The sequence below is a fragment of the Saccostrea cucullata genome, unplaced genomic scaffold, assembly GCF_032062105.1.
Source record: "Saccostrea cucullata isolate Sc308-1 unplaced genomic scaffold, CSIRO_AGI_Scuc_v1 ctg112, whole genome shotgun sequence".
Taxonomy (NCBI): Eukaryota; Metazoa; Mollusca; class Bivalvia; order Ostreida; family Ostreidae; genus Saccostrea; species Saccostrea cuccullata.
The window spans coordinates 294,781-583,138 of NW_026939726.1; the positions used below are offsets into that span (position 1 = coordinate 294,781).

The window sequence follows — 288,358 nt, forward strand, 5'->3', positions numbered from 1 at the left end:
ACTGGGCCACTTGATGTTTTAAACTTTTCTTTTCATAAATAAAAAATCCACTATGTATTATACAAAGTAACTGGAATATTTTTATGAAAATTAAGAAAGTTTAAAACATCAAGTACCTTTGGCATGTAAATAACATTTTATTATAATTAAGTTTTACAAAAAAAATATATACATATAAAATGGTGTGGCATTCTTCCTTAAGCCAGATCATGTAAAAAAAAAACAAACAAAAAACAAGAGTGACCGATGTTCATGTGATACACAAATCAGTATTGTACATACATGTCCACCAATAATGACAGTTAATTACAAACATAAGAATTAAATTTAAGTTATTAACACCCCCCAAAAAAGTGAAAAAATTCCCCAATTTTTTTTAAGACTATGAAAACTAAATTAAATTTTGGGGGGATTTGATGGTTTTATATTGTTAGAACTTTATACAATATTAGATATTTATATCAGTGACTTCATGTCTCCTTCTCCACTTTTTTCTTTGCGACAGGAAACAAGAACTTATAAATATAGCGAAACAAAATATAGAGAGAAAGAGAGGAAAATTATTTTTTTTATTAAGATATTCAATCAACCTCAGATAAGATTCAAGAAGATTATGTTTTAGAAAATGTTTTAGCTAGCTAGCTATAGATTTCAAAATACTGAGAAAGAAATGAATAAAAACTGCTAAAAAACTAGAGGTATGTGAGCAATGAGCTCACTAAATGATACCCCCCCCCCTCCCATATGAATAAAATGGCTGTGTCCATGTTTTGCTCTGGAAAATCCAAAATATATGTCAGATCAAAAAGTAAAATAAGAGGTGCACAATGGCAATATGTAATAAAGATCCTGTGAAAGTTTCATTAAATTTCCTTCAGTGGTATGAGAGGAGTTGCGGATAAGAGATGGGTACCCCAAAGCGTAACAGACGGACGGACGGAAATACCGATTACTATATACCCTCCCACTTTTCAAGCGGGGGTATAATAAACATAATCCCCATATTGGATTGGTGCAAACCTAAATTTACAAGCCCCACTGTATTTCTACTATAATTGTTCAACTTCAGGCACTGTGTGCATGCTTTTGAAATCATGATGAAAATGCCAGGGGCCCGTTTCACAAAGCCTACTTAGGACTTAGTTATATCTTAGGAAGGAACTTTTTCCTAAGTTCATTACTTATCTGTTTCACTAACCTCATCTTATCTTAGGATATTCCTAAGTTATGTCGTAACTATAGGAAAGGTAAATCGGTGACTTAGGAAGAAACTAAATATTGCGACTGCATATCCAGAATTTCTTATGGAGAGAGAGAATGTGTTTGCTGGGGAGAGAAAATTCAATGAACTACTAGTATGTGGATGAATGAGTGTTCTCCAAGTCAAACTGCTTTACTTTGCACAGAAATACTAGGATTTCAATAATTGGCAAACATGTGTCAAAATTAGTCCAAAGTACATAAAAATAACAGTTCACAAAACAGGATTTGGCGAAATAGATGTACACATACTGGAATAATTCCCCATCATTTGAAGAGCACACCTTTGTTAACAAAAAATAGCATATGATATGATCCAATTATTAAACATGCATGCATACATAATGTTTTTATCTACATGTACATGTATATTTATATATATTTTCTCTATAATATCACGACTTACATATTTTAATAGCATTTCACACAAAAACTATTTAAAAATCTTATTTCATTTAAAAGTTATGAAAACTTCAATTTTTTTGGCAGGTTTGATTGACACATCCTTGCACTTTCAAGTCGTAATATTATAGAGAAAATAATAACTTCAAATCTGTGTCAAAGTACCTATAAAATAGAATTGCATTTAAGATGTGTTAATGATGGATTGCCGAAGAGGAGATATGTGGGGCATTGGTGGAGACATTGCTGATTTTTAACTACAACTTACCAGTATACCGATGACCCCCATCGATTCACCAAATGACATGGGTTTCTCATAGTATACCCCATCACTGGATAATGTGACCAATATGGCTGGGACATAATATCGATATTACAATATATTGCGATACAATGACAAAAAATATCGTATCACTATACAATTTTGTAATACATGTATTGATATATTAGCAATATGCTTAGATTAAGGAATTTTGTCATTAAATATAAAAATGGACTTATGAAAGTTTCTTATTAAGCCAAACAGTAAGACAGAAGTTGTTTTGTGGGAACATTCCAGAGCTTATCATAGTTATGTACAATCTGCATGTAAATTAAAATGCCATCTGAGTTGCTGGTGTAAAGAAGAATAATGACTTTCAAAGAATAATGATCGGGAGTCAAATTTCAAGTGATTCAAAAATTCCAATCTCCTAAAACCTTGTATCCATTATTTTTAATTTTAACTTAGAAAATTTCAGCTTTCTAAACCTTTGTATCAATTTCTTATAGTGTTGTAACCTGCTGTACCCATGTGTACCCTTTGTACCCACTGTACCCTGAGCATCGGCTCCATGATTATTTTTAATTTTAACTTAGAAAATTTCAGGCTTCTAAACCCTTGTATCCATTTCTTATAGTCTTGTAACCTGCTGTACCCATGTGTACCCTTTGTACCCACTGTACCCTGAGCATCGGCTCCATTAATTTCAATTTTAACTTAGAAAATTTCAGCCTTCTAAACCCTTGTATCAATTTCTTATAGTTTTGTAACCTGCTGTACCCATGTGCACCCTTTGTACCCACTGTACCCTGAGCATCGGCTCCATTAATTTTAATTTTAACTTAGAAAATTTCAGCCTTCTAACCCCTTGTATCCATTTCTTATAGTGTTGTAACCTGCTGTACCCATGTGTACCCTTTGTACCCACTGTACCCTGAGCATCGGCTCCATTATTTTTAATTTTAACTTAAAAATTTCAGCCTTCTAAACCCTTGTATCCATTTCTTATAGTTTTGTAACCTGCTGTACCCATGTGTACCCTTTGTACCCACTGTACCCTGAGTATCGGCTCCATGATTATTTTTAATTTTAACTTAGAAAATTTCATTCTAACCCCTTGTATCCATTTCTTATAGTGTTGTAACCTGCTGTACCCATGTGTACCCTTTGTACCCACTGTACCCTGAGCATCGACTCCATTAATTTTGATTTTAACTTAGAAAATTTCAGCCTTCTAACCCCTTGTATCCATTTCTTATAGTGTTGTAACCTGCTGTACCCATGTGTACCCTTTGTATCCACTGTACCCTGAGCATCAGCTCCATTATTTTCAAATAATTTAGAAAATTTCAGCCTTCTAAACCCTTGTATCAATTTCTTATAGTGTTGTAACCTGCTGTACCCATGTACCCTTTGTACCCACTGTACCCTGAGCATCGGCTCCATTATTTTTAATTTTAACTTAGAAAATTTCAGACTCCTAAACCCTTGTATCCATTTCTTTTAGTGTTGTAACCTGCTGTACCCATGTGTACCCTTTGTACCCACTGTACCCTGAGCATCGGCTCCATGATTATTTTTAATTTTAACTTAGAAAATTTCATTCTAACCCCTTGTATCCATTTCTTTTAGTGTTGTAACCTGCTGTACCCATGTGTACCCTTTGTACCCACTGTACCCTGAGCATCAGCTCCATTATTTTCAAATAATTTAGAAAATTTCAGCCTTCTAACCCCTTGTACCCCATTTCTTATAGTCTTGTAACCTGCTGTACCCATGTGTACCCTTTGTACCCACTGTACCCTGAGCATCGACTCCATTAATTTTAATTTTAACTTAGAAAATTTCAGGCTCCTAAACCCTTGTATCAATTTCTTATAGTGTTGTAACCTGCTGTACCCATGTGTACCCTCTGTACCCACTGTACCCTGAGCATCGGCTCCATTATTTTTAATTTTAACTTAAAATTTTCAGCCTTCTAAACCCTTGTATCCATTTCTTATAGTGTTGTAACCTGCTGTACCCATATGTACCCTTTGTACCCACTGTACCCTGAGCATCGGCTCCATGATTATTTTTAATTTTAACTTATCAAATTTCATTCTAACCCCTTGTATCCATTTCTTATAGTGTTGTAACCTGCTGTACCCATGTGTACCCTTTGTACCCACTGTACCCTGAGCATCGACTCCATTAATTTTGATTTTAACTTAGAAAATTTCAGCCTTCTAACCCCTTGTATCAATTTCTTATAGTGTTGTAACCTGCTGTACCCATGTGTACCCTTTGTATCCACTGTACCCTGAGCATCAGCTCCATTATTTTCAAATAATTTAGAAAATTTCAGCCTTCTAAACCCTTGTATCCATTTCTTATAGTGTTGTAACCTGCTGTACCCATGTGTACCCTTTGTACCCACTGTACCCTGAGCATCGGCTCCATTATTTTTAATTTTAACTTAGAAAATTTCAGGCTTCTAACCCCTTGTATCCATTTCTTATAGTCTTGTAACCTGCTGTACCCATGTGTACCCTTTGTACCCACTGTACCCTGAGCATCGACTCCATTAATTTTAATTTTAACTTAGAAAATTTCAGGCTCTTAAACCCTTGTATCAATTTCTTATAGTGTTGTAACCTGCTGTACCCATGTGTACCCTTTGTACCCACTGTACCCTGAGCATCGGCTCCATTATTTTTAATTTTAACTTAAAAATTTCAGCCTTCTAAACCCTTGTATCCATTTCTTATAGTGTTGTAACCTGCTGTACCCATATGTACCCTTTGTACCCACTGTACCCTGAGCATCGGCTCCATTATTTTTAATTTTAACTTAGAAAATTTCAGCCTTCTAAACCCTTGTATCAATTTCTTATAGTGTTGTAACCTGCTGTACCCATGTGTACCCTTTGTACCCACTGTACCCTGAGCATCGACTCCATTAATTTTAATTTTAACTTAGAAAATTTCAGCCTTCTAAACCCTTGTATCAATTTCTTATAGTGTTGTAACCTGCTGTACCCATGTGTACCCTTTGTACCCACTGTACCCTGAGCATCGACTCCATTAATTTTAATTTTAACTTAGAAAATTTCAGCTTTCTAAACCCTTGTATCAATTTCTTATAGTGTTGTAACCTGCTGTACCCATGTGTACCCTTTGTACCCACTGTACCCTGAGCATCGACTCCATTAATTTTAATTTTAACTTAGAAAATTTCAGGCTTCTAAACCCTTGTATCAATTTCTTATAGTGTTGTAACCTGCTGTACCCATGTGTACCCTTTGTACCCACTGTACCCTGAGCATCAGCTCCATTATTTTCAAATAATTTAGAAAATTTCAGCCTTCTAAACCCTTGTATCCATTTCTTATAGTGTTGTAACCTGCTGTACCCATGTATACCCTTTGTACCCACTGTACCCTGAGCATCGGCTCCATTATTTTTAATTTGACTTATATAGATGTTACAGTCTTCCTAACACTGGGAAGGATCTACTTTCGTTTTCAGTAGGAATAAATAGTGTACCCTTTTTGTAACCTTTTCTTCATACATTTAATAAGGGTGTACCCTAGGGTACAAAAGTATCACCTAAAAACGCAGTACCAATTTCTTGCCATATCTACCCCGGAGACCCACGCGCTTCCCTAGGGACGACCGGCAGATCTTCGGTACCACCGGCAGTCACCGGCAGCCACCGGCAATAATCATTGTCAAATAATGTTTAATAATAACAATAGATAATCCACATAACACATGTGACAATTATAATATAAAACAATTACACAATATGACAATATCCCCTAAGTATTAAATTTCGATAAAAATGCTTAGTACAGAGAAATAACAATTAGAATCGGGCGTGATATTCCACAAAATAACCATCATGATGGCGGTTTCTATAAATAAAGTTACAGAGTTAGAAACGATATTTACAACAAATCTAGCGTATTACAATACTGATATTAATCCAGGATAATAAAATTATAATCATAAGATTATGTTCTTCTAGATACGTAAGTACAGTGAATCAATAATAAGAAATGTAACCGATTATGCGATCTACAAATGGGGGAAAGTACAATGTACAAACAGGGTAACACGAATCCTATATAAAACAATCGGCATCATTGTCACAATCATGACATTTTCCCCCTCTTAAAAACTTTGGTGTCCTCACCAAATTCTTAAGATATAAAACAACAATATTTGTCTATACAAACAGATAATTTCTCAATACATTTATCCGTCAATAATAAATTAACATTAAAAAATGTACACTAGACAAAGTCATATAATTTCCTCAGTTTCACAATCCTAACATTACTTCAATTGTTAGAAATTTTTCTTTTAATATACAACGATAAAAGCAAAATTACAAAGTGCATAAGTATACCTAAACTCTTACCATACTTACACCACATTCTAACTAATTTTCTTCACTGAAGATTAATCAACGCTGGTCTGCTAGCCATTGTCAAAGGTCTTGTACACGAATCTTCCAGCACCGTCTTGAATTCGACTCGCCTTTGTGAAAGGTATATTACAGCCATTCATAGAAATGAAACTGTCATTCAGATTGATTACTGCAGGCCCAAATTGACTGTCCAACAAGATGTCCATACCTAAGAGGCATTCATCTTCTATTTCCGCAACAATTATCTCCCTTTGAAATGCTAGATTTCCTAACTGCACTGCAAATTCAGCCTTCCCTAAGACCTTAAGTGGATCTCCATTGACCGCTACAAGACTTGAAGATTCCTTTAGCTCTGGTCTTCTGTTCCCGGGGAGTCTCCAAAATATTTTGTCGGATAATATAGTTCTTGCAGCCCCTGTGTCTGCTGTGAACTCTACTTTTATCCCTTGAACTGTTCCCTGAACATAAATTCCATCCGCCTTGAGGAGCTGTCTCCTAATGTACTCTCTCTGAGCACTCAGTTCCTCTTCCCTTGAAACGTCCCTGACGCAAGGCTGGAATTTCCCCTGGTTTTCAATTTTCTCCCCCGATTCATCTAAATTTCCACTTAAAATAGGTTCAGTTAAAATTTTACAGTCATTTTGGCCTTTGTTACTTTGGGTCGTCTCTTGGCCTCCGGAGCTGACCCTTTCTAGTTTAAAAGTTTCTCCTGTTTGTCTCCGCAATCGTTATCCAAGTCTACATTCCATCTAGATTGATGACTTGGTTGAAATTCTGGTGCATCAGGTGACATGGTACTTGTAGCTTGGCTTTGACTTGTGTTTGGCTGTTCATCTGTACTTGGTAGAGATGATGACATAGTTTTTTCTGGAGATTTCCTGTACTGTGATCTCTCTGTCCTGTGAAAATTTCTATCCGGACACTCTCGGGCATAATGTCCGGGCATGCTGCAAATAAAGCAATTCCCTTTCGTCATCTCCATGGAATTTGTATTTCCCTTCCCAGTATAATGATCGTCTCCCTTTCCGTAAGGCTTAGCCTGCCTGATAGGGCGTCTCTCTTCATTTGTGGTCATATTGGAGGTGACTGACATATAAGCAGCTACCTGCTGTACTGCCTCTTCAATTGTTGATGGTTCTTTGTGTAATTCAATGTACTGCCGTGCCTTTGAATCCCATAAACCTTGCAAAAATTTTGAAATCAGGTCTTCCTGTCTGGTGCTGGCATCTCTACTTGGGTGAGCCCAGTCATAAAGACGCTTAATGTCAGCAGCATACTCTTCAAGACTTTCATCTTTTCTTTGCCTTTTGTTGTTGAATTGAGTTTTGTACACTCTCTTATTTTCCAGTGTTCCAAATCTGGATTCTATTTCTGCGACTAAAGTCTCATAGTTCCCTATAATCTCCTTCTTCAGCTGACCAAAAACAAAATCAGCTGCAATTCCCTGTATTCTTGGTAATATCTGTTGTAACTTCTCTTTACCAGTCCACTCGGCTAACTCGGCTACGGACTCGAAGCGATTCAGCCAAACTCTCCACTTCTCGGAACCTGTGTAAGGCGGAAGCTTACAATCAAGCTTGATGTTATCTGTCTTCTTGGACTCGAACAAACCCCTTGTGGCAACTGAGTTGACAGATTGCTCATTTTCAGACTGTTCTGAATCTTCGTTTGATTCCTTATGATGGCTTTCCTTGGTTTCTGTCTCTGACTTATTATTTGAGTTGATTCTTGATATTTTAGGCTGCAGCTCGCAGTTTGTAGTATGTGGCTGGCTGTTCACTTGTCCTAGATTTTGGGTAGTCGCTTCCATCATATTCTGCATGACTTTCATTGTCTGGTCGCTTACTTGTCTGAGAGTCTGAGTAGTTGCTTCCATCATATTCTGCATGGCTTTCATTGTCTGGGTCATCTGTTCCATCATTAGCTTCATAGGGTCTATAAGAGAATTATTCTGTGATGACTGTGTAACTGGTTCTGACAGTTCTGTGTCTGTAGGGATTATCTCCCTCTGCTGACGTACAGTCCTTTTGGATCTTCTTATTTTTCTAATAGGGGTTGGTATTCTAGCCTGAGTATCTGAGTCATCTTCATCCTCTGTGGAGTTGTCATTGTTGGACATGCTCTGTTCCCCTCGGAGTGATCTGTTTAATGCGGACGGCGATAAATCTATGAGGAGTTCCTCATCTGTGGATTGTCCTCTGGAATGTCCAGGATTAACGGATGGCTCCATCCTAGTCTTGGATCTGGTAAAGTACCTATGCATGGATTTTTCTCAACACTGGTTCTGGGTTACGTATCTCTGGATCCACCGATGTACTTGGCAGATCCCACCGCTGCCACCAAATGTAACGGACCTGAGCTGTATGGATCTCACGCACAGATACTCCTTAGAAGCCTACACGGGAATAACCCATGTAGTACTGTGATTATTTCCGAGAATAACCCGCAAATAAAGATCTCCTATAATAACACAAGAATAACCTGTGTTTGGACTCGTAAATAACTACGGGGAAGTTAAATGATAAGCCTTATTTAAAGTTTACAAATTTATTCAATAAATAAAAGTCACAATATGTATTAATTAATATTCAATTACAATAAAATTCAATGGAAGTCGGGAATCACCCAAATTCACAATGAATTACTACACTAACACAACCTTCGTATTACGTTAATACGATAAAAAGGGGGGGGGGGGGGGGGCGCACTAAACGAGAATGACCCGAATAGTGAGTAATAAATACTATAGAAATACCTTAGAATAACCAAAGTATTTCTGAAAGAATCTACACAATCTATAAAAGCTATTTAAAGCAAGAAATTTATCTCTATAATTTCTATATCGAATCCTAGCCTTAATTCCTGCTTGAATATTCCAATAAACGCAACTAGATTATCACTTTAAATTGATTGAATTCCTAAAATCTATCAAAGATAAACAATTATTTACACGGAAAGACTTCAAGAGTCACTTTCAGTCAAACCGTAACAAAATTATTTAATCGTTTAATATCGAGATTAACCCAATATAAACGTCCTACGATAAATACTAGTAATTAATAGTGAAACGAGATTAACCCGTATTCACTATTAGAAAAATTGATGAATTAATTAAAAAATACTAAATTCCTACAGAAAAATGCTAAGAATCAAATAAACAACCGCTAACCTCAAAATCTAAATGCCGAGTCCACCGGCAGTCCTTATCCTCTGCTTATATAGCTCTGGAGAGTCCCCCCGGAGACCCACGCGCTTCCCTAGGGACGACCGGCAGATCTTCGGTACCACCGGCAGTCACCGGCAGCCACCGGCAATAATCATTGTCAAATAATGTTTAATAATAACAATAGATAATCCACATAACACATGTGACAATTATAATATAAAACAATTACACAATATGACAATATCCCCTAAGTATTAAATTTCGATAAAAATGCTTAGTACAGAGAAATAACAATTAGAATCGGGCGTGATATTCCACAAAATAACCATCATGATGGCGGTTTCTATAAATAAAGTTACAGAGTTAGAAACGATATTTACAACAAATCTAGCGTATTACAATACTGATATTAATCCAGGATAATAAAATTATAATCATAAGATTATGTTCTTCTAGATACGTAAGTACAGTGAATCAATAATAAGAAATGTAACCGATTATGCGATCTACAAATGGGGGAAAGTACAATGTACAAACAGGGTAACACGAATCCTATATAAAACAATCGGCATCATTGTCACAATCATGACATTTTCCCCCTCTTAAAAACTTTGGTGTCCTCACCATACAAATGAGCAATTTTTTACAGTTATGCCCCTTGGACTTCGAAAAATTCCAATTATTTGGAGGTTCCAAATTTTATTTGGGTATGTGTCATTTCTTAACTAAGGTCTTTTTGGCAAGTTCAAAGTGCAAAATTTAATTAAGCATTTTCATGGGGTGGTATTATTTTGTGCGAGCTCTCTCAATTAATTTTTTGGACGTTTTCTTATATAAACTGGGGTCCTTGCATCTACCTAAACAAGGAGAATTTCGACAGGCTGAAATTTAATTTCAATGGCTAACTCTTCCCTAAAACAGTCATAAAAAGTCGTAAGAATGCGCCTCAGATATAGGTGACTACAATGAGCTAGTTCATTTTAAATCATGGTTCAATATGCTACCTTGGTTTTCATTTTCCTTCAACAGTACCAATTTTAAACAAAGAACAACATTTTTCTTAGATTTGCATATATTTATTATGTACATGTACTTGTAAGAATCAGTACCTGTATCTCCTAATGATATTGGCTATTAATTGTCATGCAGAGGCTTTCAAAATATATGTAATTGAAACCTAAATAGAATAGGAACAGTGTAGTACGTAGTACAATGTAGCTGTATTGCACAACAAACACTTCACAAATTAAAATTCATCTCTTGTTTTAAGGAATTTAACAATAATGCATGTACAAATAATAACCTCATCTGACCGTTTGAAGAAAAATTATCACAGTTTACAAATAATTGAACCCAGACAAATCTTCCATAATCATTTCAAATGGAACATTTCATAGTTTACAATATCGTCTCCTCTGCTATGAGAGAAGAAGCACTTGCAGCTTAAAACTAGATGGAAGTAAAAGACTGTTAGGAATCTGAACATTTAAACACTAAAACATGCTGAAGACAGGTTGAGGCCTTTTTGTTTATATGAAATGTGGCAGGGGCCCTCAGCAACATAACTTTCCTTGGTCTTCTCAGCTATGTAAGAAGTGCCCCTCTGTCCCCTGGGCTATGAGAAATGTGACATGGGATCCTCCGTTCTTCTCTGCTTCATCCTCCAGGCCTCCATCTCCTCCTCACTAGGGGCTACGTTAGTATACATACTGTTGTATGGCCGCTTCCTCTCGTCCAGGGATAGAAGCTGGTCTGCTTTCTTCTGCTGCTCTTCTTCTCTCTTCAAAGCCTAAAATATCATTTTTAAAGCTGTAAAGAACTTCAACATGCTTAAAATCCAAGGACTCAATTAATCTTTCTCATTTGAGAAAAAAGAATCAAACCCTTGGTTTGTGAAAATGCTTTTTCATTTATAAAAGTTCAACACCTCTACAGGTTTGAAACATTTAATGCATGTGTGATGCACTTGCTGCAGCCTTTGTATAAATGTATAAAACATTAGTATAAATACCTCTTTAAGTTTTCTTTCCCGTTCCTTCTCCTCATCTTCTGATTCAGACTCGCTACTGCTGCTACTTTTGCTTTTCTTTTTTTGTTTCCTTTTATTCTTCTTTTTCTTCTTCTTTTTCTTTTCTTTTGATAATAATTTTTCCTGATGTTGCTATAATAAAGAAATTATAGGAATGAGGTACTCAGAAAACAAACATCAATATTTATGTTTATTATATAGCTCATAAATAGTCTATACTATCAAGTAAAAAAAAATTAAAAGTCCAGAGAATAAGCATCCAATATTTTTGCATTTTATTAAATGCTGAGATTGTATTACATATAGAGTATGCCCTGAAACATGTAACAGTGACATTGGAGTTATTGTCCTTACCTGTTAAAAATAGTTAGAGATCCTCTGAATTACTACCTGTAGCCATGGTGCATGCCTGTAGCTATGGTCCCTACCTGTAGCAGTGACTTGAACTAAGACTCCTACCTGTAGCAATAACACATGCCTGTAGCTATGGTCCCTACCTGTAGCAGTGACTTAAAGCACCTGTAGCAATAACACATGCCATTGGACCTGTTATGGCTATTTGTAGCAATAACACATGACTATGGTCCCTACCTGTAGCAGTGACTTGAACTAAGACTCCTACCTGTAGCAATAACACATGCCTGTAGCTATGGTCCCTACCTGTAGCAGTGACTTGAACTAAGACTCCTACCTGTAGCAATAACACATGCCTGTAGCTATGGTCCCTACCTGTAGCAGTGACTTGAACTAAGACTCCTACCTGTAGCAATAACACATGCCTGTAGCTATGGTCCCTACCTGTAGCAGTGACTTGAACTAAGACTCCTACCTGTAGCAATAACACATGCCTGTAGCTATGGTCCCTACCTGTAGCAGTGACTTGAACTAAGACTTCCTGTAGCAATGACACATGCCTGTAGCAATGACACATGCCTGTAGCTATGACACATGCCTGTAGCCATGACACATGCCTGTAGCAATGACACATGCCTGTAGCTATGGTCCTTACATGTACATGTAGCAGTGACTTTGGATTTATATCCCCTATCTGTAGCAGTGACTTTTAAGCTTTGGCCCTTACCTGTAGCAGTGATTTTGGAGCTTCCTCCTCCTCTTCCTCGCTCTCCCCCTCTCCATTCCTAATGGCAGGGATAATATCTGTGTTGGAGGCCTCGATCCCTGCTGCCCCCGTGCAGTAGGACTCCTTTATGAAGCTCTGACAACACTTGTAGCCCCACCTACCGTCTTTCCAGAATGAACCCCAAACAGACTGTAATCACAAAATGTGTTAGAAATTTTGTCTTTGGAAAACTTTGTCTTTCGTAATAATTATATATGTTCAGTCTGTATATGTACTAACATCTTACTAATCTTTGGTTTATGAATTATTAATAAAGAAATTTTGTCAGAATAACATTTTCTTAAATTTCTTAGATCTAAATGAGGAATGCTAATCCTCTATAGAAATTGTTGACTTGTGCCGTTTAAAAAATTCAGTTATATTTAGAAGATATTTCTACAACTCACTGTGTGATTATTTATGTAGACATCTTCTTCATACTTTGATCGGACCACTGGTTTTTCATTTCCTTTAATTATTGAACCATGTCGAGAATATTCCACATAATCCTCCTACAAAACACATAACAATACAAATAATGTCACATTCAATGTGGGCAGAGGAAGTTTACTAGTAGAGCTTGAATTGTGGGAATTTTATTTTTATCTTTATTTGCAGCTTAAAAGGTGAAATAATTGCAAGAAATCTATTTAATCACATAAAATATTTTTAAGCTGTAAAAAATCTTACTGTTTGAGCCATTAGCAGCTGTTTGGGAGGGGCTTGTAAATGCTCCTCCCCTCCGTATCTGTCCAGGATGCTCTCCTTGGCACTGGATTTGACGTCTTCTTTCCTTTTCTGCACTTCCTTAGTCAGCAGTTCTAATTTGGTGGGATCAGCCTGTAGGTGAATATCAGTTCCATGTTCATAGGCTTCCCAGGCAAACACTGTAAGACAAAATTTTAAACTGATTAGCATCTACATTTCATCTTACCCCACCTCTGTTGATTTTTCGAGGAAATCCTGGCTTACAATTGGTTTAAGTCTGTCATGTGAAGGAAGTGGATTACTTATACCCAGTCAGTTGTAAATCAATACCAGGTCAATGTAAAATTCTTTTGAAACACTTTGAACAACTCGAATTCACTAGGTTAAATTTAAAGTTAAGTAGCAAAAATAACAACAGAAACATTTTTCTTCCCTTACTGAAAGTCTATAACACTGTTTAGTTCATTATTATAGCACACAAAGAACATTATATAACTAACATAACGTGATGTCATAATAGGCACAGTATAAGCGTGATGAAGTATGTAGCAGAGAAAAACATTCATAAACCACAGATAATATATAAATAATTCATTGGTGGGGTAAATTTGTTACATAGTGTTTAAGTGACTCCGCCGCATCAGGTATGACATCAGGCATCATCCCGTACCCTGTCACTAAAAGACTATGTAACTAATAATATCTAGCCATCAATCTGTGTAGAGAGCAAGTGAATAAATTTTATCCTTTTATTTATCTTAGAAGGCTTACCTTGCTTTCTGGCAAATTCATGTGCATCTCCAGAGAACCTAACAAAGTTGTCTCCTGCATACTTTTGCCTATTTTGAAATAAAGATGGCTATTTTAAAAATAAAATTTTTTATTTCTGTCGTATCAGTAGACATAGAATATCTCCCATGGTTTTCCACTTAATTCACTTCAACTATAACAGTAAGTATTTATTACACTTAAGTACACTTAATATTACATGTACAGGGTAATTGGTATTTGTACGCTATTTTGAAAATGTATCAAATGTTTTACAACACATTTGACCATGCATTTGAAAACTAGTTAGCTGAACTTACTCCATCTCAATGTTTCCAGTGTTTTTGTATGGATTCTCCCTCATAGATCGAGTTTTGGGATCATAAAAGGCTGAGTTTGGATCAAGATTGTACAAATACTGCAATAGAAAGATGAATTAGGTACAGGCTATCCTATACTATTACTGAAGTACTTTTTTAATATAATTATAATGATACATTTTAAGTTGGATTTTTTTTCCTTGGTTGTATTGTACAAAAAATCATAGTCATGTACACAAAGTTACTTACATGTATATACATGTACAAAAAAGATAAAAATAAATCTGACTAACTTTAGCCGTGTCTTCTCTGATTCTGAGATTCCTGACTGTGATTCTCTGTTTGGTCTCAAACTTCTGACCAGGCATGTCCACATCATCTGCATATTTATCCTCATCCTCACTGTCACCTTGAGACTAAAAAAATAAAAATTCTGGTAAATAGAAATTTTCTACATAGCTAAATGTATTCAAATTGACACTTCTTATGATATATACATGAGTACATATTTTAAGCTGACTAATCTGAACGTTTTTCAGCTTGTTCTGGTTTCTAACCAGGAAAGCTAAATATCAACATTTAATGTTCTATTTTTAACATTTTTTAGAAAATTAAAAAAGTGATTTACTGTTTCAGCAGATTCTTTTCCTTCCAAAAAATTTGCTTCTTTAAGCATTCTCTTTGCCTAGAAAAAGAAAACACATAATTACAGTATCAATGCATACAGTTTACATAGTTACATGTTCTATCTTCAAACATTGATAGCATCAACAATCTATTCACTGTAGAAGGTGGAAATTACTGAAAAGTTTCATCATTTAAATTTAGGGATGTCAAAATTGTCAATAATTGATATTCGAATATTCGATAGGAGTATTCGAATATATTCGAATATTCGATAAAATAGATACATTTAGCATTATAGAATATATATTTTCACACTCCAATCAACCAGTATAGGTTTTATGTCATTATTTTGGAATAAAATTTCACGTAGACTTTTGTAAATGCAAAGTAATTATATTTTTACAATTTTAGAGAATAAATGAAGAGTATACATCCAAAATGTAATGAAAAATTGTTTTTGAAAATTCAAAAGATTCTTTAGTATGTTCCAGATTAATTAATCGTCTTACCAAAGTCTACACTAATTACTCCTACAAATTTATACCACGCTAAACAATTATAAACGAAAGAAAAATTATTGAAATCAATTAATTTTAGATAATTAATTTCCTGATAATTATTGTAATGATATATTCATAAACAAGGGATCAATGTGTTTTCTGTACAGCTGTGTTTTTAAACAATACAAACTGATTGCAAGTACTTTATATACCAATAATTAAATGATATAATGTATTCATGTCCAACAGGAGTGTCTTTTAATTTCTTTTTAATCAAATATTATTCCTAGTCCAATTTGGTTCAATTTCAAATAAAACTTGCAAGATTTTTTCTCTGTTAAATGCTTGTATACTTTACAAACGAATATTCGAATAATATATTTATATTCGAATAATAACTCAACGAATGAATATTCGAATATTCGTTGACATCCCTATTTAAATTCTTTCTCCCAATGTAGCTGCTAACTTTGACATTAAAGACGAGTTAAAAATACAAAATTTTTAATTTAAGACATTTGATCATCCTAAAGTTCATGTTCTCAAATTACAGGAGAAAGATATATTGTACATGTATTAATTTTAATATTTATAATAATCAAAACTATTTTTATAACTATTTTTAACAGATCACCAGCATTCATTCCTATTTATACGTATACACAGATGTACCCACCTCTTCCAGCCGGCCGTATTCCTCCCGTACTTTTCTCTGGTGATCCTCCACGTCCACACCTGCCGCGTGATCACGCTTACCCTCGTAATCAAAGTTAAGGGTCGGAGTAATGTACTCATCAGGGGCTATATTGTCTCCTGTGAATTTCGCTCCAATCCTCCTTGGTCTCTGGATGATAATGCAAAATCAAATTACTTTGTAATAGTTCTTCTTTTTTCAATAAATATAATAACAAATTACTAATTCTTGACATCAATATTTTTTTTTATTTTTTTCTTATATCAATCATTTAAAAGGCCAATTTTTTTTACAAACAAAAAATGCTGTGTCCATGATGAATTGTTATCCATGACAAAGAATGTACATACACAGAATGTTTTCTACCAAAATATTTATTTCTAAAAATAATCTGCCGGAAACTTAGCAACAGTGCTTAGAAATTTTCATTGCTAAACACTAAATAAAACCCATAAAGGATATTGTGAATAAATCATATTCTGTATCAGTGGATTACAAAACAATGTACACTTTTTCTTCTTTTTTAGATTCCCACAAAATCCATTTAAAGTAAATGTATTCTCTTGCAATGTGACGTTGGTATGTAAAATGCTACAAATGTGTAGAAGATTGTATTGCATAGGAAATTCCTAAAGCTTTATTCTCATTACCTCTAAGCAGTCCTTTTTCTTATGAGTCATTGCTCCACAGTTTTCACAAGCTCCTTTTCTAAATTTTGTTACAACTGGACCCTAAATTTAAAGTACAATCATTTTTCAGACTGAATATTAACTTTACTTGGAAATTTTATTTCCATTTATTGATTTAATCAGAATTATTTAAATTCTATTTATTATAAAAATAAAATCACTGGTACATGTATGTATATAAAAAAAGAACAAGATTAGCCTTACCTCCTTGAGACCTTTTTTGTACCATGTATTTCTGTCATCATAATTTTTCATTTTGTCCTCTTGTATTCTCTGATGTTTAAGTGTGGCCTGCGTAGCTTGGTAGTACCACGGTGCCTGCATGATATACTGAGGAATATGGGGGTTGATTTCTCTAAAGAAAACAAATAAATAAAATGCATATTACAATCTATACGTTATATGAATTTATGTCACAGAATGACATATTCAAAATTATACAAGAGGCAAAGACTGAATTTCTTGGTATTTGAGCTTTCATAGAACATCACAGAGATTTTTGATCACATCAAATTATTTCTTAATTTTTTGGAACAATTTTTGTTTGATATACTTGGCAAAAAATAATTCAGAACTAGTTTCTATATTAGTAAATTATTGACTATTTTTAAAGATATTTTAGGCCAATATTTCTGATACTGACTTTCCCTCCTCATCCGTCATCGCGGGAGCTGTTCCAGCTTTTCTCATCTCCTCCAACTCTTTCTGCTTCCTCCAGTCCTCGCGCGACTTCTTTTTGGGTTCATCCTGCTCCTCCGATTTGGCCTTTTTGGCCATCACCGAGGGCGGTAAGTTGATTGAAAATGACATGATTATATGTAGTGTCTTTCAAATCTATCAATGAAAGTTAGACCTGGAAGTATAAATTTAAGTTCTTTCAGTCAATTACCATCGAATCAGAGTGAGCAAATAAAACAAAGCTAGTCCTAGAGCATGGTTTGAACACTACTACCAGGAAAACAATTTTTAAAAAAAATAGCATTAATTGGCAGATGGACAAATATAGCATTTCTGTTGAATTCTGGGGAGGAGGGTCTAATCAGTGGAAGTTGTGAATTTTGTACATTCATTTTGCATAAAAGTAGATAAGCAATACACCATCTCGTGAATTCTACTTGCAATTCTGGTACCTCCCTAGTGTATGACATTTTTAAAAAAAAGAATACGGTAAATACAAAATCTTTAGGTTTAAAGCTATTTTACTAATATTTGAGTCATTACAATTTAACTTGTTGAAGAAAATATCAAAATTGTGAAAAAACCTGGAAAACGTCAGATATTTCAGACTAAATGTTTCAGTGTTTTTTTTTTTTTTTAAGGTACAACTGTGCTAGTCCCAACAGTCACACCATATGACATATAATGAAGAAACACATTATAAAAAGGAGTAATCTTTCATATATGATATTCATGTTTCCTGTCAGGTCAGATTACCTCCCTTGAGTCACAGATCACTGGTGTAAGTCATGCCATTAGGCATTAGATACTTGATTATTATATCAAAATCTACCAGGTAAATAAGAAAACATCCATTTCAAATTTACCAGACGATGGAAAAAGAATACTGAAAAATTACATATGACCTAAACATTTCAGAAAGAAATGCTATAACCTAATGGTTATGCGTATCACATACGATGCATACGTAACTACTGTTACGGCAATGATTTCACAAACTCTTTATGATATTTTTCACAGGTACTTGGGTCGTGGTTTATAAATATTTATAATGTACCTTATTGATATGTAAAAAAAGTACTTTTTTTACATATCAATAAGGTACATTATAAATATTTATAAACCACCACCCAAGTACCTGTGATATTTTTCAATTAATTTTAAAGTAACTAACCCTGCAACCCTAGATCCAATTATTGTGGCAATGAGATTTTCTAATCTGTATGCATAAAACAAACTTTCCAAATCCAACTATATCAGATACCGAGTTTTCTTTCTCGTGTTTTCATTTTCAAGGCCGCTTACGACTTCAGCGACCCATTTCCGCTGAAAATTTTAAAAATAAAGAAACGAACAATTCTTCAATTTTTAACAGTTAAAATTTAAATTATTTTAAACTTTTTATAAAATTAGAAGAATAAATTATTTTTTTTCTATTTCATAAAATATTATCTATTCAGATATTTTGTCTAAATTTATTTGTATTCGTTTTGTTTAAATAGTATATATATATTCCGAAATTTCGCTACATTGTTTATTGGTTACAGACTGGATAAAAGGTGAAAAATTGCAAAAAACCATTAATTTCATGAATTGTATACTTTATTTTTAACCAAAGGTAAGTTAATATTATGAAAATATATCTTTTTGTAAATGCCAGCAATGCTAAATTTATTATTTTTTGTTCTATGACACATTTCTTCGAAAATTTACATGCCTCGACAGGTTCTCCAATATGACAACATTGATCTAAAATTAGCAGAATTAGGGATTTTTATTTGATTTTCCTAATTATTCACGCTAAATCATGTATATTACTTTGTACCTGAAAAGTAAAATCTGACATGTAGGACAGGCATTGCAAAATGGATGAAGTGGACTCACCTTTTCTCAAAAAGAAGAGATCTCATCAAAAACTATCAGACACCAGGTTTCAGTCAGAATTACAAATGAAACTCCAGCAGCGCAGACAGGAAGGTTTAACATATGGTCTGACAAGTGAAGAGAGCGACAGTATTGTAGATGATGACGACGGTGACAGTGATGAAGGTGAATACTATAGGATAGGAGGGATGAAAATATATGACTGCATGGGTCAGAAATCAAACTGAGAACCCCTATATTACCAGTCAAGTGCTCTACCATTGAGCTACCCAGACTTATATCCAGTTATACTGCTGATAATAAATGAAATATCTTTCTTGTGATTAGGGCTTTATAAGACCATGCATAGATATAAACTGGGTGGCTCAATCATAGTCAATGGTTAGATCAAGCACCTAGACAGTAGGAGTCAGAGTTTTGATTCAAAAACCAGCTATAAATTTTCTTTTTTCTTGATTTTATTTAGTGCTCTTTTGCTATTTAGTTTGTGTGGACTGAGGGTGTCAGCACAGTGGTATAGTAGTTAGAACATCTGGCTAGTAATGCAGGGAACAAGATTCAAATATCAGTCCACCCATAATGTTTTCCTTTACTTTTATATTCTAATGCAATTGTTTTGTAAAACACTCTTTGATTGGCTAATGCACTAATGTTTGAAGCAGTAAAACGAGCATTAACGAGCGTGAAAGCTTTTTCATTGTGACGTCATAATCGAGCGACGCAAAAATACAATGCTCCGTGACGTATTTCATGTAACAAAATTCAACAAAATAAGACGTAAACAACAAACAAAATGCATGGATTGCATTAGAATGGGAATAACTAATCTTTTAATTTGGTATTTGCGATCGTTAATGCTGATTTAACGGTCGCAAACATCCGTTTTACCGGCTCTGCTTACGCGTCGCCGGTAAAACTCAGTTTGCGACCGTTAAATTAGCATTAACGGTCGCAAATACCAAATTAGAAGATAGTTATTCCCTAATTTGACCTCCCTTATATTGTGGCGTGTCATTAAAAATCTCTGTCATAAACAAATTAATTGAAATTAAGAAGATTAGTTAAATTTTTTTGGTTAACACCAATGATTTATGTTACTTACAGGTTATGTTCAAAATTAGGTTTGCTAAATTTGGCAGACAGTAAATATAAAGTAAATGTGGAAATTTTTGCATAATTACAAGAGAGGGTGTTTTGCTAGAGGTATTTTACAAGTCATTCAATTTAGTATACAACATTGCTCGCAAGATGCAATATTTCTCATAATTTAGGACCAGTTTAAAAGTTTTTGATATGAGATTTGCATATTGTAATAAAATTTGTGACTTCAAAAACTACCAGCTAGGTTATATTTGTAATGAAGAATTTTGATATCATTACAAATAATAGTATTTTATATATATATGATAACTCTGTAAAATCTTTCACTCACATTTTACAGAAATCCTTGCACAGCATAGAAGAAATCTATCAAACCAAAAGCAATCCAACCGACCAACCTCTGCCAAGAGAAGAACACCCACCTTTCAGGACACAAATGATTTAAGTTTGGGGGATACCATTAGGCCAGGACAAGGTGGAAGCAAATTTATGAAACAGCGTGGACAGCAAGGCCAGAAAGAGAGTATTCCCTCCCTCAACATGGGAGGAAAAGGGAGAACATCCCCTGGAATGCCCTCTTTGACATCCCCCAAACTTTCTCCAAAAGATAGCAAGAGTCTGACTGATGCTTTAGGAGGAAAAAGGTCTCCCAGCCCCAAATATGGCACCCAGCCTATGTCTCAGGAGGATATTATTTTTGGCAGGAAGACACCCACTAATGATCCAAGGCAAATAAACTTTATTAGCAGAATGGAATGAAAACTGCTTTTATATTTATTTCTTGGACTATTTTTTTTTTGTAATTAATGAAAATTATGAAACTTTAAAAATTTGTAAGCTTTCTGTGAAATTAAAGTATGACGTGACATTGGAAAAGATATGTTAATGATAATTGTTGACTTGTTTGTGTCTTCAGGCGTCAGAGTCCAACAGATAATAAACCATGGCAACCACCAAACTTTCGAAAAAGCCCAGGCGCAGAGCAGCAAGAAAACCGAGCACCCTCCCCTGGTGAGTTGTGTCTATGTGATATAGTCTATCCCAGATAATCATAATGATCTTCATAAATATTTTCAATTAAATGGTTGATTACTTTGTTTAAGCTTTTGAATCTATGAATAGTTATTAAATCATGTAACTGTACATATTTCTTATCATTATATTCATGTTGTGTAATATTTTCTAATATTAAAATTTTATTTCTTTTTTGAGGGGGGGAGGAGGATTGTAGATTGGGCAAATAATGTAATAATGTATTGCATGTATCCCTATTATGATGCAGTAGTGTTTTATTTGTAAAACTGCTTATAATTATTGCAGGCTTACAGGGGAGAAGGACTCCATCTCAGGAACCTTTTCTTCAGAGCATTGATGAAAATGCAGGGACACCCAGGAAAAACCGATTTCCAAGTCCTATTGACCGTAGTCCTAAGGCTGGCCGAACCAGTCCCAAAGGTGGCCTTACTAGTCCAAAGGATCGCTTCTCAAAGTCAGACAGGAAATCTCCAAAGTATGTATTGTAAATTCTTATACAGGACATAATTATTTAGAATAGGAGGTTCCATTCAGAGTTATGAAATATATGAAATATATGATTTTTAATATGCTGGTCAGTTATGATACCCAAGTGATAATATACATCTTATTTTATATCACTAGGAGCCTCTCCATAGATGATTCACCACGATTGGATGAAGCTCCCAAGCCCAGACCTAGACACAAGACAGACATATTTGGAAAAACAGATCATGTGGACGTAGATTTGGAGACAGATTCTCCGTCTGTCAGTCGATTTCACAGGACTGCTCCAGGTGGCAGAAAAACTCCTACACAGGTAGGCTTCATCTAGGAGTTCAAGTGGAATAGATATGTTTTGGTGTCAAAAGTCCCTCTATACTGTGTGGCCTTGTACATGAACACAGTTAAAATTTGAAATCTGCAAAAAAAAAAAAAATGGTTATTTTGAAGCGAGTTTGAAGTCTCAATAACTTCTTACCACAGTATCTCCAAAACTGAAGATAAGATCTAGAAGTCTTTTCATGGTCTCATTGCATTTGAGATAACAACGCTTGACTATACATGTATTTAGAGGTACCATAATTGCTCTACTATATCAATTTTGGCATATACATCTTCATGTTTATTTTAGCTTAATGCATTTCACAAAGAATCTCTTCTGGCTCTGAGTAGCATACAGTATAACTCGGCTATAGCGAAGTCCTTGGGACCTGTGAATTTAATTCACTATATCCGTAATTCGTTATATCCGTATAACGAATTCGTATAAACATTTATAACGAGTTCACAATTTGAATGTTTTCCATCAAGTATTACTAACAAATATGTTAGGGAAGCAAATATTACAAAACATACCGTCGACAACTAAGGTTTTATTGAACTGAATTTTATATACAAATGCTACAAGAAAATAAAGTCAGTTCAATCTAGTAAATTTTAGGATCTTTGAAAGTTCGTTATAAAAGATGTAAATTTCATTATATTTAACCTCATCGGGACTCAAAATGAGTTCGCTATATCCGTAAATTCATTATATCAGAGTTCTTTATAACCATAAAATTTTACAAAGATTTGTTAAGAATTTTGCCGGGGACCCAGAAAAACTTTGCTATATCCGTGAATTTGCTATATCCGTGTTCATACTAAACGAGTTTTACTGTATAAAGGTACATACAGGATACTACCTATTCCTGAGAGATATACTCATCTATTTGTAAACACCTTTTGCTCTTGTAAAATTTAAGGTAAAAAATTGACATTTTGGTTTCAGATGGGAAGAAAAACTCCAACAAACTTAGATGGCAGGAAAACTCCTACAGGAATGGATGGCAGAAAAACTCCAACAGGATTAGATGGCAGAAAAACTCCTACAGATAAAACGTCCTACAGAAAATCTGACAGAGAGAAAGATACAAAAAAGGCCCCACTAAAGAAAGAGACATCACTTCTAGATTTTCTCAATGAAGATGTAGATTCCTCCAAAACAAAAAAGAGAGAGGAACCCAAGCCAAGGTTACTCCGGGGGCCGGAGGAAGGACCGCAGGACAGGGAGGATAGTATCAGAGATGATATTCTGGGGGATAAAATCAACAGAGCCAAGCAGAGGCAGGCTAAGTCAGGCAGTGGGGACATAGGTAGTGCTGATACCAGCTCAGTGGCAAAGAAGCTAACAGACAAGGAGAAAGAGATACCGGACGATAGTTCACTCTGTGAGGAGTTTGACAAGGATCCATTAGGAAGGTCATTTGCTGAGCAGGAAAAACAAGCTAAGTATGTAACCTTTTCAAAAATGTAATTTTGATTGAAATTATTTACTATGGATTTATTTTTTTAGCAATGCATAATTTTAAGTTTTGTTTTGTTCTGTTTTTTTTTTCCATCAAAGAATGAAAATTAAATATATAATGACAAAGTCGTCTCAAAATTAATTTCCTAGAGTACGATATAATGATGAAGTTGGTGTTTAAGTTTACATGTATCAATAAATTTATAGCCTCATTTAAATAAATCACTGAAAGATTATCTGGATTTCAACCATAAATTGATAAGAAACTGAATATTTTAAAATTTCTTTTGTAGGCCAGGCAAAGGCCGAACAGAGAGTAAAAAATCAGATGACATCATAAACAAAGTGGCTCAAGAACAGAACAAACCAGCATCTGCTACAATGAAGTCCACAGACACTACCAAGTCTTTCAAAAAGTAAGTTGTAAATGAGGGAAAATATTATTGTATCCATTTACTCAGAGTCGACTGAGAGCAGTTGACGGTTTACAGTATTTCTGAATCAATAATATTTAACACTTAAATTGTATTTGTGTAAGGAAAGTTCAGTAATTAAAGAAAACCCCAAAAATAGAACTATTACCCAACTTTGTTTCTTTTTAACATGATCATAGCAATAAATCAATGAAAACTGCAGATGTTTAAAAGAATTTTGTCAAACTTTTCTTTTTCAGAGTTGATAAGGAGCACCGTCCTAAGCCCCGCTACACTATCCCGGGGACCCCCACTAGTCAGGGAACCCTGTCTGAGATGTCCTTCAACGACACCATGTCCATACGGCAGGCCGTGTATGATGAATGGAGGAGAGAGAAGATGAAATCCGCCAGGAAGGAGAAAAAAGAGGAAGAGAAGAAAAAACAGGAGGAAGAGAAGAAAAAGGAGGACGTAAGCCAATTTCTCATCAGTATTGTGGAACCTGTCTTGGTTGTCATTTATCACTACTGTGTTAATTCTAATGACATGATAGTGATGACACACATATAAAAAAAAATTATGTTTGTTTTTGACACACACTCATCAGTAATGATATTGGAAGTTACATGCAACTTTGTTTACGTTTATTTCATAGAAATCTTTGGATATGATAGGAATGAAAAAAAATTCATAGACCCTATATCAATATTTTTCAGTTCATTTTAGAGGTGCTATATAAATATTACTTGAGTACTGGTTTCCTTATACATGTATATTTATGTCATATTTTTTCTGAGTCAGTGGTATTTATAGGAAATTACATTAAGACAATTTATGTAACATGTATAGAATTTGTGATGGATGTATCTTGCAAGATTGCCTGTAAAGAAATTACATATAAATATCAAGTATCCTGTGATTGCTTGAGATGTAAATTTGACTCCTTTAAGTTAATTAAATTATAAAAAATCATTGCTGATTACTTTTTTTAGGAGAAAAAAGAAAAGAAATTGGAAAATGAAAGCTCCTATAGGACTTGGAAAGAATCAAAAGAAGATACCTTTGTTAAAAAGATTAAAGAAGAAAGAAGGAAAGAAAGAGAGAAGAAGGAAAAGATAGAGAAAGAAAAAGAACAAAAGATCAAAGAGGCAGAAAAGGTGACTTGTTAATTAGAAAAATTGTTGTCAAAAAAATTTTAATGAATGGCTTTTGTAGTATTCACTTTAATAAAAACATAACAGCTAAAATTGCTTGTTGTGCCTTTCACATCATATCCAGTAAAGGCAGCTGATTTATTCTGAGTACATGTATATAATACATGTATATGTTGATAAATATAACTGGATACAAGCAAGTATGTGTCAGAAGCTCAACTGTTCCCTGCCTTCTCTGCTGTGATCGTTTGAGAGGAAAGTTATAAAGTCAATTAGTTTAACACTCACTTTCTATATTTGTTACATGTAATTACATGTACCAGTACTTTATAAGTATGGTTTTGCGAGGATAAGAGATAGCAAGTTTAGAGATTTTAAAACATATTCACAAAAATGTATTAAAATTTCGGGGAGAAAAATGTTTTTGTACTTGATCTGGAGTGGTCAAACTGGATTTCACATGAAATGCAAATAGTTATCAATTCCCCTTTACATGTATGTAGAAAACTCTGCAGCCTATATAAATATTGTATATATAGATATTGTATATTCAAGAAATTAAATCATATCATGTTGTATATAAATGTTCTTATTTAGACCTTCAAAATATGGAAAGAAGAAAAGGATGAAGAAATAAAAGAAAAGTTGAGAAAGAAACGAGAGGAAGAGAGAGAGAAAGAATATGAAAAGGAGCAAACAAAAAAGAACAAGGAAAAGGAAAATGTCACTGCACTTAGGGGATGGTATGTCTATTTTTTTTTTTTATGTTTCAGCAATTTAATAGAAAATCAATTTAATCATTAGACTCTGAATCATACAATTTCTACAGTAAATGCTTAAAAATTAGGGGAAAAAACTTGATAACTGTTATTCCTCATGACAGATTTGGTCCTTTGATTATGTGGAAAAATAAGTATCGGTACATGCACTAGTATGTTATAACTGTAGCAATTGTTATTATTTATTATGGGATCTCTGTACAATCACCTTTGACATCAAGTCATAAAAACTCTATACCCTTAATAGAAAGAAGCTGTCTGGTGGGGAGACATGATTATACTACAATCAAAGTATCCATCTTCTGTTCATCCTTTGTATAGCTGAAGATTCAAGATTAATTTCAATTTTTTGGTCAACTTCTTGCATATCTTAGGGAATACTCAAACCAAACTTCCAGATTTGTTAAATTTGTGGATATGTGTGTTTAATATGGTTTTTAATGTTGCCTCCATTGGAGGGATTGGGGAGTGAGAAGCAGAGGGATTTATGTCCTATTAGGAAAACTTAAGTTACATCCAGTCTTTGAATTTTTCTTGAAAATTTGAGAAGATTTGATATTTAAACTGTGTTTTGTATACACATGATACAGGAACAACAAGAAGGAACAAGTATTGAAAGAAAAAGTCCTGGAGGAGAAGAAAAAGAAAATGGCTACTCTGAAGGAGCAGGAACAACTGAAGAAAGAGCAGGAAAGGGAGGCAGAAAAGCTGTATGACCAGTGGCTTAGGAGAAAGGTAAGAGTAATCGAAGAGATAGTAATGAAGAAAGCACTATTACATTATTTCATGATACATGGTGTATTGGTGTTTATTGATATTACCTGTCCCAAATACAATTGCTTGTAAAATCTTAAAATCACATTTTGAAAAATAAAACACTTTTCTAAAGAAGAAATGAAATATATTTACATCTCCTTAAAATAATACGGAATTTTTTTAATGTTGTGATGTCAAAAAAAAAACGCTGAATTTTTTGTCTCCATCAATACAACTAAGTGTTTAATTGATGCAGTGTACTACGAATGTATACAAACCTTGAATTTTTTTTCAGGATGATACAAAGAGAAAGGAGAAGAGTAGGAGGTATGGCTCAACAGAAAGTATAGAATTCCGTCCTGCCTGGAGCCCGGCCAGTAAAACGATACCATTCGGAAGGTAGAAGCCGGCAGCCGCGATTTAGTCCTCTCTTTTACTGTACATACTCCTGTATGTTGTCACTAAGGACAGACTGTTCAGAGATACTGGTGATTTACCCAGTAATAATGTAGTGAGACATGGCCGGGATAAACCCACCAAGATTAACATTGTAGCCAGTAGGTAGGAATGGAACTGGAACTATATTTCCCATTTGCTCAACCATGGACTCATTTCCTAACATTTAGATGCTCCCCGTCCATCTTTATTTGTTTGTAATGATAATTCTTGAATCGTTATTAAACATTTTATTGAAATTATATTTTACATTTGGTGATGTCAGAGAGGAGTATTACCAAACAAGTTTATGTTTCCGTCCATGTTATTCTGTTTTACTGTTTCTTTTATCTGTACTTTTTATGTTGTTCATAAATTATTGTTTTTACTTGCATTTTTGATGCAAGAGTTGTGAATTTTATGTCTTTTTTTATAGTTTGCCAAAATATTTTGTTTTAGAGCTTAATTCAGGTTAATTATCATTGTATAACATAAACAAAAAAGATTCGTATAGTACATGTGTTGAGTCATTGTTTATTAGTATATTTATGTTTGTATAAGGAGTTCGAGGAAGTCAGTGGACATTTTTAGAATTTACATGTATACCCATATGGGTTAATTGTTTGCAAATCTTATATAAGAGTAAAGTGATTCTATTTCAATCAAAGAAGTATAATTACATGTACATTCTCTCAAAGTGGGATCTTTGTTATTAAATAAATGTGTAATAACAATAAAGGTAAAACAAAATTTCTTAATTTATACTCTTTTTCACCGTGTATGTTGTGTTCAGAATAACTGTACCTTTGGTCAAGAATGAAACAAAAATTTAAATTTTAGTTTCTCAAAAACAAGTTAAACTCCAAGAGATTATAAAAATATTGCTTCCAAAAGAGAGGACTTGTTCCAATGAATAAACTTGTTTTTCAAACATAGGTCAAACTCCAATGTCAAAGGGTCAAAATCAATTATACTTAGGGGAAAGACTTGTCACAAGAAAAACACATGAAATATGAAAGTCCATCACAAAATGTAAAAAAAAAATTGTGGCCAAGGTCACACTCTAAGGTCAAAGTCACAATTGTTTGTTTCCAAAGGAAGATTTTCTTGTCACAAGAAATACTCATGTGAAACATGAAAGCTTTGGATCTAATTGTTCAAAAGTTATTGCCAAGGACAAACTAATTCAAAGAATTGTGGTCCACCACTCTTGGTGTCTTAGTGGAAGGGATGCCATTATTCATGGCATATTGTGTCAAATATATATGTCCTATCATATATATTTCATGTTAAAGTAATCACCAAAGTTAAAATTTTTTAAAATGAGGTCAAACATGAAGGTCAAGGGTTAAAAAATTATAGCATGCTCAGAAGCATCTTGTTAATAGGCAATGCATGTCAAATATAAAAGCCTTTCTCTTCTCAACAGTTAAAAGGAAAAGTGACATTTATGAAAAGTAGGTTAAACTTCAAGGTCAGGGTCACATGGTCAAAAGTCATGATATAATTAATAATAATTTGAAAGATCTTGTCATATGTAATATGCATAATTTATATGAAAGCCCTATCTTAAATCTTGTTCAAAAGCAGTTGATTGTGACCAATTTAAAGCAGTGTTAACATTTTTGAAAAGAAGTCAAACTTCAAGCTCACAAGGTCAAAAATCGTAGTATGTTTGGAAAGGTACATGTGAAATATTTAAAGTCCTCAAGTCCTCTCTCCTCTCATTGAAAAGTTATGACCAAGGTTAAAGTTTTTGTGACTGACAAATGGAGAGACTGACAGACGAATGAGATTTAATGTTCCCTCGTTTTTGCGAAAGCGGAGGACAATAAAGAAAGGCAAGAACACAAAAAAATTGGGATTTTAAAAACACACCAAAGGAACGACGTGACGATCGCGGGGGGGGGGCAAGCGATTTTTTTCTAGTTCTCCAGACAGTATAGAAAATGTACAATGAAAATCCGATAGCCCATCTCACCCCCTTTTTTTATAGTATAGACATTAGGGTAATACAAAAGTGTAGTATGTTTGACTAAAAAAATGGTACTTAAAGAAATTTGAACCTATCCAAACTCCCTCCCCATCTATAGGATTTTTGAGTTTGGCCCCCAATCCACCCACCCCCTCTCTCTCTCTCTCTCTCTCTCTCTCTCTCTCTCTCTCTCTCTCTCTCTCTCTCTCTCTCTCTCTCTCTCTCTCTCTCTCTCCCTCTCTCTCATTTTTAGATTAATTATTATTTTCGGTTAAAAAATTTTCAGGTTATTTGATTTTTTCACTGGCTGCCCTCGCCCCCCATTTTTTTTTTTATTTTTTTTTTTTTTTTAACGATTGTTATGTCACTGTGGGAGCAGTAAGATGAAACTTGTGAAAAGGCCTTGATCGATCCTGATATTTGGAGATTCAAGTTTGATCAAACCATGCACTCCATGTGTGAGGGGGGGGGGGGTGTAATAGGGGCTAAATATTTTACATTGGAAAATTTATGAAATATATAAACTTATTCCGTTTCTAGAACAGCAGAGTTATATTCAGTGATACAGGTATTAACATGCAAGCATTTTTGATACTAGTAGTGAAAAAATAAGTTTGTTCAGACCACGGAAAATTCTTTTCTTGCAAAAAGACGTTCATATTTTCATACAACAATGAATTATTTACATGTAGTGCAGATTAGAATTATTAAAGCATGTCATCATGGTTTAGCATACCTACTAAGTATACTTTTAAAGCCATTTAGAAATCAAACTGCGCATTTTCTTGGCGAATGTAAAGGCTTTTTGCTTACTGAAAGGTATTCCAAGAATTTTGATGGATTCGTAATTGACTTTTCAAAATAACATATCAAGGAGAATATTGAATATTTTAACGACCAAAATTTTATTAACCCTCCACCAAACTCTAAAATACATATAAACGAATATTACCACCCTGCTAAAATAACCCATTTATGCTACGGTATTTAATTGATCAACTATATTCACATGAAATATTCAATAACATATATGCATGGTTAATGTTTTTATGTGAAATGTTCTTGTAGTCTTTTTCTTTCATTTTTCTTTTTCTTCGATTATCCGTAACTTCCCAAACTCTGATGAGCGTCAATGTGGAGCAACCTGACTTTTTATATTATAAGCAAATAGTCATACACCATGCACTGTACACAAGCTTTTAGATATTCAACCCTCGCACGGGTAAGGGGGTGGATTGACATAACTTTTTTTTAGGATTTTTAAATTTGGACAATTTTCCTTCTCTTTTATTTATTGATTGATTTTATTTTATTTATTTTATTTATTTATTTATTTATTTATTTATTTATTTATTTATTTATTTAGTTATTTATTTATTTATTTATTTATTTATTTATTTATTTATTTATTTATTTATTTATTTATTTATTTTAGTTTATTTTATTTATTTATTTATTGGTTGTCCAGTTTTTTTGTCAGGTAGTTGAATGTTTTCTCTGTGTAACCCCCCCCCCCCCCCCCCCCCCCCCCCCCCCCCTTCAAAAAAAAAAACTATACTATATCCCTGTTAAAACACACGAGTCAAGAAGCCTTTTAAAGCAACTCTAAAGTGAGGAAATAAGATGAATCTCTTTTTATTTTAACAATGGGGGAGGACATTACAAGTCCTATGAAATCTTTAACGCCTAAGGGGGATAACTCTAAATTCCGTTTTATGCGAAGTAAGATATTTAGTCTATTTTCAGCGACCGTTAATAAAATTTATTTATATAATTAAATTATTTAAATATAGATATGATATTAAGATTCTTTTCGTATTATAATCCTTTTTTTCAATTAATTTATCAAATATGTTTTGAATTATAAAGATCCCGTTTCACGAGATTATGTCATTAGACATTTCACCAAAGTCGCAGACAGTGCAGTTCGATGCACAAGGCATCGAATTCTAAGATCTTTATTTTCGAAAGATCTTGCAAATGATTTGAAGAACCCCAAAGCATATGAAAGTTAGTGTGTCACTTTGAATTTCTCAAAGGTAATTGACTCGTAATGAAAGTAGCGAACCGTTGTGAAAGTTGTCGATAGTCGGCCATGTTATGCGAGATCCGGGATTTCCTAAACCAAAATAAACGCAATTGTCAAATATAGAATAACAGAATTATAGTATCTATGTACCACTGAGATGATTTTACATAAAGTTATCGTTATGTACGGTGTTGCGCTGCATGGAAGTGGATAATTTTGCTTCGAACTTCATTTTTTTCATAGAATAATTTGTACGTTTTTTCTGAAAAGAATTTGTGATATCATTCCCCTGGCTTGCTATTCTTTTGTAGGACATGTGCATTTGTTTTCCGGTTGTTGTGGGAAAATAAGCTATTGGCGTAATTTAAGAAATTCAGCAGGTTGAATGAGGCATTCTATGCACATAATGTTATTGTTTGGAGGTGACTCAAGTCATCTCCTTCTACATGATTACATGTGTAGGAAATTAATAGTGAATTTTATTTTTATATATACTAGTATTTTTTGAGTGAAACAATGTTTCTACTGGGATTATTATGAAAAACTGTATAAACTTTTAAGCATTACCATATAATACCAACTTATGACAGTATCTTATTGTTTGCAGAATTTGGTCAAGTGACCATGACCATTGTAATGAAAGGGGGTCAGTCAGGGGAAGACACCCCACAAGATGTTCCACTACAAAAAGGAACAACTGCGGTACCCCCTTCATCTACCCAGAATTCTGCGGGGCCTCAGTCAAGTGGGTCACAAATGGTGGCCGATGAAGTGGCTCCTGCAGATGTGTCCATTGATCTGGAGGAGCTAAGAGATGACCAAGAGCCAGACTTTCCAGTTGTGGAGTTAGGAAGGCTAGATGAAATGATAAATAGACCTAGGTGGGTGGTTCCAGTGCTACCTAAAGGAGAACTAGAGGTTTTACTGGATGCTGCCATTAAACTGTGCAAAGAAGGTAATGAAACGTTCATCTAATTTTTTTTTTTCCATATAATTGAGTAATGTTTATATTTTGACTCTCATTGACTTTATTTTCTGTCACTAGGGTTAGATACAAGAAGTGAACCTTGTCAAAGATTTTTCAGAGAGGGACTGACAGTGTCATTTACAAAAATAATGACTGATGAAGCAGTTAGTGGTTGGAAGTATGAAATTCATGTAAGTAAAGATGTAATGAGGCAGGGATTTTCCACCCCACTTTGGGAATGGGGCCCAGGCCCATGCCATTGGGAATTTTACGACATTTTACAACTTTTTGGGAAATTTTATAGCAAGATGTATTTCAATAATTAAACACTTATGATAGTTAAACAGGGCTCTCAATTCTCTATAATTGGGGCCGATATTCGGCCCCATTCCCAACATGAAAAAGGCACTTTTTTTCCCAAATTTAAGTGTAGAAATTCCCAATGTATGATTGCTTCAAATATATTTTACTGTAAAAATAAAGAGCATATCTTTAACAGTCGTAAAAGCACTGTGAAGCTATGAACGAAACACGTTCGTGTTATGAACTGGCAGTTCGTTTATATGCAGGAACTAGTTTAGTATGAAAACGAAAGTCGTCTGTAGTAAAGTAGGCCTAGTAAAGTACAAATTCACTTAGGTACGACTTCTTTATTCACAACATGTCGCAGAATGTGAAGAACTACGATGTCAGGGCTCGAAATTAACGGAAAATACTCTTTACATGAAAATTAAAATAAAAAATTGCGAGTTAAAGGCAACCTGTGTCGCCACCTTTTGAAAGTAAAAGAAAGGTCCTAAAAATTCAGATTACCAATGACTGAATGAGAAGGGCTACAGGTTTTACTTATGTTTTGCTATAAGATTCCCTAACAATGAAAAAAATTAGGAACCATGCTCTTACAGTTTGTAAATTCCCATATTCTTATCTATTTTGCAGCACTACCTGACTTATTTACTTCCAAAAACGATCGTTTTTTAATCCGAATTTCCTCCACTCCTTTGTTTATGGCAAATACATGTAACGTTAGATATTGCATTAAATTATTTACGATCACTTAATCAAGTAGAGTAAAAAAGTTATGTAATTTTCCAAAAATATATTCACAGTGTATTTAATGATTTAATTTTAAATGTAAGGATGGGTTTTTTTTAATTACACACCTCTCTATCTGTTCAGATCTTATCTTTAATAAAAACGACATAAATGCTTCCAAAAGGATATTTTTGATAGATGATTAGATCATTTAAATCTTATATGACTTACTATGAGAAGAAAAAATGCTAGTGAAAGTTCTGTATTACAATTTGCTAGTAAAAATAAATTTGCTGATATTTGCTAGTGATCAAAAAGTTAAGTTTGATCCCTGCAGTACCTATACTGCAAGTGTAGAAAAAAATATTTCTACTAAGAGTAAGACAATGATGATGATTCGTTTCAGTTTATATAATTACTCTGTGTTTATTTGATTTTTCTTGTTTCAAGAGTTTAAATTATGACTGATAAAAATTAATTTCCCAATTTTTATAAAAACAACGCTTTTTTCCCAATTGCAATGGCCCCGGCCCCAGTACCAAAAATAGGTGTGAGAGCCCTGGTTAAAATTGATTTTTTACTTCATTATTCAAAACTTTACTTCAGAAAATAGATGTGTTATTATAAAGTTTTAGCCAAGTCTCCAAAAATTATGTTAATTTCATTAAGAGTTCAAACTTGACCATGTTTGTTTTACATGAATTTTTCAAAAATAAAACATAGGCTGTTCATTTTTGGGAAAAATGGAGTGATTTTGCAATTGGGAATGGGGCCCATATTCGGCCCTACACGGGGCAGTGGAAAATCCCTGTGAGGTATTATTAATCATGTATACAATGTTTTGAAACTTTTGATAAATCTTGCTCATTTTCGGTACAGTTAAACTTCATCATTTCTGACACTGTTTATCTCCAACATCAGGGATATATATCAAAGTTAGATGGCAGTCCAAACCACTTTTCTTTCTGTATCTAAACTTCTTTGTCTCAAATCCATGAATATTTTGTAGTTAATTGATGGTGCCTTGAATTAAAGAAGCAAGTTTCCACTGTATTTACTAAAATAATATGGTTTAGGTGTATAGCTGTATATTCTGGATGTCTAGTTTTACTCGTGTAAATTAGAAATCATATGCTTAAAAAAACTATCATATTTATTAATATAGTAAAAGAGTTTCATTTTTTATCCATTTTAGCGATGCATATTAAAAAATGCAGAGAAGCTGATTGAATTAGTTGTAACAAAGCTGTCCCAAGACTGGTTTCCACTTCTTGAACTCTTAGCTATGGTTTTGAATCCACTTTGCAAGTAAGCATCATTGTTTTAATGAAATTAGATGATGATTTTTACATATTTTTTAATGCAGTATAATGATTTTTGAATGTTTTTTCTCCATAATCAGATTTCATATATACAATGGAAGCCGTAACTCAGAGAGTGTTCAGACTGGATCTGAAAATACAGAGGATGTGTTTGCCCGTCCCCCTGATCCTAGAAATCCCAAAGTAAGCATTCTTCTTCTAAAATTGTGAACCAAAAATTGCAAACTTTTTTTTTTCATTTACATTTATGTTATTACATATTTAAGATCTGAACTTAAAATTATGCAAGACAAAAAATATGATGAGTTGTGGGTGTTTATTTAAAATGAATTTGTTTATGGTATTGGTATGTGTATTGATTTGCAGGGATGGTTGGTAGACTTGGTGAATAAGTTTGGAAAGTTAGGTGGATTCCAGATGCTGCTTGACAGATTTAAAACTGGTCCTCAGCTCTCCGTACCAGTTGTAGCGGCATTGATCAAGTAGGTTTAACAGGAGATGGGTGTTTTTCTGGGAACTGTTTTGTTCAGTAGTTGTGAAGGGTGTAGACTTATTTGGTAATGATGTTTGACTATTGTTTATTTTATAGGCCATTTGGTCAGTGTGCCGAGGTCCTCACACCCCAGACAGTAGAACAGTTCTTCTTACCAATTGTTGTAAGTATGCCTTGGTGTTTAATGGAATGAATCCTGCTGTGTATATGTTCTTTAAGATTAGACTTAATGAATAATGTTTGGTATATTTTCATTTCAAGAAATCTATTTCAGTTTCAAGGTTTATATTAATATAAGTTTGCTTGTGTATATGTAGGAAAGATATTGGGTTTGAGTGGTTTTTTTTGTAACTAAGGATGTAATGAAAATCCCCCCCCCCTTGCTCTACTGTAGAATAAGAGAATGCTTGGCATTTAAAGTCAGTATTTTTGTTATCTACATTGTATGTAACTAGTATTTACAGCTGTACGTATGTCAAGGAAAAAAGGCATTGATCTTCTTCTTTTGTCAGTCTGGGGAGGAAGTTCCCATTTCCATCACTTGTCTAATTTCCTTGTTGGAGAAAATTTTCAGCTGATAAAAATAAATGCACGTGGAAGTGCACATTTTATTTGTTATCGTTCAAGTATACTGTATGTATTTCTGAAATATATACATGTTCAATTTACATGAATGGATAGCCCATGTATTATTTTAGCTCTCTTACCTACAAAAAAAGAAATTGGCAGATGAATTTGATATTTTTCCCCCAGGTGTTAATGTACACGTTTCTTTCAAATGTTGCAGGAAGTAGTTCCAAAATTTCTAAATGAACTCACAGATGAAGAGCTAAAGAAGGAATCAAAAAATGAAGCCAAAAATGATGCTTTGTCCTCCATCATCAAAGGACTGAAGCAGCTAGTAAACAGACTTCCAAATCAGGAAGACACAATTAAAAACCTGGAGGGTTTTAGACTCAGAATGATACTGAGGTGTGTGAAATTAAAACTGTCAAAGCTTGTATCTTGGTTCTCTTAGTTATTTGAAAGAATTCAGTAATGTTGATTCTTTTGTGTTGTAATACAGTGGATTTGATTTATATTTGTAGGTTATTACAAATCTCCTCCTTCAATGGTAAAATGAATGCTCTGAATGAAGTGAACAAGGTTATATCTAACGTCTCATTCCAATCTAGTCGTCACTCGCAGACAGAAGAGGACGAGTGGCTGACGGCAGAGAAAATGGCTGTAAGTAATGACAAGGCAAATGTTAGATAATGCATTGTACTGATTTAATTGAAAAGGGGGAGGGGGCTAAGTGCATGGAAGAAAGGACAAGGTGTAGTAATTGGGGAAACATACATGCAGTTAAAAACACAATATTGGCATACATCTGATATGAATGGATAAAATAAATAAATTGTTTTATTAAGATAAACAAGAATTTGCAGTGTGTCAGGCCTCGACATTAACGCTTGTCCGGTACCAATGAAAAAAAATTACGGACAAGTGAATATTGACAGGCATCTGACAAGTGAAATAAAGAAGTCTTCAAATAATGATAAAAAAAACAATATATGAAAAGTGTATTGTTTTAGATAACAATCACAAGTTTTTGCCCTGTGTTTGCGGGTTTGGAATATAATTGATATTACAGATTCACTTGCGAACATTTATGTTGTTGTCAGGACAGGAAGTCTAGATAAAATTTTGTTTTATATGTGTTTGTCTTATTTATCATTAACAACACTAATAAATCAAGCACGTTTAATTTCTTAATTTAAGTAACATTGACAGAATAAGATATTCATTGAAAAATTTTCGGACAAGTGAAGTTGAAGTTCGAACTAGTAAATATCTTGGTCACTTGTCCGAATGGACAAGTAGGAAAAAAAGTTAATGTCGAGCCCTTTTCTTAGAATATATTGAAAAATTTGACACACTGTGGATTCTGAAGTTAAATTTCTTTCCCATTTTAGTAATTTCCTTGTTTTTAACACTGCAATCCGACATCCTGTCTTTTCCGACACAAAATTTGTCTCCCAGTGCATGTCGCATTAGACAGGCTTTACTGTATAAAAAAAATTATAAATGAAATACATGTACATTTAACATGAAAAGTGCAGTGGGAAAGAGAAAAAAAGAAGAATTTGAATGGGTTTTGTAAAAGTAATATACTGACCATAGTTTTATGATTGTAATAAGAATTGATTTAGGAAAATAATGTGCTGATCATAGTTTTACTGGTTTCTAGGAATGGATTCAGAAAAACAATGTGCTGACCATAGTTTTACGAGACAGTCTCCATCAGCCTCAGTATGTGGAGAAGTTGGAGAAGATCCTGAGATTTATGATCAAAGAGAAAGCCCTGACTTCAGAGGACCTGGACAAGCTCTGGGAAGCTCAGGTAAATCAATAATCACACTGACAATACTGAGCGGGAATTCTGAAACATGTGTAAGTGATCTACTATCAGGTTTTGGTTGTTGAACAATAATATCTCATATTATCTATTACAGTCAGGGAAACATGATGCTATTGTAAAGAATGTACATGACCTGCTGGCTAAATTAGCCTGGGATTTTTCTCCAGAACAGCTAGATCACCTGTTTGAGTGTTTTCAGGTAGGTTTTTTGAAATTAAATGCTGCAGTTTTTATTGAGAATTTTTAATGATAATTTTCAAGAAAGGTGCATTTTAGAAAATTACAAGGCTACACCATATCTACATTTTATTTATACAGTGTGCAAAATGAAAGTTTGATTAAGATTTTTTTTTATTAACAGGTGAGCTGGACCCATGCATCAAAGAAACAGAGAGAGAAATTGTTAGAGCTGATTCGCAGATTGGCTGAGGATGACAAAGAAGGAGTTATGGCTCACAAGGTTCTACATTTTCATGTATTGTAGATTATCTTAATTGTCTGTTTCCTGTGATTTTAAGATAAGAGTGCAACGATAAACTGTTTGACGGTATACTGTGGTTTATTTTTCCATGGTTCGGTTCACGATATGTGAAACTGATATCACGGTTTGGTCCAATCGGTCCGTAATTATCCGAATTGTCTGTTTTGGTTCCTCGTTTACCATTTCATAATGGCTTCCTCACGAAACACGAGGTCAATGAAAAAAAATAAACAGCCTCATATTTAATGGGTCGAAGGATGTTATCACTTTACTAGTGTTATAATAAACAGTTTAAAGTATATGATGACAAACTCTAAAATATGTCTAATTATATGTGAACTGAATACCGTGTTTTTAAGCATATGTATCGTTGCACCCCTATAATGTAAGATTTAAAAAAAAAAAAGCAACAATAAATTTATAATTGTTAGATTTCTCTAAATTTTTTAATACATGATTTTTAGTCTTACGTACAATGTACGAGTTAGAAACATAGAAGTTTGCATTTCTAAATGTTTGAAGGAGAGAATGATACAGGAAATTGATGTGTATTTTACACATGCATTTGTTTATGTCCTTACCAGGTTCTTGGTTTGCTGTGGAATTTAGCTCACAGTGAGGATGTTCCCACGGAGATTATGGACCAGGCTTTAACTGCCCACATCAAGATCTTAGACTATAGCTGCTCTCAGGTAGAGGATATTTACAAAAGGAAACTGTAATAAACAAGTTTATGTTGAATACTGTTATAAGGGATACTTCAGTGTAATGAACTTGTAGTTCAGTTCTTAAAGAAATAGTGAAATACAGTGTAGAAAGGAAATTACACAATATTTTTGTTTTAGGACCGAGATGCCCAGAAGATGACATGGATAACAAAATTTGTAGAAGAACTGAAGAATGACAAATGGGTGTTGCCAGCATTGAAGCAAATTCGTGAAATCTGTCAGCTCTTTCCAGAGGTAAATTCTGTCATATTTACATTGTATATGTACTGAACCATAGGTTTTCCTTAAGCAGGATTGTCTATTCATGAAAGATTGATACACACAGCTAAGGGATTCTCTGTTGCTGCATGAAACTTAAAATGGTGTTAATTTACCAGTCAAAATCAAGAGAACAGATAATTTTGATTGTCTTTCTGCTCATATGACCAGCTTTGATTTTATACAAGCATTTTTTATCCTTTCAGTCGCCACAGAATTTTCCCCATGCTCCACAGAGAGCGTCTCATGTATACTATCGTAACACTGTGATAGCCCAGCTCCAGAGTAACCACTCCATAGTCATGTTAGTAGCCACCAATCTCTCCAACTACATGAAGAAAGCCAGGGAGTTGGCCAGAGGTAAATATGACAAATTCATCATCATAACGTTGTATTGAAGATCATTGTTGTTAACCTTTTATTGTTATGAAATTTTGTACATTAACAGATCATCCAGAACTAGATTCCAGCAATATTTTACCAGATGGGAGATTTAATCATGTACAACAAATTCAGGAACGTCTCAGGTTTTTAAGGCATGTTTAGTATAATTGAGACAATTTATATTTTTGAGAATTGAAGAATCAATCAAGATACAGTGTATTATGACTTATTGAACTGAAATTTCAGGTTTTTCATTAAAACAAAATTAGTTTAAAGATCACTATCTTAATTGTTCATTGACTCTTTGAAGGTTTTTACTGAAAGATGGTCAGCTGTGGTTGTGTGAATCTCAAGCCAGACAGGTAACATTTGAGAATATTGGAATAACTACAGATTAACATTTATATGTATTCTTTAGAATTTCTGAAATTGATTCATGAATGGTATTCAGCATCTTATAGATGTATAATTGGTATTTCAGATATGGCAGTGCTTAGCAGAGAGTGCAATTTACCCTTCAGATAGGGAGTCTTGTTTTAAATGGTTTGCCAAGGTAAGATAGTAAGCATAAATGAGAACTAAAGCTTTTCTTTTGATTTATGGCATATTTAAGGTCTTCCGTCTTCACGGAAGACCTTCTAGTAATTCTACTGTTTCTTATTATTATTATTATTATTATTATTTTTTGACCCCAAAATTTTGTGCAGGCGATTTTAAAACTATTCAGTGGTTTTCAATGAAACTTTCAAGAATTATGCGTCATTATATGAAGTTGTGGCATGACAAGAAAAATTTGGAATACTCACCTTCGGTTCCAAGATATTGACAGTTTTCTGATTTTAAAACGGATTTTTGTTCCCCCTTTTTTTCAAAAATGGCTTAAGATATTAACTGGAGACTTATTAGAGATGATAGATGATCACTTCTAGATTTGCGGAATTACCTTTTTGTGCGTCGTTACTACTTCCGGTTGCTATCGGAAGCGAAATTAAAAAGTCCGTATTTTCTAACTTTTTTGTTTTTCAGTATTTTTCATTTATTTTTGGAATGCTAATAGAAACCTTTCTTTTAATGCTCACTGTATCATTTGTTTGAATATTGATAAATTCAAACTCTAGATATTAACATTTAAAAATCTGAAGCGGGTCCAAAATGGCGGCTGTCTCTGTCATTTCCGACATTTCGCAATTCAGGGTTAACAAAGGTCAGCCGAGCGTTTGCTTGAATGAAAGTAAAATAGGATAAATGAAATGTAAAGGAATACTTGGATTCTCACGTCGTTGTTACGTTATAATTCTGTGTCAAACTATGATTTAATCCTTGGTCGTCTGAAACATCTTCTATAATTGTTTTTGTCTGGTTCTCAAAGTAGAAAAAGAAAAGACTAAATGTGCAAATGAAATACGATACCTAGTATCTTTTGTTTCGGAAAATTAGATTTTAAATCATAGGTATAAGTAATAGTTTTTAAGAAACAATATGGATGTACATAGTAAGTATTAAACGTAACCACTGTTTTGCTCATGCAGACTTGTGTCATATTCAAATAATAGAAAAGAAAAAAAAATATAAGAAAATCATTTTTCAAAATATCGTTGAATGGAGTTCATATCAACATTCTTGTCTCAAAGATCTGATTTAAATTATTGAACATAAATGTTATCTGATTCCCTGACTGTAGTAGGCATGCTTTTATCAATATGTTCTTAGTGGGGATGAACAGGAAATTTGGAAAAAAAAAAAGGTAAAAAGTTTACCAGATTCACTGATTAAGTATTATTTATCTATATACGATATGGAATGTGTAAATATGCTAAATATACTTTCTTAACCTTGAAATTTAGCTATAAGAACGTTCTTGTTTCATTTCCATCGAAGCTATCGCACCTATTTAATGGAACATTCCAAAGAAAAAGATTTACTCGTGGTGTTTGACACAAAATTATGAATAGTGACCTGCCTTTCATTATTCGAAAACTCATGTACTGTTGCAGAAGTATATACAAGTACATTTACAGCTTTGGTTCTTATAGAGTAATAGTAAGCGGTTTGGATTTTCATGCTAACGACCCGGGTTCAATGCCCTTTGTTTTCATAACAAGTTTTATCACTTTTTTCAGCTCAATTTTGCGGGGTTTTTTTCAGAATCGGGCGGAAGACCTCTCGTTGCTCGCAACGAGTTTCTTTTCTAGTTGTATATTCTGTTTATTAATTGTTGTTGCATTCTTAACATTATTCGTAAATGTTTGCAGCTAATGGGAGAAGAACCAGACTTGGATCCAGAAATAACAAAAGATTTCTTTGAACAAAACATTCTACAACTTGATCCAAGTCTGTTGACAGAAAATGGAATGAAGTAAGTCTTAATCACCAGAGAATTACAATTCATCAAAATTTATATTTAGATAGGACATAGATATACATGTACATGTATATGGAAGTGCAAAAATATAGTAATTTTTGGTGCCATCTAAAGTGTCAAAATCTTTTTTCAGTTGCTTCGAGAGATTCTTTAAGCATGTGAATCAAAAAGAAAACAAAATCATTGCTAAGAGAAGGGGAGGTCATCTGATGGATGACCTTGAACTCATAGGAATGGATTATTTATGGAGGGTAAGGTCATTCTTAACAGTCTCTGTATATCAACTCTGAAAAGTTTTTTTCTCTGAGACCAAGTTCATGAACAATTATAAACAATTTTAAAATATTTGCATAAATTTTTAGTGTCTGTTGACTATTCTTTTAAGTCTATGAGCTGTATTTGAATTACCTTAAAAATATAAAGCAGATGATATTGTAAGCTCCCCACGGATGGCCATCCTGGAATGGGGGCTATACAAAATAATACCACAACAATTTCAAGGTCATTCCTTATTTCTTGCTTCATATTTCTCAGTAAGGACAAGACTTGGTATCAGTTTAATAATTGGTTTATTAATTCATCATTCAACAGGAAATAACAATAGGTAAACAAACATCTATATTGGATACATATAGATAATTAATATTCATTTTGTCCCACAGTGTCAACCGTACTTTCAAGGATAAAAATGGCAATAAAGTTGATTTGACATTAAAAAGCTCTAAAAATATAACATCAGGTGTCCAGTGTGTTGGGAGATAATTTACAGTTGTCTCACCTAGGTTTAGGCTACGATCCTGCGATGTTGCTTGTGCAACTTATCTGCCAGAGACTGGCGAGGCACTTATATTTATAACCTTCGGAAATAGTCATGTGATACAAATTAACCAATGAAAAAGCTGTACGGTGTCACTCAACCAATCACAGCGCTGTACGGCGCCGTACAAACATAGATCTGTCAAACAGTGTCAAACAACGTCAAACAAGGCTGCCGTACAACGAGGATAATAACTACAAAACGAAATTAAAATGTGAAAAGACAAAATAACCAATAAATATGGATTACAAAAGATTTGTCTATAATAAGTAAGTAAACAATCCATGTGAATTAAACGCGTATTTCATGATAGAAAACTGCAATCGTATAGCAGACGATATTCAAATAGCACTGTCATAGTAAAAATGTGTAACTACCATAAAATCACATTTAACATAAAATCCTTTGATAAATCTTAGTAAAACATATTCAAACATTAGTTTTGTGGATATTCACAAGCAATTATAACATCGAATATTGCATAACAAAATACATCTTGCTGAAATACGAAACTCTGGCTAATACAAATAAGATGTCAGCGGGATGTAAACAACTTCCATGACTCCAACAATCGTGTGCAATTATGGCTATGTCAAGCGCTTATTTGACTCATAAATAATAAAGTAAAATACAGTAACATGCAATTCTAAAGGTATGCACATGAATTCATAAAATATAGGATTTCCTGTATAAATCCAAACAACAAGTATGCCAAATGTGCTAAAAATAGACAATACCACGTTGAGTAAATAATCAAAGGACTGAAATGTACTAGTGTCATTAATGCATAATAAAATCAACCCAGATAATTTTCCCAATAAAATGTTGACACAATTAAAAAAAAAAAAAAAAACTAATTAATTAAATTCTACCCCAGGTCATTACAATATATAATTTCTGCAATTTATGTAACAGGTAGTGTTATTAAGCCCAGACGAAGTTGCCAACAAGGCAATTATTTTGTTAAAAGACATTTACACAAACCTTGGACCTCGGTTACAACAAAATCAGGTGGAAATCCATGATGACTTTATTCAGTCGTGTGTGGATCGACTGAAGGCCCTGTATGACACAGTGAGTGTGCTGGAGAAAGACAAAGACAGTACAAATCGTGTGATGCAGGAGACCACCAGGATGGTACGAGTGTTAACTGTGCTGCGGGAGTATGTAGCAGAGTGTGACGAGGCGTATACGGAGGAACGATCCATTCTCCCGCTCAGCAGGTCAGTGTAATTCCACTACATAAGAGGGGCAACATTTCAATAGGAGAGGGTGGGGAGTACCATTGGTGCGATGAAAAATAATTCTGTGTGGTTTAAGAAGTAGCAATTTACATGGCAGTTTCCTTGTATTTGAGCTTTTATTTCCTTTTGTAGAGCATGTCGAGGAAAATTAGTGACCTTAATAATTCGGTTTCCTAGTCAAGGACGTCAGATGGACGATATAGACATTTGGTCTCATACTAATGATACAATAGGACAAGTACGCAGACAAGTTTTGTGTAAAATAAAAGCCAGTAGTAATATTAAAGTGGACTTGTATGCTAACGGGGAACTTCTGGATCCTGTGGAAGACAAGAGACTTATTTCTCAAATTCCCTTACGAGAAAAATCAGTGAGTAGAAATTGTGCTACGATTTAAATTGATTTTGATCATCCATAGAGACTTGAATAATTACTCTTTAGATAACATTTATTGATGTACATGTACACATACATGTATATGCACATATAATCTCATATTTCCCCCTTGTGAAATCAGCATCTTTGATGATGGCTTGATGAGACCAAACAAGAACAAAACAAAACAAAATCAAAAACAAATTACCATTAATGTTTGTTTTCCCACTAACTGCATGAGAAAAAAAGGAATATGGTGGATATTATCTATTTCATAAGTAGATTTTATATTTTACAGAATTCATTTTCTGGAAAATCTTTTCCTTTTATATACAGTTTATTAAAAAAATATATAATTGTTTATTTTCTGTAAATGTTATAGTAACTAGAGTTAATCCTTTATTTATGACATTGCTAGATTGTTTTCACTCTCCAGGCAGTTTAACATCTCTATACATGGAGTTATGTTGTTGACTGTACTTTTACTTGTCAGATTTTATGAAATGACCTGTCAAACTGTGCAAAAATGTCATACAATAAGATGGTATATAAGAATTGTCAAATGGTACTTTTCAATTGTTTCAGTTAAACTTTTGGTCATATATTTTAATAAATATATTTTTGCTGTAGCTTATAACGGCCAAGTTGATACAGGTGGGAAGTAACATGCCTTCTAGTCCAGACAGCAGTTCAGACAGCTCTGCTGGCTCCCCTCATCATACCTTTGATGGCCCTAACATTGAGGCAGAAAACTGTCTACCGGGAGTGGTAAGGCATTTCATGCATATATGCATGTATTTTCATATTATTGAAGTATAATTTATGAATCAAAATAATTTTCTGAAAATGAATGATAAAAATTTGTTTTGCTATGTTGATGCTTTGAAGGTTGGTTTCTTGGAAAGACTCTCATTTCTTCTTCCCATAGCTTTGAATTAATGCCCCCTTATCTTTCCAGATAATATCAAACAATTACCGGTATACTCAGTTCCTGTTTCAACTATCAGACTTGGGCTGCCAGCTACAGGTGCCCAGACTACGAGATACTGCCAGGGCGGTGTTAAAGCTCATGCCAGCTGGTAAGTGCTTCGGTGATATATGTGTGTAAGAATTTTACAAAATAAGATATTGTTAATATTCTGTGTCCAACTGTGATCATTTCTATTTATCTCGCTTTTAGAGGCTAAAACATCTCTTACATGTTTCACACATGATTGAACCTAGTGTAGCTAATGTGTGTATTTGCTGTATTTTCTCATGCCTTATATTAACTAACCTGCTCCTGTTGTAGATGTTCATACAATAGACCAGCTTAAGTCAATATGTGCTGAACACAACCGAGGAGATACAACCTATTCCCATGATTTGGAGGCCATGTTTTTTACTACTTCAGCAACCCAAGCTTTGTATAATATTGAGGTATGTTTGTTTCATATAAAATATTTTTGTTTTGTTCACATATTTCTGAATGTCTTGCTTCAGATGGAACAATCAAATGATGTACTTTTTTTGTCAGGTTGCATATAGTTTACTAATGCCAGCAGTAGAGACAACTTCAGATGATGCATTTGAATTCCAATTTAATTTTGTAAAAAGTGGTGGTGTTCAAATTTCCATGAATATGTTAACCAAAAACAACTTTCTACCATCAGCTGATTTACCTACCAGAAGGTGAGAGTTTTTATGAATTTGAAATGTTTTCCACAAAGATGAAAAGAGTTAAATCTTCATACATATGACAGGAGACTAACACATTCTAGGATAAGCATACCATTTGCTTGAGAAGAGAAATGTTGTGAAATATAATTATGTAAAATGTTTTGGTATTTTTTGCATAGAAAATATTACTTTTACAGGAGAAGTTTTACTGATAGCTATTTAAGTGTAAACAACTTTTCTAATGTATATGTTACAGGGCGGCGTATATAACTGTGATGAAGATCTGTAAACTCATGCTCACCACGGTCAGTCACGCCAAATTTCAAGTGGTGGTGGAGGCCTGCAGTGCTGATCCCCAGTCTCCCAATATCACTCAAGCGGAACATAGTCATGCTCTGATTCTCCAGCAGGCCCTGCAGTTTATCCCTAACCCCGGAGCAGAGGTCATGACAAGAATGGTGGGATTAAGGCTGGGTCAACAATTGCTTGATCAGGTAGGAATTATTAACGAAAAAATGTGTAATTCTTGTTTTAAAAAATGTTTACACTAGTTTTTGCAAGTTTGAAAGATAAGCATACAGAAACATCCTTCATATGTTCAAATGTTTTTGTTAAATTCTGAATATCTGAATAAAAAATGTTTTGTTTTTTTTTTTAAAGAATTGCATTACTCTTAAAAATGTAGGTATACATGAAGAGCTGTCTTGTATGATTGGGAGAGCTCACAATCTCAAATATTTGCATGTTTTGACGTATGATTGGTCAGTTCCGAAATGTTAATGACTTTCAGATTAAATGTATATAATAGTATTGAAATGATTAATCAATGTGTACTCTTTGATGGATATTGTAAACAAAGAAATATAGGGGTGGAGTAAATGAATCTAAATACAAGTATTTGATAACATATTAGAATATCCATATTTACAATTATAGAAAGTTAAGTAAGAAAACTTGAATCAAGTGCACATACAAACTATACAGTTGTGTCTTTGATTCTGCTTTTAGGTAAATGCGTAAATTATGAAGAGCTGTCTTGTATGATTGGAAGAGCTCACAATCTCTAATATTTGCATGTTTTGACGTATGATTGGTCAGTTCCTAAATGTTAATGACTTTCAGATTAAATGTATATAATAGTATTGAAATGATTAACCAATATGTATTCTTCAATGGATATTGTAAACATGAAAATTTAAGGGTGGGGTAAATGATTCTAAATATGAGTATTTAATAACATACTGTATTAGAATATCCATATTTACAGTTATAGAAAGTTAAATAAGAAAACTTGAATCAAGTGTAGATACATACTAAACAATACGTTCTATTGCCACTATGGAAGAGTTATAGTTCTTAGTGCGCTCTTTTGTGAAAAAGTCGGAGAATGTACAAATCTCGCGGGATTTCTCGGACAAATGTAACATAAACATGTAAACAACACGTTGAATGTCGATGAACAAATCCTAACAAAATGTATATGAAATATTTTATTGTTGTGGACTTTATTTAAATCAAGAGTAGAGATGACAAGGATATTAATTTACCTCTTTTGGTGATAGTATGTATCTATCTATCGTAATGGTACATTCAAAGTCAATACACATACCTCGGAAATATCATATTTTTATTAATGGACGATAAAGTTAGTGTTTCGCTCTTTTTAGCTCACTTGAGCCAAAGGCTCAAGTGAGCTTTTCTGATCAAAATTTGTCCGTTGTCTGTCGTTGTTGTCGTTGGCGTTGTTGTCGTAAACTTTTCACATATTCGTCTTCTTCTCAAGAACCACTGGGCCAATTTCAACCAAACTTGCTACAAAGTATCCTTGGGTAAAGGGGATTCAAGTTTGTTCTAATTTAAGGGCCATGTTTTCCAAGGGGAGATAATTATGAATTAGAGAAAAAAATGGCATTTTTAAAAAATCTTTCAAGAACCACTGTCCCGGAAAGATGAAACTCATGTGGAATCATCCTCAGGTAGTGTAGATTCAAGTTTGTTCAAATCATACCCCTGGGGGAAGGGTGGGGCCAAAATGGCCTATCAATGTTTTACATAGGAATATATATGAAAAATCTTTAAAAATCTTCTTCTCAAGAACCACTGGGCCAGGAAAGATGAAACTCATATAGAATCATCCTCAGAAAGTGTAGATTCAAGTTTGTTCAAATCATGACCCCTGGGGGTAGGGTGGGACCAAAATTTCAAAGTTTTACATAGCAATATATAGGAAAAATCTTTATAAATCTTCTTCTCAAGAACCACTGGACCAGGAAATATGAAACTCATGTGGAATCATCCTCAGGTAGTGTAGATTCAAGTTTGTTCAAATCATGACCCCTGGGGGTAGGGTGGGGCCAAAATGGACAATCAAAGTTTTACAGAGCAATATATAGGAAAAATCTTCTTCTGAAGAACCACTGGACCAGGAAAGATGAAACTCAAGTGGAATCATCCTCAGATTAGTGTAGACTCAATTTTGTTCAAATCGTGACCCCTGGGGGTAGGGTGGGGTCAAAATGGCTGATCAATGTTTTACATAGGAATATATAGGAAAAATTTTATTCTCAAGAAGCATTGAGACAGGAAAGATGAAACTTCTGTGGAATCATTCCTAGGTAGTGTAGATTCAAGTTTGTTGAAATCATGACCCCCGGCGGTAGTGTGGGGCCATAATGGCCGATAAAAGTTTTACATAGGAATATCTAGGGAAAACTTTTAAAATCTTCTTTTCAAGTACTTTAAAGCCATGCTTAGTAATATTTATAGGGAATATATAGGTAGTGTAGATTGAAATGTTTAATGACCCCCCAATTCAAGCCCCCTCACCCCCCTTGGTAAACTTTCAGTTCAGATCTGATGTGTGCTTTTGATTAGCCAATTGCTCAGGTGAGCGATGTGGCCCCTGGGCCTCTTGTTCATATGTCTTTTAGTTCTTCTATATAGTTAGAATGACAAATGCACTTAACATTTAAAATTGGATTGATACTGGCATGTTTTGTATTATCCGCAATGCCATGCTGTAAGTCAGACGAAAACGCGCCTGAATCTGAAGAGTTCACTAATGGAAATACAACATATTGTGTCTTTGATTCTGCTTTTAGGTAAATTCTTAGATTATACACTGTACCTCTTTTCAATAATATATTGTATATATATATACATGTACTTAAAATATTTTAGATGTATGTGTGAGACATTGTACATTTTCATATAAACATTTAATTAGTTTATGTTCAAAATTTTATTATGATTGAAGAAACCTACAAGTAAATCCATGATCATGTATTTTATACTAAATTATTCTAAGCTAAGATTGTAAAGTTATAACTTTATTCATTTTAACAAAGTACTGAATTGGAGAGGACATTAGGTCATGCCTGATGACTAATCCAATGACTGATACATGTAGCTGTGCAATTATCAGAAAAACTTTATTTTAAAAGAAATTCATTGAAATTTAGCCTATACATGCATGTAGTAACAAGTTTATATTTTGAACCCTCCTCATTGAAAAAAATGTGCAAGGGCTTCATTCTGCTTAATGTGTTGAATAATTGTAACATGCCGACACCCACCCACCCTTGTTAATATGTATAGATAAGCCTTCTTTTGCTCTAGTTTTAATTGCTTGACTTCTGTGGGTTTTGCAGGCTGCCAAGTTTGCTCCAGATATGTCTGTGATAAAAGCAATACAGAGGATTGCCTGGGCGTCCAGCAGTAGTTCTTTACATTTAGTACATGCCACTAATGAGGAAATCCATAAAGCTCTTGAGAAGGTAAGATTCAAATGCACAATTGATTATAGAATAGCATAGAATTATTTATGTTGTATGGCTCTATTGGCATTTAGAAGAATTCTACTTTAAATATGTACTTGGTTCAACACTAAATTTTCAAGAAAATTTTCATAAGTTGGGGGGGGGGGGGATGTGCATATTTTGTAGATGTAAATACTTCATAAACATGGACATAATCTTTAAATGTTTAGAGTGTACTACTTCCTGGCTTTGTTATAATATAAACATATGCAATGTGTTAACAGAGACAGGAACATGTAGAGATGGAGGATCTAACAGTGGCCAGGGAATCCCTCGAGGTCCTCACAGTCTGTCTAATGTTATGTCCTCCTGCCTTAGATGCTCTCAACAAAGACAAGTCGTGGCAGACATTTATTAAGGATCTTTTATTGCACTGTAAAAACAGGTATAGCCTTTTTTAATTTTGAAGAGTAAAAATTTGAAAGATTGCAAATCAATTTCGAAGAAAAATTGTATACTCTTCTGAGGCAATTTATTATCATAAGAAGCTAATTCTGGTTGAAAACTGACAATCCTAACAAATTTATCCATTGTCATAATATTACATCCTATAGGGAGGGGGATGTTTTGTTTGCTGAACTTTTAAAAAAGATGGGTAGGTCTGTAGAATTTTGCTGAATAGATAAGGGTGGGTCAGAAAACTCTTAAATCAGATGTTACCTTTAGTTGGCCATATTTGACACAAAAAAAATCTTTAAATTTTGTGATATACATGTATATTTAAACAATATTTTATGAATTTTTTTGTTATAGGCCAGTGAGAGTTGCTGCGGCAGAACAGTTTTGTTTGATGGCCACTCGATGCTGTGGGGGAACTCGTCCAATGGTTTTCTTCATAACCCTCCTCTTCTGTGAACTCAGTGTAAGACATTTATTTTGTTCTTCATTCAGAGATAGGAACTTCAAGTGAGAAAAAAAAATACATAAGATATTAAATTAGCAATGAGAACAGCATTAATACCATCTTGGTAACAATATTGATTAAATATTTATGCATCAGACCTTTTCAAATTTCATATTTGTAATGGTATCTTCGGAAAGAAATGTTCTTAAAAATTGCTTTGTCTAGTTTACACAGGTTATATCATATGTAAAATTTATAAGCACATTTTATTAAAAAAATTTTTTTTTGAACAGGAAGCTGTAAAAGAGAATGCCAAGCAAGCCCATGAATACTTTAATTTGTTGTGGAAGTAAGTACCACCTTCTATTGGTTGAAGTACGGTGATTATTTCATAGCTATCATGATCAGAGACAGTTAAATGATGCTGTTCTTTTTCAGATTACTTAATTATGCATCAGCTTCAGAGGTCAAATTACCAAATGCTGAAAAACAGTTAAATAATGAAATTCAGTGGATAAAGAAAACAAAGGTTTGTATTCTTACAGTTCCAGTTTTTAAGGGGCTGTATTCAGAAGAAGCATGGTCTTCAAATTAGATAAAGATTATATACATGTAAAATGGAAAATTGTCAATAAATAAGTTCTTTTTTCTTTAAGTAATTCATTGTTCAAAAATAAGATACATGTATAAAGGACTGATTCATATTGTATAAGTCTTAAAGTTTCTCAATGACCAGTCACTATTTCAGGATCACGTGATAAACTCTGGAGAAGTGATTGTAGAGGATGCTCTGTTAGAGGGACATCTGGGAATAACACGTGAATTACTAGCATTCCAGTCACCAGAGAAAAAGTACAACATCGGATCTGAAAAAGGAGGATCCAATCTCATTAAGGTATGGAAGACAGAAACAAATCTTTGTTTAGCTACACTACCTTTGCAGCCTTATCATTTTCCCCCAAATGTATACTGTATTCCTAAATATACACAAGGAATTAATTATCGCGTAATTTCGCGGAGAGCGCCATTCGCAAAATAAAGTTATTCACTTTTATTTTTATGGTGCTAAATTACATGTAAAATTTCCTGAAAAACCGCCCACTTGCAAATATTTTTCTTGCAATTTGCTGCCTAAAAGCCATTTCACGATATTTTGTACTCGCGTAAAATAAGGAATTTACAGTAGTGTACTTGTAATTGCATGAATCCATTCCTTCCATATATTGTAAATTTGAATGACATTGATTTCTCAGATTAGCAGCAGTTTCTACAGATACATTATTTTGAAAAATTATTCCAACAGGAAGTGGTAGAAGATTTTCTGTTTCCTGCATCAAAGATAGTCCTTCAGAGCAGGAAGACAGGAGGGGAATTCCCCTTGGTGTCAGCTGTTCCTGTCTGTGCCACACCCCCCACTGTGGTAGCAGCCTTCGATCTGTTAGTGTCCCTCTGTACAAACTGTGTACCAAACTTGAAGTGTGTAGCTCATATGCTGTTAGAAATGTTTTACAATGGTAAGTGGAAATCTTACGTTACATGAAAATAACAGTTGCTTCCATTAAAGTTTCATTCCCCACCTACCCCTTTGATGCTTATATTTCAGAAAGTTAAATCTGTTGCCATAGTAATTTTAAAGGAATGGAAATGAAGTCAAATCAATCACTATTTTCAAAGATTTTTATATACAGTACATGTTTATTCGATGCATAAAATGAATGTGTAATTAAATTCTTTTAATTTTTCTATTATCAAATTTTTAAAATGTTCTTGTTTTTATAGGTGAACCACCACTCACAGAATGGGAATACCTGCCTCCGGTTGGTCCCAGACCTCTCAAAGGTTTCGTAGGTTTGAAGAACGCTGGAGCTACCTGTTATATGAACTCAGTGCTACAACAGGTAAGGAAAATGGATATCCTATCAAATTTTAGATGGACAACAATAAGAAAAATACTTGTACCTCTACTTTTTGAAATAGCATATAAATGAAACACATTTTCTTAATGATGAAAACATATGATTATCTGTTTCTTTGCATTTTGTAGCTTTTCATGATAGAAGAAATCCGTAATGGAATTCTGGCAGTGGAGGGAGTGGCAGAGGATGTGATTGATGAGGAGTATGGGGAGGAGAAAACAGAAAATGAGGTAATTAACACTGCTGTGGCAACGTCAAGTTGTATTGAGGAACGCTATAGGCAGAGTCCTTTAACTAATTGTTTTAAATTGATTTTCATCCTATGTATAAGGTAATGCAAATAAAGAATATGAAACTTAATTTAAGAATGGGGTAAAGAAATGCTTTTTTGGCAGATACATGTACATGTATTTATAATTAATATTTCTATTGACAGTGTTTGCAATCTAATTAAAATTAGATGCAAGATCCGCTGGCATACTCGCTACACTAACATCTAACAAAGTCTCATAGAGGGTCACGTCAGAGGTCAAATTCGGAACAGCTCTATACTTTTTAGCTTCAACAATATACAATGATTTTGCAGGCGACGATTTGATTGGTTGATAAAATTTGACCTCTGACATGACCTTTAATGGGATGTTGTTAGATGTTAGTGAAGCGGGTATGTGAGTGGATCTAATATCTCATTTAAATTAGATTGCAGTGTTTGTTGATCGTAATGTTTGATTTAAAAAGAAAGATTTTAATTTTGGCCTTATTGCTCCTGTTTAGACTAATACTGATATGGGTGAGGAAGAAAGAAAAGATGAAGAAAAGCCAGTGGTTGTCAACAGAGATGAAGAGAGAAAAGAATATAATCTGGGGGTTCTCAAGAGAATACAACTCATCTTTGGTCATCTAGCAGCCAGTAAACTTCAGTACTATGTGCCAAAGGGGTTCTGGAAGCATTTCAAGTAAGAGCCTTTTTTAATTATCAAAAATTTTACCAAATAAACTGCAATACTTGTATAGGAACATGATGAATTAATATGTTTTACAAATTTAAATTATATGTGTTACCAACTAAAAATTGAATGAAATCTTTTTGGAGATGGAAGTACATGTACAGATGGTTTAACTACTTTTGGCACAAATGAAATTCTTAATACATGTAACATTACAATAGAGAGACTTAGAATATTTCTTCACTTTTTGTACAGATTATGGGGAGAACCTGTAAATCTACGGGAACAGCATGATGCTCTGGAATTTTTCAACAGCTTGGTTGATAGTTTAGATGAATCTTTGAAAGCTCTTGGACAACCACCAGTTCTATCTAAGGTCATGGGAGGGTCATTTGCTGATCAGAAAATCTGCAAAGATTGTCCTCACAGGTAAGAAGAAATTAAAGTTTTTGTTCAAAATTTTGTATGTAACTCTGTGTGCTTCATCTTTTATTATTAAGGTTGATTTAATTAAAAAAGTTCGTGCAAATCTACATGTTGTACTAAATATAATTTATGATTGTGTGTGATCCATGATTTTTTTGAGGCGCATCGTTTTCGATGCAGCCTCATTGCGATCACCTGGCAATTCTTTCTTATCTAAACTGCGGTGGCAAAGGACTCAACAATATTGATTCTTAACACATTATAAAAAATAGTGCTAATGTACATTGACAAGTTAGCGATATCCATTGTTAATTTTAAACTGCTAATAACACAAAATCTCACACATACATGTTGTTTTAACTTTGAATCAACAGAGGTTACGAAAAATGAGAAAATAAACAATTAAAACAAAGAGAGAAAACAACAACAAACGTGCACTGCGCGGAGTAAGATCTATTTGCATAACAACAGCTCGTACTATGAATTACTCGGTTTTGTAACTGGTTCATAATAAACCGTATACCACGCCCGATCATTTATTTTAGTACCGTATAATTTACATGAACATTTCATGTATATAACATTTGTTATACATTATGCCATTTATATTGGGAAAAAGTTAAAATTAAGGTAGTGATATTTATAAAAGTGCACATAATGAAAGAAACTGAAATAATTCAGATATGAAATTATATAATATTATTCAATAATCATTACTAGTAATTTCTATATTGACATTCATTATTTCATCTTCCTAATAGTCAAAGAATAAAAATTAAAAGAGAAGTCAAATACAATTAAAATCAATTATGATTCAATTTAAATATCAATGAATTATAACCAATATATCTTTTTTAAAAAAATGTTTTTCCTCTCCTGATCGATTGGCTAAAATTCAGAGCCATGGCTAAATTTTTTTAACCTCGTTAGTTATTTTTAAAATTCTTATTCCTGAATTATTTCATTCCCTTAACAGATGTTGAATATCTCCAAGAAAAAAAAAGTTTAAAACCCTCAATGCGATGCGCCTCTCAGGCCGTCAGGCCTTTGATTTGTATCTTTGATTATGTGGACACTTTATGTATGTATTAAAGATTGTGCTTTCCTCTGAACAGATACCAAAGAGAGGAGCCCTTCACCACACTCAATGTAGACATCCGCAATCACCAGAATCTACTGGAGTCCCTGGAACAGTATGTCAAGGGAGATCTTCTGGAAGCTGCCAACGCTTATCATTGTGAAAAGTGCAACAAAAAGGTAACCGTTTGTAAATTCAAACGTGATAGATTACCTCAAGCATGATATTTGATGGAACTTTGTTTAGTGTACAAAGAGAAATTTTGAAAACAAATAAATAATGCATGATGCCTAAGCAAATATACTCTTAGTGAAGAAACTGTTTTTATTAAACTAAGAAAGAATTAACACTGTATCTAGAAAGATTCTTATGAATAGAACTTCTTTTACAGGTTGACACAGTGAAGCGATTGGTCATTAAAAAGCTTCCCAAAGTTTTAGCAATCCAACTAAAGAGATTTGATTATGATTGGGAAAGAGAAAGTGCAATAAAGTTCAATGATTATTTTGAATTTCCACGTGAATTTGATATGGAACCTTACACAGTGCAGGGACTTGCAAAAATAGAAGGTAATGATAAATGTAACTCTAAAAGAAATCATTTTATGAAGAAAAAAAAAAAAAAAAAAAAAAACTATGATTCTTTTCATAAGCACCAGGTTAATATTTCAGTCTTCTCAACTTTGAACATTTTTTCCATAGGTGAAATTATAGATGATGATATTGAGAACAAAGAACAGAGCACAAAGTACAAGTTGTTTGGGGTGGTGGTCCACAGCGGACAAGCCAGTGGCGGCCATTACTACTCTTATATACTTCACAGGTAAGGGACAAAATCTTCTACATTTATAAATGATTTACAGTTGTCCTCAGAAATAAATTGAATTCTCAAGTATAAGTATTGTTTTTAAAAAAATTAACACAGAGTATGTACTGTATGTTTTCATTCAAGCATATGCATGTATGTAATGACATGTTGTAGATTGGCAATGCATATGTAAGGTTGTAATACTTCTCAATTCCCACACTCTTTTGTGGTGACAGAATTTTCTGTTTTCAGTTATGTCTTATTTCTATTATTTCCTTTGACTTGTAGAGGAGAAGACAATCAGCCCAAGTGGTACAAGTTTGATGATGGTGATGTCACCGAGTGCAAAATGGAGGATGATGAGGTAAAGTTTGTCTCAAACACAGGAAGAATGTCTTTGTTGTAGACTGATAGAGAAGCGTAATTCCTAGTGAGATGTACGTGTATTATGTAATTTAATTGTTAACAGGAGATGAAGAACCAGTGTTTTGGAGGAGAGTACCTTGGTGAAGTGTTTGATCACATGCTGAAAAGGTAGAGTCGTGTTATCTGTGCTTCTCTTCCCAATTCTTAAAGTTAATGTACAAATGTACACACATCTAAACTTGTTCATTGATAATTTTTTTCTCTGTAAAAAGGATGGCCTACAGACGACAGAAGCGTTGGTGGAATGCCTATATACTTTTCTATGAGCGACAGGATGAAAAAGATGAAAAGGATATCTACAAAACCCTACAGGATTTAACTATAGGTTTGTATCATATAGTTTTTCCCAAATAAGTATAACATATGTATGAACATGTATAAGTGTAAGTCACTTTTGTTTTTAAACATTTTTTCAATTAATAATTTTTGGGGTTTCTTTTTCAGTAAATAAACCTTACCAAATAAAAATGCCCAGCTGTATAGAGAAGTGTGTACGTAAACAGAATATCCTGTTTATGCACGAGAGGAGTCAGTTCTGTCCCGAGTACTTTCAGTTCATGAAGAAATTACTCAACTGTAATCCTGTCTTTACTCACGGACCCCAAGAGAAACTCGTGAGTTCTGCTTAACTTATTTACTGAATGACTTTTGCTGGTGCTCCGAGATACATGTTGAAAATCTAACATAAAATTTAATTTCTGATTGCAGTCACAAGATATGGAGAACCTTGCAATGATAAGCACAGAACTTGCATCAAAGTTCCTGTTCAGTGTGGGATTTCATACCAAAAAGACTCTGAGGTAAACAGATTTATAGTATTTCTGAAAGTTTTTTTTACATGTAGTTTCAAAGAGAATAGTATGGCTTGAATGTGCTGACATGAATGTTGTAGAGGTGCTGCCAATGAGTGGTATGAGGCTTTGAACTGCCATCTACGTTCCAGTAAAAAGGTCAGGAATTGGTTTGCACACAATGTCCTGTTCTCCCATACAAATCGCTTTGCTGAGTACTTGCTAGAGTGTCCTTCATCAGAGGTTTGTAGATTACGTACAGTTTGAACTTACTTGTGAATCAGAATTTTACAAACTTTTTAAATTTTAGTACTAAATTCTCATAACTTTCTTTACAGGTGAGAAATGCCTTCTCCAAAATCATTGTGTGCTTGGCTCATTTTGCCTTGAAGGATGGTCCCTGTCCACCACCTCTTGTTCAGGGTCTATATGGTATGGGGAACTAATTACTAAGACTGTTCAGAAAGTCTCTGTCATTGCTTTTATTTAATTATGAATATGGCAGCTTTACAATAATATGAGGCTTTTCTTTCATTAATGCAGGTCCTGGACAACAAGCAGATCCTAATGCCACACTAAGTGACCACCTCCTCCTGGCGGTGCTACAGTTATTGAGGAAAGAAGTATCTGATCACGGACGCCACCTACAGCAGTACTTCCACCTCTTCCTCATGTACGCCAATCTCGGGGAGCAGGAGGTTAGTGGACACTTCAATACCTGAAATGTTTAGAATGTAGTCACAAAAGCATTCTTCATTTTATAACCTCGAATTTCTCTCTACACAGAAAGTGCAGTTGTTGAAGCTAAATGTGCCATCCCTGTTTATGCTGGTTGCTCTGGATGAGGGCCCGGGGCCTCCCATTAAGTACCAGTATGCTGAGCTCAATCGTCTCTACTCTGTTGTCTCTGTTCTGGTGCGATGCTGTGATGTTTCATCCCGATGTCTTTCTTCAAATGTGAGTAGCCTTTGCCTTAATTTTTTTATAATCATTCATACTCTTCTAAAAAATCTTTAAAGGATTCTTCTAATCAACAGAAAGATTAAAATTATATTTCCATAAATTAACAAAATACATGATTTGAATTACAGATCTGATAATATTACTTGTGAATTAGTTGCATTTCAGCCTTTGGTAGAAATAAATCCTGTATAAACACAGATCTATTTAATTTTGCTCCGATTTGTGGAATTATTAGAATAAAATTGTTGATTTATTGTAGCAGGGGGATCCTCCCAAACCAAACCCGTACGGGGATTCCTCCATCAGCCAGCCTCTGATGCCACTGCAGCCCCAGGTGGGAGATCTGTTGTACGGCAAGACCGGATACGTCAAGAAACTGATAGAGGACTGTAACAATTCAGAGGACACTTGTAAACTCCTAAGGGTGAGTGTACATAGTTTAAGAGGAGGATCAAATGAGGGTATTCCTTCTTTATTTGTAGTATTTCTGTTGCTGGAAAATGGAATTTTAAGTAAATATATATTCTTTTTATGTTGCAGTTCTGTAGTTGGGAAAATCCTCACTTTTCATCAACCGTTTTGAGTGAACTCCTTTGGCAGGTAATTTAAGTGGCATGATTATTTGTGTACTGTAATTCAGTGATGTAAAACATATAATGTGTATTACTTGTAAGTACAGATCTAGAACTTATCTTTTTCGTTGAAAGTATTTTGAATTTCAGATTGACACAAAATCTTGATCTTTCTAGGTGGCCTATTCCTATACATACGAGTTAAGACCGTACTTAGACCTGCTACTACAGATGTTGTTGTTGGAAGATTCCTGGCAGAATCATAGAATTCATAATGCTCTCAAAGGTACCATAACTGCAATTTCTGGTCTGCTTAAATATCTTGAACATACTTTTTCTTTTAGCTAATATTATGAAATGACTAGGAACATTGCTCTTTAGCATGTCCAAGGTTAATAATGGATGATATAACTAGATGTTTACTGCTATGAATTGTAGGAATTCCTGACGACAGAGACGGATTATTTGACACTATTCAGAGATCCAAAAACCATTACCAGAAGCGAGCTTACCAGTGTATCAAAATGATGGTTTCCTTATTTACACTGTAAGTATAAAAAATCTATTGTATTTAAAACTTTGATTCAAAGATTCTAGTTGGGAATCACTCTAGATATATAAAAATATACATCTGTATATACATGTTATTGTAGCTGTGGACCTGCTGCGGAGATGTTACAGAGCAATGGAGATGTGAAGAGAAAGTGGACGTGGGCCGTGGAGTGGCTGAATGATGAACTGGAGAGACGGCCTTACCCAGGGAACGCCCAGTACACCTACAACAACTGGTCTCCACCCGCCCAGTCCAACGAGACTTCTAATGGGTAAGGAGAAACTAAAAATTTCCGTATAGGTTTTCTAAATGACTTCATGTTTCATGTGGTTAGATAGCAATAGATTTGTCAAATCAAGAGTTCGTAAAAAATGAAAACTCATGTTTACTGTATGTAAAAAAAATCTTTTGAAAATTGATGTTAGAAAAGTTGTCTTCTTTTAATTCCACCCAATCTATAACACAAATATACATATATTTATTTTAGATATTTCCTGGAGAGATCCCACAGTGCTAGAGTGACTTTATCAAAAGCATATGAACTTTGTCCTGATGAGGTATGGTCAGTTTAACAAAAAGCCTCATTTAAGTAACTATCCAGCAATTGGAGAGGGAAATTTTCTGGCATTTGATACAAGTTATTTTGATCTGCTTGTATTAAGAAAGAGAATGGAACTTCAATATTGAAAAAAGTTACTGAAATAAACTTCCTCAGCTATATCCTTAATGCAATGGCCTTTCTATTATAAAATGATTTTAACATTTTTAGGAGCCAGATGATGCTGAGCTTTCAGATGACCAGGAAGCAGCACACCCAGATGAAAACCCACCTGGATATCAAGCCAGGCAATCCCCTCAACAGGGAACCTCATCAGGGAAACCGGAGGTGGGAACCAGTCAACCCAAACAAGAGGGGTCCACCAATCAGCAGTTCCAGAACAATCATGTGAACTCTTCCCATAATTCCCAGCAGCCAGCTGTACCACATGACCAGATTGTCAATCAACTGAACAACCAGAACAACTCACAGACAGGGGGAGATAACCCTGATACCGGGGAGGAGGAGGAGAACAAAACAAACAAAGACTGAGTGCCCCACCTGACAGTGTTGTACAAGAGAAAGCTTGTAGTGATAGTGTCAAAGATTTCAGTGGTTCCCTCAAGTTTTCTATCTGTGAAACAAACTAACAACAAACAAAACAAAAGAGAGAGAGAGAGAAGAAAGTGGATTCCATTACATCTGTTTGCTGGAGTTCTTATGGTACTTTTTGCTTCATTCAGTGTACTCCAATGCCAAGTTATGAAAGACAGTGTTTCGATTATTATAAGATATATTTTTGGTAACTTTCACATGTAATCAGATGCAGAATGAATCAATATATTGTTGACACATGCTAACTTAATAACAGATGTTAGGAAACTGAAATCCAAGAATGACTCTTAGCTTTTCTTCATATAGCAGAATACAGAAATCCAGCAATTGTGTGAGATGTATTATATAAACAATTTATGTGATCTGTATACCATCGGCACCCCCAAATCTGATACAGCAAAATTTGTATAGCACCTTATTTTAGATTTAAGATCGTGAATAAGGCAAAAAAAAAAAAATCTGGTTTTTCAGGCACCGGGGCAATGAAATGGGAAATCCAACTATTTCTTTTTTTCTCTGTTTAAAAGGAAAACTGAGTTATGCCCCTTTCATGTTTGCAAATAAAAAAATTTTTATTAATGACACAATAGCATGTTTTTCTTTTTGAAAATGGTACTTAATATGTTCATTTTTTGTTAAAAAATGTTTTCAATACAGTGTAACATTTTTTAAAGCTGAGTTAATATGAAATTTAATTTAATGATATTATATAAAAGAAGACCTGTCTGCAAAATTGGATTTTGAAATGTTTGGCATGAGAAACTAAAAATTAATTATATAAGATCAAATTGATCTTTTCTATGGACAGAGATTGTCAACAACACAGTTACAGAGAAATTATAGCTGAATTCCCAATATAAAATATTGATATGCATGTATTAAAAATAAATATTTTCAAATAAAATAACTTTATGTGAAAAAAACTACATTTTCATTGTTGATGAGTTGATAGAGCAACTCCTTCACTCTTGAAAAAATCTTTCTTATAAACTATGGATGATAGAGCAACTCCTTCACTCTTGAAAAAATCTTTCTTATAAACTCTGGTAAGGTAAAATTGACTGTACATGTTTTACACTGAGTTGATGAATTCAGTTAAGGCCTGAATAGTTTACAAATTGACTTCCTTTGGAAGCATTGTTGGTGTACAACCATTTTGCCACTTTTTTTGGCAATAGATAAAAACATTGTACAGTGTATATTTATTGTGTACTCTGGTGAGTAATGTTATAAAGTGATGCATGGTCATGGAGAATGTACATAGCAAGAACACAGCAATTGTGATATTTTTTTTTGTATATACAGATTAGCTTGATCAGTGCTAATGTTAGCCTTCTGTGTGCTGTATAGAACTTGTGTGTTTTATTATCAGCCTCGTTACCACTTTATTTTATGTGCATCACTCAACAAATTGCCATTCTTGTCACATATGCTCATGTTGTTAATATTCAGAAGTGAATGAATATGTTGAAGAATTGTCACACAAAGTTCTGGATGTAATGAATACTTTTTTTACAGTACTAAAGTTATTGGTACTGATTTCTGTGAATGCCATCGAGTACAGTGCTACAGACATTGTTACTGATTTGAAGTGAATGTGATTTAGTAAAGTGCTAACTCATTATGTGTGATCAAGTGTCAGAGATATATGTACATAACATCTGATAAAGGTTAGGCTATAGTTTTAAATCTGTCATTCCTGTAAATAATTGTACATATAGAAGTCGTAGCATTTCTTACACACTGTACAGAACACTGTACATACATGTTCATCTTGACATGTTCTTCTTTGAGACATTTGATATCTGTGAATAACTGTATAATTGTGCCCTATACAAAATAATTGTGAATTTTTGTCCAGGTCTTTGTAAGATCAATCCTTGCAGTGCCATAGGGAAATGAAAAAAATGTTTGGCATGTGTTCACATTGTAAGATGGTATTGCAGCTTTATCAGTGTTTCAATGAAGAACATGGCAAAGACATCTTAGGTATTTAAATTTGTAGATGTTGCTTAAATTATTTTTATTGTGGAAACAAAATTGTTTTGATGTCTTGGTATTTGTTTAAACAATTTCATGATAAAACTGTTCTTACAAGGCACCTGTTTAACTGTTTTTACTCACCTGGGCCAGAGGCTCAGTTGCATGAGCTTCTTCTATTTCTTGTTTTTTCTATGGAAAAACATTGAAGTTTATACAGGATTTTGACTCACTAAAGTATTTCATTGACTCAAGGTTGTTTGGGCAGTTCAAGGTCACTTAAAATAATATTTATCCCATCTTTGTCTTAACTTGAAATGGAGAAACATTGCAAGTTCATACTTGAGAGTTGAGACAGATTGCATCTGAGATTTTATCATTTCATTGACTCAGGGTCACTTAAGCAAGTTCAAGGTCTCTTGTACAAAAAATATACTGTATGGTATATATAATGGAGAAATAGATTACTTGTTATCTTGAGTGTATTATGTCCTTGACTCCAGGTCTTTTTTGCAAGCTCAGGGTCAATGGGAGGAGTATAAAATTGTTTCTTTTTGAGAAATACTGGTTATCAGAACAGTTGCTGAGGAATACCATTTTGTTAGCTTGCTCATTGCAACCCAGTTAATTTTAGATTTTAATAGACTTCAATGGTAGGTTAATTGATTATTGGAAAAGGTCAGCCAGAAGAGTTGTACAGCATCAGTTGGTGAACCTCGTATAGTCACATCTAAGACCAAGAAATTTATGTTTGAATTAAAAACATGTACAAATATTTGTTTGACATGTATGTTTATTTCATCCGATAATCGTTGTCTCATCATCACTCCTGAAATTAAACCAAAAATTAATAAAGAAAAATTTACAACAAACACTAAGTTATTCATACACTAGGTTTCAAAACAGTTAACCTTTCTTCTGTAAATCCAAGTATTTTGTAAAAGTTATATGACTTACTAGGAAATGAAATAGAAAAGTTCAGGAATAAATATTTTTCCTCTGTGTGTTTGTTTGTTGAATTTGTTTGTTATCACCCATAAGTATAATTATGGGTAATATATAGTTCTCATGAAAGTTCGATGAAAATTCAATCATTGCACAATCCATTCTCTGTGTTTCTATTCTTTGATTCCTATGATTTGACTGTAACTTTAAGGCTCGGGTTGTACTCACTCTGTAGCTTTATAAGGCCCGGGTTGTACTCACTCTGTAGCTTTATAAGGCCCGGGCTGTACTCACTCTGTAGCTTTATAAGGCCCGGGCTGTACTCACTCTGTAGCTTTATAAGGCCCGGGCTGTACTCACTCTGTAGCTTTATAAGGCCCGGGCTGTACTCACTCTGTAGCTTTATAAGGCCCGGGCTGTACTCACTCTGTAGCTTTATAAGGCCCGGGCTGTACTCACTCTGTAGCTTTATAAGGCCCAGGTTGTACTCACTCTGTAACTTTATAAGGCCCAGGTTGTACTCACTCTTTTCCTATGTTTTGACTGTAGTTTTATAAGGCCTGGGTTGTACTCACTCTTTCTGACAGATGTAATACTCCACCCACTCGCATTCGGCGTCTGCCCAGCGCCCGTCCCCCAGCCAGTTGGCGATTACACAGTCCTCTCCCGCGTTAGCATTGTTGGGGTCCCCAGGGATCCAGTTTGTGTAGGAGAGAGGCTGCCCCAGGGACGTCCATACAAACGTCCCCTCCTCCTGCAAGTCGGAGCCACCCAGCCAGTATATCCTCTTAGGGCCTACAAAATGTATGATCGAACAAATTTTATGGGTCAGTTCATAGTTTTAGTGAACCTTAAGGTGAAATATCCCTCTGCTCCAAAGAACTACGCGCGCGAACTCTAGATTATTGCCTACATTTTATATCCATTTTACTCAATATTGATGACAATTTTGCTTACAAAGAACAGTTCAATGGTAATTAATTAATTATTTAAATACCAATGCTAAAATGTAAGATATCCCGAATTCCAGCTCTTGAAATAAGGAATGTAGACGTTATTTTCCACTGAAATCGGGCTATAAATCATCAACATATTTTGAAATAGTATTTGATATGAATAAATGTTTCTTAAATCTTTTTTAATGTTTTATGCATATAAAATTAAGCATATATACTAGTAAAATACAATGTTTCAGTTGTAAAGCACCTCGAAATAGCTGGAAAAATAAGCATTTTTGTCGTTTTTTGTCTGTAAACCTATGTTCCCCCCGTGAAACACAAAAAGCTTTTGTATGAATTTGTGGAATGACAGTGGATATTATCCGTAAAAAGGAATTTGTGTTTCACTTGGGGGGGGGGGGTACTTTAAAAATATTTTCCGTTTTCCTTTGATTTCTATAGTGAGAAACACGAGTTTTACTAAAATTTTAGAGTTATCTCTCGTTGTTTTCCCAAATAAGTAATGTTCTATGAAAATCCATATAAACATATACTAAAAATCATTCAATTATCTTAACTTTTGAAAACTGACTTGGAGGTAGGCAGGAGAACAATACTATCGTTCGCACTTCTTTCACCAACTTTTTTGTTAATTCCAAACATTGATTTTCATCAACAACAATAGCATTAGATTCAAATGGAAAATAGTTTGCAGTATGACGCGTTGCTTGCTTTTTCAGAAATGAATGTTATGTTTAATCATGATGTGAGTGAATATTGATATGGTCAACATAAAGATCAATAATCTTTATATCACAATAAAATTATAAATATGAGATATATATTGAGTATTAAAATAATATTTACCATCATACATATCTAATTCTCACTACATAACATAATGAAGCGTTGCTTTTTAAATCAGAATATCAAATTGTTTTCTGTGGTTGTAAGATAATATGCATCCATCAACAAGAGTCATCTTTCCATTATCGCCCTTGAAAATATTTTTAGTGAAACAAAATAATTTGAATGATTTTAAGGGGGCCGAGTATAGTTTTATTGTGTGAAAACTACAATAGCGAAACTCTTCATTTTTATACCATATATAACTTATATTATCTTCAGTGTACATGCTAAGTTTGGGGAAAATCTACCGTTCAGGTATTTTTAAGGGACAGTCTCAAAATACAGGTACATTTACTATAGGATTATATAGGAAAATGCCAATTTTTAGCACTTTAAAGCAAATTATACAAATACTATAATAGACCTTTTGTTCAAACTATAATATTTGATGAGTAATACTATATTATACAATGTATGTAAGAAACACAAAATTCTACCGTCTTGTTACCAGAGGGGGCATCTCAAAATGCAAAAAAAAAATTGCAAATTTTACTATTTTTATACAGTATTACAAAATATGACGTACACAATGCATATACATGAAAACATCATAAATATATTGGAGATATTCTCAAATTTCTATGTTTTAAATTTCAAGAGCGTATGTTTATTACTTTTCCTGTAATAATATTTTTATAACCCCTTTCTTTAAGAGCTACAGATTATCATAACGTCAAAAACACACTGCAACGACGTCAACCTACCTATCAATTGCAAAATCGGTTAAAAAATCAGTTATATCAAATTGTAATTACATTTTTATACCTATAATTTCATAATTTTGTTTAATTTAATTACTTAAGCGAAAAAGGTTACATTAAAACAGTAAATACGCTGCATTTTTCTATGATGCGCGAAATATTGCGCAATGGAAACTATAGTCGGCCCCCTTAAATAATTTTAAACTACTTAAAAACACACTGCTAGATAACGATAAATGTGAAGTGAACCAAATTCACAAGACTGATAACATGTAAGGAGACGGTCATTTTGGACATTAAAAGTTTTTGAAAAAGTTATCTGCCCTTGTCGAAAAGAAGAAAATTTTTATTTCTCAAAATTTCTGTGGTAAATAATTCATTTTATTTCATAGTTTAATAAAGATGGAGTCTATGAATATTTTCACCAATAGATTTGTTTAAAATTCAATATTATTTTTTATTATATTTGATAAAATCATGCGCTGCCCATAGACTTCAATGTAAAATTCAAGGTGAAATTAATTGGACAATAATCAAAATTTTGTAAATTCTTTTGGTGGAGCATTTTTATTTGATAATATCTTTAAAATGCTACCACGATTAAAAATATCGGACCATTCATTTATTAGGTACAAAATTTGGTCGTTATACCTTGAATACCTTAAATGTTTATAAACAATTCTGCATCTTAAACTGTAACAATTAATAGACTTATATGTTAAGAGATAGAAATATCTCAATTTGCACGTTTAAAGGAACTGAGTATAAATATTTTAGGTAAACTATTATAAATAATTACTAGTATGGAGAATACAGGCAGTAGAAACTAGAAATTAACATCTGTACCATGGAACAGACTTTTTGAGTTGACCACTAAATAATTCTCATCGATAACTTCTGTAAAATCCGGCACCACGATTCATTGAATTTCATGGAAAATAGTCCTTAGCAAGTTATCTCTTATCAGAGGGATATTACACCTCAATGGACAATTTGAAGCAATAAGATACTTGCTAACTTAAGCCATGGTTGTCAGTTGTGGTTTAAAAATTAATTTACTCTGAATTGTACAAGATGTAGAAGAGAAGTTATATGATCTGTATTCATTTTTTAATTTCGTAGTCTAAATCGGACTCGAGGAAAATAATAAGTAGATGAGAGAAGGGAGCGCAGAACCCATTTCCTGCCATTTTTTCTATAATGTACGAGGGCTCTTCAATAAATAATGTCCTCGGTGCTCGAAAAGAAACAAAAAACGCTTTTTAATGATTTAGCCTTAATGATTTCACTTACATATTCACTTTTAATTAAAACATATGTCCATAACATTTTTATTCAATTTCTTATAGTTTTTAGAACACATTTTGAGTATGGCCCTTCGTATACTGCAATGTGACAGATCCTATGATTTCCTTGAGTTGTTTCTTCTTTCTGAAATGTGTTTTTTTTTTTCAAGTTTGGAAAATGAAACAAGTCAAAAGGGTGAAAGATCTGGCAAATATTGTTTGTGTGACAAAACATTAACTTTCTGTTCATCTCCAAATCTACTTTACTCTTCATGGCGTGCGGGTTTGGACGCTGTCATGAAGAAATTGAATGTAGTGGATTCCTGATTCTGCTTCCATTCCCTCATGAACCTTTCAATTTTTTTTTTTTTTTTTTTTTTTTTTTTTTGCAAAATTTTGCTTTCTAGACTTCTCCAGAAATTGAACTGCCTCCCCGAATAAGAATTTGAACAACAAGACCACTAATATTTAAGAAAATGGCATATAAAACTGTTTTTATGATTTTGCAATTCTTTGCTCTTTTTAGACCTTGGTTGTTTTTGTCAAGTCCATTTTATTGCAAGTTTTTTTCGAGGATTTAAACCAATGGATTCAAGTTTAACTATTTGTTTGAATTTCAGACAAACGCGGATAACTTCAATTTGTGATTTTCAAAAATAATTGTTTAGATATTCTTACACGCTGTCGTCTTCACTCTTTTTTCAAAATATAGTTTGACCATTGAGTACTTAGCTTTTTAACTGTCAAATGTTTGACCATTGAGTACTTAGCTTTTTAACTGTCAAATGTTTCTTTAAAACAGTGATGCCTATCAATTTTGCTATAGTCTTTAAGTCAATCAAACATCATCAGTGATAATTTGTTGAATTTTCAATCAGTACATTAATTGTTGTAAGTTTTTGTCGCCAAGGATGGTACCCATTTTTGATGACTTTTATATCATATTTGTTCATTGTAATCCACTTGCTCATTGTCTACAAATCAGATATTGGCTGCTGTAAACTTCACATATTTCAGGGAATATTTCTTTGGGATTCTTAACGAGTTTTACAGCAGCTTTCATGAAGCGTTTAATTTCACTCTAGTTTACTTATTCTTTACCATGCATTTTAAATGCAGTGTCTCGAATAGCCCTTGTTTTCTAGCTTCTCACAATAAAACTGTGTGACGAAAAGTGGTCACATAATCTGTAATCAATTCATTAAATAATGAGAGAAAGTCAAGCTTAATGTCATATGATTTCTATATTGTATGTCATAGAGCTCAAGACATTATTTATTGAACAGTCCTCGTATAAAAGGAAGATTTTTGGGAGGGCACACCACTCCTGCTCCGCCCCTCCCCGGTTCCAACAAACCGATAATTATTAAAAATAGCCCTTGAAAACCGCTAATTAGGAGGTCATGTCCATTTTTCCCTCTCCGACGTAAGTCCACTATGACCAAATTTAGTACATTGAAATGTATTTGCTTAATTTTACCAATATACTTTATGAATAGAAATAGGACTTGATACATTTCACCTACTGGTGACACGAGTCTTTGCCACTATAAAACTGTCGATGTCGTGAGAGACTGGTTCAGCCAGAAAAGAGTCAAAGGAACGGCATATTTCCTGTAAGTAAACTGTTAATTGAAAATACTGCAAATGTTGAAAACGTTAACTAAAATGCTTGATATACAAAAGGAAAGGATGTCAAAATTAATATCTCCATTGTTCGAATTATATAATAGTGTTGCATTATGCATGTACTATGCCTAAATAGTAGGCAGGGTTGACATGGTGCACGAGCCGGAGGCGAGTGCACTATGTGTCAAACCCTGCCTACTATTTAGGCATAGTACATGCATAATGCAACACTATTGTTATTATTATGCTGACTGTTAATTATTTATGCGGCAATCTATTTGACTTTTTCCTGAAAATATCGGTGCTTAAACAGCGCACCTGCAAGAACTAATTCAAAATATTCATGCTAAAATTGTTTGCATGCTTAGTTATTTTGGTTACTAGTATTTTCTCTAAATAAGTCGGGATTTTCTGTCCCAAAGCAACACATCTTTATTTTCAGTTTTGTTCGTAAGCCTTATTTGTTTGCAGACGTCGATTCTCATTGATAATTTTCTTTTACATCCTTCAATCAAGCGTCATATAAAAAAGCGTTTTAATGACCCTATAAAATCAGTTCATCTAACGATCTGTATGTAATTAGTTTGAAAGTTTGTTGTACACATTAATCTAAAGTTCCTTAGAATAATATAACTGTTTTCAAATAATATTTGTCTATTTTCTCCTTCTTGTGTCAATTGTATAAATTAAGTTTATATATTTCATAAAATTATACCAATCAGTGATCGTCTCTATGGCGTAATCGATAAGGCATCGAACTGACGTCAAATCTCATGGTCGTCAGTTCGATCCCCGGCATGTGCATGGAAGAATTTTATTCAGTAAATAAAGCCGTGCACTATTTCGGCATAGTATGCTTACGCTATATAAATCCTTAGACCACTATACGAGAATAGTAGGGTATGGGTTATATAGAGACAAACTGACAGGAAGCATAATAATAGCCAATAGTATTAGTCGACTTCTTGTAAAAAACAATTTAAAAGGGGATTCGAACCGCTGCCTCGGCCCAGTGGACTTTGTTATGGCTGAAGAGGAAGCAGAAGTTGCCGTGTTTTACCCAGCCGTCAGTACAACTCCACGCCAGTCCCACTGAAAGATAATGAATATCAGTTATCAGTAAAACCACACACTAGTTCTACTGATAGATAAATGAAGTCAGTTATCAATATAAACACACACTAGTTCTACTGATAGATAAAGAATGTCAGTTATCATTAAAACCACACACTAGTTCTACTGATAGATAAAGAATGTCAGTTATCAATATAACCACACACTAGTTCTACTGATAGATAAAGAATGTCAGTTATCAATATAGCCACACACAACTTCTACTGATAGATAAAGAATGTCAGTTATCAATATAACCACACACAACTTCTACTGGTAGATAAAGAATTTCAGTTATCAAAACAACCACACACTAGTTCTACTGATAGATAAAGAATGTCAGTTATCAAAGCAACCACACACTAGTTCTACTGATAGATAAATGATGTCAGTTATCAATAAAACCACACACTAGTTCTACTGATAGATAAAAGATGTCAGTTATCAATACAACCACACACAATATCTACTGATAGATAAATGATGTCAATTGTCGATATAACCACACACTAGTTCTACTGATAGATAAATAATGTAAGTTATCAATACAACCACACACTAGTTCTACTGATAGATAAATGATGTCAGTTATCAATATAACCACACACTAGTTCTACTGATAGATAAATGATGTCAGTTATCAATATAACCACACACTAGTTCTACTGATAGATAAATAATGTCAGTTATCAATATAACCACACACTAGTTCTACTGATAGATAAATGATGTCAGTTATCAATATAACCACACACTAGTTCTACTGATAGATAAATGATGTCAGTTATCAATATAACCACACACTAGTTCTACTGATAGATAAGAATGTCAGTTATCAATATAACCACACACTAGTTCTACTGATAGATAAATAATGTCAGTTATCAATACAACCACACACTAGTTCTACTGATAGATAAAAGATGTCAGTTATCAATACAACCACACACAATATCTACTGATAGATAAGAATGTCAGTTATCAATATAACCACACACTAGTTCTACTGATAGATAAATAATGTCGATATAACCACACACTAGTTCTACTGATAGATAAAGAGATGTCAGTTATCAATATAACCACACACTAGTTCTACTGATAGATAAATAATGTCAGATATTATCTGATAGATAAATGAATATAATACAACCACACACACAGATAAAAGATGTCAGTTTCTACAACCACACACAATATCTACTGATGATAGATAATTATCAATATAACCACACACTAGTTCTACTGATAGATAAATGTCAGTTATCAATATAACCACACACTAGTTCTACTGAAAGATATGTCAGTTATCAATATAACCACACACTAACTGATAGATATACAGTTATCAATAAAACCACACACTAGTTCTACTGATAGATAAAGATGTCAGTTATCTAATATAAAACCAATATAACCACACACTAGTTCTACTGATAGATAAAGAATGTCATTTATCAATATAACCACACCCTAGTTCTACCGATAGATAAATAATGTAAGTTATCAATACAAAAACACACTAGTTCTACTGATAGATAAATGATGTCACTTATCAATAAAACCACACACTAGTTCCACTGATAGATAAATGATGTCAGTTATCAATAAAACCACACACTAGTTCTACTGATAGATAAGAATGTCAGTTATCAATATAACCACACACTAGTTCTACTGATAGATAAATGATGTCAGTTATCAATATAACCACACACTAGTTCTACTGATAGATAAATGATGTCAGTTATCAATATAACCACACACTAGTTCTACTGATAGATAAATGATGTCAGTTATCAATATAACCACACACTAGTTCTACTGATAGATAAATAATGTCAGTTATCAATACAACACACACACACTAGATTCTATATAACCACTGATAGATAAATGATGTATCAGTTATCAATAACCACACACTAGTTCTACTGATAGATATCAAAAACACATAGTTCTAGTTATCAATAAACCACACACTAGTTCTACTGATAGACACAAAGATGTCAGTTATCAATATAACCACACACTAGTTCTACTGATAGATAAATGATGTCAGTTATCAATACACACCACACACCACACAGAATACACACTGATAGATAAATGATTCCAGTTACACACACACTAGTACACTGATAGATAAAAAATGTCATTTATCACATATCAACACAACCACACACTAGCTCTACTGATAGATAGATAAGAATGTCAGTTATCAATATAACACACACACACAGATAAATAATGTCAGTTATCAATACAACACACACTAGTTCTACTGATAGATAAAAGATGTCAGTTATCAATAAAACCACACACTATCAATAAAACCACACACTAGTTCTACTGATAGATAAATGATGTCAGTTATCAATATACACACCACACAATATAACCACACACACTGATCAATAAATGATGTCAGTTATCAATATAACCACACACTAGTTCTATAGATAGATAAATGATGTCAGTTATCATATAACCACACACTAGTTCTACTGATAGATAAATAATGTCCATCACACACACTATCTAGTTCTACTGATAGATAAAAGATGTCAGTTATCAATATAACCACACACTAGTTCTACTGATAGATAAATGATGTCAGTTATCAATATAACCACACACTAGTTCTTCTGATAGAATAAAGATTTCAGTTATCAAAATAACCACACACTAGTTCTACTGATAGATAAATGATGTCAGTTATCAATACAAACACACACTAGTTCTACTGATAGAATAAAGATTTCAGTTATCAATATAACCACACACTAGTTCTACTGTTCTACTGATAGATAGAGAATGTAACCACACAGTTATCAATATAACACACACACTAGTTCTACTGATAGTTATCAATATAAATGATGTCAGTTATCAATATAACCACACACTAGTTCTAATGATAGATAGATTATGTCAGTTATCAATATAACCACACACTAGTTCTACTGATACATAAAGAATGTCAGTTATCGACATAACCACGCACTACTTCTACTGATAGATAAAGAATGTCAGTTATCAATATAACCACACACTAGTTCTACTGATACATAAAGAATGTCAGTTATCAATATTACCACACACTAGTTCTAATGATAGATAAATGATGTCAGTTATCAATATAACCATACACTAGTTCTACTGATAGACAAAGAATTCAGTTATCAATATAACCCCACGCTAGTTCTACTGATAGATAAGAATGTCAGTTATCAATACAACCACAAACTGGTTCTATTGATAATTAAATGATGTCAGTTATCAATACAACCACACACTAGTTCTACTGATAGATAAATGATGTCAGTTATCAATATAACCACACACTAGTTCTACTGATAGATAAATGATGTCAATTGTCGATATAACCACACACTAGTTCTACTGATAGATAAATGACGTCAGTTATCAATATAACCACACACAACTTCTACTGGTAGATAAAGAATTTCAGTTATCAAAACAACCACACACTAGTTCTACTGATAGATAAAGAATGTCAGTTATCAAAGCAACCACACACTAGTTCTACTGATAGATAAATGATGTCAGTTATCAATATAATCACGGTAGTTCTACTGATAGATAAACAATGTCAGTTATCAATACAATCACACACTAGTTCTACTGATAGATAAATGATGTCAGTTATCAATATAACCATGCACTAGTTCTACTGATAGATAAATGATATCAGTTATCAATATAACCACACACTAGTTCTACTGATAGATAAATAATTGTAAGTTATCAATATAACCACACACTAGTTCTACTGATAGATAAATGATGTCAGTTATCAATATAACCACACACTTGTTCTACTGATAGATAAATGACGTCAGTTATCAATATAACTACACACTAGTTCTACTGATAGATAAATGATGTCAGTTATCAATATAACCACACACTAGTTCTACTGATAGATAAGAATGTCAGTTATCAACATAACCACACACTAGTTCTACTGATAGATAAATGACGTCAGTTATCAATGTAACCACACACTAGTTCTACTGATAGATAAATGATGTCAGTTATCAATATAACCACACACTAGTTCTACTGATAGATAAATGATGTCAGTTATCAATGCAACCACACACTAGTTCTACTGATAGATAAATGACGTCAGTTATCAATATAACCACACACTAGTTTTATTGATAGATAAAGAAAGTCATTGATCTCATCGATAATTAATGCCAGTCGTCAACATAACCTGACACTAATATTTCTCTTGAAAGATAAAGAAGCTCTACTGATAGATATCCTCTATTTATGGCTATAAAACTCGAGCAAGTTCCACTGATAAAGAATGTCGGTTATTACTGTAACCCGATCTAGTTCCACAGAAAGATAAAAATGTTTGTAATCATTACTAGTATAACCCCAGATTGGTTCTACCAAAAGACAAAGAATTCATGTCGTTCATCCATATTATAAGTCTTACTAAAATACAGAGACTTAGTCATCACTGTAATAGGGCGAATTATACAACACAGAGAAAAAGATCACACTTACTACACTGATTTAATAAATCGTTTATAGATCATTTACATGTATATCTGTTTGCTCATGAGAAATTAATTACTATGTCATAACCAAAATCATGGCGACTTTGACCTTAAATGTTTAGGTTTAAAAAAAAAGTTTTGTTGGTGTATAATTGTAATCTGCGAACGGAAAGAAATCGTGACACTATACTCATATATACAACATATTTTTTATATCAAAAGTAATTATATTTAGCCGTGGCGGATCCAGTGGGGGGGTTAAAGGTTTTGCAACCCCACCCACCCTTTGGATTTGCAAAAAAGAGAAAGAAAGAAGAAAGTCCCAAATTTGTGTTGTGTTTTTACTATAGAAAATGTTCATTGAAAAGTTAATGTTGTATATAATATATATCTAGAAATTCGGTTGTGAAAACAAAATGAAACATCCCACACCCTTTACAAAATGGAATTTTCGTTTTCGAAGATTTATTTTCCTTTCTTAAAACTTTCAGGTAATCCATACAGGTATTTTTTCCCAGGTTGACCAGCCTCCCACTTTTAAAAACCATACTCCATCCTGTATCCTACTGAGTTATTTAACTACGTGTATATGTAAAACATACCTTTTTATAACTCTTTTCCCCTTCAAGCCCCCCCCCCCCTTCCCTTCAACTCCCCCCTTTTTGAAAAATTTCTAGATCCGCGCCTGTTTAGAGTAAATATTATGAAATTAAAAAATAAAAGGAAGCTTAAAGTGTTTCTGTCGAGTTCTGACGATTTTAGGAATCTGGATTTAAATATACTCACACAAAATAGAGAAAATGTACAAACGTGGTATTCCGAACATTTTCCTTATCTTTTCCTCATATTTATAAACGCATTTCACAATCATATCACGTCAGTCCCTGAGTCCCTAGTGCTCGTACTTTCTACAATAGACGGGATGCAATATACAGAGAATATTACACACTAAAACCATATTTTGTCACTCTGATCATGTTAAGTGCGGAAATGAAAACAAATTTCGAAGAATTCAGATTTCTTCAATGAAATATATGGTGATAACGAAAAGTTTTCAAGATCAAAAGTCCATAAAACAATACAAAATAGGAGCAGAGCAAACTCGGACCTCCAAAACATCAGAGGTGGGATCAGGTGCGAAGGAGGAGCGGTCAAACCCGCCGTGTGCTTCCTTGTCATGATCGGGAAATTACGGAAAATCCGTCGTTTATTTAGTGTAAAAATAATGGACTAACAATTAGTATTAAAAACGTCAGTCAGCATTTGACTCAAAGATGAATTGTATTTGCTGACAAGGTCATTGTATCGACCATAGAACTTGAAATGATGACTTGAAACGAGATCGCTGATATTCTTGTTTCATTAACTTGCTTGTCAATAACTTGCCTCGTTTCAGAAATTGTTTATACGTAGAGCATGCTCTTGCGTATCGAATTAACTGAGATAAATAAACTCCGTATGCAGGTGATGAAGGTATATTGCTGCATAAGTAAGGGAAGCTGACGATAGAAAAGTTCAAGTCATCACGTTTATCATAGAGCTTGGTTGCTAGATTACCATTTACGTCCTTTTCAAGTATTTTCTCTGGGTTGTTTTAAGGAATAATAACAGACACAAACGTTTTCAGAAATCAGCGGTATTTGTCATAGATTTTCATGCATATCTAAATTCGTAACCTGAATTAAGAGGGAGAATTTTATACGATTTCGTCACAAGGTTAAAACTTGTGCAATTTTTCGATAGAATTACTAGTATACAGAAAACGAAATAAAGTCTCAATTTTAATCACTATTTCAAAAAAATGTACGATTTCTTTATATTTAAATGATTTATTATTTCTATAATCAAATGTAGACAAAATAATATGATTTAATTTATTGATATACTATATTTAATATTATATAATATTGTAAAATTTAAGTATTGCTCCTATTTGATTGTAATGTTTTATGGACTTTTGAGCTCGAATACTGTTCGTTATCTCCATATACTGATATTTCTTTGCACCATTGCTCCATGTGTAATTACCAAGAGGTACTAGTAATCACAGACAGACACACAGATAGACTTATCTTTGCTGCCAACAAAAACGTGTTAAAATAATCTCAATACTATCCGCCAGACATTATTAACTTTATATGAAGGACATGCAACTCTCCAGCAATATTTGGCATAAGACGAAGTGCACGATGGTTGTTTAAATTACCATTATATAAGCATTGTGACAATGCACTTTGAAAAAAATACGCGTTATTGATAAACATTTTCAAATTGCATTAAAAATGGGACAAATTCAAGGCAGTTTTAAAAAAGTGTGTTAAACTTTGGGAAAAATCAATGCAACTTGATTTTTTTTCAAAGTGCAGTAAGAGTGTACATATCATTTTTTTTTTTACGAAAGCTCAGATCCTTAAGTGACGTCATCACCGAAAATTTATCCATAAACGCACTTTGAAAAAAATGTTTTTGTTTCAAATTGTGTTAACTTGTTCCCCCAATCATGGTAAATCAACAAGCAAAGAAAATGACAATATCATTAATCTTAATTTATAAAGCTGTCTTTGCTTAAATGGTTCAAAAAATACAAAGGACCTTATGCCATAAAAAATTGTAAGATATTTATGTCACTTCATACAAACTTAAGTGCTAGATAAGAATTTTTCAACATTATTGAAAGTTAATAGACAAAAAGATATTAATCTAAAATTCTTTTTTTTTTTTTTACCAAGAACTAGACTAGCAGTTCTTTTACGGATGTTTTATTTACATTATCAATCTTTTGTTAAAAGTAGAAGAAAGAAACAGAATGCAAGAAGAAGAGATGCTAGAAACATTAAGTATTGTGAATATGATTATGTCAGGGTTGTTTTTACTATTTTCTAAGAGATTAAAATCAATTGTTGTACTTTCAAAGTATATTAGGGACATGTACCCTTTAAGGCTATATTCATGGGTACTATAGACTATGCTACAGCATATTCTAGAAGTGGTGTAAATCTGTGGATTCTTAAAACTACTCGAAAAAAAACCTTTGAATTTTTTTTTCAAAGTACGTAACACCAGCATTTAATTTATTCAACCATTCTTCATGATGAATTACAAACTAGGCATTATGATAGCATATATGGACAACTGCTTATCCAATAAGATATGAAAGTCGGAAATTTTTTCTATGTTGTCATTAAAAAAAATACTTTATTAAAATCACTCATATTCTACAAAAAAAGCACTATGAACATGCTGTTAAAGGATTCTGAAACTCCTCGTTGACAGCATTTACTTGTATTTATTCTATGGAGACCATGTCTTCCAGCAAACTGTTGGAATTCCGATGGACGCTAATTATGCCCCTTTATCAACTGACCTACTTTTATTTCCTATGAAGCAAAATTTATTAAAAAAAACTTCTAAATGAGGAGGAGAAAACATTTGCTTCAACTCCACATTTAGAGGTATTGAGGATGAATTAACAATAGCTATATCATTCATACATGTTTGTCAATTCGATTTATCCCAGGGAACTTGAATAAAATAAACCAGAGAGTCAGCAAAATCTAATTTATGAAAAACTTTCATAAATCATATGGTCGTAATGATAATGACTTGTTCGAAAATATAACTTATGATTAGGTCATATTTTATCTGTCTTGTTTCATACCAACTGCTAGACTTTTGTTTTATACACAATTTGACTACGGTCTGCACGCCTATACCTGATCAATACAGGTAGGGTTCATGGCGATGTTTATTCCTCTCTGAAGTCGATTTAGAAGGAACACAGTGTCATAACAATTTGCGAGAAAAGAACAAGTTTTACAGACTGTCTTTCAGAAAAGAAGATTTTTATTTGTCAATTAATGTTCTTAGGAAATTGTTTCCTAGTAAATGATATTTTTCATATCTGAAGACCTTAGGTCACAAAAGTTGGTATGTATTTTAACACAATTTTCAAACTTAAGTGAATTTTCCAACATTATAAAACTTAATAAACAAAAGGATATAAATTTAAAATGTCACCTCTTTTTTAATTAAAAATTAGACTAGCAATTATCTATCGGATACTTTACTTAAGTTTTCATCCTTTTTTCCCAAGTAGCAAAAACCAGAAAACGAGAAGAAGAGGTGCTAGACCCATTCAATATTTTGAATGCTTACATAATTTATTTTATTCTCTCGACAGAGAATAAAATCAATTGCCAGAATTCCACAATATCTTAGGTACATGTACCCTTTAAGGTTATATTTATATGTACTACAGGCTGTACTTTTCTCCATGTTAAAAAATAAACAGCTTTTGCAATTCTTTTTTGAAGTTTCATAATTCTGAGAACAGATTAAATATTATATGCCAATTATTTGGAAGAATTGGTATTAATTCTTTTAGAAATCCAACGTTTTAGTTTCTGAAGATGAAATTTTTCAAAAAACATTTGGTATTTAAAACATTTACTTAATATTCCCGTAAAACAAGGTGAGTTTGATCTATCCTAAAAAAAAATCAAGACAGAAATGCATTGAAGCTTATAGCAAATGCTCTATTAAGACTATATCCTTACGTCTTACAAAAATAGTAACTGCTATTCAGAAGAAATTCAGACATATGGTGGAGCATATTCTAGAAGGGGTGCAAAACAAATGTATATTCTTAAATACTCTAAAAATCTCTTTAGAAATCTTTAAAAATCGCCTTTTTTAAAGTCAGTAATATCAATTTAATTTATAAATTTATACATCCATTCTACTTATAATTTAAATTCTTAAGGTGGAATGATACACCAAGTTTTTATTTTATAGATCTTTGAGTCATCCTTTTTAAACAATGGTTTCAGCTCTTAATTATTTTATATTAATTTTTTTGAATTTTTTCAAAGAAAATGAAAAAAAAAATATTTATATCTTAATATGAAGTTTTTAAGTTAAAAGTTTGTTGTAAATGAATGCATCGTATGAATATCTAATAAATTATGCAAAGAAAGGCTGGTTAAACTTTTAAAATTTTTTATGAAAAATTATTTTTGAAAATAAAGCACATTATTTGTGAATATTTTTTAAACCTATGGTTAAAACACCATAAAACTAGTCACAACTGAGGAGAACATGTGTATAAATCATATTTTAAAAGAAATTGAAATGAAATTGAGAAATTTTAGAGAAATTAATTTTTTTAATACTTGGACTTAACCCGATCAAAATTAAATTGATCCCAATCACAATTAACACAAAATGAATAAAATACTAATTTATTGCCTCTTTCATGTATTTACAATTATGCTTTAACCCTTATTACACCTAATCAGACTAGTGTTCTTGGGGAAATGCTATTTATTTCCAATAATTGTACAATTATGGTTGGGATCGGTTTAATTTTGATCTGGATTGGCCAAAATTAAAAAAAAAATTATTTCTCTAAAATTTAGCTATTTCGTTTCAATTTCTTTTGGAAACATGATTAGCGAACACGTTCTCCCCAGTTATGACTGGTTTTAAGAAGATTTTAACAACAAGTTTAAAAAATATTCACAAAAACCACTCCCCCCAAAAATTTAATTTCAAAATAAGTTTTGTGCAATGTTAAATTAATATACAGTGTTTTCATTTATTTTAATACTATGTTGATAATTGAAGAACTATTTAGCAATTTACTAAATAGTTTTCTTTTGCAAGAACTGCATGGTACATAACATTGTTTATTTTATAATTATTATTTCACAAGCGTAAGCGTAAGTCGATCAATATTCAATAATAACTATAACGTCAAAGATAATTAAACATAAGTAAGAAATGAATACATCCATCTGTTAGTAAACAATGTGTTTAGACATGGTGTCAGAAACAGGACTTTAATAATCCAAAACAGGAAATGGCGGATGTAGGGCTAAGGTCACTATACTGGTTGAAATAATTTATGGGTGTGTTGTAGGGATACACATCCTATCATGACAACCCTATAAGGTTATGACCTCAGAGATAGTATTTTCCATGTACCAATGCCTGTAGCATAAATACATTGTAATATTTTGAGGTCCCAAATTTCTCATTTTTCTTTAGATTTTTATAATCTAAATCTTTCATTTGTTCAAAAAGTGTTTTAGGGTTATCCTTATTTTCTTCATTGTTTTCAGATACATATTCTGACCTACATGTAGCCCCCTTTTTTCTATCTTTCTTTAAAAGAAATTTATTACGCTTGAAAAAAATTTCTGATCTTCATTATTTTTACTTTTTCTAGAAATATTCAAAAGCCTATCTCTCTCACCTATATGTTTTAAGATTTTATGATTCATTCATAAAAATATATTTTTAATTTATTCATATTTGGATATTTTACTGGTAAGAGACGTCAATAGTAACCAAACAATAAACCTTTATGATAAAAGTGATGACTTTAACTCTTCTCTCGTCAACTTCCCTAAGTTACATTACACTGATTTGACTACACAGGCAAAAGTGGCTCAACTAAATTTCATGTGAATTCTTCGCATGAAAAAGACACGAAAAACAAGACATGTGAAAACTTCATGTGATTTTGACATAAATTTCATATGAATTTTACGTGAAGCTTTAAGAGCATATCGCTTATATAAATATCATGCAAAGAAAACCTCTCATGAAAGTTTTGTGTGAATATCATATAAACTTATATTCACATGATACCGTATTCACATGAAAATATATTTATATAATTTTCTTAAGATTTTCACATAATTTTCAAATCAAAAGATATTCACATGAATATCACGTAAGCCACTTTTCCCTGTGTACAAAATTGGCAACAAAATTGTGGGGATACAATGAACCTTTTCATAGTAAACACTATGTATGTTTTGAAAAGGGGGAGGGGTTGGTGTCAGGTCCCCTTGACCCATCACTACGCTCCTGATCTTTGAAGAAAAATACGTATCTGGAATAAGCTATAACGCAGACTACTTGCCAATATGTAATTTAGGCACTGATAGGGATAAGGTTTTTTTCTTTTGTTAAACTCTTGTTATTGTGGATAATTAAGGCAAACAAAAACAAAATGACTGTTTGATTATGTCTTTGCATGAAATAATTTATAACAAAAATAAGCAATTAATTCATATGCTCTACATAAAGGAACTTTTATATACTAGTATAGCTATTGTATACTGATTGTTTTTAAAGCCGGTGCATTTCACCACAAAAAGATAAAAATCCCAATTTTTTTATTACATATATGAAAACCAGAGTACATTTAGAGCGCAGCTTATCGTGGGAAAGAAACACCAAGATCAAAAATAAATAGCTTCAAACAATTCTACACCCCCGCTGACAATACAGGTGATTAAAACACGTTTTATACCTTTTATAACTCATTTGGTGTAGCTGCATGTATTTGTGGTTGGGCTAACCATAACATCGTATTTAGAAATTAGTAGGACAGAAAAGAAGTGTGTGTCCAAAATTTTCAGAAGGGTGTTACTACATCTGACTGTGCATCATATCCTAATTACTTAAAGTGATTTAGACATTATTTTGTAATTAAACACTAAGTATCTGAGTTCCTGATTAAATCGTGCCAAATATGGTCATAATGAGCTTGAACTGACATACTATGGCCTAAAGTAAATTTATAGTTTATGGTAATTTTCAATTTCATTTTGAAATTACATCGGATTTTTTTATAGAAACATATACACGTTTTCACCATTAAAATAAATGTTAGACTAATTAATGCTTGTGTGACATCCAGAATAAACTTTCGAAACATAAATGGCAGTTTAGCCAAGTATTTTAATTAAGTTCTTATCAGACCTAATTCGTAGGAATGTTACACAAAATGAATGATGTCAACACCTTTTTACATTTAATAAACGTGAGCACCTTTATTTGAGGAGCTTCAAATACAAAGACGTTAGATTTTTTTGAAAATGAGTTAATACGACTATCTGTTCTTACATGTATGAATTAATAAGCATTATACTAGTAGCTAGACGGAAGGTGTATTATCTCTAAACCTGCGTAGAACATGGTTTAATTGATAGCATTCTACCATGCTATTACCACCTGACTCAATGCGATTAATTATACACTTACAGTACATGTAGTATGCACGTTTTAAGAATAAAGAAGAAAAATCCTTTTTCAGTAAAGTGTATTTCCCTGTTTATAAATAATAATCCATCAGAGGTATGTATAATGTATTTGGGTTAATTTTTTAATCACTTTGAAGGAAGAAACTAAAAAATTTCAATTTAATCCTTTTTTGTTTTTTAAGGAAAATTATTATGCACCTTTTGTGAAAAATAAATATGAATTTCGAATTAAAAATCTTATTTTTCTTTATCATCTTTTAATTATCAACATAATTGTGACATTAAAAACAAACGTTTTTTTTATATAGTTAATATGGTTAACACCCTTTATCATTATATTTTGGTTAATGTTATTTGTGTCTTTTATTAAATTTATAATTCAAAAAACAATTGTAGTGCGATCTTACATCAATTACACTTAACTTATCTGCAGATCACGAGAGTTTTAAAAATATTTAAAGTCTACCATTTTCTTTCACAGTAAAACACTTGCAACTCTTAAATACACATATTTGGGCAAACATTTTCTTCCATTACATATCATTATCAATAATACAAATTGCATGTTTGTTTTTAATGATTACGACAACTACGATCCTTAACAATGCAAGACACCAACTTCAATGTGGAAAGTCAATGTACTTAATACATCCTTATGATGCTTATGATGCATTGGTCATAACTTCCCAATTCTGTTTTCGCACGTGAAACAGAAAAACGTGTATCCTCATTTTTTCCATACATATTTGTATGCATAACTGTGCTTAATAAACAACAACAACAACAACAACAAAACAAACAGTAATCAAGCTCAGAAGTCTCCTGGAACAACTTTGGAGCAAACACGGACCTCTGAAAAATAGAAGTAGGATCGGGTTCCACAGAGGAGTAAGCATCTCTTATCGACCTGTCACACTCGTTGTATGTTCCTTGTGGTGACCAGGGAAACGAGGAAAATCCCGTTTATAATTTAGTGGCAAAATATAAGCCTTTCAATTTGTATGAAAAGCATGTCAATGTTCAATTCAACGATAGCTTATTTTTGATCATAAAGTCAATGAATGAAACATATGGAGAAAACGAACAGTATTCAAGATCAAAGGTCCATAAAACAATACAAAATAGGAGCAGAGCAAACACGGACCTCCAAAACATCAGAGGTGGGATCAGGTGCCAAGTAGGAGTAAGCATCCCCTGCCGACCGGTCACACCCGCCGTATGCTCTTTGTCATGATAGGGAAATAACAGAAAATTCCGTCGGCAATTTCAATTCAGTGTATAAATAATGGACTAACAATAAGTATGAAAAACGTCAGTCAACATCTGACTCAATGAAAAATTGTATTTGCTGACAAGGTCATTGTATCGACCATAGAACTTACGAAATGATGACTTTAAGCGAGACTGATGACATTCTTGTTTTATCAACTTGTTTGTCAATAATTTACCTCGTTTTAGAAATTTTTCATACGTAGAGCATGTTTTGCGTATCGAATCAACTGAGATATATAAATTCCGTACGCAGTTGATGAAGGTATATCGCTACATCAGTAAGGGAAGTTGACGATAGTTAAGTAGAAGTCATCACGTTAATCAAAGAGCTTGGCTATTAGATTACCATTAACGTCTTTTTCAAGTAAAATATCTATATATGAAACAGATGTGTCAGACTCTGTGGTATCTATCTCAAGCTCACCGGGATATATCGTACAGACATTAGAATGGAAATTACCATTGTTAATTGACAATACGTCGTCGATATATCTAAATGTCGAGTTGAAGGCCACAGCAAGTGTTTTCTTTTCACGCATAAGATTTTGCACAAATTCTGCTTCATATGAATACAAAAATGGAAAAATGAAATTTTATCAAATTTTTTCAAACAAAACTTTATTTTGAGCCATTAACTGTTATAAAGAAAAGGACGTTCTAAGTTTTAAGAACTTGAGTGCCCTATCCTTTTATTGTAATATCGTTATAAAATATATTTTAAAATCCATATAAACAGAGATAATTACTGCATGCATGCATTGATCCTGAAAATGCTCTAGCCCCTATATTTACTCTTTACAAAATATTCACTGCTGTAAAGGGGAAACTTCAGACAAACTGTGCAGCAATATATTTTAGATTGGTATAAATCAGATATAGATTTTCAAAGGATGTATTCGCTTTAACAAAAGAATTGACCTATAGGAGAGAACAATTTCCCGGAAAAAGTGACATTTAAAAATCAATCTTTATTTGTTGTTATCTACCGTATATATGTCTAAATTTTTTAAATTTGTATTTTATACCTAAAATTTGTTATTTACAACTTTACAATAAACCTCCAAAGTTGATCGAAACACCATTTTGTCCTTTAAAGCGTTGATTTTTGCATGAATTTTGGCCTTGAAGTCCATCAGGGCAGGCCTGCCCCTAAATAAAATTGTGATATTTTGATAGGTTAGGATGTAAGGAATAATTTAAGATAAGATTTTTTTAGGGGCACCCCTGCCCTGGGGTCGAAATTCACAAAAAACGCACAAAAAATAAGGAAACCAGATTTTCATAATCTGCTTTAAATTCATGCCAGTCATTCTCATAGTCAGACTAGCTCAGTTGATATATGCGCTGACTTTTATACCTTGGATACTCTCTTTTTAATGTCGGGGGTTCGAATCCACCTGGTACAACACTTATAAAGTTTTAAATTTCGCCCTTTCAAATACTATTTAAATTTTTTTATAGACTTGTGTATTTTTCCGTCAATTTTCTATCCCTTATGCATGCCCATTCTTGATATAAGAAACACTAAAGAGATATCAAATCGTAACAATCCAATGTACAGTTGTCAGTCAGGTGGAACGAACCTCAGTATAAGCACACTTTCCGCGAGGACAAGAATAACTCACTGTGTGTTACTTAATATGGGTATTCTTGGCAGCATTGAGATGCGATGAATTTCAATTGTATATATCCCTTAGAATTTAATCACATTGATTTTGGCTACATATTTCAGTAAATGCACTCCCTTGGATTTCATTTAGGCCTTGATAATTTGCACACATTCATGGCATGTTTTATTATATCCATGGATAAATGGATTAGACACAAAGAATAGAATTTCAGAGACAGTAGACATTGCCATTATGCACAATGAGAAGTAAAGAAAAATACCAATTATTACATTTGGAGATAACAAAATCAGAAAATCAATTAAAGGGTTCCTCCTATCTCTACTCACTGAAATAAAGATTTAGGAAAAACAAATTGTTATATGTATTCAGCCTAATGTCATTAATCAGAACGGAAATCGACATGCTTTTTGTAGAGAATAAAACCAAGCCCGGTCCGATAGGTCAGATCCCTATTTATAATGAAGTGATCCTTTCCATAGAACAAGAAAGTTTAATAAAGCCAAACTTCAGTAGCATCAAAAGGTACAATTTTTTCACAAACAGCCGGTTTTCATGTTAATCAAAAACTAGGCTTTATGATATCATTTAGCTATTTCTCTTTTGATTTGTCATTAGTGATATATAGTCTAATGTTTGTAATTACTTAAGATTTATTTTGATTCCACACACAAATACACTGAAGTTGATATTATTAGGATGCTGCGTGGACGCAGGTTTTCAGGTACTGCGCACAAATCGCTTTATTGACCTAGTAAAGTCTTTGTTAAATAGTTATGTCACATTGTACATTTTGAATTTACCGGTTGGCAGTTTGTTTGGTAATGGCTTTCATAAACATAGGATGATTCGCTAATATAAATGACCACCAAAAATAAAAAATAAAAAAAATTATCAGGTTTTGGTTTGTATCTACATGTATATGTTTTTAGCATATACTGTATAATATTTATGGAAATCAAATTTAATGAATATGCATATTATGAAAAAAAAACCTTAAAACTAACTAAATTCAGTCGAAATTATATGAAGAAACTTCATACAGTGAAATATTTGAATTAAGACCATCATACATCTGTTGTTGTTGTGTTTTTTTTTTACGGTCAGTATGACTCACTTTAAATCGGTTAATATGTTACCATGATCTTTGCCCATTCTTTAAATCTTACACTGACCGCAAAGAAATTATGTTAATGAAGATTAATACCCATATAAAGTACCCAGTACAATAAGTGGATTCAGTACATTTAGTCCATTGTCCAGTACTATTTGTTTGAATTTATTAAAGCCCCAATTCCTTACTTAATTCTGTCTATACAGCAACAGATGCGTACTTTCCACTCCCGACTTATGAATGGGTGATTTTGGGCGTTCGTCTTATATCGTATTTAATTAAGCAAATCTGATCTACTTAGAAGATAATATTTTCAGAGTTTCCTTTATAATAAATCAGATCCAGTAGTTCATTTCTCTTCATTTTATTTAATCGGGGAGTTTTTGCAATATCTTATACATGCACATATAATGAATGTACATCTTTTTCAGGTACTAGTATTAAAATATATAAAATATTTCATAGACAACGTACATGTATTTAGAGAAACAACAATCTGGGACTGAATTGGGTACATAGAAAAAGATAAATTCCATATATGTATTTAGAACAACAGAAATTTTTCCTTGACATGTAGCTCATTCAGAACAAAAGCTAATAATAACATGAATTCTACATTTCATACAGGCCTCGCATATTAAAATCAAGGAAAAATTTCTGTTGTTCTAAATACATGTATGGTTAATTCATGAATTAGCATTTAATTTTATTCGATTAAAATTTGATGGTGCATACTTAATTGGCTGTCATTGACCTTAAAACGAAAAATTTCAGTTTTATTAGTTAAACCCTTTCTACATGTAGTGTAAAATATAGAAATTTTTAGTTTAGACGTGTGATGAACAAAACTACGTTGGATTAAAAAAAACCAAAGCAGGAAGATTCACACTGAAAATTGCACGACGGAGATAATTTACGGTAACGAGGAAATTAATTCTTCAAAAATGTACTTCTAACAAATAATTTTGGTCAAATTTAGATCTATTATTAAATATATTCCACATATTTCAGAGGATTACTCCAATAAAACTACGAATCGACACGTCCTGAAACGCCGATTTTTTTTTTTTTTACTATATGATCTTTTTAATTTGCGATGTCATTGAAAATACTTCTGGATAAACGATAAAAAGCATAATTAATTACTTTTTTAATTAGTGCTTTGTCATGCGCTTTAGTGCAAGTGTTTGCATCTTCCAGTCCTGTATTCTTCAACCGTATTAAGGAACGGCTATCAAAATATTATTTATTACAACGCGAAGGCAATTTTCTTTAGATACTAGTAATTCCTGGAAAAAGTTAATCTTTTTTCTTTTTTGACCTTTGCTTTAATGAAATTTAAAAACGACATATTTTGAAAGGGTACCGCATCATCAAGCTTCATATTTTTATTGTATACGTCTTATCTGTGTGTTTGTGTTTGCTTTTTGTATATTATTTCTAGACTCATAGATGAAAAAGAAATATATTTCATCATTGATCATTAATTTGTGCTTTCTTCTTTTCAAAGAAAGTGCAATAACCAAATATTGTTCAACATCTCCTTAAATAAATTCAATTTTTTTTGTTTGTTAGTAAAAGATTGAAAAAGGTTCCTATAAAGGGTTAGCACTGCAGATCGTACAGTTGTATGTTTTTTTTTTTAAATCAGTGATTTCTCTCATCCTTCGGATAATCAGAAAATGAAACTGTAATATTAATTCAAAGAGTTTGAAGAGTTTGCATATTCTTAATCTTAATTTCTCAGTTTTGGATTTGAGATACCTTAAATATTATTTTGTAAAATTTTCTTAATCGTTAATAAATGCATAAAAATTTTGATGAAATATATGGAGATAACGAAGAGTATTCAAGATCAAAAATCCATAAAACAATACAAAATAGGAGCAAAGCAAACACGGACCTCCGAAACATCAGAGGTGGATAAGATACCATGGAGGAGTGAGCATCCCCTGTCGACCACAAGTAACACTCGCCGTGTGCTTCTTGTCATGATCGGGAAGTAACGGGAAAATATAATGCCTAACAATCAATGTGAAAAACATCAGTCAGCATTTGACTCAATGATAAATTATATTTGATGTTAAGGTCTTTGTATCGACCACAGAACTTAAAAAATGATGACTTTAAACTAGACTGTTGATATTTTTGTTTCAGCAACTTGTCTGTCAATAATTTACCTCCTTTTATAAAATTGTTCATAAGTAGAGCATGCTCTCACTTATCGAATCAACTGAGAGATATAAACTCCGTGTGCAGGTGATGATGGTATATTGTTTCATAAGGAAGGGAAGTTAACGATTGATAAATTTAAGTCATTATGTTTAACATAGAGCTTGGTTGTGAGATTACCATTAACGTCTTGTACTGAGGGTCATTTCTATATCTCCATTAAATATATACAACCCTTATTTGTTTATTTACACAATTAAGTATGCATGACCTAATTTTAAACAATTCATTATATTGATGTGTACAATATACAGGTACCTTCATATAATACTGTATGTTCACATCCTTTAAAGGACGGTTTTGATTATGATTTGTTTATGTTGGGTTGTTCAAGTTCGTGAATTTTCAATATCTAATGAATCTGTCTTTCATTGATTTAATAATTATTAATTCTATTTAAAGTTTAAAATAATTACATGATAAAAGACATTTCAATTAAATTCCTTGCCAGCAAATATAATTTATTATTTAGTCAAATGCTGACTGACGTTTTTCATTCTAATTATTATGCCAATATTAACATACTGAATTTTTTATGTATATTAATTGTTTCTGATATTTCCCAAACAAGACAAAGAGCACAGTGCGGGTGTGACCGGTTGGCAAGAGATGCTCACTGTTCCATTGGATCTGATATCACCTCTGATGTTTTAGAGGTCCATCTTTGTTCTGCTCCAAAATTTGTTTTGTTTAATGGAGTATGTTTTCTATGCATCTCCATATTGTATTACACAAGACAAATGGATAACAAATTCTCATGTTCAAAAAGTTCCTTAACCACATCACATTTTTTTTCAAAGAAAAGAAGTACTGTAAAATCACGGTTGAAGAATTGTTCAGTAGTAATATATGTGAAAAATTGCATTTCGTGGTGGGTATAAATTCGTGGGTCTCTTCATATCTTGAAAACCACGAAATTTAAACCCCTCGAAAATTGATGATTTCACAGTATGCTAAAAGTGCAACTACACTGTAAATACGAACTACAAGTAGAAGTTGATGTAAAGATATTTAATATCTTCACCTTTTTCTTCAAAGTAAATTTAAGCTATTTATTTTAAAGTCATGCTTATCAAGAATTATTTTATAAAGGAATAAAATTTCTGGTGGAGCTAGATGAGCTACATGTAGGTAACATTAAAAAAAAAATTGTAACTGATATGTTAAGGATTTAAATCAGAAAGTAACTTTAAACTACATTTAAAGACATTTCTCGAAAATAATCCTCTTCCAAATATTTTCTGCACCAGATAAAAAAAACAACACTAGAACGAAGTACTGTAAGATCAGAGTGAAGCTAGATGAAGATAAAGTACGAGAAATTCGAAGATGTAATTACAAAAGTATGGACAGGTGTTTTTGCTTATTTCTTCATATTTATTTATATACATTTACACATGCTTTTAAAAATGAGGAACGACAAAGTTCCAATCCTCTTTTAACAAATAATGCACCTACATTTTCACAGTATGCCTCTCAAAAAACATATTTCATCTTTGGGAATTATGCTCCCACCTCTGATGTTTCGGAGGTCCGTGTTTGCTCAGCTTCCTATTTTGTGTTGTTTAATCGACTTTTGATGTATTCAGTGGTGAAATTGAGCAATGTATATATTTATCAGACAATTTCAACTACAAATATGTAGTTATAAAAACTTTCTTCAGAAAATGAAGAAATTTATAAGTCGCAGTTCAATTTCAAATCAAGACGATAACTCGCCCTGGTTTCAAGTTGATTCAATTACGCTTTGGCAAGCAGTGGTTATGAAATACATTTAGAATGCAGAAATATTACACTCGTTCGAGCTGAAAAAAAATAGCCGGTCCAACAATAATCTATACTCTGTTTTTAAATAATGATAAAATCAAACAACGATTCCGTTATATGCATATATATTCAGTTTTATTATCTGGAAAATTCTCCAAGATCATCAGCATTAAGGAAACACTTTTTACTTAATATATCCACAAAAAACCATCAACAAATCAAATTTCATTAAACACAGCTAAACCACTGGCTATTCTAATTTCGGATAGGGTACCTATGAGGGGTAAAAATTCCCTGTAGGCCGTGAGCATTCTTGATAAAGAAAGAGAGACATCGTACATATGTAAGTTGAATTAAGTATTAAACCAAAGGCCAAAGGTATAAAATATACATATCCGTCAAAACACGACCTAATGAAAAACTGTATTTGCTAAAAATATTATTGAAATTTCTGTAACATCAACTTAGTTTGTTTCGTTTTAAAAATAGATCGCATACTTAAAGCATGCTGGGTATCAAATAAACACTACATGCATTACATTGCAAACTATATAAACATGGAAAGTGGGCATTGGAAAGGCTATGTCATAACTTTTGTCTTACAATTCAGTTGTTAGTTGACCCTGTTCGTCAACAGTCAGTGGAACATCCAAATATGAAACTGATATTAAGGTAGTCTCTGTGATGTTTTTACTTCGTGTACAGTTAGATATATCGAATCGACATATGAATGAAAGTAACGATTAGTTATTGATAACACATCGTCGATTTGATACATCTAAACGTCGACATGAAGATCACATCTACTGATATTTCTTTAATAAATTCTGCTTCGTAAAAATACCCCCCCCCCCGGTATACAAATAGATCGGCTAATAAAGGAGTACGATTACTACTTATCAAAATTCCAACAGATTATAGGAGGATCTGGTCTTTGGATTATAAAACAAGTAGTGTTTAATCAACTTTAAAATGTATCTTATCAAATATTTTTCAGTTGTGCTTAAAAAGTCTATCTTTGCAATATCTTGCTCTTGCAATTCGTGTCAATCTGAATAATACCTAGATTTTTTTCATGACCCGGAGGTCTGGTTTAAAAAAAATAAATTAAGACTCCAGCATTCTGTATTTATTGAAGTAATAGTTTTTTTTAAAAACATAAATTAATTTTCTAGATGACCAGTCATATATAATCTCATTATTATTGAAAATTATTTCAAGATAAAAGTTTTTTATTATTGAAGAAACAATTGTGTATGACATCAAGATACCTTTATTTATCACGAGGAATTGTTGTTCGTGTTTAAAGTGAAGAAAAGTAATCAACATTTGAAAATTTGTGTGAAATTAAATTTTCTTTCATTGCTCCTTCGAGATTGAAAATCCATATATGATTTACGTCACTTCTCGAATATGCTATAGCATAGTGCGTCTGGATTATTTAACATCAGTTGATATTTTTGTGAGGAGTAAAAATAAAGTCACAGCGACAGGAACAATGTCTTAGCACTAAAAAAATATATTATGTCGAGGCATTGTTAGCAAATTAATAAAAAAGAAATAAAATGTCCTTTGGAAAAAAAGAAGACAAACTCCGTATACATGTGGAACAAAAAAAAAATAAGGAAAGCAAACTATTATAATTTATCTTTATATGGAAATCCTTAATTAAGTCTATCATGGGAAACATCATTTAAATCTTAAACACATAGCCCCAAACTGTTTTTACACCCCCGACGACAGCACAGGCGAAATAATACACGCTTTTACTTGTTCTAGCTGATTTGTTGTAACTGTCTTCATTTGTGGTTTAAATAACCATTAATTATCACTGAATACCTTACAGGACAGGTAAGAAATCGTGTCCAATTAAGAGGCGCTTCCTTCAGCCTCCCACATCACATGACATTGCATCATCCACGAGATGAGTTTTAATTGGCTCATTCAATTAATAAGATGCTTTTAACACTTTCCTGACATATTTAGTATGTGTTTTGGTTTGGATTATTATTGTTATTGTTTTCATCATGCATCTGAAAATGAAGTAATTTCAAATTAATTAAATTTACCTTTATCAACTAAAATTGATAAACTATTTTCAGTAGGTAAATTACAATTTAAAAAAAAGAAATTCCTGAACTGGAATGAATCACAAATCTTAAGTTTATTAACTTATGATTAAGATTCAGCGGAGCTTGTTAATTAGAAAGTTATGCATACCGCCTTAACTGAAATAATGCTGCCTACAGTGGAGACGACAACATGTAGGTGTTCTCAGCATTACTTAACATCAGAACATGCTGTGAACGTCTATTATACTCACATATTTATCTAAAGATTTTTTTCTGGGCAAGAAAAGTGCACAGAGAAGAATTCTAGGGAGAGACAGACAAATGGAAATTGTATTTTGATATGATTACAGTAATGAAGCACAAAATTTAGCTTATTTATCAGATCTTATTTCTCATTAATTAAAAAATAAAATTCAATCAATACCTGCACCTTGATAAAGATTTTGCACATCTGCACGTTGAAAAGATTTATAATAAACAAAGCAGTTTTCCTTATCATCAAATCAGAAATAGTCTTGCTTTTGATCGAGATATCACGTATAATCCTATAAATCTTCGTAATTTTTTTCGCACAGTAAAAGTATGATTTCATAACTTTATGCAAATGTTCCAAATGAAATATGCAGAGAAAACGAACATTTATCAAGCTCAAAAATTAATTTAAACAACACAAGAGCAGAGCAAATACGATCTCTCAAACATCAGAGGTGGGATCAGGTGCCATGAAGGTGTGAGCATCCCGACAAACCCGTAAACCCACCGTTTGCTTCTTGTCATGATCGGGAAATGACGGTAAAAATTGTAGACAATTTTTTTGAGTGAATAATGACTTAACAATTAGCATGAAAAATGTCAGGAAGGTTTATTTAGTGAGACGATACTGCATTTTATCGGTTAATAATATTGCAAACCGAAATTCCTCTCGAAGACTGTTGAGTTAGTCTGTTGTAGCTTGACCAAGTTTATGTCAATTCTAAATTCTCATCAAGCGCTTGATTGAAGTATGCAATTAATAAGGATGACGAGTTACCTAAAAGAAAACATAAAAGGTAATTTTATGCCCTAGAGACACGATATATAATATAACGTAAATGTTAATAAGAATGATTGATTTACAATTTTCCAGAGAGCTGACCTTTTTAATAATTCCTTACTAATGTAATACGCTGGCATTTATATTTTTCTGCATGTACGGTTTTCACTTCCGGAAAACACCAACTCTAATATCTAATGTTATGAAAGTTGTGAATTCCTAGATAATTACTGTAATTAAATGTTATATTATACTTTTCCAGGAACTGACTTTCATGACCCTGTATTTCTAGGCGTTTTCTGTTGACACGCAGCTGCAGACCTTATTCAAGATATCCAAGGAACTCTAACTAATTCCTAGAAGAAAAAAAAGATAAGATACCTGTTTTGAATTAAAAGAAAAGGATTTTAATTTTCTTTTGCATTTTTTAAAATTGTAATATCCTTTTTTGAATAGGGATAACCTAATTAAAATAATGCTTAAACATAGAAATGTGTAGACAATAGCACACTTAAATACACTCACATATTTATATGTATAACGAAATTCTTCTACATGTATATTCAATGTCCATTGAAAAAATTCAAATTTTAAGCATGGCAAACACATACATTTACCGATAAAAACATTTGAGCTATTGGATTGGACATTTGCTGCACCATGCTTCAAATCCATTTCAGATTTTTCCTTTGGATGTTGTACTTGTCCTTTTCCTTTAAGACTTCAGCCGATTTTTCTGTCTGGTAGAGGGTGCGGACATTCCAGTAACCAACTAGACATGCTTCTTTAGGGTGGAGGATGTTCACTAGTATCTAGATCCCAATTTCCTGCTGGATTCGATTGCCATCCATCTTGTGTTCAGTTTCCTGAGTAATTTCTATCCTTCTCTTGGTAATGATACCCTTGGCTTTGGTTTCTGTAGCAACAGTTAGGATTGTTGACCCTGAGCAAATACCCCTGGCTCAGACACCATAAACTAAGAAAAGACTCGAGTCAAAATTTTAAATCAGTATCGCTTTTGAAATAATTTTGATAATAAAACAATTTTTTAACGTTATGTTTATGTTTAATTAACAAATTTGTGATAATGTATGTATTATAAATGACAATCTATTCAAAATCAAAATTTTGACATAAGTCTGACCTCAGCTTATGGTCTCCAGGCCTGGACTCGGAGACTCAGAGTTTTTCTGTCAAAACTGTCGATTTTTCTCAAGTGGTGGCATAATTTTTAAAAATAAATATTAAGAATTTTATGGAAGATTATGTTCAATAATGGAAATAATGAAAAAGAAGACCTTGAAATTTTGTCAGAATGTTTAAAATGTTTCAGCTAAAGTTAATGTACGAGGACTGTTCAATAAATAATGTCATCGGTGCTCGGAAAGAAACAAAAAATGCTTTTCAATGATATAGCCTGAATGATTTTATTTAAATATTCTCTTTTAATTAAAACACATGTCCGTAACATTTTTCTCCTTTTCGTGGTTGTTTTTATAACACATTTTTGAGTATGGTCCTTCGTTTACTGGAATATGGCAGATTCTATGTTTTCCTGGACTTGTTTCTTCTTTCTGAAAAGTGTTTTTTTGAAGATTGGAAGATGAAACAAGTCAAAGGGTGAAAGATCCGGTGAATATTGTTGGTGTGACAAAACATTTCTGTTTATCCTGAACACTCATTTACTCTTCACGGCGTGTAGGTTTGGACGCTATCATGAAGAAATTGAATGTAGCGGATTCCTGATTCTGGTCCCATCCTCTCATAAACCTTTCGATTTTTTTTTTTGCAAAAAAATACTTTCTAGACATCTCCAGAAATTGAACTTCATGCCTTCCCGAATAAGAATTTGAGTAACAAGATCACTAATATTTAAGAAAATTAAATGGCATGCATATACAAGAGGCCCATGGGCCACATTGCTCACCTGAGCACTGTGGTTTTGTAAAAGTATGAATTATTTTATTATTGAAAAGGTAAAATCCAAAAGTAGTCCCATAAACAATCATGGATTTTCTATCTTTGAGAAGATTTTTAAAGAATTTTCCTATATATTTCTATGTAAAACTTTGGCCAGCCATTATGGCCCCGCCCTACCCCCGGGGGTCATGATTTGAACAAACTTGAATCTACACTACCTGAGGATGCTTCCATATAAATATGATGAATTATGGCTTGGTCATTCTTGAGAAGATGATTTTTAAAGAATTTTCCAATATATTTCTATGTAAAACTTTGGTTGGCCATTTTGGCCCCGCCCTTCCCCCGGGGGTCATGATTTGAACAAACTTGAATCTACACTACCTGAGGATGCTTCCATAAAAATATGATGAATTATGGCTCTGTCATTCTTGAGAAGAAGATTTTTAAAGAATTTTCCTATATATTTCCATGTAAACCTTTGGTCGGCCATTTTGGCCCCGCCCTACCCCCGGGGGTCATGATTTGAACAAACTTGAATCTACACTACCTGAGGATGCTTCCATATTAATATGATGAATTATGGCTTGGTCATTCTTGAGAAGAAGATTTTTAAAGAATTTTCCTATATGTATATTTCTATGTAAAACTTTGGTCGGCCATTTTGGCCCCGCCCTACCCCCGGGGGTCATGATTTGAACAAACTTGAATCTACACTACCTGAGGATGTTTCCATATAAATATGATGAATTATGGCTTGGTCATTCTTAAGAAGAAGATTTTTAAAGAATTTTCCTATATATTTCTAAATAAAACTTTGGTTGGCCATTTTGGCCCCGCCCTACCCCAGGGGGTCATGATTTGAACAAACTTGAATCTACACTACCTGAGGATGCTTCCATATTAATAAGATGAATTATGGCTCTGTCATTCTTGAGAAGAAGATTTTTAAAGAATTTTCCTATATATTTCTATGTAAAACTTTGGTCGGCCATTTTGGCCCCGCCCTACCCCAGGGGGTCATGATTTGAACAAACTTGAATCTACACTACCTGAGGATGTTTCCATATAAATATGATGAATTATGGCTTGGTCATTCTTAAGAAGAAGATTTTTAAAGAATTTTCCTATATATTTCTATGTGGTTTTGTAAAAGTATGAATTATTTTATTATTGAAAAGGTAAAATCCAAAAGTAGTCCCATAAACAATCATGGATTTTCTATCTTTGAGAAGATTTTTAAAGAATTTTCCTATATATTTCTATGTAAAACTTTGGCCAGCCATTATGGCCCCGCCCTACCCCCGGGGGTCATGATTTGAACAAACTTGAATCTACACTACCTGAGGATGCTTCCATATAAATATGATGAATTATGGCTTGGTCATTCTTGAGAAGATGATTTTTAAAGAATTTTCCAATATATTTCTATGTAAAACTTTGGTTGGCCATTTTGGCCCCGCCCTTCCCCCGGGGGTCATGATTTGAACAAACTTGAATCTACACTACCTGAGGATGCTTCCATAAAAATATGATGAATTATGGCTCTGTCATTCTTGAGAAGAAGATTTTTAAAGAATTTTCCTATATATTTCCATGTAAACCTTTGGTCGGCCATTTTGGCCCCGCCCTACCCCCGGGGGTCATGATTTGAACAAACTTGAATCTACACTACCTGAGGATGCTTCCATATTAATATGATGAATTATGGCTTGGTCATTCTTGAGAAGAAGATTTTTAAAGAATTTTCCTATATGTATATTTCTATGTAAAACTTTGGTCGGCCATTTTGGCCCCGCCCTACCCCCGGGGGTCATGATTTGAACAAACTTGAATCTACACTACCTGAGGATGTTTCCATATAAATATGATGAATTATGGCTTGGTCATTCTTAAGAAGAAGATTTTTAAAGAATTTTCCTATATATTTCTAAATAAAACTTTGGTTGGCCATTTTGGCCCCGCCCTACCCCAGGGGGTCATGATTTGAACAAACTTGAATCTACACTACCTGAGGATGCTTCCATATTAATAAGATGAATTATGGCTCTGTCATTCTTGAGAAGAAGATTTTTAAAGAATTTTCCTATATATTTCTATGTAAAACTTTGGTCGGCCATTTTGGCCCCGCCCTACCCCAGGGGGTCATGATTTTAACAAATTTAATATCTACACTACCTGAGGATGTTTCCATATAAATATGAGCTTTCCGGGCCCAGTTGTTCTTAAGAAGAAGATTTTTAAAGAATTTTCCTATATATTTCTATGTAAAACTTTGGTCGGCCATTTTGGCCCCGCCCTACCCCCGGGGGTCATGATTTGAACAAACTTGAATCTACACTACCTGAGGATGCTTCCATATAAATATGATGAATTATGGCTTGGTCATTCTTAAGAAGAAGATTTTTAAAGAATTTTCCTATATATTTCTATGAAAAACTTTGGTCGGCCATTTTGGCCCCGCCCTACCCCAGGGGGTCATGATTTGAACAAACTTGAATCTACACTAACTGAGGATGTTTCCCCATAAGTTTCATCTTTCCTGGCACAGTGGTTCTTGAGAAGAAGATTTTTAAAACATGCCACCAAATTTTCATTAATTGCCAATTATCTCCCCTTGAATGAGGGCGTGGCCCTTCATTTGAATAAACTTGAATCCCCTTCACCCAAGGATGCTTTGTGGCAAGTTTGATTGAAATTGGCCCAGGGGTTCTTGAGAAGAAGTCGAAAATGTGAAAAGTTTACAGACAGACAGACAGACGGACAGACGGACGCCGGACAAAATGTGATCAGAAAAGCTCACTTGAGCCTTCGGCTCAGGTGAGCTAAAAACGGTTTTTGTGCTTTTGCAATTCTTTGCTTTTTCAAACCTTGGCTGTTTTTGTCAAGTGCATCTTATTGTAAATTTGTTTCGAAGGTTTAAAGCAATGGATTCAAGTTTCATTATCTATTTGAATTTCAGACAAACGTGAATAACTTCAATTTTTGATTTTTTAAAAATAATTTTTAGATATTCTTACACGCTGTTGTTTTTCACTCATTTTTTGAAAACATAGGGTGACCATTGAGTACTTAGATTTTTTACAGTCAGTTTTCTCTTTTAAATAGTGTAAACTACCCCAAATTGATGCCTATCAATTTTGCTATGTATCTTAAAGTCAATCAAATATCATTAACGATGATGATTTTTTTTTTGCAAACAGTAAATTGGTTGTTGTAAGTCTTTGTCGCCAAGAACAGTACCCATTTTTGATGCCCATTATATTAATTTTTGTTCATTGAAATCCACCTGCTCATGTGTCTGTAAAACAGACACTAATTGTGGTAAATTTCACATATTTCCTGATTCTTTCAGTTTTGCTTTCATGAAGCGTTTAATTTCACTCCTGTTTACTGATTCTTTATCATTAATTTTTAATGCAGTGTCTCGAATAGCCCTTGTTTTCCAGCTTCTCACAAGGAAACTACTAGTATGTGATGAAAATTGGTCACATAAACTGTATTAAATTCATTAAAGATTCAGTCATGAAAGTAAGTTATGCTTAATGTCATATGATTTCTACAGTGTATGTTGTATGTCATAGAGCTCATGGCATTTTTATTGAACAGCCCTCGTATCGTATTGAGCTATTGAGGGGCAAGATGAAACCATCTAAAAGATTCTCTCTCTTCAAAAATTCAGAAGTGAAAAAAGAATAAGATATATTAAAGAATCAGTATGTACTGGACCCAGTGGACAAAACAGGTGATGGCATTGTTTTTTTTTTTTTTTGTTAGGCTCGTGATTTTAATTTTCTTTTAGAGGAATTGATTAATTCTTCAAGTAGTAATCCAATTTATACTCACAGTTCCCTTTCTAGGGAATTTTTTTTCAAAATCATATGCCAGTTTTGAATACTCTCAATATTTCCAAAAAAAATCAAAATAAATTTTCAAAAACAATATCTACATTGGATTCCCTAATTTCTTTAAAATCTTCACATAGAAAGACCCATAGCGGGTTCCAATAGTTTACCAAGCCTCTTACTCTTAAATAAAATGTTAACGGAAATGGAGGAACTTTAGGGGTGCTGTACAACAGTTTATCCCGCTTCAGACAAATTTGTAGATTGCTGATTGGATAAGAGCTAATCACATGACGCCCCGAAATTTTCCGTATTACGTCGCCGTCGAGGAGTAATATGAAAATAGCGCACGCGATTACGTTCGAAGCGTTGTTGTAAATAAAAATGGCGTCTAAGAAACGGTTTACGTAGGTAGTTTAGTTAAATTTCTTGTTATCGTAACGATATTTTATGTTGAATTGTTATTGGATTAAAACTTAATTTTTGCATATTATGCACAAATATTTTATTTATATTGAAAAAGGTCTTCAGTGGGATAAATTCGTAACACAGTCAGTTAGTGACCTAATACGGGTTCATACAGGGTGTGAAATGAAAATCCGTACTGGGACTCGGCTTCGCCTCGCCCAATACGGATTTCCATTTCACACCCTGTATGAATCCGTATTAGGTAACTCACTGACTGTGTAACTAATAATATTTGAGAAGTGGTGTGATTTGGATGTGGATAGCTAAAAACTCCAAGGAACTCCAAGGAAAATTTGAAATCATAAAATTTTAATAAAATCAATCAAATCAAAACGTACATCTTTTCAATACGCTATACAACCATTCCTTACAATAAAGTTAAATCCAGGCATTTTGCTATCAAAAACAGTTGCTTTTTCGATAAAAAAAAAACTTGTAAATTTACTTTACATTGCATTTGTCATTTGCAAAATTATTTTATTAAAAAAACATGATTGTATACACTAGTACATGCACTCTAAAGTTGTTTTTAAAAAGATGCTTATGTCTCTGATCAACAACATCTGTGTAGTTTTTGTTGCAGATTAGGTCTTTCAACAATAACAATTTCCATAGATACCAACAGTGCCCAAAATAATTAGGCCTATTTGTGCAAACAAAAGTACGTTGTTGTTGTTGTTTTATGCTAACTGGAACAACGAAATTCAAGATAGTTGGTGTTGCATTTTCAAACGTTACATCAATTTTGCATTACTATAATTTGCATAATTCTTTAAATAACCGTACAATGTTCTGAAATTGCATTTTTTGTAATAATTTGATTAATAATTTTAGAATAAAATAGTGTATGACTTCCTGCTAATGACGTGAAATGTCTTCATATATACATCATCCAGGAATGTGAAGAATTATAATTTAAGTTTTAAGAAACCGTTCCGTACATACTTAGTGAAAAATCAACATCAACTTATGCAATGTTTTAAAACAATAAACTTGCCATTCAGATTCTAGTATGTCTGCTCTTCATAAGTTTTTTATATTGACATTATAAAGATTTTACCTTGTTCATATTTTAATTACTCTTTTAATATATATTATTGTATCGATGACTTAAATTACCATGCTACTGATCTCGCATTTTGGTTATGAAACAGCTTTTAAGTATATCCTACCGTCGTTGACCATATATCCATGATAAGCCATATTCATATAGAAGCATCCTCAGGTAGTTTAGAGTCAAAGTTCGTTTAATCATGTACCTGAAGTACATTTGTAGCTCTGTTCTGCAGCCATTAAAATGATAAAGCGAGTGTTTGTGAATAGAGCATTTATTACATTACAAATGGAAAAATTTTACAATTTCAGAATGCAGCAGAAGGTGGGGTGCAAAAAATATCCGTTAGGCTAATAGCCGTAAATAGAGGGCGCTTGGAAACTATAACCTGGAAAAACCCTTCAAGACCCAAACATTCATACACATTATTAGTAAATCAAAATACAAAAACTTTTAGCATTTAGATCCCATAAATTCCTTTATATACATAAATACACGTTTGTTTAATCATGACAGCGGGGTAGGGTGGGAGCACAATGGACGATAAATGTTTTACGTAGAAATACATAATAAATGTCTTTTTTTTTTAAATCTTCTCAAGAACATCATAACCATAATTGGTCATATTTACATGTATATGGAAGAATCTCATATCAATGTAAATTAAGTGTATTCCAATAACGAACCCTCCCCTGTCCCGTCGGGGGTAGGGGTTGTTTAAGGTATTGAAACTTTTCAATACTGAATTGATTTCGCCTCTGTCTAGCCAAAGTGCTTAGGTGAGCGATCTGAGTCATGGGCCATTTTTTTGTAATAAATATTAGATCAAGCATTCAGTTGTAGTCGGAACGGTTCTCTTCCGGATACGCCTTGCATAATTATTAAAATTTATCCTTTAAAATGATTACGTAATAATTTTCAGCCAATAAAAATGTTGAATGACGACTTAAAAGAACTTGTTTCTGATTACATTTTAATAGAAGAGCTGTAGCAATACAAAGCTTTGAGTAAATATGAAACTGTTTAATGTGTCCTTTACATTACATAATATCCCAGAAAGGCAGAAACCATTCCAAAATTTGAAAAAAACTTGTTTGTCTGAACTGAGCTAATTTCATTCATTGTTCAAAGTAGACCGGTGATTGCTAGTAATGAAAAAACGATCTCAATAAAAATCTTCCAGAGTTCAAGTATTTTCTATATTTAAATTACGAATATATGTTACAGTATACAGATATTTATTTTTGTCTTTGGATTGTTTTGCTAGTTTTCCCTGTCTGTCATATTTTTATTAGAAATCAAAATAACATAGCTGAAAACACATATCTACTCTCTCAATTGAGGAAGTTTCCGTCGTCAAAGTAGAAAAAACCAAGTGAATTATCCCTTAATCTGATAAGTGAGTAAAATTGTTTCAAGTATTTCACTTTCAATAGTTACTGTACTGTATTATCCAAGTAATATTTAGTAATGGAAAACGCTTAAAACTCTTCCATCGTTCATCATGTACACTATTATCCTGTAGTCTTATTCAATGTGTGAACACTCCGCTCCCAAGCACTCACACACTATTTGATCACAACGCTTTATTTTTTTAACACATGTACATACTACTTTTAGCGTGGTTAGTAACACCCCTCCCCTCCCCTCCCACCCCCTCTAACACACTCATAATGTTAGCTGCCAAAGTTCTGTTTCTTTTTAAATATTTCTTAAATGTCTCTAATGATCTTCAAATGAGTTGACTATTCGATGAAAATCATATCTAAATTTTAAAAAAAATATGTATCAACTAGGTATTGTACGTTACTAAATGAGCCCCATCTTCTACAGTTGTATAAAGTTATCAAGAAACTCGGTGTTTTAAACAGATAAACAGTTTTTTGTTTGTAGGAGTTCATGTGTAATCATGAATAATGCTTGTGAAAAACATTTACTTTATTAAATTCTGTATCTCTACTGCACGTGAGTTACTCATGCCTATAATGTGATCAATTTTTGACTCCTCGGTGAAACCATCCTCATTCTTCATTCATCGATTGATATTGACTAATGTTGTGCAGTACATGTATGCATCATTCAAAGATGACTGTATTGGAAAAGACCTATAATTTAGCCTCTCTGAAGCCTGGTCTTTGAAATAAAGAAAATAAAATGAATATACAGATATATCATTTAGATATTTTTGATTAATCAGATATTTGATGAGCTAAAATATTAATATTTTTTTTCGCTTTTCAATTTGTTTGAAATACAAGAGAGTGCTTCTTAAATCTAGCTCAAAAACTTAAAACATATTGATGTAACAAACGTCCCTTTTAATTTAATACCGATAAAACAAATTCATTAAATGGATAGAGTACATAATGTAAATTAAAACATTTTCCTGCACTGAATGTGTTTTACGGGAATAATTTATCATGCAAGCTCCAATCAATTAAAAATGATCTTGCTTTCCCTAATTGGCCTGGCAATTTGGTGCATTCCAGTCTCCAAAATTTACCAAAAATAGCTTACTATAGTTATACACTGGGGGTGAGGCGAACTATTATGTAGAAGAATTTAATTTAAATATTGTAAATGTATTCTGTATGTACTATGTAGACATGACACTGCTCCGAGCATCAGGTTCACTCGAGAGTCATTCACAAACAGAATGAAATTGACAAGACACAAAAAGGTTACGTTGCATCTGTATAATTTTTTAATGGAATATTCTGTATTTAAAAAAACTTACTAATGTTCTTTTCAATGCAGTGTTAGTTTTATCATGTTAATTCAGTGAATTGTATACTTTAAATGTTTCAAATTTTTACAATTTTTAAGTTGCTGTGGAAGTTTTTGTGGAAGTTTTAATACTTATATACTTACAAAAATCCTGTAGCATGTACAAAGCAGATCAAGGGGTTAGTAAGTCATACAAAACCCCATTATTAAACAAAATTGTTCATGTTTATTTTTGCACCAAAAATCTAAATTTTTAAACTGCATATCATCAGAAGTTGTAGACGCCATAGGGTTTATTCATAGCGAGTATAAAGCATGATGTACATTGTACATATCCAACCATTATTACGTAACTCAGGCATGTAGACTCAATAGTCGTGTGTAATGAATTGTTAGGGCTTGGTCCAGTCATTGTTCATGAATTCTTATTTTTTTTATGGATTTCAATTAAAACACGATTTATTTAAAGTACATGTAACATACTTGTCCTCTTATCTGGAATCTTTTGTTGCATACGGTTGGTTTATATCTATGTAGCTCTTTTTTTAAAATACAGAAAAAGCTTATTTCATATTAATTATTTTCAACCAATGAAAATTTTCTATGATAATAAAACTATGATAAAACTGGTAATATGATATGTCTCTTTGATAAATACTGTGTAATACCAGACTGTTTTGAAATAAGATGATTTTCTGCAAACGAAAGATTATTACGAAATAATAATAATTATTTGGTGTAAATGTTATATGCATGAATCTTAATGCATGTTTGTTGATATTTTAGTAGAAAGTGCTTATTATTTTAAACTTGTCTTAATCAACAATAGAGTAGATTGAATCTTTCAATTCTTACAAGTGTGTGACTATTAATAAATTTCTATTAATAGTTGTCTTAAGGATTCAGTGAATTGACAACAGTGTATACTATACTACGTATATCCTATTTACAAGAAATTCGTTATTTTTTCCTTCTCTCCCTAACCGGAAGTTGCTAAACTGAGTGAGTGGATGTATCTCATATTTAAGGGTTTTTATTTTACAACCCAGAGTAAAATAGGTTATATTTCATTACCATGGGAATAACGATGATAAATGTTTTGTTGGCTTTTAATTGTTAATTGTAACGACTTGTGACAATTTTTAAAAGTAAAACAATACGAGGGCTGTTCAATGAATAATGTCAGCAGTGCTCGGAAAGAAACAAAAAAAAAAGCTTTCAATGATTTAGCCCTAATGATTTCACTTAAATATTCTCTTTTTAATTTAAACGCATGTCCATAACATTTTTATCCAATTTCTGATTGTTTTTAGAACATATTTTTGAGTATGGCCCTTCGTATACTGGATTATGGTAGATCCTATGATTTTCTTGACTTGTTTCTTCTTTCTGAAAGGTTTTTCTTTTCAAGTTGGGACATGGAACAAGTCAAAGGGTGAAAGATCTGGTGAATATTGTTGGTGTGACAAAACATCAACTTTCTGTTTATCCCCAACACTACTTTACTCTTCATGGCGTGAGGGTTTGGTCGCTTTCATGAAGAAATTTAATGTAGTTGATTCCTGATTCTGTTTTCATCCTCTCATAAACCTTTCGATTTATTTATAAAAATTTGCTTTATAGACTTCTTCAGAGATTGAACGGCCTCCCCGAATAAGAATTTGAAGAAGACCACTAATATTTAATGGCATTTTAAACTGTTTTTGTGATTTTGCCTTTCTTTGCTCTTTTTAGACCTTGGCTGTTAATTTTTGTCACGTGCATCTTATTAAATTGTAAATTTGTTTTGAGGGTTTAAACCGATGTATTCAAGTTTCATTTTTTGTTTGAACTACAGACAAACGTGCATGGATAACTTCCAATTTCATTTTCAATTTTCAAATTTCAATTTTTGATTTTTTAAAAATAATTGTTTAGATATTCTTACACGCTATCGTTTTCGCTTCTTTTTTCAAAACATAGGGTGACCATTGAGTAATAAGCTTTTTTTTACTGTCAAGTGTTTCTTTAAAACAGTGTAAACTATCCCCAAAATGATGCCTATCAAGTTTGCTATGTGTTGTTAAATCAATCAAACATCATTAGTGATAATTAATTTTTTGAATTTTGGCAAACAATGCATTGGTAGTCGTAAGTTTTTGTCGCCAAGGACGGTACCCATTTTCGATGCCCGTTATGTCATTTTTGCTCACTGAAATCCACTTGCTTATGTGTCTTTAAAACATATATTGATTGCTGTAAATTTCACATTATTTCAGTGAATATTTCTTTGGGATTCTTAACGAGTTTTACAGCAGCTTTCATGAAGCGCTTAATTTCACTCTAGTTTACTGATTCTTTACCCTTCATTTTAAATGCAGTGTCTCGAATAGCCTTTGTTTTCCAGCTTCTCACAGTAAAACTATATGATGAAAAGTGGTCAAATAACTGTAATCAATTCATTAAAGATTCAATCATCATAAGAGAAAGTCAAGCTTAATGTCATATGATTTCTATATTGTATGTCATAGAGCTCAGGACATTATTTATTAAACAGCCCTCGTAGTGTACTATCTAAATACATAGTGTAAACCTGCCATGTATGCCTTGTGACGAGGCCCTTTTTCTGTACGAACATATTTGTACTTTTGACCTTGGATTTTAACCCAATTTTGAGAGAATTTACCCAACTTTAACCTGGAGAAAAAATTTTGAACAGTTGTTGCTAGCGCTCTCATACTTCAAATGTATGACCTGTGAGTTTGACAAACTTTTGAAAAACTTAAGCCTTGGCCGTAACTTTTGAACAGTTGTTGTCAAGGCTGTAATATTTCTCATATGTGTTTCTAGTGACAAGGCCTTTCCATAAGTACCTTTAATTTGAACCTTTGACCTTGAACTTGGAGTTTGCCCCACATTTAAACTTTTTGATGCTTATTGTATTGGGTTTCATGTATCACAGGTATATTCATAAGAACAATTCCTTTTTGTGGGTTGCAAGTTACTTGCAACATTCTCCATCTTTGACCTTGGACTTGCATTTGAGAACCTACAACCTTCGCCGTAAGCTGTCATACGATGACATTAGTGTTTTACAACTAGCAACTCATCTTGTTTTGGCATAGATATATGTATTTTAAGCATTGATTCAGCCTATACACGGTACTTTTTTTTTTTCGTTTAATCCACCGATACAAAAAAATTGGAAATGTAACACGCTAGCATAAAAATTAGAGCTACTTTTCAAGACATTTTTGCCAGGATTATGTTCCTATATATCTCCTTTGGAAATAACTTTAAATTGCCAGTATCACAGTTTTTGCTCTGTATTTAGGAAAAGGTTTACAAAAGAAAGTTAATTAACATTCAGAATGTTTTGATAATTACGAAGAGAAGTCTTCAAGATTAAGGCACTTGTCGTCTGATCTTATGCTGAAGCCAATTGCACTCTCATGTACCTTTAAAATGCGAATAGTACAAAAGTACGAAGTATAGGATATTGGTAGATTTGAATTTCGCTTTCGCCTTTGCATCTTTACACTTTTGTTTCTTCGCTTTCGCATCTTCAGATCTTCGCTCTAAAGGCGAAAAAAGACTGAATGCGAATGGTCCATCAAAACAGTTCTACTGATGCGGGGCTGTACTTTTTTGTTTGTTTGTTTGCTTACTTACATGTGCGAGGGACGTTCAATAAATAATGTCATTAGCTCGATGACATACAATATAGTAGTCATATGTCATAAATCTTGACTTTCTCTCATTATTGAATCTTTAGTGAATTGATAACAGTTTGTGTGACCACTTTTCATCGCATTATTGCATTGTGGGAAGCTGGAAAATAAGGGCTATTCGAGACACTGCATTAAAAATGAATGGTCAAGAATCAGTAAACTAGAGTAAAATTAAGCGCTTCATCAAAGCAGCTGTAAAACTTGTTAATATCCCAAAAATATATTAACTGAAATATGTGAAATTTACAGCAATCAATGCCTGTTTTATAGACAGGTTAACAAGTAGATTTCAATGAACAAAAATTATGTAATGGGCATCAAAAGTGGGTACCGTCCTTGGCAACAATAACTTACAACAACCGAAGTAAATTTGCGAAATTTCAACAAACTATCAATGATTATGTTTTATCGACTTTAAGACACATAGCAAAATTAATAAAAATCATTTTGGGGATAGTTCACACTGTTTTAAAGAAATATTTTGTAGTGAAAAAGTTTAATACTCAAAGGTCACCCTATATTTTGAAAAATGAGTGAAAACGACAGCGTGTAGGAATATCCAAACAATTATTTTAAAAAATCAAAAATTGTACTTATCCACGTTTGTCTGAAATTATAACAGATAATAAAACTTTAATCCATTTTGCTTTAAACCCTCAAAACAAATTTACGATAAGATGCACTTGACAAAACTGCAAAGGCCTAAGAAGAGCAAAGAATTGCAAGAGCATAAAACAGTTTCATATGCTATTTTCTTAAATATTAGCGATCTTGTTGTTCAAATTCAAATTCGGGTATGAAGTTCAAATTCTGGAGGAGTCTAGAAAACAATTTTTTTGCAAAAAAATGAAAGGTTTATGAGAGGAAGGAAACAGAATGAGGAATTCACTACATTAAATTTCTTCATGACAGCGTCCAAACCCACACGCCATGAAGAGTAAAGGAGTCTGGGGATAAACAGAAAGATAATGTTTTGTCACACCAACAAAATTTGCCAGATCTTTCAACTTTGACTTGTTTCATTTGCCAAACTTAGAAAAACATCTGTCAGAAAGAAAAAACAAGTACAGCAAATCATAGGATCTGCCATATTCCAGTATACGAAGGGTCATACTCAAAAATGTGTACAAAAAACAATTAGAAATTGAATGAAAATGTTACGGATATATGTATTTTAATTATAAGAGAATATTTTAGTTAAATCATTAAGACTAAGTCAAAGAAAAGCGTTTTTTTTTGTTTCTTTCCGAGCCCAAATGACATTATTTATTGAACTCCCCTCGTATATATATATTTATACTGTGCGTTTCATCCAAGGAGGACCAAACATGTCGTAAACGAACAATTGATTATGTCTTTGTATAACAAGTGTTTATAGCCAAAACATCAATTTTATAGCAAAAATGATGCGCACTGAAATGAAAAAAAATATATGTTTAAGTGTATTCTGTTTTAAAAACATCCAATCATGCACTTCCTAAAGATAGACAGATATGAAGTATATTAAGAAAGTGATGTAGTTGTAGATATTGGCTTGTTTTTGATACGATCTGTATAATTTATCGGTGAATGTCGTTATTTCCATCTCCGGGAAATTCCATATCCTGTTTGTTTCTCTAAAATATCGATCAATCGGTTGCTCTGATGAGTATCACATTTTATGATTAAAATGTCACTTTGAGGAAAAAAAATTATAACATTAACAGACATGTCTGAAAATATTAATATTTACAACGTAAACCAAGGTCTCATATAGAATATATATTTTTACCGTTAAGATATCCGACTCATGGCCGTATGAATCACACTGTGGTCGGGGGGTTGAGGGGTAATAATTTTCCCCTGTATAAAGTATATTATAGTATGTATAGTATAATATATGAAAATAGTCACAACCCCCTCCTCGGTCATCTAAAATTGCTTTCTTCGAGCCTTTGCCTTTTAATTCGCACCTACTGTACACAAACGCTCTCTGTATGTGTTTTAAAGTTGTACGTGTATTTCAAATTTTAATCTAAGTTAATTATTCCGAATATTTTAAATACCTGCTATTACTCAAATTAATTTTTTTCTAATTTTTCGTTGTTACATTTCACCTGAAATTTTAATTACTTTGTCAACCATTTTTCAGAAATATATGTAAATTTATTCCAATGGACAGGCAAAAGGCCGCGAAAGTATATAATGTTTTCTAATTTCCTGACTTGAATGAACAAGTGTTCCAAAATTAATGTTCAACTGAATGCATTCCTTTAACAAAAGGATTACAATTTTAAAAATCTAATGCATGTATGCTTCTTATAGACCTAAAAAGAACTTGTTTAAATTGTTAAAAGTTACTCACGCGAGAAATACCATTCTTTGCAACCAGGGGGAAATAGGAATGCAGAAAAAGTTTCAAGGGCCAATCCTCTCACTGAACTCTTGCAGGATAGTTTTCACTTAATATCAGATCGACATGGGTTTAATTATTAATATAATATAATTACACGGCGAATAAAAGCTATCAATTATATGTCACAGGAACCAAACCTTTCTGTATAAATTTCTGTACGAAATTGCTTACATGTAAATAAAAAATTAAAAATATACCAGAAAGCACTATATAATTTGCAATTGAAGAAGGTCACCAGTTTATAAAATTTCAGAATCCTGTGGTTTCTGAGTGATGATCGTTCACACCACTAAGGTTGACTGCTAACTTTTAAAATGTTTATCTGAGTAGATCAGTATTTGGATTACAGGAGCGACTGCAGGCTACAATACATAAGATAATGCTGGTGTGTCGGTATGTCATTTTACCTGTTAGATCACATCAGAAGTCGGCCATCTGAACAATCGATGCAAAAACACGCCAAGAATTTAAAATTTGAACACTGTACTTACATTTCCTTTATTTACTACAATAGTATCAAGGATTATTACTTATTATAATATCCATATAAATTGTACCTGGATATGAAAATTAGAAGGTTATGAGGCTGATTTCTTTCCTATAGATTCAAATAAAGACTTTATTTTCTAAAAACCAAGTAAATGTTTAATGGTACATGATGTACCTAAACATATAAAACGTACATCCATATAATTATAATACAGTGGGTCAAGAAAATGGTGAGCTTTATTTACCGAGCTACGGAGAATAGTGATAAATGTGCATGATTTTTTTGATAAAAGATCGGCACATGGACCTCTCAAAACTTCACAGTATTTGCGTCACAACAAAATGTTTTGTTCCCTGTCCTTCAAAATAGAACCTACGTCTCTCAGGTTTTTGCATCGTCGGATACCTACGGGTGATCTCGTCTTTTACTCGCACCTTTTATTAAAATTACAGACTGGCAATCGAATGAAGAGACTTACGATTATAATTAACTTATTTCAATAAAGGTCTTCCATTCTACTTCCGCAAGTGCATATTATATTGCATTGTCGTGATATTTCATCGGAATGCAAAGCACCAATCCTCTCTATTGAACATTTAATATCCCAGCAGTTCATTCATATAATTTTTACTCCCTTTCATATTCATAAGAGTATGAAACCACATTTAAAATATTCTTTATTTTGAGACTACACTTAAAGTATTATTTATTGATAATCGTTAATATTTACCCGTTGGCCCTTAACCGAACCTGTGAAAGGATTTTCTAGAATACTTAGTATTTAAACTTAATCTTCTAATTAAAAAAAACGTCGCCACAGGTTTACTCATGTGTAACAGTATAGCACGTGTAAATGTTAATTTTTAAGAAGGTCATGTTGGTAACAGTCCTTATCGGACCACCATTTTATACAAAAATTTCTTTTTTATGATTATTTTTTTAAGGTTTGCCAATAGCCCATATGTCATTTTTAATCTATTTATTTTAAAGGGATAAAATTTTCAAATGAAGCAAGTGTAAGTGAAAAGCACTGGTTAAACAGTCATTTAAGCGGGCCCGGCCTGCCCTCCTGGTTATAACACACAAATATAGGAAATTGTGGTGGGTGAAACAGCGAAGTTCTCACATTATGTAAATGGTTTAACAAAGAATTTTTTTTTTTTTACAACAAATCGATTTTTTACATAATACATAACGGAATGTCTTGAGGCTGTGTCACTCAGGGCATAAGTTAAGTTAGTCTTTTTATTATTTATTCTTGCTATAGCTAGATTCATCCAAACTAATTTGATTCATTTTTTATTTTTCTTTATCTTGATAAAAGCTTCAAAAATCACCTTCCATTAAACATCTAAAAGAGAAAAGGATCTAGAGGGGTAGAATATTTTCAACACTATTCAGATGTGAATCACAGGCACCTGACGTTACTTATTTTTCTTTTAATAAAAAAAATATACCCCTACCTAACTTTAGATAGAGGTATATATTTTTTTTATTAAAAGAAAACATAAGTAACGTCAGGTGCTTGTGATGTGAATATATCCCTTTCTTTCGTGATTACCTTGATGCCTAAAAATTCACATTTGAATTTGTATTTTGTCTCTTCAAAATATGATTTTTCTCCCCTAAAAATATATCATAACCATTTTCTTCATTTCAATTAAATGCATGAGAAAAATGTTTTTTCTCCATTATTTGAGTCATACTCATTCCAAAAAAAAATATCACTGATATAACAAATTAAATAAGTACGGGAAACACGGCAGAGACAATGACCATCACTCGAAACAGTTAAAATGTTGTTTATCTATACATGTTATTAAAGAGTCACTCAATCCTTCAAGTTCACCTTTTAAGAAGTGTATGTTTTTTATTCATTGAAGTCCAGCACGCGGTCACCCTTCAGATAATCCCTACTCCAGCGTCATATCGGTTGTCCTGTTAGACAATTTCCGCCGATTACTTGCTGTAGACACGCTAAATCTTTTTAATCGGGACTGATACGTTTAAAAACCACATCTTACTACAAATATGCAATGAACGTAACCTCGAGGCCACGTGACCCGGTAGTTTCCCATGTATTGACTCTGCTATAACGCGATTGGTGGATTATTTTTAGTGCGAAGTCATATACTGCAATCGGCGTGGGTTCTTTCATTCAATGAAACAGACGAGACCGCACGAGGTCGATATCAGACGACAAGATGATTCTAAGTAGTGTAAACTTTGTTAAAACCAGCAGCCGACAACAGAAGTCACATTTTGACTTCAGTGATTTTATTATTGGGAAAATTAAAGAAGAACAAGAGCGCCAGGAAGGATGCAATAAATGTGGATCACCGCAAAATGTAAGTTTATCTTATCTTATTTTAAAATTCAAACTATTCTGTGCATGTTTCTCTGTGATTGAAATGTACCAAAGCTGGATATCCTATTTTTAAAACGTTATATTGTCAGTATGTTTATTATCCGTGTCATCTGATGTTTAAAACATATAAGGTACATATATTTTGGCAAACCACTTTTCTAAGGTCATATCGTATAACGTACGAATCTGAACAAAATGAGGAAATTCCTTTATTATCTCTCATCAAATGAACCATAAGACATAGGATTCCTGGAGAGTTTTCTGTTAGCCTGACGAAGGAATAAAACAGCTAAATGTGCACAGATTTATCTGCGTTGCATCCTTTGGATGAGATTACATCACTGAAATTCCTATGTTGTGACGACTGAAGTTATGTTTGCTCATCATCGATTACTGGAGATATTGTATAATTGAATCTGATTGGTTTCTCTTACGTCGTGAAAGTTGTCAATCTGTTGCATGATACTTTATAACCATGTTTTCGTCCGATGTCGACTCCAGGACGTACGTGTCAACTTCAGTGTATAATTTCTTCCTCTCCATCAGTTACATGATGTAAAGGACAGAAAAATTTGGAGGATGCGTATTGAACTTATAATTTTTTCTCTGAAATTCTTGGTTGCAAAAGTATTGCAAAAAAATTGGGTCAGTATTAGAAGTTTGCAATGCATAGGAGGGGTAGTGGGAGGGTAAATATCGCTTTATAGGTCACTTGACAACAGGTGAAGGAAACGGTTAATAAAACACCTGTCTCAACAACAGGCGGTACGTGCTCGGGGTACCCTATGACTCAGGTTTAATCCTAATCTGAGAGTAATCCTAATATTACATACAGACACTCTCTATAGTTCAATACAGAAATTCCGGCTCCGACCACAATTACGAACAAGGAATGTAAAAATTTCTCATCTCCATGAAAACAGTCCAAATGTCGGGGTCCCATATTTGCTTTAGCGGGCGGGGGCTATTTAAGATCTTCAATCTTTGAACAATAGGCCTTTTTAAATGCTTTGCATTCTTAACAAATTATATAAATGTTTATTCTTCATACTATATTAGCCTGTCGAACACTTGATTTAAAGGGTGTTGAGTTGGTATATAGGTGTTATCAGTGTGTTGAATAGATGGTCGTTCTAAGGTTGTATTTTTAAGAGCCTTTATCGCTTGATTTTTGTTTAGATTGCCAATAGGCGATTTTAAGATTGATTAGATGGTCTATGGAAGGATACATCAATATTGAAACCTATTAGCCGTTTAATGAAAGGAATTTATTTAACACTAATCCGCTACATCCATTTTTAGAACGAAATGAAGTGATCCTAAATACGGACCAGACAAACATGATTTCCCCATTTTGAACTGAATAGCTGAAAAGTACATCTACTTGGTTTAATTTTCTAATGCATTGATGAAAAGGCAATTGGGTGATGAAAAAAATTGATTTGAAGTAAATATTGTGTTGTTGTTATGCAATCGGTCCAAATATTTTTACCTTTATCATCACGGTTATTTTTAGATCAAAAACCCCGAGGACATTTGTATATTATCTTTATTTAGAAACTTACCTGTAGAAAGACTCTCAAACAATATTGTCAAGGGGTCTATAAATGAAATATATATTCTATTGAATATCGTTTACAAATAATAATGGGGGTAAACCTGAGGTATTTTGTTGTGACATTTAGTACTTTCTACCTTTAGTCGCCAAAACAAAACGTTACCACATTCTGATTATAGGGTGACCCCTGGAGGGTATAATATTTCACCCCCAGCCGGCGCGATCTCCAGGGGCGTGTAGACATTCCGTGTACTGAACAGAAATAGGTTTTGTTAATTAATGAAGTGCACGTCTGCTGATTTCATTGTTTTCAGTGCGTTACCTCTCGCTGACATTTTTTAAAAAAGATTCTATTCTCTCAATTTACACAATGTCCCTTGTCACCTTCTGTAGGGTTTAAATATTACATCAACATTTTACCACGTTTAGTGCAACTAGCCTTGAACAATTTCAATACAATTTTTTTAATTATTGATTTTTTTTTCTTCAATTTTAGGCGAAAAAAAGTGAAGCAAACAGCTCATCCTCCACAAGAACAAGCTACACAGGTAGTTATATTATATAGATATCAATATAGATATATGGTAAATTTATAATGATTAAAGCCATATATGGCGTATGTAGATTGAAAATTAATGGACTAAAATTATAAGAACTTATTATTTGTATCATTATTTTATATAAAGATAGAACTTTTCCGTAAATTACAAAATCTAAGTCAATTGCGTTATAAAGATACCACAATTTAATTTGGATTCTCGGAATTTTCTCCGACTTGGAAGAAAATACAAAAGATTGAAATAACACATTACAGAGAAGATAAAAATCGTATTTTTAGATGAAACGAGGTGTTCACCGTGTTCAGAATTGAATGAAAACCTTTAATTTAAATGTATCAACTATATTTCTTTACTTAATTTTGTATTTTTCAAAAATATATTTTTTTATCAGTTACGCCATATATGGCTTTAAAGAAATAAAAGAGGCAAATTTAATGAAACTGATTTTTTTCATTAATAGAAAGTATAAGAAGAAGAAACTCAGCCCAAAAAGAAAACAATTCAAATGTAACAGTAGAAACCAAAGACGGTTACGTGATTAGCCTATGTGAGGAACTCAACCGAATTTACCTCGGGGATGTAGAAGATCCGAACAACTCAAGTAAGTTAGATAAATTTTAATATTTGGGTAGATCTTTTAATCCTGTCATCCTGTTTGGAAAAAAATAACTTAATATCATTATATACATTTTCATTCTTGGATTTATACGCACCCATCACTCCTCTCAATTATTCCCATACTTGTGAGTCTCATTTGAATATTATAAGCCAGTTGGCATAAGGAAATAAAAAAGATTGAAACTGTGTCGAATCTTTTTACAAATTCAGACACACCTATCATTGGGCATTTGATCGTTTCTTTAAAAGGTTTGTACCACTGGGGGCATTGCGATATTTTGGGGGGAAAATACCCTGCCTGCAATTTATTTTAAATTTTTATTTTAATGTGTGTTGTGTCGAAGAAATATTTTTAATGCTGAATAATAACCCTATTATTTTGAAGGAAAAAAAGTGTATACCGCGTGTACATATTTAAGGAAGTAAAACTAAAAATATAATAAAAATCCAGACTTTTCGCCGGCCTAATTATTTTTACTTCAAGGAAGGGATATTTGCATAAACAGTTCTCTGTATTTCAAGAGTAGATTTTAAGGACATGAATAAAAATAAAAATCACATAGAGTACATCGTAATGAAACATGCACCCAGTGTATTAAAGACCGAAAATTGTAAATGTCTAATGAGTTGCTAAGTAACTTAATAAACTAATATATTTATTCGCTAATAGTGACATTAATGAAAATGGAAAACAAAAAAATTATGAATTATTTCCTCTTCAGCAGTGGGATGCAAATAGGTGATAATTTGGCCAATCCTGATGATTTCCGGTTCTATATTGATAAATGGCCTAATTTAACCAATCGTGTACAAATCTTTGTTTAGATGTATAAGGCAGGGTCATTGAGAGGATGTAGACAAAAAAAACTAATAATTTTAGTTATTTATAAAAGTAATTCAGATTCTTAGATTTTTTTCGGTATGTTAAAAAAACGTATTAATTATGCCTGAACTAATTAATGTCACATAAACTATCCCAGAACAAGGGCATTTAATAAATCGTACGATGAATTCCACCTGTGGCTTCGCTATAAAGAATGTACCAAAAAAACCGCAGTCTGTTCAGCCATTGGTAATATTGTAGATTTACTATTTACTGGACAGAAAAGTAGACAGGAACCCTTTTTTCACACGTTCTTCGTTGACCAGTCTTCGATTTTCACGGCAGCACGGCGCGGGTTGTCCTCGTTTATAGTTACTCTCTGTCGACATTAGTATGGATTTCATGAACACAACACGTTATACATACTAAGCACATCAACTATCATCGCACTGTATTATACAATGAGAATGACGTGTATGGATACATGTTTATGAAGTTTAGTCCTTGGAGAATTTTTCTCCGCTGCTCATTAACGACATATAAATCTTTTGATTACGAAAGTAATTGTATAAAATGTCTCGATTTATCTGGATTCTTCAGGTATTGGACAGATTTCCAATAGATTCGAAAACAACTTTGAGTATTAACAAATATATTTTTTAAATACAAAATAATATAAACAAGTCTTTGAAATTATTCTTCCCAGTTCTTTAATCACATCATTATTGTTAAACTAGAAATGTTCATGATTAACTGATTATTTATTTTTTTTACTGCAGACATATTTCGTCAGACAAAACACACGCTTCAGGACGGGGAAAACACCACAGAATTCTGCACATTCCGGCTCCACAGTCGGGGGAATCTGTATCTGTCCGTGACCCCTGATCGGGGGTTAGCGGTACAAAGGTCAGAAACCCCCGTAGATCCCCAGTCCCCGGATGACAGGTGCTTCATAATGCATTCAGTATCAAACGGCAGTGTCTTCATCCAGCCGTACCATCATAAAGGTGTGTACATAGTACAGCCCTATCAATATCCTGTTGACAAAAATATGGAGCTACCGTTCACTATCAGTCATAAAATCTATCGATTTTAAAAACATATATCGGCTATCAGTTTTATTTCCTTTTATCATCACTTTACTCAGTTCTTATGTACTGCTTTCTTTTAGGTTATTATCTTCATCATCTTGACAACGCTTTGTCAGTCACGAAACTGGAAATAAACTGGAGGCCCCCTGAGGAATATTTCTTCAGTGTTGGAGTTGTCGATGTCCCTGACCCCGAGGTGTTTGGGACTGTAGAGGACCTTGAAGATGTTCCCGTCCAGAAATCAACCCCCATCATAGAGGAATCCTCCCCCGTCAAACCCAGTCTCTTCTGGGGATGTTTCGGCGGAAAGTCCAAGAAGTTATCATCCAAAATCAAGAAAACAATCAAGCAGACGTCTCGTGTCTAAGTCACGTGACCACTGACGCAATCAGGAACACGCAACTATTCTGGTGCTGCTACGTCATTAGAATCATTCCTAAATATTACCGAAACCATGGACCAAATGCATTGGCCCTAGCAAAGTAAAACAAATCGACGATTTGGTCTTTGAATAAAGACCATATGACACAGTCGATCGCCAGCGATGACCTATGACCCCGCAGCTCTTTGGCTGCCGTTTGAGTGGGGTGGTGGTACTGGTATATATACTTGTATTAACCTGTGTGATATCATGACTGGCATTTTTACTATGCTCCAAGGGTCTTTGTACTAACATGTAATCCCTCCATTCTATTGACAATCCGCCGATGTTTCGGTGCTATACGTGTGAATCTACAGCTTTAAACTATTAACATAACCTTTCTTCTTAATTCCAAAGGAAAGGCTACAATTAAAAGCTGTATTTATCTTTTTCTAGTCATCGCTTGTGAGACAGTGCAATATAAACTTTGATTATTCATGTGTTTATTTATTTATTTTTGTTAGTTTTTCAGTGATAAAAAACTAATATGTATTATTTATTTAAGTATGTAGTTTAAACGCTATATATACTGAAAATTACTTGAATGCAAGTTCCACTTGCATTACAGAGAAAGAACAGGAATATTGGACAAGTCATAACTTGTGTAATAAGACTTTTGTGAGAGTGATAATGACTTTTATAGACAATATCTGTACATATCAATGATGTCTGTCTTTGTTGTAGATGTCAGGATTTTATTGTTATTTATTCCGTTTGTGTGTGATAGGTGGGGGATTGGCGAATTCTCGTTGGAATGTTTCCGATCTCTCCACTTGTTTGGTACCTTGGCACAGAAAGCTTGTAATTGTTGTATTACTTTTTTTTTACGATATTGTTTCCCACAAGAACATTGGGAACACTTCCAATAAAAGTTGAGATTTAAAACAAAGAACTTTTTTCCCTTTTTTACTTCAATTTTGAAGGCATATAAAAATGTTTAATGTTAATTTGGTAGATTCCTTGAAACAGGCATTAAAACCTTACCTGGCACAGGTGGCCAAATGGGAAACACCCATATTTTGGTCTTTCTGTTAAACTTCTATTAACGAGTACTTGAACATTTTTAAAATTTCATTTATGTACTAACCTTTATTTAATTGATTATATAGTTACTTAAATAAAATACTTTTCATACTGACGTAAATTATGTTAATTTTTATCCTCTTTCAAAAAATAACAAATGATGCCAAATATTTTCGCGGAAATAGCTGTTAAGTTTAAATTAATGAAGTTGTAGAATAATGTGTATTTTGTCCTGGCGGATTCGAAATACAACGAAGGAAGAACTCCTTTTTTATTTCTAGAAAATAGAGCATTATTTCTCTTCATGTAATCTGTAAGAGAGAAGAAGAATGACTGATCATACATGTATACAGTACAATTTATCATTAAGTCAAATGCTGACTGACGTTTTTCAAACTATCTGTTGTTAGGTCATTATTTACACATTAAAATTGTCGAAAGATCCCCCCGTTATTTCTATATAGATCATGACAAGGAGCGGGTGTGACCGGTCGATTGGGGCTGCTCACTCCTCCATGGCACCTGATCCCACATCTGATGTGTTAGAGGTCTGTGTTTGCTCTGCTCCTGAATCTTATTCTCAGAATGGCCTTTTGAGTTTGAATACTGGTCGTTATCTCGACATATCTTATAAACGATGGTTTTAACAGATGGTTATTTTAATAATGATTAAAAAAAAAACATTATTTCGTGACGTTTATTAAAGAAAATGACTCTATAAAATTGGAATTAAAATGTGCAATTCCAGATCAAAGTACACATTCGGTAGTTAGATAAAATTACATAATTACAAAGCATAGGAGACCGACAGCAAAACCAGATTAATTCTAGGAATATTGATTCAAAAGATTGAACACAGCCATCTTTATTTTGATCTCAACTTAATTTCCGCCTCCGTTCGTTTGTAGACATATTCTACTAAGACTCTGATGTAATGGACCGGAATCGTAACGTCATAATTCTGACCGCTCAATAAGATCGACACTTAAGGTGACACAACCCCAAACTTCACACACCAAAAATTAGATTGCGATGTCAATGGATTAACTTACATTACTGCCGAAGCTCTATAAAAAGACAAACATTTACACAAACAGCAGAAGCACTGATTAAAACTAGCCCTAATTCTCATCAGCAGTCTTCCACAAACGAGGAATAAATCGAATTTATGCAAATTAAGCAAAGATTAGACTCAGGCGGTGAGCAGTTTAAGACATCATACTGAACATTTGGTCCGTGGTATGTCGGTCATTGACCACTGACTAACACGTGATGAACACCAAAATAAGAATAATATACCCATACCCAATCAAGGGCTGTCAATAATCTAATTACTTTTCAGGTCATTTACTATTGGAGCGTCTCCTCTGCCGCCTAAATATGGCTAAAATATTGCTGACTCCGCATAAAACAACAATATTCAATCAATTAATCAATCTCTTCTACACTGTGTGTCTTATGTCGAAACCCACACAAGTTCAATATTTGGATTATAAAAAATTATACAAGACAAAATTAACTCATCTTTTTTTTTCACAAAATATTTTTTTTTCAGTGAAAATAAATTTTTTTAATTATAAAAAAATAAAATAATGAAGATTGAGTTTGTATTGGTCTTTCGATGATTAATTCGAAATCATATACATGTATGTCAAAAGAGATAAAAATAAATGTTTATTTCATAAAAGATTGGTGAGGCATACCACATAAAGAGCGATTATTCACTTTAAACCTTTGAGACATGTATAGAAAGAAGACAAATTAAAGAGTTATCTTTAGTTTGAAATATTGCATTGTAAGAAGAAATGATCCTAATGAAACGCCATCTGGCATCATGATTTTGTTAAATTAATGATAGCCGAAAATCCTTATGAATCGCTTGAAGTGAAAAAAAAAATTGTATATCAATAAAACATGCCTTTAAATGGAAAATGAAGGCACAACCCACTTCTTATTAATATGAATTCCTCAAATGTAGAGAGCAGAAAATGATGAATAAAAGTGAATAATGATGAATAAAGTGAACTTTCGATCTGGACAATCGCTTATATGTCAAGAAAGATAACTCTAATACAAATGTCACACTGTCTCGCAGTACGAGTTGGCTACTTGTACAATGTTACAGTTTGTAAGTTTAGATCATGAACTACCGGATTTATCCACTCAGTTACACCTATGTGTACAAGTTGTTCAGCAATGTATTTTTATTGTACAGATAGATCTAAAACAGAGATGTTTGAAATATTTCATCGACACTATCGAGGTTACGGACTTTTTTCCTGAATTCACAAATTTTTATACATATTTAACAAAGATAATATTACAATATTTTCATTTTTCTACTGTTTAAGTTATTTTTTTCTCTAATTTTTGGACAGATGAAACAAAGTTTGATCGAGTCTTTTATTCTTTATACCACTAAAAAATATAAGACCACACTATGGCGACAATTCACAATTAATTAAGGTCAAAAAAATTTACTATTCAAAGTAAGGTCTTGTTACAAGTCATACACATGTGAAATATGAAAGTCTTTAATACTAAAAAGTTAAGACGAAGATTAAAGGGGCATATACACAGTTTCAGGTAAACAAATTCAAATTTATATTTCCATTTTTACAAATATATAATTAAGGTCTTTCTAATGATCATCAAAAAATTGAACTTCAGTTTGTAAGATACAAGACAGATTTAGAGCTCCAAACCTTTGTTATGTAAACAGAGTCCGTGTCATGTTTTGTTTACATAGATTTATATACTAATATATGGTCGTTCAAAGCAGATAATTTCAATAAAGAAGTTAATTCTAAATACAGTTAGACAGTTCTATTGATTAGCTGAATCTCATTTTGTTATAAATATGATATTTTCTATATGTAAACAAAAATAAGTCACGAGCTTTGTTTACATTTTGGATCCTTGTTTACATTTTGAAGAACTTTTAAATTCTGCATTTCGTTTGTTAATCAATAAATGATGTTCAATTTTTTGCTGATCATTAGATGATGCCTTAGTTGGAATTATAAGCATTAAAAATTGGTTCAAAAAATTCAGTTGAAACTGTGTCCAAGCCCCTTTAAAGTTAAAAAGTTGGTCAAACACTAAGGTCAAAAGATAAAAAAAAAATATACCCAGGGAGAGATCTTGTCACCATAAATAAACCTGTGAAGTATGAAAGCCCCAGCATCAAGTGTACAAAAGTTATGACGAAGAGTAAAGGACAAGGTATGATATTGGCCGAATCTGGCCCCTTATTTGGTGTAAAAATCAGAACACTGTTAAAATTGTGATAGTTTGTAGTTCAGTACTTAAAATGATGCTTGTTTAAATCCAGCACTAATTAATTTGAATTCAGTTAACCTTACTTTCTATTGATTTGCTGAGGTAAAATTGTGATGAGTTAAACAAAAACAAGGCACGAGCCTTTTTGAAGAACTTTAAGTTCTGTATTTTGTTAATCAATAAATTTTATAAGGCGAAAATGCCTTAGTTAAACACATTAAAAATTGGTTTAAAAAATTCAGTGCAGCCCCTTTAAAGTTTAAAATTAAGGGCAAGGTTAAAGTTTTTAAGGACAAAAATATAAATATGACTCTGCAGTACTAACCCGAGGGTTTACGATGTTTCCAGGGTTTCACATACAAAATAATTGTGTGTTTCACAGTTATCATCATTCCACATGAAGCTGCTGCTTCCGTCTATCATTAGACAGTGCTCAACATTGTGTCCATTATTTGGATTTCCGGGTTTCCAGTTTGTATATGACACCTGTAAAGGATCTTTTTTCTGTTAGCAATGATATATCTTGCAAAGAAACAACTTTTGCTCATTGAGTTTGCAAATATTGGCTACGTTGGCTTTGGCTTTATGACGAGCCCGATAAATTTCTTCAAAATTAGTAAATGCTAGGGGATGGCAAATCCCATTGCCTGATTCCCGCAACTAGTGAATTTTAGGGGTGGGCAAGTGAAATTTTATCAACCCCTTGCCGTGGACAAGTGACTTATCAAAAATAAAATCAATATGTAAGCCATGGATTTAAAGCTGTGCATAAGGGCATGCATGATCTAATCAGTATTTGTCTTCCTCTTTTTTTGGAAATATTTATAAATTCAGGATTAGTTTCTGGTAGAGCAAGTGAATTTTGACCATGTACTTGCCCTTGGACAAGTGCCTTAAAAATCTATTTGTCAGCCTCTTAAAGAGGCCGGGGGGTAGCAGCCATTTTCAGACAATTCGATCTCCTTTAGAAGAAGAGCTCCATATAAAGATATACAAAAATGATCAAATTTTAAAACTAAAATGTATGAATTTTTTCTTTGCCAAATGATAGTTGACAGCTTAAGATACCATATCTTTAAAAAAATAAGTTAAATCCGGTGGTTAATTTTTGGATAATTTGTTGACCCCACCCCCACCCCCAGCCTCCTTAATGCTATCAAAGAGGACCATCAAAAACACAAAACAACGTTCTATTAAAGATTATGGTTGCTATTATATGAACTTCAAGATCTGCTATGACATAAAATAAATGCTATGATAATCATAAACAATATTACCCTCTCCATAGTTAAAGCCCACTGCCAATCACCTTCAGACATGATGTCAGTTGCACCCAACCAAAACTCCGCAGTCGAATACGAGGCTTAAAATATAATATTTAGATAAATAATGATTAAGATCCGTTTATCACAATGCTTCGTGAGGAAACATTGAAATATCTTCTTTTTTGCCTACATATTTAAAGATTTCAAAAGATTTGTAGTATTTTGCCGCTCTGTAACAAAGGCTGTCGATGTAATAGCCTCCATTATTATTACTTGTACCTTATATTTTTTCTTACCCGCTTCTGCCTTGATGTAGTTTTCCAAAAATCTTTGTTCGTTTTCATCTTCAATGATAGCAAGCTCTGCTTTGTACGCCTCACAATAGGCCTGCGAAACAGGATTAATAATTCACAATCATTTTTTAAAAATCAAAGCAGATTTATCTCATTAATCAAAGTTAATAAATACCGTTTTATACAGCAATTTAAATTTAGGGTACAAAAATTATTTTTTTGTAATTGGTATTCGGAATCTTCATATACTTAGTACTTCTAAATTAAAAGGCATGCCCAATTTTTTTAGGGATAGTCTTTCAATTCAATGAAATACTTCATAATTAAAACATCATGTCATCCCAGCCTGTTAAAAAATACACAGAGGACACAGGAAGGTAAAAAAAAAAAAATCAAAATTCTCAGGCAAGCGTGTGCTCTATGTTTCCGGAAGTAAAAAGCATCTTGGCGAAATTCCATCAGAATTGAGGAAAATCAGTAAAATGTTTAAATTGTCATCCATTTGTGATCTCCGTGTATGGACTGAATCAAAATTAATACCGATTATAATACAAGAATCAATCGAGGTTCCTAATTGCAAACTATCACAAAAAATAACCGTATTTCGATTTTTATATAAAACTAATGGGTCAAACAGTAAACATATCATGTCCATCGGTGAATTCATGATTCCTTGGGACTATACCGGGGCCACGATGTGGGGTCATCATTTTTTAAAATAGAAATATCGAGGTTAAAAATCATTTTTAAAACAATACTGTAAAAAAAAAAACACTCGGGTGAGCGTCGATGCCCGTGTTTGCATAAACTTTGGTGTAATGTAATGTTTGCAAAAACGTGGGTGTAATGTAATAAAACTTACCAGAGCTTCTGGCCATGTCGCTTTGATACGCACAACTCTGTAGCAAGTGCTGTTTCCACTGTAGAACAAGTGAGGACAGGAGACACCGCCTTCAAGGCAATAGAAAAACACAATTTGTATCTATGGCCAACTGATAGTGATATAAAGCGTGTGATTTCTACCTGATGTCTGTCCAAATCTCGGCTGAGCTTACAAATATATGGACTGGTGTCTTCATTGTATCTCGGGACAGTCCTTCCATTTTATGTTTAATAATTCAAACCCATCTTCTTTAGCTCTAGCAATTAATAGCCATTCTCTGTAACCACTTGAACTTCGTTGCCACGCATGTTCAACGATTTTGATGAAACTTCACCCATGCTTAGTACTTGACACCAGAAACAAATATCAAACAAAATTTCGTTGCTAAGTGTTTCGGTTGCTATGGTAACAGCCGGAAAAGTTTGAAAAATCAAGATTTTCAGCCCCTTTAAATCTTGACTGTGGCTTAATAAAATCTAGAAAAAGCAAACAAACCATTCTCACAAAAACATGACACCTTGATGTCACTTATACTGTAAAGAAACTGTTTAGAATATATCTCTAGGTAAGTGGTAACCAACGGTACATTTGGAATACATTTAAAATGCTGAAATATGCTGAAAAACACTCCGTATTCACTAATGGTAGGTGTTACATGCTCAAACTCAATCAACGACTTAAGAAAAACAATGAAAATGTTTGACCTTAAGTATGTAAGTATAAGCAATATTATTCTATAAATAACTTTTATGGTTGCCATGGTAATACAGTGTAACCATGCAAAACCAGTAACTAAGATTGGGTTAATGCCACTGTCTTGAGGAAAAACATTAAAATTCAAGACTGGCAAATATGCATCCTTAGGACCTTGCATCACCAAAACCATAAGAAAAATTGGGTATAATTGCTACTTTGCAGTGTTACCATGGAAACAAAGTACCAGTGCTTAAAAGTGTATTATTTTTCGCTGCATTAAGAATTAAATTGCCATATAATCAAGAAACAAATTAAAGGACTCAGTTTGAATAGTACTTATCTGTTAGAACTGAAGTTGAATATCATATATTGATAAAATTTGATGAAGAAAACAACACTGTTGCTATGGTTACCAAGGAGGGAAAATGTTCGATTTGGTGAACTTTATATCAATATTAAACCCTGTGTGCCAACTTCTTGCATCCACTTAGAGATTGGTTGATAATCAAAATTAAAAGTCAGGTTAGCTGTTAATAAATATCAATCATAAAAGTTTTGGGAATCTACATTTAGGGTACGTATCCAAGGAGAGAAAATATTTTTCAGGTTTTTAAGTATATATTTTCTGCTTATTTCCATAGCAACGCTCTATTTAAAGAATCTAATCTGAATTTTTTTCAAATGGGAAACCTAGGGGCACACCAACATCTTTAAAAATTGATCATTAGTTATGAGGAAATGTGCTTTTTTAAAAGATAGGATCAGATTTAAACATACAGAGTGTTACTTTGAAGGCTCTCTGTGGTATAAAAACGTTGGCAACCATTGCCAACCAAAATGAAATATCATATTTTGTTCTTGGTATATGTTTCAAGGCTCTTTTTTCTATTATTTGGTCACATTACATCCTATAATTGCTTTTTATTTTTACGTGTATGACTTTATAAAATTCAATGAATATTTTTTTTTACTTTTGAATACTTTGTTACCATAGTAACGTATGTAATAGTTGATTTACCAAACATGATTATCATGCATTTTTCAACTTTTGGAAACAGTCATTGCCAATTGTTTGCTTTGCCGCAAATGTTAACTATGGGGCTCTAAACATGTTAAAAATGCCATTTTTCGAACTTTAAGACATGTTGCCATGGTAACTATAAAGCATAGCAACCAAATTTTGTCTGATTTCAGTTTAGGGTATCAAAGACTTTTATCATAGAGAGTTTGGAGAAATTCTGAGACTATGCGTGCCACACCTCCTATATAAAATTTCAAATCATTACAGAGAATGGCTCTTAATGGTCACATAGGTGACACTGACATTCGCTTCAAATATTAAGTGATTTGAATGTACAAGCATATCTCCATCTCTGTTACTATTAATTCACTGTACGTATATAGTTAAAGCAACCATAATTCTTACAATAAATTTTATAATGTTATTGCTATCAGCAAATACAATCTATCATTAAGTCAAATGCTGACTGGCGTTTTTATACTAATTGTTAGGTCATTATTTACTTACTGAGTTGTCTACGGATTTTGCGATATTACCCGATCATGACAAGGAGCACACGGCGGGTGTGACTGATGGACAGGGGATGCTCACTCCTCCATGGCACCTGATTCCACCTTTGATGTTTTAGAGGTCCGTATTTGTTCTGCTCCTGATTTTTATTGTTTAAATGGACTTTTGAACTTGAATACTGTTCATTATCTCCATTAATGATTCCCTTTCAACTTTAAGGCACGTTGTCCTGGTAGTCATTACACATAACAACCAATATTTGCCTGTTATGAATTTATGGTATCAAATAATACTTATTACAACAATTTTGAAGAAAAAAAATATTACGGCTTGAATATTTGAGTAAAATCAATTACAGAACATAACAGTCAATTATCAATTTGAGATATTAAAGATAAAAGATTAATTTAAGAATAAGAGGTTGGGTTTTCCAAATCACTTTGACATATTTCTGGTGTTCGAGGTATAAGTGTTTGAGACACCAGTTTTCAATCGTATTTTCCTAATATAGTTTTCAAAACTATGACAAATAAAGCTGTAGACCCGCTGAATGGAATACACTATTTGAACACAATTCACTTTATTACCTATTCCATGAGGAGTTCCAGTGTCTTGACGTCGCTGAACCACGTGAGCTAAAAAGATAATTTGATTTGAGAAGTGCGCAATGTATGTAACTGTACTGCAAAAATTGAAATATCTACCTCAGTATATACGTACCTCCGAACGACAAACCAAAGCAGACAAAAACTAGAAACAGCTTACATTCCATACTGATCGACTTCTTACATTATAAACTGTTATCTTGGAATTTAGTTCGAGGTTATAAATACTAGTATCTATTGTTCCTGAATAAGTCTTCTGCAGAGATATCATAATTTATTTTATTTTGTATTTTATTTATTTTTCAGTTTGTCCATAGCACAAAGATATTAATATTTTTAGTGATGTTCTATTTTTTTATGCTTTTTTTTTTTAAATTTTAGAGTAATAAATGCACGATATATGTGTAATACTTGAAACAATATTGATCTATTTCTTAAATAATGTTTATTAATTGTTTCTTTTAATTGCAATGTTTGCAATAAATTTTTTTTAAAAAGATATTTTTTTGTTTCATTATAATATTTGTATGTTTGCATTTGTCTTCATATACTAGTATTTCATAAAATGTTCGTTCTGATATAGAAGTATTTCAGTGTAATATTTGTGTTAATCTATTTCATTGCAATGTTTATATTGATCTTTTTATTGACCTATATCAGTGTAATATTGTTATTTATATATTGCAGTGTATTGCTTGTATTGATCAAATGCATTGTTATATTTGTTTTGATATATATTTGATATATTTTATGTGATATATTTCATATAATATTATGTATGTATTTAGCCTTGTAGAATTGGTCTTTAAATAAAAAACGCTTAATTACGACCTATTTTCTGGAATAAATTATCATGCCTCATACTTTTTAAATTTAATTATGTACACATATCACTATAAATAAATAAATTACTTACTTACTTACTTTTTGGCCACTATTCTTATTAATACATATTCACAATATATGGACTTGTTACAAGATACTTTTTGGGGTTATACCATGCAGTTCTTGTTGGTTCAAAGTAGCCATCTTTCATTTAATAATAATAAAAAAACAACACATTTAGAATCAATCATTAAAGTTTTTTTCTTTTAAAACTAGAAGACATTATCATTTAATTATAATTTTATTAATAAATTCGGCATAAATACAATGCAGAGAAATGCTACAAATCTATGATAAAGTCGTTATAAGTTAATTAGGTTAAGGTTGAGTGACACTATTTTAAAAACTGAGAATCAGTCTAAGACCTCGATTTATTTGTGTTGTCTTTCATTAAACCAATTCCTTTTGTTGATACACGAAACACCGTTACAGTGATGTAATGGGGACCGTGGTCTTTGAATGACAATACCCGCAGAGTGCGGTCTTTAGAGCGACCCAAAGCATGTGTTTCCTTAACAAGAGAACAATCCAAGATTCCCAAACCCGAACAGTAAACTCTGTTAATCAAATAATACAATTATAATAGACAAAAGTGAAACTCATAGCACTCGATAAAATCAACCCCTAAAGAACATAGCTTAATAAACACTTTTTGACTTATCGGTAAATAGCCGAATCTTTCATCATAATGGTTAATCAATTAAATCCATGAATACCTTGCCTTGTACTGGTTTAAAATCAGGCCAGGTACAGAGTGGTCATTTTTTTTAATTACATTTCAAGCTCTCAAAACTGGACAAATTACGTATATCTCTGTTATTGTTATTATTTTGCATTTGCAATCATAATCCTAAAGTTATTACAAATCCATACATTTCCTTATTCAAAAAATATAATTTTTCACCAGGGTTATATATATAGCATCTTAGACGCCTTAGTTAGTAGCATTTTTGGACCTTTCTTCCATGCCACAGTCACCATTTGAACAACCCTTAGTTTATAATAAATATTGCACATCGGCCTCCTTGTATTTTTTCAAATGTACCAAAATGCTATGAGAAATTAAATAAAGTAGAATTCAATCAGATCATCTTAGAAGTTTTATTTGAAGTCGTAAACTATTCTTTATCGGGAGATTTATGACGGAACTGTTGAAAACATCAAAATTTTATACAAAATAGTATGAACAGGAAGGATTTAACCCCTTTTTTTCTAATAATAGTCTCTATGGTGAAATAAACGGAGATAAGACAGAGATGCAAGATCAAAAGTCCATTTCAACACTACAAATCAGGAGCAGAGAAAACACGGACCTCTACAACATCAGACGTGGGATCAGGTGCCTTAGATGAGTGAGCATCCCCTGTCGATGATCGAAAAATAAAGGGAAAAACCAATGTGTACAATGTGTAAACAATGACATGACAATTAGTTTGAAAAACGCCAGTAAGCATTTGATTTAATGAGAGATTGTAATGATAGAATGACAAAGCCATTGTGTCGACCAGATCACTTACGAAAAGATGGATTAAAACTAGACTTCTGATATTCTTGATTCATCAACTTGTTTGAGAATAACTAACCCTTTTTTTTATAAAATTGTTTATACGTGGAGCTTGAACTTGAACTTCTTGAAAGCAACTGAAATATGTAAACCCCGTAAGCAGGTGATAATCAGTGGCGTAGCATCGTTCTTGAAAGGGGGGGGGGGGGGGGGGGAAAAGTTAAAGTCAAAAATTTTTTTTACTTACCTGAAAAAGTTGACAAGCAAAAAAAAAAAAAAAAAAAAAAGGTTAAATTTGCCCGAATGCGAAAAACATATTTCGTGGGGGGGGGGGGGGGGGGGGCTAACATTTTTTATATACACCTACTTTGTACCTAGCTTCATTTTCGGTACATCACTAAAAGTGGGGGGGGGCAACCATGTTTTCAATTAACATTTCCTATAGTATAAGTAAGGTTGGGAAAAAAAGTGGGGGGGGGCCTGTTGCTATGCCCCTGATAATAGAATATTGCAGCATAAGTAAGGAAAGTTGAAAAGTTAAACTTAAAGTCACCACGTTTATCATAAAGCTTGTGTTTAGGTTACCATCTACGTCTATTTCTAATAAAATATCAGAATATCAAACAGATGTGCCAGACTTTGTGGTATCTTTTATTTCAAGCTGACTAAAGATTCAGTTTTATATACATGTACTGTGTAATAGCCATTTGGAAGCTTTTTGAAGTTTTATATGGAAGACAGGCTAATATTTGTATTCACTGAAAGTATTTACCTAAAAGTTAAAGTTCAAAAAGATGACCTTATATGTTTCCTCAAACATTTTTAGCAATTAAATTTACTCTTGAAAAAAGGCTTGTCAGAAAATTTTTACATAAATGTTTCAAGTCTTTAGGGAAAAATTGAAAGGTTTAAAAGAATCTATTCAACCAAGTGCCATAATATATAATTACAAGAGACATAAATAACGTCATGAAGTATTTGATACTAGAGGGATTTATATCGAGTAATTTCACAAAAAGGACCACTCAAGCGCTAAATTCTTTATTCTGCAGAAGAAAAAAAAATGATGAATTAAAATTGCTTTAGGTATAATGCATACATGATACAAGGCATTTGTCACTGAAAACTAAGCGTTCATTTAATAATGTATCTATTTCTTTATTTATAAACTGAAACAAATTTTAGACGGCAAAACATTTACTGACTATCAAATATTTTTATTATTCGGCTAAAGGCATTTCTTTCTATTTCTTGATGTGTTTTTTTCAAATAAAATGAATCCGAAATTAATAAATTTTGTGACCGGTCACACCTGCTGTGTGCTCCTTGTCAAAATCGCGAAATAACGGAAAAATCCGTCGTCAATTCAGTTATAAATAATGGCCTAACAATTAGTATGAAAAACGTCAGTCAGCATTTGAATCAATGATAATGACTTGTATTTGCTGACAAGTTCATTGTATCGACCATAGAACTTGCGAAATGATGACTTTAAACGAGCCTGTTGAAATTCTTCTTTCATCAACTTGCTTGTCAATAATTTACCTCGTTGTAGAAATTGTTCATACGTAGAGCATGCTCTTGCGTATCTAATCAACTGACATATGTAAGCTCCGTATGCAGGTGATGGAGGTATATGCTGCCTAAGTATAAGGGAAGTTGACGATAGAAAAGTTAAAGTCATCACGTTCATCATTGAGCTTGTTTGTTAGATTACCATTAACGTCTTTTCAAGTAAAACATCGAATTAAAATATGAAACAGATTTATCAAACTTTGTGTGTCTTTTATATAAGCTCATCAGGATATATCGTTGTACATACATAAGAATGGAAATTACCATGATTGTTAATTGACAGTACGTCGTCGATATATCTAAATGTCGAGTTGAAGGCCACAGCAAGTGTTTTCTTTTCACGCATAAGATTTTGCACCAATTCTGCTTCAGAAGACTTAATTATTTTAGGTATAATGCAATCATGATACAAGGCATTTGTCACTGAAAACTATGTGTTCATTTAATATTGTATTTCTTAATTTATAATCTGAAACAAATGTTGGACGACAAAAACATGTAATATTCAAATGCCTGTGACTGTCAAATATGTTTATTGTTAAGATGAACAGGCATTCTTTCTATTTGTTGTATGTGTATATTCAAATAAAAAATTTGATGAAAATTGTGATAAATTTTGTGCAATTCTCATGTATGAAAGTGTAAAGTTGAGGTTTTCTGAGAAACGGGAAACAATTTCAATCTGATGCCTATAGTTCATGAAGTTCAGGAGCGATGATCTTTTGACAATCTTTACTTGCTAACTTTCTCAACTTTATCCCAACAAAATCTATTTTATGGGATTCTGTAGGTGTTTCAAGTCCATTTCAACAATACAAATCAGGAACAAAGAAAACACAGACCTCTTAAACATCAGAGTGGGATCAATTTCCCTTGAGGAGTGAGCATTCCCTGCAACAAGACACGCCCGCATTTTTCTACTTGTCATGATCGGAAAATAAAGGGAAATCTGCAGCTAATTCAGTATGTAAATAATCGCTTAACAAATAGTTTGAAAAACACCAGGAAACATTTGACTTAAAATGATAAACTGTCATGATAGAATGACAAGGCCATCGTGTCGACCATAGAATAAAATACCCCGGTATATGAACATAACGAACAGTATTCAAGATCAAAATTCCATAAAACAATACAAAATAGAAGTAGAGCAAACACAGACCTCCAAAAAAAATCGAAAGCGGGATCAGGTGCCATGAAAGATTTAAACACCGTATGCCATGATCAATGCCGTATGTGCTATTGTAATATTTAAATAAGAGAAAAATACATCGTCAATTCAGTGTATAAATAATGGACTAACAATTACTATGAAAAACGTCAGTCAGCATATGACTCAATGATGAATTGTTTTTTGCTGACAAGGTCATTGTATCGACCATAGAATTTGCGAAATGATGACTTTAAATTTTATAGATTAAATTGTAAAATTTACAGATTAATGTGTAAAATTTACAGATTAAAGTACAAAAATTTACAGATTAATGTGTAAAAAAATTTGAAATTTAATGTGTAAAATTTACAGATTAAAGTGAAAATTTACAGATTAAAGTGTAAATTTTACAGATTAAAGTGTAAATTTTACAGATTAAAGTGTTAATTTTACAGATTAAAGTGTAAAATTTACAGATTAAAGTGTTAATTTTACAGATTAAAGTGTAAAATTTACAGATTAAAGTGTAAAATTTACAGATTAAAGTGTAGACATAAAAAAAAGTGAAGTGTGCAAGTGGCACTAATACGCTTCCGTAAGCTGCAGATCTGTAGCGTTATTGTTTTATATATTTGTCCTTGACCATAACTGTCAAAGACAAATATATAAAACCATAACGCTACAGATCTGCAGCTACCAGGTGCCATGATATATGCAGTAGACATAAATAACGTCAGTATTGATACTCGGGGAATTTATATCGAATAATTTCACAAGGACCACTCGCATGCTAAATTCTTTATTTTGCAGAAGAAAAAAACTGGTGAATTTATGTTCTTTTCAATCTATCTCATACTCGGTTTAGATAAAATTTTCACGCCTATAGTACTCGTGATATGGATACTATTTTACAAGCTTTACAATAATTTTTTTACTGAACTTATTCTGGGATAAGATGTCAGTTTGATGACTTTTATGTTTTTCTTAAACATTTCTTTTTTGCAAATTTACATACAAAAAATAAAATCAAGATGAACTTATTTAGGGAAAAAATTGAAATAAAGTAAAAAAAAAAAAAAAAAAAAAATTGTTAAGGGATAAAATCTTGAGGGCTGTCGAAAAGGTTGTAATTACAATGTATCAAAAATGTATTTGTACTAATGCAAATTAGCATTATTGAAAAGAAATCTACTCATACCCGTCCCCACCCGCTCATGGTATCATATTGCTGAGATTTTAGTTATTTTGGATATACTGCGTACATGATACAAGGAATTTCTCACTGAAAAGAAAATGTACATTTAATAATATATTTTTGAATTACCGGTATAACAAATGCCGGATGACAAAAACACGTAACATACCTACAAATGCCTGGGATTATCAAATATGTTTATCATTCGGCTACAAACACTTCTTTCTATTACTTTAAGTGTATATTCGAACAAAAGAAAAATCCGACATGAATTATAAATTTTGTGCAATTCCTAGGTATGAAAATGTAAATTCGGGGTTTTCGGAGAAACTGGGAAAAAATTACCATCTGATGCCTAAAGCGTTCATGAAGTTCAGGAACAAATGATCTTTTGACAATCTTTTCTTGCTAACTTTCTCACAATAAAATCTATTTTATAGAATTCTGTAGGTGTTTATAGTGCAATGTTTACTTTAGGAGACAAAAACCAACAAATCTATTGCGGACCACGGGTAGATGCACATAAGGTGAGAATGTCGACACATGCCGTAAATTAACGGGTTTTCATCAAAATCTTACATTGTTTGATGTAACAGTTAGTCCCCTATCGCATGAATAAGAAACCTTCTAATGCGCTTAATAGACCTACAGAAAAGTAAATTAACCAAATCATCCCCAAAAGTCACTTCAAACAGACACCCCGACTTCTTTCTCGCTAAATCCAAACACAATCACAAAACATACTCGGAAATATTTATTTAAACTCAAATATTACTTTCTCTAGCATGTGTTTACCCATTCAATAATATACATTGAACTTCCATTGTTAACGTCGCACGCGATTGGTTAAGAACGATTCCAAAACACGTGCCCAGTTGCAGCGTTCGCGTGCTTTGTGTTTGTGGGCGTTACCCTCTTGAAGTAAAATTATAAACTCGATCGCATATTGTTATAAAATGAAATCATGGTTTTCTTGAATATCATTATCCAACTTTATAAGCAGTATGCCCAAATCATTCCTTGTCAAGCATAAGAATATTTGTGCCTTTTACGACGGGGAAGCCATGGATTCCGGTAACCCAAGCGCATTCCAACTTGTAATGCCAGCATCCACCAATTGTAAGTAATTTATAGAGAATTAATGTTGTATTTTATTTATCAGTCTTAAAAGCATGATAAAAATTAGATTTGCAGCATATTTATTTATAAGTTTAAATGATTACAAATTATTTAATCATGTGAAATTAGATATATTAAGTTAGCTTTCTTTGAAAATGAATTATGATCTAAGCAGAATCAAAATATGTCTATTATTTTATTAAATCAAATTTCAAGAAGAAAATGTAAAGTATATATTTTTTCATTATCTGAAAAAATTGAGATTTATCTAATTTCCCTATTTTATATGATTAACTAATAATTAATGGCTTGAAGAATTTACGTGGGCTAATACACTTTATTTGAGAATTTCATTGTTGTTGTTGACATTTTTGTGAGTATTATCAGTTATTCAATGTGTGATATTCAGAAAATAAGGATACTACCTTAAATAAAAATGTTAATTGTATGTAATAACTTTAAACAAAATTTCTAAATATATAATTCTTACAAATTGATACACAGAAATTCATACACATAAATTTAGATTTTCATTGCATTTTGCATGTTAAGCTAAACATGTAAGATTAAAATTTCAGGGTTCTGGTTGCTAAGATATCTGTTTACAGAATTTAGCAGAATCTAACAACAACAATCCCTTTCTTCATTTATGATACACAATCTGTACCTGCTTAATATTTTAGTTGCTGGATCTAAACTAAATGGAAAAGACTTTTTAGACGACCCCTCCTCGGGATCCGGTCACCCGCCAGTTGATCACCCCCTTTTACAACCCGGGGGTCTATTCCGACCCTGGACTGACCATAGTCTCAAAAGTAGCAGTGAGTATTCCATTGAAAGTTTGTGATTGAAATTTTTAAAAGATGTTTTGAACACATTTTTTTTAATAATACACGATTTGAAACAAGTTTTTGCAACTTACTGGTCAATCTTCCCCAAAATTACATTATTTTTCCTTTTAAATTAAATTTTCCTTTTAAAATTAAAAGAAAATACAAGAAAAACTGAGTTCTGTAATAGATAATATAGCAATTAAAAATCTGTAAGTTTCAACAAAGAATTTATGGGCAGCAGGGAAAATAAATTCTTTTTGTTAAAAAAAATGAATAAGGTGTTGAATATCATACAGTTGGTAAGAAATAAAGTTTTAGAAAATAAATTGTAAGGCTTAGGCTTTAAGGAATACCGAAATCATGAAGCTTGTTAATCAGAGTTCCTTTGCTATATTCAATAAAGTACCGTAAATGCATGTATACCTACCTAGCAAAAAAATTTGACATTTCTTATGAAAAAAATGTATGTAGATTTTTCGCATAAGAAATTACAAAACATTGGCCAATTAATAGATAGACCCTAAGATTATTAACAGATTACTATTAAACATTTCCCAAATTTGAATTCCTTTTTTAAAACGTCTTTTAAGAAAACAATGACAATTTCTTGATTGATACTTAATTTTGACAAAGGTCTATCGTTATTAGATACTAGTATTGGTTGTACAGTGTAATCATACTTAGACAAATCTTGACTAAGACGATGTTAACTTTACATACAACTTAAGAAATTCTATTTGTTTTTATGTTATTTTCTTTCTTTTTTTAATCCGATTTTCGAAATCTTAATTTTTTTTTTTTTTACAGCGGTTGACACTTTGGCGGCGAGACAAATGATGTCGATGATGCACCCCAGTCTCCGACTTGGAATCGATACACGCTTTCTCCTCCACAACTTCCTCTTGTCCTACAACCACTACTTTGGGGGTTATCCCTTTAAGTACGGAGATCTATATCACACCCAAGGACCGGGGCCTCAAACCACAAAAGAGGAGGAACAAATCGACGACATCGCCTTACTGGAGACCACAAATGGCGCTTATGAGTGCACAAAGTGCAGCAAATTCTTCAGCACACCGCACGGACTGGAAGTTCACGTGCGAAGGTCACACAGCGGGTCAAGGCCGTATGCATGTGAAATCTGTAACAAGACTTTTGGACATGCCGTTAGTTTAGATCAACATCGGGTTGTTCATACCCAAGAGCGAAGCTTTGAGTGCAAACAGTGTGGGAAATGTTTCAAGAGATCCTCAACATTGTCAACTCATCTTCTGATACACAGCGACACACGACCGTATCCCTGTCCGTACTGCGGCAAAAGATTTCACCAGAAGTCGGACATGAAAAAGCACACTTACATACATACAGGTATTGATTGCTTTTACTAGTGATCATTTCCCCCTTTGTAATATTTAGCAGATCTGAATTGTTCGATGAATATTTTCCTTAATTCTTTTTAAAGAATAAAATTTTAAGAATGAAGAAAAGGGAAAGTCTGCAACAAAATCGAAAAGCATTTCCATCTAATATAGACAATCATTCATTTGTTATTGATAAGGGGCACCATGTGCCGTATTAATCCTAAATGTGAAAGGTTAAAATCATTTTGCGTTCGCGACATGAATCGGATTGAGGACTCTCTAGTGATATGTGATATGGGACATCGTTACCAGATTTTGTCCCTTATCTAAGTAGAATCTGGAATGATGTTTTCCAAACAGAGGTAATGCAGTAGAGAGACTCTGACAATCCTAAAATGTCACCACAGATTGCTAATGGTTCATCTTGTTCTCAATCGCCAAAGCGGCCTCTGGGGACCGCTTAGGCAAAATGTCACCTCTCTTAATTGAAATTAATGGCTGATGATGTATATTGTCTCCAGAGATTTGTTTTTCAAGAATGCAAAGTTAATTAGTAATGTTTGTCTTGTCAAAAAGATTTCTGACAATTCTTACTCCGTCATATTTAGATCAAACTACTTTTTAAACAGTTCTTTAACAGTTTTAATCCTTTAATTTGAAAAAAAAAATATTATCTGTCCAACAGCATTTCTCTGTCTTTTGGGGCATATTTAAGCAGAACCATTTTTTTTACAGGAGAAAAGCCCCACAAATGTCTTCAGTGCGGTAAGGCTTTCAGTCAGTCCTCAAATCTGATCACCCACAGCAGAAAACACACGGGTTTCAAGCCATTCGCTTGTGAAAAGTGCGGTCGCGCATTTCAGCGAAAAGTGGACCTCCGTCGTCACATGGAAACCCAGCACACCGTTACCATGGAGAGGGGCGTGATATCTTCTATGATGTTCCCGTACGGCATTCACGGGAAGTAAACGGACAGACGCTTTGATCTTAGTTGTTTTATTAAGCATTTCAGTATTATATTGTTAATTTATTTATTGCTATTTATTGTGTTTATTAATTTGAAGTGCTATACTCGTGCTTGTGTATTTTGTGTATTATATTCTATTATCTTGAACTTGGAAAAAAAAATAATAGTTGACAAATAGTCCCCTAAAGTGTTTCTTATAGATGGATAACTTCTTACAACAATTTGAACAAATGGAATTGAAAGTTTCCAGGTAATCGAATGTGTCAAATTGTGAGTCAGCCGTTATGAAAGGGATTCATTTTCCTTTTTATAATGAAATATTTTGAGATTGAAAAAAATTAAAGTCTTTGACAAACGAAACTGTTAATTAATTCTCCCCTCTTTGAAACATAGTTTCTCAGTTAGAACCAGCTGGGCCTTCACAGGGACACCTTGTCAATATATTGAGAATGTAACTCTCTTCTCTGATCTCCACCCCAAGTATTTATGTACAGAAATGCGAAGCATGGTAATTATCTAAAATCCTAGAATAATGAATTCACCTGATTTTGTTTGCTCAATATGAAATCGTATCCAATTAATTACTGTATTGACGAGGGCTTAGAAAAGGATTGGTGGCAGACCGTTGTTATTGGTAATTAGTAAGGGGTACTCAAAGAAAATCAGCAGAGACTGGTCGATGCAGGCGGCTCTACTGTGTGTGCACATCGTTTGTTTTTGTGCAATTCTATGTAAAAAAGTAAAGTCTGGACACATTCTTCTATGTCTAATCCCATTTTTTTCGTGTCAAAATCAAGATTTAATTTTTGTTTATTTTTTTTCCTTTTAAATCAATTTTGCGCCGTTGAATATTAAGCAGAAAGAGATTGATAAAATGGGATATTATGTAATTTAAAGGAAATGGATAAATACTTCAATGCAGAGTGCATGGTCAGCCAAGTGAAAACAAAAATCTGTACCGCACTTACTATAAACTTTACCTGGTACATATACAGATGAGTAGTCAAAAATTGTATAAGTTGCATTTAAGAATACGTGAAGTCGCATGTGTATTTATTTTCAATTTAATAGAGATTTCAGCAAAAATGTTTAAAAATCTACCCCGACTTGAAAAAAAGACTGTGAATTGCACTCTGATATAGCCATCCTCGGCTAAATCCACTAAGTACGAGGGACGTTCAATAAATAATGTCATTGGGATTCGGAAAGAAACAAAAAAAGTTTTTTCTATAATTTAGTCTTCATGATTTAACTAAAATATTCTCTTTTGATTAAAATACATGTTCGTTACATTTTTATTCAATTTCTAATTGTTTTTAGAACTCATTTTTGAGCATGACCCTTGGTATACTGGGATATAGCATATCCTATGATTTGCTTTACCTGTTTTTTTCTTTCTGATGATTGTTTTTCTAAGTTTGGGAAATGAAACAAATCAAAGATTGAAAGATCTGGCAAATTCTGTGGGTGTGACATAACATTAACCCTCTGTTTATCCCCAAAACTCCTCTACTCTTCATGGCCTGTGGATTTGGACGCTGTCATGAAGAAATTTAATGTAGTGGACTCCTCATTCTGTTTCCTTCCTCTCATACACCTTTCAATTTTTTTGCAAAAATTTGTTTAATAGACTCCTCCAGAAATTGAACTTCCACCCCGAATATGAATTTGAACAACAAGATCGCTAATATTTAGGAAAATAGCATCTAAAACTGTTGTTGTGCTCTTGCAAGTCTTTGTTCTTCTTAGGCCTTTGCATTTTTGTCAAGTGCATCTTATTGTAATTTGATTTGAGGGTTTAAAGCAAAATGGATTCAAATTGCATTATCTATTTGAAGTTCAGAAAAACTTGGATAAGTACAATTTTTGATTTTTTAAAAAATAATTGTTTAAATATTCCTACACTCTGTCGCTTTCACTCATTTTTCAAAATATAAGGTGACCTTTGAGCATTAAACTTTTTAACTATCAAATATTTCTTTAAAACAGTGTGAACTACCCCCAAAATGATGTCAATCAATTTTGCTTTGTGTCTTAAAGTCAATAAAACATAATCAGTGATAATTTGTTGAATTTTTGCAGATATACATTGGTTGTTGTATGTCCTTGTTGCCAAGGAAGGTACCCAGTTTTGAAGATCATTATATAATTTTTGTTTATTGAAATCCACCTGTTCATGGGTGTATAAAACAGACATTGGTTGCTGTAAATTTCACATGTTTCATTTAATATATTTTTGGGATATTAACAAGTTTTACAGCTGCTTTGACCATTCATTTTTAATACAGTGTCTCGACTAGCCCTTGTTTTCCAGCTTCCAGCAATGAAATAATGCAATGAAAAGTGGTAACATAAACTGTTATCAATTCATTAAAGATTTTATAATGAGAGAACGTCAAGCTTAATGTCATATGATTTCTTTCTTGTATGTCATCGGGCTAATGACATTATTTATTGAACGTCCCTCGTATATATTCAATGCAAAAATTTACTGAAACATCTCGAAACAAACTCATTCAAAGAAGGTTAAGACAAAAATGTTTATGGAGAAACACAAATTTCTCAAACTTGGTATTAATGTACAAATAGTTTCTTCGGGGTGTCACAAACCTGAATTAAAGTTTAAAATTCTTGTTAGAATTGGAAATTTGTAACTGGGAAATATTTTAAGTTCAAATTTGACAAAAAAAGCTCTATCAGAGAATATTTCCATTTCTATTTTTTCTATCTGTGATATGTTTTTGAAAGTTATAGTTGATTTGATTTCTTGATAATTCAACTTGAAGGTAAATTTTTCCTTGCGAAAGGTCAGGAGCTGAGAAGAATTCTTAATACCCGTATGCATGTAGTTCTCGTGCCTCTGTCTTTGTGTCTGACGTCAGTGGGCAGGGACTATTGAAATTGACATGAAAGGCCTCGTGTAATTGAAATCTATTAGACATTTTTTATACCTTCGCTTGAAAATTGGGAGGATATATGGTGACCGGGATGTCCGCCGTCTACCTGTCTGTACGTACGACCGTCTGTTACGCTCTGGGTTACCCATCTCGATCTTATCTCTTTTTATACCTTTTAATTTTCCCAAATTTAATGAGAGTTTCACAGAATTTTTGTTATATATTGCCATTGTGCATATCCTATTTTATTAATTTTTTTTATCTGTGACATATATTATCGGAATTTCAATCGTAACACATGGACACTACCATTCTTTCTATAATATTGAAGTGTACCCATCTCTTATCCGCAACTCCTCCTATAACATTGTATAAAATCTAATGAAACTTTCACAGATTCTTTATAACACAATGCCGTTGCGCACCTTCTATTTTGATTCGGCTTCATTATTAATTATTTAAGAAACTCATATGAAACTATCAATTTAAAATAAATTAAGTAGCACAAATGTACAAGAATAAAGTAAGGACAAAATGAAGAATGATAACACTGTAAAAGTTCAAAGTGAAATCTAATAAAGACGAATATGAATACAATAAAGTGACAAATAGTTACAATAATAATAACAACGAATAAAGAAGTAGGCAGAATAAGAATAAAAGCAAGATAAATAGACTTTTGGCGCTAATTCCCTTCCATACGTTATGACCTAGGGGGAAGGACTTCATATAAAGTGGACAAGGCCCTGATAATAGTAAACAGTGTAGATAGCAAGACGACAAGGTAAGTGTATTTACACGTGTTTTCTGTTCGTTTACGTAATTGACCATGTAGATTTACTCGCAAATAGTGGAGGTTATATAAAATTACAAAAACAAATCTAAAATACCAAGAAAAAATAACAGAACATATTTACATGTAATTTTAAAAAAAATTAAGAGAGAACATTCAATTTGGTTTATAAAATAAATTTACCAGGATTGAAGAAAAGAAAGAATATTGAAGCATCATACTTGGTTGCATGGTTGTTTAAGATATTATGACGAGTAAAATTATTATGAAATTTCATCAAATCATAAACTTCTGTAGAACACCCATATGCATAAGACAGGGTTGCCACATATTTGCATCTCTTTTTATATATTTTGCTGCAAAATATAAGTATTTAAAGAAACTTCCATTCACATATCTGTTTTTTTAACTTGAATACACTACTACATACATCAGGAAATGCATGGAAAAATTCCGATACAGACAACCAATTTCATAATAAAGTAGAGGTACTGTGAGCAATGAGCTCACTAAATGATACTCCGCCTCTCACATGGTTTTAATGGCAAAGTCCATGTTTTGCACTGGGAAACCCGAAATAAATGTCAGATCAAAAGTAAAATTAGAGGTGCACAATGGCATTATGTGATAAAGAATCTGTGAAAGTATCATTAAATTGTATTAAGTGGTATAGGAGGAGTTGTGGATAAGAGATGGGTACCTTTCAATATTATAGACAGAATGAAAGTGCCCATGTTTTGCTCAGGGAAACTCAAAATGCATGTATGTGTTCGATCATAAAGTAAAATAAAAATATGAGGTGCACAATGGCACTATATAGCAAATATTCTGTAAAAGTCTCTTAAAATTTCATTCAGTGGTAAAAGAGGAGTTTCGAATAAGAGATGGGTACCCCAAAGCGTAACAAACGGGCGTACAGACAGACGGACGGACATCCCGATCACTATATACCCTTCCGTTTTTAAAGCGAGGGTATAATAAAAGCAGAGTTTTTGGAGGCGCATTTCCTTAGTGGTTAACAAATCTTTTTAACAAGTTGTTTAAGATTATGTAGAAGCCTCTTATAACTAAGTACAAACATGTTACCGTTATCATTTCCGTTCTATATTTATTCCAAGAATATTGAGATAAGTTACAAGATATAGTGATACGGTAACATGTACTAGTTTTTTCGTGCTTTTAATGCTCAAACATTGAGAGGCACTGCCCCATGTTTAAACAAAGTATCAAAGAAATGAATTATATATATATTATGTATCTGAAATTCCGATATTGATGTAATGGATATATTTGTTCAGAGCTCGGATAAAAAAATGTTGTTTCTACGTATTCATAGAGGTCTGAAGTGACCTTAGTTTTTATGCTTACTGAGTATCCCAGGGCAAATTCAAATTATCTTTTTTCCTGACAATACCTTTAAACAATTATTAGTTTGCAGGATTGCTAAGCGTAAAGAAAACAAAACTTAGTACCCCTATCCCTATACAATAAGAAAAACTATCTGCACTTGGGGACAAACTATTCACAGGACCCTAATGAGGAATAAGCCCTTCACCCATATATCAAGATTATCAGGAACCACGGAAGAACAATGAGGCTTTAAGTCCTAAAACACGGCTCGATGTCGACTACTGTCTTTATATATCATCCGCTCTTGGAGAGAGGATACTCCGCTTCGTATTGCCCTTGTTTTTTTTTTTTTTTTTTGTTTATTTTGTTTTTGTTTTTTTTTTTTCGTCGTATATTATTTGCTGAAATTCAGTTTTTGTATATGCTTTCAGTTTCAAAAATGGTCAAAATCCTGGTGCTTCTTGCGTTGATTGGGATCGCCATGGGAGCAACTGTTCCTTCTGATCCTTACTCGGTGCTTACAGTCCTAAAGCAATCCTGCCGAGACACCAATACTTGTCCACTTGTATATTCTGAACAGAGTTTGCGCGAACGCCTTACTCCCATCCAATATCACGTGACTCGAGAAAAAGGAACAGAGAGGTGAAATTCACAAATTATCATATTAAGATGAATTTATTATTATAATAATTGTGCAAAAATGTTTTATTATTATCATCTTCATGTGTGCGTAAAACTATCTTAACTTATTATTGCATTTTAAAATTTCAAACGTGCACAGACGCTTTTCCCCTGGTTACGACAATCACAAACAAGGCATTTACCATTGCATCGTATGTAACAACACTTTATACTCATCAAAACACAAGTACAACTCTGGCACAGGATGGCCATCTTTTTACGACAAAATTGGAACACAGATGGGAATCGTAGAGGACAATTCTTATGGTAAGGTTACACTGATTGTACTTAATAATCCATTTTATTGTGTTTTAAGAATGCAATGTACATAATTCTCAAAAATTTGCCCAATCAAAGTTAGTGAAAATCTCGTTGACACCAACTGTGTAAACCTGTATAGTAAAAAATTACAAGAAGCTATTATGTTATATACCAGTATTTGAGATTTTCTTTTGCAACTTTAACATTTTGTAGGTATGCAGAGATTAGAAGTCACATGTGAACGATGCGGGTCACACATCGGTCACGTGTTCAATGATGGACCTGCCCCTACTGGTCTCCGGTACTGCATGAATTCAGCCGCCATGTTGTTTGTTCCAGATCACGTGAATACAATGCACCAAGAGCCAGTGGGCAAAAAATAAGACATATTGTTAGTCTTTTGTTCGTCTATAACCAAGTCAAAGGCTATACTTCTTGAGGACTCCCTTGAATTTCCAGGCGATGCAAAAGTTGTCCCATCTTTGAGAGTTTGAAAAATCTGAATTCTTCGAAGAAAAAAAACTGTCCCTGTTAATGTTGTAAGAAGATCTTAAAGCACTTGTTGCGCGCTGAAAATTTAAATGGGCACTGAAGGATCTTCCAGAGATTGGTGATTCATCATTTACTTTCTGAACACTGAGAATTTGCTAACCGATTGAATTGCCACCAATCGAGATTATTGAGAAATCTAGGGAGATAACCTATATATACTAGACAAAATTGCTAACACACCACCAAAAGAAAGTAATATTTTACTTTTCAAAATTTGTTTAAGATGTATTTGATATATTATTATGTTACAAAATCAAAAAATAAAGCATTTAAATAAATAACTACAATGTTACTGAATTGCGACTATTTTATAGAAAATGTGAAAATCGTGTCATACTAATTTGGAGGAATATATTTCTAATTTTTTCTTTGCATTTTTGTTCTTTATGTTTGTACTAATTAGAAAATCAGAGAAAAAATTATACCGTATGCGGCATTTGATCCCAGGTGAGCGTACGTGATAATAAAACAGAGTATGGTGTCAGCAGGGGGTTCCTTTGGAAAAGATGTGTAAAAATTAAACCAATGAAAACAATATTTATTCTTCTGGTGAAAAATTGTTGCAAATAGATAAGTACACATAAAATTGTTCACTCTAGATAGCCAAGCCATTAAGTAAACACCACACCACAATTTCAATGTCGTTCCACAAAATTGGGACAACCGGTTGAGTGGACTGGGAATGGGCACCAATGCAATAGATGACTAGCAGGCGATATAATCGTCAATCGCTGCATTTTATTTGATTTTTTTAATTGGGAGACTGTTTCTGGTGTAACCTCAAGGATCATCATCGGTATTTAGCTATGCATATATCTGGGCAAAAAAGAGGTACGCAATGCATGTCGGGAAATAAGTTTTGGGCAAGAAGGTCATCATTGGGATTTGTTCTGACAGCAAGACATTTGCCAATCCCACTGTATTGGAAAATATGGCGTTTTATATATACTGATACCGTATAGGCAAATGTTCAACTCACAAAGAAGAATTTTAAATGGTGCGTTAGCAGTTTTGTCTTGTGTACTAGTATAAAATGCAACCATGTGAGATCACCGAAAAAGAGAAATGAGAGATCCTTAAGCGTTCAATTCAAATAATTTTCTTTTTGAAAACCTACTAACGATCCTAGAGATCAGCTGGCGACCTTCCTGTGTTTTTTTACGTGTTGTTTACGGGACTTTTTATCCTTAATCCTCTTTACACAGAGATGCTTGGCGACCATTGAGAGATTGCTAAGAGTTGTAAAATTTATCAAACTTTTTACGGTCATTCGGTCAAAGAATTTTTCAAACTCAGTTTCCACAGTCTCTTCAGTTTGACTATATAGACTATTGTAAAGGTAATCGATTAAATATTATGTTTAAAGAACACAAAAAGATCGTTGTTTTGAAAATACAAGTGATCTCTGAAGTCTTTAAAGAACGAAGAATACTTTATAATCCTAATAATTATTTCTCACTGGTGTCTTTCGGTATGAAGTCTTCACTTTTAGTTACTTTATTCCGAATGTTTCTCAATGATACTGATAGGTCGCAAAGGTCGCGAAACACACAGGTCGATATAAAAACAACAACAACAACAAAACAATGTAACCATCAATCTCTCTGAGGTCATGAATTCAGGTATTGCGGCAATGTCCTCAAAACAAGTATAAACATTTATACTGGCAAAGGAAATAATTTTGAGATTTTTCAGATATCTATGATATGTCAAATTTTACATTGTCCTGAGGTCTCTCGAGGATCACAATGTGTGTAAATGTTCCCTTTTTCGACGGACGTTTTGGGCAGAGTTTAAACTAAGCACATGTACATGCTGGGGACCTTTGGATAGTTATCACAAAGGTCTTGTAAAGGTGTTTGAGCTTCAACCACCTACTTCAAGTAGTTTAAACATAACTTCAAGGTGTTTACATCTCATATTGTTTGCTTGCATGAAATAAACAGATTACTAAAAACAGTATTCCAGCTCAAAGTCCATTAAAACAGTATAAATCAGGAGCAGAGCAAACACGGGTCTCTAAACCTTTAGAGGTGGGATCAGGTGCCGTGGAAGAGTGAGCATCTCCTGTCGATTGGGCACATCCGCTGTGAGCTCCTTGTCAAGATCGAGAAAAATGGAAAATTCATAGACAATTTAGAGTTGAAATAATGACCTACCAAACAGTATAAAATGCCAGTCAGCATTTGATTTTAAAATAAAAGATTGCTGATATGGTTATTGTATCGACCATTCTTGCGAAATAAATTTAAACGAGGCTGTTGATATTCTTGTTTCATCAATTTGTTTGTCAACATCTCGTATCGTTTTAGAAATTTTTCGTACATGGAGCATGCTCTTGCATATCGAATTAACTGAGAGACGTAAACCCCATACATGTATGCAGGTGATGAAGTAACATTGCTACAGAAGTAATGAAAGTCGTCGATAATTCCAAATGCCTTCTAGTTGTATGCCACAAGTGTTGTCTTCTCATGTGTAAGATTTTCAATAACAATTCATCTGCTTCATATGAATGCAAAAAAGAAAAGGTCTGCTAATAACGGGACGCAATTCGTACCAATGGGAATTCCAACAGATTATTGGAAGACCATTGGCGTCGGAAGCAAATTGAAAGTGGGGGGCTAAGTGTAAAAAAAAAATTTTTTTGTACCTCCAAAAAAAAAACCTGACAAGCAAAAAAAAAAAAAAGGAAATGTCCATTTCCCAAACACGAAAATACTATTTCGGGGGTGGGTTGGGGGGAGGGTTTGGTTCGAACTCCAGTACCAAAAATTTTCTTCCAAACACCGCCACTTTCCCCATTTTTAACCTATACTAAGACGTATCAGTGGAAAGTGGGGGGGGGGGGGCTAAACTTACGAAGATATGTTCAATGTCTATACTAAGTATATATCTGGAAAAAAAGTGGGGGGCTAAGCCCCCCCCCCCCGGTTCCGACGCCTATGAAGACCTGATCTCCAAAAACCACTTAGATATTGTCAATCAGACACTCAAGCATCTTTTTTAATATCAGTTTCAGAATACATGCACCTATCAGTCAGTGTTTTAAAACATATTGTTGCAAGTTACCATTAATAAAGAATGTAAATTAACATGTACTACTTCCATTTTTATTAAATTCTGATTTCAAATTCACTAAAAGTTCCTTGGCATTTTTTATTTACACCACTTCTCAAACATACAGTTGAACAATACTCCTGAATTTTCTCCTTCACTGCTTTTGAAATTAAAATATTTACATTTCTAATGTCTTTGTCCGAGATAAAATTACAAATAGCTAATGTACTTTATTTCTCCATCAATGTACTGGTTCATCAATAGGCGCGGTTAAAAAAAAAACACGTGCAGGGCGGGACAAATAGCTAGACAGAAGCAGGTCTTGGGGCACGTGGATTGGCGGAATCTAGAGCATGGAAATATAAGGAATAACTGTCAGATTTTTCGATTTCACGACGATGATCAATCGATTGGCTTGCGTGATAATTTTATGCATAAACGCCTTCGGCGTTTATGCAAATGATCACGCAAGCCAATCGATTGATCACATCATGAGATCGAAAAACAAGTTAACTTATTCCTTAAGTAAAATTGCGGAATTAAATCATCCAAAGCTGTCATTTTTTTTATTAATGCACTGGAGCTTTTGACCGATTCCAAAACAATTCAATATGAATACATTTTAAAGAACAATGCAACATATATGAAGACTATGTTTAAAATGTCTATGATAACTAACTTTTAAAGATTTAACGCAAAATAAAAGTAAAAATTACTGCAATATTGCTAACTTGTTTATAACATTTTGTCCCGAAATTTTATGATTTATGATCACACCCCATTTTAGGTTTCAATGACATAGTGGAAGAAAAAGTAAAACAGGCTCTCCCAATAATTAATTAAGGTGTAAATTCTAAGTAACAGGTCAGAATGTCTTAAATACATTTTTGGATATTGTGGATCAAGTACTTCAACCAGATATCAATGCAACTCAAAACCACTCTCCATTTGTTGACCCCGTTATACATGTAGCAGGCTAGCTATCATTCACCACTACTTCCAAATTATACAACAATTACAAATTAGTAGATCATACCCATAAGCTGAAATAAACAAAGTGAAATATAATGTAGGAAATTGTTTATTACAATAAGTCTATAACATCAAAACATTTCTTAAGAAAAAAACATTTCAGTCTCCTCTCAATATTCTTCTCTTCACTCAACCTCTGGGATAAAATCCATGCCCTGTAAATCAAAATGTAAACTATGCAATTACAAAAAATATCTAATAAATAACATCAACATTCCCAAAATTATTATACAGTTAAAGGGTGTATCAATAAGGGAGTTTGGAGGATTCCAGATTTCCAAGAGCAATCCTTTTTCCTAGGACTAAGCCAAGGGAAATAGGCTTTCTCAGAGGGAACTGGAATCTTGCCGACTCCCTCCATGATAAACTTTAACTGTTGTATACGATGCTTTTAAGCTTTAGAGCATGCCTACATTAGAGAGGTTTAGCAAACCAAGTATGTGTAGGAGGGGATTCCCTCAAGAAATCTGTGCATTACATCATCAGTTTTGTTAATGGCAAATTTCTACACGTTTCCACTTACATGTAGATTGCTGACTTTAGGTAAGTCCAAACCTGAAGCTCATATTTCTTTACCTATTTTCTTTTTTTTTTTTAAAGTATTCATTTTTCTAATGCCTGCACATATAATGCAAATATGAATATGAAGAACTTAGCTTCTTAAAAAAATTTATTTTTAAAGAGTGAAAAATACACAACATCTTGATTAACATCTTGATTATAAAAACAGGCTTTGACAAATTAAAATAATAAGGACTCTTTTCAATCTTCTTCTGATAAATATATGCATACTGGGGTATATCAATATATTTACATTTCCAATGTCGTTGTCTGAGATAAAATTACAAATAGCTAATGTACTTTATTTCTACATTAATGTACTGGTTCATCCATAGGCGCAGTTTAAAAAAGATCATGTGCTGCGCGTGACTAATAGAGACAGAAGTGGGGCTTGTAGCATGTTGATTGGTGGAATCAAGAGCATACAAATATAAGGAATAACTGTCAGATTTTTTTATTTCATGACAATGATCAATCTATTGGCTTGCGTGATAATTTTATGCATAAATGCCTTTGGCATTTATGCAAATTATCACGCAAGTCACTCCAATGATCACATCATGAAATAAAAAACTTAGACAGTTATTCCTTAATTAAAACCATGATATACATATAAAATGTAATGTGTTTTCCAATTATTTTTCAATGTTAAACAAGAAAAAAAAATGTAGATGTGTTATTGTAATTCTAACTTGTAGTTTACATGTAAACTTGCAAGTCAGAATGCTAAAGCTCTCTTTTTTCAAGTTTGGGACATTTTCAATCAGTTCATTAAGCATACATGTACAAAGATTACAAAATACAAAGAGTTTCAATGAATATTCATTTAAGCGTATAAAATATTCAAACACTCATTTTTCTGTATTTTATTAATTCTATTTTGCATTGTATGTTACTCTGTATGAGAAATCGAGATCCATAACTTACCCAAACATTTAAATTATATTTGTATTTGAGAGACATGAATGAAGAAATGATAAGTTTATCAGTTTAATATGAAAATTGTTTGATACTTCAGAGACATAAAAAATGTATTTATGTCTCTGGATACATACCCTACGAACATATCTGCTTCCCATAATATAGTAATCTCTGTGACTCATGGTGTAGTCTTCAGGTACAAATGTATCTCTTTGTACTGACTAGAGAATTCAATGAAGAAAACAATGATAAGTGAATGCATTCCGAATTTCCTCTATTTACAATCAGTGATAATTCCAGAGTTATAATTGAAGTTTACGTACCTTATCGTTATATCGAATAACTCGAAATAATTTATCAACTAGTGTTGCAGGGATAAAAAGAAAGCCAATAGTCAGAGCAGTAGAGGGGACAATCGACCACCACATCTTGGCCTCGGATCGCAGTCGATTGACTCGTCCTTGTCAAGAATTAACGGAAGTAACTAACACACCGTGTTATCGTTCCTATACTATTTCGGTCTGCATGTGATTTCACAATACCTTATAATATTTTCATTGGTACTAAGACTGTTAACGGCTTATTCTTCAGTATTTGAAATATTCCATTCTTTTAATTTCCTTACAGGATTATTACAGGTTCTTGTCAGAGTATTTCTATTAAAAAAAAATCAAGTTTTGACAAATTTCCTTTTATTTTAACTCATTCACTCTTTTTTCTTTTCATTTTTTTCTTTATTCATTCATTTAGATTTATTTAATTGATATTGAAAATAATTTAATTAATTAATTAAAATTTATCTATTTATTTTATTTCTTTCGTATTCATTCATTTATTCATTCTGAAAAAGATTTTTTAAGTTATCTCTCATAATTACCTTTATTGAACGATGCTACATGTACATGTCTGATAATTCTTCCTGCATGAATAATCTGACTAGTTCTCCTTAAAAAATACGGAAATCTAGAAGTCCAAAGACTGTATTTCTCATTGAAGAAAAAATTGAGTGTTAAAATTACTTGCGTAAACAGAGACAAACTAATTGACAGGTAGAGACACAAAAAGACAGTCTGAGACTCTTCTCAAAATTAAATGTTGTTATGGAAGAATGTCAGATGTGCATGGTATTGTGATACAGCATAGTAAGTGCATGGTTTGAATTCTCAATCCCCTACTCCCATGTGTGGAAATTTAAAACAGCTTATAAAAGGTCAATAACACCAAAATGTACGAAATATCAAGATTGTTTTTTATTCTTTATACAATGAAGCGCATTGAAGTGGTAAAATTTTCCATTTGGACGAAAAGTTCTGAGTCATGTTTTGAAGGTCACTTATAGCATAACGACACGCCCATTTCTTTAGAAACGAGAAAGGAATATTCGTCGTAATGTTTTAGGACACTGCACTTCCCGCGACAATCAACATGAGTTACAATGAAATTAAGAGTTTTAGATAAGAAAGAGCTATGTATAGAGTCCCCGCTTATGGAAAACACACATTGCAACGATTTTGTCCGTGATTTATGATTTTATCATGTTTACTGGAGCTAGCATGGCACATGTATCAGTCGAACACGTGCTTACTCGGTGTTTATATAAACCGTCAATTTCATTGGATGTTATATTTATGAAATACCTGTTCTACTGGTATTCGATTGAATCATTTGACCGAGTTTTCCTTTCTAAAGAAATGGGCGTGTCTAAAGATAGCTCAAAACTTTTCATCCGAACAGACAATTTTACCACTTCAATGCGCTTCATTGTACATGTACTGTGTTGTCTATTATAATTTATGCATTATTATTGTTGAAAACTTATATGGTAAGCTGATCCTTGGTATGACTTAACTACTATGAATCTGTTACTATTTTTGATATCAGTTAACTACATTTTACTCACTTCCTGTTGACCTGTCTGACCAGCCCTGGTGTTGCTGTTACATTATTTTGTAAATCATCATGCAACCAATATTATGAGTGCCTAAATTCACTATAAGTCTATTTAACTTATATTTGAGCTATATTTTCACATTATTTTAACGAATTCTATAAAGTTTCCTTGTCTTAAAAGTCAAAACATTCTCTAAAGTATGGCACGCCATTTTAGTCACTTAATTTGTAAAATTTTTTGTGTGTTTAAAAACTTAGATGTTCAAATATATTTTGTACTTTTTGTAAGCATTTGTTTGTATTTGTTTGTAGTTTTTTACCACAGGTTCTCGCACACACTCACTCAGGCATACCCATGTACGCTTGCTGTGTATACATGTCTCATGCACACACTTGGGGAGAATAAAACTTGTTTTCTTGTGACCTTGACTTTCTTCAAGTGTTTCAGTATTGCCTATTGAGTATTTGGTTAGCTATCTGCCTATCTATTCTTCGCTATAATTTAAAATCCAGGCATCATTGACATTATAGACAAATGTTCTCTAACAAAAAAAAAACAAAACAAACAAACAAAAAAAAAAACAAACAAACAAACAACAACAACAAACAAAACAAAGAAAAAAATGAGATCTATTGTTGTATTCATATGAGTACATAATGAATTCAAAATCTTCTACGAGAAAAAAAAGAAATCTTTTACTGTAGCCTTCAATACAAATTTAGAAATATTGTATGTGTTTTATGGCTTTTATCAATAAAAAATATTCATTTTATTTCTCATTCCTACGTTGATCGATATGCCCCTTTGAAATACCCTTGTTGCCTAATTATGAAGTTTCCAAGTCGATTAGAAGCTCAAGAGCATGCTCTACCTACAAAGAATTTCCAAAATGGTAAGTTAAAAACAAGTTAATGAAACAAGGATATCAAACGTCTTTCTAAAATGAGGTAAACCATCGAAAACAAGATGAAGAAACAAGGATATCAGAATTTTGCAAATTCTGTGGTCGATACAGTGTCTCTGTCAGCAAATACAATCTATAACTGAGTCGAACGCTGACTGACGTTTTGTATACAATTTTTAGCCCATTATTTACTCACTGAATTCATAATACATATGTATCTACGGACTTTTCCCTCCCATTTGCCCGGCATGACAAAGAGGACAATGTTAGTGTGACCTCGGTCAACAATTGAACCTTACTTCTCCATTGGGTCCGACCTCTAACGTTCTGAGAGATTCGTGCTTTCTCTTTTCAAAAACTGTACTGTATTAGAGGATCTTTGAGCTTGGTAACTGTTCGTTTTCTCCATATTTCATCTTGTGGCTACATGTACATTGCTAGGTACGTACAGTGTAGTTAAAAATTATTTCGATTCTAAATAAAGTCGTCAAAATTAATATTAAAAAAAGATCCACGATTTCCTCAATGACAGTAATTATACATAGCAGTTTTTGGAGACCATATAGTCTGTTACAACTATTGGAATTCAGATAAACGCTAATTCAACTCGACAGTTTAAGTTATTGATAATCATGTTGATGAATCAAGAATAACAACAGTCGCGTTTAAAGTCATCCTTTCGCAAATTCTATGGTCGATACAACGACCTTGTAAGCAAATACAATCTATCAACAAGTTGGACGTTTTTAATATGTTGGGAGATTTTTTATGCATTGAATTATCTACGGTTTTTCTGGGTTTTTTTCACTATAATGACATATAATATGTGACCGGTTTCCAAGGGATGTTCACTACTCCATGGCACCTGATCCCACCTCTGATGTTTTAGACATCCGTGTTTGCTCTGCATTTGATTTGTATTGTTTAATAGATTTTTGAGCTTGAAGAATGTTTCTTATTTACATATTTCAATAGACCTTTGTTTGTCTGTCTGGTAGAAGAAGAAAACTCTTCCCGTGCCCTCTATCATATTTGGATACATGTAATTTCCTAACTATAGTAATTTATAACCATCTAAAACTATAAAACTAACTGTGATCTATTTACCTAATAAACATAGAGTGGGTGCGACCTGTCGACAAGGCAAGTATGCTTACTTTTTCTTTGTACCTGATCACACTTCTGGTGTTTTCAGGGAGTCTGTATTTTTTTCTGTTTATGACCCTTAATTATTTCGTATTCTTCTCTGATTTTTGAGATTGCTGTTTATTAAATGAAAAAAAATTCTATAACTGTAGTCTTTTCTTTAAGTATGTGTCTCAGTGTTAGTATAGATATTAAGATATTAATAGTTTCATATACCATGTATACATGTACATGTAATAGAGAGGGCACTTTTGGTGTGTTTTTATTTACCAGTTCAAACTTTATTTTCGACGAGTTCTGATCTTTTCTTCTCCCGGTCAGTGTCTCTGCAAATAGCTTTTTAAAATGACATTTCAAATTAAGTTTGGATGAAATTAAGACGCATTACAAAATGATTCAGCAGCACACTGAGTCATGTGTGGATAGCCCCTTGGTCGGTTTTGTCAAGAATCTGGCATCAACTGAAATGAGCCGTCAGCGTCATCATCATTGTTGATAAGATAGAAACTCTGGTCACGGCATGGTTTACTTAAAGAGTGTCAGAAAGTTCACAACACACCTTGGACTTCTGGAAATAAACAACATTCCGTAAACAAATTATAGATTCTGATTGCACATTAGGCTTCAGAATAGTTAGTAACAGCTACTGATTAAAAAAATATCTGCACTTTTATCATAATTGAGTAAAAACATGAATCTTTGCGCACATGCGGGTCGGGAAGGTCTGTTAATGGCAGTTTGATCAGAAATACACTTTGTTCGTTCCGCACCACTAACGCTGAAACAGGCAGACCCCTTACTCACACATTATAAAACACAGCAATGTCTTGCACCGAGTCATTTATACATTGTACGATGAAGGCCAATATCTTCTACGTGATCTCTATTTTGGTACTGTTTCCAAAAATTGTGTTTTGTATTACTTATTGTGATATTTCTGTGTTATTTTTGTCCTTTTTGGGTTTTATTTGAAATCGTGTCAATTTTTCTAGAGTTTCACCCTTAAGGCTGCAGCCCAGCGAGACAGGCACTTGCCACCCGTAGGTGCCACCATTGACCAACTCATCGCGAGTTCCATGGGAGGAATAGAAGGTAGGCCCATGAACATAGGCAATTTCGCCACATATGATCCACAAATGTATGGCCTGTCATATGAGGATCATATGCGGCGAAGTTGCCTGTATACACCCTGAAATTAAAGTGAAAAAAGTTGTTAACAGATAATAAATATTGAAATTGATTAATGGTCGATAACATTTTCTAACAATTCTTATTGCTTATCAAATTTTAATGCACGAACAGTTTCCACTGGCCAGATTTTTAAACCAACGAAATAAATCTATACTCATCCTCGTTTACTACTTGTCAATTACTAAAAGCACTTTTAATCATACATTACATCTTTGTATAATTTCTCTTATAATTTAGTTTTTTTTTTACCAACATTGAAAAAATATTTTCATACATATGCGTACGTAACCCTTTATAGTTTACAGTGATGTTCTTACGCAAAATGAAAACGTTTAATTTTGACCAGAGTTCTTAATATTATCGTACCTAGAAATAAGATGTATATTTAATCAATCTCATAATAAGTGTTATTTTTTCTTTCAAATAAACCATATCCAAAACTTTAATCACAAAATTAGTCTGACTTATTTAAACGAGTAGTTCAACGTTTACCCTTAGATTTGAGTTTGATATTAAAATTTTCTGGATTGGGAATTGTTTCAAAGCGTTCTTCCCTTTGATGTGATTTTCTTATTTTATTTTACCAGAGCATGGAATTGAAAAAAAGCAACAAAAATTATGCTACGATTTATCAGCTATGAAAAAGAAACACAAAAACGACATATGATGAGTAAGCGGTGTCAAACTCGGTTATAGGTTACAGGAACGTTAATTTAAAAAAGATTAGTTGTAAGGAAACCGTAACAGAATTGATAGCACCATTACCTCCAGGATACAAAGATAAAAGTATTGTACTGTCAACGCTCAACGCAACAAAATGATGGCGGGGAACACCTACATAATGTAATGAACCCCCATCTACAATTTTCAGACAGACAGTAATACAAATACAACTATAGGGTTCATATGGCAAATGATGATGGCTTTAAAAAACATAAAGAAATTCAGGTCGACATCACTTCCTATCTTTTACCAATAATGTAATTTGCATAATATTTAATAAACGTACACGTTCAGTAAAGTTTTAAAGTTTGTTTAGTAGTTCTTTTGGAATTTGATAAAAGACCATTTATTAAAATGAAAAATAAAAGACCATTTATTAAAATGAAATACTAGTATTTATATGGAGATAACGAACAGTATTCAAGCTGAAAAGTCCATTAAACAATACAAAGAGCAAACACAGTCCTCTAAACATCAGATGTTGGATCAGTTGCAATGGAGACGTGAGCATCCCCCGCCAACCGGTCACACCAGCCGTGTGCTCCTTGTCATGACCGGGAAATAACGAAAAAATCTGTCGACAATGCAATGTGTAAATAATGGCCTAACAACTAGTATGAAAAACGTCAATCAGCATTTGAATCAATGATAATTTCTTTTTACAAGGTCATTGTACCATAGAACTTACGAAATGATGACTTTAAACGAGACTGCTGATATTCTTGTCTTATCTGAACTTGTTTGTCAATAATTTACCTCGTTTTAGAAATTGTTCATAGGTAGATCATGCTCTTGTGTCGAATCAACTAAGAGATATAAACCTAGTATATTACAGGTGATGAAGGTATATTGCTGTAAAAGTAAGGAAAGTTGACGATTGAAAAGTTAGTCACCACAGTCATCACGTTTATCATAAAGCTTGGTTGTTAGACTACCATTTACTTTTTTTCAAGTAAAATATCCAGATATGAAACAGATGTGTCGGACTCTGTGGAATCTTTTATCTCAAGCTCATTGGAATATATCATATCGACATAAGAATGGAAATATCCATTTTTTATTGAAAATGCGTCAAAAGTGATTTGTTGTTTTTCAAATGTCTTTTCATATTTTACAGAATAATTCTTTGTTAATACTGTTTTCTTTTTCTAATGTTTTTAAAGTGGGAAAGCATTGAAACGTAAACATCGAATATGAAAATGTTTGAATGGGTACGTTGCGTTTTCTCTTTACGTATTGTATTTCTCTGAAGGTTATAAACTCCCTCCTCCTGACCGCTTTTTAGTTCGAAGTTTAATCAAATGGAACACTTTTTCGAACACAAAACAGCTGTGTTCGCAGTGAAAAAAGGACGATAATGGCCTAAAAATGTCGAATTTTCAGAATTCTTTTACATACATCAGTGAAGGTGTCGAGGCTAAAAGATAGTAATTAAACACCTATTGAACTTTAAAAAAAAACTGCTACAATTAGCGTGTAATTCCTGCCGCTACAGATAGGAAGTAAGCCTACAGGGGTGTTCCTTGTTGATATTATTCTCGCTGTCTCTGTAACATTAGTTCTCATTCCACTACAAGCATACCCCCTGTATATATATTGTAAGACAATCATCTATAAGGTTATTCAATGATTAATTATTTACAATTATTATTTCAAATTATTTGCTTTTAAGCGGGAAATGAAAAAAAAATATTCTTTGATATTACCGTAAACCAGCCTAGTATTTTTTTTTTTAAAAGCATGTTTTACTTTTATTAAACAGGATAAAAATACAATTTAAAGAATTGAATACTTCGGTGAAAAATATAACTATATTAGACAGAAACTAAAATTTATTGATTCAGAATTGAACAGATTAGCATATTTTTTAATTATTCAGGTTATGTAAATATCAGCAATAAAATTGTGACTCCTGGCTCCAAAGTGCTAGCAGAATTAGACATGTACCTTACCAGAGAACAATATGAAATCCTATATTCACCACAAAGGTAGGAAAAGACAGAGCTAGACATGTACCTCAATAGTGAACAATATAGAATCTTATAATCACTACAAACGTATGAAAAGATAGAATTAGACAAGTACCTCACAAGTGAACAATATATAATCCTATACTCACCAGAAAGGTACGGAAAGGCAGAGCTAATAAACATGTACCTCTGGTTAACAATATAGAATTTTATACTCACAAAAAGGTATGAAAAGGTAAAACTAGAGATGTACCTCACGAGTGAACTATATAGAAACTCATAATCACCACAAACGTATAAAAAGATCGAACTAGAAATTTACCTCACTAGTGAAGTAAATACAATTCCATGCCGACCTCAAAGGTATAAAAAAAAAATAGATGAAGGCATGAACAATATAAATTTTATACTATTACAAAGGTTTGTTAAACCAAATCTTTAAATATGTATCTCCCCACTGGTGTACAATGCCATAAAGAGTTGGACTTTTGCCACACTAGGGAGGTACTGTTGGTGAACAATATTGATCAAATCTTACTCAAAGCAAAAGTACATAAAAAGAACTAGATGCCCCTCAGAAATTATGTTCACCTTATAGATAAGGAAAAAGCAAGAACTAAGGTACACTAGTGAATAATATAAGAATCTAATGATTACCACAATGGTATGAAATACGGAACTGGATATTTAGATAATTTGAACAACACATCATCGTATACTCACAACAAGGTAAGGAAACAGGAACATGTTTTTTTTTCCCATTGAACAATATTATACTCATAGATAAACTTCAGACTCTTCGTTCAAATGTGTGAGCAGCAAAAGACATATATATCGCTAAGCTAAAAGATACTGTATCCCATTCATCCCATTCTCAAAAGTTAGAAAAACAAAAGCTAGACATGGAAGGAGAAAAAGGGTTATCTACAAAGATATTGACCATGATTACACTTGAAAATAATAATAAACTTACAATTTTCACTTGTTGGATCAATGATAGAGAAAGACCGAAGAGGAAGGCCGTGAGATCCGGAGTTCTACGGTGGCCAAATGGCGAAGTACCCTATGTATTCAAACGATGGGCATATAGTAAGTGGTAAAATGTGACATTTTCATATTTCATTATGAGTTTCATTGTTTGTAGGCTGTAGATTTCTCCTATAATTTTTTGTTGTTGCTTCTGGTCAATAGGTAATACAGACAGATACATGATAAGAGTAGCGATGAGAGAATGGGAGAAATATTCGTGCCTTAGATTTAAAAAGAGACAAAACGAATATAACTACGTTGTCTTCCAAGACGATTTCGGGTATGTATAAAATTTACATTTAACAACATGCATACACAGGTATCTAAAAAAAAATTCACTCGTGTAACGTTACAACACCGGTACATTCAGAAGACAAAGATATTTCCTATTTCTTCTGCATCTATAGTGCAGAGCCTTGTTGGTCATCATGGCACTTGAAAACAAACATTTTAAAACATTTCAACAAATAAAGTATTTTAATTGTCAATGTTTTCTACCTTTTTATAGGTGTAACTCTCAATTAGGTATGGTCGGCGGTGGGCAACCATTAAATTTAGACAGGAATGGATGCAGATATGTAAGTTAAAAATTAAATTAAGTTGTGTAATCTGAAAACCATATGCCTCCCTTCCATCTGATTTTAATTGAATCAATGTGCAATGATTTCTTTGTTGTCAGAAAAAAAATTCCCCTCTTTTAATGGTTAATGAAAAAGAACTAACGTTGTGTACAGTTTACACACCACCAATTTACCGACAGATTCAACAGTCGACGCTAAGAAAAAGCGACCTCGCATGATCAATGTAAATCATTGTTGATTAAAGGTGCAAGACTGCCATTTTTCTTAAGTATTAAGAATAAAATTAAAATTTGTGAAAGTGCAGGGATGTGTCAGTCAAACCCATCCAAAAATTTAAAGTTTCAATATCATTCAGATGAAATAAGATTTTTTATGTATTTTCGTGTGAAATGCTATTACAATATATGTCTTGATATTCTACAGAAAATGCCAACTTCAAATCTGTGTCTATGCACCTTTAAATACTAGTACCAATGGTATGTTTTGAAAACAACCTATAAAAAAATCGTTGTATGCATTAGCGTGAAAGGTTCGAAATATTGTATAGAGAAGCCGTGTTTTTTGTAACCAATTTACTTGTCAAATAAATCGTAATTTTATCTAACTCCTGAACGCTCGTCCCCCAGATGATTGTTAATACAATATGAATTTGTTTTAATTTTTGATGTGCTTTTGAATGCAAAATCTTTTTCTGGTTATGTAATTTTCTTTTGGTAGACTATGATCAAATATAATGTTCGGCATGAGAGCACACCATTACTACGTCTGTAGTTTTTGACTGTTGCAGAAAGGACTATACCTCCATGAAATCGGTCACGCTGTTGGTTTGGTTCATGAACACCAGCGACCAATTAGAGACCAATTTATTCAAATCAACTACAACAATGTACAGCCTAGTCTACGACAGTGGTTCAATAAATACCCCAATCGCCAAATAAATAACTTCAATATTTCTTACGAGTTCTCTTCTGTCATGCATTATGGAACTACGGTAAGTAACAGTGAAGGCGAGACAGTTTAGGTAATAAGAAAATCATTGTTAAAAAAGTAACAGTGAAGGCGAGACAGTTTAGGTAATAAGAAAATCATTGTTAAAATATCATCATCACAACGTCAGGAGTCCTGAGTCAATTTTGTGCTTCTCCCCGAAAAAATGAAAGATAAACAGAGGTCTCATGGTAAAATGTTGTCTCAGGACTCGTTATGTTGTAAGAATGAGTAAGTTCATGCACCATTCTTATAAAATTTGATGTTGGAAAATGTAAGAATTTATAATATAGAACAGGAATCAAATACATATAGATGTGGATTGAATTCATATGTCTGACGCATCGAATGTTAAAACTGTTCGTTAACCTTCAGTAACGTGTTCTTAGGCATTTTCTTATGATGGACGATCAAAAACAATAGAAGCACAACCCCAGTACAAAGCTCAGGAACCAGAAATAGGGCGTGTATATTCTAAAGAACTTTCCTTCACAGATATTGCAACTGTAAACAACATGTATTACTGTAGTAAGTCACTAAATCTGTAATTAATGTTTTCATTTTACTTTGTTTATTCGGATCAAAATTTTAAAAAACAAATAGAAAAAAAGATTTTGAGCGCAAAAATTTGAATAAAAAAGAGCTATAGTTATCTTTCCTCTGTTCATTCGTAAAAAGCTTTAATTTAATTAACGCTTATGGATTTCAAAAGAAATGTTACTATAAATATATTGTCATCCCAATGTACACCTTTTAAGCAAACTATAGTAGCTTTGCAAAGTCAAAAAGTTTTGGCACTGGTAAACTGTCAGTACTTTCAGTATGTTGATTAATGTGTTACATTGTACAGACAGACACTGTAGTAGGAATATACGATGTGGAAATGGTGGATTTGTAGATCAGAACTGTCGGTGCTCGTGCCCTGATGGAACATCTGACTGTGAAATTGGAAAAGAACCACAGTTTCAGTGTAAGTTCAAAAGTATTTTATTAATTAATTTGGTAACCAATGTAAGTAAAAATTCTTGTACTGTAGAGAAAAAAAGACATGAAACGATGCCTAGATGTATTTTTTTTAAACGATACTATCCTCACTTTATTTGTTTATGGTGAGTAAACCTGATTCAGCAAATCCTAAGTTCCACTCAAAAAATAATCTTTTACATAGAAAAAATCTTTTTAAAGTTTGTAGGAATAAGGATAAAGACTGGTCATGTAATGTTTGGGCGAAACAGGGCGAATGTGAAAGGAATCCCAGATATATGAAACCAAACTGTGCGCGTGCGTGTGGAATCTGTAGTGATGCCCTCGCGGCAGACAAAGGTAAAGATTTTGTTAAAAAGTTTATTTATGTATACTTGCATGTGTACATAAAAACATGCACTAGTATATATTGAATGATCATGTTAAACTTATTCTAAGATCAAAGTTTTTCTTTCGTTTCAAGGAATCATTTTAAAAGTTTATTCTTTATCCTTACAGGAAAGTCCCCCTGTTCCCTGCCTTTTTCCACTCATAGCTAAATACAAGCAATAAAAGTTACTTAAGAATTCGAATTTCTTCAAGACCATGTTTTGTTGAGAATAAACAGATACTTTCGACGATTTTTTAGTTGTCGGGGATCGGTGTGTGGATGCATACCCTGAGGGCACTTGTAAAGGTTGGAAAGCAATAGGAGATTGTGTATCAAATGAAAGATGGATGGCACAGAACTGTAAGAAGACGTGTGGCGTTTGTGACAATGATATAGACCCACCAGGGAGTAAGTACAGTATGACGTCATGAACTCTGAACAAAGTTAACCGTTAGATTTTGACTCTTGACTTTTATGGCATGATTATTCATATATCTTCCTTGTCTCTTCTTTAGCTGGGTGTTCAAACAGACAACCAGATAGGAAATGTAACGATTGGGCAGTGAAAGGTGAGTGTGGAGCAAATCCGCAATGGATGGAAAAGAACTGTCGAAAGTCATGTCGTCTGTGTCCTGAAGATAGAACCACCACACAAAGTCCACCACCAACAACTACATCTCAGATCATTCCAACAGCTACAACACTTCCACCTTTTACCACAGGTACCCTTCCACCTACCACAACGACTTTCCTCCCAAAAGCCACTACAACTAAACCCCCACTTAACACCACAACTGTACTCCCATCTACCCCAACATTTCTCCCACAAACCACCACAGGCGTGCTCCTTCCTAACACCACAAGCATTACAAGTACGCTTCCACCTACCACCACAACCACCAGAACCACTGTTACCATGACCACCAGAAGAAAACCAGTTACTACCACCAGACCTCCTATTACAACTAGGCATCAAACAACTACTTTATCTCCAAGGACCACAACAGAAAGAGCAGGTAACATAATGATAATTTACAGTAAGAAATTGTATTGATGCTATCTAGTTTCCCATTTTTTATTTAAATATACGTATTTAAATGTTAGCGAGATGCCAGTGTTAGATTAGTGGCACAGTTTACTTACTTTATGTGTTTACTCAAGCGTACGAGATATGTACTGCACACAGGGTTATTTTCGCCCCGTTTTATTTTCACCCTTTCTCACTTGCAGATAGGTCTGTCCCGTTTAAAATTCGCCCAGTCATACTTTTGTTTAAGAAATTATACCGTATTGTTTGAGTTTGTCCCGTTTTAAATTCGCCAAATAAGGTAGGGCGAAGGAGACGAAAATAAAATGGGGGCAAAATTTTCCCTGTAAACTGTATTTTTTTTATTTATGCCTTCTGTACTTATGCTTCTAAATTATTTGTGCTTCACCTGTTATACCTACTGCTATGTTGTCATATTATACCTGTATATACATCATAGGTTTATTGCAACCGTTCCTAAAAGGTACCGGTATACAGTAAAAGTACTTGTTGCACCTTCAAGATTATCTGCCTTGGTGCTTTCTGCTCCAGTTTTCTGTAATGTATTAGATGTGTTTTGATGTACATGTATGGGTATAATAAATTTGTGTTTTCTCTAACGTGCTTTTCGCATGCATTTCCTTTAACGTTATTGGTTCTGGGGTTTATTGAGGTTTATTTTATGTAACATGTTGGTACCTATATAATGTAGTTGAGTGTTTGGGTATACTTATATTATTTTAAATAGTAATATTTCTTTTACGTATGTGAGTTGCCGAAGTTGTGTTCTTTATCGTATATTGTTTGCTGAATTGTGTTTTCCATTGTGTGTGTATATATTGTTATTTATTTTTTGCCCTACCTGTGGGTATATGTTGTAGTTCTGCCATCTGCTCCAGTAGTCTCAGTGAGACTAGTTACATCGGAATCTGTAGACTTCAAGGTCACGTTTCCTCAGGACGGATCAACACCAACACATCTTAAAGTGAAGCCATTCCAAAGAGACCTAAAACAGAGAAGTTACCCTATAGGTATGATGGGAAACAGCTTTACTCTTTTAAGAAGAATCAGTGTGGAAATTTTGAATATGAATTCAGAACAGATCAAAACTGAAAACAACCAAACTACAGCAGTTATGGAAAAATAACATAAAGACTTTTCTACTGATCTACAACTTTTTCATATTTATTCAAGGTAAAACATATGCATAAAAAAGTCTAATCAAATTTAAAATAAGAAGATATTTTGTTTTCCAGAATTTACCAATGGTAAGCCTCGGAGCATAGTTGTAGAGTACTTCAATCTAAAGCCTAAAACGACGTACACCTTTCGATTTTTTACCATCAGCAGAGCAGGAACTGGACAATCAGTAGATAAAACAATAATAACAAAGACGACAGGTATCCACCTTAAAAAGAACTGAAATAATATTAAACATAGGCATGTCTTGATTCTAAACTTCTTCAACTTAATTTACAAGGCTTACCGGGTATATCTTCTTGGTCTTCAAATTGTGATGCTAATTCGTTAACTTTCCTGTGTTATTATAATTCAGACAGAGCAGGTACCTGTAAGAACGACTATTCCAATGCCAAGTGTCAGACTTTTGAGACGAAGTGGAAATTCTGTAGACTTCACAGGACTTGGATGGAGAAGCATTGTAAGCAGACCTGTGGTTTGTGTCCCGTAAAGAGGGATGACCCAGTCAGTAAGTAGTTTATTTATGCCTGTGTTCCATACTGAGGGACAAATCAGTCAGTAAGTTGTCTAACTACACCCCCTATACAAGATACAAGATATTTTATTTACCAATCAAGGGCCCCGGGGGGCATTTCAACATACATAAATGTACAATTTAAACATTCTCTCTTTTTTTATAACAATATAATTAATTTTTTTTTAAACAGTTATATAAATGACCAAGTTACATAATAATATTACATATAAATATAAATGATAAAACATTAATTGCTTTGATATGAACATGCTTTATGCGATGAAGCTTTGACATATACAGTCACCTTTTCAACTTTTGTCTTACATGTACGAACTTTTTTTTCATATCCAATATAAATAATACCGCTGCATTTCAATTTCGGAATTTTGAATTGCTTTTTTTCGAATTTTGCTTTCATAAAATTTCCAAATTTTTTAATTAAATTTTGCGCAATACACTGAATAAGGACACATTAGATTGAATTAAATTAAATTCATATGAAGTACAGTTTCTGGTTCTAACATAAAATATGTGGAGAAAACAAACTTTATTCGACCTCAAAAGTCCTTTGATCATATTACAAAAAAGGAGCGTTTCCTTACCATTCAGTATATTTGTTTCTTCTCTGTGTTTCTTACCGTCTGTACTTTTTTTCCTCAGGGACAGGTGATCCTAACTGCAGGAACACCAATAAGTATTGCCTGACCTGGTCCCGCCACGGACACTGTGTAAGAAATCCCTCTTACATGCTCAACTACTGCAAGGCAGCGTGCAGGGTCTGTACTCCAGCAGCGTAGAGACACGCAGAATGTTTTGGAGGATTAATATCTTATTAACAGAATATCTAATGATAAATAATTAAGGTTTTTTGGGCGAACACCCCACTATCTTCAGTAATACAAAGTATTCTATGTGCAGTAAGTTAGTTTGAATATGAGTTTAGACCCCCCCCCCTCTCATTCTCTTGGAGAATTTAATACTGATCCCTTTATGACCTTAGAAAAGGCATCTGAAAGCCCACCTTCAAAGTTATGTTTCTTCCTTCCTTGTTTGACTAGAGAGTATTTGGGTTTTAATTGTGTTTTTCGAAAATGGACATCTACCAAACCCAACTCCCACACAGGAATATTCCTTGATCAGCTCTCCTTGTGTTATATCATGTCAAATTCGTAATGTTTTATATGTTGAAGTAAAACTTATACACTGTATGCTACATGTAAACTTGTATGATTGTCAGAAGCCCAACGAAAAATCTCTATGATTTGAATGTGTAAAGACGTACTTCATAGAATAAATGAGATTGTTAACTCATCACACATTCTGCATTTTTATAATAATACTTGATATTTTAGGGTTGTATGCAAAATTGTGCCACTTGTTTTTGTATGCAAGGTCTTTTTTCTTGTGAGAATGAGATGAATATGAATTTTCTTGAGGTACAAGGTATCTACAATCATGTGTTTTCGTATCTATTCTTTATTTGTCATATTTAACTTATTTTTCGTAATAACATGTTTTATATCCTATAAAATATATCGATATTCTTTCATGCTTTTATAAATGTATGTTCTTGATGTGTTTATTTTTTAATTGTAAAATGACCTATTATGTTTTCAGTTTATAAATTGATGAATTCTATAAAAAGCTTCATCCTTGAAATAAAATTTAAATTGTTTGGTTTTCATAGTTTTTCCTGACATTCAACACCTACTCCTTAACATCCGAAATGTAAATCTTCTCAAAGAAAGAGACTCCTCTGCAAAGAGAGATACATTTATTATAGAAAACCCTTGTCTTTTCAACTATCTCTTCGATAGAAATGCCTTTCCTTTCCAACAATCTCTGTGATTGAAATACCCTCTTTCTTTCCTACAATCTCTGTGATAGAAATACATGTACCCTTAATATCAATATCCTTTTAATAGAAATATTCAAATATACATTCTTTCCCACAATATCTATAATAGAAATACCCCTTCTTTTCCACAATCACTTGATAGCAGTTACCTGCTTTTCCTACATGCCTCTATGATAGACATGTCCTTTCTTTTACTACATATCATACTACGGTAGAAATTCCTATAAAACCCTCTTTTCCAATACTCCTTTACTGCAAACAACAATGATAGAAAAACTTCTTTGCTTCAATCTCTCATTAGAAATCCCCCCTCTCCCATATTCCTCTAAGATGGAAATACCATCTCTTTCCTACAATCTTTAAATAAAGACACTCCTTGTTTTCTTCAGTCGATCGCTAGGATAGAAATACTACTTCAGTCCTACATGGACAAGATCGTCCTTTCTTTTCTAGATACCTCTGAAATAGGATTACCCGGATCTTCTTTCTTAATATATCTGTAATAGAATTTTCACTTTGTTCCAACATTCTCTGTGAAGAAATGTCCCTCCTCTCCCACATACCATTACGTTAGAAATATGCCTTCTTTCCTACATGGAAGAAATAGCCCTCTTTTCCAGCATACCTATATGATATAACCACGCGCCTTTCCAACAAACCTCTATGATTAAATAACCCTTCCTTTTCAACAATTTCTATAATAGAAATCTCCCTTCTTTCCTAAATACTTTTATAATAGAAATCCCCCTTCTTTCCTAAATACTTTTATAACAGAAAAATCCCTTCTTTCCTTAATATTTTTACAATAAATTTGCAAAAATTTGAAGATCATTTGTTGATTAACAAATAAAATACAAACTTAAAGTTCTTCATAATGTAAACAAGGCTCGTGCCTTGTTTTTTGTTTACATATAGAAAATATTTATAACAAATAAAGTTCAGCAAATCAATAGTAATTGTCGAATCGTATTTAAAATTAACTTTTATTTTAAATTATCTACTTTGAACGAACATATATTAGTATATTAACCTGTGTAAACAAAAACATGACACTAGCTTTGTTTACATAACAAAGGTTTGGAGCTCTAAATCTGTCTTGTATCTGGACAACTGGCATTCAAATTTTTGATCATCATTAGAAAGACCATAGTTATATATTTGTAAAATAGAAAAATAGATTTTGAAATTTTAGCTGAAATTGTGCCCATGCCCCTTTAAGATAGAAATATCCCTTCTTTCCCACATACCTCTATAAAAAATACAACTTTCCAACAATATCTATGAAAGAAATGCCTATCCTCTCCCCAACATACATGTACCTCTATGATAAAAAAAATTTCAATATCTGTGATAGAAATCCACCTTCTTCTTTATTTCTCCATGAAAGAACCCCCCCCTTTCAAACCTATCTCTATTATAGAATTTATCCTTTTCCTTCAATTTTTATGATAGAAGTTCCCCTTCTTCACACCATGTTCTATGAAAAAAATCCCTCTTTTCTCACATACCTTTAGTAATACCCCTCTTTTCCTACATATCCCTATGGTAGAAGTATCCCATCTTCCTTACAATCTCTTTAATAGAAATACCCTCGTCTTTTCTACAATGTCTGTCATAGAAATATCCCTCCTTTCTTAGATAGAGTTTGATAGATCAATGAAAATGTCCCATCTTTCCTACAATCTCTATGATAAAAATACCATTCTTTTCCTGGTTACATCTAGAACAGAAATACCCCTTCTTTCCTGAAAATCTCTAAAATAGAAATACCCCTTCATTCTTACAATCTCTATGATAGAAAAATACCCTTTCCTAGAGACCTCTTATAGAAATGCCCCTTCTTTCCTATAATTTCTATTATAGAAATACTCTACCTTTTTTTAGATTCCTCTATAACAGAAATACATGTAGATTCCTATATAATAGAAATACATGTACCTCTTCTTTCTACAATCTTTATGGTAGAAATACACCTTCTACTGTTCTTCCATAGGCATTCAGTGAAATAAACACAGTTGACTCAGAAACGGATTTATTGAAAGTAAAAAATCATATGGCACAATAAATGTTCATAACAAACAAAGCAAGTTTCCATGCACCAATGATTAATGATAATTCTGACTATGAAATTTCCTATGTCTTGAAAATCTAATTTGTTCATTTTATGAGTTATTTTTATGTCGACGATTTGATATTTATAATCTAACTAGCTTTTGATCTAAAGATTACAAACATTCGAACGATGTGATTAAAGGAAATTTTTAACGTCTACTTTATACAGAAAATATACACTACACAGATTGTCATTTGTTCCCTGATTTGGAGAAATGATGTTCAGCATCTTGGGAACACGAAATGTGCTGCCAAGGCAACAATAGGGGCCCCTGTGGGGATTCCAGGGAAGGGTCCTGATGAACCAGCGATGTCCAGGTGGGAATATGGTAATGGTTGGTCAGAATCTTTACCATGCTATAAACAAGATTAAATACAGTTATCAGAAAGCATTTAAAACATTGCAAACACTAAAGATCACAAGGGCAATTTCCATGGACCTTTGAAAATTTACAGGTTTGTAGGAAACCACCTTCTTGATGTATTATCTCATTTTGAAAGATGCAGCTTTTTAATCAATATTTCTTGAAGTTATAAACCATGGATAAAGAGTAACGCACAAACAATGATTACCCCCTGATAGTTTTTTCATTCAAAATTTTCTTTTTGAAATTAATGAATGCACAGGTTGTTTTCATACAAACAAAAATTTTATTTAATGCCTGTAAAATAAATCTAACCTTTTCCAATCCTGAGGCCTCTATCAGGAACGCTGCTGGGCTTTGGTGACCGCGGGGGGTACCAGATGATGGGACGTTGTTACATTGTAGAACGTCCTCATATTCAGATTTACCACGGTGGAAATCATAGTCCTATAGCATGAAATAAGTTTTATAAACAAGAATACAAAAATTTGATAAACTACAAAGTAAATTCATGGTGTCAGACAAAAAATTTACTATGAACGCAAGTAAGTGCCCAAGCTGTCTTGGTCTCTTTATAACTGATAATGCTGAATAATAGACATATTTATATTTTGACTGATTTACCAAGTCATAGTGATTCATCTCTTATTTTGATCACTATATAAAAGCATTGGCATGAGTACTGACAGGGGTTTAGACATTCATTGAAATGAGTACAAAACAACTTTCCTTTACAAAAGAACACAGACTTACATCTCTCCTGATGGTGGAGATCTCAAAAGGATCCCCCCACGTATCCCCCGCCACCTGGATATTCTGAGCATTGTTCATGATCCGCGCTGGTCCATTGTCAAGAATGGCCTAAAAATATCAATCCTCCAATTTATACAGGTACTTTAGGGATAAAAGATAAATTCAAAGTTCTTTAATTACAAATTACAATACTGATGATTAAATACTTATGTAACATACTGAATAATCTGGTCCATAAGCTCTGATAACATGTCCGGTCAATGTTGCTATGGTGAATAGCTGTGGATTTACTGCCTTTCTTGCCTTAAAATCAGTAACAATAAAAAATGAACTATTCCAGTCATTTGCATATTTAATTGTTCTGTCATAAAAATTTAGCATAAGAATCTCTATTAATGTGAATTTATATACCTGTTCCTTCAGATAGCAAAGAACGTCAGCCATGGCCATCCGCCCCTCGGCATCTGTGTTCCCCACTCTGACTCTCACTCCCGCTCGAGAGGTGATGATCTCATCCGCCACATAGCCATCTAAAAGGAATGACAATTAATCATAAGATTGCTTGCCTTCTCTTTTACAAATAATAACATGTGCAATATAAACTAATACTCAGTAAAAGGTGGAATGAAATAGAGATACTTACTAGCACCTACACTGTTTCTGACCATTGCCATTGCTCCGACAACTCTTAGGCCCTTGGGTTTCATTTCATTTAAAATCTGTTGTAACATAATAGAACATAAAGGAAACCATGAAGCAGATGTCAGTACCGCTTTCAGTTCATAAAGCTATTTTTGACAAAGTTTAAAAATAAACAGTTGCAGTTGTACGAAATGGGAGCTTTTTAATCAATCAATCACCTTGAAAAATCCAGCAACAGCTGCGGCTCCACATTTATCTCTGTGCATCCCCGCCATAACACCCCCAGCCTTGATATCTGCTCCACCGGTGTCATAGGTCACACCCTATACACAGGAAGTTTGCATTGCTTTTAGGAATATCCCTTATTTTTGCAATCTACTAATACGGTTATGACCTATACATATAGTAACAAGGTTGAGTTTTACCTTTCCAACCAGAAACAAGGTCTTGTCAATATCTCCTTCTCCAGTGTACTCCAGGAAAATCATTCTTCCTTGATGTCTTTCCACCTCTGTATTAAATTTGCATTTCAATCTAAGCATCGCAAAAGAGAATGATCTTACAAACTTAAAATTATCCTGTTCCAGTACTAACTCTCATATTTAAAACATGTTGTTTTACATACTCATCTAGAAGAGAAGCATTTTATACATTTTTTTAATGCTACAGTCTCTGTTTTTTATATAAATTCAAAATCCGTTTACAGACAGAAAGCAACTATAGCAGTGAAAGGTGGGGCTTAAAATTCAAATTTAACACATTTTCCAAAGAAAATATGACAATAAATTTGAGCAATTCAATGCCACATTTGATCCTTGAGATTAGAAAAAGTTGTTTGGTCCTATTGTCCCTAGCCTCTAGCCATTATACATACGGTTAGCGGCTCTGTTTACAGCAGCATACAGTGGATAGTCTTTCCTCAGAGTCTCTGGATCAGATATCACTGTCACCTGTATTCAGACCAAAAGCTGTTTTATTTAATCGTACAGAAATGCTCACAGATGTATTAAAGATACTAAATTCATTTGATCCATTTCTACTTTTTTATTGAAATAAAAACATGTAGATGGTTCTATTTTGCCATTCATGTATTGAATTTTTTGTTTTCTTTTCAGAAGAGGCTATAACTTTAAACTTACTCATTTTATTTTAAAAATGTCAAAGTTAAGTTGCATGATAAGGAAAATTTGTTTGAGTAAATCTATTTTTATCTGACCTTGATAGCGGAGTCCTTGAAAGCTTCTTCCACATACTTAGCCACGTTGGGTGCCGCCATTCTTTCAGGATCTGATCCCCCAATGTCTCTCGCAATTATCCTTCCAGAAAAATAAAAATAAAAAAAAATATATATAAAAACACAAATAATTATGTATTTTCTATCGATCCCTTGTCTATGGTTTTATATACATGTATAGTATTTTAAAATAACGGAAAAAAAATTTTTGATAAAAAATGTTAGTGTTAATATAGACAAAATTAATCAAGTAATCTGACATTCTGGTTAACATTCACGACAAATTAATTGAAGTCTTGTTGTACAGTACATAGAGGAAGTTCAATGTTTTGCAGTTGAATGTGGAATTTATTTCATGAGCTGAACAGGATTTTTATCATTTCTATTCAATGAATAAATTACAATTTAATTAATAATTTTACTATTTAAAATGTAATAAACGTATATCTAAGTACATTTGTACCTGCCAGACTCTACAACTTTGGCCAGGGCAATATCCTGTTTGACTCGCTCCTCAGAATTACTCCATATACCTAAGACCTCCACTTTGCAGGCTTTGGAGGGTACATCTTCTCGTATCTCCAGGGGCTGTAACGACCAGACTTAAACTTTACAACAAACCTACTTTTAAAATCCAGTAAACACATTAAAAACAATGATAACAAATTCCATTATGTAGAAACAATTGCATTTTTTCATTTGGAGGTTTTATATTTGCAGATAGTTATTCATAATCATTTCCCAGTGAAACGTTTTCATTGTTTCTTGATGCATGTTAAAATCTGACTAAGTACATTAGAGCCTAACCACATAGAGGGCAGATAAACATCCTAGTGTGGTCACACTTCCTGCCTTGGGGAAACTGTTGTCCACTGGACGAACAAGGAGGGGGCGCTTACAGCCCGCCTTTAGGGCCCTGATACCCAACATATACAAAATATGTCTTTACATTACTACATCAGGTATACAGGATAAATGTAACACACTTCTGCGATGAAATTCATTCACTTATTTAAATCACAGGAAGTAAGGAAGTCATAATAAATTAAAATACATAATTGTCCATAATGTGGGTCAAAGATAATATATGTTTACCAATTTGTTTAATTACATAAAAGTACATTGATTATTCTATATCTGTAAACTGTATCCATTTTCTGTTACATATTTGCCAATTCTTCTTACTTCTACTTAGTTTTGACTTAAGACTGTCATTACAGACTCTAAAATAACAAAGTTTAGGTTTATGCGGGATTTGATAACACTTTATACCTCTTGATTCCTTTCTCCGCAGCATCAGCAAACCTTCTGACGTCATCATAATCCCTGTCCAGGTAAAGGAACAGCATCCGTGTCGATCAAAACTACCTCCTTATTGTAGGCAGAGTCTATCTGTATGAATTAAAAATCTTTAATTTACATATACATGTTACATTACTTTTAAAGTAATTCAGATCATCTTATATAGCTAAATTAAATTAAAAATAAATTAAGATGGAAATTGGAAGGGATTTTATATTGTTTCTCGACTCCTTTTCTCACTTTTGCATAGTTCTGTACTGCTGCAGCTACTTTGTCCAGCTGATTGTCTTGCAACTTTTGGACAGTGTCTGTAACCACCACCACCCCGTCATACTGGGGGTCATTTATGTCCAGGCAGGGCAGGAGTTCTGGTAATCTATAACGTTTATTTATAAACCTCACTTTATTTCAGCTGGGTATTGTAAAACAGGATAAGAACAAAGCAACGAAAGCATGATGAAGCATACATTAAATAAAATTAACCTAGACAAATGGGACAACCAATAGTTTCACAATGTAGACAGTTTTACTTTCACTTTGACTTCTTGAATTTCAATACTTTAATTATCATTCAATATATGAAAAAAAATAATGACAAATCAAAAGTTTTCTTTAAATACACAACCAAAATAAAATAATTTACCCATTTTTCGCCGGCATCTTATTCTTCGTCAGCTCACAGCTGTAAGTAGGATCTTAGTGCTGTCACCTGACTCTGATAAGGAAGAATAATGGGGTCAACCAGCGTCGTGTAATACTAGTTCGTATGGGGACATACTAAAGACCTGATATACTAAAGACCTGATATTGACCTGATGGAATTTTTTTTAAATAATATTAGAAAATTATGAGTTGTTTTTGATTTTTCAAAACTAATAATTGATAATTAACCATAATTCAATGATAAAATATACTTTATTTAATAAAACATGCATAATTTTATGAAATATTCGCTGAAAACGTTGACCTGATAAATTTCAATTGACCTGATAATTTTTGAATGACCTGATAATTTGTATTAACTTCATAAATATGCTTGTATTTATGTTTTAGTTGGCCATACATATTTTAATTACATTGTTTTACTTTAATATAAGTGTTTTATTTCAAATTATATAAAATATTGATGCAATTTTATGAAATATTCGCTGAAACGTTGACCTGATAATTTTCAATTGACCTGATAATTTTTGAATGACCTGATAATTTGTATTAACTTCATAAATATGCTTGAATTTATGTTTTAATTGGCTATACATATTTTAATCACATTGGTTTACCATAATATAAGTGTTTTATTTCAAATTATATAAAATATTGATGTAATTTTATGAAATATTCACTGAAAACGTTGACCTGATAATTTTCAATTGACCTGATAATTTTTGAATGACCTGATAATTTGTATTAACTTCATAAATATGCTTGAATTTATGTTATAATTGACCATATTTATTTTAATTACATTGTTTTACTATAATATAAGTGTTTTATTTTAAATTATATAAAATATTGATGCAATTTTATGAAATATTCGCTGAAACGTTGACCTGATAATTTTCAATTGACCTGATAATTTTTGAATGACCTGATAATTTGTATTAACTTCATAAATATGCTTGAATTTATGTTATAATTGACCATATATATTTTAATTACATTGTTTTACTATGATATAAGTGTTTTATTTCAAATCATATAAATATTTGGTGCAGTTTTATGAAATATTCGCTGAAAACGTCGACCTGACATATTTTGAATGACCTGATTATTTTTATTAACCTGATAAATATGGTTAAATTTATGTTATAATTAACCATATATATAGTCCAACTGCATAGTTTTACTCTAATATAAGTGTTTTATATTAAATCATATAAATATTTGATACAATTTTATGAAATATTCGCAGAAAACGTTGACCTGATAAATTTTTATTGACCTGATAATTTTTGAATGACCTGATAATTTCTATTAACCTGATAGATATGGTTAAATTTATGTTATAATTGACCATATATAAGTTGACTGCATAGTTTTACTATAAGTGTTTTATATCAAATCATATAAATTTTTGATGCAATTTTATGAAATAATCGCTGAAAACGTTGACCTGATAAATTTCAATTGACCTGATTATTTTTATTAACCTGATAAATATGGTTAAATTTATGTTATGATTGACAATATATAGTTCAACTGCATAGTTTTACTATAATATAAGTATGTTATTTTAAATCATATAAATATTAGATGCAAATCAAGAAAATGACATTATTTTTATATGACCTGATCATTATACTAAAGACCTGATAATTCCAATGCACTTATATTATTGGATGACCTGATGATTTTAAAATGCCTGGTATATTTAATTTATTTTTTTTCTCCTAGAATTAAGACATATCTAATTATTATCAAATATATGCCGATTATCACAAATTAGATGTTTTTTACGGCATGACCTGATATTTTTAATGAATGGCCTGATAATCGAGGATAATCTGTCGATAATTATTAAGATTTTATAAAATGTAAATTAAAACGCTTTTACATACAGACTAGCAGGACATATAGAAATTTCCTGATATTTTAATCGACTTGATATTTTCTTATAAACCGAAAATTTAGCGGATGACCTGATACATGTATTAGTTTTATTGGTTTTAGTTGACCTGATGGTTTTAAGTGACCTGGTGGTTTTTAATGACCTGATATTTTTTAAGTTACTGAAAAATCTTGATAGTGTTTTTCAGATAAGAACTCTTAATCATACATGTAGGGAATATATGGATTTTATTTTTTAATTAAACCGTGTGAAAAATCTCCAAATAAAATCAAGTGAATAATATAGACTGGAGAATCTAGATCGTTATAAACTTAACAAATTTATTATTATTTTTAGCTCACCTCGACGAAGTCGAGATGAGCTTATGCTATACCCCCGGCGTTGGCGTCGGCGTCGGCGTCGGCGTCCCAGGTTAAAGTTTTAGGAGCAAGTCCATTCCCAAGTAACTATAAGCCCTACCTGAACCAAACTTGCATGGATGATGCATCTAGGGATGTACACTACAAGACTTGCTTCGGATGCTGGATCTGACCTACATTTTCCAGATGAGTGACCAGGTTAAAGTTTTTGGAGCAGGTTAAAGTTTTTGGAGCAGGTCCATTCCCAAGGAATTATAAGCCCTACCCAGACCAAACTTGCATGGATGATGCATCTAGGGATGTACACTACCAAAATTGCTTCGGATGCTGGATCTGACCTACATTTTCCAGATAAGTGACCAGGTTAAAGTTTTTGGAGCAGGTCCATTCCATAGGAACTATAAGCCCTATTTGGATCAAACTTGCATGGATGATGCATCTAGGGATGGACATTACCAGACTAGTTTCGGATGCTGGATCTGACCTATATTTACATTCCCAAGTATCTATAAGGCCTAGCTAAACTAAACTTGCATGGATGATGTATCTAGGGATGGACACTACCAGACTTGCTTCGGATGCTGGATCTGACCTACATTTTCATTCCCAAGTAACTATAAGCCCCAGCTTAACCAAACTTGCATGGATGATGCATGTAAGGATGGACACTATCATACTTGCTTCGGATGCTGGATCTGACCTATATTTTCCATACAGGAGACTTGGTTAAAGTTTTGGAAACAGATCAATCCGAATGAACTTGAAGACCTTGATATATGCAGTATTAACAGTTATGAATATTTGTTTACACTATACATATTTTTCACGCTACAGGCTTAGAAATGTGTACATGCCATGTAAGGGGTTAAACACAACTTGCAAGAATATTGTTGTTGGGATGAATACTAAATATTAACAAAATATGATGTGAGATTTGCATTACTTAAACTGAAAACATTCGTCGAGGTGAGCTTCGTAATCTTTGATTACCTATGTTTTTTTTTACTAAAGTGAAAAGAATTTTATATAGAAAACTTCACAAATATTTTAATGATCACAAAGAATTTTTACTATCAGTGTTTATGGAATCATTTTTTTTTTCTTAATTAGAGAGAAACATTGTTTAATCTCTTAATAAATTTTCAATTGATTATACATTCCGGTGCTTATCAAAACATGTGGGGGCATTGTTAATTGTCAGAACACAGGTGTGTATATCTTATCACTGTATATACAAACCCTATCGATTAGGCAGTGTGTATACACAACAACAGGAGAAAAACCCTTTGACACTCTCGTCAAGATGGTGTCTTCTAGCTATTCCTACTTTTTAAAAATCTCAATTCCACCTATTCCCACTTGCAAATAAGAATAGATGTTTAGATTTACCTGTATTTTGTACATTTTAAGACAGAAAATAATGAATACATCTATGAGAAAATATGATTTATTTCAGAATTTTAAAATAATAAAAAGATATTACAAGAAAAAGCAACTTAATACCTAGATTTAAGAACATAGTTGATTATTTGTTTACCCAAAATTCCACCTATTCCCACATTAAATCTTACCTTTTTCTACATGATTTTCAAAAAAGTGGGAATAGGTAGACTGTCAAGATAGTATTAAATTTTTACTACCAAAGTAAGTATATTTAACAAATTCTGAACAAGACATAAAAGATATCTTTATCAGTATTAATCTTTTACGATAATAAAATCCATATTTTGAGTTTCAAAAATTTTGTCAAATGACGGACTATATTTTCTGTACAGAAAGAAATAAAAAAAATAAGAATAAGAGAAAAACAAACACAGAAAAACATGGAGAATTTATATGTTTTTATTTCTATCAGGTCAATGGAAAAATCAGGTCAAACGATTTTCCTAGTTTATGTCTCGTTACACATAATTATACCAACATTTTTAAACATAATTATGCTTAAAATATCTGTCCTATACCCCCAAAATATAAGAATAACCAAAACATAACGATAAACACAGAAAACTCGGAGAATTTATTTCTATCAGGCCAATAGAAAATATCAGGTCAATACACTTTCTTGCTTTACAGCTCGTTACTCATAATTATACCGATATTTTTAACCCAAACATACCTAATGTATCTGTCCTATACCCTAGAAATATAAGAATAACCAAAATTTAATGATAAACTCAGAAAACACGGAGATTTTATAAGTTTTTATTTCCATCAGGTCAATATCAGGTCAATAAAAAATATCAGGTCAAGCCATTTCCGTATTTTGTGGCTCGTTACGCATAATTATACCAATATTTTTACAAATAAGTATGCCTAAATATCTGTCTTATACCCTAGAAATATAAAAATAACCAAAACATAACGATAAAAACCAAAAAAGCACGGAGAATTTATAAGTCTTTATTTCCATCAGGTCAATATCAGGTCAATAAAAAAATATCAGGTCAAGCCATTTCCGTAGTTTGTGGCTCGTTGCGCATAATTATACCAATATTTTTACAAATAATTATGCCAGAATATCTGTCTTATACCCCAGAAATATAATCAAAACCAAAACATAATGTTAAACACAGAAAACAAATAAATTATATTAATTTTTATTTCATCAGGTCAATATCAGGTCTTTAGTATATCAGGTCTTTAGTATCTTCCGTTCGTATGAGTGGCCGAGTCAATAGGACTTATCATCAATATTATCCAAACACATTACTGTCTCTTATTGTACTGTGAATATCTCATACTTTAAATCGCTTTATTTGAAAAGTTTGAAGAAAAAAAAGACAAAAATTTTCATAAGCCATGTCAGAGTATTTTTTTTAAAACATACATACCTTTTGGGAAATTTTGTCCAAGACAAAATATATGAAATCTCTGGCTAATCCAGACAAGAAGGATCACAATTCAACCAGCACAATTTTTCTCTCACTAAATTAACCCGTAAGAAACAATAACAATATTTTTATAATGATTTTATTGACAAATAACAGAACCATGCAATAACTAAAGTTCTCTGCTCATTGAGATTTACCGTCAAGACGCTAATATCTACTTTTACACCAATCTTCAACTTTCACTTTCGGAATAAGTACTGTGAATAGTAGTTTAGTAAAGAAGGAATGTGCAGATCACTAGCATACAAATATACTATCAATGACCTGATAAGAAGAGTTGTCATCTGACTTTATCGTGGCGTTCGTAACTTCTCGGGACAAATTGACTCTGTGAACAATATGCGGTTTATCCAGTTTGAGAGGGGCGGAGTGAGACAGGTGGGGGTAGAGGTACGCGATGGAGGGGACATCGTGGATTTACGTGCAGGAGACTCTGCAATTCCAGCAGACATGCGAAGTTTTATTGAAGGTGGACAGAAGAACTTACTTGCAGCAAAAAGGTAGGATGTTCCCTCTAGGACAGTGAAGTATACAATGTTGTTACATGTATTGAAGAGCCGGATCCAAGAAAGGTGATAAGTTAACGAAATATTTATCTCGAATAAACTCTCGTATCATGTTTCAAACTAAGAAAGAGAAAGAGAAAGAGAAAGAGAGAGAGAAAGTGTTCCACACAAACGTGAAAATATATAAAAATATGATACCAGTAAAAATAAAAAGCTATTCACTGCTCCAAGATGCAGGTCATTACCTGCAAGAAAAAATTGGCACACAGGAATCAAATTCATACTTATTGGAGGACTCTAGATTGCTACAGATTATTATCGACCCCTCCTACTTCACATTTTCAGAGATTCCATCCAGAAACAACAAAATTCAGATATTTATTGAGAACCTGAGCCGCAACATGGTATTTGCTCTACATTGCCATAGAGCTCAAATTATTAAAAAAATTAGTACACAGTCTACAACCAACAGACCTTAATATTTTTCCTTTTTTTTTGATAAAGAGGAATATAAAATTATTTTTAGAGTTAAAATAATTTTTTTAAATAGAAACAGTCATGGAAACGGTGTAAAGTTCTTTTTAATTGTGGCTTTTTTTTTTTTTTTTTTTTTTTTTTTTTTTTTTTTTTTTTAAGAATTTTTAGGGCCGAAACAATTTTACTTTAGGAGTTAAGCTACTGTATAGTATGTAAATTCTTGTTTTATTTTTAGTTGGTCTTTCACCTCTAACTTTATTTTACAGCACCACATAGAATAGATTTTACTAACTGTCTTTTCCTCACTTTATCTCTTTTATTTTTAATTTTTATGCCTTTTATGAAACAACCTTCACGGGTGCTCCTTATACATAGGAGGGAAATCCACAACTGAACTGAACTGATGCAGATGAATTACTTAAATTAATTTATAAGGTATTTTATGACAGATGCTGTGAAACAGCGGAGTTTATCACTTGGTCTAAAGACAATCAGGGCAAAATCGGGTATATTTAATATGCTAAATCCATCAACCTTTGGTAAACGATAAAAATCCATACTCTCTGATACTAAAACAGAACGTTCTGTTTTAGTATATCAGAGGACGTATGGATTTTTATAAAAGGCTAGTTTTAGCTTAAATTTTGGATTTTTTAGTAGTAATACTTTGTGAATATGTCATAGAAAAATATTTTAATCAAAAAAGTCAAAGAACCCTTGGAGTACGAACACGGAAAGCGGGTCCCGTCCCGAAGCATCTGTGTAAATACTGATAGACTAAGTCACAGTTGTAAAAAAACAACTATAACGAATATCGCCGTAAATTAACATTAGATTAACATTACAGATTAACAGATTAACATGCTAACATTAGATTAGATTAATTAGAAGTAGAAGTAGAAATTACCAGTTTAACTGACTTAACACTTGATGACTTGGTTATAGTTGACACAAAATGTTTACGGGAAACGACGATTTTGCCTCTATAAATTTTTTATACAATATTTTTGTTGCAAAGTTATTGATGGTACAAGAAGATTTTGATTTGAAAGTTTATTAGACATAACGGCAATTCTATAATTCATTGTGTATTTCTGGTACTGTGAGACCTGAATTAAGAAATCTGTTCTTGACTTGAAGAAAATAGTCTCTTCCTTGTCAGTTGACATGTGCCCCCCCCCCCCATAGAAAATTGTTTTTGGGGGTGTGGGTTGGTTTTTTTGTGGCTTGTCAAAGAATTTTACGAAGAAGAAGAAAATAATTTGTCTTTAATCATCTTGAGAACAAAATAATCCGTCCTTGACTGGCATGAAAATAAATGCATGAAATGTTATTTTAAAAATTTTCCTTGGTCTCACCTCAAAATAAAATGACCTTCCCCTAATTCTCAATTTTTATGGATTTTTATTACATGCCAGATCAACCAGTAAATTAAAAGATTTCCAATTCTTTTGATTCATGCAATAAAATTTGTTAAAAGAAAACAAGGGGGGGGCATGTAATTGAGAATAATCGATATCTTATAGCGCACATAAACTAGCAATAGAAAGTGGTAGATATATTTCCACATCAAGAAATGAAAGATATTGTAATGTTTGCAATACTGGTGTGATTGAGGATGAAATACATTTTCTTTTTCACTGTAATTCTTATTCTAAGCTAAGAAACACATTCTTTAGTAATATTTATAACATAACAAAGAAAAATAATAAACTTAGCAATGAGAAATATATGTTACAATTATATGTAAACAGTAATATACATAAATTCTTGAAAATTACTGTTAAATTCATCAAAGACTGTTTTGAACTTAGAAGTCAACTACTTGACAATTCATGAAAAAAACTATGTAAACATTATTTAATGATGTTCAGTGGGCCTTTGCCAGTTATTATAATTGTGTTTGTGCCAATAAAGTATTTGTATTATTTGTATTTGTGATTAAAGGGGGGGGGGGTATTTTAATTTTTTGACCTAGTGATATTTATTCATTCGGGTACCTAAAGTGTATGAATTAAAACCAACTGAGTTATGATGACAGTTGAAGAATCTACCTACGTATAATTTATATCGGGCAAAGAGGTCATAGCTCTCATCTATTTCAAGCGAAATGCGATTGAGTAAGTGGTGCGCGGATCCAATAAAAGCAGTCATAACAAAATAAATATGCTGCACGAGTATTGCAGCATGATTCAAACTACGATTAAAACTTTTTTATTGTTGTTGATCTTGCGATTATTTGGATATCTACACCTTATCTGAAGCTAGAATGTTGCATGTATTAATAGCATTTTCTTAATTCAAATTTTTGTGGAAGTGCAAATGACTTGATTTCTTTCTTAACATATTGTTTTATGATAAGAAAAGTAATCGTAATTCTTTGACAGTGTGATAGACAGAGGCGGATCAATCATTCCGAGGGATACTGTCAAAGTGGTAGCTCCTATCTATAACCCAGACAAAGTACTATGTGTGGGGATGAATTATAAGGACCACTGCGAGGAACAGAACGCACCTGTCCCCGTAGAACCGGTCATCTTCAACAAGTTCCCCAGCAGCATCATAGGCCCCACGGAGGACCTAGTGTACCCCGAGGAGACGAAGGTCAGATTCTATTTAAATCAGCATACTTACTGTTTAATGTAGAATTCTATTGAATTAATGAGGGAACGAAATATCAAAATGCATGGTCAGGGTTAGAATCTTCTTGTTTGCATGCCCTTACGATTATTTAATCCTACAGGTGGTATTTCAGCAAATTTTTTTTCAAGTGTAATATCAGGCAGTAAATTTTGTATTTATCTCCATCCCTTCATTCAAACTTTAGATTAAAACATGACAGTAAATTATTTATGTTTCATTGGGCATATTGACAGGTACACAGATTTCTCAATGTATTATACTTGTGTAAAAACATCTTTGTTGAGAAAACGATATCCGTGGACTAGGGATCTTATTAAATAAAATAAATGTTAAAAGCTCTTGAACAAATCTTGATATTTAAAAATGGGGAAGGGGGTACATTTATTAGTTTACACGTCTATACAAAGAAAGATAACTTGAGTGTATATACTTGTAAGTTTTCTGTAAGCCCTTGTTGGTAAAAATTATAATAGATCATCGTCTCGAGCCACGGTCCGTAGTCCGCATATAGTTCTCTCCGGAGTGGGAGAGCATCGTACATTTTGGCCGTGATTTGCGACGATTAGAATAATCTCAGCTGTAAGATAAATTGTTTTTCCACTTAGTAAAAGGAAAAAAATCAATTTTCAGAAGCTGGATTGGGAAGTAGAATTGACAATTGTCATTGGAAAAGAAGCCAAGCGTGTTCAGGTATACTCCTACAGTCCTATACAACTCTGTCTATTTACAAATGTCAGATTTGATCGGTTTCTTTAATTTTCAATTTGAAAAATAAAACTAAAACCCTTGCAGGAAAAAGATGCCATGAATTACGTTTTTGGGTATACTGTTGCACATGACGTCAGCGCCCGTGACTGGCAGCTAGAACCTGGAAAGAATGGTGGGCAGTGGTTGATTGGAAAAGCCATGGATGGTTTCTGTCCTCTAGGACCCGCTATTGTCATGAAAGAGGACATAAATGGTCAGTTTCAGTGCTAAATAAAATTTTCAAATTAATTGAGGTGTAGATATAAAATTCATGATTGACTGACAACGGTATTGCATCTGTATTTTAAAATATTCGTGGGTGAATTATATCGAGATAACGAACAGTATTCAACAACGAACAGTATTCAACCTCAAAAGTCCATCCAAACAATTAGTAGTAGGGCAAATAAAGACTTCTGAATCGCCAGAGGTGGGATCAGGTGCCAAGGTGGAGTGAGCATCCCCTGTAGATGCCGACCGGTCACGCTCGCTTTTTTCTCCTCGTCACAATCAGGAAATATTAACAGAAAAAAATCTATATTAGACCATTCAGTGTGTAAAAAAAAAATGACCTATGAAAAACGTCCATCGGGATGCATTTGAATTTATAATGGAAGACTGTGTCTGCTGACAAGGTCATTGTAACACCATATATATTGCTAAATTATGACAGACTGAAGAAAAACTTCTGATATTCTTGATTCATCTTTGTTAATATTACTTACCTTGTTTAAGGAATTGTTCGTATGTAGAGCATGTTTTTGTTTATAGAATCACTTTAATTTTGAGATGTACACCCAATATACAGTTGTGAAGAGTAGATTACTCCACAAGAATTGAAAGAAGTCATCACGTTTATAACATTTGACTTACTAGTACTAATTTTTGGGTCAGATCCTCACAATCTGGGACTGCGGTGTAAAGTGAATGGCGTCACCAAACAAGACAGCAACACAAATCAGCTGGTACACAAAACGGCTGCCATGGTAACATTTATTTCTCGGTAAGCTTTCTTATTTAACATTTAATAATCCCCTTTCAGGATTAATTTGCAGGAACTGTATTTTGCTCTAGATAGAAAAGTTAGATGCTTAAAGTCTGATACTTTACATCTGGGAAGTACACGTATCCTAAAACTGGTCGTTTTTAGAACTTATATGTCGAAAAATATGCTATTGTTTCACGCAACAAAACATTAAGCTATAACATTATTTACAGTACTGACTGTTATCTTGTACCTGTTTTCGGTGAATCACCTTAACTGTAATCCCGCCAAATCAGAAATAAAACACTTTTTAAAGACACAATTACACTTTTTGCGTAAACTCAAATTGCATCATAATGGATTTTGCTTAATTGCACTTTTTGCATTATTGCGTTGTTTTTTGTTTTTGTTTTTTTTTGAAAATGCCCTATATGACGCCTTTCAAATGTTTAATCCTTAGGAAATTTTATACTTTACGAATGTAATTTTGGAAAGATGATCATTTTCTTGCATGTTAGTTGTTGATCCTCCGATTATTTTATTTTTTAAAAAACTTTAATCTCGTATCGCTAAAGTATGTTTGAATGATAAATAAGACATGTGAATTTCAATTACTAAAACTTGTCTTTTTATTTATTTATTTTTTTTTAGATTTATGACACTGAAACCAGGAGACCTAGTTTTAACGGGAACCCCGCCTGGTGTCGGAGTCTTTAGAAAACCCCCAGAATATCTCAAGGTAAATATTTTATATGATAAAAGAAAATACATATATATATTTATTTACACATGTATGTCCAAATGCATACTTTTAATTTTAGTCTTGCAACTTGTCATTTGTAAAGATTTGATAGGATCTTTAAATTATGTTAACTAAGAATCACACTATGTACATTTAAACAAAGGCCCAGCAACTGGTATATAGTATATAGAATTTAGGAAATGCTGACTTTTAACTGGGTCATTTAAAATTTCTTTAACATCAGCTTATCTGTCAATAGCCTCCCTCAGCTTAAAAAAAAACGATTGTACTTGGAGCATAATAAATCGGGAGATGTAAACACCATATGCAAGTGATGGCAGAATATAACAACATAAATAAGGAAAGTTGATGGATAAAGCTGAAATCATCTCGTTTTTCATATGACTAGTTCTTATTTGGCCCTTAGATGGCACGTTTATAGTCAGTAAAATATCCAGATATGATACAGATCTGGAAGACTGTAAAGCGTCTGTTATTTAATTTCTCTGGAATATATCGAGTTGACATATGGATGGAGGTAATTATTGTTAATTGATAACTTGAAAACAAGTCGTCGATTTAACTAAAAGTCGAGCTGAAGGCCAAAGCAAGCGTTTTCTTCTCATGTCGATGTTTCTGAATCATTCTGCTTCATAGGAATATAAAAACAGGTGGGCAGCTATTGAAGGTGCACAGTTAGTATCTTTTGGAATTCCAACATTTTGTTGGAAGACTTCGTCTCTGAAGCCTCCATATATGCCGTCAATGAGGAACTTTTAATTTCAACTTCGGAGCACTTTTGTGAAGAATCAGAGCGATTTTTACGAAGTAACTTTGTCGATGTTCAATCAGAAGATGTGAAATACAAAGCAGTTCTTTATGAAATCAAGATGCTTTGTTTTTAACATATGGCTCATCAACATAAATTGCGTTGATGTGTTTAGATTACAACATGTATGATACTTGACTTTTAGATGTATTGAGATTAAATTTATTTTGTTTTTTAGAAAGGAGACGTGGTGGAATGTGAAATTGATGGCATTGGAAAAGTTGTCAACAAAATAGTGTAGAGAACTGTCGACAAAATAGTATTGAGAATTGTTAACAAACTAGTGTAGAGTCAACAAAATAGTGTAGAGAATTGTCCAAAAAATAGTGTAGAATTTTACTGTCAACAATGTAGTGTAGAGAACTGTCACAAAATAGTGTTACTTTTACTGTCAACAAAATCTAGTGTAGAATTAAACTATTAGGCTATTGTGGTTTACACGTAAGGGAACTTATTGATTTCGATATTTTAAGAAAATCATCGCCAGAAGCCCAGAGATGCAACTCAGAAACGTTTATTTGAATGGTCAACTGGGGATCTGTAGATTAACTATTATAAGGAAATCATTTTATCTGATTGACAAGTAAAACAAAATGAAATTTAACATGTTTAATTTGTAAGGGAATTGAATCCTGCTTTCTTTCATGCGTAATATGACAGTGCAGAATTCAGGTGCAATAAATCTTTAAATAGATTGAGTGTTTTGATTTGCCATTTTATGACCCAGAAGCGCAATTAAAGCTCACAAATTGCATTCGTACAAGAATTTCAAATAGTTGACATTGTATCGATCATTATCGGCCATTTAAATATTCTATATAGAAAAGGAGTATTACTGCCATATCTAATTCATACATATGTAACAGATATTTGTTACAATCTGCACACGTTTCATTTTGAATTTCGGTACTCACAAATACCCGTATTACTTTCTGGAAGTTCAGATTTCTGTAGTCTGTAATGGTAAATTTGATTAACTGCTGTAGCAAATGGGTTTCAAAATCTATGAATATCACACATAATGTTTTAAGCACCGCTTTTTTTCTAAAATTCCTTTAAGGAAATTAATTAAATGCTAATCAGTTGTTTTTAGTTTTGATTCGTTTTCAAATGTTTTTGAGTTCGTGTTTGTTGGATCTTCTAGAAATTTCCGACTATGCTTTGAGTCTGCAGATCCTGTCCTTAAACGTTCTGCAGATTCAGATCGATAAAAGCGTTCCGTTGATGCGGATCGAATTCGATTGATTCTTCTTGTGAAGTTTGTATTTGTGGATTCTTCGACCCAGCGAATGAGTCGAGAATCTACTTTTGTGTCTTCGTGAATCCTCACTTTTTCTTTTTCACCGGAGTTCAGTGCGTCGTGGACACCAAGGTTATGTACATTTAACATAGCCTGGGTTTCATACTTTCTTCCAAACTTAGCTTGAGTTTCTTCTACAACATATGTATTCACACTAGGAATTATTTCTGAATCCTCTCGAAACAACTCTTTTCCAATATTATCTGGAAGTCGGTACGAAAATTTGACCTTTTTTTCTTCGGTGGGAATCGGCGATTTGTTCCCGCTGTGTGGTCTAGAAGTAGAAGAAGTGGGACGTAATGGAGAGCCCACTCGTTGTCTAGCAGACGTTGGTGTTCTAGGACGGGCGTGTAATTTTGAGGAAACAGAAATTCTCGGTGCTAGAGGAGTAATATTCGTGCGACTCTTTTTGTCCAACTGAAGAGGAACACGTCGGATTATGTAGTCTGATTCACGAACAGTACTGTTTGGGGCTAAATAACTGTTTTGATTGTTGATTTTCAGACGTCTTTTGAATACTTGTAATGAAGTATGTATCTGGGCCTGTCTTTGCGCTGCTTCGGTTCTGCGTAATATTAATGGCACAGATTTATGAAGTCCAGATGAAGATTTTATAGCATTGCCACGAACTTCATATCCTGGGTTTTGATTTTCTGGTACGTAGGCATTGCTGTCCTCCATCTTAAATCTAACTGTTTTAGCACTAGCTGTTCTTGGGTCACTCTGAATCAAGTGTTCATCCCTGTGTGAAACGTCCCCAAAATCCAGCGCGGGGAAGCGATTGGCGCCTTTACTTCGCGTCTCTTTTAGCATTTTCAAATGAATTCTTTTTACCTTTTCATTCTGTTTGTCTTCCTTTGTCTTTATCGGTTCAATGGGAGCGATTCCTCCTTTCTTCTTTAGTTGATATATTATTGCAGAATCATCGACATTCATATCGATGTTTTCATCAGTTTGTTCCTTTACCAGTTCAATGATATGTTGTCGAAGTTCATTGGCTACATCTGTTCTCAGAGGACTGCGCATGCGTCCTTGACACTGGCTGTGTACAGTGGCTGGGGTACACACACGTAACATGATTTATATCTTGGTACTTCCACTGCAAAAGAACAAATTTTGGAAAATTACCACCTCATATTCCAGATTATTCATCAATAAATAACACACATGTTGTTGAAAGGCTTTCCGTAAAACCCTATGTAATAGGGCTCCTGTCATACCCATATTATGTACTTTCTCTTTTATTTCGCCCTGACAAGTAGTTAATAAACAAGTTAATCCGATCTAATTAAATCTTTTCTATCAAAGTAACACAGTTCTATTTAATGCTCGAAAAATCAAATCCAGAGTTAAGAAATTTTAGGCAAAGTTAATAACGCTTTAAAAGAAAACCGTCAAAGGTGGAAAACACCGTTTCTAAATAGATTCTATTAAGACTTGAAATTCTTAGAAAGTAATTAATTTGTTAGTAAAAAAAAAGAAACCATCTCTTACCCCAGTTTACACCAAATTCATAAACTACGTCATTTTAATAGATCATATTCCAAGACCTTGTATTCAAACCTTCCGTCTAAATTGATAACGAAACACAAAACCTCCTGGTTTGTCAAGATACACTCAAAACATATCTAGTTATAATCTTCAGAGGGGTCAAACCATTTCACATATAACAATCCCTGGACTATACAGATTTAATATATCCCGTTAATTTAATTACTAAGGTTTGTCGTACACGAACGGTTTTCAAAGATTTAAATGCATGTTTTGTTGATTGTATTAAATAGCGGCTTTATCGTGCTGGTGAATCGCATATACGGAATTAAAGCTGGATTTGGAAAACATAAGTATTCGTCCTCAACAGGCAGAGTCACGCGCCTCTTGGAGATAACATTGTCCCCTTTTGTCAAGGAGGGGTCCTACCGACTTATATCTAGTCTTTTTTCCCTCTACTTTTAAGCAAATTTTGACAATTGCATTCAAATATTACAATCCAGTGGTAGGAAGAGAAAGCTCTTTACACCAATTTTAAATTCTTTTTGCAAAGAAAGCATGTTGCTCAGAGCATGAAAAAAGTCAAATGAAACTCTTGGTAAAGCTTTTATTTTAAAAAACCAATAATGTACATTGAATATTCAAAAACCTAGTCTTTAGATAAGTGTGAGGAGGTTTTATGTTTCTTTTTAATGTAAGACGTCTTTCAGCCTACTCAACTATTAAATGACGTCGATTTATTCATAAATATCTTAAATGAAATGGCACCAATTTAAAGATAAAATGTACATCAAATTCAGTGACACCTGTATTGCGAACTTTATCACACTGAGGAATTATTAGAAAAAACAAAGAATTTCACCATCTTTTTGCAGGAATTATTGCTTACTTTTAGTTTTCAATATCAAAACGTTTTACTTACTGATGAAGAATTTCCGTGCTGAATTGCAGAACTTGAACGATTACTTTTTAAGTTTTCTTTTTAACTAAATTTGTCAATAATCCATAAGGTTGAAGTTTAGAATAAACAAATTAGATGTTAACCGGTGGGTGGATGCTTAATAAAGATATTTTGTCATGATAGGTGTCAATTTCCGCGTCTTGATAAATTACAATTGTTTGGCATTGTCTTTACTGGGTCACGTGATGTAGTTTTTGAAGTGACGTCATTGCACCTTTCTTGTTTTAAAACTCCTTGCTTTATCAGAAATCTATTCTTAGCAGGAATACCTCTGTTCATTCGTAATCGACGCATTGATAACCTTGGTTGACTGGCGATACCCCTGCTGAATTCGTCGTTTACTTTAACCTACGTGTCACTTCTTGCCATTTTACAATGGAATTATAGATTAGCAATTAGCTTGGACAGAGACATTGACAAGCTTTTAATATTACAAATTAATCTACCGTATGAAACAGATTTTTAAAATATTTTAATTTTTGTGATAGAAACATCAGTTTTATTGTCTAGGATCTAAAAGCCCTAACATTTAATTTAATAAAAAAATAATAACCGCGCATTTCTTAAAGAAGAAGACAGCAAACATACACGCCTTAATGTTATCCAGAATTATCCATGGTGGACTGTGTCTTAATCATTGACAGTAATCTGCTATTATTTACATACTATAGTAAAATACCAATGTGTCAGTCTAATAAAATGAAAAAAAAAACTTGCAACGTACGAAACCCTGCAATATCAACTTATGTGTGAGTAGCCTGTCTCAGTTTAAAAATTGATCGTAATCTGAGCATACTTTCGTTCAGCGAAGAAGTTGAGAAACATTTACACCATATGCGGGTGAAAACCGAATATTACTGGACATAAATAAGGAAAGTTTACGGTAGAAAAGCTGAAGTTACTTTGTCATACAATATAGTTGGCCTTTGTCGTCTAAAGCATCTATCAGGCGCTTGGTTTCAGGATGGTGTATTTTGTGTATTATGTGGTTTTCTAGGTGTGTCTGAATACCCTCATCAAAATAAAAATTCGCTGAAATTAGCACGTTTTAAAAATGTCATATTTACTGTATATAAAAAGAGTACTCTTTTTATATACAGTAAATATGACATTTTTAGTGCTAATTTCAGCGTTTTAGTTCACCTGAGCCGAATGCTGAAGTGAGCTTTTCTGATCACATTTTGTCCGTCGTCCGTCCGTCCGTCTGTCTAGCTGTCCGTCCGTCTGTAAACTTTTCACATTTTCGACTTCTTCTCAAGAACCACTGGGCCAATTTTAACCAAACTTGGTACAAAGCATCCTTGGGTAAAGGGAGTTTAAATTGTTAAAATGAAGGGCCCAGTCCCCTCCCAAGGGGAGATAATCAAGAAAAGACAAAAATAGGGTGGATTCTTTTCAAGAACCACTGGGCCAGAAAAGCTGAAACTTATGTGGAAGCATCCTGGGATAGTGTAGATTCTAAATTGTTCAAATCATGACTCCCTGGGGTTGGGCGGGGCCACTATAGGAAATCAAAGTTTTACATAGAAATATATAGGAAAATTCTTTTAAAATCTTAAATCTTCTCAAGAACCACTGGGCCAGAAAAACTGAAACTTATGTGGAAGCATCCTGGGGTAGTGTAGATTCTAATTTGTTCAAATCATGACCCCCGGGGGGGGGGGGGGGGGGTAGGATAGGTCATAATTTGGAATCATATTAGGTTATTAGAAGGGGAAAATCTGGTAAAGAACAGCATGGTCAAAGCCACTCAGGTGAGCGATGTGACCCATGGGCCTCTTGTTTATTTTTATTTTAATGAGGGTATTCAGACACACCTAGAAAAACACATAATACACCATCCTGAAACCAAGCGCCTATGGTCAGTAAATTAAAACATCCAAATATGAAACAACTGGCAGACTCGGTATCACAGGGGCCAGTAACATGCTAAATTTGAATTTACGTATTGACTATATATATGCCAGTAACATGCTAAATTTGAATTTACGCTGACGTTGGTTCCCTTTCTTTTTTTGTATATATATAGTCAATACGTAAATTCAAATTTAGCATGTTACTGGCCCCTGTGGGTATAATCTTTTATTTCAAATTCAGATGGATATTGTTGTTACTTGATAAAACGTCGTCGATCGATTCATCTGAGTCGAGTTGTTTTCTTCTCATGGAAAAGTTTTTGAATAAAATATTCAATATATTCAAAGCAATACTAAACAGGTCGGCTAATAAGGGATTCTATCAATTTGTTGGATGACTAAGTCTTCGAAGACTGCATAATTGTTGTTGATGAGTGACGTAGAATGTGAGTGATTTTTGAATGACGAAGTTATGTTGTTGATGAACATATTCTTAGTCGTCAGATAGGATTCTTTGATCCACTCATATGCAAGTAGCGATCTATGTGAGCGGATCAAAGGATCTGATTTGAATCAGATTGATCAATAAGCATTTCATTACGGAATGAAAAGAGGGATAACTCTACTTTGCATACTTGCTCTTGCTCTGTGCAAGGGATTTTAAAATGTTATACGTTAATTGTCTACAGACCAATAAACTCCATTGTTCTGAATATTATGTCATCTGACAACCAAAAAAAAAAGAAAGAAAGAAATAACCAAAAAAGCCACACACACTGAACAAAACAAAACATAAGCGAGTTTATTGGTGTTTAGAGACGACTATACAGCGTTAGAAGGTGAATAAAATACGTCCAGGTTCGTTGAAGAATATCTCTAGAATTAGGGAGTGAAAGGTAGATGATTGACCAATGCTGGAGAGTGGGGACATACGGTTGCACCCGAAGGACAGGTCTTCAAGTCCCACAGTGGGAATCGAACTCACGATGTAATAATCAGCTGCGTAATCCCCAACTCTAGGAAACACTCTGTCAACTGTGCCTTGTGGCCGATGCCAAAACTATTGACTTTGACTTATTTTTGTAAAACGTTTACCTTAGCCATAACTAATGAACAGTTGGAGTTTGGGCTTCCATTTTTCACTTTACTGGGTACCAATATTCATAACCTTGACCTTTGGACTTCTTTTGAAAATCTTTAAACGTGGCCTAGCTTTCGAACGGTTATTACTAAAGCTTTCACATTTTACTTGTGTACTTCTTGTGACAAGACCTTTTTTGTATACCAATTTTTCTGACTTTGACCTACTTCTGTAAAACTTTTGTGTTTGCAAAATGTTTTGAATTCTAGCAGATAATGGTAGGGCTTTCCTATTACAACTGTGTTTCTTGTTACAAAACCATCTTTTTGCTTACCAGCAATTTTGACCTTGAGTTTGAAGTTTGAGCTTCTTTTGAAAAAAAAAGAAAGGTCTCATACAGGGGCATCAGTGCTCTACAAACATCTTATTCGTTATTACTTTAGTTGTATTGTTTAATTAAACACAACTTTACAACAGTTCATTTTATAAACTTTATTCAAATTAGATAAATTATGGTATTTTACCACTTCAAATTTATTAATCCATATGATCTTTGAAAATAATATTATTTTGTCCTAGGAGCTTTTTGTTTGAAACAGCAATTTTTCTCTTTATTTAAGAGACTTAATAAACTTTCAGGCAGAGTTTAAAAAATATTTCGACCAAGATGAATGTAACATTCATAACTAAAGCATTAAAAGTTCTTCAAATGTATTGCCGCTTTAATTTTGAGAGAATCGCATCTTTTTCAGATACTGGGTACGAATTGCGTGTCTTTGTCTGTTTTTTTTCTATTATTTATATTTTTATGCAAACAAAACGTAACCACAAACAAACGGGCTGTTGACGTTCCATCATCAGGAACCCCAAGTTTACAAGTTTTCCTCTTTCGTGAAAAACGGAGGATAGTTTACGTAATAGTGGAACTCTGGAAACTATGTTCTTGAATCTTGGTATTCAAAATACATAAGAATTACTATCAAAAACACAACTTTTAGGAATCTGAATAAAGCATATTTAAATTCAATTCCAGTTTGAAAACTATCTCCAAGAAGAGGCATTATAAAGGCATTTGATATTTTTATTATAAACTCAGCAAGCATTTAAAGTAGTCTATATAAGCTATACAAACTCCTTGTTTCACAATAAGAGACATTATCATAGTAATTGCTTTTTGGTAACTGTAGAGAAGTATTTAACATGTTCGACAAAACGGCCAAAGCACGCTATCAGAGCCTTAGATACACACGAATGGGATTTGAAAATAATTTATAAGAAAAACTTGATTTCATAATTCGCATATAAATTGATAGACTATCTCTTTAGCTTATGTCGGTCAATAATTGTATGCTTTTCTCTCTGTGAAATTTTCATGTTGTCAATGCGGGTGTATGTAAAGTTAATAACAGCGTTGACTTGTGGTTACGATACAGAGTCACGCACCATATGTTCTTAAAAACCCCTATAGCAGTGCGAACTTGAATTTTAAATCTTATCGTTTCAATTGACGATAAGTAATTCAAAAATAAGAATGGAACGTGTAAAGATTTCCTAATTCAATCCGATAGTTTACAGTCCATACAAAAGACGACTAAACAAGGGTACCCCGCTCCGATTTCACACAAGAGCCAACCGTCTTGGTTAATTTTTATAAGGTTGATTTTATGTAGCAGTAAGAAGCTATATTAAGAAGGAATCAAAAGAGGTCTGGAAGATAAGAATCTTGAGAATTCTGGGATGTTAACCTCTGGGTCACCGGTACCTATATTTAATTGTGTGACTGTCAACAGAATAGCATACCAATTATGTAGTTAGTGACAGAATATGAAAACAGCGGAGCAGCAAGGACACTGACTTATTTCTTCATTATGTAATTTTTTTTCTTTGACGACTCTTTGGAAAGGAAAATACGGAAGTATTCCAGAGGAATCTCTTGTGACATTTATTTTTTTCATGCATAAGTTATAAGGGAATCTGAGCAAGCACCTGTCAGTGATTTTATTGGAAACATTTTTCGCATGAACCATCATCTGCGGTTACGGACCGGGGAGAAATCAACCAAAGGTAACCATAAACAGATGTATAGCTAATTTTCCATTGAGTATAAACCCATATGTTTGTGTAACTCAGGAATTATTAATTATTCAAAGATATATGTTGTTGTTTATTTTCACTAATACGTTTCCAGGTATCGTATGGAAACTACATTTATTCCTCCATATCTACTTTGAATTCCGTAAGGTGCATTAAATGAAAAGTTAAATTTGTAAAAAAAAAAATATATATATATATATATATATATATATAAAAAACTTATAGTATAAATCCACACACGTAATGTTATAATAAAAAAATCACAACACCGAAATATATATATATTTCCAATATATATATGCTTAGTTACACAAAATCAACATTCATATTGTGACGTCATAAACAATACTTAGTCGCGCTTTAGCAAAGTTCATTATGACGTCATGATAATACGTACATAAGTTATTACGGGAAATTAGATTTTTTATACAAATAATACAGTTATATTATGCGGGTAAAAGTATATTTCTTAAATGAAATATAATTATGTTGCATTTAAAACAGGTTTATGTCTGTTTATAAAATGTTTTTCTTTAGTTTCACGTTCTTTTTCTGTAGTATCCCTTCGGAATTTGTAGAATGGAAAGACAGTAAAATTAGGGGTTTTATTTTTGGCACAGTTTCTGATGTGTTCGCTTACGGCGGTACACTGGTATTTTGGTTCCCTAATTTGTTGTCGGTGTACGGTCATTCTGTGTCTCAGGGTGTCTCCTGTCTGGCCGATATAATTTTCACCACAACCGGCGCAGGTTATTACATAAATAAGATTAGAACTGGTGCATGACATTGATGTTTTAATATAAATACGCTTCCAGTTTTAAATTGAAATTTGGATCCCTCTGTCAGGTATGGGCAAGTACTGCATCTTGGCTTGTTGCATCTATTGATGTTTGCTGGTTCATTGTTGTTAGTAGAAAAGGACGCTTTTGTAAGAATGGATTTGAGAGACGGACTTTGTCGTTTACTCTTAATGATCTGTGAAGTTTCTAATATTTTTTTCATGTCTGGATCGTCCTCTAAAATAGGCAGATTGTTCCTAATAATGTTGAAAATTTCCGGATTTCTTGGGTTATGTGTAGACACGTATGGTATAACATTATTTACTTGTTTATTTTTCACTGTAAGTAGATCTTTTCTTTCTTGAGATTTGGCTTTGTTTATTCCGTTTTCAATCAATTGTATAGGGTAGTGTCTTTGAAGGAGTAGTTCTTGTAGTTCTGTAAGGCGAGATTCCAAGATTTCTGCATCGGAAATTATTGTGCAAAGACGTCTGGCTAAATTGTATGGGATATTATTTCTGGTGTGTCTAGGGTGACAAGAGTCAAATATTAGGTATTGTTTGGTATCTGTTATTTTGTAGAAAACATCCGTTATTAGAAGAAAAACTGTATTTAACCGTGAAAGAAAAATTCGGGCAGGACTTTGAAAATTTTATAAGGAAGTCGTGGATACGCTACTTAGATGACTGTTTCGTCATATGGGACAAAAGTGAAGATCAACTAATGGAATTTTTTAATATTCTCAACAACCTGAGCCCCACTTTGAAATTCACCATGGAATCGGATAGTAATAAGTTATCCTTTCTCGATGTAATGGTTATTAAAAAAGAAAACCGTTTAATAACGGATGTTTTCTACAAAATAACAGATACCAAACAATACCTAATATTTGACTCTTGTCACCCTAGACACACCAGAAATAATATCCCATACAATTTAGCCAGACGTCTTTGCACAATAATTTCCGATGCAGAAATCTTGGAATCTCGCCTTACAGAACTACAAGAACTACTCCTTCAAAGACACTACCCTATACAATTGATTGAAAACGGAATAAACAAAGCCAAATCTCAAGAAAGAAAAGATCTACTTACAGTGAAAAATAAACAAGTAAATAATGTTATACCATACGTGTCTACACATAACCCAAGAAATCCGGAAATTTTCAACATTATTAGGAACAATCTGCCTATTTTAGAGGACGATCCAGACATGAAAAAAATATTAGAAACTTCACAGATCATTAAGAGTAAACGACAAAGTCCGTCTCTCAAATCCATTCTTACAAAAGCGTCCTTTTCTACTAACAACAATGAACCAGCAAACATCAATAGATGCAACAAGCCAAGATGCAGTACTTGCCCATACCTGACAGAGGGATCCAAATTTCAATTTAAAACTGGAAGCGTATTTACTATTAAAACATCAATGTCATGCACCAGTTCTAATCTTATTTATGTAATAACCTGCGCCGGTTGTGGTGAAAATTATATCGGCCAGACAGGAGACACCCTGAGACACAGAATGACCGTACACCGACAACAAATTAGGGAACCAAAATACCAGTGTACCGCCGTAAGCGAACACATCAGAAACTGTGCCAAAAATAAAACCCCTAATTTTACTGTCTTTCCATTCTACAAATTCCGAAGGGATACTACAGAAAAAGAACGTGAAACTAAAGAAAAACATTTTATAAACAGACATAAACCTGTTTTAAATGCAACATAATTATATTTCATTTAAGAAATATACTTTTACCCGCATAATATAACTGTATTATTTGTATAAAAAAATCTAATTTCCCGTAATAACTTATGTACGTATTATCATGACGTCATAATGAACTTTGCTAAAGCGCGACTAAGTATTGACGCTTTATGACGTCACAATATGAATGTTGATTTTGTGTAACTAAGCATTGTATTGTCAAACTCCTGAAGATTGGAAATGAAACCGGTTGAGTTTATTTCGGTGTTGTGATTTTTTTATATATATATATATATATATATATATATATATATATATATATATATATATATATATATATATACTGAATGGAAAACCCTTTTTTTAAATCTTTACCAGAGTGTGGTCGGAACATTGGGGGGAGGAGGGGGAGGTAGAGTCTGGGGGTGGGTGTGGTATAATCATATGCATATATCAAAATAACAATAGTGGATGAATTTCTTGAAATGGAAGGTATGAGGTTTTAATGATAGGACCTATATATCGAAGATCAAAATTCTTTATTGATACAGGAAGGACTTTCTTTTTCATCGTGTCCAAAAAAAGTACCCCCTGCAATTTATAAGTTCCTATATGGTCATGGTTTGTTTTATTTTAATTCGTAAATCTTAGTGCATATATTTAAAAGTACCATCATAAAATTTTTTTTGAAAAAAAAAATTGTCAAGGATCCAGAAAGGGTTAATTTCATGTGAGAGCCTGTTAGGGGTTAATCTGTTCATTGATAAGTATTTAAGAGTAGTCCAGGGTCCATGTAGCGACAGCTTTCAATCTCTGTTGTCTTTTCAACACGAACCCGATAATGATTTTCAATTGAAGACAAACCAGATATCACACGTTTTAATAACCATTTAAATTCCAGAGAAAATACGAGTGATTTAAAGAGACCAGAATAAAGTTCATACAATTGAAGAGTAGATTAAAACTATGTTAAAGTCAATCTGAGAGGGAATAAGATATATTTATGACTGTACTTTTTTGTCCTAAAGAAGAAATTAGATATTGTAACAAGGATAGGATTTACTTTCATTGATAACCGTTTTAAATGCTCATTGAATCGTATCTGAAAGTGTAATTGAAACGATACATGCGCGAAATTCGTCCAAATTTTAAATAATTAACAAATATCGATCATAAAAATTTAATCTTCAGTCTAAACTGTACTTTAAATTTAAATAGTGTAGAAATATACATACAATTTTATTTTGTATAAATACATCAATCAGAAAATGGAGACTGATTAATTGCCATTTTATAGATGTAATTTACAAAAATCAGATTTAGGGTAAGAGAAGATATACTTAAATTTGAAACGTTCCTTCATCTGAAAAAAAACATATATATGCCATTATAAAGATTTTTCAAAGAGTTTCATTTTTCGTAATTTTTTCAGTTTTTGAGATTGTTCAATCCATTTGTGTTTGCTCAAATCTAATGAGACTCTTTTTCTCAATTTAAGTCTAAAACAGTCGAATCATTTTTGTACTTTCAAATTCAAACTTAATAATAAACTAGAGGTACTGTGAGCGATGAGCTCACTAAATGATACCCCCCGCCTCCCATATGGATATAACTGGTGAAAAAGTCCATGTTTTCCTGTGGCCGGGAAACCCAATATATGTGTCGGATCAAAAAGTATAATAGGAGGTGCACAATGGCAATATGTAATAAAGATTCTGTGAAAGTTTCATCAAATTTCATTCAGTGGTATGAGAGGAGTTGCGGATAAGAGATGGGTACCCCAAAGCGTAACAGACGGACGGACAGACGGACGTACAGACGGACGGACGGACGGACGGAATTAACGATTACTATATACCCTCCCGCTTTTCAAGCGGGGGGTATAAAAACCCACACCTTTTGATGACTCGTTTACATTACAATTCCCATGGACTGATGCTTCACGTGTCTGCGTGACTTTTCCAACTTTGTTGTTACAAAGATCAGATAAATAGAAGTCATCAAAGAGCTAAAGATTGTAGAAATACATTTAAAAAATCAACAATTCTTACTTCCGGGTATAAGACTGTCAAAAAAGATTGGCACAAAAAGTAGATACTTGTACATAAACCTTCATTATACGAAAGGAAAAGGGTCGCCCGCGTGGTGCATTGGTTGGAGCGTCTGCTCTAGAGTCGCGATGTAAGAAGTTGATACTTACGTCGCGGGTTCGAATCCCATTGTTGGAAGCGGAGACCGGTCCTTCGTATAAATCAAGGTCCCGTGTCGCAGTAGGCGCTGGCACGAACAAGATCCCTCACTGCTCAATGGCCCCGAGTGCGGAGGACAAAATTTGCAGTTCTTCACCGGAAAGTGGTGGCGTCTCCATATGAGTGAAAAATTCTCAAGAGGGACGTTAAACAATATACAAACAAACGACGGGAAAAGGCGTGGGGCAATGGTCAGAGCCTTTGCTAGAAAGAGTGGCAAATGCGGGACTCGGACACCAGTCCTTTTGGATGAGACCGCGCTAAGATAACAAGATCTTCATTGCTCCGAGTCCGTAAGTTCGTAGTTCATGTTGAAATCTGTAGCCCTCCATCAGCAAGTGGTGATGTCTCAGTATGAGTGTTAAATTCTTAAGGGGCGTTTAACAAAATAAAAAAACGAAGGACGGGAAAAGTGTATTTTTCCCTAATTACTAGTACCACTAAACCGTAGAATACGTGTATTACCGGGTATAATATCTAGAATGTAAAAGGTACAGAAGATCCAGCATCTTTCATGTTAGCATTTGTAATTATTTCCTTTGGAAAAAGTCTTCAAGTAAATGTAATTTTATTCACTTCATCTTCAAGAATCCAAATATTCTGACTTGAAAATATGCTTTTACTTGAAAAATAAAAATAAAACACTTACCATAAAGATCCATTTTGTCCATTTTCTCCATACAAGAAAACCTAATGTTGTCATGATACAGTAAACAAGCTAAGATATATCCTAATGAAATTAATTATTTAGGTAAACTGGTACTCTGCCCCGAGATCGATCGGGTGGCGCCTGGACCATAAGGTCCTGCTGCGCAATCAATAACAAGTTTACACTAGAACCGTAGTCACAGCAAAACGACAGGCGTCAAATTGCGCAAAAAATCTATTGCATGAATATTCTATCAATCGTCAACAAATACAACAAAGGGTATGAAAAAAAATCTGATTCCTTTGTTTATTTTTCTTTGATAACAAGATTGTTAACACGAAATATATGTTGGTTTTCTTATTTAAACAATAAAATGCTTTCTTTGTTTGTTATTACTGGAATGAACGGAAGCAGCTGTTGCAGAAAAAATACATAACCCGCTTACGCGGGTTATGTAATTTTTTTCTGCAATAGCTGCGACCGTTCATTCCAGTAATAACAAACAAAGAAAGACATTTTATTGTTTATATTTATATCTGTTTAAATAATCAATTAAAGTAGGCTTAAAAAGATTAATTATTGTATTAATGATGCGAACGTCTTTATACGTTTCATTGATGGAACAGCCACTGATTAAGAAATCTGTACAGGCGACATGCCTACTGTAGTTTATGCAGTGATGAACGCAATGGGGTTTCTTAAGAAATAAAGGAGAAAATATTCAGTGGATGTAAATATATATTTATGATCATAGAGTCTTTGAACATTTATTACTTACCTAAGAGGTGTATGATCATACAGAATTTTAAAAACAGCAAGTACAAGGGTTGTCAGTGTGTATATTTTAATCAGTTTTCTATTTCTACATTTTGGGGGGGGTCCCTAGTAGAATATGTGTATTTTTGGTTATTGTTTGGCAGAAATTGGTTTTTGTTGATAAACTTCCAAACCTACTCTATAGAAAACAAAAGCATAATAATTGCGACCATTAAGCGCATTGTTACTTTCGTGGCAAAGTTTAATCAATTAATTAAACCATTTATATAAATAACTAGCTTACCAACATTCGACCTCGCTTACTTGTTTAATCCCAATACACATACTTTTAAACTCAGTGTTTTTCTAACTTTTGATGAAATTAGAAAAGTGACCCTTTTCAATCTTTCTGTAAGTATTTATGGCTGAATTCCTTTCTATCATTGCTGCTAATCAGTGATGTATACGTTGTATTCATTTCCCGATTCTATTCGAGGCCTGAATTATTCTTAACCACGCAGAAATATACTAGAAATATCAGGAAGGAAGACTCCGAAAGTGTACATAAATGTCTACACATAACCATAAATAAATATTAATAATAATGATTTAACATGTGTTTGTTGCCAATGAAATAACATCTTTTGAACAGTATAATTACTTTTTCCTTAGAGCCGTTTTCAGTTATTGGATTATTGGTTTACGTCTGTACATTTCCTTAGATTTAGAAAGCCCAGTCAAAAAATATTAAACAAATCATTATAAAACAAGATTGACATTGGTGTTAGGTATTGATTGGTGCCCGGAATGTTTCGAATGTTCAATTCTTTACGTAATTATCATGATCTGTGCTCTATTCAAAAGGACTTTAGCTTCTGACTTTTAATACTCGGGATTTGGAAAAACCTATAATCATACATTATCATACGTATTTTTTATTTATTCAGGAATTTTACAATGGGAGGGACCTAATATTCAACCCGACTTTGGAATTTAAAGGATCATCGACATAACAAAACTTGCGCAGTGGATTACCAGGCGTTAATCTCGGATTTCTAAAGGATCAGAGTCACTATTTCATGTTTGCCTGGAAGCTTGGACTATTTGATTCTGTGGCAAGTTTACCAACAACATTGCCAGAGATCTGGATAAATGTTTACACGAGACTCAAATCTCTAAATTCATACAAACCTAAATCCCTGGAATTGATCCCACGTACATAATTCTAATGTTAGAGCTACGAAGTGGTAGTCGGATGTTAGTAATGGACACTTTAGTTCTAGTGAAAATGTGAATTATCCATCGATTGTTCATTTCCGTTTGATTTTTTTCCGACTTTAAAAACGGCCGAAGAATGGGGCCGCTAATTGGTTCGTACCGTGATGATGACAAAGACACTGTAAGTTTACCCAGAACTCCACATTCTAGGCGAACCAAAACAACAGATGACGGATTTATGGCGTTCGACTCGTCCTCCGAATTCAGCTTCGATGACGCTCTGACAGACGAGGGGCGTTTATCTCGATCTTTACAATCATGGATGCCCGATTACACCATTGTACCCATCGAGCCGATGGTGAAACCCCCCAAACAACCCGTGTACTCTGGTCGACTTGGAAAGAAACTGTCTTTGAAGCGAATTCCGAGTGATGAGTCCATAACAACTAAATTGTCCCTGCTTTCATGTTCAACAAGAGCTGCATCACCCGAAGAACGTTCGAGCACTGCCACAAAACGACGACGTAAAAGGAAAAACTTAAGCTCTAGGGCTCCGTCTGCTACAGAAAAGGTGGTGTCAAAATGGGAAGAATTCGCGAGACAACGTGCTAAAGGTGCTCTGGATAAATTTTCGAAAACTCACAATGCGATGAGAATGGACGTTGTTCAACGATTTGAAGATGACGAAAGTGAAGCATTTCGTCTGATGGATAAAGACGAAAAGAAAATGTTGATTTCAGTAGGTATAACAAGAAGTCGACTGTTTGCAGGACAACTTAAAAAGACTCCCAGTTTAAGTGATGTGAGGGATTCCTTTACTCCTTCACCGCCTAGACAAGTTCGAAGATCTTTATCGGCTGGTGCTAAACCTCGAAGTCGTGGCATTAATTTGGAGGAAATAAGACAACAAAGAATGCGAGAAAAGATAGCCCTGATGCAGCAGAGACAACGATCTCGCGGTGGGAGACGCTCTTTTCTCTCTCACCGTCAGCTTACTCGAACAACACTCACATCCAGTCAGGGGTCGGTGGCACCCGCCACGCCCTCTCCTCGATCCGCCTCTCCTGTCAATCAGGAAGAGAAAGTGTCCGTATGGAAGGGAGACACACAAATCTTGGAGATGGATTTAAGGCGTGGTTTGACAAAACGTGTTCAGAAAAAGATCATGTCAACCACTATGGCAATTAATCTAGTGACGGGTTACGGAGAATCAAACGAACGGCAGACAATGATTGGTAGACACGAGGAATTCCCTGCATATGTGGAGGAGGATTATTGTAATGTACCAAAAATAGTACAACGGATTCGCATTACGCCCGATCTTAGCCTCGTAATCAAGGACGATATACGTGTTCGAATGGGTAGACCGCGTTATCATGAAATAAAGATAAAGGATTTAGAAATGTGGAATAGAGGACAAGTATTGAACCGATCACATAGAAACCTTAAAGTGTTCAACTGGCTTCACAGTCTAAAGGAAAATGATTTTGATAAAGACATAGAACCGTACATTGATGACAGTGTTCCTGCTTCTCCCGATGACGTAGATGTTTTACACGTGGAAGCGGCGGACGAGCCCGACATTAAACCTCTATATATGAAAAAATTCAATATGAAAGGCTCTAAAAAGAAAAGTTTGAAAAAAATATGATTAACATGATTTTATACATTTAAATTATTATTTTTCATCTGTGTTCAGCTTATTACATTTTTATACATCGAGTTTTATTTGTTATTTTTTAATGTTTTCTCTTGTACGATCAATCGCCCTTTAAAAGCAGAATTGATACGTCAAACAATTAGAATTTTAGTAATGTTACGCAGTTGATTAAAACATTCTGATTTCGAATTAGTTCAATAAAAACTAATTGAAAAACAATACTATTTAAAAAACGACCATATTTATACGGCTTAAATTCCAATTTTAAATCTCAGTGTGTATTTAGTGAGTATTATAATACATGTATGCAGGATCAATGATCTGGATTCATGACAAAAGACTTGGAAAAGTTTGAAATTTCATAACTTAGATTTAAATTATTGATTTTTTATAAAGTCGTAATGAGAGGTATATGGCAAACACCGAAAAGGACATCTGTATTATACCGGTATGATAACGCACTAAGAGGACGAATTACTAGGAGGGTGGGGGTAAACTGCAAGGAGCTTTAGTATTCTTATTGCTTACATTCAAATTTATCATAAAAAATATATAAAGAACACAGTGTTAAACTTTGTGCAAAAAATATATAATTAAATTTTTTTACTACATGTTAGTGTAAAAAAAAAAACATGCAATCCATGCATGTATTGGTTGATGAAATTTTAAAGATTGAATGTATGATTGTAATTAATTCCATACATTATATCAATTGATCTTATTATATTTCAACGTTGTTCCTCCTATAGTATCTTCTCTTGAGACGAAGATGAGGATATACTCTATTAAATTTCAGAAACCGTCGGAATAGCTTTATAGCTGTTTCTACATTAAAAATCAAGGAACAGTAAAAAATTACATTTACTATAGACGATGGGAATTAATAGCCCCATATTCTCAGTATGAATGAGTTGATTTTAGGAACACTTCCCTACTTATCCCAATATTGAACGAATGGCTTAAGATTGACCAAGAGTGTTTTTGGTAAATTTGTACAAGAATCACGATAAGTTATTCAGAATTTTTAAGTGTTTTCTTTGAACCAAGGTACCATGCGTTTAATATTATCAAAACAAAGTAAGATAGTATACTTAAAGCATTTCTCTCAAATAAACAAATGATAACATCAAATATAGAATTGTAGCTGCTATTTCACAATGATTCGGGACATCCTCAAGACGTGCAATGCAAGATATTGTAATATTCTCTTCTATATTGAGAACTTGATGGTTCGTTAATCCTCCCTGTTGGATGGTGATAATATGAGCCATCAGCTTCTCTATGGAGAATTATAAATTGTAAGTTTTTTTGTAACAATTAACGCAAACATGCATCTCCGTGAACCCATGTAACACTTTTTTGTTGTATACATGTAATTCTTCAAATAGGGAAAGTTGCAGCATAATATGAAAATCACATAAATACACTCTAGGGTGTATAAAATAGCTAAAATTCGACCTTTGCTTCAAGGACATGGTAAAATTTCAAATAAGAATACATGCCGAGACGTGAAGAAATTATGTGTGCATCCCGAACACATATACTAGTAACCAACACAATGTCGAATCTACCTGTATTATATTTGTTTTAATTTCTAAAGAATATGCTAATGAAAAACACTATTTCTTTTGTAACTTTAAAGTTCTTAAAATCTGCATAATATGTGCTTTAAAGGCTGAAAAATAAATATTAAACATCCTACCAGGATAAATGTGTTAAAACATTTTACCAAAAAAAAAAGCATTTTAACATACAAAATTTTGACTAGTTCATTTTGAGCGATATAAAAGACCAAGAATCAGGCAAATGTATGAATTTTTATTCTAAAATCAAAATAAAGCTGAAATATATGTACTTGCGAGTTTTACAGGTTTATCATTCGAGAAATTCTTACATTTTAGATTTTGTCGTGCATCAAGGTTGGCTTTCTTTAATGTTAGATATGGCACGCCAAATTCACAAAAATGAGATAAACATAGTTTCACAGTCGATAAACTAAGTTTATCGGTTGTAAACTATAGTTTACGGACTGTAAACTATAGTTAATAACGTTAATCTATATTTTACATCCGTAAACCGTAGTTAACGCGATAATCTATGTTTCACAACCGTAAACTATACTTAACACTGAAAACAGTCATTTGCGATTGCAAAACATAGATTATCTGATAAATACAACACATTTGTAAACTATAGTTTACAAACCGTTAACTATAGTTAACGATCTGATAAATATAGTTTCACGATTTAACTATGATTAACAACTCTTAACTATAGTTTACGATTGTAAACTATAGTTTACAAACGTGAATCTATGTTTATCAACCAAATCTATTGTTAACTCTTATTACAGACAGATAAACTTAGATTATCATTCGTAAAATATAGTTAACAACCGTTAAATATAGTTTTACAGATTAAAACTATACTTAACGAATCGTTAAAGTAATATACGCTATAACGTGCGCCATTTTAAAATACGGCTGGAAATTTATATATTTTGTTTACCAATAAAAGTTACGAAAATGCTGTAAATTACACCATTTAAATAAAATTCGTTATAAAGTTATCAAATTATAATTATTTATTATCCTGCAAGGAGAATAATGTCTATTTTTAAGTAAATCCACCACGTGACGCCGTCGCTACTTTTAGATTGATAAACAAACACGGCGTCAAGAAAACGAGGTAAGCCCTTTGAGATACAACTCACTTTTGACATGGATGGCGTGTTACTATTAATATAACTTATCTTTAAATGTAATCAGTATCAACCATCTATACTCTGTTATGACGCATATTACCTTTTATTAATAATCGTTGTCAAAATGCAACGTGCCTCGTTGTCTATAATTTCCCGTGGACATACGTGTCTATATTTAGACCTACTGTTTACGCACTTCCTTTATCAATATTCATGAAAAGACGGAATTCTTGATTGCAGTTATTGCTTTATTGTTCTGTTATTACAACGAGTTTTATAGTTAAATTTTGTGGAAATATTATTTTTTCATTACACTTTATGTGTTTCAAATCATTTAATCATTTTGTTTCACATACAAATCGGCATCCATACGGCGTATATTACTTTAACTATACTTAACAAATCGTTAACTATAGTTTACGGTTTGTAAACTATAGTTTACAGTCGATAAACCTAGTTTATCGAATGTGAAACTAGGTTTATTTCATTTTTGTGAATTTGGCGTGCCATAGTTAGAACTTTATCATCATTATCACCATGTATCGTTTCAAAGGATAGTACTAATGAATGATAATTCAGAAGAGGGGAGGAACTTTAATTTGTGCAAATCTTCGTTAGAAAGAACTTAAACTTCAGAGAATGGAACACATTTGCTAACACGTAGGAATTAATTTATTTATTACATGCAATATGTTTCATGTAATGACAATACATAATACAGTGATTATTCGGAAAATTTATTCTCCTTTTCAAAGCACTTATAGTGGGAAGGTATAAAGTACGTAACTATAAGTAGACTTACTTACTTATGTTGACAAAAGAAACGAAAGGTGAAGGATTGGTCAGATTTTTTTTTCTGAATCTCCAAATCCACGTCAAAGTGCCACAAAGTCATTACAGCGTAGTCTGTACTAATCTACCATTCAGAATTATGAATGAATGTTTTTAAATACACAGCATACTCATTAAGACCATAGTAATGTGCTCCGAGAATCATTTCAAAATGCCTAATAAATTTAAAACCATTACAAAATATTGTACAAATTAAGAAAATAAATAAGCAGTGATGGTGTTGGCAAAAGAAAGAAAATCCTTTATTTCATTTATATATTCATATTCAATAAAATAGTACAATATTAAGTACATGTATATATATGAAAAGCGCATACATATTTTTTTTCCAAGGACAGATGCAACACACTTTTGAAATCTATGTCGTTCTATGCTAGCAAATTACACTTTTTTCGAACGTTTATAGAGATTGGCTATGCAAGCTAATAATAAAATATCAATTTTTTTTTTAAAAAAATATGAAATCATGGAAATCTACGGAAGCCCATTTAGAACCTATCGAAAATATTTTTGAATCCGAAATAGCGAATTGTGAAATTTGTTAAAACGAATTTAGTTCGTTATAACATTTTTTGGCCATTTGTATTCTTACCTATGCCGTGAGGTGTGGCGGCTTCTGATTAATATTGGACCCACGAGTTATTCCTCCTTACTTATAATGATAAAACAAAATAGAGAGGAAAAGAGGGTAGGTTCACCAACTCTTTATTACATATATCCATTGTGCACCTTCTATTTTACTTTTTGATCCGACACATATTTTGGGTTTCTCAAAGTAAAACATGGACACTGCCATTATATTCATATGGGAGGCGGGGAGTAACATTTAGTGAGCTCATTCCTCACAGTACCTCTAGTTTTAATTCATATTTTATGCAGCCAACATTTACTTTAGGAATTGATAAAGTTTAAAAGGGTATTGTTTTTGTTCGATTCTCACCAGACTATAAGTTTTCACATTTAGGATGCTTGCCTAGAATAACTGAATATAATCTAAAGAGTTTCAGTCAGGACTCATTTACTTTTAATTAAATCTAATCACACATAAGGTATAAAATTTCTAAGCATGCAGGCTTTGTCTGGATTGAATGATTATTTGTTTAAAAAGCCTTGATTTTTTGTAAATTAGCAAGGATTTTCTTTTTTAAAATCGATATAATTTTCCGACAAGGTGGCTTGTCTGATGTTATGTGGAATTGTCTGATAATGATGCTGACTTGTAAAATATCAAGTTGAATTTTCAAAAAATTATGCTGACTTTTCAAATAATTTATTGACTTTTAAATTCTTTTTGTCGACTTGTCAGATGCTTATGTTGACTTGTCAATAAATTATGTTGTTCACTGATGGAATTATAAACTGAGCATGGACACATTTTCATATTGAATTTTTAAACACATGAATAAGTGAAAAATTAACCAAAAAATCTGACAATGCAACATAATTTTCTCAAAAGTAGTGGACAGAAGTATGCCACCATAGTTACTGAACCAAAAACAAGACTCAGATAATAAAAATTATATCATTAGAACCATTTCACGCTTAGCTTTCAAGAAATTAATAACATCATGAACTTTAAATTGTTGTTGACAATGATGAGTCTACTTAAGCTCCACCTTTGTCCAGGATGAGACAATGTAATTGGTTATTCGATACACTAATTGGCATTTGCCTGAATTTCTATCCCATGTATATTTCAACAGTAAAGGAAAGCTGATTACGTAACGTCGAGAATGCCAAGCCTTACTGAAAGTCCAAACTAAGCATGAAATGGTTCTATGTATTTAGTATGCCATAATTCATAGATCTGGAAAGAATGGTATTGTTTCAGGTGTGTTTATGAACTTCCCCACCCTTCCCAAAAACAAAACTCATCAAGACTAAATAATCTTGTACTCAAAGCTGATGAGAAGTAACAAATAGGATAAGTTATCATAACACTGTTGTTATAAAATATAAATTAAAATCAATATAAAAAATGTACGAATAAATCTAAATAAAAACATGAAAAGTATATGAAAATCCATTGTTCAACTGAATAATATCACTTGTTGCAAAACAAATCAATACTTGAATTGTATTTGTGTTAAGTAAAAATGCACAACACTTATACATGTATATTGAAATCAAATGACTGTATATCAAATATTAAACAATTCAATAAAGAACTCAGAAATCTGGAGTTTGCTTGTAATAAAATGACTGTAAAATACATTACAAGTTCAAGAATTTAGATGTTTGGTGTGTGATACTGGTAACAAGGATGTAACTGATACAGGGTATCAATAAATATTTCAGAAAAATGGTATTTGTTTTCAACAAAATAAATTAATGTTACACATATCAAATTAAATAGACCAGAATCTGTATTTGTTTATAATGACATGAACAGACCATATCATGAAAATAAATTTTAAAATAAATCAAATATCAGGTAAAAAAAAAAACAACTTAATAAATACAATTAATTTTGTTAAGGACAGATGATACAAAAAAAAAAATCATGAAAATAGCAACCTAAGTTACATTCATACATGTAAAGTGAATAAGTTTAACCTTTTAATTTTTCATGTCAAGTTTCACAATAATGGGATTTTAAGTGACAAAAATTGTATATAATTACAGAGATGGTCACAGAAAATTTGAATTTTGAACATGATAGAGAGTTTACAAATTCTTAATACCTCAGAAATCTATTTGTCAGTGTCATATCATTTACAACCAAAATAGTTAAAAAAATATTATATACCAATCCAGGCATCCACACTTTTGTTTGTATCATCTGTCCTTACATCTGACAATCCCTAGAGTTTATATTTGTAGCTGTCCTTTAATGTTCTGATTTCTCGGAGTATTTTGGCTCTGGTTTCATCTGATACTGGCTGTTCAAACTCTGTGACCTTCACCGCCTCTAGAATACCTGGTTCAGCTGTCCTTAGGAACGGATTATAGGACCTCTCCTCTTCTATGGTTGACGGGCACTACATGAAGATGAACACACAATACATAAATCATTTATACATTTACTAGGAATTTTTAATGAGCTTGAGGTGCTAATATTTCGGATCATTTTTGGGAGTTTTGAAGTAGAATGCTTTTGTACCCTTGCTTATATGTACCAATAAAAAAAATAACATATATTTAACTTTGCTTTGTTGTTAAAGGTTATAATAATTTTTATCTGGTATTGGTATTTACTTAAACTCATGGTTAGGTCAGATAATGAGACAAAAAAAGGTAATCCAAGATTGTCTACTTAGGAGTTTTACCTAACTTTAGCCACATCAAATCAAATCATGGTTACACAATGTAGGGTGGGATAGAAATGGATCAAAGTTTTAAATGAGAATACATAGAAGAAACAAGAGATGTTTGTAAAACACTTATGCCCCACCCATCCCCCTCCATTGGAATTTTTCAAAGTCCAAAAGGGCATGACAGACTGTCAAAAATGGAGCGACCATACCAAAAACAGAACTTGACCTAGATATTCATCTGATATATATCTCAATCTGTATACCAAATTTCATTTCAGTATGTGCAACTGTTGTGGAGAAAATGAACGGAAACTAAGTGGAACGGCAGACAGACCGACCGACAGACAGCAGCAAAGCAATATGCTCTCCCTTCTTCGAAGGGGGGCAAAACAATTCAAAAATGTTTTTCTCATGAAAGCTAAATTTTAGGGACATGAATTTCACAATTCTAATAGAATCCCAGGTGGATTTCAATATTAATTGTAATAATTACTTACTGTACATAGATTCTTTTCTCTTTGGCTCTTTACCCACTCGTACTTCTTCTGTGGAACATAGGGAAATTACATGTATTAATAATAAAAATGTACAATACAAGATATATGTAACACAAGTTGAATTTTAAACGGGAGTTAAAGCAGTCAACATAATGTCTAAAAGATCTTGACTCTGTCCATATTTGCATGGCTATCTAGTAACAATGAATTAAAAAGGAAAATTATACAAACAGAGGATGCATAGAAAAGAATGTATGCCACCCATTTGTAAGATGTTACATTTTCAGAATCTTCAATTGAAACTAAAAGCTTACAGGGAAACAGGATTTGGGGGGGGGGGGGGGATATTTACCTTTGATTCTTCATTGGAATTTTCTAAATGACATGCAAAATCCAAATTATCATTTGCATATTCATGACCTTAAAAAAAAAACAGAATAAAAAATCACAAATATTATCTTGGGATACATACTTTTGATATTTTTCTTTTACATTTACCTACATTGTACTTTATATCAATTAGAATATACACTGCTTTCTTTAATCATCATAAAATATTATAGGTCTTATCAATGATATTAATGTTTTTCTTTTTGCTTCGATTTAACGTCAGCTGTTGGCAGTACCTGGCCAGACGAGAACGTCCCCCTTTAAATTGGACACCTTGTCTAAGGACCCAAGCATCACTGAGGGTGCTGCCTCAAACATCCTCCCTTAAAGAGTAAAGGATCACATCCATTATGATTATAATTACTCTAATTGGACTTTAATTTTATTTAAACACATTTATTGATCTGGTTGTATTATAATAAATATTTATCCCATGTTTACCCCTTTATCCTGTGGATATGACTCATTGGATATTTTTTTTTAAAATCCCACAATTAAGTGCAGTGGTAATGTCACAATGGTTATTGCATTAGCGTGATGAAGTAAAATAAAGTTCTTTATAAAAACAGCGTAAAACATTGGTTGTGAAGAATTAAACATGGGATAAAAGGAATCTACCATGATTTGTCAGATATAACTTTTATTATCCAAATTGTTGTGTGTTTTTATCCCCTCACCATGGCTCAGGGATAAACAACACACAACTCATTGGATAAAAATCATATCCGACTATAAATCATGGGAGATCCTATTTATATATTACATGTATTTAAAAAAAATCCTCAATCTTGTCAGCTCAAGGAAAAATTGCCATTTCGAAAAAAATGTTTGTGAAAAGAGTGCTTGACAATGAAATTATTGATGTCACATTAAGTATCTTACCACAGCCCCCTAGAAAAAGAAGATCCCCCGAGAACAGAGAATCTGACATCCCAAATGGTGCCCCATCTAGGAGGTAAACAACATGTCCCTCCGTATGTCCAGGGGTAAAGTGTACCGTAAAACGCATGTCACCAAACGGTAATACATCCAGATCTCTCACAGTGCTAAAAATAACCACAGGGCATGAAAGATTACAAAGCTTAAATCATCTTATTTTCATTGGACAATAAAAAAAACATTAGCAGAAATATTCATGTATATATATTTATGCAAATATAAGTACATGACACGATACCTTGGCAGAAATGATGTGCTTTCTTGTTAATTCATCATATATAAATAATGTATACTTTTATTTAAGGGTAAATATTTTTAAAGATATCCAGTGGAGAGTAAACAATCTGACGTGACCTATGTAATAACACTGTGAATGACTTACTCTGTAACATTGTTCACATTGTCGTGGACTCCTCCATATATCCGGAGGTTTGGGTAGGCCTGCTTCATCTCACTGTTCCCTCCGCTATGATCCCTTCAGAACAGAAGAAAATAAAAGAATGTTTAATATTAACTTTAAAATCATATATTATTTTAATCATATATTCCAAGCTCTCTGATTGGCTTAAACTTGGTCACATGATTTAGTATATAACAGCATATAGACTTGAGTTACTATTTATAGAATCTGAAATGCATATCGACTTGATGTTTCTTAAAATAGAGGTAATTTTCTGTAAAACAAAAAATTAATAGGAAAGATTTCACAATTATAGCTAATACAGTATATGACTTGATGTTTCTGAAAAAATATATATATACTTCAACTTGTATTTAAATTTGTAATGTTCTGTAACTCATAAGACGTAACAATGGCCTGAATTAGGATCTACTTAATATTAGAACATATTGAATATCTTTGTTAAAATTGATACAAAACATAATCAAAAAGATGTACATTTGTATATTTTCAATTAGTAAATCCTCTAAATTATGTAAAAATATAAAAATGTCAAGGAAAGTTTAACTCAGTTATATTAAACAACTATTTATTTTGATTTCTAGTCTCTAAGTGTTTAAGAGAGAGAACTTGTGGCTTGTTCCCATTTTTTTCAAATTGTTTTTTTTATCAACCTCTGTAAAAAATAAAATAACAAATGTAGTCCTTTAATTCGGTCAATCCATAGATATATCGACTTCACAGAAAAGCATATCGACCTCGCACTTCCTGCTCGGTCGATATGCTTTTCTGTGAAGTCGATATATCTATGGATCAACCTCATCAAAGGGCTATATTTATATAATATTGTAACATCATAAGATGGGGCTAATCTTTTCTATTTATTGATTATTTATAGATTTTAATATAATTTAAATTCTTAAATTCCTGGTGTAAAAAAAATTACTCATGAATTCAATGAAGATTTATTTTTATTCCTAGTTTTATCTAACAAATAAAAACAGGACCCTCTCCTTGAATTTTGATTGTCAATACATGTACTTATATTTTTTATATCAAGTTATGCATTCTTTACAGCATTAGTTTGTCCTGTTTGAATTTCTTTTAACTGAAATTATCATAATACTGAACAGACTTTTTTTTTAGATATCCCACTGCACAAGATATGTACTGCTGATATACTCACCAGTGTTTGTGGGTGACCAGTACTGCTTCAGGGGATATCCCATTGTCTTTTAAGTATTTCTGTACACAATGAAAAATGAGAACTTTTAAAAGTACTAAAAAAGTAATGTGTATTGGTAAAACATTCTAAGGTACAACTTTAGGTATTCTGAAAAAAAATTAACATTTTTGTCTTGCATGCTACGAAGAACATCATTAATTTAATAACTGACATAGTAAGTTTTCATATACATAATTTTTTTAGTAATAACTGGTGTAGTTGGTTTTGATGTACATGATTTTTTAAGTACCATAATAACTGGCATAGTTAGTTTTGACAAACACGATCTTTATAAGCTTACAATAACTGGCTCTGGGTCCCCTGGGTCCACAATAACAGCTGACTTGGAGTCCCTTAGGATGTAGGAATAGTTGTCCAGTAATATAGGGAATGGCGTTATTGTCAAATCTTAAAATGAACATTAAAACTATTTGAATTTTTAAGATATACTAAATGTTCTACTGAAACATTTTATATGCACAACAATTACCCTTTTACTCTTCCCTAAAATTATAAATACCCATCATTCTTTTTCACACTTGTAGAAGATGGTCATTTGTATTGTTGTAAACATAAAGGAAATCTTCAAATATACTATAAGGTAATAAGCAAAATATTATCATTAAAAATTAAATACATAAAACAAAAGTATATTAAAGGACATTAAACTTGATCAAGACTAAAAAACTTCACATGGTAATTCTACAAGTATTATCAGTCTGTATGTAGTATGGTTGATTATAGTATACAATGCTCTCAAAGGATTAATGTTAGATTGTGAAAAGTAACCAACCTCCATACTCAAATGGTTGAATGGTAGTGTGTGTCTTCCCATCTGGATATTTTTCACGAGCCTTAGCTATGTCCCTTCTGTGGTATATCTGTCCAATTCGAGTTCTTGTGTAAAAAAAGTACCTGTCAATTTAAACATACAGAAATATTAATCAGCTTTTTGCATTTGGGCTATGAAAAAGATTTGTTTTTGAAACCTTGATGCTACTGTGTGGCAGCTCATGACAAAGGTGAGAGGTTTTTCAACTTGAATACCAAAAGGTTAAAATTGTTGTTAGTACTGTACAGGTACTAAATGAAAATGTTTTGTCACAAAGAATAAAGTTCTGAAATATGAGTGCCCTTGAACCAAACATTCAGAAATTATGGTCAAGTTGAAGTGTTTCAAAAAGTAGATGACACTGTAGGTCAAAATTAAAAATCATAGAAATCATAGAAAATTGATCTTGTCAAAAGAAAACACAAGAAGCATCAAATTCCTAGCACTTAACACTGAAAAGGCATGACCAGGGTTAAAGTATTAATTCAAATACAAGTCATACTCCAAGTTTGAGGTCATAAAGTCAAAATTGCTGGTACCCAAGAGAAGGTCTCGTTTTAAGCAATACGCATATGAAATATGACATCATTGCTTCAACACTTACATACTTTTGGCTTTTAAAGTTAATTTTTTTCAAAAGTACATGTAACTTAAAGGTCAAGTTGAAAAAGTAAAAATTCTTGATACAAAAAAGAGAGTCTTCATTGTCACAACGAATACTCATGCAGGTAAAATATGTAAACCCAGAGCTCAAACCATTCATTGATTCAAAACCCATGAGTTCTAATCTAGGTTAGGCCATTCCAATTTCAAAGGAGAAATCTACACGCATGTACTTTATTCATATAATTTTTCAAAAGAAGGTCAAACCCTACGGTTAAAGTTAAAAGGTTAAACTGCTGGTACCCATGGGAGCCTTATCACAAGAAACACACATCTGAAGTAGAGCTGATTTAATAAAAGCAATGGCATAAATAAGTTTTTGTGGTTAAAGAGACAGACAGACAAATGGATGGACAGAGCAAATTTATATCCCCCAAATGTTTGAAACGTTGAGATGGATGACCGAACTTATACAGATCCACACATTGAAAAGAGACCTTTATTTACATGTATAAAATCTTAATACATTGGACCACAATATTTTTCATCAAAATAAAGATAAAGTAAGGTTATAATGAAATATAAACTTGATTGTACCTCACAAGTTTTATACTAATGCCCTGTTCACATGGAGAGTTTAATTTGAATTAAACGGAAGTTACTGCAAATTAAATTTAGATCATGTTCACATGGAAAATTTAATGTAAATTACATACGGTAGTTTAATTCAATTGAATTTACTTCACATTAGCTCCATGTAAATGCTAATCAAAACTAATCTGAATTCAATTTTGACATCACAGGCCACTGTCGGTGGTCAGATATGAGTTCTTGTGCTACTTTCGAGCGGTTAATTAAGGAAAATATGTTAATTACCAAAATATGTACAGGCACTTTGATGTTATCTGCTCTGCCGATGTGACATGATTTGCAAATGATGTCATAATTGGCTTACTGAATAACCTTATTGTAGTCTTGTAGAAATAAATTTTTAATTTGCATTAGTTTACTTCACATTAGCTGTCATGTGAATGCAATTTAATTTACTATTGTTTAATTCACATTATTTTACTTCCCATCAATTTACTGTGAATCAAACTCTCTTTGTGAATGGTGCATAAGATTTAGTTTATAATACATGTACATAATGTTGACACCTATTCAGTTTTAATTTGATTGGGCTCGTCAAACTACGTGTGACTTTTGGTGTGTCTAGACTCTGACATCACATGATGCCATATGTATGTTGCATAAATACCAAATGGAAGTCTGCACAGTGCAAAGGATGAGGTGACTTGGGGCCCCCGGTAAATTGACAAAATATAAATGTCTAGATTTTGTTCAAATTTTTGCATGCAGCTAATCACTGATATGTGTACCTTTATAGAATACTATTTTAAACAAAAATAGAAACGTGATTTGAAAGATATAGACCCTTTATTGGGGTAGGGGTATCATGTTTACATCCAATTCCTATTGCGTTTTAACCACGCCCCACTCTTTGAAGCCCTTAAAATATGCTATACAATTTTCTCCTTTAGCTGGTCACTGGATTTTATTGAAATCTACCTATTTGTAAAAGGAGAAAATTGTACCTAACTGCGCTCACATGCTATTTTTAAGAAAACTGTAAAATCTATCCGGCCTTTCGCATTATGAACAGATCGACGGAACTAGATTTTCTGACGTAAGAATAAATTCATATGCTAAAGGCACTGGCGATACTCTCTAACTGACCAATCAGCTAAACAAAATTCGTTACGAGTGAGTACCATAAAAATACTATGGAAACATGCTTGGAATTTTACTGCTTCAGATATTCTTTTAGAGTCACAGATTAGACACGGATCTACATATGTACAATTTCCGAGATTACAGTAAGATTTTCATACAGTTACAAACAATTTATAAATACATGACAGTATACATTAGTTAGTCTGGTAGCGTGTTTGGTGAGCAATTCGCTATAGGTCTACGCGTATTCCCGAGTATCAGTGAATACAAGTTTCATGTGCATTTCTTGCCCTAAAAACCGTAAATGCTGAAAATACATGCGTATTAATAAGTACAAACAGACTTGACTGACCATTATAAAAGTCTGAAATGTAGAAAACTATGACAGGTAAATTGACCTAAACCACGTGTCTGTGATAAATTGTAAACGTAGTAAACCAGCATGTTTTGTTGTTCTGTCATCGGATTGGACAATGACTATGTGCGATATAATAACAATAGCCATATAAGGGCTTCTCGGACACGTATATTCCTCTTTTGTACTAAGACCCGCCCATTCTCTTGCCATAAAAAACATATTCTCACAAACCTGGCCTAATTTAGCTGTGATAGGGTGTAAAAAATCAAAGGTAATGCAGTTTTCCTTGCAATTAAAATGTGTCTGAACTATTGAAACTACTGAAAAGGCGTCGTATTTATTCACTCATGTTTGAAAACTACCAACATCTTTGTAGATTAAATATAATTCGTCGTGGAAAAAGGGGCCCAAGATAGCAGTTATGTCACATCATCCTTTAATCAAAAACCTTTAATCTACTGATATATCCATTAAAATCAAGGGGAGATTATTTTTTTTCTTGGAACTTCTTGTTACCACAAGAATGTTTTTTGCATTTCGCTAAGGATTATGGGATCACAGGTAACTGCAGAAAAAAAAATTGTAGGGATCAATGTGCAAAGTCTGAATTATCTCTTTGTCCAGGAACTGCTTTAAGAGCTCGCAGTGACCAGTAGCACTCATAAGTTCGCCCTGCTCCCTGTGCTTGCTATAAACAGAAGCAATTCAAATCCAATTCAAAACAATTCAATATTTTTTTTAATTTCTCTAATGGCAATTTTGATGAGTCCACATGAAAAGGGGCTTGCAGATCTTCTTATCATTGTAGTGGCTGTTGTATATGAGAGACTTTGAAAATTTTACTGTTTTGCAAAGAAATTCAGTGACATCTTTGTGCTTAAAAAGTTGTTACTTGTGATACCCTCATGTGATTGTGATACCCTCATACGAATATTATTATTTAGACCTATCGTAAAAAATCTATCATAAAAAATATTTTATACCAGGGACGTTATCACAGGGACTTGAAACAGTCTTAGCAAAATCGGGTGTATTATACTATATACCCGATTTTGTTAAGACTGTGTTAAGTCCCTGTGGACTTTTTGTATATTGTACACTGTTGTATAGCAAGTTTTTGACGACAGTGAGATATTAGTTAATTTGAGACAAATGTAATTGTTTACGCTATAAACTTCATTTCAATCTTTAAAAATAAATATAAATTACCCAATTCGAAATAGACAACTCCCTTCTTTCGCCATCGATCTTTCTCACTCGTCTGACTCGATGTCGTTTGTGTACAAAACACAAAACTAAAGTAGGAAAAAAGAATGGCGCACTAATATTAAAGATTTAAGGCCAACAAACTTATTTCCGGACTGAAGGAACACCCGTTGCACGGAGTTCCATGTATTTATATATTATATGCATATTATCATAGGGATTCCCCATCTTAATTGTTAAAATTTCAGCAACATGGACTAGATTCATAGTTTCAAAGTGAATGTAACATTCTTTCAAATTGAATAGGCGATAACACGAATGGGTGCTATCTAACGTTAATCATTTTAGCTCACCTGTATGGCACGCCAAATTCACAAAAATGAGATAATCATGGTTTCACAGTCGATAAACTAGGTTTATCGGTTGTAAACTATAGTTTACGGACTGTAAACTATAGTTAACAACGTTAATCTATATTTTACATCTGTAAACTATAGTTAACGCGATAATCTATGTTTCACAACCGTAAACTATACTTAACACCAAAAACTATCATTTGCGATTGCAAAACATAGATTATCTGATAAATACAGTTTCACGATTTGTAAACTATAGTTTACAAACCGTTAACTATAGTTAACGATCTGATAAATATAGTTTCACGATTTGTGAAACTATGATGAACAACTCTTAACTATAGTTTACGATTGTAAACCATAGTTTACAAACGTGAATCTATGTTTATCAACAAAATCTATTGTTAACGCTTTATTCAGACAGATAAACTTAGATTATCATTCGTAAACTATAGTTAATAACCGTTAAATATACTTTTACAGATGAAAACTATACTTAACGAATCGTTAACTATACTTAACGAATCGTTAACTATGGGCGTTTTTATTGCAGAGAAACCAGTTTAGGTTTCAGTTCGGTTTTCCAAACTTTTTATTTATTTGCAAAACCTGTAACGAACTAGTTTCAAACCAAAACAAGTTTTTTCCTTTATCGGCTTTAAACTAAAACTAGTTTCCTGAAAACTTTAAACCACCCCCGGGTGCGGTTTTGACGGTTTTAATTCCTTTCAACATGGCGAATGCAGAATTTTTGGTGTTGCAATGCGACCAATGTGGGCAGCAATATGACAAAATCGACTAGTTTTCGGGGGCACATATACAGTGTACTGTGTAAAAAGTAATTGTTGATGTTTCACTTCAATTATTTGATGTTAAAAAATGTAACCATGTTACATACATAAAGACAAATACTAAAGTAAATTAATAAAAGCAGAGATGATAAAAGAAAATCCATTCTTGTTAGTTGAAGTTATTATCATCATGCATATACCAAAGATGGAGCTAACATGGTAATTAGGTCTATTCATTCTAAATCTGTCACGGAAATCATCCATTCTATACAAGGGTAGTATTGCCTCAGCATAATTAGTGACACGAGCCTTTCTTTGTCACCTCTTTTTTATAAAAAGGGTAGAACTCAGCATGGGTATTACAATTACACTCTCATGTAAATGGAGATAAGTTGTAGAAATATCTTCTTCAGATTGTAAGAAAAAATCAAGAAGTCAGTTCATCTATGTCACCTATCTTTGATGTTTCTGTGTGTGTTTTAACTAAAACTTTCCATTTAGTGCTAAACCATTAAACCATAAAACCGGTTTCAAAATTAATAAAAACTATTTTCAAACCATAAACCTAAACTAAAACTAGTTTTTGATCAATAAATTCGCCCTATAGTATACGGTTTGTAAACTATAGTTTACAGTCGATAAACCTAGTTTATCAATTGTGAATCTAGGTTTATCTCATTTTTGTGAATTTGGCGTGCCATACACCTGAGCTGAAAGCTAAAGTAAGCTTTTCTGATCATCCATAAAGGCCATTGTCCGTCGTCCGTCTGTCTGACCGTTTGTAAACTTTTCACATTTTCAAATTCTTCTCAAGAACTACCAGGACAGTTTTAACAAAACTTAGTACCAAGCATCCTTGGGTGAAGGGGGGTTTGAATTGTTAAAATGAAGGGCCAAGTCCCCTTTCAAGAGGAGATAATCAATAAAAGACAAAAATAAGGTTGGATCATTAAAAAGTCTTCGATCTTCTAAAGAACCACTGGACCAGAAATGCTGAAACGTATGTGCAAGCATCCTTGGAAAGTGAAGATTCTAAATTCTTAAAATCATGACCCCCGGGGTTAGGGCGGGGCCACAATAGGGTATCCATAGATATGCTTATAATCATCAATTTATCGTTTTCAAAGAAATGCATTTAAATTATCGACACACAATATTCACAGGCACTTGACACGTACGTTACTTAAAAACAATAATGATAATATCCACATAGATGCTACCTAATAACACACGTGCATTATTTGGTATGGAGATATCATTTTTATACGAAAATTAAGTAATGTCAAGTGCCTGTGATTATATTATATTAAGCATGCATTCGCATAGTACGATTTCTTAAATTTTAATTTTATATTTGGTAGACAAGCAAAAAATATCGACTGTCACACAATTCCATTATTGAACTGGAGCATAACATTTTTTTTTATTGAAACTTCTACTGTTCTGCCGAAATGAAAGTTTCATTTATAAGTAGTTTATTTTCAAAAAACAGATGATAAATGAATGTTAACTCAAATATTAAAATCTGATTATGATAATCAGATTAATAAATCTTAATCACCTACATTGAACTACAAAAGTAAATCGCCATCTATTTCAGAACTGTTTCTACTTTGGCCTACATGCAAAAGTACAAAGAATTAATTTTCTTGATTTAAAAAAAAAAATCAATCTCACGGAGAATAAAACGTTCAGCTGGATTCATTAGTGTGCAAATATGCGTGATGATATGATGTACTTATTGTAGTTAATTACTTGTTAATTAGAAAATGAAGATGAATAGATATTTAGTGTTTCTGACTGTTATTTCTATGTGTTTTATTCGAAATGTTTTCTGTGCCTCTGCTGCGAACGTAGCGCAACTGACTCAAGATTTGTTAACAAACTACGATAAAAGAGTGCGCCCTTTAGTTGACCAGAGTCGGGCGGTTCAACTAGATATAAGTTTCAACCTCTGTGGAATTAACTCGGTTGATGAAGTGGCAGAAAAACTAATTACAACAGGTTTTATCCAGGTTATGTGGACTGATGAATTGTTGACATGGACCCCTGCTTCCAAAAACCAGATCAGTTACATATTTCTAAAGCAGGTAAAAATTTACTTTTGAAAGAGTGCTCGGTACTGGTAAAAGTAACGATCTATAAGTATTTTAGGGTGTATATCATTATTACCGCTACATTTTCGAAATTTTCATTACCGCTACATGGTCATTACTAACAAAAAAACTAGGGATGTCAACGAATATTCGAATATTCGAATATTCATTCGATGAATTGATATTCGAATATAAATTCATGATTCGAATATTCGGATTTTAAGTATACAAGCATAAAAAAAATCTGGCAAAAACTGTAGTTTTATCAGAAATTGAATCAAATTCTCATCGTTGACCAATAATAAGATTTTATTTCAAACAAAATCAAGACACTCCTCTTGGATTACCTTAAAGTTGTGAAGAGCGTGTCTATTAAAATTATATAAATTCTTCATTTGATCATTTAATTAGAGGTATAACAGTGTCTAGTACTTAGAATTAGTTTGTATTGTTGAAAGGAAACATTTTTGTTTATGTATACATCATTTAAAATCATTATCATGAAATTAATTAGCTAAAAGTAATTGCTTTTAATGTTTCTCCATTAGATAATTGTTCTGTGTGGTATAAATATGTAGGGTTATCAGTGTACACTTCAAGTGGTAAGATGATTAATTAATCTTGAACTTATTAAAAGAATCTTTTGAATTTTCGGGGAATTTTTTTTTACTACATTTTGGATATAAACTCTTCATATATTCTGTAAGATATTTTAAGAATATAATTTAAGTGCATTTACAAAACTCTAAATGAAATTTTTTTCTAAAATAATGACATAAAACGTATATATTTCTTGACATAAGAGTGAAGATACATGTATATACATATTATAATGCAAGATGTATTTATTTTATCGAATATTCGAATATATTCGAATACTACTATCGAATATTCGAATATCAATTATTGACAATTTTGACATCCCTAAAAAAAACATAACATTACCACTATACATTAAAAAGTTTACATTATCGCTACACTGCCTCTTTCCTTAGTCAGCAACTTATTCATGTACAGATTGAAGTTAAAGAACATTATATATATAAGTATGGCACGCCAAATTCACAAAAATGAGCAAAACATAGTTTCACAGTCGATAAACTAGGTTTATCGGTTGTAAACTATAGTTTACGGACTGTAAACTATAGTTAACAACGTTAATCTATATTTTACATCTGTAAACTATAGTTAACGCGATAATCTATGTTTCACAACCGTAAACTATACTTAACACTGAAAACAATCATTTGCGATTGCAAAACATAGATTATCTGATAAATACAGTTTCACGATTTGTAAACTATAGTTTACAAACCGTTAACTATAGTTAACGATCTGATAAATATAGTTTCACGATTTGTGAAACTATGATTAACAACTCTTTACTATAGTTTACGATTGTAAACTATAGTTTACAAACGTGAATCTATGTTTATCAACAAAATCTATTGTTAACGCTTATTACAGACAGATAAACTTAGATTATCATTCGTAAACTATAGTTAACAACCCTTAGATATAGTTTTACAGATGAAAACTATATTTAACGAATCGTTAACTATAGTTTACGGTTTGTAAACTATAGTTTACAGTCGATAAACCTAGTTTATCAATTGTGAAACTAGGTTTATCTCATTTTTGTGAATTTGGCGTGCCATATATAAGGCCTGTTTTCCTTGTTCACCATGGGGAGGTGACACATCTCCACACTTTTGAGTGTTTGGAAGTCCTATATATTCGAAACTTAAATTTATCGATAACTATAACAATCCTGCATTCCTGCGATTCAAGCTAACAGTAGCCCTGACGATCAAGTGACGCTTAATTTCAACTATAATCTCATTTTAATTGTTCCCCGCTTTTGCAAAAGCGAGGGGACATTAAATCTCATTCATCTGTCCGTCTGTCAGTCAGTCTGTCTGACTGTCCGTTCGTCACAAAAACTTTAACCTTGCCTATAACTTTTGCTTTAATGGAGCTATCACTTTCATATTTCACATGTGCATTCCTTGTGACAAGACCTTTCTTTGGGTACCACCAAATTTGAACTTTTGACCTTGACCTTGAAGTTTGACCCACTATTACACAAAAATCTTTAACGTTTACTTTGGCCATAACTTTTGAACGGTAGATTCTAAGACTTTCATATTTCACATATATGTATATTCTTTGTGGCAATATCTTTCATTGGTAAAAACAATTTTGACCTTTTTATCTTGACCTTGGAGATTTCCGTACTTATAAAAAAACTTTAACCTTGGCAATAACTTTTAAATGGTAAAGACTAGGGCTTTCATACTTCACACATGTAATACTTGTGACAAGACCTTTCTTAACAAACCAACAACTTTGACCCTTTGACCTTGGAGTTTGACCTACCTTTCAAAAACTTATCCTTGGACATAACTTTTGTACAGGTTGTGCTAGGGCTTTCATATTTCTTAATCGTATTTCTTGTGAGAAGACCCTATTGGGTACCAATATATTTAATTTGCATTTAAGAAAAGTTTAATCTTCGCTATGTTGCCAAACGGGGTCATCAGTGTTTCACAAACACATATTTTGATTGAGAAGAGATAGGGCTTTCATATTTGACATGTGCATTACCTGTGATAAGATATTTCCGAGCATGCTATGATTTCTGACTCCTTGACCTTCACTTTTAAAAATTCAACTTCGGTGATAATTTCTAAATGACATATGATAGGGCGTTCATATTTGACACAATTTGTCATTAAAAATGACATCTCACTCACAAAGACACCGAAAGCGAGGGACCACAATTCTTTGAATTTGCTTATTAGAATTCAAATCAAAATTGTACTTTGGATGAGAACATTTTGTTGGCTGGAACTCGTATTCCATACCATTGCGGACTGATTTTGTTTGTAGTGGTAAAGAATTGTTTTCGGCAATAGCCCTTTTGAAAGAAAATGTAGCGGTAATGATCACCCGAATTTAAGGAAATGTAGCGGTAATGAGTTGACAATTTTGGCAATGTAGCGATATATATAGCTCCTTTTAAACCTGCTTTCAAATAATTTTTCAACAGAGCTTTTTCACGAATCTTAAACCTGATAATTTGCTCTTAATTTAGAATGACATATGGAAACCGGACTTGGTACTTAAAAATGGCTTCCAAAAATTTAAAGAGATGGGTGGAGATTTCTACTACGTTAATGTAGGTAGCGATGGAATGGTCCAGTGGAAACCCTATGAGGTGTTCGAAACCAGGTGCAGTATGGACATAACTCGATTTCCGTACGACAAGCAAACCTGTGAAATCACTTTCATTGTTTGGAGTTATGTTTCTATTGAAGTAAGCATCTTAAAATCTTCAGGGGGATTAGTTTTTTTCGAATACGAAGAGAACAGTGTGTGGACGGTGGAGTCTACAAAGGAGACAATAAAAAATGCTGGAGCCGAATCAGAGCTTACGTTTACTCTTAATTTGAAGCGAAAACCTCAGTATTACGTCTTGAATATGATAATCCCTGTTATATGTTTAGGGATTTTAAGCCTTTTGGTTTTTATCATCCCGGCTGATGCAGGAGAAAAGATGGGCTATTCCGTGACAGTGCTATTGTCCTTTGCCGTCTTCCTGACTATGATCAGCGCGGAACTACCAGTCAATTCTGAAAGTACGTCTTTTCTGAGCTTTTATCTCATTCTTCAAATGGTGATTGGAGCTTCAATTCTGGTCATCACAGCAATACAACTTCGATTGCACCACAGAAAAAACACCTTTGGTATTGCTAAATTCTTTATTTACATCGTAAAACTGGAACAGATTTTGAGGTGCAGAAAATCGTGTTGCTCTCCAAAAAACATTACAAATATTGAACCAATGGATGGTAATGATGACAACAAAGATAAAGTTTCAAATGACCTTGACATTGACTGGAGCGATGTCACTTCCGCTATTGACTTTCTTTGTTTTTGGATTTTTCTCTTAGGAAACACAATTTTAACCATTTTTCTTTTTGCATACTTAACTTCTGGATAGTAATAGTTTCAGTCCCCGATTTTTTTTGGACGGGAGTGTTCTTTTTATGCTCTCGATTGAATCTTCCTTGCAGAGTTGTCGTTCGTTTCTCTCAGACACTGTATGAGCCAATGGTAGAGAGTGTTCTCGTTTAACTAGAAGTTGATTGTAATCACGCGTAGGTCTATTTCTTATGTGATTGATTTGTATATCATGTAAAAATAATTGATAATAAATTCGGCAATCTCTAATTTTTTTATTGCATTTCAGGGGTGTCTCGAATCAAAAGAGGAAAGTTATACCGGTAATAGTCTTTGAACTTAATTTAAATTTCTGCAAATTAAATGCATTTACATGTATCTTAAATACTAATATCAGTAATATTTTTCCACTTTACAGTTTTCAGTTACTTGTACATGATCATTAAAAAAGAGAAAAAAATATTTTTTTAATTTAACTCTTTTCTAAATCTGCCTAGTGCTAAATATCGTCGATACATGTAGAATGAGCTACTGGTATTTACCCACAGGCGCTTGACGTTTTAAACCTTTCTTTTCAGTTTTCATGAATAAAAATATCTGTTATTATTATAGTATAGGGGGTATTTTTATTTATGAAAAGAAAGGTTAAAAACGCCAAGCGTCTGTGTATTTACCGGTTTAATTATAAAATGTAAAGTTACTGTAGTATTTGTTCATAAATCAATTTTGGGTGTTTTTCTTTTATCTATTTGTCATGGTGTTTTGCGCTGGTTTCAAGCAAATCGCTCGTCCACGTAAATCAAATATATTATATATTAAGAATGTGAAATTCAAACACCTTTAGAGTACATGTATTGTAAATTCATGTTCTTTTAATTTTTTTTTAAATAAGGCGTTTATATATATAATGAACCAAGAAAAAAAGAAAAAAATGTAAAGTATTTTATGCATAAAAAAAGGAATTGGTGATGAGTTCCACTTCTTTTTTATTGTAATTGTCCATTAACTTTACAATCAACACTGTCCTATAAATTTATATATTTGGTACTGTAGTTAAATTACGTTAGCAAAAAAACTACAAACGACACCCCCCCCCCCCCCACCCCACCCCCCCCCCCCCCCCCCCGCCCCGCGCGTTGTACGAATCTGCATAGTTTGGTTGTCGCGTTTCATACCAATTTTTACTTTTTAGTCCTTTGCTTTAATACTAAATTTTGACAAAGGAATGTTTTGTCTACCTGACCAGTACATACATAGGTCTCACGACAGGCGTGACCGGTCAACAGGTCATGCTTACTCTAGGCACCTGGTCCCACCCTGAAATTTCCAGGGTCCATGTTTTATTTTATGCCCTGTTTACAGATGTAAACTTTTTGGAGATCGATCAATGTTCACTCGTTAACTATAGTATATAAATGATTAAATCTATCATTGTTTAAATGCAAAGGAGGGGGCAATATTTATATTAGCTGAAAAGCCATATGCAGTCGAGATAAATAGCTATAATTTTAATCTAGAAGTTCTCGATCTATTTTAAAAACAATAATAAGTAAAAAAAAAAAAAAATACTTACCTGGAGGGTCAAGTACATCATGTGAACACAACTTACAAAGATCTTAGGCAATCAGATAACCTGGAATTATTTAAGGTAAGTCACTCGTCAGCTTTTTAGAAAAGTTCACGCAGAAGCTCTTACTTTAAAACTACTTATTAAAATTCAATTTTTATAACATATTTAAATTCAACAACGTAAATTTTTTAACATTCAATGAAAAAACTGCTAACAAATCTACAAAGAAGCAAGATTTATTAGGGACTATTTCTTTTGGTGGAAGGATATTTAGCAGAAAATTCTGCAAATCTGCACATTTATAAAATTAAATGTAATGGAAATTTAGCCTCACATACTTTTGCGGAGAATATTTTCCGTTTTGATATTGCTAAAAATATTTAATATAGGTCTTCATTTATATTTTTAGATAAGTTTTACACCTTCCCTCAACAAACTTTTCCAAAAAATGAAAATATATTAAAGAAGTCAAGGTAAAATGTACACCATTTTTTGCCTGAAAATCACATATTTTGACAAATATTTCAAAATTAATATCACTGACCCCACCTTTTTCTTTCATTATTTTAAACTACTCGATACTTGTGACTGATCAGCACCCAAGTCGTAAAAAGTTTGATATAAGAAAATTTTTTATTGCCTATTAAGTTTTTTAATACCCCATATATGTTATTTTTTAGTGCAAAAAGGTCACACAATAATTTACGCGCATTAATTTGCAAGATTTGTTTATTGATAAATATTATTCAAACTATTTTACGTAAAATAAGATTATATTTATAGCCATGCTTACATCTAATCAAATATAATAAGGATTAAAGTAATTGACCAAAGAGATGAAATTTAAGTGCAAAAAGGTCAACTTAAATGTACCGTAGATCAGTAGGAAAGACCCCCTATTTTCTTTGCGATTTTGAGTTACACTTTATGAGTACTTGTCCAAAATATACTTCTAAAAAAATCCTTGATATAAGAAATTTCAGGAGTGACTTACCTTAATCAGTTTATTTTTAAAAAAGAATTTCGTCCCCTGGGTATTGTCATGATTAATCATGATTTTAGAAGAAAAAAAATCATACGATTAAAAATAATATTCACACGTTACACGAGCCCCCAGTGAGGATCGAACTCACGACCCCTGGTTTACAAGACCAGTGCTCTAACCACTGAGCTATGGAGGCTTGTATAGTAATGGAAAATCTTAATAGTTTAAATTACGTCATTTAATTACTGAATTTATGTTACACAGACATATTTTCAGTAAATACTCACTTCACATAAACTTACCTTATTTTCATATCCTATTTCTTTTCAATTTCTTTTCAATTAAAGTTATCATTGTTTATTTTTGAATATTGAACACCTCTATTTTCTAAAATGCTTCAAATTGTTAAATGAAATTCAAAAATAATGTCTCTACATGGCCTAAATATAATAATATGCTCATAATCTTCACAATGTATCTTCAAAATATCCCAGTATGTTAAGTTTTATATCGAGTAAAAAATCTTCGGTGTTACAAAGCTTCATAATTTTTTTTTTGTAATTTAATACCAATAAATCACTGTCTTCAAAGTGTGACATTCAAATATTCCGTGAAACAATACTGAATTATATATCACATGGTCAATATTAATGTATTAGTGTATATAATTATCACATATCGTCCAAACAGACAACGTGCGATAACAATTACCACAAAAATATTAATGTAAGATAGACTATGCTTCATTCATAGTATGGTGGCATATTTATGCCATCCACATAATTTTTTGTCAAGATAAGATATCACGTCAAGTCAAGATAACTATCGCGTCTAGTCATGACAACTTTCTGGTTTGTCGTCAAACACCGACTTTTATCTTGTAGAGTCAAGATAAGCTATCGTATTTTTGTGATAGCTATCTCGACAAAACGAGATAATTTATCTTGTTTCACAATTAAAAGTTATCTCGTCATGTCAAGATAGTTAGTGCAACAAAACGTGATAGCTTATCTTGACTTGACAAGATAAAAGTCTTGACTTGACAAGATAAAAGTCGGTGTTTGACGACAAACCAGAAAGTTATCATGACTTGACGAGATAGATATCTTGATTTGACATGATATGCTATGTTAACAAAAAGTTATGTGGGTGGCATAAATATGCCACCATTTCATACAGCTTATTTTCGAGTTTTCGGGTAAATTGAATCTCTAATCCCGTTGTCTTCTCTGCAGAGATAAATAAGCTAATCAAGAGAATTTGTGCCCTTCGTTATCTACTAGAAAACAAAGAAAATAGTGTAAGAACTGCAAAAATTCGCATATGGAGACAACAATATCAATCTTAACCTTTTACCATTTCAACTTTATGTCAATAGCAGTCTTTTTAAAGTTGAAGAAATCAATGACAAAAAGTTTAATTTCAAAACCTTACAGGGAAACTAAGATTATTGTCTGAAAACCATATATAATTTATGCAATATGCATGTACAGCTCAGCGCACTTTTTAAGCTCACAGGCCAGGGTTTGCACAAATTAAGGTCACATTCTTTCGTAATAAAACTGAACATTATCGACCTTCAGTACGAGACAAAACCCTAAAATAGTAAAATGTATTGAATATTTCATGTCAAAGGCACATATTCTTTAAAATCATTATCTTAAAGTTTCAAAGTCGATGTTTTAAAGAATTCTGCCATAGGTATTTGCAGATTAATTTAATCGAGGTTTCTTTGATGCTACATTTTAGTACATTGTTATTTATCTTTGAAAATACGTTTAACCGATTCTTTGTAACATAGTGCCACTGTGCACCTATTTTACTTTTGGAAACATATTTCGGGTTTCCCATATCAAAAGTGGATTTGTAATTATTATCATATGGGAGGCGCGGGGTATCATTCAGTGAGCTCGGTGCTCAAAGTGCCTTAGAATAGCTTAAAAAACGGTAGGGTATATAGTGATCGCGATGTCCTTCTGTCTGTTTGTACGTCCGTTCGTTACGATTTTGGGTACCTATCTCTTATACGCAACTCCTCTTATACCACTGAATGTGAATTTTAATGAAATGTTTACAGAATCTTTGTTCCATAGCGCCATTGTGGCCTCTTATTTTACCTTATTTGGGTTTCCCGGAGCAAAATATGAACACTGTCATTTATCTATAATATTATGGAAGGGTACTCATCTCTAATCCGCAACTCCTCCTTTACCACTAAATTAAATTTAAATATTTTCAAAGATTCTTCATTATATAATGCCATTAAGCACCTCCTATTTTACTTTTTGATCCGACACTTATTTTGGGTCTCTCATAGCAAGACATGTACTTCGCCATAATAATCACATGGAAGGCGGGGGTATCATTTAGTGACGGTACCTTTAGTTTTTTTAATATAAAAAATAGGCATTAATTCTTTAACACAATTCTTACGAGAAAATTCCCTCCTTAGAAGCAGTCACACAAGCGCCGAGTTGTTTCAACTTTCCTTGAAAAGGGGGGGGAGGGTTGATACTGAAGACTCAGACACTCCGTTGTAAGTGTTTATTCAATATATTGCACAAGTGACATGAACTATGATACAAAACATAGCAGATGACATACAGTACAGATCATAGAAAAGTCTGCAGCAAATAATGTGGTAATGTACGCAAAGAAGTGACACCTTAACAGAACTTGTATCAACTAAAAGTCAATTTATTTCGGATTCTGGCGTTTTTATCAAATAGAACTCGTGCACAATGAAGTTATATTTCATTTATAAAATTACTCTCTATAAATTTGCAAACACAAAAGCTCAGCATAGACGAAGATTTTTCAGGAGGCATGGCTTGTATTTATTTCGATACATCAAAATACTGGATATACAGCCAGATTTAATATTTGGTATAACGTTTTGATTAATAAAATTCAAAAGCAGCAGATCAGTGAGGGATCAAAACAAATGAATTCAGAACACCATTTACAAAAACTAATTCTGATAAGCAATACAGGTTATACTGATCTATTGTGGAAGTACCGGGTATTTGACAACCAACATGTTCCTGTAATGCATTATATCTTGCTGTGTGACAATTTTCATAAAATTCTTCTGGACAATTTGCAAGGGAAATTCAAGTTCATAACTCTTTAATCTTTTTTTCAATTTACCTTTCTTTGTAAGGTACACTGTTTTACACACAGAAGTGGAAATTTAGCACCATACATCTTTTCAATGATTTCTGCCAAACAATGCAGTAAGTGCTTTGCCAAACCAGGGCATTTGATCAAGCAACAATTTGCTCCTTCTATCTATCTCCATTTTTTTTTATTCTTCAAAAATGGTTGTCTGAATTTGAAATGGTTGAAATTTTACAAAACTTATATGACTTGCATTCTGAAACATTCTATCTTTCTATTCCAAAAAGTTCAACATCTCCATATAATTATTAAAATTTGACTGCAAAAATTCTCTGCAAATGACAAGAATGTGGTCATCAAGTAAAAATAACTTAGGCCTACAAGTCTAACTAAATGGCAAGGTTTAAAATTCATTCCAAAACACAATAGATGGAAGTAAGGGGATGTTTCCATCCTTTCACAGAATAAAGTGATATAAACACAAATTTTGTGAAACCAAATGGAGAGCACACATATTTTAATGTATATTCCACAGGAATTTTTTACAAATACATGTACAATGTACAAAGCTAGAATTTGTTTTAGAAATACTGCATCATATTATGAATGGATGATGTGTGTGCATATCACTCAATGTAAACTACCATTAGGTACATGAAATGAGAACTTAACATATGAGAATATAGAAATGAATGACTAGATATCGCTATCTATCAAAAAACATTTTTTTTATCATTAAAACTGTACACAATTGTGAAATTAAACATCCCTGACAAAGCTGTTTTAATCTTGATGATTCATGATTTTTTACTTCCACTCAAAGTCTTTACTTCTGTGCATAAAATTGTGTGATATAAAAGCAAGAAATTCAAAGGATCATTTACAGATCAAACTCATCAACACACTGTTATCAATATTCTGACATAATCTAAATACAAGAATCAATTAGCTGAAATGCATAATAAAATGAAATTTTCAACCCTCTGAATGATTTTATTTAAATCCACTAAATATGTGGCATTTGTAGGCAACAAATTGAAGAAACAATTGATGCCAAAAAAAAATTCATCAAGTATAATTGTAAAAGCCTATGATGAGACTGTGACATTAAATTTTCCTAGGATACTTCAATTCTACATACTTTACTAGAATATGGTATTAAATAAAAATACAACATTAAATAACTACCTTAAAAATGTTTACACATACATTTTGTAAATATTAATGTGCACCTTAAGCAATATAATATAGTCCTCCTTTGTATAGATATAATTAAAATTATATAGGTTACAAAGTCTATGGCAACAAAAGGTCAAGGTCATAGGTCAAATACAACATGAAACTGACAACAGTGGATCACAACCTTTAGAAAAACCTCCCCATTGATAAATCCCTCCTGATAAATTAAAAAAATTACACTTACGAAATCTTATTCTTGATTAAAGATGATTAATTAATCATTTTATGATTTCTCTTGTATAAATTTTTCTATAAAATACACATCAAAAAAAGATATGCCAATATGCAAGGATATATACTGGTACTCTTAACAAATAAATGGGAAAATTCCTTTGTAGAAAGCTTCTTTAACAAACTTGTAGACAAAGCAAAAATGCTGTGGAGGAAATGATACCCCATCACCAGACTTAATATCTTGGTATCCTGTTAATCTAAAGGCACACGATGTGGCATCCATTCTTAATGCCAGCTACACAATGTTTACAACTTATCCCCAATTTCAAAATAGCTTATGGAAAGTAATGTATAAACAAAATATTAACCATATCATACTTGGAGGATATTAGGCAAAAGCTACATATACAGAGCCACAGTGTGTGTGAATTTATCTCAACATTTCTACAAAAGTCTGTCCCAGCTCCCATGTAAATCTGAATAAAGTCAAAGCTAAATCTTTCTACCTAGCTGATTGTCTATTCTGTTAGGAAGAGTGATAAATAAAATATTTCTTTTCTAAACTGAGAAGTGAACATCATTTCTAAAATGTTGAAAGATAGAAAGAGTATATATAGCAGAATTATCATTACTTCACAAGGTGTTTGACTCGAACATGCAAAACAAGTTTCTCCAAGAAGGATAACTCTAGTATATGATATTTCTTAAATGCATAAATGTTGAATGCAACAAAACTGAAAATTCAGTCACTAAATTTCTATATGAACACTTTTATAAATCTTTAACTAAAAGAATTTATGGTACATGTATTTATCAGAGTTTAAAATGCAAGAATACCATATACATGTATACTATAAATTTAATATTTTTAAATTTATCAACATATATCAAGTTATGCATGCTGATTTAATACTTAATTCAAGGGTTTATAAAATGGTAAAATTTAATTAATAGTAAATATTTGAAAGTGAATCTATAAATAAAAAAATTGTACTGCAGTGGTCTTTTTTTTAAATGTACAATTATTAAAATTTCTATTTCAGGAAATGGTGTCGACTTTTTCATAAATGTTGACCCTCACACATACAAGTACATGTAAACTAAACATTAACAATATGCCACTCTAAATGTTCCTTATAAAGAAGGTGCATGATACAGAGTAATATCACACGATCAACAAAACTTGACAACATCCTACACACTGGATACAGACAGGTAGATGGTGGTTTTAGATGATGCCAGATCCCCCAATGAACAGCTGATAGACCCAGATCATAGAAGCTGACATTTATGATTTTTTGTTCTAATTGGTTGTGGTTGCAACACTGCTCTACATGCTTCATCAAACACCTGAAAGAACAAATGTATTATGTGTTATGATGTTTTTTTTGTTAAAGAGTGTAAAAATGACTACAGAACAGGTTTGTGTCACACTGCAGTATTGTTTTAGAAAAATCAAAATATGGAAGAACAACTATTATTTTGCAACAATTTCATTCTTCATCATTCAAAATCCATCCAAGAATTTTAAATTTCATGACTAAAGAAACATATTGTAAAACAAAAGGCCCATGGGCCACAATGCTCATTCTGAGTAACTTTGGCTCTGTTGTTCTTAATCAGATTTTCCCCACAAGTCATACTTATTTTTGCCCCACCCAACCCACATACATGGGTGATTAATTCACCAATTTAGAATCTACATTACCACAGGATTCTTCCTTGTAAGCATCAGCTTTTCGGCCAAATGGTTCTTGAGAAAAGGATTTTAAAATATTTTTCCTATCTATTTCAATGTAAAATTTTGTTTCCTTGATGTGGCCCAACCAATCTCCTGTTAGACCATGATTTGAACAATGAATCAAAACTGCCTCAGAGAGACTCCACATAAAACTAACTTTTTTGGCCCAGTGGTATTTGAGATTTTTTTAATAACCCTTCCCTTTATATTTGACTTTTGTTGGCTTGACCTTTCAATTTAATAATTTAAACTCCACTTCACCTAAGGAAGTACCAGGATATTGTACCAGATTTTGTTAAAAATTGGCCCAGTTATTCGTGAGAAGTTGAAAATGTGAAAAATTTACAATTTTACATATGAAGGGTGGACAAACGATGAACAATAGGTGATCAGAAAAGCTCACTTGAGCCAAAAGCTCTTTTGGCTCAAGTGAGCTAATAAAATTGTGAGAATTATTCATGTGTAAAAGATTGTTATATGCAGATGGGTATTACTCACACACAAATAAATGCTGATTTACTTTATTCATATGAAACCCAATCATAACATTCAAGACATTAAAATTTATTCTTATATAGTTAATATCCTATAGAAGTACCTGTTTAAGACCTCTCTGAGTCAGTGCAGAACATTCCATGTATTTGACAGCTCGGATTTTATTGGCTAACTTGATACCCTGTTCACGCTTCACTGGAGATAAACCTTGGGCAGCTAGTTGTCCTATCGCCTCCTTATTTTCTCGTAAATCTATTTTAGTTCCTGCAAAAGCAAAAAATCTTCATATCAAAAACTTAATTTTTAAACCTGCTTCACAATTTTATTGAATTTTCTTAATTTGGAGATTCAGATGCAAATGAATTTTTATTTCTCTACATGAGAACTTCAGTTTTAAATAAATTTTACTTTTCATGAAATTTTTTTCTAGATGGAAAATTATATTCCAATATCCATAGAATCTGAGGAAATCGAATTAGCAAAAATATCATTCCTCTCTGTTCAATACCACAGCAGCAGAGTTTGAAATCAACTCATTCCAGGGGCATTTCCTGTTGTATGCCTGTGTTTTGTTGGCACTACTTACCAACTAAAAGTATAGGTGCCTCAGGACAATGGTGTTTAACTTCTGGATTCCATTTTGTTGTTACATTTTCATACGATGAAGGACTGACTACACTAAAACATATTAAGAAGACATCCGTCTGCAAATCAAACAAAGTTTCAATTAGGTCTAGATGTATGTATGTAAAACAACAAAGAGCATTAAGATATAATAAATACAGAAAATACTGAACCTGGGTTCAAATATAAAATAACTTTTTAGCTGCCAAACAATGACAATGCCTAAAAATATTAACCCCCAAAGTATAATCACAATAGCAACCTAACTATCTTGAAACCCATGGTTCAACTTTTCATCGTATAAAAATACCAATAATACCAATTTATACAATGTGTACAACAAACCTGTGGATATGATAGTGGTCGTAATCTGTCATAATCCTCTTGACCAGCAGTATCCCATAATCCCAAGCTGACCGGAACTCCGTCTACCATCATGTTGGCAGTGTAATTGTCAAAGCTACAGAAAAGGGAATTTCAATATTAAAAGAAGCTTCATATGAGTAAGTGGGTCAAATGTATACAGAATCATCTTCCTGAAATTATAGTCAGACTCAGAGTTGAGGGTATATTTTTTTACAGTAGAAAAATTTGTTCAAGATGAAGATACATGTATGTGAAGAGTTAGTTTATTTGTTTGACATCAAGTTCAGAATGTTTCTATTTTACTCCTTGGGCTAGATAAGAGACACTTTCTCATGGCAGATCAAGTGCTTTATTACAATACAATCAAACACTATGAGGATTATGACTTTTATCATAATAAAGAAACTGAAAACTACAGATTGGACCTCTTTGAACATACTAGCTTTTCAAATTGTTGATGGAGAAAAATGGAAATCACAATAAATAGAGAAATATTTAAGGCATATTTTCAAACTTCTAAAACTCTCTCTTTCCTGAATTTTTTTCCCCAAAACTGTCAGATATGGCAGTTTGTCATGTCTTTTTGGAGAAAAATTGATAGAAACTGGTCAGAAATTGAACATATCAGATATGAGCATTTGCCATGCTGACATTCTAAACTGAACTAGAAAACTGACCTGAATTAGTTTGGACTGATTCTCTCTTACTGGGTTTTTCAGAGTAGGTGCCACAGAGGTGTTGATCACTATAATAAAGTGCCCCGCCACAGCATGATACCCCCATCAAATATTGTTCAATAATCATAAATTGGTTATCAAGAAAATCAAGTAACCTTGATTAACAGATTGACACAGATTTCAATGATCTAAGTTTCTTATCATGCTTAAAATATTGTACATACATCTCTAAGAGACTTACAGTGTAGGGATTAATTAAATAATACATCATATAATTCTAAACTGGCTGTGTTAGAGCTTAACAAATATCCATCTGCAGCTTTAAATTGTTTATTGCATATTTTATGAAATAATGGAAATGCTACAGTCTAATAAAAAAAAAATCAAAAATCAATTATTCTTTAGACTAAAAAATTCTAAGTGAGACATGACTGCAATTTGTTGCAAATATATAAAAATTGAAATGTAATTTTTTTTTTCAATGAACACATGCAGTTTTAATCATTAAAACATCAATTTGTGAAAGATCTTTATCTGAACTACAGCCATCAAGAACTCTTAATTAACACAAGCAACTATAAGGCCATTTCTTTTTGCCCAACTCCCAAGAGTAAAAGCACTACATGATTTTAGTTAACTCCCGATAAAGAAGTCATTAATTTCTCTCTAATTTGATATGCACATTTCTGCTATCAAAATTTCTCCTTGACCAGTGCTTGATAATTATGCCCATGGGACAATCTGAACTCCTTTCAAATCATTAACATTTGTTACAGAATTTGCTGTAAAGTATATGATAAAAAATAAGTTTTTACTTAATTTAGCACTTTTTAATAAGGATACAACTATATTTTTACATTTTTTAGGTTTATGAAATATAAAATTTTAAAGACTTAGTTTTTTAAAAAAAATCACTTAAAGGTCACAGTGACTTTGAAATAGTGCATAAATTGTAAGTTTGATGACATAGTTTTCATATGAGCCAAACAAAATCACGTAAAATGCAGAAAAATCATCCAATCATGAAAATCCCAGGTGCACACCTTCATATGGTGAATAATAAGTGTATAAATTTTCAGACAAATCTTCCAACAGTTTCTGAGAAACGGACAAAATCTTGTCTACAGAAAACAACAAAAATTCCGAATAACCCCCTAAACTTCGTTTGCGGGGGTATAAAAATATAGGAAGAATAAGCAACAGCAACTGTATTCTTAAAATTTCAAGATAATTCCTGAATATCCAAAATCTTGTAAATGATATCCTTGTATTTACAATAAGAAGTAAAGAACAACTTATTTAAACAATAATGAAGCTTGTGTTATATAAATTACCAGCCTTCACTGAATGCAAATACTAGTACCATGAAGGCTTGACCTTAACTTCAAAACAGACAAAGGTTTTCATTAATCTTAAATACTTAAACACTGATAATTAATCCCAAGGGATTAATTGTACCTCTCTCATTATTTTCTTCTAAAGTTACAACAAGAACTTTTTCAGTATTAATTATAGAATGGGGTTTTTATCCAACTATCTTAAATATTCTTGAATTTACATAAAGGAAAAAAGAAGTAAAAATAAAAAAATATATACCTTCTTTAATCTATTTCTTGTTGTTAGAATTCAATGAAATAATAACTCATTGTGTAGGGTATTTTAACAAAAATAAGGTATAAACATTTATATTTATTAAATCCACATTTCAGAGTGTTCATAGTATTCCAAATTGACTTAACTTCAAAACAAACTTCATTTGCAGACAGAGGTGGTAATTAATCTCAATGTGACAGACTGACAGATAAAGATAATGCTTTGGATTTTCTTCAAGAGGAAAGCTAATTAATCCGAAGGGACTCATAGCAGCATTCAGTTTTCACTGGGAACATTTTCAGCAGTTATCTCTCTTTGCCAATGCATTCTATATAAAGTTAAGGAAGCTGAGAAACAAACTTAGCATCAAAATATGTCTTTCTGCCTATTGAATTACCATACCAAACTTGATCTTAATTGGACAGAGATCAGTGCATCCTTACTTATCTCACTGGTACATGTATATATCACAAGGAAATTATACATGTTGTTAATGTTATCTTCCTATAATTTTAGATGCTGACTCACAATGTGGGCACATATTCCCCCTGGGGAAGCTGTCAGTGGTATATGGAATCAGCATACTTACACTGTAGTGGTAGGAAAAACTCTTGTTTTGTGGGGATTTATTTTCGTGGATGTAGAATTGTTCAGTAGTTATGCATGTCACATTTTACATTTGGTGGTGGACATGAATTTGTGGGTCTCTTCACACCACAAAAACAACGAAAAAATTAAACCCCCACAAAAATTTGTGATTTCACAGTATTCCCCTGGGAAGCCATCAGTGGTATATGCGATCAGCATACTTACACAGTGGGCACATATTCCCCTGGGAAGCTGTCAGTGGTATATGAGATCAGCATACTTACACTGTGGGCACATATTCCCCTGGGAAGCTGTCAGTGGTATATGAGATCAGCATACTTACACTGTGGGCACATATTCCCCTGGGAAGCTGTCAGTGGTATATGAGATCATACTAACACAGTGGGCACATATTCCCCTGTGAACGACAACACACTTAATTGGCCGACCCTGAGCCATGGCACAACTCTAAATCAAACCGTGGAATTTACTGTAACCAAAATAAAATCTTAATAAAAATTTGACTGTACACAAATTTCTCACTTAAAAATTACTGGGAAGACCAGTGGCAGGCAATATCATGTGGGCACATATTCCCCTGGGAACAGTGGTATATATATTATACGTAACTATTAGCATGCTATCTAAAATTTGAATGCACTAAAGTTAAAATCTAAAGCATCATCCTAAAACATAAAATTTGCAATAAATTCATAGAATATACAGTTATAATAATATGCTAAAACATAATAAAATTTTCTAAAAAATATAATATCATATGCAACACTGAAAAATAAATATCTTAAAATAAAAGTGTATATATGGATGTTTTTGTAAGAATGTTATTTTAATATATGTTAAACAAGAAAAGGACCTGTTTATTAGAATCCAGCATCTACATGTATACAGTGGTAAATTTCTGTCAGTCAACAAACAAATTAACAGATGCTTAGGTGAGATAACTTGTGTTTAGACAGATCTTACAGCACTTCTGAGCTAGTAAAACAAATATCAATACTGGATATCTCCATTCCAGTACAGGGTGTCAACAAAACTGGTTACAAGAATATAAATATAAATCAACTTTCAAATATTTTATCTTAATTTCTGTTAAATTTATACATACAAAACAAAACTATTTCTATAGTTTTAAAAATATAACTTGAAAATATGGAGTTGTATGGTGTATGAATGTCAAAATCAAAAGATTCTTATTTCTGACAAATGTAGTTCCATTAATCAAATTTTGTACAGCCCTGTAGCAGGCAAGTGTAACATGACCTGGGCAGTGAATATATGTGTGCTGCTTTTATCTTTGAGGTACACAGATAAGATGGTAGTTTACCATTTCCTCTGCAACCTACATGATGTCTGTTTGTCTGAAGAGGAAATAAAAACCACTGATGGTTTTACAGTCCATCTGTAAAAACGATTCTGTGTGTTTCATCAAAAGATGCATGCAATGCAATAACTGTAATTGACATTTTTTTGGTAGAACCATAAACTTTAAAGTTTAATTGGAAATGGGTTTTTTTAATCACAACTTCAGTGTTATGCTTGACTCCAAATGATTTTTTGGTTCATGATAAACAACAATCTTTATAACCTAAATATTTCTCTTGCAATGAATTATCAGAAGTTGCCAATGTTTGAATCTTTTGTCTCAATTTCAGTGATCTATAATTTTTCCAGTGACCATATAGATATTTTGTTACAACCTTTGATTTGACATACAGGATTCATTCTTTCTACATTTATATGCAAATATTAATATATATATCTATAAATATTTATATGGATGCACATATTAATCTGACATATATATTTTTTTTCTTCAAAGGTTCTTTACTTTTCAAAATAACTAAAAATTAGTATGTAATCACCAATATCATTATTTTCTGGGCTCAAATAACTGCTCATTGCATTGTAAAACATTTTTAAAAATCATAAATGTCATAGAGTATAGTGGCTATATATATATATATATATTTTTTTTTTTTTTTTCTTTGAAGACTTTGTCAGACTTTACACGTAATAAGCATCTCTATCAGACAGCTTCTGATAATTCTATTTTACTTAATGAAAAGGGTGGTTCATACAGGTACCATCTAGAAAGAATTCTTTTATCTCCATAATGCACATATGATACATACAAGAGCTGTCTTTTCTTTTTCACAGATGTCTTCCACTACTAAGTGAGTTTACTCTGACAAACATGCATTAACATAATTAAATCCTCTGAGAAAATTAGATATGCTGTCCCTAGATATGTTTATGGTACACAGATACTTACATAAATTAACAGTAAATCAGATACTATACAATTATTGCTGTTTTTTGACTGAAAAATCTGACGTTTTCCAGGCTTTTTTAACGATTTTGATATTTTACATGCCTGGATAACGTGAGAACCGGTGCCATTATGAAAGCTGGTAATTTCACCGTCTCCTACCGGAGTTGATTTTCGATACTTGCGAACCGAGCTAAATGCCGAAATCAGAATTTATCAATAGCACAATGCCTCTAGTACTCACCAATATCGATGAAAAGAAAATATTACTCCACATTTCGTTACAGGACTTGCAAGATTTAAAATACACGAAATGAAGATGAGTCTTGACAGTCTGATAAAATTGTTTTCAACAGATTGTAAATTCTAAAAATGAACCATAAAAACAATATCAGTAAGAACTAAACGTATTGTACTATTGATAATTTGTTACTTTGAAATTTAATTCGATTCACAAGTATCTAAAATCCACTTGGGAATGCCGCCTCCGGTTGGAGGCCGCGATTTCCCAATTTTCCTTATTGCTAAATCATCGTTTTGACCTCAAAAAACACCAATAACTGTTTTATTATATGATTAAATGATAGCAAACTCCTACAAGACTGTTTTTGCTTTAATTTAAAGTTTTAACGAGAAATTTCAACAAAACGCATTGTTAAAGGAAATATGGAACAGGAATAATTCCTTGTATTGACCTGCAATAATTCCTTGTATTGACCTGGAAGGTAACATGATTCATAATATTGACCTGCAATAATTCCTTGTATCAATTGACCTGGAAGGTCATGTGCAGGTCAATATAACGAAGTATTTTTCTAACATTGTTGGATCTCAGCCAATCAGTGATATTTTATACAATACAAGTCAACATATTATAACATTGCGGTGTCAGCAGGATTCTTGATCATTCTCACAATAACTCTGCTTTGTGAAGTAAGTTCATTCAAGAATATGATTTTGAATCATGCTATCACTGTATTCAGGGGTGTTCTCTATATAATACTACATGTACATGTATTGTCAACACTCTTGGCCCCGACTACTGATTTTAGAGCTAAAATCAATGCTATATTTGCCCATGGTGCTAGTTAATGTGAAACAAAAGAAGTCATATTTTTCAAATAATTTGTTGCCAACATCAGTTTGGAGAATATATATTGCACATTGCTAGCAACAGTCAGTTCAGTGACAATAACAGGAAGGGATACACTTATAAGTTTAGTGAAGCTCCAAAAGCAGCCAAACTGATTTTTAATAAATCAAATGTAACTGAAGAGAGGAAATGCAGTGGATAAATCTGGACTTGAACCCCGGGCCCCCTGAATCTCCAGTCAGTTGCTCTACTGACTGAGCAGTCTGGCTGCCTATGATCGAATCCAATTTTGCTCTGACCGCTACATTTCTCCTATCTTAAAGGTCTTTGGACCCCCAGTGACACCAATCCAAGCTCATCGCTGACAGATCTCTCACCTGTCAATTCCAGGGCATGGCATCACACCAAATGTAATGGGAAGCAGGAAAATGAAGCGGACCGCATTGGGATTTAAACCAGGGCCTCCTGAATTTCAAGTCAAGTGTTCTACCGACTGAGAGCTACATGTATCTGGCCACTAGTGATCGAACCTGGCTGACTGCCACAGGTCACATTAAAATGATTACCGGTACTGTTTATTTCAAATTCACTAAATTTTACACCTTTCTGTCATACATTTAGATGTATTAATATCAGTTCTTGGGTTAGTAACTGGTAACCTCATCTAAGTAACAATTTCTATAGCTCCTGGACTTGTACATGCTAAAACCATTTTTTGTAGTACGTCTCACACTCCTGAGTATCCCCCAAAATATTTCTTTGGCTGTAATGTATTACCATGACTGCAATTCCTTTTGACTCAAAAAATGAAGTTAATGCTAAATTTCTCAAGTTTGAGAGGTTGTAAAATGTAAACCCATCACACACCCATAAAAATAAAACACGATGCATATATCGATATTTGTTATGCATCAGACTAAAAAATGAATGAAATCTCGTTGAAAATTAGACATCACACGCTTGCTGCAATATTTCTTTATCTGCTGATAAGCAAAATTTGGATTGTGTTTAAAACAATATATGTAATCAAAATTGGTGGAAAAATTCATGTCAGCTGTATTTTTGCTTTTAAATCATTGCAACTGTCCAAATTTGGCAATACATGTATTTGTCAAAATTAAATATAGAGTAGAACCCCTTCTCAAAGAGATAATCCCTATAAAACAACAAGAATTTTAGATGAATGAGATTTGCATAGATCAGGCAATCATTTATAGTTGTAACTTGTACTTGGTCTTGGTAAGTTTGTTAACTGTTATTTGTTCTGAACAAAACATTTGTATTCGAGCCTCTCATTGGTTAATTTCCACATTAGACTGATTAGTTACATGCACTCATTAAGATTGTTACTAATTGTCCACAGAAATATGGCAAGTTGTTCAAATCAGTCAGACATGGGAAGTCTCAGTTTTCCTTACCTTTTATAGATTGAACAATCTGCCATCTTTGTTAGGACAGTCGGTCACAAACGTTACAAGTAATAATGTTATGGTTCATTATGTCAGATGAAAATCAATTATCAAGCAAAGTCTTTTCAAGATATTAGCAATTTAATTGTAAAGAAAACGAAAATGAGGATTTGAAGAAAAAAGCGAAAATTATCATGCTTTTAATCCTCATCGCCTTGCATGTACTACAGGACATCCATACCTAACAGATTTGTAAACCAATAGTCAATACATCGTCCGAGGAAATTCGAAACATTTTCATTCATGCAAATTTTACTACGAGATCGACTGCCACTGCCACAGTGACCTGCTTTGGCCAGGATTTCTCCTTAATCTTAAGATAGATATCTTAAACTACATTTTTATTTGGTACTGATCTAATATGGCGAATCTAGATATACACGAACGTGATGAAGTATGATTCAGCGACAGATATTCATGGCCTCACCCGCCATCCCTTCACACAAAGAAATTGACAATAAAACCCCTGCTTTACATATCAGTAAACATTCGAGATACTTACCTATATATTCTCTTTCTTGTTATGTACTGGAAGATCATATAATCATTATTATTAAGTCTTTCTTAGTGTAAAATTTTATAGGAATCGCATCAGAAATAGCTCAGACAGTTGCCATTTTTATGCATCGCAGAGATATGCTATTAATAACTGACCAATGAAAATGCCCAGGACAAAGATAGAGTCGCGACTCCTTTCCAAAAATACTAAACAATTTGTCGCTTTCAAAAATTCCTTTTATTTTCAAAAGACTATTGCTCAATTCATATGTATTCATAATATTGAAAAAATATAACCATTTTATCCACATGGAAATCATAAATCCTAAATATGGCAAAAAAGGAATATGATGTAAACATGGTATATTAATTTAGCCCAATTTCATGAATACTGTACACATTTTTATGCAGCATGGATTATTTAAAAAAAACTTTTATTTCTATGTTTTCGAATCGACGGCGAGGGGACATAGGAATGGAAGAAGGAGTAACAAAATGTAATAAAAGATGTCATACTGTTTAACCCCCCCCCCCTTTCCGACATATGGTTTTATATGTCTCTGCACCACAACCATCATTTTCTCTAAATAGAGAGGATCAATGAGTTTGGTTAAGATATTTTTCTTCTCCTTCAAATATGCTGCTTTTTCATTAAAGAGAGTTATTAGCGTGTGTACGTGGGGGAGGGGGTGTAGAGTATCTTTAAAAAAATTTTTTTTTTTTTATTTACTATATAGTCGACTGTCCTGCAACTATGCAACAAAGAAACTGACATTTGGACGGTCCATTTTAATCTGATGGCGATGGTTTTCGAGATAAAGGAGAAACGTTTATAAAACGAGGATCGAGTGAATTTATAAAATCGAAAAGAAAAACCCGCCTCCTTTTCCAGGTTTTGTTTTGAACTGTGTTATTTAAAAATATCTTTTCAATCCATAAATTAGACCATTATAAAACCAAGTAAATGTCTTCTTAGTTTTCTTTTTTGATACAGCTAAGTGTGTTATATATATGATTCGATTTCTTTTCTTGGAAAAGTTTAAAATTACAAATTACTTAGATAATATTCAAAATACTGTAGTATTGACTTTTCAATTATATGAATAGTACTGGAATAAAGAGGGTATACATATATTATATGTTTATGCCTAATGGGCCCTGATTGGTAATAAATTCTATTCTATTCTATTCTATTCTATTCTATTATAAACACGTTTGAAATGGAAATACATATACATAAAATTTATAGCCTTTGATCCCCCTGAGAATGTGGATAAGGGGGCCGCTGGTGTATAAAACGATGCGGCTGACTCTTTTCTTATCCTGAGTTTCATCGACCACCACTAACCTTGAAAGTGAAAAGCCTTGACAGCCCCCCCCCCCCCCCCCCAAAAAAAAAGATTAGTTTTGAAAAATTTAGGCTTTAGTGCACTGTGCACTTCTCTGAACTTCCAAAATATGACGTCATAATGGAAAATGACGTCTTCACTGCCATATTTCAAACTCATGTTAGTAAGGGCTACTGCAACAAAGTTCACGGATCTTTTAATTATAAATATTTTTTTATTTGTTTTAATGGGCGAAAATTTTAAAAATATATCGCTTACGTACCCTTGATTGAAATTCATCGTGATCAAAATGCTTTGCGAAAATATACTTTTAAATCTACTCTGTTCTTTACCCGTGGAGCCACTGGAGCTAGGTACAGAACCTATTTTATAAAAGAGTCTGGCGCAGGAGATCTTTTGTAGAAATCTTGTTCTCTGGAGAAAATGTGTATATGGCCTTGTTTACAAACTACGATATTGTGTGGAAAATACCCTCAAAGTCCAAGTCGGTAAGTTGAACTTCTCACAAAATATTTGGCTGTGCCCAAGTTATACTGATTTTCGTGTACATAGGCATAGAGTGAGGTTTTTTATATATTGACAGAATGTTAATAGTAAAACAGATGTATTGTGTTCCCTATAAATAACCATTATATGATATCACAAAAAATTATGTCTATATCTAGCCGAGGGACCCCTTTGTTGAAATTGCCAATACTTATATAAGTACAATAATAAATTAAAAAAACAAAACAAAAAAGTTTTGAGCAAAAAGAAAGAGGGACGTGTTTTCCTCTTGTTGAAGCGAATTTTACACGAGTCATTTGTAGATCAAATTGTTTGTGGGGGGAAATATTTAATTAATTTTGATCCATATAAATGTGTTTATTGTGCTAGTTCATATATTTATTTTAGACAACATTATGATTACAACCGATAAAATGCATGGAAGAAATGCTGGATTTAGAATGGTCGTTCCTACATGTGCATTCAATCACGTGACGTCACCAAGAAAGACTATACTATGACGTCGCTAAGGAATAATGCTTTGACGTCACAATTGGCACTCTTATCAGCTGATAACAGTGGTGAGTATTTCTTTTTGCATATATTTCCTTTAAATCTTCATATACAATGTATTTGAATATGATGTAATTGATTTTTATTACATTTAGAGAATATAATGAAGTTCTGTGATTATTTACAAAGGGACTTGAATAAAATAAGAAATTAAATATAAATGCAGTGCCTTGAGATGAAGAATTCTGTATATACGTAGCACGCTTGTTTTGAATAGCTAGTGTCACCTACCAGAAAAAGGGAAAGGGATGGGTTGGTGGTGGTGGTAGGGGGAGGGGGGTGGGGGGTTGGCAATTGTGCTATTCGAACGGTCGAACCACAGCCAATTTATTTAGATTAACATAATATATATTGTATATTCCCCTCATTTTTAAATGCCTGAGGACTAGCTAGTCACTTTATTTTTCCCTAATACTTAATGCTTTAATTAATGCATTAAATATTTTTGTCTACAGTTAAAATCTTTCCCTTGTTCCCATTTGAACTTTCGAAATTTGCATTGCTGATATATTTTAAAGACTCTGAATTTGTACTTCCCGGATGTTTTGCGATTTGATATTCATTATAATTTTTTTTGCGATTACCTTGCAGATTGTTACTGAAGGAGAATTTCTTTGGAAATCCCCACAGTTGTAAACCCAAAACAACAGGTCCATTAGTAAGGATTTATAATTTCTAGTATATGCTTGATATTTTTTGAGTTTAGAACTACAAAGCAGTTCAAAACTGTTGTTGTAATTTCTTTCTTTTTATGCCTTGGATCGGAAGATCCCAGTGGTTGGATCGGAAGATCCCAGTGGTATATTGTTTTTGTCCTGTCTGTCTGTTTGTTTTTCCTCTGTCTGTTGTCAACATTAACCTAGCCCATAACTATAGACCCTTTTCCTGTGACATATTTTGTCTAGGAGTTATTCCCCTTAGCCGCCATTTTGTAGGGCAAAGAAGCGAATTTACTCTTTGAACAAGCAACCAATTTTAAACATGCATGCAAGAAATGTATGGGGGAAAATATTCGCAATCTTATAATCATGAATTAATAGATGCTTTAACAAACGTACATTCATAAGAAAAATAGCATTATCTTTTCCTCAGTAACCAGTATAACAAATTGAACTTGGTTGAATAATGAAAGGATCTGGGAATGTTGCCCTACAATATGGCGGCTAAGGGAAATAACTCCTAGACAAAATATACGTCATAGGAAAAGGGTCTATTGAGTGGATGGGGCTATGGGCTTTCATCTTTCATTTAGTACCACCAAATATGACCTTGGAGTTTGACCTACTTTTACAAAAAATAACACACTTTAACCTTGGTCATAACTTTTGACCAGTTCGAGCTAGGGCTTTTATACTTCAAATGTGAATTTATTCTGACAAGACCTTTCACTTGGTATAAATATTTTTGACTTTTTGACCTTGACCTAAGAGTTTGAACCACTTTTAGAAACTTTAACTCGGCTAGAACTAGGGTTTTCATATTTCACAGGTTAATTCCTTGTAACAAGACCTTCCTTTGGGTACCAACACTTTGACCTTGACCTGTGGAAATTTACATGCATTTGAGAGAATTCAGCCCTCTCCATAAGCTGCCATACCGGGCATCAGTGTTTCACAAACATATCATGTTTTTTTCTAACTTTTGAAAAATTTCATGAACTTCAAGGCTACAATATAAATTGATCTTTATTATGCAATTAAGCTTCTTCAGATATTGTCAATAATAAAGAAGACATGATCGTATTTTATATAATACCGGTAAGTGGTAAAAATTGAAGTTTTAATAAAAAAGACTCAGTTATGTTCAGTACCCCTACGCATGTATGCTCATTCAAGATTGGTTATAAATATTAAGGTGGTATCACAATAGCGGGGACCGGGGGGGGGGGGGGGGGGTCAAAAATTCACTGGAAGATAAAAAGACAGTTTTCTAAAACATTTTGAAGACACAGGGTCAAAATGACTCAATTGAGCCTATGTGGTCTTTCACCGTCTTTATGTCATTTGTTGGTCTTCTGATGGTTAAACACACCTGAGAGTTGACTAGACCCCCCCCCCCCCCGGGGGATTGTTTTAGGTTAAAAGACATGAACACCAGTTTGAATCCCACTGAAATTTCTGTCCATTTCTTTTTTAGGATATCTTGGATATAATGGATCTCGGTAACAAGAATATCCCATGCCTGGGCATGATTGAGGTAATCCTTTACATGTATCTATAAGTTTTTGATTTGAAATAAATTCACACAGACCAACTAATGTATTTATCAACATACGAATGCTTTCAAAGGCAGGGTAACAGTTTTTCGTGTTTTCTTGCACAAACGGTAGATTAAAATCTCAAAACTATTAAGTCAAATATCATTAATGGTAAATTTTTTTTAATTTGAATATTTAAGGTAGAAATTTAAAAAAAAAATCTGAAATTCTTAGAATTTTGAAAATTAAGAGTTTTGAACTAAAGTATTAAATTTCAATGTACCAAATCAGTTTGATTTTTTCAAATTTAGAAATTTTGAACAGATATATTTAAAGGAGATGGGTGAATTTAGCGTGCAGAAAGCCCAATAGCTTCAGATTATATATAAAAATCATATTCAAATTGTGAATCTAGTATTTAGAGTAAAGTTCCCATAATTGATTTTTATGAAATCATGATATAAAACAAAAAGTTTTGAGGAAAAATTTTGTTAAAATTTATCGTTATGTGTTGCATTCTCTATTGAGACTAGCACGATAATCACTACGCTACACAAGTCCTGATGAGGTTTGGCATTTAAATCATGTTTGTGATATGAACCATTGAATTAAGGGACTTCAAGTATTTCTTGAAAAGATACGAAAGTTATGTCATAAAATTATATTTTTAAGGTATAGTGGGTCATTGCTCCCTAATTTTGGAAAATATGTATGTTTTTATGCAATCTTTGAGGATTAACTTTCAAAAAAAATGGAAAGAAGACCCACTCATATCGAAAAATAGTGTTATAGTATATATAATATTTCATAGGCAAATAATTTCAATCTTGGTGAGTTTTTTGCAAGTTGTAAAGGTTTTCCATAAAGTATACTTTAATGTTTGATGAAATATTGAGGAAAATTTTGATAAAATTGAGATTTTATTTTTCACCTTCATGTTTGTCGAACTATGGGCTTATCTCTCGTCATGTTCACCCATCTCCTTCTAAAAATCGAAATCATTTCAGAAATTTGAATCGTTATGTATGGCACATGCACCAAATTCACAAAAATGAGCTAAACATTGTTTCACAGTCGATAAACTAGGTTTATCGGTTGTAAACTATAGTTTACGGACTGTAAACTATAGTTAACAACGTTTATCTATATTTTACATGTTTAATGCATAGTTAACGCGATAATCTATGTTTCACAACCGTTTTGAAAACAATCATTTGCGATTGCAAAACAGATTATCTGATAAATACATTCACGATTTGTAAACCATAGTTTACAAAAACTATAGTTAACGATCTAAATATAGTTTCACGATTTGTGAAACTATGATTAACATCTCTTAACTATAGTTTACGATCGTTAACTAAAGTTTACAAACGTGAATCTATGTTTATCAACAAAATCTATTGTTAAAGCTTATTACAGACAGATAAACTTAGATTATCATTCGTAAACTATAGTTAACAACCGTTAAATATAGTTTTACAGATGAAAACTATACTCGTTAACTATAGTTTACGGTTTGTAAACCGATAAACCTAGTTTATCAATTGTGAAACTAGGTTTAGCTAATTTTTGTGAATTGGGTGTGTCAATACTTACTGAAGATAGACAGAAATCGCATGTTGTTTTGATGCCCTGTATTCTGGAGTATATATAGTTTTTTGCTCTGTCCGGTCGTCTGTCTGTTTGTCCGCAAAAACTTTAACCTTGCTCATAACTTTAAGGTGAGTGGATTTATGGTTTTTATATTTTACAGGTATACTTATATTAAAAACCTGGAGTTTGACCTACCTTTACCCCAAAAATTCCACACTCTTACCTTGGCCATAAGTTGGCCAAGGTAACAACAAGGTAATAACTTTTTAAAAAGCTGAGGCTATAGGGCTTTCATACTTTAAATGTGTATTCACTGTGATAAGACCTCTCAGTGGGTATAAATATTTTTACCTCTTGACCTTGATCTCAGAGTTTGACCCACTTTTTAAAAACTTTAACCTTGACGACAACTTTTGAACAGTTAGAACTAGAGCTTTCATATTTCTCAGGTATATTCATTGTAATAAGACCTTCCTTTAGGTACAAACACTTTTTATCTTTTGACTTATTTGACCTTTGGAGTTCGACATGCATTTGAGAAAATTCAACCCCGCCATAAGCTGCCATACGGGGGCATACTGGGACATCAGTGTTTCACAAACACATCTTGCTCTTTTTCAACGATTGTTCAAGGAATGTTTAAAATGATGTTTATGGAAATCTTAATATGGAAGGGTTGAATATGACTATTCTGAATAATCGATTGACAAAATAGTGGCATAATTTTTTAGGTTTGCGGCGTTTGCATTTATGAAGCTTTGCATATAATTTATACACCTTTTTATGCATTAAAATAATATGCGTAAAGAAATGTGTAATAGGGTTCTTGGAATGACAACATCGTTTCTGGTTTGGATGATTTTATTAATAGTACAAGTATAAGTAGACCCTGTAATAACAATAACAATTATTAGACAAGATAAAAATATACATTCAACTGCAATACAGTATTTGTTATCATTATAATAAATTCATACTTTATAGTTCATATTCTTTTGTATTAAATCTATATAAAAATAATTACCACTTCTTTATCACAGATCAATTCATCATAAAAATAATTCCTTTAACAATTTAGCAATTTAAAATAAAAGAAAATCATAATAATTTATCATAATCATTATCTGATTTTAAATAATTCAGAATCAAATAATCTTACTGAACATTTACAGAAATACAGTTTCATGCATTGGACTGAATACAAATGAAATTCAATTCAACACAAAATATAAACATGCAAGACAAATACTCAAAATAAAGTTCTGTCAACACATACATATAATAGAACAACACAAACATAAAACACATAAATTACCTTCAATATGGTCAAAAGGTCTGGATGTTTTTTACATACTGTACTAGTAGCTAATACATGTAGCTGTTTTCAGTCCTATAAAGAATGCATAAAAATGAGTAATCTCCCTTAGCTGATATAAAAATCTTTAATAATGATAACTGATTAATGAAAAAACCTATGCTTTAATTAGAAAGGATTATTTAAATTATATGAAATAAAAGCTAAAATTCCTAATTTTTACGATAAATAATATTACAATTACACAAATTATTTATAAAACTAATTTTAAATTACACTTATTTATTCAATATTCCACATATATAGAATTTTCAATGAAATTAGAGTGAAATGTCAGGTAAAATAATCTCATTTAGAAACTTTAAATTTTAACACCTTTTTCACTCACTGTCATACAAAATCAAAATCACAATCATACAAAATGATATAACAACAGACCTGAGATCCTTGAAATACACCCTTGATGAAAATGTAGATGAAGTGAACATACAACTGAACACCCAAAATAGTAAACTCAGGGAATCACCAAAAAATACACACTGTCCTCTTGGACACAAAGACTGGTATGTTCTACCCAAAAATATCTACCCACAAAGAGATTTCCCTCCAAAATCTTGACCAATGAAAATTGTTACTAGGTCACTGACCTCTCAAAGTTTATAGCTAAAGTAAGTGAAAACTTATATCTAACAATTCTTAATTAATTTCTAAATTTTACAAGTATAATATATAAATAGATAATTAACTGCTGAAATATAAATAAGTTAATTAAATAAATTCCTGGAAATAATAATATCAAAATTATTTAATAGACAATAATAATAATATGCATATATATAAAAAAAATTAAATATTTACACTTTACCACAAATGTATAATATTCCACTTTTGGTATCAAAATAGAAATAAAGTATCTATTTGTTAGAAAATGACAAAGTGCATGTATATGCTGTTTCAGTTCAAAATTACTATACTTGTTTGCTGTGCTAGGTTTTACAAATATGCGTTCCCATTAAAATAATTCCTTATATATATATATATATATATATATATATATATATATATATATATATATATATATATATATATATATATATATATATATATATATATATATATATATATAAATTCAGGAATATTTGGAATTCAGTTGAAATCGATTTGAATATTTTTCATTCACACATGTAACTCTTTTCAGTTTGTACAAAATATATTTAGGGTCTCATTTACCAGAGAACTTATTAGAAAACAGAGACATGTTTTTAACTTTTTATTGATATTTTTTTCTCGGGAATATTATTCTAAGATTTTTTATATAAAAAAAATATCTGACCGGCAAAAAAAAAATCATAAACCTTAATTGGAGTAATTTGTTAAATCCATCTGAAATCATACTTTACCCTTTTACATTTCAAAATGTGCCTCTTTTATATATACATGTATATTCCTTTGATATACTTTGCACTCCAGGAGGAAGAGGATGATATTGAACAGGAACCCACTGCCACTCACGTTTTACAAAGAAGGGAGCTGGTAGGTGTATACTTGTATATATCGGCAATATCGGCACACAGAGTTCCTATATGTACTATACACATAATTTATTGAATTTATTCCATAGCATTTAAGCTCAAGTGAGCTTTCTGATCAAATACACAAGACCCCCCCCCCCCCTCCCCCGATATTCAACCCCAGGACTTATTGGACATGTCAGATTATATATATTACACTTATTCATTATGTGTACAATACGAAAAAATCGTAAAACCCCAAAATAATCGCTCCACAAAAAATACCCCACTATACATGTACTTTATAAGAGAATCTCTCTCATAATGTATAGAGCGTTATTTTTTATGGGGCACGATTATTTTGGGGGTTTTACGATTTTTTTGTATTGTACACACGATGAATAAGTGTAATATATATATAATTTGTGAAAAAAAGTTCAATTAGCCCTATGGTTAAATATCGAGGTGGGGGGTCCTGTCCACAACTACCTGTGATCAAATTTTGTTTGACGTCTGCCTGTAAACTTTTCACATTTTCCACTTCTTCTCAAGAACATCTGGGTCAATTTCAACCAAACTTGCCTCAAAGCATCCTTGGGTAAAGGAGATTCAAGTTTGTTCAAATGAAGAGCCACGCCTTCTTCCACGGAGAGATAATAGTAAAAATTTGGTGTTATGTTTCAAAAATCTTCTCAAGAACCACTGTGGCAGGAAAGATGAAACTAATGTGGAAGCATTCTCAGATAGTGTAGATTCAAGTTTGTTCAAATCATGACCCCCGGGGGTAGGGCGAGGCCACAATGGACGATCAAAGTTGTGATCAGACGAATTGATACGAAAGTATACTCTGGTATTTGTAGATTCAATGTTATTCAAATCATGGCCCCTGGCGGTAGGGTGGGGAGAATGTTTTACATAAAAATCTTCTTCTTAACAACAAAGCTGTTTAGTCAATGACATATTGATATGGAAGCATCCTCAGGTAGTGTAGATTCAATTTTGATCTAATCACCCCTCAACCCCCCAGGAGGGTTAGAATTAGACCCACTTGTACCAAAATGTTCTAAACTTCATCCTTATAGCTTTTATTAATAGTTGTTGATAGGGCTTTGTCGATTTGATACTCCGCACGTGTATTCACTGTGACATGCACTTTTAAATAAAATAAAATATTTGACTTTCAAAGTACATTAAATTTTGCCATAACTTATGACATTTGAACCGTTACTATTAGGGTTTTCATATTTTACGGGTGTATTCCCTGTGACAAGACCTTTCTTTAGATATCAACAATTTTGTCCTTTTGACCCTGTACTTTAACGCACTTTGAAAAAAAAATCATTTGAAACTAATAAAATTCTAGCATTGGATTTTATAATACACACATGATTTTGTAATGAATATATCTCGAAAAACTTTTTTTTTAATTTACATGTAATTTAACCTCATTGAGAAGGAGAAGTTTTTGTCGTGTCCTCATTCCAACTGTGTTTTGTCTTATACATTGTACATAACTTTTGATTTAGTGGAGTAGACTTTCATATTTTACATGTATATTCCTTGTGAAAAGACCTTTCTTTGGGTACAACCAAATTTTTTTGACCTTACATATATTATGTATATCTTTCACACCAAAAACACTTTTGTGGGATTTAATTTTTGAATGGCAGATACTATGACTTTCATGTGTCACTCATGTATTTTTGTAACAAGACCTATTATTGGGTATCAACGCCTTTGACCTTGGAGGTTTATTTACTTGAAAAATAAACTTTAACCTTTCAATAAAATTAAAGTTTCACATATATAATTCGCAAGCAAACTGGAAAATTAAGTACAGTAAAGCATTTAAGAGAGAAAAATTTTCAATCCTTTGAAGGGTTAGGGAAAAATCTTGTTATTAATGTGACAAGACCTTTCATTTGATACCAAGAACTTTGACCCTTTGACCTTGAACTTGGAGTTATGAACAAGTTTTATTTTTATCATAACATTTGAATATATGCTAACTTTGAAAAAAAAATTTCAAAGTGCGTAATTTTTCAAAGTGCGTTGTAACAGACCACAAAGAATTAGACCCACTTGCACCAAAATGTTCTAAACTTCATCTCCATAGCTTTTATTAGTAGTAACTGTTGATGATAGGGCTAGGGCTTTCAAATTTCACAATTGTATTTCTTGTGAGAAGACCTTACTTTGGGTACCAACGTATTTGATTTGCATTTAAGAAAAGTTAATCTTCGATATGTTGACATACGGAGGCATCAGTGTTTCACAAACACATCTTGTTTTGACTTTTCTCTACTCCTAGACCACCAGTTCCACCATGATAATGATGCACCTTGTACATGCGCCTGTGGAAAGCAGTTACGAGAGATTTAGACCGGTTAGATCTTATTTTCTGTACAACTAGTAAATAAGCATACTATTGCTAGAGTAAAGTAATAAAAAAAGTTTACATTGAGGATAAAACTTATTTATAGATGCAAAATGACAGTAACATACATTTCGATATCTACATGTTCCTATGTGACTTGAATATCTATTGAAAATATTGTTTTATGTTTACACTAGTCGTCCATTGCTGGTATTATGCCTACTATTTCTGAGGAACTGGAAAAGGTAATCTCACTTGCGCATTAACAATTACATGAAACACTTTGTGATTTTTCTATATGTTTACCAAAAGATAGAATAGATGTTCCGTCAAAAGATTTTTTAATGTATTCGATGATTTGAGTATTCTTTTAAAAACCCGGGTATATCATACCCATAGACACTTGACGTTACACATTTTTCCTGTCTAAAACAAATCTGAGAATACCGACGTTTGGCACACCTCGGCCGCTTCGTTCCTCATATAATGGGTTGATGGTGGTGGCGGAATCGTCTGAGGTTTTCAGATTGTTTATACCCAGTTAATATATTTTTTTTGAATAAGAAAGATATCTAATGAGTTGATGAAGGTGACGGAATCATCCGAGGTTTGCCAATTGTTTTTTTTTTTATAAGAAAAATATGTAACACCAAGTGCCTGTGATCATACCTATTTACCAGAAGCCTCTGATGATATAACTCTTATAATCATGCTCTACTGAACTTATGTGGTTGTTTTATCCTTTAGACCTCACCCATTCCCTCCAAAACTGGCATATCTAGAGAGAGCATTGAGATGGAGGTAATGTATTTTTACGTTTTCAGTATAAAGTATTTATACACAAAGTTTTTGCGTATTTTGTGGGATTTTGTGTAAACCATGGGTATTCTCTGGTTTCTGAGTACATGTAGATTAAATATTAATGTATATTAATGTACATATTTAGGTGAAAGACCATATTTTCCTTTACTCATCACAATTGTACAACTTTAAATAGAAATGGGAAATTGTGTTCGAAACTATTAGGGACTACAATTTTTGCGGAATGTTGGCGTATGAAAATATGTCTTACATATTTAGGTGAAATACCATATTTTTCTTTACTCATCACAATTGTACAACTTTAAATAGAAATGGGAAATTGTGTTCGAAACTATCAGGGACTACAATTTTTGCGGAATGTTGGCGTATGAAAATAAGTATCTTCTTTTCTGCCTCTAAAATTATTATAGAACTACGAATTTTGTTATAAGTTTTACACAATCAAAGACTAGAGGATTATTTTCAAATGTTAGCTAAATTAATAAGAAGGAACTTAAGTTTTAAAATACATCAAATAAATATGAATTTCAAAAAAACTACAATTATTTTAGCTTTTAAAAGCTTCCAATCTAAGTACAGATAACGGGTATGAGCCAACAATCCATAGAAAGTGTTTTACTCTCTTGCTAAACGGTCAAAACTTTTTTTTTTTTTGTATCATTTTGTATGTCTATAAGACTTCTTTACAATATGTGAAAATAAGAAAAATTTAAAGATAGGGCTCATATAAAAATAACTTAAATATCCTAAAAATATAAGAAAAATTGAAGAAATTCGAATTACCCAAAATCCATTTTTGTTAAACTATTTGTGTCAATTTGGTAATATAGTCTTAAAGACCCTGTATGGTAAAATCTTTTTATGAAAAAAGAAGAACATTTTATCTTTTGAAATAGAAGACCCTATTTAATGATTGGATGTATTTATTTTTATTCTTAATGACCAGGGAAAAGGTAATGATTTTGACCTGACCTTGACTCTAATATAAAACGGCCAAAACAAATCTAACTCATACCATCACTTCATAATATTGTCTTCTTGATTCTGTGAAAATTTCATTAATTTTTAAATACAAGAAATACAGTTTTGTGTGGGAAGAATCCTACCTTAATGAATTTATATTTAGAATCTTTACAAGACATTCACTTTATATTTCATGTAGGCTAGGAGACTCTCTCTAACGGCAATTCAAAGTGCCTTTTCTGCCGCCGTGCTAGTGTCAGAGGGGGGCTGCCGTGCACGTAAGGTAAGAAAACGGGAACAAATTTCATAAATTTGGAGGTCAAGTCCTGATCACCCTTTGTCCATCCTTCTGTTCGTCTATTTGTCCGTAAACTTTTCACATTTTCAACTCCTTCACAAGAACGACTGGGTAAATTTTAACCAAACTTGGTACAAAGCATCTATGGGTAAAGCGGAGTTTAAATTTAAAAAAAAAAAGAAAAAAATCTTTTTCTCAAGAACCACTGTGCCAGAAAAGCTGAAACTTATGTGGAGGCATCCTTAGGTAGTGTATCGTCGGATACACACGGGTGATCTCGTCGGAGTAAAAGACGAGATTACGATGGGTATCCGACGATGGGGGTAGTGTAGATTCTAAATCATTCTTTACAATGAATTATATAGGTATTGGAAAAATCTTTAAAAAATTTATTCTCATGAACTGCTTGGCCAGCTGAAACTTATGTGGAAGCATTCTTGGTTAGTGAAAATTCTTAATTTTTTATATCAATACCCCAGGGGGTAGGGCGGAGCCACAAAAGGGAATCCAAATTTAATATGAATTATGTCGGAAAAATCTTTAAAAATCTTATTTTCAAGAACCGCTTGGCCAGAAAAGCTGAAACTTATGTGGAAGCATCCTGGGGTAAGTGTACATTCTAAATTTATTTTAATCATGACACTTGTGGGTAGAGTGGGCCACAATAGTGAATCAAAATTTTACATTGAAATATATATATGTATGTATAGGAATTTCTTTAAAAATCTTCTACTCACAACCACTCGGCCAGAAAAGCTGACACTTATTTGAAATCAATTTATAGGTAGTATAGATTATATAGATTCTTAATTATTCAAACTATAACCCCGATGGTAGGGCTTGGCCACAAAAGGGAATTCAAGTTTTACATTTCAGGTACTCCGATCCTCAGGTTCTGAAAATCAAGTGTTGACTAATTGAAAATGCTCACAAAAATGTCTCTGAATTTTCAAAGTAAAGTGTTTTTACCCATAATAATTCTTAAAACTTCATCTTTCCAGTTAATCATATTATATAGAGCAAATTAGTAAATATCAAATATATTTTCAGGAATTGCGAATAAAAACACCTTCTATGCATTTTCCAATTCAAATCTGATCAATTAACACATTTTAAGAATAAAAAATCATAGGTATCCAGGCTTTTGAAGAAAATCCACATTTTTTATACATATAATGTACTTTAATTTCTTTTATTTACTTCGATCATTATGCAAAACAAAGTGTAAAAAGATTTTCCTGTCATTGCAAAGCTCCATAAATCACTTCTAATTTCATATCATGTTAATAAACATTGGTATCTATGGTAAGATTAAAATGAACATCAATTTCATGATATATGTAATTTTAAAATGCTTTCAAGGGGTAAAAATTTCGACTTTTAATTAGACCTTTCTGAGAACTTCAAAGAACCTTGAAGCACGTTGAGAGGTATAAAATGAAAATTGTTGCATGAAAAGATTAAATTTTCAAGCTTCATTTTGAGAATTTTTGAATTAATTTATAAATTAAAGAGTTGTCCTTCCTGGCGGAGGTTCGGAGTCCCTTAAAAATATTTTTTAAAAATCTGTAAAAACTTCTACTCAAGGACCACTAGGCCTGGAAAGCTAAAACTTATGAGGAAGCATCCTGGGGTAGTGTAGATTTTAAATTGTTCAAATCATCCCCCCCCCTCCGATGGTAGGGCTGGGCCACAAAAGGGAATTCAAGTTTTCCATTTAAATATATAGAAAAAATCTTCTACTCAGCGACAACTAGGACAGATAAGCTGAAAGTAATGTGGAAGCATCCTCGGGTAGTGTAGATTTTAAATTGTTCAAATCATGACCCCAGATTAGGGTTGTCAGGGCCACAATTTGTATAACAAGGGGTGAAATCTGGTGAAAAACAGCACAATATCATTAAAATTAGATGTTAGACCCGTTCACATACCCCTTACACTAACAAGTAGCAGCATCCCACAAAGGGTCATGTCAGAGGTGAAATGGAACACTCTAAAATTATTCGCTTCAACAAATATACGATGATTTTGCAGGCGACGATTTGATTTGGTTGATAAAATTTGATCTCTGACGTGACCCTCTATGGGATGTTGTTAGATGTTAAGGGTAGCGAGTATGCTAGCGGATCTAACATCTTATATTAATTAGATTGAGCACAGCATGGCCAAAGTTACTCAGGTGAGCGTCGTGGCCAATGGGCCTCTTGTTAAAAGAAGAGATTTATATTTAAAAGAAACCCTTTTCAATGTGATAGGTTAAGAAAAAATGGATTTGAAATTTTAATCAATAAATTTAATTGAAATCTTAAAATGATATCGTAACTCCTTCAATGATATATGAGCTTTATTGTATTATAAAATCCCATTATAAAATCCCATTTCAGCCGAAGCGCAACTTTTTCAGAGGAATTGCATCCTGCTTCCGAGCATGCTTCGGGTGTTCTAGGGATTAATTTAAAGTTTATATATGTATAGTACTTTTTTCAAGAAAACAATTATATATTTTATAAAGTATCGACGAGGTCGAGATTAACTTATGCTATATCCCAGGCTCAGCGTCAGCGTCCCAGTTTAAAGTTTTAGGAACACGTCCATTCCCAAGTAAATATAAGACCGACCCAGCCAAACTTGCATGGATGATGCATCTAGGGATGGACACTACCAGACTTGCTTCCATTTAATGGATCTGACTTACATTTTCCATATGAGTGACCAGTTTAAGTATTTGGAGTCCAAACCCATTTAATTATAACCCCTACCCAGACCAAACTTGCATGGATGATGCATGTAGGGATGGGCACTACCAGACTTGCTTCAGATGCTGGATCTGACCTACATTTTCCAGATGAGTGACCATGTTAAAGTTTTGGAGCAGGTCCATTCCCAAATAACAGTTACAATAAGCCCTACCTTCACCAAACTTGCATAGATGATGCATCTAGGGATAGACACTGTAGATAAGCTAGGAAAACAGAAATGCTTTGTAACACAGACAAGCCAAGATTGAGGTTGAGGAATCTAGGTTTGCCAAACTTTGCAAAATTGGTGATGCCAGAATGGGAGTTATTTCAAATATGTTGGCTTGGGAACATTTTTTCTAGGAGATGGTGCTATTGTCACCTAGAGATACTGTTTGAAATGGCTTTTGGAGATACAGTGTATATTTAAATTTTTTTATAAATAGATATACTTTTATAATAATTTATTTCAATGAAATATTGTTATTATTTTGGTATTTATTGTTGTTGATGCATGGGTGAAAATTTTTAGTTCTATTTTTTGAATTGTAAAAAATGTCACTAGTTTGGTAAAACATTATGAAATTGAATTATTATTGTATTTTCATTATTTTTTTCAAAAATTGTTAATGAATGTAAATAAACCCATTGCAATATTACATGTATTTGTGTTTATTTATTAAGCTAAGTTTCATTAACCTGGACTCTGAAGTAAGGTGATGTATTTGTCAACCTTGTATTTTGCTAGATTAATGCTATTGAAATTGAAAATATTTTAATCTTTGCAAAATATTATTATTGTTTTTTTAAATTTGGTTTGTTTGGGTTTTTTGGGGGGGATTGTCAAGCCCCCCCCCCTTTCAAAAGGGATGCTACATCACTGATAGTAATGTTTCTGGAAAACACAGGAAGCCTCATCGTCGCAAACCACGGCCAAAATGTACGATCCTCTCCCATTCTGGAGAGAGCTGTATGCGGACTCCGGGCGGTGGCTTGAGACGTTGAGGTAGCCTAGGTTATGAAAACGCAGGTAGATTATTAAAAAAACCCAGAGTATATCACAGTGCACCGTGCACAGAACTTTAATCAGTAATGGAAAATGACGTCAAGTCTGGCGTGGGCGATGGATGAGCATAGGCGTAGTCACAGGGGGGCAGCGGGGGCACTAGCCCCCCCCCCCCCCACTTTCAGATCTGGGGGGGGGGGGCAAGAGTATGTCTGTGCCCCCCCCCCCACTTTTTAATGAAGAACAAAATCACAGCTATTTTGAAATAATATTTAACCTCATTTTATGGGATTTTTTTATGTTCAACAACTGAGTAAGCATTTCTCTTGAAGTAATAGTTGTATAATATAGTAATGTAATATAGTAATTAAATCGTCAAGACCTGCCCCCCCCCCCACTTTTTTCCCCAACATTACCTTTGTTCATTGAAGGGATAGTCCCCCCCCCCCTACTTTTTCACCATAGTATAGTGATATCGAAGAATTGTGGGGAAAAAATTAAAATTGAAAGTAACGTGCCTTTGAAAAAGTTGGCCACTAACCCCCCCCCCCCCCCCCCTTTCCACGAAATAGGATTTTCCAGTTTGGGGAAAATCGGTTTTTGTTTTTTTTTTGTTTTGCTTGTCAAAGAATTTCTGGAGTTGAGCCCCCCCCCCCCCACTTTTAAGTTTGTGACCACGCCTCTGATGAGGATTGATTTGACATTGTGAGGAAAACCACATCAAATTTGTCGGTAAGTTGAACTTCTTACGAAATATGTTGTACCCAAGTATTGAAGTAATACTGACTTTTTTCCCAAGCACATTTCGGGTACACAAGCATGCGATGTTTTATTTAAATAGGCCTGATAAAATTATATGAAACATTTCAGAAAAATATGAATATTAAACAGTTACGTGATCAACAGTCATGTGATATCCCAAAGGCCTTTGTTTTTAAAACAAATTATATAAATTATAAAAGTTTAAAACCAAAAATATGGAACGCCATCACTGCCTTATAACATACAACTATGCATTTATTATGTCAATTTATAATTACGTGATGTGAACATATCTTTACGTTATGTCCATTTTTTATGAGATGATGTAAATATATCTTAACATCATGTCAATGCTGCATTACATGAAGTAAATACATCCTTTCATTATGTCAGCACTTCATAACTTGAAGTAAAAAATTCATTATGTGAAGTGATAATGTGTTTACATTGTGTTAAAACTTTATTACGTGAAATGAATGTTTCTTTACATCATTTCATTTCTTTAATATGTGAGGTCAAAATTGCATTACGTCAAGTAAATTGTGTTTTATAATTAAACTTATCATTACATGAAGTCAAAACCCCATTCCTTTTTGAGAGTGTATATTTCTATTATATCAAAGCATTATTACGTTATATGGATTTATCTTTATTTTACGGCGAGGGCATCATGATGTGAGGTGAACACATCTTACCTTTATGTCAGTGCTTTATTACGTGGTGTAAAAAGTGTATAACATAATGTGAACATATCTTTATATTATATCAATACTTTATTACATTATGTTAAAACTCCATTCCGTGATGTGGATATATAATTACGTTATGACAACTCTTTCTTATGTGATTTAAAAATATCTTTATATTGTGTTAACTCTTTATCATGTTGATTCCAAAAGTTCATTACCTGATGTTAAAATACATTTACATTATCTCAAAGCTGTATATCTAGTATATAATGAATGTTGACGACCGTGTGTTAATGACTGGTAAGAAGGGGGAGGGGTCCTGATTGATTAGGACAAATTACAGGCACATAATATCAACCAACCCCCCCTCTTTTCCCCAGACATAACTTTACTATAGAAAATGTAATGTTCATTGAAACTGTACAGCCCCCACCCCCACTTCTTGTTGAAGTATAGTCCACTAAGGATAATGTAATATATCTGGGAAAAAATGGGACTGATTGAAGTTGGACCCCTCTCCCCGAAATAGGATTTTCGGGCTTGGACTTTTTTTTCCCCCTGGCTTGTCAAGTTTTTTGGGTAAATGATTTTTTTTTCTGGCTGACCTCCTCTTTCAAAAAAAGATGCTACGTCACTGGAGCTAGTAATTTTTTTTAATCATTCCAGGGCCAGAATTCTATTACAAAAATCTACCAGTCGCTCACCTAAATCAATTGAATATGCCTTAGTAAGCATGCATGGGCACATATCAGTGGCAGATATGGGAATCTTGAACAAGGAAGGGGGGTGGTATATGGTTGGAGACCAAGACGGAAAGCGGAGAAGCTCTCAGGCTTTATAGTTTTATAGAAAAAAGTTTTCAACTTAATTCAGCTAAACTTAATGTGAAACTAATGCAATGTCCTACAAAGTTTAAGACTTTTATGTAAACTAATGCAAACAAAAAGACTTTTATTAAAAAAAAAAAAACAATTCAAAATAAAAAGAAAAAAAAATGATTGCTGCACGACTCATAATATTTGATTTATTTAATTATCAGATTAAAGTAAACACCATTGAATTTCGACGTGACTTTAATTCACAGTCGCAGTGTAAAGGCTTTGCATGTTTCAAGATTGTCAATCCATTCTCGCTTAAAGTTTTCATTTAAAGATGTCATTCCGAAATCGCTGAGAATCTCTTCTACGACAGTTTTCTCTCCCACCATGTTTAGTGCTTGCGGAACGCGGAAAATACGTTATGCTCATATAAAGGCCGAGGATACCCGTGTTCGCATAACGTAATAGTGAATCGACATAATGTAGAAGAGTGCGCACAGTATGGCATGAGCTTTTCACATCAGTTAATAAAAACTAAGATTGTCATGAAAAGTAAACATAACGAAATGCAAGTTGACGAAATAAAATTGTAGTATGTGTAAATGTCATAAAGAGTTGACACAATGTAAAGGAAAGTTAACACGATGCAATAGTAGTGTGGGTTAATGTCATAAAGAGTTGACATAATGTAATGGAAGGTTGACACAATGCAATAGTAGTGTGGGTTAATGTCATAAAGAGTTGACATAATGTAATGGAAGGTTGACACAATGCAATAGTAGTGTGGGTTAATGTCATAAAGCATTGACATAATGTAATGGAAGGTTGACACAATGCAATAGTAGTGTGGGTTAATGTCATAAAGAGTTGACATAATGTAATGGAAGGTTGACACAATGCAATAGTAGTGTTCTGCTATAAGGCAGTGACGGCGTTCCATACAAAAACGACATTGCATTACGTTTTGAACGAAGATATTCTTCTCTTGCTCATGCCCCCTAATTCTTTTGCCGATATCTTACATATACTATAGAATACATAGCCACTATATATATATATGTTCGTGCCTCAGTAAAACCGTAAACGTTTGATATTTATTTTAGCTCTTCATTCATTCATTTATATAAAATATAAAATGCAAAGAGGAAATGCTGATTTAGCGTTATCGTTCCTACTTTCACGTAAAGTCACCAAGAAGGACATCTTCGCTAGCCAAGGGTGACGATCCGCTCCTCTCCTCTTTTTGCCAAGGGTGAAAAGAGCAGAGGAGCGGATCGTCACCCTTGGCTAGCGAAGATGCAAGAAGGACTACTGTGACGTCGTGAAGGAATAATACTTTCAATTTGACGTCACAACTGGCACTTATCATCTGATAAAAGTGGTGAGTATTTCTATGTCATATTCCATCAAATTCCTTTCTGATCACATTTTGTCTGGCGTCCGTCTGTCTGTAAACTTTTCACATTTTCGACTTCTTCTCAAGAACCACTGGGCCAATTTCAACCAAACTTGACACAAAGCATCCTTGGGTGAAGGGGATTCAAGTTTGTTCAAATGAAGGGCCGTGCCCTCATTCAAGGGGAGATAATTGAGAATTAATGAAAATTTGGTGGAATGTTTTAAAAATCTTCTTCTCCAGAACCACTGTGTCAGGAAAGATGAAACTTATGGGGAAACATTCTAACGTAGTGTAGATTCAAGTTAAATCATGACCCCCGGGGGTAGGGCGGGGCCACAATGGCGGACCAAAGTTTTACATAGAAATATATAGGAAAATTCTTTAATAATCTTCTTCTCAAGAACAACAAAGCCATAATTGATCATATTTATATGAAAGCATCCTCAGGTAGTGTAGATTCAAGTTTGTTCAAATCATGGCCCCCGGGTGTAGGGCGGGGCCACAATAGCCGACAAGAGTTTTACATAGAAATATATAGGAAAATTCTTTAAAAATCTTCTTCTCAAGAATAACAAAGCCATGATTGATCATATTTATATGAAAGCATCCTCAGGTAATGTAGATTCAAGTTTGTTCTAATCATGACCCCCGGGTGTAGGGCGGGGCCACAATGGCCGACCAGAGTTTTACATAGAAATATATAGGAAAATTCTTTAAAAATCTTCTCAAGAATAGCAAAGCCATAATTGATCATATTTATATGGAAGCATCCTCAGGTAGTGTAGATTCAAGTTTGTTCAAAACATGACCCCCAGGGGTAGGGCGGAGCCACAATGGCCAACCAATTTTTTACATAGAAATATATAGGAAAATTCTTTAAAAATCTTCATCTCAAGAATAGCAAAGCCATAATTGAACATATTTATATGGAAGCATCCTTAGGTAGTGTAAATTCAAGTTTGTTCAAATCATGACCCCCTGGGGTAGGGCGGGGCCAAAATGGCCAACCAAAGTTTTATATAGAAATAAATAGGAAAATTCTTTAAAAATCTTCTCAAGAATAGCAAAGCCATAATTGATCATATTTATTTGGAAGCATTCTTAGGTAGTGTAGATTCAAAATTGTTCAAATCATGACCCCGGGGGTAGGGCGGAGCCAAAATGGCCGATCAAATTTTTACATAGAAATATATAGGAAAATTCTTTAAAAATCATCTTCTGAAGAATAGCAAAGCCATGATTGGTCATGGGACTACTTTTGGATATAAACATTTCAATAATAAACCAATTTCTACTTTTTCCTAGCCACAGTGCTCAGGTGAGCGATGTGACCCATGGGCCTCTTGTTTAACAAGAGGCCCTATGGCCTTATAGGTCATCAGAGTATCATGTTACAACTTTCCAGCGATTGTATTTGGTTCGTGTTTTAATCCAAAAGCCATGAAATTCACAAATTTTGAAGGAGGCACCATTGCTTATCAAAGGGCAGATTTCAAAGCATTAATTTATTTTTAGTCAAAGTACCCCCCTGGTACCCCTGACCCAGCGGCCCTGAAATTATCTATTTTGAAAGAGGCCCCTTTCTTCATTATAAGGCCAGCATTTTTTTTTTCATGTTTAGGTTTAGTTATGAACATGAGAATAAAAAAGTCCCGAAGGAGAAGGAAATAAAAAAAATTTTGATAAATCAATTATTAACATTTGTACATTCTTTTTTATGCTATTCTGATAGGCTCCTTACCACTGGACACATAATGCTTACAAATTGGAAAGTAGAACATTTAATTGCTTATTTTATCATCTGCCAGTTTGGGCCAGTTATATAAATTTTGTGATGTTGGTCAAAATATATTTTAAAAAATCAATTCTTTAAAAGTCTTTCAATATATCTTCATTTTTTTTAATATGTGTTAAGTGAATGTGTAGACATTGTTCTAAAATTTACTTGATGCCTAAAATTATAATTCCTATCATAAAACAGACAGGGAGTATTGGGGAGTAGGGTGAACATTTTTTTCAGATAAGTGTAAAATAATTTTTCTGGCTGATAGTGATACAAATGATACTACATGCCTGTATATATTTGTATATTCTTGCCTTTTAATAGTTGAATTTTTTTTTTATTTCTTCAGGTTATTGTTTATTTCTTCCTCAAATGGACTTAACTTCTCCCATAGTTTTATTCATTACATCTGATGCATAAGCAACCCTTTTCTGAAGAATGATGCTTAGACTGTAAGCTATAACAGAGACCTAAACAATGTCGCTGGCAATATGCAATAGCTACCACGGGCAGTTTAAAACCTGGGGGAGGAAAATAATTTACAGACAGATACTTTTGAAACGAATACATAATTATCTCACCAGCATGTCATTGTGCAACAAAGTCGTCAGCATTTTATTTGTCCTTTGAAAGGGTGAAACGTTTTGAATGGCACTCGTATCGATGAATTTTACACTAAACCAAGCTATCTTCTCAGATCTAGCTTTATTTACCCGCCGTTTCATCTTAAAACCGGAAATGCGAGTTCGTAAATTTGAAATCTCGATCCCGACTCAAATTTGACATCGGAAAGAAAAAAATTGTTTTATTTTTTTCTGAAAATTCAAAACCTTGAGTGGAGGGTTTGTAAAACTGAAAATAAAATAAATCCTGGCCTTAAATATGTAATTAGATCATTAGTATATTAACCAGGAGCAAAGGATAAGAAGTTCAAAGAATTCATGCATTTCACTAAATAACACGTTAATCATTAGAGCCCCACCCTAAAACAAGAACCCCTGACCCTGGGGCCATACAATTCACAAATTTGGTAGAGACACTCCTGCTCATCATAACTATGTACTTAGTTAGTTTATTTAATACCCAGGAGCAAAGAAGAAGATTTTCAAAGAATTCATGTATTTTCACTATATAATCAAAAGAGCCCCGCCCTAACACAAGAACCCTGACCCTGGAGCGATATAATTCACAATTTTGGTAGAGGCACTCTTGCTCATCATAACTATGTACTTAGCTGGTTTATTTAATACCCAGGAGCAGAGAAGAAGATTTTCAAAGAAATTATGCATTTTCACTTCCTACTTATTTAGCCCCACCCTAGCACTAGAACCCCTGACCCCAGGGCCATGAATTTCACAATTTTGGTAGAGGACTCATTGCTGATTACAATCATGCAAACAGTTTGACTGCTTGATGTCCATGAGTAAAGAAGAAGATTTTTAAAGATTGCACTAATTTTAGTGGCTTTGGCCCCACCCCTCAGGCCCCAGGGGGGCAGGGACCATGAAATTCATAATTTTTGTTCCCCTTCACCCATAGATGCTTTGTGCCAAAATTCGTTGAAATTGGTGCAGTGGTTTCAGAGAAGAAGCTGAAAATGTTCAAATGTTAACACACGACGCACAACACACAACACACGACCCACGACGACGGACGAAAACAGATAGCAATACGTCACCTGAGTAACTCAGGTGACCTAAAAATCTCACTGTTATCTTCAAATACATAAGAATTATGTAATTAATTTTATTACATTTAAAGAATATAGTGAAATTCTGCGATAATTAACAGAGGGGTTTTCCATAATAAAAATGCTGTTATTGTGATGTACGAATTCTGTAGTACGCTTCTTTTGAATTTTAGAAAAAAATATTTTTATTTTTAGGATACGCGGAGATAGGAAAATTCTTTAAAAATCTTCTCAAGAATAGCAAAGCCATAATTGATCATATTTATATGGAAGCATCCTCAGGTAGTGTAGATTCAAGTTTGTTCTAATCATGACCCCCGGGGGTAGGGCGGAGCCACATTGGCCAACCAAATTTTTACATAGAAATATATAGGAAAATTCTTTAAAAATCTTCTTCTCAAAAATAGCAAAGCCATAATTGATCATATTTATATATGTAAGACTCCAAAGTGCGATGGTGACGCCAAACCTCGATGGCTCGCTGACTTTAAGGACGCCAAAGTCCGATGGTCGTTTCCTTTGAGAGACTTGGCGCTAAAGTGCGATGGTCTGATACGCCAAAGTCCGATGGTGCGAAGGAACAGTCAACATTTTTACGTCACAGAAATATATTGTGTATTTTATTGATTTTAATTGTTTTACCCACTAAGGCATTAATTAGGGTTAATCCTCGCAAGAACTAACAAAGCCATGAACACTATTGATCATTTTTTTTTATCGAACCCACCCGAAAGATTTTTGGGTAAGCCTAGCCCTCAACTGATTAGGATTAGTCCAGCACCCACCCAAGATACTTAGGTTATAGTTACTGAGTACTATACATTTTTCGACTGATTAGGGCTAGTCTCGCACCTATATCTAATAGATGAGGGTTAACCTTTGCATTTAATATTTATTTGTATTTTATCTTAAACAATCGGGCCTTGGCATGGCGCGGTAATTTTTGCGCACCAGTATATACGTCATAAACTTTAATTGTTTTCCGCACCATCGGACTTTGGCGTGTCAAACCATCGGGGTTTGGCGCAGACCATCGGACTTTGGCGTGACCATCGGACTTTGGAGTCCCATCGCACTTTGGAGTCCTACATATGGAAGCATCCTTAGGTAGTGTAAATTCAAGTTTGTTCAAATCATGACCCCCTGGGGTAGGGCGGGGCCAAAATGGCCAACCAAAGTTTTATATAGAAATATATAGGAAAATTCTTTAAAAATCATCTTCTCAAGAATAGCAAAGCCATGATTGGTCATGGGACTACTTTTGGATTTAAACTTTTCAATAATAAACCAATTTCTACTTTTTCCTAGCCACAGTGCTCAGGTGAGCGATGTGGCCCATGGGCCTCTTGTTTAAAAATCTAACTGTTATCTTCAAATACATAAGAATTATGTAATTAATTTTATTACATTTAAAGAATATAGTGAAATTCTGCGATAATTAATAGAGGGATTTTCAATAATAAAAATGCTGTTATTGTGATGTACGAATTCTGTAGTACGCTTCTTTTGAATTTTAGAAAAAAATATTTTGATTTTTAGGATACGCGGAGATATAACCTCCCTATTTTGAAGCAAGTATATATGGTACACCCCCCCCTCCTTCAAATGTATTGTTTATGTGATTTCAGATAAAAATTAACGTTCTTAATCTATTTTAATTATTAGGTCACCTGAGCTATATATACAAATGTGCCTCTTCTATACAAATCCCTGCAACATACTTAGTACTACAGGAAGAAGACGATGATGTGGAACTGGAAACAAAAGCTACTCACATTTTACCAAGAAGGAAGCTGGTGGATACACGTGTCTATATATATCGGAACGTAAAGTCCCCAAGTTCTATATACATATTACATACCATTTTTAAGCACGTTTATCCCTGCCGTAGATTATACACTATTTTATACGTGAGAATTTTATGTTAAGATATAATTATGTTGAGATATATATTACATTTAATAAATTCCTGTTTCTTTGACTTCTCTCCTCTCCTAGACCACCAGCTCCACTATGATAATGATACACGTGGTCAGAAACGTATATGTGCCAATGGAAAACAGTTACCAGAGATTTAGACAGGTTTATAGATCTCTTTTTCTGTACAACCAGTAAAAAGCATATTAGCTATTGCTAGAGATTATAAATAAAAAATTAAGTTTACAAGGATCATGAGAATCACAATTATTGAAAGAAGTATCAATTGCAAAAAAAGTTATGTGATTTTAATATTTGTTGAAGATTTTTATGTTTAATGTCGTCAACAGCAGCCAACAATTTCTGAAGACTTTGAGGAACTGGAAAAGGTGTACTATCAATCACAAATAAAACCGTTCATTTTTTTCTGTGTGTACCAAAAGAAACAGTTCTCTCCAAACTGAATTTTGTGAATATCTTTGTATAATTAGAGTATTTAGAAGATCGCATTTTGTTTGGCTTCAGTCTGTCCGTCTGTAAACTTTTCACATTTTCGACATTCTCAAGAACCACTGCAACAATTTTTACCAAACTTGCCACAAAGTATCCGTACATGTAGGTGATGGGATTCAAGTTAGGCCCTCTTTAAAAAAATAATTTAGAATTAGTGAAAGTTTTGTGTCTCTAGATCCATTGGGCCTGAAAAATTGTGACATGTGAAACTTTCATTACATAGTGTAGATTCTTTGTTCAAATCAAACCCCTGGGGGTAGGGTGAGACCTCAGTGGCGGATCAAAGTTTTACATAGAAATTTATAGGAAATTTTTTTTTAATTCACAAGAACAACTAATCCACTACTAGTCATATTGATATGGAAGCACCTTTAGGTAGTGTAGATTCAAGTTCCTTCAAATCATGACCCCTTGGGATAGGGTAGGACCACAGTAGGGGATCGAATTTTAACATAGGAAAGTCTTTTAAAAATCTACTTAATAATCCACTATTTCTCACATTGATATGGAAGCATCCTCAGAGAGTGTAGATCCAAATCATGTCCCTAGGGGTCAGGGTAGGGCTACAATGGGGGTATCCAATTTTTTACAAAGGAAAACATAAGAATCTTTTTAAACTATCAAGAACAGCAAAACCTTGACTAGTAATACTGATATGGAAGCACCTCAGGTAGTGTAAAATTAAGTTTGTTCAAAGCATGCCCCAGGGGCCAATTATGCAAGGTGGGACCACAATGTGCAATTAAAGAATTACATAAGAAAGCATAGAAAATTCGTTAAAAATCTTCTCAAGAAAAGCAAAACAAAGTATATAGTCTTATTTATATGATTAACATCCTTAGGTAGTGTAGAATTAAATAAGTTCAAATCTTGACCCTCCAGGGACAGGGTGAGGCAACAACTTGAACGGGTGATCAAAGTTATGCAGGGGAGTATGAAAACATGTTCAATAAAACTTTTCTCAAGAATAGCAAAGTCATGACTAGTCATATCAATTCAAAAGCATCCTCATGTAGTGTACTTTCAAGAGTTTAAATCATGTTTCCAGGATGGGGAAAGCCCCCACTTCCAAGATGTGAGCGATGTGACCCATGATCATTTTGTTGAAATACTGGTATACAGGGTTATTTTCGCCCTTTTGAACTTGTGAACAATTTTGCCCCGATTATTTAAATTCGCCCAGTCGTAGTTCTGTTTAAGAAATTATGAGGTGTAATTTGAATTCGCCCCATTTTGAATTCGCCCAATCAAGAGAGGGCGAAAGGGGCAACCTTAGTCTACTCGACTACTGATTTTATTTGGGTGTTTTATCTTCTAGACTAAGCAGACCTCACCCCGCAGAACTGCTGTTTCCAGGGAGAGTGTTGAGATGGAGGTAATGCTTTATTTATGATTAATTGATCGTATGTTGTTTAACGTCCCATTCGAGAATTTTTCAATGTTTGATTAAAAAATACTTAATTAAAAAAATACCAAAACTATTGATTCTCGATCTTCTTGTGAGTTTTATGTGATTTCTGTGTAATACCATGACTCTTTAAGCTCAAGCTTTAATAACAGGATTCGATGTACAGTCAATTCTCGAATTATCGCCATTCGATTCATCGCCATTCTCGCAATACCGCCATGATTTCCAAAGAACGTTTTTCCTGCTATATAAAATTCTCTTTATAACGCCAAATTCGCATACCGCCATCCGCCACCCTGTTTTCACAACAAACGTCCATTTTTAAGTGTCAATTATCTCGATATACCGCCACAGGTGCGCGTGGTCAGTGAAGCGCGGCTAATTGGTTGACACTATCCCTGTTGTAAAGCATGCAAAGGCAGACAAGGTACATGCAATTAAGTAATTAAACAAGAACTAAATAAACAGAGATTCTAACATGAACTGTTATAATAATTTTGTTTTCTGTTTAGTCACCGCTTTGCCACGAAAGCGGTCGTTGTTAAAGTCCGCCGGTAACTATATAATTTAGATGATCTCTGCTTTAAAAATTGAGAAGTTTGCTGAAAAAATAATAATAATACGGTATGAATTGTGAATGTTTAATTAACAATGTTGCCATAAACAATAAATTTATTCAAGAATTCATTTTATTTACTATCGGCAATACATCACGAAGATCGACCCAGCAATTTTTTTTTCAATAGCAGAACTGCAGATTTAAATGCACACCCATGTACTTTTCTTTATTTCATAACTGCACATTTTGTTTTAGCGTATTCGTACATTAAAAAATTACATGAAGTATTTTCAATCAGAAATATGTTTTAATTATATACATGTACATGTAATAATAAGAATAGAAACGCTAAATGGTATTTCTAAGAACGGTAACTCTAGTTCTTGTTTTCCAGAAGATGGGAAATTCAATTCATCGCCAAATTCGTTATACCGCCATGATTTCTAAATTACAAAAGGTGGCGGTTTATCGAGAATTAACTGTATTTCATGTAGGCTACGAGGCTCTCTCTAACGGCAATGCAAGGTGCCTTTTCTGCCGCTGTGCTAGTTTCAGAGGGGGGCTGCCGTGCACAGCGTAAGGTAAGAAAACAGGAATAATTAAATTTCAGTTATTCTAAATAAAGATGATATAATTAAATGAATAGTAATAGGAGATCCATTGTTTTTATCCCATTTCAACCAAAGCGTAACATCTTCAGAAGCCTTGTATCCTGCTTCCGTGCTTGCTTTGGTTGTGCTAGAGATACCAACAGAGATTAGTTTCAAGTTATTTTATAAGAACAATTTGGTTTTAGGGGTTTTTTTCTTCTCAAAAACAATTTTATAACTTAAGAAATATCACCAATGATTGGTCATGGGAACAATTTTAGCATTCTTGTAGCTTTATATTTGAAGTAAGAAAATCTCTCTCAATCTCTCTCTCTCTCTCTCTCTCTCTCTCTCTCTCTCTCGTATTCCTTACACTACACAACAATATAATCCCCTCTCAAATCGTTTTAGGGACATGTTAACCTAACCCAAAAGAGAATGTTAGAGAGTAAATGTCTTTTTTCGTGCTTAAATGAAATCGAAGAAATATATCAATAATGAATGAATGCCTTCTTGTTGGACATTAATTCTTGAGAAAGTCTTGTAAAATTGAAATATATTGCGCTACCACTAAGCCTCAGCGGCTATTCAGGTGGACACAACAGTGTGATTAAGCTGTATGTGTGGGCGTTTGAAATAGCATCATCATATTTTCGTGATCAAAATTCATTCGGCGTTTTCTATTGAGTTTCTTAGCACGTTAGGACAACAAACGGGCATTTCCATAATAACAGTATTTGATTAGAGTTCTAAGATAGTCCAAATATTAATTAATTTGCTATCAGCCTTAAGAAGAATTAAGTTTTATATTAGGTGTTATATTAAGGGACTGCGGACGTTAATCGGGGATACCGATTGGATAAGAGGTTCTCATCCCGGATTGTACAAATAGAGTTCGAGGGAAGTTACTAATTTACTTGTAAATTGGCAGCCGCCGGATTTGTAGCATTGGTTGTCAGTGCAGTGTATACCAACGAGGTAGGTACAGGAAGGGGCCATGGATCTAAGAAAAACGCAAACCATTTATCAATTTAAATATATAAATTATAGTTATAACTCTTTTTTCTTGTTTTTTTTTATGTTTGATATATTTTGAATTTTGATATTTAAAGTTTTGAATTTGATGTATTATTGTTTTCACGATGCTAGATATTCATATAATGCGTTCTCTTAAAACGTTTAGAATTTTTTTTAAAAATCCATTCAAGTTATGTAGTAGCTTTTAAAATTTAAGTGTTGTTTTGTTTGTCTTGTTACAATATATCTGTCAGGATTTTTTTTTTTGGTGGGGGGTCCATGAATAATTATAGCGCTCCTTCTGCATGTCGGATGTTTGTGATTCAATAGTTTTGTCAAGAAATCAATTGAATTGGCAATATGCTTTTGCGAGTTTAAGAACAATTCATTGCTTCATATATGAATTCAAGACTAATTCCCACACTTTCTGCAGAAAGTTTGAGTAGATTTTTGCTATCCCAGTCCGTCCGTCTGTAACACTTATTCGTCATAACTACTCGACTATTTTTAGAAACAGCTTTTTAGATATCATTGTTGGCATAGGGGCTTGTCTTCCGGATTGTTAAATGTAAAATAAATTTTAAAAATTTTGAATCTTCTTTAAATACACTTAAAAGTTGTTAAAATAAAGATCCTGACACTTTCAGGCAAGAAAAACCACGTTTAAAATAGACGTACCACACCTATATATAGAGTTTATGTATATAGGTGTGGTACGTCTATTTTAAAGGTGGTTTTTCTTGCCTGAAAGTGTCAGGATCTTTATTTTAACAACTTTTAAGTGTATTTAAAGAAGATTCAAAATTTTTAAAATTTATTTTACATTATCAAAAACAACCTCTGCAATGGGCTCACGTCAAGATTTTTGACATAACGTATAAAACGTGTTATTTGAATAATTGTTTCAATTTAAATTAATACTTCTGGATTGATTTAGTACATATCTATCTCAAAACTCAGACATAAGCTTAGAAATTGAATTGTAATGAATTGTGTGTTTAACACTGTGTATATCAAAATCGTAGAGAGTGAAAAAAAGCCTGGAAAACGTAAGATTTTTCGGACTACATCAAATGGTTTCCTGAACTCCTTACATTTTTTCAGAGTCGGCAAATCTTTTTTTTATTGAAATGTCTTGAAATATCCTGTAGATGTGTAGCATTTAGGTTTCGGAATTTCGATTTTCACCCTGGAGGTGATTTGGGGTCAATAATAGACTTTTTGGGGTAAAGTATAATTATTTTGGCTTCTTCCCTTAATTGTTACCCAAGTATAAAGACGAGTACCTATAAAAGCAAACACCTAGATCCTTTGAAAGGGTATTGCTTTCTTATGACACCACCGAGTTTTTTTTATTTTATCTAGAGGTGTTATACTAAATTTTCCTCTGTCAATAAAAACCTTTTGGTAATAAACATTCCCTTTCCAAATTTACCATTTATCCATTTTATCTATGTTTGTAAACATTAAATTCATATTCCACAATTTTTTTTTTTGTAGAGACAACATGAACATTGTTCTATGCCTTTTTGCCGCTATTTGCAGCTGTAAGTGTTTTTTGGCGCACTCTTTGGCTCTCCCATACAGTACACACGGCCTTAAGACTGCCAGGAAACGAAATTACGAAAACGACGCTGGCTGTGTCAGTATCCAACAGCTAGAAGGTAATATACATAGTGGCCGCCCGGATGCGGCAATTGATGTGTAAATGTCAGATAGATCACGGCGATAGTGCTTCAACAGAAATCGAAGTGCCGTCATAGTAAATTTGGTTTGATTGGGTGTTAAAATAATTAAGACTTGTTCGATGTCATCATCTTCGATTATACATTGATTAGGAGTCCAAGAAAAAATTAACGCTTGTTTTGGAGAGAAAAAAAGATACATTTTAAGAGGGAAGATACAATTATAATGTCATAAAGATAATGAATGAAAAATGGAAATGAGGAAATAATATGATAAAATTTGCACAAACTTGGTGTAATTTACTTTACAAAAGAGAAGGCGAAACGTCAGTCTTTCTCAGCATGTCACTAAAATTCATGGGAACCCTTTTTATTCAAAATTGTAACAGTACCTCAAGTAAACAAAGGACAAGATAGGGTAAGACCTTTTTTGGCCCCTGACTTTGGGTGTCTTTCTGAATGATGCAATAGTTTATCCCTAAAAACCTGTTGTCATTTCTGCCACAAAATGAATATTGGTTCTAAGTTTAGAAATACACAGAGGTCATAGAGAGGTCAGAAAATATTTCAGTTTTCTAATTTTCTCATTTTTATGCAAATTTTCATTGATTTTACAGCACATTTTGTTTTGGAAAACATAGAGCACAAGCTTGCCTATCTACCAAATTTATATATTTTATCAACTAGTATCAGAGGCAGTTTATGTGTAAAAAATCTCAGATAGGCAAGCTTGTGCTCTGTTTTCCGAAGAGCAAAGAATCTCAGATATGACGAAATTCTACCAGAATTGAGGAAATTCGGTAAAATGTCCTACTTCTTCGCCCTCTGTCGGCTTCCATGCTTCCTTTGAATCCGAATTACTGCTGGTTTAAAAAAAAATCATCATTGTATGTTCCTAACGACAAACTATCACAATTTTACCATTGTTATGATTTTTACATCAAATAAGGGGCCAGATTTGGCCATCACCCAGACCCTACCGTGTCCTTTATTTTGACAGTAATTTTTAATGCTTTTTAACCAAGCATTAATCGATACATTATTTTTACAACTGATGATTGGAAATACAGTAGAATTTACCATTTCAATTATAACCACCTTAAGGTTAATATGTGTCCCGTAATTTTCTTTCTTTAACAGTTCAAAGGGTCTTTTCCTGGTCATTACTACCGATAATGAAAATGTATCTCAAATAAAGTACCATGAGGTGGATAGTGATATGAATTGTCAGACGAAAAACTACTTTATTGATCAGGATGAATCTTACATAAATGGTATTCAGATATTGAACATACTGAAGATACCACGAATAATGAAATGGTTTTGTTGTTATTGTTGTTGTTCAACGGCCCTGTCGAGAATTTTTCTGTCATTTATATACTATACTCGGCACTTACGTCCATTAAGCAGTGACGGATCTTTTTCGTGTCGGCACCTACTGCGACACGAGAACTCGGTCTCATCCAGAAGGATCGGTCTCGACGTCCCACAGTGGGATTCGAACCCGCGACGTAAGGATCAACTCCTTACTTCACGACTCTATAGCAGACGCTCTAACCACTGCGCCGATGCGGACGACAATAATGACGCGTTGATTCCAGATGAAAGAGCCTCCAATACGGTGGAAGGATAATCCTATGGAGAAAAATCCTTTCAAAACGTCTTTTGTTCGACGCCTTTGTTTCCTTAGTTAATCTTCAGTAAACATTATAAGGCGCCGTTTTGATATGTATTTCCATTTACATGTAGTGATATTACTTATTCGAAATATCACATAATGGCAGTAAGTACCAAAACGAACCTTCATAAAACATTTACAATGTAAATGTGTTCTAAATTAAAATCACGTGTCACCCTAAAAATACATCACCGAAAATATATTTTTAAAATATTCTGAATGTCAGTTATTGGCTTTTTTTTGTTTTGTTTTTATCGATTTTTAAAATTTGAATGTATTTAAAAAACACAAGTAGTAATCTATTATTTTGCCTTCAATGAAAATGTGTTTTAAAGGAATTTGAATGCCTCATGTATTTCTTTTATCAAACAGCATATTTGATATATTTACATTTTACTTTTACATGTAAGTGTAAATAAAATCATTGTCTATAGTTTGTTGGGTCTGTTAGTGGCATACGTTGGAAACATGGGATAATTTATGCATTATCCCATTTAATTTATCCCAAATAATTTATGCATAACAGGCTTCGCCATTTCCCCAGATTGTTGTTGATTGTATTATTATACTAGTACTTTCTACGGTAGAGAAGAAATGAATGCACTGTACATGATTGTTTTCTGGTTTCAGTATTTCAGAGTCAATTTTACAACTCAGTAGACAAAAACCAGGATGGAAAGGCCAGCTTTGAGGAAGTGAAAGACTATCTGTCTAAATACAACCCCGTTATCAAGGACTCCGAAATAGGAAAGTTCATAAATCGCAGAGATATTAATGGTAAACAATATCACATTTGAACTACTTCTTCAAGTTTAAAATTAAGTAATATAATTAATTTACTAAGAAATAAATTGAACAACCAAAATTTCAAGGGCTTTTATAAAGAACTCTTCAAGTTTTAAAATTGAGGTGTCGAACGTTTTGGTTTGTTTGTATCCTGGTGTATTTTAATGATCATGCTCCCTCTGTTCATCCATATAAATAATGTTTTAATGCACGTGATTTCTAAAATGAAAGTTATTTTTTAGGTAACCCGCAAACTATTTTAGCATTGCTTCTTTGGCAAAGTTAGTGAAAAATTAATTTCATGACAAATTTTTGAATGAATCAGAAAAATATTTATCACATTAAGAGTTATCTCTCATGTAAGAGTGTTATTGAACCTTAAGACATTATTTTAGGATGTAAGAGTCAAGCATAAATATTCTTTTTTAGAAGATGAGTAGGAATAGTGTTCATTTATTTTTAATAGTAAAACTTTTAATCTGGAAACGATGCACAGGTGTTGTAAATGCCATGCAATCGGAAAAAAATTGTGTTTATTGAAAGTTGAAAATTTTATCCAGGAAATTAAGTTAAAATTCAAGCAAAGGACCCCAATTTCAAAGGTAATTCCCTATTTCCAAAATTAATTCCAAATCCTACTGCGAAAACGTTGGCCGAGAGACTGGTCACACTTCAGCTGTGGGTTAAAAACCGCTCCATTTTATTTAAAATCACACACAAGGGAAAAAACGATTACAGTGGCCTTCATTTTGAAATTTAGAAATATCGACGACATATTAACAATTAACAATAGTTACTTCCATACATGAGTTTACTCGATATGTCTCAGTGAGCTTGAAATAACAGATACCAAGGGATCTGACACATCTGTTTCATATTTTCACATTTGAATATTTATTAATAGGAAAGAAATTAATTGTAACCTAAAATGAAGTTTTATGATAAACTTGATGACCCAACTTTTCAATCGTGTCAATTTGAATTTTCACTTCCCTTCCCTTATGCAGTAATATACCCATATTTCCTGTTCATGCGGTTTACGTCTCTTGGTTGATTCATACGTATGCTCTACTTACGAATTTCTAAAACGAGACAAGATATTGACAAACAAGTCGATGAAACAAGAAAAAACAACTGTCTCGATTAAATTCATCATTTGGCAAATTTTATGGTCGATACAAATTACCTTGTAAGTAAATACAATCTACGAGGGCTGTTCAATAAATAATGTCCTGAACTGTATGACATACAATACAGATATCATATGACATTAAGCTTGACTTTCTCTCATTATTTAATCTTTAATGAATTTATAACAGTTTATGTGACCACTTTTCATCACATAGTTTTATTGTGAGAAGCTGGAAAACAAGGGCTATTCGAGACACTGCATTATAAATGAATGGTAAAGAATAAGTAAACTAGAGTGAAAATAAAAGCTTCATTAAAGCTGCTGTAAAACTTGTTAAAAATCCCAAAGAAATATTCACTGAAATATGTGACATTTACAGCAACCAATGCCTGTTTTATAGACAAGTGAGCAGGTGGATTTCAATGATGAAAAATTATTTAATGGGCATCAAGAATGGGTACCGTCCTTGCCAACAAAAAATTATAACAACTTATGTACTGTTTGCCAAATTTCAACAAATAATATTTGATGATGTATGATTGACTTTAAGACACATAGCAAATTTGATAGACATCATTTCGGTAGTAGTTTACACTGTTTTTAAGGATATCCGATCCTCAGCCAGGAAGGATAACTCCAAAAAATTATAATTAATTTGAAATGCATCAAAATGAGGCTTGAAAGTGAAATTTTTTTATGCAACAATTTTCATTGTATTCATCTCTAAAAGATTCAAGGTCTTTGGAAGTCTTAGAAAAGATCTTATAAAAGTTGACATTTGTACCCTACCAAAGGAGAAAAAATTAATACAGTTTTAGAGAAATAAGATTTTCTTGAATCCAGCCGTAGATACCAATACTTATTAGCATGATATGAAATGAGAAGTATTGTGTGGTGTCTTGCAATGATAATAAGAGTCTTTTACACTATGTATTATAGAATATATGACGGAAAAAGAAGACAAAAAATACCAAATATGTATAAAATTCATGACAATTTCTCTGAATGTCTGGATACCTATTGTTTTTTAACTAAAAATATATTTGTTGATCAATTTGCAATTAGAAAATGCATTACTGAAGTTTTAATTCGCATTTTCTGCAAAAATATTGGAAATTTGACAATTTTCCCTATATAATATGATTAACTTTAATCTTTAACTTTAAAGAAATACTGTGGATAAATTTACATAACTTTGTGAATTCAGAGATACTTTTATGAGTATTTTTGATTACTTAACTGCTAAATTTATAAACCTGAGGATCGGACTACCTTAAGAAACGTTTGACAGTAAAAAAGCTTAGTACTAAAAGGTCACCCTATATTTTGAAATATGAGTGAAAACGACAACGTGTACGAATGTCTTAACAATTATTTTAAAATATCAGTAATTGTAGTTATCCACGTTTGTTTGATATTCAAACAGATAATGGAACTTGAATCTATTGCTTAAAACCCTCAAAACAAGATTTACCATAAGATGTACTTGATAAAAAACAGCGAAGGTCTGACAAGAGCAAAGAATTGCAAGAGCACAAAGACAGATTTATATGCAATTTTCTTAAATATTAGTGGTATTGTTGTACAAATTCGTATTCGGGAAGACGGTTTAATTTCTGGAGAAGCAAATTTTTTGCAAAAAAAATCGAAAGGTTTATTAGAGGAAGGGCCCAGGATCAGGAATCCACTACATTAAATTTCTTCATGACAGCGTCCAAACCCGCACACCCTGAAGAATAAAGGGGTTTTCGGGATAAACAGAAAGTTAATGTTTTTTCACATTAACAATATTCGCCAGATCTTTGACCTTCTGGCTTGTTTCTACTTCCAAACTTGAAAAAAAAAACACCTTTCAGAAGGAGGAAACGAGTCCAGGAAATCAATGGATCTGCCATTTTCTAGTATATTAAGGGTCATACCCAAAATTGAGTTCTAAAAACAATCAGAAATTGGATAAAAAATGTTACGGACATGTGTTTTGATTAAAAGAGATTAATAAGTTAAATCATGAAGACTAAATCATTGAAAAGCATCTTCTGCTTCTTTCCGAGCACCCAGGACATTATTTATTGAACAGCCCTCGTACCATTAAGTCAAATGCTTTTCTTTCTTATTGTTATGCCATTATTGAATTGTACACAGTTTTTCCGTATTCTCCCCGATCACGATAAGGAGCACACGGCGGGTGTGACCGGTCGCAGTTGAAGCTCATTCATTATATGGTACCTGATCCCACCTCAAATATTTAATAGATCTGTGTTTGCTCTGATCCTTATTTGTATTGTTTGAATGGTGATGGAAATTTGAGCTTGAATACTGTTCCTTGTTACCATATTTAATTAATAAAAATGATTTGTAGAAATTTCAAATATTGATGTTTGAAAAAACAAAAACGAAAATAAGGACATATACTGTACATTCTATGATGCAGTTGTATATTATTTGGATTGGCTTTGATTTTCTGAAGAAAAAAAGATAACTTGGTTGTTGGCGGAAAATTCGCATATAGTTTTTCATCTTCTAACTAATTTCTTCAAAGCAGAGAAGCAATCTTTAAAAATATCCTTTTTATACCTGGAATTCAATTTTTTATGTACATAGACTACATGTAGCATATTAAAATCGTAATCTACAAAACATATTTAATTAAATAAATTGAAATTCCTTTTTTCTTAAAAATAGGTAACGGGATAATTGATTTTATTCCGGACTACATATCAGAGGTTGTGTCGCCTTCATATGGCCTCTCGAAGGCTAAGGAATGGTTTCAGTTGGAAGACTCTAACAGAGATGGATTTGTGTCCAGGAGCGAGTTGATTCAGATCGCTATTAATGTCGGCCTCTCCCCCCGGGACGCACGGGACACAGTAGATATGTTCTATATGACGGGGGATAAGAATGGTGATGGGAAACTTAATTGGGAAGGTGAGCATTTAATTAATTTACTCTTTATGAATACATGTATATGTATAAATGTCTATAGGTATTATAGAGAAATTTTTTTAATCAAAATTTTGTGTAATGTACCTATGTGAATGTATATTTGGAATATATAGTATACATACCCTATTTTGTTTTATATGTGTTATTTGTTAGATCGTCATGTTCTACTTTCCTATTTGCATTAATTTTGTTGTATTTTATTATTTCATTACCTAAAATATTAAATATTTATTTAATTTTAAAAAATAATAATAAAATATTGTTTAAAAGGATAAATTTAAAAAAAAGTATGTGCATAAGAACATTTTTTTTTGTCATTTTCTGTTTTTACAGAATATTCTTCCGTTGTGATGTAAGAGAGGAGAGGAAATGTATGGGACAATTGTTATGCAGTGTTTCGCTATGTGATTTTGTTTCCATTTTTTTTTTCGAAAATAAACCCATTGACTCCATTGATGTGTTTCGCCATTTCTGTCTCAGTTTTAGCTCACCTTAGCCAAAGGCTCAAGTGAGCTTTTCTGATCACAATTTGTCCGTTGTCTGTCGTCGTCGTCGTCGTCGTCGTTGTCGTCGTCGTTGTCGTCGTGGATGTAAACTTTACACATTTTCGACATCTTCTCAAGAACCGCTAGGCCAGTTTCAACCAAACTTGCCACAAAGCATCCTTGGGTGAAGGGGATTCAAGTTTGTTCAAATGAAGGGCCACGCCCTCATTCAAGGGGAGATAATTGGGAATTATTGAAAATTTGGTGGTATCTTTTAAAAATCTTCTTCTCAGGAACCACTGTGCCAGGAAAAATGAAACTTATGGGGAAACATCATCAGGTAGTGTAAATTCAATTTTGTTCAAATCATGACCCCCGGGGGTAGGGCGGGGCCACAATGGCTGCCCAAAGTTTTACATAGAAATATATAGGAAAATTCTTTAAACATCTTCTTCTCAAGAATAACAAAGCCATAATTGATCATATTTATATGGAAGCATCCTCAGGTAGTGTAGATTCAAGTTTGTTCAAATCATGACCCCCGGGGGTAGGGAGGGGCCAAAATGGCCGCCCAAAGTTTTATATAGAAATATATAGGAAAATTCTTTAAAAATCTTCTTCTCAAGAATAACAAAGCCATAATTGATCATATTTATATGGAAGCATCCTCAGGTAGTGTAGATTCAAGAATGTTCAAATCATAACCCCCGGGGGTAGGGAGGGGCCAAAATGGCCGCCCAAAGTTTCACATAGAAATATATAGGAAAATTCTTTAAACATCTTCTTCTCAAGAAAAACAAAGCCATAATTGATCATATTTAATTTATATGGAAGCATCTTCAGGTAGTGTAGATTCAATTTTGTTCAAATCGTGACCCCCGGGGGTAGGGCGGGGCCAAAGTGGCTGCCCAAAGTTTTACATAGAAATATATAGGAAAATTCTTTAAAAATCTTCTTCTCAAGAATAACAAAGCTATAATTGATCATATTTATATGGAAGCATTCTTAGGTAGTGTAGATTTAAGTTTGTTCAAATCATGACCCCCGGGGGTAGGGCGAGGCCACAATGGCCAACCAAAGTTTTACATAGACATATATAGGAAAATTCATTAAAAATCATCTTATCAAGAATAGCAAAGCCATGATTGGTCATGGGACTACTTTTGGCTATAAACTATTCAATAATAATCCAATTTCTACTTTTTCCCAGCCACAGTGCTCAGGTGAGCGATGTCGCCCATGGGCCTCTTGTTTAAAAGTTTGTCGTAAAACTTATTTTAATGTTCTATCTCTACCTAGGTAATTTGAAAGAATATGCCTTTAATAACCGAAATTTAAAAAAAAAAAGGGAACAACAGAAATAAACTGACATAATATACTTACAAAATGAGAATGAATTTATGATAGAATATAAGATCATAATAAAATACGAGTTAATTACTAGTACTGGATTAAGATTTTACTTTTAATATCACATATACCGGATGATGCTTTTATCTCTATCATGCTCAATAAGTGTTATTTTGTTCATATACGCGGGGTGATCAAAAAGTTCGCGAGCAAATTGAATAACTTCCATAGAAAAAATAAAATTGGGTTTCAGTGTTTATTATTTTTTAAAGTAGCCACCTTTCTGCCCATGTGCGAATCATGTGATCCAGGCGGTCACGTGACATGCTCTGAGGCATTCTGTTCATAGACGCTAAAATATTTTTCTGAGTCTTATACCGGTATTTCTTACCATACAAGTTTTTTTTTTATTACAAGTACAGTCCATTTGTCAGAAATGACTAAATCTCGGAAATAGGATAGTTGGATAAGGATATCCTTTTCCAGAAAGAACATGGTGACCATCACAACCCGGGTCATCTGACCTAGGAACGTCGTTTATCCAATATCGATATCGATATACATGTTTGGGCCTTCTTTTTATATTTATTTTGTTAAAAGTCTAAATTAAACGATATTTTAGGGATTTAATAATAATATTATTGTTCAGATATTCAACCATTTTTCTAGCTGTAACTTAACAATCTTTCATTAAAAATAATGCCTAACAAAGGACATATTTCTTCCCCAGCTTGCTTTCGCTGGTCTTCAAACAAACGTCATTTTAACCATCTCCCTCCCTTGACTAAAACAATTAATCTAATTTATGATTGAACGTCTGGAAAGTCTTTTGTTATCATAAACTTTGTGCAAATTATTATAAGTTACTTCAAAGGAATTTCCAAGTTATACGTGGAGACCGGTTCTTTGGATGAGACCGTGTCGCAGGAGGACGTGCTGGTACGCAAAAGATACTGATATATTTCCATTTCTCTTCTTTTTCTCTGTGATAACTCTTTGAAAGTTAGCGGAGTTGATTTCTTTATAATTCTTCCGGAATGTAAATTAGGCAGGTCGATAGGTCAGGAACTAAGGAGGCCTATTATTCATGCAAATCTCGTGCGCATATGTCTCTGTGTCTGACGCTAAGAAGGCCAAATATGCATGCACATGTAAAGCATGCGGCTGCCTTTGTGTTTGACGTCAGTGGACGAGGACTGTTGAAATTGGCATGGGAGTCCTCGTGTAATTTAAATCTATGTCTACATTTTTAAAGGGGCATGGACACAGTTTCAGCTAAAATTTCAAAATTTATTTTTCCATTTTACAAATATTTAACTAGGGTCTTTCTAATGATCATCAAAAATTTGAACGCCAGTTGTCCAGATACAAGACAGATTTAGAGCTCCAAACCTTTGTTATGTAAACAAGGCTAGTGTCATGTTTTTGTTTACACGGGTTAATATACTAATATATGTTCATTCAAAGTAGATAATTTCAAATAAAAGTTAATTCGACAGTTACTATTGATTTGCTGAACTTCATTTTGTTATAAATATGATATTTTCTATATGTAAACAAAAACAAGGCACGAGCCTTGTTTACATTATGAAGAACTTTAAGTTCTGTATTTTGTTTGTTAATCAACAAATGATGTTCAAATTTTTGCTAATCAATAGATGATGCCTTAGGTAGGAATTGTAAGCATTAAAATTGGTTTTAAAAAATCAGTTGAAACTGTGTCCAGGCCCCTTTAAAATCTAAATCTACAATTTTATTTTACAGTGAAATGGAAATATAAGGAATCGATGTCTAGCTAGTTAGTATTGTATGCCAGGGACATCAGCGATACTGGGAAACACGGGATAATTTATGCATAAGGGGCTTCGCTCGTTATGCAAATTACCGGTATTCCATGTTTCCCACTATCTTTGATGCCCTGGCATACTATACTAACTAGACAGTGATGCCTTAATTAAATGGAATTTTAAAAAGGTCTTTCTATTTGTTTTATTACTCTGTTTAAAGATAGAACTTTCCATTAAATTACCGGTACACAATTTTAATCAATCACGTTTTCATATATGCAAGAAAAGTAAAACAATAACTGATTTATTTACCTACTCCGCATTTAAATAACGGACACAGTTTAATGTTAATTTAACTCTAGAAACGCGATGTTATTCAAGTTCAAAATCGATGAAAATTTCAATTTGAATGAAATATAAACATATATCATGTAAATTTACACTCAATCTCATATTATTAATTTATAGCTCAGATACACTATATATATTGCTTTGAATGATCCATCAATTTAGAAGCATCTGACATTGTGACGTCTGTGGTAACGCACTTTGAAAAAATTACGCACTTTGAAAAAAATTTCAAAGTGCGTTAAATTTGGGACACACTCAACGCACTTTGAAAAATTTTTCAAAGTGCGTTAAGAGTGTACATCAACATATATACCAAGTGGACATTCAACGCACTTTGAAAAAAATATGTATAAAACAAAAATTCTAGACTTAGATTTTAGTATTTAAGAAAATCAATTAGTAATAATTATATTTTTCGAAAAACGTTTTAATCTACATGTATTGATTTACCCTCATTGAGAACAAGGAGAACATACGTACATGTATATGGAAAGTCTTTCAGCCTAACTCTTTTTTATTCCTGTACCGGTAGAAAATTGAAAGTGGACTCCCCACCCCCACCCCCCGGTAAGACCCAATTTTTTATGCCTATATTATATATACCTTCGCAAAACATTTGTGTGACTAATCCCCCCCCCCCCCCCCCCCCAACCACGGTACCGATGCCTATGCTACACCGGCCAAATATATGATTGTATTAGCATAACTGGTGTGACGTTGAAAACTTTCAATAAATATTACATTAAATGCATACAAACAGGAAAATATTTAGTACAGTGAAACATTTAAGAGAGAAAGATTTTTCAAAGTATGGAAAAATCAAAACCGCTCACTTTCACATCCTGAAGTGACCTAATCACCGAAAAGTTATCCGACTGGTTCAATTATTTATCATACTTAAGATTTTCAAGAATATTGACCAAGCCATACACATTTTTTCAAAGTGCGTTGATATGATCAGATATCGCACTTTGAAAAGAAATTTTATTTTTTTTAAGTGCGTTGATTTGGTCCCAAATTTAACGCACTTTGAAAAAAATTTTCAAAGTGCGTAATTTTTCAAAGTGCGTTGTAACAGACGTCAGACAACAATAAAATCAATTCATGAGATATTGTCCTAATGCAAAAAGTAATTAATTTGAGCATTCTTACTGCATCCTTTTTTATCTAAAGGTCAAATGTGCACTTGAACAAAACAAACTAAGATGAATGATTTGTTTTCAATTTTTAATATACAGTACTAGAAGCTGGGATTTTGTTAATACATATTTAATGAGTTTTACATGTCCGAATTGTAAAAGTTGCCATAACTTAATTACACTGGCTTAGGTGTAGATATTTCTTCAAAAAGGGGGCGTCAAAGATTGTTTTCTAAAGAAATTTAAGATTTTCTTTTTCCCTTTTTTAATTACATTCTTCAAACATGTACAAAAAGGCAATATTAAGAAAATATAATTGCATTTTAATTTTCATCCTCTTAAATAAGATTTCTTTCAATGCATGATCAAGATAAGCAGCAAAACAAGCAGAACTCTTCTCCAAAAATTTGGTGCATTAATTTACAGAACAAACAGAAAGCAATTGATTCTTGTCTTAAAAATAGTTGATGGATCAAATTGAAATTATTCAAAAAATCGTCTGAAAAGTTTATGAAAACAGTTTTTATTTTAAAAATATGAAAGCCTGAATTTTGGTTGGTAAAATGTCCATGTTATCCAAAAGTTTGCCTTTCATAATTTCAGTTCACATCGACAGGATATCCAAGTCTATTATTCATTTCTAAATCGAACTTACAAATGAAAATATAAACCTCGTTATCAAAAAGAACCATCAAAACCATTGCTCCAGTTTTTTTTTTCATCGGATCACCAGCCACTAGCC

The 288,358-nt window shown here is 32.9% G+C and overlaps 18 protein-coding genes, 1 long non-coding RNA gene and 1 other non-coding gene across 24 annotated transcripts in view; 10 read left to right on the plus strand and 10 right to left on the minus strand.

Moving 5' to 3' along the window:
* Positions 1-10,560: 10,560 nt before the first annotated feature.
* LOC134253813 (pre-mRNA-splicing factor SLU7-like) lies at positions 10,561-18,959 on the minus strand. Its single transcript, XM_062736408.1, has 14 exons — positions 18,814-18,959; positions 17,605-17,814; positions 17,166-17,316; positions 16,923-17,003; positions 16,255-16,422; positions 15,080-15,136; positions 14,745-14,867; positions 14,452-14,549; positions 14,135-14,202; positions 13,346-13,542; positions 13,063-13,167; positions 12,617-12,805; positions 11,518-11,667; positions 10,561-11,295 (listed from the first exon to the last, which is right to left on the minus strand). The coding sequence occupies exons 2-14, from the start codon at positions 17,769-17,771 to the stop codon at positions 11,122-11,124; spliced, it is 1,728 nt and encodes a 575-aa protein (XP_062592392.1). The 5' UTR covers positions 17,772-17,814; positions 18,814-18,959; the 3' UTR covers positions 10,561-11,121.
* A 193-nt stretch (positions 18,960-19,152) lies between these two features.
* On the plus strand, positions 19,153-28,192 carry LOC134253803 (zinc finger CCCH domain-containing protein 13-like). Its single transcript, XM_062736394.1, has 13 exons — positions 19,153-19,257; positions 19,490-19,688; positions 20,965-21,352; positions 21,541-21,635; positions 21,945-22,134; positions 22,284-22,458; positions 23,413-23,912; positions 24,222-24,344; positions 24,602-24,812; positions 25,334-25,498; positions 26,093-26,238; positions 26,865-27,009; positions 27,326-28,192. The coding sequence occupies exons 2-13, from the start codon at positions 19,505-19,507 to the stop codon at positions 27,431-27,433; spliced, it is 2,430 nt and encodes an 809-aa protein (XP_062592378.1). The 5' UTR covers positions 19,153-19,257; positions 19,490-19,504; the 3' UTR covers positions 27,434-28,192.
* A 3,143-nt stretch (positions 28,193-31,335) lies between these two features.
* On the plus strand, positions 31,336-60,356 carry LOC134253811 (probable ubiquitin carboxyl-terminal hydrolase FAF-X). 2 transcript variants are annotated; one of them, XM_062736405.1, is made up of 57 exons: positions 31,336-31,479; positions 32,077-32,424; positions 32,515-32,627; positions 34,667-34,779; positions 34,874-34,976; positions 35,160-35,275; positions 35,383-35,449; positions 36,074-36,258; positions 36,375-36,513; positions 37,520-37,672; positions 37,785-37,889; positions 38,052-38,150; positions 38,756-38,863; positions 39,017-39,133; positions 39,364-39,517; positions 39,606-39,693; positions 39,852-39,903; positions 40,023-40,094; positions 41,794-41,897; positions 42,037-42,154; positions 43,636-43,943; positions 44,097-44,334; positions 44,970-45,107; positions 45,298-45,418; positions 45,631-45,758; positions 45,856-46,010; positions 46,255-46,492; positions 49,649-49,774; positions 50,041-50,201; positions 50,570-50,678; positions 50,954-51,009; positions 51,099-51,189; positions 51,409-51,555; positions 51,964-52,174; positions 52,440-52,558; positions 52,705-52,806; positions 53,351-53,532; positions 53,779-53,952; positions 55,065-55,206; positions 55,419-55,596; positions 55,729-55,849; positions 56,123-56,198; positions 56,304-56,368; positions 56,473-56,585; positions 56,705-56,874; positions 56,969-57,060; positions 57,153-57,294; positions 57,390-57,483; positions 57,595-57,749; positions 57,838-58,008; positions 58,274-58,438; positions 58,555-58,614; positions 58,764-58,872; positions 59,025-59,133; positions 59,240-59,410; positions 59,627-59,696; positions 59,909-60,356. In XM_062736405.1, the coding sequence occupies exons 2-57, from the start codon at positions 32,094-32,096 to the stop codon at positions 60,227-60,229; spliced, it is 7,665 nt and encodes a 2,554-aa protein (XP_062592389.1). In that variant the 5' UTR covers positions 31,336-31,479; positions 32,077-32,093; the 3' UTR covers positions 60,230-60,356. The 2 variants fall into 2 exon arrangements, with proteins under 2 accessions (XP_062592389.1, XP_062592390.1); XM_062736406.1 differs by having other exon boundaries at positions 31,336-31,450.
* Positions 60,357-63,025: 2,669 nt separating this feature from the next.
* Positions 63,026-75,217, minus strand: LOC134253812 (perlucin-like). Its single transcript, XM_062736407.1, has 5 exons — positions 75,121-75,217; positions 69,678-69,772; positions 68,578-68,665; positions 63,793-64,012; positions 63,026-63,101 (listed from the first exon to the last, which is right to left on the minus strand). Exons 1-5 carry the CDS (start codon positions 75,203-75,205, stop codon positions 63,071-63,073), a joined length of 519 nt encoding a protein of 172 aa, XP_062592391.1. The 5' UTR covers positions 75,206-75,217; the 3' UTR covers positions 63,026-63,070.
* Positions 75,218-112,255: 37,038 nt separating this feature from the next.
* LOC134253797 (uncharacterized) lies at positions 112,256-118,452 on the plus strand. The gene is made up of 5 exons (XM_062736385.1): positions 112,256-112,466; positions 114,541-114,592; positions 115,065-115,205; positions 116,825-117,055; positions 117,220-118,452. The coding sequence occupies exons 1-5, from the start codon at positions 112,323-112,325 to the stop codon at positions 117,504-117,506; spliced, it is 855 nt and encodes a 284-aa protein (XP_062592369.1). The 5' UTR covers positions 112,256-112,322; the 3' UTR covers positions 117,507-118,452.
* Positions 118,453-118,823: 371 nt separating this feature from the next.
* Positions 118,824-127,338, minus strand: LOC134253798 (perlucin-like). Its single transcript, XM_062736386.1, has 7 exons — positions 127,254-127,338; positions 127,121-127,168; positions 124,286-124,374; positions 123,427-123,517; positions 123,143-123,228; positions 122,191-122,351; positions 118,824-118,894 (listed from the first exon to the last, which is right to left on the minus strand). The coding sequence occupies exons 1-6, from the start codon at positions 127,303-127,305 to the stop codon at positions 122,199-122,201; spliced, it is 519 nt and encodes a 172-aa protein (XP_062592370.1). The 5' UTR covers positions 127,306-127,338; the 3' UTR covers positions 118,824-118,894; positions 122,191-122,198.
* A 7,099-nt stretch (positions 127,339-134,437) lies between these two features.
* LOC134253762 (zinc finger protein 510-like) lies at positions 134,438-144,095 on the plus strand. Its single transcript, XM_062736349.1, has 7 exons — positions 134,438-134,569; positions 135,253-135,390; positions 136,210-136,770; positions 137,499-137,714; positions 143,202-143,412; positions 143,552-143,718; positions 143,926-144,095. Exons 1-7 carry the CDS (start codon positions 134,455-134,457, stop codon positions 144,093-144,095), a joined length of 1,578 nt encoding a protein of 525 aa, XP_062592333.1. The 5' UTR covers positions 134,438-134,454.
* A 4,294-nt stretch (positions 144,096-148,389) lies between these two features.
* On the minus strand, positions 148,390-150,307 carry LOC134253789 (uncharacterized). Its single transcript, XR_009989173.1, has 3 exons — positions 150,162-150,307; positions 149,973-150,059; positions 148,390-148,511 (listed from the first exon to the last, which is right to left on the minus strand). It is a non-coding gene; the product is annotated as an uncharacterized LOC134253789 (long non-coding RNA).
* A 3,924-nt stretch (positions 150,308-154,231) lies between these two features.
* Positions 154,232-166,073, plus strand: LOC134253783 (zinc metalloproteinase nas-38-like). The gene is made up of 16 exons (XM_062736371.1): positions 154,232-154,670; positions 154,772-154,871; positions 157,573-157,681; positions 158,664-158,752; positions 158,855-158,972; positions 159,201-159,270; positions 160,061-160,264; positions 160,650-160,788; positions 161,111-161,230; positions 161,446-161,583; positions 161,873-162,022; positions 162,130-162,630; positions 163,523-163,672; positions 163,898-164,041; positions 164,197-164,349; positions 165,019-166,073. The coding sequence occupies exons 1-16, from the start codon at positions 154,602-154,604 to the stop codon at positions 165,153-165,155; spliced, it is 2,391 nt and encodes a 796-aa protein (XP_062592355.1). The 5' UTR covers positions 154,232-154,601; the 3' UTR covers positions 165,156-166,073.
* A 2,158-nt stretch (positions 166,074-168,231) lies between these two features.
* LOC134253754 (putative aminopeptidase W07G4.4) lies at positions 168,232-173,393 on the minus strand. Its single transcript, XM_062736334.1, is given in 16 exon segments — positions 168,232-168,685; positions 169,009-169,140; positions 169,447-169,554; positions 169,666-169,749; positions 169,858-169,976; positions 170,090-170,165; positions 170,307-170,411; positions 170,514-170,599; positions 170,963-171,038; positions 171,305-171,404; positions 171,786-171,910; positions 172,130-172,238; positions 172,595-172,657; positions 172,659-172,714; positions 172,865-173,000; positions 173,268-173,393. Coding segments are annotated over 16 exon segments (1,527 nt in total). The 5' UTR covers positions 173,285-173,393; the 3' UTR covers positions 168,232-168,550.
* A 5,232-nt stretch (positions 173,394-178,625) lies between these two features.
* Positions 178,626-186,066, plus strand: LOC134253802 (fumarylacetoacetate hydrolase domain-containing protein 2-like). The gene is made up of 7 exons (XM_062736393.1): positions 178,626-178,943; positions 181,814-182,030; positions 182,700-182,759; positions 182,862-183,030; positions 183,711-183,819; positions 184,453-184,540; positions 185,551-186,066. Exons 1-7 carry the CDS (start codon positions 178,783-178,785, stop codon positions 185,611-185,613), a joined length of 867 nt encoding a protein of 288 aa, XP_062592377.1. The 5' UTR covers positions 178,626-178,782; the 3' UTR covers positions 185,614-186,066.
* On the minus strand, positions 185,967-203,037 carry LOC134253801 (uncharacterized). 3 transcript variants are annotated; one of them, XM_062736391.1, is made up of 2 exons: positions 203,027-203,037; positions 185,967-187,771 (listed from the first exon to the last, which is right to left on the minus strand). In XM_062736391.1, the coding sequence occupies exon 2, from the start codon at positions 187,747-187,749 to the stop codon at positions 186,448-186,450; it is 1,302 nt and encodes a 433-aa protein (XP_062592375.1). In that variant the 5' UTR covers positions 187,750-187,771; positions 203,027-203,037; the 3' UTR covers positions 185,967-186,447. The 3 variants fall into 3 exon arrangements, with proteins under 3 accessions (XP_062592375.1, XP_062592376.1, XP_062592373.1); XM_062736392.1 differs by lacking the exon at positions 203,027-203,037 and adding an exon at positions 199,543-199,617; XM_062736389.1 differs by lacking the exon at positions 203,027-203,037 and adding an exon at positions 188,167-188,329.
* On the plus strand, positions 193,548-203,203 carry LOC134253800 (uncharacterized). The gene is made up of 2 exons (XM_062736388.1): positions 193,548-194,125; positions 201,246-203,203. Exon 2 carries the CDS (start codon positions 201,653-201,655, stop codon positions 203,165-203,167), a length of 1,515 nt encoding a protein of 504 aa, XP_062592372.1. The 5' UTR covers positions 193,548-194,125; positions 201,246-201,652; the 3' UTR covers positions 203,168-203,203.
* Positions 203,204-209,271: 6,068 nt separating this feature from the next.
* On the minus strand, positions 209,272-218,261 carry LOC134253756 (probable hydrolase PNKD). The gene is made up of 10 exons (XM_062736338.1): positions 218,177-218,261; positions 214,234-214,355; positions 213,742-213,848; positions 213,402-213,460; positions 212,198-212,290; positions 211,759-211,922; positions 211,113-211,199; positions 210,839-210,906; positions 210,487-210,534; positions 209,272-209,713 (listed from the first exon to the last, which is right to left on the minus strand). Exons 1-10 carry the CDS (start codon positions 218,209-218,211, stop codon positions 209,537-209,539), a joined length of 960 nt encoding a protein of 319 aa, XP_062592322.1. The 5' UTR covers positions 218,212-218,261; the 3' UTR covers positions 209,272-209,536.
* Positions 218,262-221,089: 2,828 nt separating this feature from the next.
* Positions 221,090-225,652, plus strand: LOC134253771 (acetylcholine receptor subunit alpha-like). The gene is made up of 2 exons (XM_062736358.1): positions 221,090-221,410; positions 224,514-225,652. The coding sequence occupies exons 1-2, from the start codon at positions 221,090-221,092 to the stop codon at positions 225,420-225,422; spliced, it is 1,230 nt and encodes a 409-aa protein (XP_062592342.1). The 3' UTR covers positions 225,423-225,652.
* A 2,408-nt stretch (positions 225,653-228,060) lies between these two features.
* Positions 228,061-228,133, minus strand: Trnat-ugu (transfer RNA threonine (anticodon UGU)). The gene has a single exon. It is a non-coding gene; the product is annotated as a tRNA-Thr (tRNA).
* Positions 228,134-230,466: 2,333 nt separating this feature from the next.
* LOC134253788 (ras-related C3 botulinum toxin substrate 1-like) lies at positions 230,467-238,940 on the minus strand. Of its 2 annotated transcripts, none has more exons than XM_062736375.1 (5): positions 238,839-238,940; positions 235,676-235,790; positions 235,293-235,410; positions 234,810-234,970; positions 230,467-233,820 (listed from the first exon to the last, which is right to left on the minus strand). In XM_062736375.1, exons 1-5 carry the CDS (start codon positions 238,889-238,891, stop codon positions 233,743-233,745), a joined length of 525 nt encoding a protein of 174 aa, XP_062592359.1. In that variant the 5' UTR covers positions 238,892-238,940; the 3' UTR covers positions 230,467-233,742. The 2 variants fall into 2 exon arrangements, with proteins under 2 accessions (XP_062592359.1, XP_062592360.1); XM_062736376.1 differs by lacking the exon at positions 238,839-238,940 and adding an exon at positions 238,780-238,832.
* Positions 238,941-246,158: 7,218 nt separating this feature from the next.
* LOC134253785 (uncharacterized) lies at positions 246,159-259,997 on the plus strand. The gene is made up of 9 exons (XM_062736373.1): positions 246,159-246,320; positions 246,904-246,970; positions 248,449-248,508; positions 252,891-252,953; positions 255,243-255,317; positions 255,506-255,553; positions 256,056-256,109; positions 257,293-257,376; positions 259,776-259,997. The coding sequence occupies exons 3-9, from the start codon at positions 248,464-248,466 to the stop codon at positions 259,842-259,844; spliced, it is 438 nt and encodes a 145-aa protein (XP_062592357.1). The 5' UTR covers positions 246,159-246,320; positions 246,904-246,970; positions 248,449-248,463; the 3' UTR covers positions 259,845-259,997.
* A 13,386-nt stretch (positions 259,998-273,383) lies between these two features.
* Positions 273,384-282,982, plus strand: LOC134253757 (uncharacterized). Its single transcript, XM_062736339.1, has 6 exons — positions 273,384-273,405; positions 274,077-274,241; positions 275,781-275,944; positions 278,274-278,420; positions 282,244-282,486; positions 282,838-282,982. The coding sequence occupies exons 3-6, from the start codon at positions 275,788-275,790 to the stop codon at positions 282,858-282,860; spliced, it is 570 nt and encodes a 189-aa protein (XP_062592323.1). The 5' UTR covers positions 273,384-273,405; positions 274,077-274,241; positions 275,781-275,787; the 3' UTR covers positions 282,861-282,982.
* Positions 282,983-287,723: 4,741 nt separating this feature from the next.
* LOC134253793 (uncharacterized) overlaps positions 287,724-288,358 on the minus strand; it is a 1,283-nt gene continuing 648 nt past the window's right edge. The window contains exon 2 of the mRNA XM_062736379.1: positions 287,724-288,358. This exon is cut by the window's right edge and continues 487 nt beyond it. Within this exon, the coding sequence (XP_062592363.1) occupies positions 288,343-288,358 (16 nt within the window). The 3' untranslated portion in view covers positions 287,724-288,342.

Excerpts from the sequence above, each read along its gene's own strand:
- LOC134253813 (XM_062736408.1), bottom strand. The coding sequence starts at position 17,771 with ATGTCATTTTCAATCAACTTACCGCCCTCGGTGATGGCCAAAAAGGCC. Across the intron at positions 17,004-17,165 it reads ACAAAAAAGGTCTCAAGGAG|GGTCCAGTTGTAACAAAATT; the intron begins GTAAGGCTAATC and ends CTTTAAATTTAG. Across the intron at positions 14,868-15,079 it reads GAAAAGAATCTGCTGAAACA|TCTCAAGGTGACAGTGAGGA; the intron begins GTAAATCACTTT and ends TTATTTTTTTAG.
- LOC134253803 (XM_062736394.1), top strand. The coding sequence starts at position 19,505 with ATGGATGAAGTGGACTCACCTTTTCTCAAAAAGAAGAGATCTCATCAA. Across the intron at positions 22,459-23,412 it reads GCAGAAAAACTCCTACACAG|ATGGGAAGAAAAACTCCAAC; the intron begins GTAGGCTTCATC and ends TTTTGGTTTCAG. Across the intron at positions 24,813-25,333 it reads AAGAGAAGAAAAAGGAGGAC|GAGAAAAAAGAAAAGAAATT; the intron begins GTAAGCCAATTT and ends TACTTTTTTTAG.
- LOC134253811 (XM_062736405.1), top strand. The coding sequence starts at position 32,094 with ATGACCATTGTAATGAAAGGGGGTCAGTCAGGGGAAGACACCCCACAA. Across the intron at positions 34,977-35,159 it reads CTGATCCTAGAAATCCCAAA|GGATGGTTGGTAGACTTGGT; the intron begins GTAAGCATTCTT and ends ATTGATTTGCAG. Across the intron at positions 59,411-59,626 it reads TCCAACGAGACTTCTAATGG|ATATTTCCTGGAGAGATCCC; the intron begins GTAAGGAGAAAC and ends TATTTATTTTAG.
- LOC134253812 (XM_062736407.1), bottom strand. The coding sequence starts at position 75,205 with ATGATTGTGAAATGCGTTTATAAATATGAGGAAAAGATAAGGAAAATG. Across the intron at positions 69,773-75,120 it reads GTACATTTTCTCTATTTTGT|TGGGACTGGCGTGGAGTTGT; the intron begins GTGAGTATATTT and ends ATTATCTTTCAG. Across the intron at positions 63,102-63,792 it reads TATTACATCTGTCAGAAAGA|GAGTGATGATGAGACAACGA; the intron begins GTGAGTACAACC and ends GTTTAATTTCAG.
- LOC134253797 (XM_062736385.1), top strand. The coding sequence starts at position 112,323 with ATGATTCTAAGTAGTGTAAACTTTGTTAAAACCAGCAGCCGACAACAG. Across the intron at positions 112,467-114,540 it reads AATGTGGATCACCGCAAAAT|GCGAAAAAAAGTGAAGCAAA; the intron begins GTAAGTTTATCT and ends CTTCAATTTTAG. Across the intron at positions 117,056-117,219 it reads CCAGCCGTACCATCATAAAG|GTTATTATCTTCATCATCTT; the intron begins GTGTGTACATAG and ends GCTTTCTTTTAG.
- LOC134253798 (XM_062736386.1), bottom strand. The coding sequence starts at position 127,305 with ATGGAATGTAAGCTGTTTCTAGTTTTTGTCTGCTTTGGTTTGTCGTTC. Across the intron at positions 123,518-124,285 it reads CGACATGGCCAGAAGCTCTG|GCCTATTGTGAGGCGTACAA; the intron begins GTAAGTTTTATT and ends CCTGTTTCGCAG. Across the intron at positions 123,229-123,426 it reads CTACATCAAGGCAGAAGCGG|CCTCGTATTCGACTGCGGAG; the intron begins GTAAGAAAAAAT and ends TTATATTTTAAG.
- LOC134253762 (XM_062736349.1), top strand. The coding sequence starts at position 134,455 with ATGCCCAAATCATTCCTTGTCAAGCATAAGAATATTTGTGCCTTTTAC. Across the intron at positions 135,391-136,209 it reads CCATAGTCTCAAAAGTAGCA|CGGTTGACACTTTGGCGGCG; the intron begins GTGAGTATTCCA and ends TTTTTTTTACAG. Across the intron at positions 136,771-137,498 it reads GCACACTTACATACATACAG|GAGAAAAGCCCCACAAATGT; the intron begins GTATTGATTGCT and ends TTTTTTTTACAG.
- LOC134253783 (XM_062736371.1), top strand. The coding sequence starts at position 154,602 with ATGTCTTGCACCGAGTCATTTATACATTGTACGATGAAGGCCAATATC. Across the intron at positions 158,973-159,200 it reads GTCTTCCAAGACGATTTCGG|GTGTAACTCTCAATTAGGTA; the intron begins GTATGTATAAAA and ends ACCTTTTTATAG. Across the intron at positions 161,584-161,872 it reads TGCCCTCGCGGCAGACAAAG|TTGTCGGGGATCGGTGTGTG; the intron begins GTAAAGATTTTG and ends ACGATTTTTTAG.
- LOC134253802 (XM_062736393.1), top strand. The coding sequence starts at position 178,783 with ATGCGGTTTATCCAGTTTGAGAGGGGCGGAGTGAGACAGGTGGGGGTA. Across the intron at positions 178,944-181,813 it reads AACTTACTTGCAGCAAAAAG|TGTGATAGACAGAGGCGGAT; the intron begins GTAGGATGTTCC and ends ATTCTTTGACAG. Across the intron at positions 182,031-182,699 it reads TGTACCCCGAGGAGACGAAG|AAGCTGGATTGGGAAGTAGA; the intron begins GTCAGATTCTAT and ends ATCAATTTTCAG.
- LOC134253801 (XM_062736391.1), bottom strand. The coding sequence starts at position 187,749 with ATGTTACGTGTGTGTACCCCAGCCACTGTACACAGCCAGTGTCAAGGA.
- LOC134253800 (XM_062736388.1), top strand. The coding sequence starts at position 201,653 with ATGGGGCCGCTAATTGGTTCGTACCGTGATGATGACAAAGACACTGTA.
- LOC134253756 (XM_062736338.1), bottom strand. The coding sequence starts at position 218,211 with ATGGCGAAAGAAGGGAGTTGTCTATTTCGAATTGG. Across the intron at positions 213,849-214,233 it reads TCAACCATTTGAGTATGGAG|ATTTGACAATAACGCCATTC; the intron begins GTTGGTTACTTT and ends GTTCATTTTAAG. Across the intron at positions 211,200-211,758 it reads TCTTTTTCTAGGGGGCTGTG|GGAGGATGTTTGAGGCAGCA; the intron begins GTAAGATACTTA and ends TTACTCTTTAAG.
- LOC134253771 (XM_062736358.1), top strand. The coding sequence starts at position 221,090 with ATGAAGATGAATAGATATTTAGTGTTTCTGACTGTTATTTCTATGTGT. Across the intron at positions 221,411-224,513 it reads GTTACATATTTCTAAAGCAG|AATGACATATGGAAACCGGA; the intron begins GTAAAAATTTAC and ends CTCTTAATTTAG.
- LOC134253788 (XM_062736375.1), bottom strand. The coding sequence starts at position 238,891 with ATGCTGATCTCATATACCACTGACAGCTTCCCAGGGGAATATGTGCCC. Across the intron at positions 235,791-238,838 it reads GGGGAATATGTGCCCACAGT|CTTTGACAATTACACTGCCA; the intron begins GTAAGTATGCTG and ends CCTTTTCTGTAG. Across the intron at positions 235,411-235,675 it reads GACCACTATCATATCCACAG|ACGGATGTCTTCTTAATATG; the intron begins GTTTGTTGTACA and ends TTTGATTTGCAG.
- LOC134253785 (XM_062736373.1), top strand. The coding sequence starts at position 248,464 with ATGGATCTCGGTAACAAGAATATCCCATGCCTGGGCATGATTGAG. Across the intron at positions 252,954-255,242 it reads TTTTACAAAGAAGGGAGCTG|ACCACCAGTTCCACCATGAT; the intron begins GTAGGTGTATAC and ends CTCTACTCCTAG. Across the intron at positions 255,318-255,505 it reads GTTACGAGAGATTTAGACCG|TCGTCCATTGCTGGTATTAT; the intron begins GTTAGATCTTAT and ends TGTTTACACTAG.
- LOC134253757 (XM_062736339.1), top strand. The coding sequence starts at position 275,788 with ATGAACATTGTTCTATGCCTTTTTGCCGCTATTTGCAGCTGTAAGTGT. Across the intron at positions 275,945-278,273 it reads CAGTATCCAACAGCTAGAAG|TATTTCAGAGTCAATTTTAC; the intron begins GTAATATACATA and ends TTCTGGTTTCAG. Across the intron at positions 278,421-282,243 it reads AAATCGCAGAGATATTAATG|GTAACGGGATAATTGATTTT; the intron begins GTAAACAATATC and ends TCTTAAAAATAG.